Genomic DNA, 288358 nt, shown 5'->3' with positions numbered 1-288358 from the left:
CAGCCGATTTGTTTCCAAATGTCCATTACTGCCTTGGTCACCTTATTTTCGTTCTCCCGTGAGTGTACGTTTCGAATTCGACGTAATACTGACTGTTAATTGTGACGTTCCGACCCCGCTAACGGCGATGGTACACACAAATTTCTTCACGATTCAATACATCGTCCTCCTACCGACTTGTCACCAAACGTCTATTGCTTCCTCGGGCACCTTATGGTCGTCCTTCTGTGAGTCAAAATTTACGAATCCGACGCAAAACTGACATTTAAATCTAACGTTTCGACCCTACTGACGACGATGGAACACACAAATTTCCTCGCGATTCAATACATCGTCCTCCAGCCGACGTGTGTCCAAGAATCTATTGCTGCCTCGTTCACCTTATGGTCGATCTCCTGTGAGTCTACGTTTTGGATACCGACGCAGAACTGACAGTTAATGATAATGATCAGAGCCTCATAATGACGATGATACACAAAAATTGCGTCGAGATTCAATACATGGTCCTCCAGCCGATTTGTCACCAAGTGTCTATTGGTGCCTCGGTCACCTTATGATCGTTCTCCTGTGAGTCTACTTTTTTGAATCCGACGCAAAACTGACAGTTAATAGTAACGATCCGACCCTGCTAACGACGATGGTACACACAAAATTCGTCGCCATTCAATACATCGTCCTCCAGCGGTCTTATCTCCGAGTGTCTACTGCTGCCTCGGTCACCTAATGGTCGTTCTCCTGAGAGTCTACTTTTTCGAATCCGACTCGAACCTGATAGTTAATTGTAACGTTCAGTGCCTCCTAATGCCGATGGAACTCACAAATTGCGTCGAGATTCAATACATCATCCTCCAGCCGACTTGTCTCCTTGGGTCTATTTGTGCCTCGCTCACCTTGTGGTTGTTGTCCTGTGAGTCTAGGTTTTGAATTCAGACGCAAAACCGAAATTTAAGTCTTACTTTCCGACCCTGCTAACGACGATGGTACGCACAAGGTTGGTCGAGATTCTGTACAGCGTCCTGCAGCCGACTTGCCTCCAAGGGTCTACCTCTGTCACCGGCACCTAATGATCATTCTCCTGTGCGTCTACTTTTCCGAATCCAACGAAAAACTGACCGTTATTTGTAACGTTCACAGCCTCCTAATGATGATGGAACACACAGATTTAGTCGCGATACAATACATCGTCCTCCAGCCGACTTGTCTCCTAGGGTCTATTGCTGCCTCGGGCACCTTAGATCGTTCTCCTGTGAGTCTACTTTTCCGAATCCGACGAAAAACTGACAGTTAATTGAAAAATTCCGAGCCTACTAATGACGTTGGTACACACAGCTTGCGTCGAGATTCAAAAAATCGTATTCCAGTCCACTTGTTTCCAAAGGTCTATTGCAGGCTCGGTCACTTTATGGTCGTTCTCCCGTGAGTGAACCTTTTCGAATCCGACGCAAAACTGACTGTTAATTCTAACGTCCCGACCCCGCTAAGGACGATGGTACACACAAATTTCGACGCGATTCAATACATCGTCCTCCAACCAACTTGTCTCCGAGGGTCTACTGCTGCCTCGATCACCTTATGGTCGTTCTCCTGTGAGTCTGCTATTGCGAATCCATCGCGAAACTGATACTTAACTGTAACGTTCAGTGCCTCCTAATGACGATGGAAGACACAAATTGCGTCGAGATTCAATACATCGTCCTCCAACCGACTTGTCACCAAGGCTCTATTGCATCCTCGGGCACCTTATGATCGACCTTCTGTGAGTCTAAATTTTCGAATCCGACGCAAAACTGACGTTTAAATTTAACGTTCCGAGTCGGCTAACGACCATGGTATACACAAATTGCGTCGCGATTCAATACATCGTCCTCCAGCCGATTTGTCTCCAAGATTCTATTGCTGCCTCGGGCACCTTATGGTCGCTGCCCAGTAAGTCTAGATTTTCGAATCCGACGCAAAACTGAAATTTAATTCTAACTTTCCAGCCCTGCTAACGACGATGGTACACACAAGATTGGTCGAGATTCAATACATCGTCCTCCAGCCGACTTGTCTCCAAAGGTCTATTGCTGACTCGGAAAGTTCTCGGGCAGCTCTCCTGTATGTCTAGATAATCGAATCCGACGCAAAACTGACATTTAATTCAACGTTCCGACACTGCTAACGACGATGGAACACACAAATTGCTTCGCGATTCAATACATCGTCCTCCAGCCGACTTGTATCCAAAGGTCTATTGCTTCCTCGGGCACTTTATGGTCGTTCTCCTGTGAGTCTTCTTTTACGAATCCGACGCACAACTGACAGTTATTCGTAACGTTCAGAGCCTCTTAATGATGTTACCCACAAATTGCGTCGCCATTCAATACATCGTCCTGCAGCCGAAATGTCTCCAAGGGTCTATTGCTGCCTCGGGCACCTTATGATCGTTCTCCTGTGAGTCTACTTTTCCGAATCCGACGAAAAACTGACAGTTAATTGTAACGTTCAGAGCCTCCGAATGACGATGGAACACACAAATTTGGTCGCGATACAATACATCGTCCTCCAGCCGACTTGTCTCCAAGGGTTAATTGCAGCCTCGGTCACCTTATGGTCGATCTCCTGTGAGTCTACTGTTTGGAAACCGACGCAAAACTGTCAGTTAATCGTAACGGACAGAGCCTCTTATTAACGATGGTACACACAAATTGCGTCGCGATTCAATACATCGTCCTCCAGCCGACTTCTATCCAAGGGTCTATTGCTGCCTCGGTCACCTTATGGTCGTTCTCCTGAGAGTCTACTTTTTCGATTCCGACGCGAAACTTATAGTTAATTGTAACGTTCAGTGCCTCCAAATGACGATGGAACACACAATTAGCGTCGAGAGTCAATACATCGTCCTCCAGGCGACTTGGATCCAAGAGTTTTTTGCTGCCCCGGTCACCTTATTGTCTTTCTCCTGTGAGTCTACATTTTCGATTCCGACGCAAAACTGACAGTTAATCGTAACGATCAGAGCCTCTTAACGACGATAGTACACACAAATTGCGTCGAGATTCAATACCACGACCTACAGCCGACTTGTTTCCAAAGGCCTATTGCTGCCTCGGTTACCTTATGGTCGTCCTCCCGTGAGTGAACTTTTTCGAATCCGACGCAAAACTGACTGTTAATTGTAACGTTCCGACCCCGCTAACGACGATGGTGCACACAAATTTCGTCGCGATTCAATACATCGTCCTCCAGCCAACTTGTCTCCGAGGGTCTACTGCTGCCTCGATCACCTTATGGTCGTTCTTTTGTGAGTCTACTTCTTCGAATCCGACTCGTAACTGATACTTAATTGTAACGTTCAGTGCCTCCTAATGACGATGGAACACACAAATTGCGTCGAGATTCAATACATCGTCCTCCAACTGACTTGTCACAAAGGGTCTATTGCTTCCTCGGGCACCTTATGGTCGTATTTCTGTGAGTCAAAATTTTCGAATCCGACGCAATACTGACGTTTAATTCTAACGTTCCGAGCCGGCTAACGACGATGGTACACACAAATTGCGTCGCGACTAAATACATGGTCCTCCAGCCGACTTGTCTCCTTGGGTCTATTGCTGCCTCGGCCACCTTATGGTCGTTGTCCTGTGAGTCTAGATTTTCGAATCCGACGCAAAACTGAAATTTAATTCTATCTTTCCAACCCTGCTAACGACGATGGTTCACACAAGTATGGTCGAGATTCAATACATCGTCCTCCAGCCGACTTGTCTCCAAGGGTCTATTGCTGCCTCGGGCAGTTCTCGGGCAGTATTCCAGTGAGTCTAGATTACCGAATCCGACTCAAAACTGACGTTTAATTCTAACGTTCCGTTCCTGCTAACAACGATGGAACACACAAATTTCGTCGCGTTTCGATACATCGTCCTCCAGCCAACTAGTATCCAAGTGTCTATGCCTGCCCGGGCACCTTATTGTGGTTCTCCTGTGAGTCTAGTTTTTCGAATCCGACGCAAAACTGACAGAAATTCTAACGTTGCGACTCTGCTAACGATGATGGTACATACAGATTGCGTCGCGTTTCAATACATCGTCCTGCAGCCGACTTGTATCCAAGGGCCTATTGCTGTCTCGGGCACATTATGGTCGTTCTCCTGTGAGTCTACTTTTACGAATCCGAGGCACAACTGACAGTTAGTTGTAACGTTGCCTGCCTCTTAATGATATTACACACACAATGCGTCGGGATTCAATACATCGTCCTCCAGCCGACTTGTTTCCAAGAGTCTATTGCTGCCTCGGTCACCTTTTGGTAGTTCTCCTGTGAGTCTACTTTTTGGAAACGGACGCAAAACTGACAGTTAATTGTAACGATCAGAACCTCCTAATGACGATGGAACACACAAATTTGATCGCGATTCGAATCATCGTCTTACAGCCGACTTGTCTCCTAGGTTCTATTGCTGCCTCGGGCACCTTACGGTCGTTCTCCGGTGAGTCTAGATTTTCGAATCCGACGCTAAATTGACATTTAGTTCTAACGTTCCGACCCTGCTAAGGACGATGGAACACACAAAAATCGTCGCGATTCGATACATCCTCCTCCAGGCGACTTGTCCCCAAGGGTCTATTGCTGGCTCCGGCAGTTGTCGGGCAATTCTACTGTGAGTCTCGGGCACCTTGTGGTCGTTCTCCTGTGAGTCTACTTTTATGAATCCGACGCACAACTGACAGTTAATTGTAACGTTCACGGCCTCTTAATGATGTTACACACACAATGCGTCCCGATTCAATACATCGTCCTCCAGCCGACTTGTCTCCAAGAGTCTATTGCTGTCTCGATCACCTTATTGTCTTTCTCCTATGAGTCTACTTTTTTGAATCCGACGCAAAACTGACAGTTAATTGTAACGTTCAGAGCCTCCTAATGACGATGGAACACACAAATTTGGTCGCGAATCAATACATCGTCCTCAAGCCGACTTGTCTCCAAGGGTCTATTGCTGCCACGGTCACCTTTTGGTCGTACTCCTGTGAGTCTACTTTTTGGAAATCGACGCAAAACTGACAGTTAATTGTAACGTTCAGAGCATCTTAATGACGATGGTACACACAAATTGCGTCGCGATTCAATACATCGTCCTCCAGCCGACTTGTCTCCAAGGTTCTGTTGCTGCCTCGGGCTCCTTATGGTCGTTCTCCTTTGAGTCTGGATTTTCGAATCCGACGCAAAACTGACATTTAATTCTAACGTTTACGTCTACGTCTACATCCATACTCCGCAAGCCACCTGACGGTGTGTGGCGGAGGTTACCTTGAGTACCTCTATCGTTTCTCCCTTCTATTCCAGTCTCGTATTGTTCGTGGACAGAAGGATTGTCGGTATGCCTCTGTGAGGGCTCTAATCTCTCTGATTTTATCCTCATGGTCTCTTCGCGAGATATACGTAGGAGGGAGCAATATACTGCTTGACTCTTCGTTGAAGGTATGTTCTCGAAACTTTGACAAAAGCCCGTACCGAGCTACTGAGCGTCTCTCCTGCAGAGTCTTCCACTGGAGTTTATCTATCATCTCCGTAACGCTTTGGCGATTACTAAATGATCCTGTAACGAAGAGCGCTGCTCTCCGTTGGATCTTCTCTATATCTTCTATCAACCCTATCTGGTACGGATCCCACACTGCTGAGCAGTATTCAAGCAGTGGGCGAACAAGCGTGCTGTAACCTACTTCCTTTGTTTTCGGATTGCATTTCCTTAGTATTCTTCCAATGAATCTCAGTCTGGCATCTGCTTTACCGACGATCAACATTATATGATCATTCCATTTTAAATCACTCCTAATGCGTACTCCCAGATAATTTATGGTATTAACTGCTTCCAGTTGCTGACCTGCTATTTTGTAGCTAAGAGATAAAGGATCTATCTTTTTGTGTATTCGCAGCACATTACACTTGTCTACATTGAGATTCAATTGCCATTCCCTGCACCATGCGTCAATTCGCTGCAGATCCTCCTGCATTTCATTACAATTTTCCATTGTGACAACCTCTCGATACACCACAGCATCATCTGCAAAAAGCCTCAGTGAACTTCCGATGACATCCACAAGGTCATTTATGTATATTGTGAATAGCAACGGTCCTATGACACTCCCCTGCGGCACACCTGAAATCACTCTTACTTCGGAAGACTTCTCTCCATTGAGAATGACATGCTGCGTCCTGTTATCTAGGAACTCCTCAATCTAATCACACAATTGGTCTGATAGTCCATATGCTCTTACTTTGTTCATTAAACGACTGTGGGGAACTGTATCGAACGCCTTGCGGAAGTCAAGAAACACGGCATCTACCTGTGAACCCGTGTCTATGGCCCTCCGAGTCTCGTGGACGAATAGCGCGAGCTGGGTTTCACATGACCGTCTTTTTCGAAACCCATGCTGATTCCTACAGAGTAGATTTCTGGTCTCCAGAAAAGTCATTATACTCGAACACAATACGTGTTCCAAAATTCTACAACTGATCGACGTTAGAGATATAGGTCTATAGTTCTGCACATCTGCTCGAGGTCCCTTCTTGAAAACGGGGATGACCTGTGCCCTTCTCTAATCCTTTGGAACGCTACGCTCTTCTAGAGACCTACGGTACACCGCTGCAAGAAGGGGGGCTAGTTCCTTCGCGTACTCTGTGTAAAATTGAACTGGTATCCCATCAGGTCCAGAGGCCTTTCCTCTTTTGAGCGATTTTAATTGTTTCTCTATCCCTCTGTCGTCTATTTCGATATCTACCATTTTGTCATCTGTGCGACAATCTAGAGAAGGAACTACAGTGCAGTCTTCCTCTGTGAAACCACTTTTGAAAAATACATTTAATATTTCGGCCTTCAGTCTGTCATCCACTGTTTCAGTACCATTTTGGTCACAGAGTGTCTGGACATTTTGTTTTGATCCACCTACCGCTTTGACATAAGACCAAAATTTCTTAGGATTATCTGCCAAGTCAGTACATAGAACTTTACTTTCGAATTCATTGAACGCCTCTCGCATAGCCCTCCTCACACTACATTTCGCTTGGCGTAATTTTTGTTCGTCTGCAAGGCTTTGGCTATGTTTATGTTTGCTGTGAAGTTCCCTTTGCTTCCGCAGCAGTTTTCGAACTCGGTTGTTGTACCACGGTGGCTCTTTTCCACCTCTTACCATCTTGCTTGGCACATACTCATCTAACGCATTATGTACGACGGTTTTGAACTTTGTCCACTGATCCTCAACACTATCTGTACTTGAGACAAAACTTTTGTGTTGAGCCAAAAGGTACTCTGAAATCTGCTTTTTGTCACTTTTTCTAAACAGAAAAATCTTCCTACCCTTTTTAATATTCCTATTTACGGCTGAAATCATCGGTGCCGTAACCGCTTTATGAGCGCTGATTCCCTGTTCTGCGTTAACTTTTTTCAAATAGTTCGGGTCTGTTTGTCACCAGAAGGTCTAATATGTTATCGCCACGAGTCGGTTCTCTGTTTAACGGCTCAAGGTAGTTTTCAGATAAAGCATTTAAAAAAATTTCACTGGATTCTTTGTCCCTGTCACCCGTTATGAACGTCTGAGTCTCCCAGTCTATATCCGGCAAATTAAAATCTCCACCCAGAACTATAACATGGTGGGGAAATCTACTCGAAATATTTTCCAAATTATCCTTCAGGTGCTCAGCCACAACAGCTGCTGAGCCAGGGGGCCTAAGAGACATCCAATTACCATGTCTGAGCCTGCTTTAACCGTGACCTTCACCCAAATCATTTTACATTTCGGATCTCCGTCAATTTCCTTCGATACTATTGCACTTCTTATCGCTATAAACACGCCTCCCCTTTCACTGTCCAGCCTGTCTCTGCGGTATACATTCCAATCTGAGTTTAGGATTTCATTACTATTTACGTCTGGTTTCAGGCAACGTTCTGTCCCTAGTACTATATGAGCGTTGTGACCGTTTATTAATGAGAGCAGTTCTGGGACCTTTCTGTAGACGCTCCTGCAGTTTACTATTAGCACATTAATATTGTTATTCCCTGTTGCATTCTGCCTACTCCTACCTTGCTGCGTCTCAGGAGGCGTCTTGTCGGGCCTAGGGAGGGGATTCTCTAACCTAAAAAACCCCCATGTGCACTCCACACGTACTCCGCTACCCTTGTAGCCGCTTCCGGCGTGTAGTGCACGCCTGACCTATTCAGGGGGACCCTACATTTCCCACCCGATAGCGGAGGTCGAGAAATTTGCACCCCAGATCTCCGCAGAATCGTCTGAGCCTCTGGTTTAAGCCTTCCACTCAGCTCCACACCAGAGGACCGCGATCGGTTCTGGGAACGATACTACAAATAGTTAGCTCTGATTTCACCCCGCGAGCGAGGCTTTCCGCCTTCACCAATTCCGCCAACCGCCTGTACGAACTGAGGATGACCTCTCAACCCAGACGGCAGGAGTCATTGGTGCCGACATGAGCAACAATTTGCAGTCGGGTGCACCCAGTGCTCTCTATCGCCGCCGGTAGGGCCTCCTCCACATCTCGGATGAGACCCCCCGGCAAGCAGACAGAGTGAACACTGGCCTTCTTCCCCGACCTTCCCGCTATTTCCCCAAGGGGCTCCATCACCCCCCTAACGTTGGAGCTCCCAATAACTAATAAACCCCTCCCCCCGTGTGCCTGCTCGGACCTTGCTGAAGGAGCAGCCACATGTCCACTCACAGGCAGAGCGGGCGATGCCACACGGCCAGCCTCCACATTGACCCTCCGCCTCGTGCGCCGCGAACGCCGCTGAACCCGCCACTCCCCTTGGGGAGAGGGTGGCCCTACCGCGCCCAGTACACGCGAAGATGTCTCGACAGCAGGGACAGTGGGTGAAGCATGTAACACCTGGGGTGTACCTTGCGACGCACCAGACTCCCCACTGCCGCTACACTCCGAGGCAGCAGCCTGAAGACGGCTGGCCGCGGCCATCAACACGCTCAGCTGTTCGCGAACAGTGGCTAGCTCCACCTGCGTTCGTACACAGCAGTCACACATCCTATCCATCCTAAGGAATCAATTTACTGAAGAGAGTTAATCAACCGTTAACTAGACTGCTAATCCACTAAAGGCGGCTGTGTGTTCACTAAACTATGGTTGCTAGGCACTTCTTGTAGAAAACAATGAAAATAGCACTACCTATCTCTCGACTGTATTGCAAACAAACACTAGCACTACTGGCACTATGGTTGACTAAAGGGACTCTTTCTGACTCTATTCAAAACAAACACGAAATCTATCGAACTATTAACAGCACTCGACAATTAAAGCTTCCTAAAAGCAAATACACACGGAAGAAGAAGTGACAAGTAAGAAAAATAAAGTTAATACTTAAATTAAGGTAGCTCGCGGCACACCAGACGTGAAGCAGACGGCAGTTACGACGACACTGACTCTACTGGCACTATGGCTGACTAAAGGGAATCTCTCTCTGACTATTCAAAACAAACACGAAATCTACGGAACACTATTAATAGCACCCAACAATTAAAGCTTCCTAAAAGCAAATACACACGGAAGAAGTGACGTTCCGACCCTGCTAAGGACGATGGAACACACAAATATCGTCGCGATTCAATACATCGTCCTCCAGGCGACTTGTCCCCAAGAGTCTATTGCTACCACGGGCACCTTATGGTCGGTCTCCTGTGAGTCTAGATTTTCGAATCCGACGCTAAACTGACATTTAATTCTAACGTTCCGACCCTGCTAACGACGATGGTACACACAAATTTCGTCGCGGCTCAGTACAGCGGCCACCAGCCGACTTGTCTCCAAGGGTCTATTGCTGGCTAGGGCACCCTATGGTCGTTCTACTATGAGTCTAGATTTTCGAAATCGACTCAAAACTGACACTTAATATTAACGTTGCGACCCTGCTAACGACGATGGAACACACAAATTTCGTCACTATTCAATACATTGTCCTCCAGCCGACTTGTATCCAAGGGTCAATTGCTCCCTCGGCTCCTTATGGTCGTTCCCTTGTGTGTCTAGATTTTCGAATCCGACGCTAAACTGACATTTAATTCTAACTTTCCGACCCTGGTAACGATGATGTTACACACATGTTGCGTCGCGGCTCAATACATCGTCCTCCAGCCGACTTGTCTCCAAGGGACTATTGCTGCCTCGATCACTTTATTGTCTTTCTTCAGTGAATCTACATTTTCGAATCCGATCAAAACTGACAGTTAATTGTAACGTTCAAAGCCTCCGAATGACGATGGAACACACAAATTAGGTTGAGATTCAATACCTCGTCCTCCAGCCGACTTGTTTCCAAAGGTCAATTGCTGCCTCAGTCACCTTGTGGTCTTTCTTACGTGGGTGAACCTTTTCAAATCCGACGCAAAACTGACTGTTAATTGTAACGTTCCGACCCCGCTAACGACGATGGAACACACAAATTGCGTCGAGATACAATCCATCGTCCTCCAACCGACTTGTCACCAAGGGTATATTGCTTCCTCGGGCACATAATGGTCGTCCTTCTGTGAGTCTAAATTTTCGAATCCGACGCAAAACTGACGTTTAATTCTTACGTTCCGAGCCGGCTAACGACGATGGTACACACAAATTGCGTCACGATTCAATACATCGTCCTCCAACCGACTTGTCGCCTAGGGTCTATTGCTGCCTCGGTCACCTTATGGTCGTTGTCCTGTGAGTCTAGATTTTCGAATCCAACGCAAAACTGAAATCTAATTCTAACTTTCCAACCCTGCTAACGACGATGGTACTCACAAGTTTGGTCGAGATTCAATACATTGTCCTCCAGCCGACTTGTCTCCAAGGGTCTATTGTTGCCTCGGAAAGTTCTTGGGCACTTCTCCTTTGAGTCCAGATTATCGAACCCGATGCAAAACTGACATTTAATTCTAACGTTCCGAACCTGCTAACGACGATGGAACACACAAGTTTGGTAGAGATTCAATACTTCGTCCTCCAGCCGACTTGTCTACTAGGGTCTATTGTTGCCTCGGGTAATACTCGGGCAGTACTCCTGTGAGTCTAGATTATCGAATCCGACTCAAAACTGACGTTAAATTCTAACGTTCCGACCCTACTAACAGTGATGGAACACACAAATTTCGTCGCATTTCGATACATCGTCCTCCAGGCGACTAGTATCTAAGGGTCTATTGCTGCCTCGAGCACTTTAAGGTCGTTCTCCTGTGAGTCTAGATTTTCGAATTCGTTAATTGTAAAGTTCACGGCCTCTTAATGATGTTACACACACAATGCGTCACGTTTCAATACATCGTCCTCCAGCCGACTTGTCTCCAAGAGTCTATTGCTGCCTCGATCACCTTATTGTCATTCTCCTGTGAGTCTACTTTTTGGAAACCGACGCAAAACTGACAGTTAATTGTAAGGTTCAGAGCCACTTAATGACGATGTTACACACAAATTGCGACGCGATTCAATACATCGTCCTACAGCCGACTTGCCTCCAAAGTTCTATTGCTGCCTCGGTCACCATATTGTCGTTCTCCTGTCAGTCTAGAATCTCGAATCCGACGCAAAACTGACATTTAATTCTAACGTTCCGACCCTGGTAACGACGATGGAACACACAAATATCGTCGCGATTCAATACATTGTCTTCCAGGCGACATGTCCCCAAGGGTCTATCGCTGCCTCGAGCACCTTATGATCGTTCGCCTGTGAGTCTACTTCTACGATTCCGAAGCACAACTGACAGTAAATTGTAACGTTCAGAGCCTCTTAATGATGTAACACACAAATTGCGTCGCGATTCAATACATCGTGCTCCAGGCGACTTGTCTCCAAGAGTCTACTGCTGCCTCGGTCACCTAATTGTCTTGCTCCTGTAAGTCTACTATTTCGAATCTGACGAAAACTGACAGTTAATTGTATCGTCCAGAGCCTCCTAATGACGATGGAACACACAAATTTGGTCGAGATACAATACATCGTCCTCCAGCCGACTTGTCTCCAAGGGTCTATTGCTGCTTTGGAAAGTTCACGGGCAGTTCTCCTGTGAGTCAAGATTATCGAATCCGACGCAAAACTGACATTTAATTCTAATGTTCCGACCCTGCTAACGACGATGGAACACACAAATATCGTCACGATTTAATACATCGTCCTCCAGGCGACTTGACCCCCAAGGGTCTATTGCTGCCACGGGCACCTTATGGTCGTTCTCCTGTGAGTCTAGATTTTCGAATCCGACGCTAAACTGACATTTAATTCTAACGTTCCGACCCTGCTAACGACGATGGTACAAACAAATTTCATCGCCATTGAATACATCATCCTCCAGCCGAATTGTCTCCAAGGGTCTATTGCTGCCCCGGTCACCTTATGGACTTTCTCACGTCAGTGTACCTTTTCGAATCCGACGCAAAACTGACTGTTACTTGTAACGTTCCGACCCCGCCAACAACGATGGTACACACAGATAGCGTCGCGGTTCAATACATCGTCCTCTGGCCGACTTGTATCCAAGGTCTATTGATGTCTCGGGCACCTTATTGTCTTTCTCCTGTGAGTCTACTTCTTCGAATCCGACGCAAAACTGACAGTTAATCGTAACGATCAGAGCCTCTTAACGACGATAGTACACACAAATTGCGTCGAGATTCAATACCACGACCTACAGCCGACTTGTTTCCAAAGGCCTATTGCTGCCTCGGTTACCTTATGGTCGTCCTCCCGTGAGTGAACTTTTTCGAATCCGACGCAAAACTGACTGTTAATTGTAACGTTCCGACCCCGCTAACGACGATGGTGCACACAAATTTCGTCGCGATTCAATACATCGTCCTCCAGCCAACTTGTCTCCGAGGGTCTACTGCTGCCTCGATCACCTTATGGTCGTTCTTTTGTGAGTCTACTTCTTCGAATCCGACTCGTAACTGATACTTAATTGTAACGTTCAGTGCCTCCTAATGACGATGGAACACACAAATTGCGTCGAGATTCAATACATCGTCCTCCAACTGACTTGTCACAAAGGGTCTATTGCTTCCTCGGGCACCTTATGGTCGTATTTCTGTGAGTCAAAATTTTCGAATCCGACGCAATACTGACGTTTAATTCTAACGTTCCGAGCCGGCTAACGACGATGGTACACACAAATTGCGTCGCGACTAAATACATGGTCCTCCAGCCGACTTGTCTCCTTGGGTCTATTGCTGCCTCGGCCACCTTAGGGTGTTGTCCTGTGAGTCTAGATTTTCGAATCCGACGCAAAACTGAAATTTAATTCTATCTTTCCAACCCTGCTAACGACGATGGTTCACACAAGTATGGTCGAGATTCAATACATCGTCCTCCAGCCGACTTGTCTCCAAGGGTCTATTGCTGCCTCGGGCAGTTCTCGGGCAGTATTCCAGTGAGTCTAGATTACCGAATCCGACTCAAAACTGACGTTTAATTCTAACGTTCCGTTCCTGCTAACAACGATGGAACACACAAATTTCGTCGCGTTTCGATACATCGTCCTCCAGCCAACTAGTATCCAAGTGTCTATGCCTGCCCGGGCACCTTATTGTGGTTCTCCTGTGAGTCTAGTTTTTCGAATCCGACGCAAAACTGACAGAAATTCTAACGTTGCGACTCTGCTAACGATGATGGTACATACAGATTGCGTCGCGTTTCAATACATCGTCCTGCAGCCGACTTGTATCCAAGGGCCTATTGCTGTCTCGGGCACATTATGGTCGTTCTCCTGTGAGTCTACTTTTACGAATCCGAGGCACAACTGACAGTTAGTTGTAACGTTGCCTGCCTCTTAATGATATTACACACACAATGCGTCGGGATTCAATACATCGTCCTCCAGCCGACTTGTTTCCAAGAGTCTATTGCTGCCTCGGTCACCTTTTGGTAGTTCTCCTGTGAGTCTACTTTTTGGAAACGGACGCAAAACTGACAGTTAATTGTAACGATCAGAACCTCCTAATGACGATGGAACACACAAATTTGATCGCGATTCGAATCATCGTCTTACAGCCGACTTGTCTCCTAGGTTCTATTGCTGCCTCGGGCACCTTACGGTCGTTCTCCGGTGAGTCTAGATTTTCGAATCCGACGCTAAATTGACATTTAGTTCTAACGTTCCGACCCTGCTAAGGACGATGGAACACACAAAAATCGTCGCGATTCGATACATCCTCCTCCAGGCGACTTGTCCCCAAGGGTCTATTGCTGGCTCCGGCAGTTGTCGGGCAATTCTACTGTGAGTCTCGGGCACCTTGTGGTCGTTCTCCTGTGAGTCTACTTTTATGAATCCGACGCACAACTGACAGTTAATTGTAACGTTCACGGCCTCTTAATGATGTTACACACACAATGCGTCCCGATTCAATACATCGTCCTCCAGCCGACTTGTCTCCAAGAGTCTATTGCTGTCTCGATCACCTTATTGTCTTTCTCCTATGAGTCTACTTTTTTGAATCCGACGCAAAACTGACAGTTAATTGTAACGTTCAGAGCCTCCTAATGACGATGGAACACACAAATTTGGTCGCGAATCAATACATCGTCCTCAAGCCGACTTGTCTCCAAGGGTCTATTGCTGCCACGGTCACCTTTTGGTCGTACTCCTGTGAGTCTACTTTTTGGAAATCGACGCAAAACTGACAGTTAATTGTAACGTTCAGAGCATCTTAATGACGATGGTACACACAAATTGCGTCGCGATTCAATACATCGTCCTCCAGCCGACTTGTCTCCAAGGTTCTGTTGCTGCCTCGGGCTCCTTATGGTCGTTCTCCTTTGAGTCTGGATTTTCGAATCCGACGCAAAACTGACATTTAATTCTAACGTTTACGTCTACGTCTACATCCATACTCCGCAAGCCACCTGACGGTGTGTGGCGGAGGTTACCTTGAGTACCTCTATCGTTTCTCCCTTCTATTCCAGTCTCGTATTGTTCGTGGACAGAAGGATTGTCGGTATGCCTCTGTGAGGGCTCTAATCTCTCTGATTTTATCCTCATGGTCTCTTCGCGAGATATACGTAGGAGGGAGCAATATACTGCTTGACTCTTCGTTGAAGGTATGTTCTCGAAACTTTGACAAAAGCCCGTACCGAGCTACTGAGCGTCTCTCCTGCAGAGTCTTCCACTGGAGTTTATCTATCATCTCCGTAACGCTTTGGCGATTACTAAATGATCCTGTAACGAAGAGCGCTGCTCTCCGTTGGATCTTCTCTATATCTTCTATCAACCCTATCTGGTACGGATCCCACACTGCTGAGCAGTATTCAAGCAGTGGGCGAACAAGCGTGCTGTAACCTACTTCCTTTGTTTTCGGATTGCATTTCCTTAGTATTCTTCCAATGAATCTCAGTCTGGCATCTGCTTTACCGACGATCAACATTATATGATCATTCCATTTTAAATCACTCCTAATGCGTACTCCCAGATAATTTATGGTATTAACTGCTTCCAGTTGCTGACCTGCTATTTTGTAGCTAAGAGATAAAGGATCTATCTTTTTGTGTATTCGCAGCACATTACACTTGTCTACATTGAGATTCAATTGCCATTCCCTGCACCATGCGTCAATTCGCTGCAGATCCTCCTGCATTTCATTACAATTTTCCATTGTGACAACCTCTCGATACACCACAGCATCATCTGCAAAAAGCCTCAGTGAACTTCCGATGACATCCACAAGGTCATTTATGTATATTGTGAATAGCAACGGTCCTATGACACTCCCCTGCGGCACACCTGAAATCACTCTTACTTCGGAAGACTTCTCTCCATTGAGAATGACATGCTGCGTCCTGTTATCTAGGAACTCCTCAATCTAATCACACAATTGGTCTGATAGTCCATATGCTCTTACTTTGTTCATTAAACGACTGTGGGGAACTGTATCGAACGCCTTGCGGAAGTCAAGAAACACGGCATCTACCTGTGAACCCGTGTCTATGGCCCTCCGAGTCTCGTGGACGAATAGCGCGAGCTGGGTTTCACATGACCGTCTTTTTCGAAACCCATGCTGATTCCTACAGAGTAGATTTCTGGTCTCCAGAAAAGTCATTATACTCGAACACAATACGTGTTCCAAAATTCTACAACTGATCGACGTTAGAGATATAGGTCTATAGTTCTGCACATCTGCTCGAGGTCCCTTCTTGAAAACGGGGATGACCTGTGCCCTTCTCTAATCCTTTGGAACGCTACGCTCTTCTAGAGACCTACGGTACACCGCTGCAAGAAGGGGGGCTAGTTCCTTCGCGTACTCTGTGTAAAATTGAACTGGTATCCCATCAGGTCCAGAGGCCTTTCCTCTTTTGAGCGATTTTAATTGTTTCTCTATCCCTCTGTCGTCTATTTCGATATCTACCATTTTGTCATCTGTGCGACAATCTAGAGAAGGAACTACAGTGCAGTCTTCCTCTGTGAAACCACTTTTGAAAAATACATTTAATATTTCGGCCTTCAGTCTGTCATCCACTGTTTCAGTACCATTTTGGTCACAGAGTGTCTGGACATTTTGTTTTGATCCACCTACCGCTTTGACATAAGACCAAAATTTCTTAGGATTATCTGCCAAGTCAGTACATAGAACTTTACTTTCGAATTCATTGAACGCCTCTCGCATAGCCCTCCTCACACTACATTTCGCTTGGCGTAATTTTTGTTCGTCTGCAAGGCTTTGGCTATGTTTATGTTTGCTGTGAAGTTCCCTTTGCTTCCGCAGCAGTTTTCGAACTCGGTTGTTGTACCACGGTGGCTCTTTTCCACCTCTTACCATCTTGCTTGGCACATACTCATCTAACGCATTATGTACGACGGTTTTGAACTTTGTCCACTGATCCTCAACACTATCTGTACTTGAGACAAAACTTTTGTGTTGAGCCAAAAGGTACTCTGAAATCTGCTTTTTGTCACTTTTTCTAAACAGAAAAATCTTCCTACCCTTTTTAATATTCCTATTTACGGCTGAAATCATCGGTGCCGTAACCGCTTTATGATCGCTGATTCCCTGTTCTGCGTTAACTTTTTTCAAATAGTTCGGGTCTGTTTGTCACCAGAAGGTCTAATATGTTATCGCCACGAGTCGGTTCTCTGTTTAACGGCTCAAGGTAGTTTTCAGATAAAGCATTTAAAAAAATTTCACTGGATTCTTTGTCCCTGTCACCCGTTATGAACGTCTGAGTCTCCCAGTCTATATCCGGCAAATTAAAATCTCCACCCAGAACTATAACATGGTGGGGAAATCTACTCGAAATATTTTCCAAATTATCCTTCAGGTGCTCAGCCACAACAGCTGCTGAGCCAGGGGGCCTAAGAGACATCCAATTACCATGTCTGAGCCTGCTTTAACCGTGACCTTCACCCAAATCATTTTACATTTCGGATCTCCGTCAATTTCCTTCGATACTATTGCACTTCTTATCGCTATAAACACGCCTCCCCTTTCACTGTCCAGCCTGTCTCTGCGGTATACATTCCAATCTGAGTTTAGGATTTCATTACTATTTACGTCTGGTTTCAGGCAACGTTCTGTCCCTAGTACTATATGAGCGTTGTGACCGTTTATTAATGAGAGCAGTTCTGGGACCTTTCTGTAGACGCTCCTGCAGTTTACTATTAGCACATTAATATTGTTATTCCCTGTTGCATTCTGCCTACTCCTACCTTGCTGCGTCTCAGGAGGCGTCTTGTCGGGCCTAGGGAGGGGATTCTCTAACCTAAAAAACCCCCATGTGCACTCCACACGTACTCCGCTACCCTTGTAGCCGCTTCCGGCGTGTAGTGCACGCCTGACCTATTCAGGGGGACCCTACATTTCCCACCCGATAGCGGAGGTCGAGAAATTTGCACCCCAGATCTCCGCAGAATCGTCTGAGCCTCTGGTTTAAGCCTTCCACTCAGCTCCACACCAGAGGACCGCGATCGGTTCTGGGAACGATACTACAAATAGTTAGCTCTGATTTCACCCCGCGAGCGAGGCTTTCCGCCTTCACCAATTCCGCCAACCGCCTGTACGAACTGAGGATGACCTCTCAACCCAGACGGCAGGAGTCATTGGTGCCGACATGAGCAACAATTTGCAGTCGGGTGCACCCAGTGCTCTCTATCGCCGCCGGTAGGGCCTCCTCCACATCTCGGATGAGACCCCCCGGCAAGCAGACAGAGTGAACACTGGCCTTCTTCCCCGACCTTCCCGCTATTTCCCCAAGGGGCTCCATCACCCCCCTAACGTTGGAGCTCCCAATAACTAATAAACCCCTCCCCCCGTGTGCCTGCTCGGACCTTGCTGAAGGAGCAGCCACATGTCCACTCACAGGCAGAGCGGGCGATGCCACACGGCCAGCCTCCACATTGACCCTCCGCCTCGTGCGCCGCGAACGCCGCTGAACCCGCCACTCCCCTTGGGGAGAGGGTGGCCCTACCGCGCCCAGTACACGCGAAGATGTCTCGACAGCAGGGACAGTGGGTGAAGCATGTAACACCTGGGGTGTACCTTGCGACGCACCAGACTCCCCACTGCCGCTACACTCCGAGGCAGCAGCCTGAAGACGGCTGGCCGCGGCCATCAACACGCTCAGCTGTTCGCGAACAGTGGCTAGCTCCACCTGCGTTCGTACACAGCAGTCACACATCCTATCCATCCTAAGGAATCAATTTACTGAAGAGAGTTAATCAACCGTTAACTAGACTGCTAATCCACTAAAGGCGGCTGTGTGTTCACTAAACTATGGTTGCTAGGCACTTCTTGTAGAAAACAATGAAAATAGCACTACCTATCTCTCGACTGTATTGCAAACAAACACTAGCACTACTGGCACTATGGTTGACTAAAGGGACTCTTTCTGACTCTATTCAAAACAAACACGAAATCTATCGAACTATTAACAGCACTCGACAATTAAAGCTTCCTAAAAGCAAATACACACGGAAGAAGAAGTGACAAGTAAGAAAAATAAAGTTAATACTTAAATTAAGGTAGCTCGCGGCACACCAGACGTGAAGCAGACGGCAGTTACGACGACACTGACTCTACTGGCACTATGGCTGACTAAAGGGAATCTCTCTCTGACTATTCAAAACAAACACGAAATCTACGGAACACTATTAATAGCACCCAACAATTAAAGCTTCCTAAAAGCAAATACACACGGAAGAAGTGACGTTCCGACCCTGCTAAGGACGATGGAACACACAAATATCGTCGCGATTCAATACATCGTCCTCCAGGCGACTTGTCCCCAAGAGTCTATTGCTACCACGGGCACCTTATGGTCGGTCTCCTGTGAGTCTAGATTTTCGAATCCGACGCTAAACTGACATTTAATTCTAACGTTCCGACCCTGCTAACGACGATGGTACACACAAATTTCGTCGCGGCTCAGTACAGCGGCCACCAGCCGACTTGTCTCCAAGGGTCTATTGCTGGCTAGGGCACCCTATGGTCGTTCTACTATGAGTCTAGATTTTCGAAATCGACTCAAAACTGACACTTAATATTAACGTTGCGACCCTGCTAACGACGATGGAACACACAAATTTCGTCACTATTCAATACATTGTCCTCCAGCCGACTTGTATCCAAGGGTCAATTGCTCCCTCGGCTCCTTATGGTCGTTCCCTTGTGTGTCTAGATTTTCGAATCCGACGCTAAACTGACATTTAATTCTAACTTTCCGACCCTGGTAACGATGATGTTACACACATGTTGCGTCGCGGCTCAATACATCGTCCTCCAGCCGACTTGTCTCCAAGGGACTATTGCTGCCTCGATCACTTTATTGTCTTTCTTCAGTGAATCTACATTTTCGAATCCGATCAAAACTGACAGTTAATTGTAACGTTCAAAGCCTCCGAATGACGATGGAACACACAAATTAGGTTGAGATTCAATACCTCGTCCTCCAGCCGACTTGTTTCCAAAGGTCAATTGCTGCCTCAGTCACCTTGTGGTCTTTCTTACGTGGGTGAACCTTTTCAAATCCGACGCAAAACTGACTGTTAATTGTAACGTTCCGACCCCGCTAACGACGATGGAACACACAAATTGCGTCGAGATACAATCCATCGTCCTCCAACCGACTTGTCACCAAGGGTATATTGCTTCCTCGGGCACATAATGGTCGTCCTTCTGTGAGTCTAAATTTTCGAATCCGACGCAAAACTGACGTTTAATTCTTACGTTCCGAGCCGGCTAACGACGATGGTACACACAAATTGCGTCACGATTCAATACATCGTCCTCCAACCGACTTGTCGCCTAGGGTCTATTGCTGCCTCGGTCACCTTATGGTCGTTGTCCTGTGAGTCTAGATTTTCGAATCCAACGCAAAACTGAAATCTAATTCTAACTTTCCAACCCTGCTAACGACGATGGTACTCACAAGTTTGGTCGAGATTCAATACATTGTCCTCCAGCCGACTTGTCTCCAAGGGTCTATTGTTGCCTCGGAAAGTTCTTGGGCACTTCTCCTTTGAGTCCAGATTATCGAACCCGATGCAAAACTGACATTTAATTCTAACGTTCCGAACCTGCTAACGACGATGGAACACACAAGTTTGGTAGAGATTCAATACTTCGTCCTCCAGCCGACTTGTCTACTAGGGTCTATTGTTGCCTCGGGTAATACTCGGGCAGTACTCCTGTGAGTCTAGATTATCGAATCCGACTCAAAACTGACGTTAAATTCTAACGTTCCGACCCTACTAACAGTGATGGAACACACAAATTTCGTCGCATTTCGATACATCGTCCTCCAGGCGACTAGTATCTAAGGGTCTATTGCTGCCTCGAGCACTTTAAGGTCGTTCTCCTGTGAGTCTAGATTTTCGAATTCGTTAATTGTAAAGTTCACGGCCTCTTAATGATGTTACACACACAATGCGTCACGTTTCAATACATCGTCCTCCAGCCGACTTGTCTCCAAGAGTCTATTGCTGCCTCGATCACCTTATTGTCATTCTCCTGTGAGTCTACTTTTTGGAAACCGACGCAAAACTGACAGTTAATTGTAAGGTTCAGAGCCACTTAATGACGATGTTACACACAAATTGCGACGCGATTCAATACATCGTCCTACAGCCGACTTGCCTCCAAAGTTCTATTGCTGCCTCGGTCACCATATTGTCGTTCTCCTGTCAGTCTAGAATCTCGAATCCGACGCAAAACTGACATTTAATTCTAACGTTCCGACCCTGGTAACGACGATGGAACACACAAATATCGTCGCGATTCAATACATTGTCTTCCAGGCGACATGTCCCCAAGGGTCTATCGCTGCCTCGGGCACCTTATGATCGTTCGCCTGTGAGTCTACTTCTACGATTCCGAAGCACAACTGACAGTAAATTGTAACGTTCAGAGCCTCTTAATGATGTAACACACAAATTGCGTCGCGATTCAATACATCGTGCTCCAGGCGACTTGTCTCCAAGAGTCTACTGCTGCCTCGGTCACCTAATTGTCTTGCTCCTGTAAGTCTACTATTTCGAATCTGACGAAAACTGACAGTTAATTGTATCGTCCAGAGCCTCCTAATGACGATGGAACACACAAATTTGGTCGAGATACAATACATCGTCCTCCAGCCGACTTGTCTCCAAGGGTCTATTGCTGCTTTGGAAAGTTCACGGGCAGTTCTCCTGTGAGTCAAGATTATCGAATCCGACGCAAAACTGACATTTAATTCTAATGTTCCGACCCTGCTAACGACGATGGAACACACAAATATCGTCACGATTTAATACATCGTCCTCCAGGCGACTTGACCCCCAAGGGTCTATTGCTGCCACGGGCACCTTATGGTCGTTCTCCTGTGAGTCTAGATTTTCGAATCCGACGCTAAACTGACATTTAATTCTAACGTTCCGACCCTGCTAACGACGATGGTACAAACAAATTTCATCGCCATTGAATACATCATCCTCCAGCCGAATTGTCTCCAAGGGTCTATTGCTGCCCCGGTCACCTTATGGACTTTCTCACGTCAGTGTACCTTTTCGAATCCGACGCAAAACTGACTGTTACTTGTAACGTTCCGACCCCGCCAACAACGATGGTACACACAGATAGCGTCGCGGTTCAATACATCGTCCTCTGGCCGACTTGTATCCAAGGTCTATTGATGTCTCGGGCACCTTATTGTCTTTCTCCTGTGAGTCTACTTCTTCGAATCCGACGCAAAACTGACAGATAATTGTAACGTTCAGAGCCGCCTACTGACGATGGAACATACAAATTGCGTCGAGATTCAATACATCGTCCTCCAGCCGACATGTTTTCAAGGGTCTATTGCTCCTTGGGTCACCTTTTGGTCGTTCTCCCGAGAGTCTACCTTTTGGAAACCGACGCAAAACTGACAGTTAATTGTAACGTTCAGACCCTCTTAATGACGATGGTACACACAAATTGAGCCGCGATTCAATACATCGTCCTTCAGGCGACTTGTCTCCAAGGGTCTATTGCTGCCGCGATCACATTATTGTCTTTCTCCTGTGAGTCAACTTTTGGGAACTCGACGCAAAACTGACAGTTAATTGTAACGTTCAGAGTCTCTTAATGACGATGGTACACACAAATAGCGCTGCGATTCAATACATCGTCCTCCAGCCACTTGTCTCCAAGGTTCTATTGTTTCCTCGTACACCTTATGGTTGTTCTCCTGTGAGTCTAGATTTTCGAATCCCACGCAAAACTGACATTTAATTCTAACGTTCCGATCCTGCTGACGACGAAGGTACACACAAATATTGTCGCGATTAAATACATCGTCCTCCAGACGACTTGTCCCCAAGGGTCTATTGCTGCCACAGGCACCTTATGGTCGTTCTCCTGTGAGTCTAGGCTTTCGAATCCGACGCTAAACTGACATTTAATTCTAGCGTTCCGACCCTGCTAACGACGATGGTACACACAAATGTCGTCGCGATTCAATGCATCTTCCGCCACCCGAATTGTCTCCAAGGGTCTTTTGCTGCTTCGGACACCTTATTGTCGATCTCCAGTGAGTCTACTTTTTCGAAACCGATGCAAAACTGAATGTTAATGGTAACGATCAGAGCCACTTAATGACGATGGTACACACAAATTGCGTCGAGAAATAATACATCGTCCTACAGCCGACTTGTCACCAAAGGTCTACTGCTGCCTCGGTCACATTATCGTCGTTGTCCCGTGAGTGTACCTTTTTCGAATCCGACGCCAAACTGACATTTAATTCTAACTTTCCGACCCTGCTATCGACGATGGTACACACAAGTATGGTCGAGATTCAATACATCGTCCTTCAGCCGACTTGTCTCCAAGGGTCTATAGCAGCCTCCGGCAGTTCTCCTGTGAGTCTAGATTTTCGATTCCGACGCATAATTCACAGTTAATTGTAACGTTCCGACCCTGCTAACGACTTTGTACACACAAATTTCGCCGCGATTCAATTCGTCGTCCTCCAGTCGAGTTATCTCCAAGGGTCTATTACTGCCTCTGGCACCTTCTGGTCGTTCTCCTGTGAGTCTAGATATTCGAATCGGACGCAAAACTGACGTTTAGTACAAACGTTCAGAGTCTCCTAATGACGAAGGAACACACAAATTTGGTCGCGATTCAATACATCGTCCTACGGCCGACTTATCTCCAAGGGCCTATTGCTGCCTTGGTCACCTGATGGTCGATCTCCTGCGAGTCTACTTTTTCGAAACCGATGCAATACTGAATGTCAATGGTAACGATCAGTGCCACTTAATGACGATGGTACACACAAATTGCGTCGAGATTCAATGCATCGTCCGCCAACCGGCTTGTCACCAAGGGTCTATAGCTGGCTCCGGCAAGTCTCGGACAGTTCCCCTGTGAGTCTAGAATTTCGATTCCGACGCAAAACTGACATTTAATTCTAACATTCCGACCCGCCTAACGACGATGGAACACACATATTTCGTCCCAATTCAATACATTGTCCTCCAGCCGACTTGTCTCCAAGGGTCTATTGCTGCCTCGGAAATTTCTCGGGCAGTTCTCCTGTGAGTCTAGATTATCGAATCCGACGCAAAACTGACATTTAATTCTAACTTTTCGACCCTGCTAACGACGATGGTACACACAAATTTCGTCGCGATTCAATACTTCGTCCTCCAGCCGACTTGTCTCCAAGGGTCTACTGCTTCCTCCGGCAAGTCTCGGGCAGTTCCCCTGTGAGTCTAGAATTTCGATTCCGACGCAAAACTGACATTTAATTCTAACATTCCGACCCTGCTAACGACGATGGTACAAACAACTTTGGTCGAGATTCAATACTTCGTCCTCCAGCCGACTTGTCTACTAGGGTCTATTGCTGCCTCGGGCAATTCCGTGCAGTACTCCTGTGAGTCTAGATTATCGAATCGGTCTATAAACTGACGTTTAATTCGAACGTTCCGACCCTGCTAACGACGATGGAACACACAAATTTCGTCGCGTTTCGATACATCGTCCTTCAGCCAACTAGGATCCAAGGGTCTATTGCTGCCTCGGGCACCTTATGGTCGTTCTCCTGTGAGTCTAGATTTTCGAATCCGACGCAAAACTGACAGAAATTCTAGCGTTCCGACACTACTAACGATGATGCTTCACACAAATTGCGTCGCGGCTCAATACATCGTATTCCAGCCGACCTGTCTTCAAGGGTCTATTGCTGCCTCGGGCACCTTGTGGTCGTTCTCCTATGAGTCTAGATTTTCGAATTCGGCGCAAAACTGACATTTAATTCAACGTTGTGACCGTGCTAATGACGATGGAACACACAAATTTCGTCGCTATTCGATACATCGTCCTCCAGCCGACTTGTCTCCAAGGGTCTATTGCTTCCTCGGGCCCCTTATGGTCGTTCTCCTGTGAGTCTAGATTTTCGAATCCGACGCCAAACTGACATTTAATTCAAACCTTCCGACCCTGCTAACGACGATGGTACACACAAATGTCGTCGCGATTCAATGCATCTTCCGCCACCCGAATTGTCTCCAAGGGTCTTTTGCTGCTTCGGACACCTTATTGTCGATCTCCAGTGAGTCTACTTTTTCGAAACCGATGCAAAACTGAATGTTAATGGTAACGATCAGAGCCACTTAATGACGATGGTACACACAAATTGCGTCGAGAAATAATACATCGTCCTACAGCCGACTTGTCACCAAAGGTCTACTGCTGCCTCGGTCACATTATCGTCGTTGTCCCGTGAGTGTACCTTTTTCGAATCCGACGCCAAACTGACATTTAATTCTAACTTTCCGACCCTGCTATCGACGATGGTACACACAAGTATGGTCGAGATTCAATACATCGTCCTTCAGCCGACTTGTCTCCAAGGGTCTATAGCAGCCTCCGGCAGTTCTCCTGTGAGTCTAGATTTTCGATTCCGACGCATAATTCACAGTTAATTGTAACGTTCCGACCCTGCTAACGCCTTTGTACACACAAATTTCGCCGCGATTCAATTCGTCGTCCTCCAGTCGACTTATCTCCAAGGGTCTATTACTGCCTCTGGCACCTTCTGGTCGTTCTCCTGTGAGTCTAGATTTTCGAATCGGACGCAAAACTGACGTTTAGTACAAACGTTCAGAGTCTCCTAATGACGAAGGAACACACAAATTTGGTCGCGATTCAATACATCGTCCTACGGCCGACTTGTCTCCAAGGGTCTATTGCTGCCTCGGGCACCTTATGGTCGTTCTCCTGTGAGTCTCCTTTTCCGAATGCGACGCAAAAGTGACAGTTAATTGTAACTTTCAGAGCCTCTTAATGACGATGGAACACACAAATTTAGTCGCGATACAATACATCGTCCTCCAGCCGACTTATCTCCAAGGGCCTATTGCTGCCTCGGTCACCTGATGGTCGATCTCCTGCGAGTCTACTTTTTCGAAACCGATGCAATACTGAATGTCAATGGTAACGATCAGTGCCACTTAATGACGATGGTACACACAAATTGCGTCGAGATTCAATGCATCGTCCGCCAACCGGCTTGTCACCAAGGGTCTATAGCTGGCTCCTTCAAGTCTCGGGCAGTTCCCCTGTGAGTCTAGACTTTCGATTCCGACGCAAAACTGACATTTAATTCTAACATTCCGACCCGCCTAACGACGATGGAACACACATATTTCGTCCCAATTCAATACATTGTCCTCCAGCCGACTTGTCTCCAAGGGTCTATTGCTGCCTCGGAAATTTCTCGGGCAGTTCTCCTGTGAGTCTAGATTATCGAATCCGACGCAAAACTGACATTTAATTCTAACTTTTCGACCCTGCTAACGACGATGGTACACACAAATTTCGTCGCGATTCAATACATCGTCCTCCAGCCGACTTGTCTCCAAGGGTCTACTGCTTCCTCCGGCAAGTCTCGGGCAGTTCCCCTGTGAGTCTAGAATTTCGATTCCGACGCAAAACTGACATTTAATTCTAACATTCCGACCCTGCTAACGACGATGGTACAAACAACTTTGGTCGAGATTCAATACTTCGTCCTCCAGCCGACTTGTCTACTAGGGTCTATTGCTGCCTCGGGCAATTCCGTGCAGTACTCCTGTGAGTCTAGATTATCGAATCTGTCTATAAACTGACGTTTAATTCGAACGTTCCGACCCTGCTAACGACGATGGAACACACAAATTTCGTCGCGTTTCGATACATCGTCCTTCAGCCAACTAGGATCCAAGGGTCTATTGCTGCCTCGGGCACCTTATGGTCGTTCTTCTGTGAGTCTAGATTTTCGAATCCGACGCAAAACTGACAGAAATTCTAGCGTTCCGACACTACTAACGATGATGCTTCACACAAATTGCGTCGCGGCTCAATACATCGTATTCCAGCCGACCTGTCTTCAAGGGTCTATTGCTGCCTCGGGCACCTTGTGGTCGTTCTCCTATGAGTCTAGATTTTCGAATTCGGCGCAAAACTGACATTTAATTCAACGTTGTGACCGTGCTAATGACGATGGAACACACAAATTTCGTCGCTATTCGATACATCGTCCTCCAGCCGACTTGTCTCCAAGTGTCTATTGCTTCCTCGGGCCCCTTATGGTCGTTCTCCTGTGAGTCTAGATTTTCGAATCCGACGCCAAACTGACATTTAATTCAAACCTTCCGACCCTGCTAACGACGATGGTACACACAAGTTTGGTCGAGATACAATTCATCGTCCTTGAGCCGACTTGTCTCCAAGGGTCTGTTGCTGCCTCCGGCAGTATTCCTGTGAGTCTAGATTTTCGATTCCGACGCATAACTCACAGTTATTTTGTAACGTCCCGACCCTGCTAACGACATTGTACACACAAATTTCGCCGCGATTCTATACATCGTCCTCCAGTCGACTTTTCCCCAAGGGTCTATTGCTGGCTCTGGCACCTTTTGTTCGTACTCCTGTGAGTCTAGATTTTCGAATCCGACGCAAAACTGACATTAAATTCTAACGTTCCGACCCTGCTAACGACAATTGTACACACGAATTGCGTCGCGGTTCAATACATCGTCCTCCAGCCGACATGTCTCCCAGGGTATATTGCTGCCTCGTTCACCTTATGGTCGTTCTCCTGTGAGTCTATATTTTCGAATCCGACGAAAAACTGACGTTTAGTACGAACGTTCAGACAATCCTAATATCGAGGGAACACACAAATTTGGTCGCGATTCAATACATCGTCCTGCAGCCGACTTGTCTCCAAGGTTCTATTGCTGACTCGGTCACCTTTTGGTCTTTCTCCTGTGAGTCTACTTTTTGGAAACCGACTCAAAACTGACAGTTAACAGTCACGTTCAGAGCCCCTTAATGTCGATGGTACACACTACTTGCGTCGACATTCTATACATCGTGCTCCAGCCGACTTGTCTCCAAGGCCTGTTATTGCCTCGGGCAGTTCTGGGGCAGTTCTCCTGTGAGTCTAGATTTTCGAATCCGGGCAAAACTGACATTTAATATTAACGTTCCGACCGTGCTAACGACGATTTTACACACAAATTGCTTTGCGGTTCAATATATCGTCCTCCAGCAGACTTGTCTCCAAGGGTGTATTGCTGCCTCGGTCTTCTTATGGTCGTTCTCCTGTGATTCTACCTTGTCGAATCCGAAGAAAAACTGACAGTTAATGGTAACGTTCCGACATTGATAACGACGATGGTACACACAAATTTCGTCGAGAATCTATACATCGTCCATGAGCCGACTTGTCTCCGAGGGTCTATTGCTGCCTCGGACACATTATGGTCGTTCCCCTGTGAGTCTACTTTTACGAATCCGACGCAAAACTGACAGTTAATTGTAACGTTCCGACCCTGCTAAAGACGATGGTACACACTAATTTCATCGTCATTCAATACATCATCCTCCAGCTGAGTTGTCTCCAAGGGTGTATTGCTGCCTCGTTTGTTCACCTGTGAGACTACTTGTTCGAATCCGACGGAAACTGTCGTTTAATTCTTACGATCCGACCATGCTAAGGACGATGGTACACACAAGTTTGGTCGAGATTCAATACATCGTCCTCCAGCCGTCTTGTACCTAAGGGTCTATTGTTGCCGCCGGAAGTTCTGCTGTGAGTCTAGATTTTCGATTCCGACGCATAACTGACAGTTAAATGTAACGTTCCGAGCCTGCTAATGACGATGAACACACAAATTTCGCCGCGATTCAATACATCGTCCTCCAGCCGTCTTGTCTCCAAGGGTCTATGGCTGCCTCGAGCACCTTATGGTCGTTCTCCTGTGAGTCTACGTTTTCCATATCGACTCATAATTGACTGTTGATTGTACCGTTCAGAGCCTCCTAATGACGATGGAACACACAAATTGCGTCGAGATTCAATACATCGTCCTCCAGCCGACATGTTTCCAAGGGACTATTGTTGCTTCGGTCACCTTATGGTCGTTCTCCTGTGAGTCTAGATTTTCGAATCCGGCGCAAAACTGACATTTAATTCTAACGTTCCGACCGTGCTAACGACGATTGCACACACAAATTGATTTGCGTGTCAATACATCGTCCTTCAGCCGATTTGTCTCCAAGGGTCTATTGCTGCCTCGTGCACCTTATGGTCGTTGTCCTGTGAGTATACTTTTTCAAATACGACGCAAAACTGACAGTTAATTGTAACGTTCAGAGCCTCCTGATGACGATGGAACACACAAATTGCTTCGAAATGCAATGCATCGTGGTCCAGCCGACTTGTCTCCAAGGGTCTATTGCTGATTAGGTCACCTTTTGGTCGTTTTCCTGTGAGTCTACTTTTTGGAAACCGACGCAAAACTGACAGTTAATTGTAACGTTCAGAGCCTCTTAATGACAATGGTACACACAAATTGCGTCGAGATTCAAAACATCGTCCTCCAGCCGTCTTGTCTCCAGGAGTCTATTGCTGCCTGGGTCACCGTATGGTCGTTCTCCTGTGAGTGTAGCTTTTCGAATCCGACGCAATACTGACATTTAATTATAACGTTGCGATTTTGCTAACGACGATGGTACACACAAATTTCATCGCGACTCAATACATCGTCCTCCAGCAGACTTGTCTCCAAGGGTCTATTGCTGCTTCGTGCACCTCATGGTCGTTGTCCTGTGAGTCTACTTTTTGGAAACCGATTCAAAACTGACAGTTAATTGTAACGTTCAGAGCCCCTTAATGACGATGGTACACACAAATTGAGTCGAGATTCAATACATCGTCCTCCAGCCGACTTGTCTTCAACAGTCTATTGCAGCCTCTGTCACCTTATTGTCGTTCTCCTGTGAGTCTACCTTGTCAAATCCGAAGAAAAACTGACAGTTAATGGTAACGTGTCGACATTGCTAACGACGATGGTACACACAAATTGCGTCGAGATTCAATACATCGTCCATCAGCCGACTTGTCTCCGAGGGTATATTGCTGCCTCAGACACATTATGGGTGTTCCCCTGTGAGTCTACTTTTTCAAATCCGACGCAAAACTGACAGTTAATTATAACGTTCAGACCCTGCTAACGACGATGGTACACACAAATTTCATCGCCATTCAATACATCGTCCTCCAGCTGACTTGTCTCTAAGGGTCTATTGCTGCCTCGTTCTTTCACCCGTGAGACTACTTGTTTGAATCCGACGTGAAACCGTCGTTTAATTCTTACGTTCCGACCCTGCCAATGACGATGGTACACACAAATTGCGTCGCGTTTCAAATCATCGTAATCCAGCCGACTTGACTCCAAGGGTCTATTGCTACCTCGTGCACCTTATGGTCGTTCTCCTGTGAGTCTCCAGTTTGGAAACCGATTTAAAACTGACAGTTAATTGTAACGTTCAGAGCCTCTTAATGATGATGGAACACACAAATTGCGTCGAGATTCAATACAGCGTCCTCCAGCCGACTTGTCTCCAAGGGTCTATTGCTGCCTCGGGCACCTAATGGTCGTACTCCACTGAGGCTAGATTTTCGAATTCGACGCAAAACTGACATTTAATTGTAACGTTGCGACCCTGCTAACGACAATGGAACAAACAAATTTCGTCTCTATTCAATACATCGTCTTCCAGCCGACTTGTCTCCAAGGGACGATTGCTTCCTCGGGCACCTTATTGCCGTTCTCCTGTGAGTCTAGATTTTCGAATCCGTCACTAAACTGACATTTAATTGTAACCTTCCGACCCTGCTAAGGACGATGGTACACACAAGTTTGGTCGAGATTCAATACATCGTCCTCTAGCCGACTTGTATCCAAGATTCTATTGTTGCCGTCGGCAGTTCTCCTGTTAGTGTAGATTTTCGATTCCGACGCATTACTGACAGTTAATTGTAACGTTCCGAGGCTGCCAACGACGATGAACACACAAATTTCGCCGCGATTCAATATATCGTCCTCCAATCGACTTGTCTCCAAGGGTCTATTGCTGCCTCGGGCAACTTGCGGTCGTTCTCGTGTGAGTCTAGATTTTCGAATCCGACGCCAAACTGACATTTAATTCTAACGTTCCGGCCCTGCTAACGACGATTGTACACACAAATTGCTTCGCGATTCAATACACCGTCCTCCAGCCGACTTGTCTCCAAGGGTCTATGGCTGCCTCGAGCACCTTATGGTCGTTCTCCTGTGAGTCTACGTTTTCGAAATCGACGCAAAATTGACTGTTAATTGTACCGTTCAGAGCCTCCTAATGACGATGGAACACACAAATTGCGTCGAGATTCAATACATCGTCCTCCAGCCGACATGTTTCCAAGGGACTATTGCTGCTTCGATCACCTTATGGTCGTTCTCATGTGAGTCTAGATTTTAGAATACGACGCAGAACTGACAGTTAATTGTAACGTTCAGAGCCTCCAAATGACGATGAAACACACAAATTGCGTCGAAATTCAATACATCGTCCTTCAACCGACTTGTCTCAAAGGGTATATTGCTGCCTCGGTCACTATTTGGTCGATCACCCGTGAGTCTAGTTTTTTTAAACCGACGCTAAACTTACAGTTAATAGTAACGTTCAGAGCCTCTGAATGACGAAGGAACACTCAAATTGCGTCGAGATTCAATACATCGTCCTCCAGCCGACTTGTCTCCAAGGGTCTATTGCTACCTCGGCTACCTAATGGTCGCTCTCCTGTGAGTCTGGATTTTCGAATCCGACGCAAAACTGAGATTTAATTCTAACGTTCCGACCCCGCTAACGACGATGGAACACACAAATTGCGTCGCGATTCAATACTTCGTCTTCCAGCCGACTTGTCTCCAAGGGTGTATTGCTGCCTAGGTCACCATATGGTCGTTCTACTGTGAGTCTAGATTTTCGAAACCGATGCAAAACTGACAGTTAATTGTAACGTTCAGAGCCTCCAAATGACGATGAAACACACAAATTGCGTCGAAATTCAATACATCGTCCTCCAACCGACTTGTCTCCAAGGGTATATTGCTGCCTCGGTCACTATTTGGTCGATCACACGTGAGTCTAGTTTTTTGAAACCGACGCTAAACTTACAGTTAATAGTAACGTTCAGAGCCTCTGAATGACGAAGGAACACTCAATTTGCGTCGAGATTCAATACATCGTCCTCCAGCCGACTTGACTCCAAGGGTCTATTGCTACCTCGTGCACCTTATGGTCGTTCTCCTGTGAGTCTCCAGTTTTGAAACCGATTTAAAACTGACAGTTAATTGTAACGTTCAGAGCCTCTTAATGATGATGGAACACACAAATTGCGTCGAGATTCAATACATCGTCCTCCAGCCGACTTGTCTCCAAGGGTCTATTGCTGCCTCGGGCACCTAATGGTCGTACTCCACTGAGGCTAGATTTTCGAATTCGACGCAAAACTGACATTTAATTCTAACGTTGCGACCCTGCTAACGACAATGGAACAAACAAATTTCGTCTCTATTCAATACATCGTCTTCCAGCCGACTTGTCTCCAAGGGTCGATTGCTTCCTCGGGCACCTTATTGCCGTTCTCCTGTGAGTCTAGATTTTCGAATCCGTCGCTAAACTGACATTTAATTGTAACCTTCCGACCCTGCTAAGGACGATGGTACACACAAGTTTGGTCGAGATTCAATACATCGTCCTCTATCCGACTTGTATCCAAGATTCTATTGTTGCCGTCGGCAGTTCTCCTGTTAGTCTAGATTTTCGATTCCGACGCATTACTGACAGTTAATTGTAACGTTCCGTGGCTGCCAACGACGATGAACACACAAATTTCGCCGCGATTCAATATATCGTCCTCCAATCGACTTGTCTCCAAGGGTCTATTGCTGCCTCGGGCAACTTGCGGTCGTTCTCGTGTGAGTCTAGATTTTCGAATCCGACGCCAAACTGACATTTAATTCTAACGTTCCGACCCTGCTAACGACGATTGTACACACAAATTGCTTCGCGATTCAATACACCGTCCTCCAGCCGACTTGTCTCCAAGGGTCTATGGCTGCCTCGAGCACCTTATGGTCGTTCTCCTGTGAGTCTACGTTTTCGAAATCGACGCAAAATTGACTGTTAATTGTACCGTTCAGAGCCTCCTAATGACGATGGAACACACAAATTGCGTCGAGATTCAATACATCGTCCTCCAGCCGACATGTTTCCAAGGGACTATTGCTGCTTCGATCACCTTATGGTCGTTCTCATGTGAGTCTAGATTTTAGAATACGACGCAAAACTGACAGTTAATTGTAACGTTCAGAGCCTCCAAATGACGATGAAACACACAAATTGCGTCGAAATTCAATACATCGTCCTTCAACCGACTTGTCTCAAAGTCTATATTGCTGCTTCGGTCACTATTTGGTCGATCACCCGTGAGTCTAGTTTTTTTAAACCGACGCTAAACTTACAGTTAATAGTAACGTTCAGAGCCTCTGAATGACGAAGGAACACTCAAATTTCGTCGAGATTCAATACATCGTCCTCCAGCCGACTTGTCTCCAAGGGTCTATTGCTACCTCGGCTACCTAATGGTCGCTCTCCTGTGAGTCTGGATTTTCGAATCCGACGCAAAACTGAGATTTAATTCTAACGTTCCGACCCCGCTAACGACGATGGAACACACAAATTGCGTCGCGATTCAATACTTCGTCTTCCAGCCGACTTGTCTCCAAGGGTGTATTGCTGCCTCGGTCACCATATGGTAGTTCTACTGTAAGTCTAGATTTTCGAAACCGATGCAAAACTGACAGTTAATTGTAACGTTCAGAGCCTCCAAATGACGATGAAACACACAAATTGCGTCGAAATTCAATACATCGTCCTCCAACCGACTTGTCTCCAAGGGTATATTGCTGCCTCGGTCACTATTTGGTCGATCACACGTGAGTCTAGTTTTTTGAAACCGACGCTAAACTTACAGTTAATAGTAACGTTCAGAGCCTCTGAATGACGAAGGAACACTCAATTTGCGTCGAGATTCAATACATCGTCCTCCAGCCGACTTGACTCCAAGGGTCTATTGCTACCTCGTGCACCTTATGGTCGTTCTCCTGTGAGTCTCCAGGTTGGAAACCGATTTAAAACTGACAGTTAATTGTAACGTTCAGAGCCTCTTAATGATGATGGAACACACAAATTGCGTCGAGATTCAATACATCGTCCTCCAGCCGACTTGTCTCCAAGGGTCTATTGCTGCCTCGGGCACCTAATGGTCGTACTCCACTGAGGCTAGATTTTCGAATTCGACGCAAAACTGACATTTAATTCTAACGTTGCGACCCTGCTAACGACAATGGAACAAACAAATTTCGTCTCTATTCAATACATCGTCTTCCAGCCGACTTGTCTCCAAGGGTCGATTGCTTCCTCGGGCACCTTATTGCCGTTCTCCTGTGAGTCTAGATTTTCGAATCCGTCGCTAAACTGACATTTAATTGTAACCTTCCGACATTGCTAAGGACGATGGTACACACAAGTTTGGTCGAGAATCAATACATCGTCCTCTAGCCGACTTGTATCCAAGATTCTATTGTTGCCGTCGGCAGTTCTCCTGTTAGTCTAGATTTTCGATTCCGACGCATTACTGACAGTTAATTGTAACGTTCCGTGGCTGCCAACGACGATGAACACACAAATTTCGCCGCGATTCAATATATCGTCCTCCAATCGACTTGTCTCCAAGGGTCTATTGCTGCCTCGGGCAACTTGCGGTCGTTCTCGTGTGAGTCTAGATTTTCGAATCCGACGCCAAACTGACATTTAATTCTAACGTTCCGACCCTGCTAACGACGATTGTACACACAAATTGCTTCGCGATTCAATACACCGTCCTCCAGCCGACTTGTCTCCAAGGGTCTATGGCTGCCTCGAGCACCTTATGGTCGTTCTCCTGTGAGTCTACGTTTTCGAAATCGACGCAAAATTGACTGTTAATTGTACCGTTCAGAGCCTCCTAATGACGATGGAACACACAAATTGCGTCGAGATTCAATACATCGTCCTCCAGCCGACATGTTTCCAAGGGACTATTGCTGCTTCGATCACCTTATGGTCGTTCTCATGTGAGTCTAGATTTTAGAATACGACGCAAAACTGACAGTTAATTGTAACGTTCAGAGCCTCCAAATGACGATGAAACACACAAATTGCGTCGAAATTCAATACATCGTCCTTCAACCGACTTGTCTCAAAGGGTATATTGCTGCCTCGGTCACTATTTGGTCGATCACCCGTGAGTCTAGTTTTTTTAAACCGACGCTAAACTTACAGTTAATAGTAACGTTCAGAGCCTCTGAATGACGAAGGAACACTCAAATTGCGTCGAGATTCAATACATCGTCCTCCAGCCGACTTGTCTCCAAGGGTCTATTGCTACCTCGGCTACCTAATGGTCGCTCTCCTGTGAGTCTGGATTTTCGAATCCGACGCAAAACTGAGATTTAATTCTAACGTTCCGACCCCGCTAACGACGATGGAACACACAAATTGCGTCGCGATTCAATACTTCGTCTTCCAGCCGACTTGTCTCCAAGGGTGTATTGCTGCCTCGGTCACCATATGGTAGTTCTACTGTGAGTCTAGATTTTCGAAACCGATGCAAAACTGACAGTTAATTGTAACGTTCAGAGCCTCCAAATGACGATGAAACTCACAAATTGCGTCGAAATTCAATACATCGTCCTCCAACCGACTTGTCTCCAAGGGTATATTGCTGCCTCGGTCACTATTTGGTCGATCACACGTGAGTCTAGTTTTTTGAAACCGACGCTAAACTTACAGTTAATAGTAACGTTCAGAGCCTCTGAATGACGAAGGAACACTCAATTTGCGTCGAGATTCAATACATCGTCCTCCAGCCGACTTGACTCCAAGGGTCTATTGCTACCTCGTGCACCTTATGGTCGTTCTCCTGTGAGTCTCCAGTTTGGAAACCGATTTAAAACTGACAGTTAATTGTAACGTTCAGAGCCTCTTAATGATGATGGAACACACAAATTGCGTCGAGATTCAATACATCGTCCTCCAGCCGACTTGTCTCCAAGGGTCTATTGCGGCCTCGGGCACCTAATGGTCGTACTCCACTGAGGCTAGATTTTCGAATTCGACGCAAAACTGACATTTAATTCTAACGTTGCGACCCTGCTAACGACAATGGAACAAACAAATTTCGTCTCTATTCAATACATCGTCTTCCAGCCGACTTGTCTCCAAGGGTCGATTGCTTCCTCGGGCACCTTATTGCCGTTCTCCTGTGAGTCTAGATTTTCGAATCCGTCGCTAAACTGACATTTAATTGTAACCTTCCGACTCTGCTAAGGACGATGGTACACACAAGTTTGGTCGAGATTCAATGCATCGTCCTCCAGCCGACTTGTATCCAAGAATCTATTGTTGCCGTCGGCAGTTCTCCTGTTAGTGTAGATTTTCGATTCCGACGCATTACTGACAGTTAATTGTAACGTTCCGAGGCTGCCAACGACGATGAACACACAAATTTCGCCGCGATTCAATATATCGTCCTCCAATCGACTTGTCTCCAAGGGTCTATTGCTGCCTCGGGCAACTTGCGGTCGTTCTCCTGTGAGTCTAGATTTTCGAATCCGACGCCAAACTGACATTTAATTCTAACCTTCCGACCCTGCTAACGACGATTGTACACACAAATTGCTTCGCGATTCAATACACCGTCCTCCAGCCGACTTGTATCCAAGATTCTATTGTTGCCGTCGGCAGTTCTCCTGTTAGTCTAGATTTTCGATTCCGACGCATTACTGACAGTCAATTGTAACGTTCCGAGGCTGCCAACGACGATGAACACACAAATTTCGCCGCGATTCAATATATCGTCCTCCAATCGACTTGTCTCCAAGGGTCTGTTGCTGCCTCGGGCAACTTGCGGTCGTTCTCCTGTGAGTCTACGTTTTCGAAATCGACGGAAAATTGACTGTTAATTGTACCGTTCAGTGTCTCCTAATGACGATGGAACACACAAATTGCGTCGAGATTCAATACATCGTCCTCCAGCCGACATGTTTCCAAGGGACTATTGCTGCTTCGATCACCTTATGGTCGTTCTCCTGTGAGTCTCGATTTTCGAATACGACGCAAAACTGATAGTTAATTGTAACGTTCAGAGCCTCCAAATGACGATGAAACGCACAAATTGCGTCGAAATTCAATACATCGTCCTCCAACCGACTTGTCTCCAAGGTTATATTGCTGCCTCGGTCACTATTTGGTCGATCACCCGTGAGTCTAGTTTTTTGAAACCAACGCTAAACTTACAGTTAATAGTAACGTTCCGAGCCTCTGAATGACGAAGGAACACTCAAATTGCGTCGAGATTCAATACATCGTCCTCCAGCCGACTTGTCTCCAAGGGTCTATTGCTACCTCGGCTACCTAATGGTCGCTCTCCTGTGAGTCTGGATTTTCGAATCCGACGCAAAACTGAGATTTAATTCTAACGTTCCGACCCCGCTAACGACGATAGAACACACAAATTGCGTAGCGATTCAATACTTCGTCTTCCAGCCGACTTGTCTCCAAGGGAGTATTGCTGCCTCGGTCACCATATGGTCGTTCTACTGTGAGTCTAGATTTTCGAAACCGATGCAAAACTGACAGTTAATTGTAACGTTCAGAGCCACTTAATGACGATGGAACACACTAAATGCGTCGAGATACAATACATCGTCCTCCAGTCCACTTGTCTATAAGGGTCTATTGCTGCCTCGGGCAAATTACGGTCGTTTTCCAGTGATTCTAGATTTTTGAATCCGACGCAAAACTGACATTTATTTCTAACGCACCTACCCTGCTGACGACGATGGTACACTCAATTTGCGTAGAGATTCAATACAACGTACTCCAGCCGACTTGTCTCCAATCGTCTATTGGTGCTTGGGTCACCTAATGGTCGTTCTCCTGTGTGTCTACTATTTCGAATCCGACGCAAAATTGACAGTTAATTGAAACGTTCAGGGCCTCCTAAAGACGATGGAGCACACAAATTGCGACGAGATTCAATACATCGTCCTCAAGCCGACTTGTCTCCAAGGGTCTATCGCTGTCTCAGAAGGATATCGGGCATTTAGTTCTAGTGTGAGTCTAGATTATCGAATTCGACGCAAAACTTACGTTTAATTCTAACGTTAAGACCCTGCTAACGACGATGGAACACACAAATATCGTCACTATTCAATACATCGTTCTTCAGCCGACTTGTTTCCTAGGGTCTATTGCTTCCTCGGGCACCTAATGGTCGTTCTCCACTGAGTTTAGATTTTCGAATTCGACGCAATACTGACAATTAATTCTAACGTTGCGACTCTATTAACGACAATGGAACACACAAATTTCGTCGCTATTCAATACATCGTCCTCCTGCCGACTTGTCACCGAGGGTTTATTGCTTCCTCAGGCACCTTATGGTCGTTCTCCTGTGAGTCTAGATTACCGAATCCGACGCCAAACTGACATTTAATTGTAACTTTCCGACCCGGCTAAGGACGATGGTACACGCAGGTTTGGTCGAGATTCAATACATCGTCCTCCAGCCGACTTGTCTCCAAGGGTGTATTGTTGCCTCCGGCAGTTCTCCTGTGAGACTAGATTTTCAGATCCGACGAAAAACTAACAGTTAATTGTAACGTTCAGAGCCTCCTAATGACTATGGAACACACAAATTGCTTCAAGATTCAATACTTCGTCCTCCAGCCGACTTGTCTCCAAGGGTCTATTGCTGCCTCGGTCACCATATGGTCGTTCTCCTGTGAGTCTAGATTTTCGAAACCGATGCAAAACTGACAGTTAATTGTATCGTTCAGAGCCTCTTAATGACGATGGAACACACTAATTGCGTCGAGATACAATACATCGTCCTCCAGCCCACTTGTCTATAAGGGTCTATTGCTGCCTCGGGCAAATTACGGTCGTTTTCCTGTGACTCTAGATTTTTGAATCCGACGCAAAACTGACATTTATTTCTAACGCTCTGACCCTGCTGACGACGATGGTACACTCAACTTGTGTTGAGATTCAATCCATCGTCCTCCAGCCGACGTGTCTCCAGTCATCTATTGGTTCTTGGGTCACCTAATGCGTGTTCTCCTGTGAGTCTACTATTTCGAATCCGACGCAAAACTTATAGTTAATTGGAACGTTCAGGGCCTCCTAAAGACGATGGAGCACACAAATTGCGTCGAGATTCAATACATCGTCCTCCAGCCGACTTGTCTCCAAGGGTCTATCGCTGTCTCAGAAAGATCTCGGGCAGTTAGTTCTAATGTGATTCTAGATTATCGAATTCGACGCAATACTGACATTTATTTCTAACGTTAAGACCCTGCTAACGACGATGAAATACACAAATTTCGTCGCGATTCAATACATCGTCCTCCAGCCGCCTTGTCTCCAAGGGTCTATTGCTGCCTCGGGCATCTAATGGTCGTTCTCCAATGAGTCTAGAGTTTCGAATTCGACGCCAAACTGACATTTAATTCTAACTTTCCGACCCTGCTAAGGACGATGGTACACACAGGTATGGTCGAGATTCAATACATCATCCACCAGCCGACTTGTCACCAAGGGTCTATTGTTGCCTCCGGCAGTTCTCCTGTGAGTCCAGATTTTCGATTCCGAAGCATAACTGACATTTAATTGTAACGTTCCGACCCTGCTAACGACGATGAACACACAAATGTCGCCGCGATTCAATACTTCGTCCTTCAGTCGACTTGTCTCCAAGGGTCTATTGCTGCCTCGGACACCTTATGGTCGTTCTCCTGTGATTCTACTTTTTCGAATCCGACGCAAAACTGACTGTTAATTGTAACGTTCAGTGCCCCTTAATGACGAAGGTACACACAATTTCCGTCGTGATTTAATACATCGTCCTCCAGCCAACTTGTCTTCAAAAGTCTATTGCTGCCTCGGTCACCTTATGGTCGTTCTCCTGTGAGTCTATCTTTTCGAATCCGAAGAAAAACTGACAGTTAATGGTAACGTTCCGACATTGCTTAAGACGATGGTACATACAAATTGCGTCGAGATTCAATACATCGTCCACCAGCCGACTTGTCTCCAAGGGTCTATTGCTGCCTCGGACACCTTATGGTCGTTCTTCTGTGAGTCTACTTTTTCGAATCCGACGCAAAACTGACAGTTAATTGTAACGTTTCGACCCTGCTAACGACGATGGTACACACAAATTTCTTCGCCATTCAATACATCGTGCTCCAGCCGAACTGTCCCCAAGGGTCTATTGCTGTCTCAGAAAGATCTCGGGCAGTTAGTTCTAGTGTGAGTCTAGATTATCGAGTTCGACGCTTAACTCACATTTAATTCTAACGTTAAGACGCTGCTAAAGTCGATGAAATACACTAATTTCGCCGCGATTCAATACATCGTCCTCCAGCGGATTTGTCTCCAAGGGTCTATTGCTGCCTCGGGCACCTCATGTTCGATCTCCTATGAGTCTAGGTTTTCGAATTCGACGCAAAACTGACATCTAATTCTAACGTTGCGACCCTGCTAAGGACAATGGAACACACAAATTTCGTCGCTATTCAATACATCGTCCACCAGCCGACATGTATCCAAGGGTCTATTGCTTCCTCGGGCTCCTTATGGTCGTTCTGCTGTGAGTCTAGATTTTCGAAACCGACGCCAAACTGACATTTAATTCTAACTTTCCGACCCTGCTAAGGACGATGGTACACACAAGTTTGGTCGAGATTCAATACATCGTCCTCCAGTCGACTTGTCTCCAAGGGTCTATTTCTGCCTCGGGCACCTTGTGGTCGTTCTCGTGTGAGTCTAGATTTTTGAATCCGAAGCAAATGTGACTTTAAATTCAAACGTTCCGACGCTGCTAACAACGATGGTACACGCAAATTGCGTCGCGGTTCAATACATCGTCCTACGGCATACATGTCTCCAAGGGTGTATTGCTGTCTCGTTCACCTTATTGTCGTTCTCCTGTGAGTCTAGAATTTCGAATCCGACGCAAACCTGACATTTAGTACAAACGTTCAGAGTCTCCTAATGACGAGGGAACACACAAATTTGGTCGCGATTCAATAAAACGTCCTCCAGCCGACTTGTCTCCAAGGGTCTATGGCTGCCTCGGGAGCCTTATGAACGTTCTCCTGTGAGTCTACGTTTTCGAAATCGACGCAAAATTGACAGTTAATTGTAACGTTCAGAGCCTCGTAATGACGGTGAAACACACAAATTGCGTCGAAATTCAATACATCGTCCTCCAGCAGACTTGTCTCCAAGGGTTCATTGCTGCCTCGGTCGCTATTTGGTCGATCACCTGTGAGTCTACTCTTTCGATTCCGACGCAAAACTGACAGTAAATTGTAACGTTTAGAGCCTCCTAATGACGATGGAACACACAAATTGCGTCGAGATTCAATACATCGTCCTCCAGTCGACTTGTCTCCAAGGGTCTATTTCTGCCTCGGGCACCTTGTGGTCGTTCTCGTGTGAGTCTAGATTTTTGAATCCGAAGCAAATGTGACTTTAAATTCAAACGTTCCGACGCTGCTAACAACGATGGTACACGCAAATTGCGTCGCGGTTCAATACATCGTCCTACGGCATACATGTCTCCAAGGGTGTATTGCTGTCTCGTTCACCTTATTGTCGTTCTCCTGTGAGTCTAGAATTTCGAATCCGACGCAAACCTGACATTTAGTACAAACGTTCAGAGTCTCCTAATGACGAGGGAACACACAAATTTGGTCGCGATTCAATAAAACGTCCTCCAGCCGACTTGTCTCCAAGGGTCTATGGCTGCCTCGGGAGCCTTATGAACGTTCTCCTGTGAGTCTACGTTTTCGAAATCGACGCAAAATTGACAGTTAATTGTAACGTTCAGAGCCTCGTAATGACGGTGAAACACACAAATTGCGTCGAAATTCAATACATCGTCCTCCAGCAGACTTGTCTCCAAGGGTTCATTGCTGCCTCGGTCGCTATTTGGTCGATCACCTGTGAGTCTACTCTTTCGATTCCGACGCAAAACTGACAGTAAATTGTAACGTTTAGAGCCTCCTAATGACGATGGAACACACAAATTGCGTCGAGATACAATACATCGTCCTCCAGCCGTCTTGTCTCCAAGGGTTTATTGCTGCCTCGGTCACTATTTGGTCGTTCTCCTGTGAGTCTAGATTTTCGAATTCGACGCATTACTGACATTTAATTCTTAAGCTCCGTCCCTGCTAACGACGATGGTGCACCCAAATTGCGTCGAGATTCAATACACCGTCCTCCTGCCGACTTGTCTCCAAGGGTCTATTGCTGCCTCGGGCACCATATGGTCATTCTCCTGTGAGTCTAGATTTTCGAATCCGACGCAAATCTGACATTTAATTCTAATGTTCCAACCCTGCTAACGACGATGGAACACACAGATTTCCGCGCGACAGTGACAGTTAATTGTAACTTTCAGAGCCTCTTAATGACGATGGTACACACAGATTGCATCGAGAGTCAATCCATCGTCCTCCAGCCGACTTGCCTTCAATGGTCTATTGCTGCCTCGGGCACCTTATTGTCGTTGTCCTGTGAATCTAGATTTTCGAATCCGACAGATGATTGACATTTAATTCTAACGTTCCAACCCTGCTAACGGCGATGGAACACACAAATTTCGGTGCGGTTCAATACATCGTCCTCAAACCGACTTGTCTCCAAGGGTCTATAGCTGCCTCGGGGACCTCATAATCGTTATCCTGTGACTCTACTTTTTCGAATCCGACGCAAAACTGACAGTTAATTGTAACGTTCAGAGCCACCTAATGACGATGGAACACACAAATAGCGCAGAGATTCAGTACATCGTCCTTCCCCCGACTTGTCTCAAAGGGGCTATTGCTGCCTCGGTCACCTAATGATTGTTCTCCTGTGAGTCTACTTCTTCGAATTCGACGCAAAACTGACAGTTAATTGTAACTTTCAGAGCCCCTAAAGTCGATGGTGCACACAAATTGCGTCGCGATTTAATACATCGTCGTCCAGCCGACTTGTCACCAAGGGTCTATTGTGGCCTCGGGCATCTTATGGTCGTAATCCTGTGAGTCTAGATTTTCGAAACCGACGCCAACCTGACATTTAATTCTAACGCTCCGACACTGCTAACGATGATAGTACACACAAATTTCGTCGCGATTCAGTACATCGTCCTCCAACTGTCTTGCCTCCATTGGTCTATTCCTGCCTCGAACACCTCATGGTCGTTATCCTGTGAGTCTACTTTTTCGAATCCGACGCAAAACTGACAGTTAATAAAAACGTTCAGAGCCTCCTAATGGCGATGGAACACAAAAATTGTGTCGAGATTCAATACATCGTCCTCCTGCCGACTTGTCTCCAAGGGTCTATTGCTGCCTCGGTCACCTAATGTTCGTCTTCCTGTGAGTCCACTTTTTCGAATCTGAGGCAAAACTGACAGTTAATTGTTACGTTCAGGACCTCCTAATGATGATGGAGCACACAAATTGCATCGCGATTGAATACATCGTCCTCCAGCCGACTTGTCATCAAGGGTCTATTGCAGCCTCGGGCGCCTTATGGTCGTTCTCCTGTGAGTCTAGTTTTTCGCAACCGACGCTAAACTGACAGTTAATTGTATCGTTCAGAGCCTCTTAATGACGATAGAACACACAAATTGTGTCGAGATACAATACTTCGTCCTCCAGCCGACTTGTCTACAAGGGTCTATTGCTTCCTCGGGGAACTTATGGTCGTCCTCCTGTGAGTTTAGCTTTCCGATTCCGACGCAAAACTGACATTTAGTTCTGACGTTCCGACCCTGCTAACGACGATGGTTCACACAAATTGCGTCGAGATTCCACACCTCGACCTTCAGCCGACTTGTTTCCAAGAGTCTACTGCTGCCTCGTGCACCTTATAGTCGTTCTCCTGTGAGCCTAGTTTCTCGAATCCGACGCAAAACTAACATTTATTTCCCACGTTCCGAAACTGCTAATGACGATGGAACACACAAATTTGATCGCGACACAATACATCGTCCTACAGCCGACTTGTCTCCAAGGGGCTATTGCTGCCTCGGGCACCTTATGGTCGTTCTCCTGTGAGTCTGGACTTTCGAATCCGACGCAAAACTGACATTTAATTCTAATGTTCCAACCCTGCTAACGACGATGGAACACACAGATTTCCGCGCGATTCAATACATGATCCTCCAACCGACTTATCCCCATTGGTCTATGGCTGCCTCGGGCACCTCATTATCGTTATCGTGTGAGTCTACTTTTTTGAATCCGACACAAAAATGACTGTTAATTGTAACGTTCAGAGTCTCCTAATGACGATGGAACACACAAATTGCGCCGAGAATCAATACATCGTCCTCCAGCCGACTTGTCTCCAAGGGTCTATTGCTGCCTCGGTCACCATATGGTCGTTCTCCTGTGAGTCTAGATTTTCGAAACCGATGCAAAACTGACAGTTAATTGTAATGTTCAGAGCCTCCTAATGTCGATGGAGCACACAAATTGCGTAGCGATTCAATTCATCGTCGACCAGACGACTTGTCAACAAGGGTCGATTGCATCCTCGGGCACCTCATGGTCGTTCTCCTGAGAGACTAGATTCTCGAATCCGAAGCAAAACTGACATTCAATTCTAACGCTCCGACCCTGCTAACGACGATGGTACTCACATATTGCGTCGAGATTCAATACGTCGTCCTGCAAAGGACTTGTCTCCAAGGGTCTATTGCTGCCTCGGGCACCTCATGATCGTTATCGTGTGAGTCTACTTTTTTGAATCAGACGTGAAACTGACTGTTAATTGTATCGTTCAGAGCCTCCTAATGACGATGGAATACACAAATTGCGCCGAGATCCAATTCATCGTCCTCCAGCCGACTTGTCTCCAAGGGTCTCTTGCTGCCTCGGTCACCTAATGGTCGTTCTCCTGTGAGTCTACTTCTTCGAATCCGATGCAAAACTGACAGTTATTTGTAACGTTGAGAGCCTCCTAATGACGATGGGTCCACACAAATTGCGGCGAGATTCAAAACATCGTCCTCCAGCCGACTTGTCTCCAAGCGTCTATTGCTGCCTCGGTCACTTAAGGGTCGTTCTCCTGTGAGTCAACCTTTTTGAATCCGACGCAAAACTGACAATTAATTGTAACGTTCAGAGCCTCCTAATGACGAGGAACACACTAATTGCGCCGAGATTCAATTCATCGTCCTCCAGCCGACTTGTCTCCAAGGGGCTTTTGCTGCCTCGATCACCTAATGGTTGTTCTCCTGTGAGTCTACTTCTTCGAATCCGATGCAAAACTGACAGTTAATTGTAACGTTCAGAGCCTCTTAATGACGATGGAACACACAAAATGACGCGAGATTCAATACATCGTCCTCCAGCCGACTTGTCTCCAAGCGTCTATTGCTGCCGCGGTCACCTAAAAGTCGTTCTCCTGTGAGTCTACTTTTTCGAATCCGACGCAAAACTGACAGTCAATTGAAACGTTCAGAGCCCCCTAATGTCGATGGTGCACAGAAATTGTGTCGCGATTTAATACATCGTCGTCCAGTTCACTTGTCACCAAGGGTCTATAGTAGCCTCGGGCACCTTATGGTCGTCCTCCTGTGAGTCTAGATTTTCGAATCCGACGCAAAACTGACATTTAATTCTAACGCTCCGACGCTGCTAACGACGATGGTACACACTAATTTCGTCGCGATTCAGTACTTCGTCCTCCAACCGACTTGTCTCCAAGGGTCTATAACTGCCTCTGGCACCTCATGGTCGTTATCCTGTGAGTCAACTTTTTCGAATCTGACGCAAAACTGACAGTTAATTGTTTCGTTCAGGGCCTCCTAATCACGATGGAGCACACAAATTGCATCGCGATTGAATACATCGTCCTCCAGCCGACTTGTCCCCAAGCGTGTATTGCTGCCTTGGGTTTCTTATGGTCGTGCTCCTGTGAGTCTAGAATTTCGAATCTGACGCTAAACTGACATTTAATTCTATCGTTCCGACCATGCTAATGACGTTTGGTACACACAAATTTCGTCGCGATTCAATACATCGACCTCCAACCGACTTGTCTCCAAGGGTCTATTGCTGCCTCGGTCACTATTTGGTCGTTCTCCTGTGAGTCTAGATTTTCGAATCCGACGGTAAACTGACAGTTAATTGTAACGTTCAGAGCCTCTTAATAACAATGGAACATTCTAATTGCGCCGAGATTCAATACATCGTTCTTCAGCCGAATTGTCTCCAAGGGTCTACTGCTGCCCCGGGCACCTCAGGATCGTTATAGTGTGAGTCTACTTTTTTGAACCCGACTCAAAACTGACAGTTAATTGTAACGATCAGAGCCTCCTAATGACGATGGTTCCACATAAATTGCAGCGAGATTCCATACATCGTCCTGCAGCCGATTTGTCTCCAAGCTTCTATTGCTGCTTGGGTCACGTAATGGTCGTTCTCCTGTGAGTCTACTTTTTCGAATCCGACGAATATCTGACATTTACTAGTAACGCTCCGATCCTGCTAACGCCCGCATCTCGTGGTCGTGCCGTAGCGTTCTCGCTTCCCACACCCGGGTTCCCGGGTTGGATTCCCGGCGGGGTCAGGGATTTTCTCTGCCTCGTGATGGCTGGGTGTTGTGTGATGTCAGTAGGTTAGTTAGATTTAAGTACTTCTAAGTTTTAGGGGCCTGATGACCTAAGACGTTAAGTCCCACAGTGCTCAGAGCCATTTGAACCATTTTTTTTTTACCCTGCTAACGACGATGGTGCACACAAATTGCGTCGAGATTCAATACATCGTCCTTCAGCCGACTTGTCTCCAAGGGTCTATTGCTGCCCCGGGCACCCTATGGTCGCTCTCCTGTGAGTCTAGATTTTTGAATCCGACGCAAAACTGACACTTAATTCTAACGTTCCGACCATACTAACGACTATGGAACACACAAATTTCTGCACGATTAAATACATCGTCCTCCAGTCGACTTGTCTCCAAGGGTCTATTGTTGCCTCGGGCACCTTGTGGTCGTTCTCTTGTGAGTCTAGATTTTTGAATCCGAAGCATATGTGACTTTAAATTCTAACGTTCCGACCCTGCTAACGACGATGGTACACACAAATTGCGTCGCGGTTCAATACATCGTCCTACAGCATACATGTCTCCAAGGGTGTATTGCTGCCTCGTTCACCTTATGGTCGTTCTCCTGTGAGTCTAGATTTAGAATCCGACGCAAACCTGACATTTAGTACAAACGTTCAGAGTCTCCTAATAACGAGGGAACACTCAAATTTGGTCGCGATTCAATACAACGTCCTCCAGCCGACTTGTCTCCAAGGGTCTATTGCTGCCTTGGGCACTTATGGTCGTTCTCCTGTGAGTATAGAGTTCCGATTCCGACGCAAAACTTACATTTAATTCTAACGTTCCGTTCCTGCAAACGACGATGGTTCAAACAAAGTGCGTCGAGATTCAATACATCGCCCTCCAGCCGACTTGTCTCCAAGGGTCTATTGCTGCCTCGGGCACCTTATGGTCGTTCGCCTGTGAGTCTAGATTTTCGAATCCGACGCAAAACTGACATTTAATTAAATCGTTCCGACCCTCCTAACGACGTTAGAACACACAAATTTCGTCGCGATTCAATACATCGTCCTCCAACCGACTTGTCTCCAAGGGTCTATTGCTGCCTCGGTCTATATTTGGTCGATCTCCCGTGAGTCTAGATTTTCGAATCCGACAGTAAACTGACAGTTAACTGTAACGTTCAGTGCCTCTTAATGACGATGGAACACTCAAATTGCGCCGAGATTCAATACATCGTCCTCCACCCGACTTCTCTCAAAGGGTCTATTGCTGCCTCGGGCACCTTATGGTCGCTCTCCTGTGACTCTGGACTTTCGAATCCGACGCAAAACTGACATTTAATTCTAATGTTCCGACCCTGCTAACGACGATGGAACACACAGATTTCCGCGCGATTCAATACATGGTCCTCCAACCGACTTGTCCCAATGGGTCTATGGCTGCCTCGGGCACCTCATTATCGTTATCGAGTGAGTCTACTTTTTTGAATCCGACACAAAACTGACTGTTAATTGTAACGTTCAGAGTCTCCTAATGACGATGGAACACACAAATTGGGCCGAGAATCAATACATCGTCCTCCAGCCGACTTGTCTCCAAGGGTCTATTGCTGCCTCGGTCACCATATGGTCGTTCTCCTGTGAGTCTAGATTTTCGAAACCGATGCAAAACTGACAGTTAATTGTAACGTTCAGAGCCGCCTAATGTCGATGGAGCACACTAATTACGTAGCGGTTCAATTCATCGTCGTCCAGACGACTTGTCAGCAAGGGTCGATTGCAGCCTCGGGCACCTCATGGTCGTTCTCTTGAGAGTCTAGATTCTCGAATCCGAAGCAAAACTGACATTTAATTCTATCGCTCCGACCCTGCTAACGACGATGGTACTCACATATTGCGTCGAGATTCAATACGTCGTCCTCCAGCCGACTTGTCTCCGAGGGTCTATTACTGATTCGGTCATCCTATGGTCGTTCTCCTGTGAGTCTACTTTTTCGAATCCGACGCAAAACTGACAGTTAATTGGAACATTCAGGACCTCCTAAAGACGATGGAGCACACAAATTGCGTCGAGATTCAATTCATCGTCCTCCAGCCAACTTGTCTCAAAGGGCCTATTGCTGCCTCGGTCAAGTAATGGTCGTTGTCCTGTGAGTTTAGATTTTCGAATCCGACGCAAATCTGACATTTGCTTCCAACGCTCCGACCCAGCTAACGATGATGGTGCACACAAATCACGTCGAGATTCTATACCTCGTCCTCCAGCCGACATGTCTCCAAAGGTCTATTGCTGCCTCGGGCACCTTATGGTCGATCTCCTGTGAGTCTAGATTTTCGAATCCGACGCAAAACTGACATTTAATTCTAACGTTCCGACCCTGCTAACGACGATGGAACACACAAATTTCAGCGCGATTCAATACATCGTCCTCCAAAGGACTTGTCTCCAAGGGTCTATTGCTGCCTCGGGCACCTCATGATCGTTATCGTGTGAGTCTACTTTTTTGAATCAGACGTGAAACTGATTGTTAATTGTATCGTTCAGAGCCTCCTAATGACGATGGAACACACAAATTGCGTCGAGATCCAATTCATCGTCCTCCAGCCGACTTGTCTCCAAGGGTCTCTTGCTGCCTCGGTCACCTAATGGTCGTTCTCCTGTGAGTCTACTTCTTCGAATCCGATGCAAAACTGACAGTTATTTGTAACGTTGAGAGCCTCCTAATGACGATGGGTCCACACAAATTGCGGCGAGATTCAAAACATCGTCCTCCAGCCGACTTGTCTCCAAGCGTCTATTGCTGCCTCGGTCACTTAAGGGTCGTTCTCCTGTGAGACAACCTTTTTGAATCCGACGCAAAACTGACAATTAATTGTAACGTTCAGAGCCTCCTAATGACGAGGAACACACAAATTGCGCCGAGATTCAATACAACGTCCTCCAGACGACTTGTGTCCAAGGGACTTTTGCTGCCTCGATCACCTAATGGTTGTTCTCCTGTGAGTCTACTTCTTCGAATCCGATGCAAAACTGACAGTTAATTGTAACGTTCAGAGCCTCTTAATGACGATGGAACACACAAAATGACGCGAGATTCAATACATCGTCCTCCAGCCGACATGTCTCCAAGCGTCTATTGCTGCCTCGGTCACCTAAACGTCGTTCTCCTGTGAGTCTACTTTTTCGAATCCGACGCAAAACTGACAGTTAATTGAAACGTTCAGAGCCCCCTAATGTCGATGGTGCACAGTAATTGCGTCGCGCTTTAATACATCGTCGTCCAGTTGACTTGTCACCAAGGATCTATAGTAGCCTCGGGCACCTTATGGTCGTCCTCCCGTGAGTCTAGAATTTCGAATCCGACGCAAAACTGACATTTAATTCTAACGCTCCGACGCTGCTAACGACGATGGTACACACTAATTTCGTCGTGATTCAGTACTTCGTCCTCCAACCGACTTGTCTCCAAGGGTCTATAGCTGCCTCTGGCACCTCATGGTCGTTATCCTGTTTGTCAACTTTTTCGAATCTGACGCAAAGCTGACAGTTAATTGTTACGTTCAGGGCCTCCTAACGACGATGGAGCACACAAATTGCATCGCGATTGAATACACCGTCCTCCAGCCGACTTGTCTCCAAGCGTGTAATGCTGCCTCGGGTTTCTTATGGTCGTGCTCCATTGAGTCTAGAATTTCGAATCTGACGCTAAACTGACATTTATTTCTAACGTTCCGACCATGCTAATGACGTTTGGTACACACAAATTTCGTCGCGATTCAATACATCGACCTCCAACCGACTTGTCTCCAAGGGTCTATTGCTGCCTCGGTCACTATTTGGTCGTTCTCCTGTGAGTCTAGATTTTCGAATCCGACGGTAAACTGACAGTTAATTGTAACGTTCAGAGCCTCTTAATGGCAATGGAACATTCTAATTGCGTCGAGATTCAATACATCGTTCTCCAGCCGAATTGTCTCCACGGGTCTATTGCTGCCCCGGACACCTCAGGATCGTTATAGTGTGAGTCTACTTTTTTGAACCCGACTCAAAACTGACAGTTAATTGTAACGTTCAGAGCACCCTAATGACGATGGTTCCACATAAATTGCAGCGAGATTCCATACATCGACCTGCAGCCGATTTGTCTCCAAGCTTCTATTGCTGCTTGAGTCACGTAATGGTCGTTCTCCTGTGAGTCTACTTTTTCGATCCCGAAGAATATCTGACATTTACTACTAACGCTCCGATCCTCCTAACGCCCGCATCTCGTGGTCGTGCCGTAGCGTTCTCCCTTCCCACACCCGGGTTCCCGGGTTGGATTCCCGGCGGGGTCAGGGATTTTCTCTGCCTCGTGATGGCTGGGTGTTGTGTGATGTCAGTAGGTTAGTTAGATTTAAGTACTTCTAAGTTCTAGGGGCCTGATGACCTAAGACGTTAAGTCCCATAGTGCTCAGAGCCATTTGAACCATTTTTTTTTACCCTGCTAACGACGATGGTGCACACAAATTGCGTCGAGATTCAATACATCGTCCTTCAGCCGACTTGTCTCCAAGGGTCTATTGCTGCCCCGGGCACCCTATGGTCGCTCTCCTGTGAGTCTAGATTTTTGAATCCGACACAAAACTGAAACTTAATTCTAACGTTCCGACAATGCTAACGACGATGGAACACACAAATTTCGGCACGATTAAATACATCGTCCTCCAGTCGACTTGTCTCCAAGGGTCTATTGTGGCCTCGGGCACCTTGTGGTCGTTCTCTTGTGAGTCTAGATTTTTGAATCCGAAGCAAATGTGACTTTAAATTCTAACGTTCCGACCCTGCTAACGATGATGGTACACACAAATTGCGTCGCGGTTCAATACATCGTCCTACAGCATACATGTCTCCAATGGTGTATTGCTGCCTCGTTCACCTTATGGTCGTTCTCCTGTGAGTCTAGATTTAGAATACGACGCAAACCTGACATTTAGTACAAACGTTCAGAGTCTCCTAATATCGAGGGAACACACAAATTTGGTCGCGATTCAATACAACGTCCTCCAGCCGACTTGTCTCCAAGGGTCTATGGCTGCCTCGGGCACCTTATGGACGTTCTCCTGTGAGTCTACGTTTTCGAAATCGACGCAAATTTGACAGTTAATTGTAACGTTCAGAGCCTCCTAATGACGATGGAACACACAAATTGCGTCGAGATTCAATACATCGACCTCCAGCGGACTTGTCTCCAAGGGTCTGTTGCTGCTTCGGTCACCTTATGGTCGTTCTCCTGTGAGTCTAGATTTTCGAATACGACGCAAAACTGACAGTTAATTGTAACGTTCAGAGCCTCCTAATGACGGTGAAACACACAAATTCCGTCGAAATTCAATACATCGTACTCCAGCCGAATTGTCTCCAAGGGTTTATTGCTGCGTCGGTCACTATTTGGTCGATCATCTGTGAGTCTACTTTTTCGAAACCGACGTTAAACTGACAGTTAATTGTATCGTTCAGAGCCTCTTAATGACGATGGAACACTCAAATTGCGTCGAGATTCAATACATCGACCTCCAGCTGACTTGATTCCAAGCGTCAATTGCTGCTTGAGTCACCGAATGGTCGTTCTCCTGTGAGTCTACTTTTTCGATTCCGACGCAAAACTGACAGTAAATTGTAACGTTCAGAGCCTCCTAATGACGAGGGAACACACATATTGCGTCGAGATACAATACATCGTTCTCCAGCCGTCTTGTCTCCAAGGGTTTATTGCTGCCTCGGTCACTATTTGGTCGTTCTCCTGTGAGTCTAGAATTTCGAATTCGACGCAATACTGACATTTAATTCTTAAGCTCCGTCCCTGCTAACGACGATGGTGCACCCAAATTGCGTCGAGATTCAATACACCGTCCTCCTGCCGACTTGTCTCCAAGGGTCTATTGCTGCCTCGGGCACCATATGGTCGTTCTCCTGTGAGTCTAGATTTTCGAATCCGACGCAAATCTGACATTTAATTCTAATGTTCCAACCCTGCTAACGACGATGGAACACACAGATTTCCGCGCGACAGTGACAGTTAATTGTAACTTTCAGAGCCTCTTAATGACGATGGTACACACAGATTGCATCGAGGGTCAATCCATCGTCCTCCAGCCGACTTGCCTTCAATGGTCTATTGCTGCCTCGGGCACCTTATTGTCGTTGTCCTGTGAATCTAGATTTTCGAATCCGACAGATGATTGACATTTAGTTCTAACGTTCCTACCCTGCTAACGGCGATGGAACACACAAATTTCGGTGCGGTTCAATACATCGTCCTCAAACCGACTTGTCTCCAAGGGTCTATAGCTGCCTCGGGGACCTCATAATCGTTATCCTGTGACTCTACTTTTTCGAATCCGACGCAAAACTGACAGTTAATCGTAACGTTCAGAGCCACCTAATGACGATGGAACACACAAATAGCGCAGAGATTCAGTACATCGTCCTTCCCCCGACTTGTCTCAAAGGGGCTATTGCTGCCTCGGTCACCTAATGATTGTTCTCCTGTGAGTCTACTTCTTCGAATTCGACGCAAAACTGACAGTTAATTGTAACTTTCAGAGCCCCTAAAGTCGATGGTGCACACAAATTGCGTCGCGATTTAATACATCGTCGTCCAGCCGACTTGTCACCAAGGGTCTATTGTAGCCTCGGGCATCTTATGGTCGTACTCCTGTGAGTCTAGATTTTCGAAACCGACGCCAACCTGACATTTAATTCTAACGCTCCGACACTGCTAACGATGATAGTACACACAAATTTCGTCGCGATTCAGTACATCGTCCTCCAACTGTCTTGCCTCCATTGGTCTATTGCTGCCTCGAACACCTCATGGTCGTTATCCTGTGAGTCTACTTTTTCGAATCCGACGCAAAACTGACAGTTAATAAAAACGTTCAGAGCCTCCTAATGGCGATGGAACCCAAAAATTGTGTCGAGATTCAATACATCGTCCTCCTGCCGACTTGTCTCCAAGGGTCTATTGCTGCCTCGGTCACCTATTGTTCGTCTTCCTGTGAGTCCACTTTTTCGAATCTGAGGCAAAACTGACAGTTAATTGTTACGTTCAGGACCTCCTAATGATGATGGAGCACACAAATTGCATCGCGATTGAATACATCGTCCTCCAGCCGACTTGTCATCAAGGGTCTATTGCAGCCTCGGGCGCCTTATGGTCGTTCTCCTGTGAGTCTAGTTTTTCGCAACCGACGCTAAACTGACAGTTAATTGTATCGTTCAGAGCCTCTTAATGACGATGGAACACACAAATTGTGTCGAGATACAATACATCGTCCTCCAGCCGATTTGTCTACAAGGGTCTATTGCTGCCTCGGGGAACTTATGGTCGTCCTCCTGTGAGTTTAGCTTTCCGATTCCGACGCAAAACTGACATTTAATTCTGACGTTCCGACCCTGCTAACGACGATGGTTCACACAAATTGCGTCGAGATTCCACACCTCGACCTTCAGCCGACTTGTCTCCAAGAGTCTACTGCTGCCTCGTGCACCTTATAGTCGTTCTCCTGTGAGCCTAGTTTCTCGAATCCGACGCAAAACTAACATTTATTTCCCACGTTCCGAAACTGCTAATGACGATGGAACACACAAATTTGATCGCGACACAATACATCGTCCTACAGCCGACTTGTCTCCAAGGGGCTATTGCTGCCTTGGGCACTTATGGTCGTTCTCCTGTGAGTCTAGAGTTCCGATTCCGACGCAAAACTTACATTTAATTCTAACGTTCCGTCCCTGCAAACGACGATGGTTCAAACAAAATGCGTCGACATTCAATACATCGCCCTCCAGCCGACTAGTCTCCAAGGGTCTATTGCTGCCTCGGGCACCTTATGGTCGTTCCCCTGTGAGTCTGGACTTTCGAATCCGACGCAAAACTGACATTTAATTCTAATGTTCCAACCCTGCTAACGACGATGGAACACACAGATTTCCGCGCGATTCAATACATGATCCTCCAACCGACTTATCCCCATTGGTCTATGGCTGCCTCGGGCACCTCATTATCGTTATCGTGTGGGTCTACTTTTTTGAATCCGACACAAAAATGACTGTTAATTGTAACGTTCAGAGCCTCTTAATGACGATGGAACACACAAAATGACGCGAGATTCAATACATCGTCCTCCAGCCGACTTGTCTCCAAGCGTCTATTGCTGCCGCGGTCACCTAAAAGTCGTTCTCCTGTGAGTCTACTTTTTCGAATCCGACGCAAAACTGACAGTTAATTGAAACGTTCAGAGCCCCCTAATGTCGATGGTGCACAGAAATTGTGTCGCGATTTAATACATCGTCGTCCAGTTCACTTGTCACCAAGGGTCTATAGTAGCCTCGGGCACCTTATAGTCGTCCTCCTGTGAGTCTAGATTTTCGAATCCGACGCAAAACTGACATTTAATTCTAACGCTCCGACGCTGCTAACGACGATGGTACACACTAATTTCGTCGCGATTCAGTACTTCGTCCTCCAACCGACTTGTCTCCAAGGGTCTATAACTGCCTCTGGCACCTCATGGTCGTTATCCTGTGAGTCAACTTTTTCGAATCTGACGCAAAACTGACAGTTAATTGTTACGTTCAGGGCCTCCTAATGACGATGGAGCACACAAATTGCATCGCGATTGAATACATCGTCCTCCAGCCGACTTGTCCCCAAGCGTGTATTGCTGCCTTGGGTTTCTTATGGTCGTGCTCCTGTGAGTCTAGAATTTCGAATCTGACGCTAAACTGACATTTATTTCTATCGTTCCGACCATGCTAATGACGTTTGGTACACACAAATTTCGTCGCGATTCAATACATCGACCTCCAACCGACTTGTCTCCAAGGGTCTATTGCTGCCTCGGTCACTATTTGGTCGTTCTCCTGTGAGTCTAGATTTTCGAATCCGACGGTAAACTGACAGTTAATTGTAACGTTCAGAGCCTCTTAATGGCAATGGAACATTCTAATTGCGCCGAGATTCAATACATCGTTCTTCAGCCGAATTGTCTCCAAGGGTCTACTGCTGCCCCGGGCACCTCAGGATCGTTATAGTGTGAGTCTACTTTTTTGAACCCGACTCAAAACTGACAGTTAATTGTAACGATCAGAGCCTCCTAATGACGATGGTTCCACATAAATTGCAGCGAGATTCCATACATCGTCCTGCAGCCGATTTGTCTCCAAGCTTCTATTGCTGCTTGGGTCACGTAATGGTCGTTCTCCTGTGAGTCTACTTTTTCGAATCCGACGAATATCTGACATTTACTAGTAACGCTCCGATCCTGCTAACGCCCGCATCTCGTGGTCGTGCCGTAGCGTTCTCGCTTCCCACACCCGGGTTCCCGGGTTGGATTCCCGGCGGGGTCAGGGATTTTCTCTGCCTCGTGATGGCTGGGTGTTGTGTGATGTCAGTAGGTTAGTTAGATTTAAGTACTTCTAAGTTTTAGGGGCCTGATGACCTAAGACGTTAAGTCCCATAGTGCTCAGAGCCATTTGAACCATTTTTTTTTACCCTGCTAACGACGATGGTGCACACAAATTGCGTCGAGATTCAATACATCGTCCTTCAGCCGACTTGTCTCCAAGGGTCTATTGCTGCCCCGGGCACCCTATGGTCGTTCTCCTGTGAGTCAACCTTTTTGAATCCGACGCAAAACTGACAATTAATTGTAACGTTCAGAGCCTCCTAATGACGAGGAACACACTAATTGCGCCGAGATTCAATTCATCGTCCTCCAGCCGACTTGTCTCCAAGGGGCTTTTGCTGCCTCGTTCACCTAATGGTTGTTCTCCTGTGAGTCTACTTCTTCGAATCCGATGCAAAACTGACAGTTAATTGTAACGTTCAGAGCCTCTTAATGACGATGGAACACACAAAATGACGCGAGATTCAATACATCGTCCTCCAGCCGACTTGTCTCCAAGCGTCTATTGCTGCCGCGGTCACCTAAAAGTCGTTCTCCTGTGAGTCTACTTTTTCGAATCCGACGCAAAACTGACAGTTAATTGAAACGTTCAGAGCCCCCTAATGTCGATGGTGCACAGAAATTGTGTCGCGATTTAATACATCGTCGTCCAGTTCACTTGTCACCAAGGGTCTATAGTAGCCTCGGGCACCTTATGGTCGTCCTCCTGTGAGTCTAGATTTTCGAATCCGACGCAAAACTGACATTTAATTCTAACGCTCCGACGCTGCTAACGACGATGGTACACACTAATTTCGTCGCGATTCAGTACTTCGTCCTCCAACCGACTTGTCTCCAAGGGTCTATAACTGCCTCTGGCACCTCATGGTCGTTATCCTGTGAGTCAACTTTTTCGAATCTGACGCAAAACTGACAGTTAATTGTTACGTTCAGGGCCTCCTAATCACGATGGAGCACACAAATTGCATCGCGATTGAATACATCGTCCTCCAGCCGACTTGTCCCCAAGCGTGTATTGCTGCCTCGGGTTTCTTATGGTCGTGCTCCTGTGAGTCTAGAATTTCGAATCTGACGCTAAACTGACATTTATTTCTAACGTTCCGACCATGCTAATGACGTTTGGTACACACAAATTTCGTCGCGATTCAATACATCGACCTCCAACCGACTTGTCTCCAAGGGTCTATTGCTGCCTCGGTCACTATTTGGTCGTTCTCCTGTGAGTCTAGATTTTCGAATCCGACGGTAAACTGACAGTTAATTGTAACGTTCAGAGCCTCTTAATGGCAATGGAACATTCTAATTGCGCCGAGATTCAATACATCGTTCTTCAGCCGAATTGTCTCCAAGGGTCTACTGCTGCCCCGGGCACCTCAGGATCGTTATAGTGTGAGTCTACTTTTTTGAACCCGACTCAAAACTGACAGTTAATTGTAACGATCAGAGCCTCCTAATGACGATGGTTCCACATAAATTGCAGCGAGATTCCATACATCGTCCTGCAGCCGATTTGTCTCCAAGCTTCTATTGCTGCTTGGGTCACGTAATGGTCGTTCGCCTGTGAGTCTACTTTTTCGAATCCGACGAATATCTGACATTTTATAGTAACGCTCCGATCCTGCTAACGCCCGCATCTCGTGGTCGTGCCGTAGCGTTCTCGCTTCCCACACCCGGGTTCCCGGGTTGGATTCCCGGCGGGGTCAGGGATTTTCTCTGCCTCGTGATGGCTGGGTGTTGTGTGATGTCAGTAGGTTAGTTAGATTTAAGTACTTCTAAGTTTTAGGGGCCTGATGACCTAAGACGTTAAGTCCCATAGTGCTCAGAGCCATTAGATCCATTTTTTATTTACCCTGCTAACGACGATGGTGCACACAAATTGCGTCGAGATTCAATACATCGTCCTTCAGCCGACTTGTCTCCAAGGGTCTATTGCTGCCCCGGGCACCCTATGGTCGCTCTCCTGTGAGTCTAGATTTTTGAATCCGACGCAAAACTGACACTTAATTCTAACGTTCCGACCATACTAACGACTATGGAACACACAAATTTCTGCACGATTAAATACATCGTCCTCCAGTCGACTTGTCTCCAAGGGTCTATTGTTGCCTCGGGCACCTTGTGGTCGTTCTCTTGTGAGTCTAGATTTTTGAATCCGAAGCATATGTGACTTTAAATTCTAACGTTCCGACCCTGCTAACGACGATGGTACACACAAATTGCGTCGCGGTTCAATACATCGTCCTACAGCATACATGTCTCCAAGGGTGTATTGCTGCCTCGTTCACCTTATGGTCGTTCTCCTGTGAGTCTAGATTTAGAATCCGACGCCAACCTGACATTTAGTACAAACGTTCAGAGTCTCCTAATAACGAGGGAACACTCAAATTTGGTCGCGATTCAATACAACGTCCTCCAGCCGACTTGTCTCCAAGGGTCTATTGCTGCCTTGGGCACTTATGGTCGTTCTCCTGTGAGTATAGAGTTCCGATTCCGACGCAAAACTTACATTTAATTCTAACGTTCCGTTCCTGCAAACGACGATGGTTCAAACAAAGTGCGTCGAGATTCAATACATCGCCCTCCAGCCGACTTGTCTCCAAGGGTCTATTGCTGCCTCGGGCACCTTATGGTCGTTCGCCTGTGAGTCTAGATTTTCGAATCCGACGCAAAACTGACATTTAATTAAATCGTTCCGACCCTCCTAACGACGTTAGAACACACAAATTTCGTCGCGATTCAATACATCGTCCTCCAACCGACTTGTCTCCAAGGGTCTATTGCTGCCTCGGTCTATATTTGGTCGATCTCCCGTGAGTCTAGATTTTCGAATCCGACAGTAAACTGACAGTTAACTGTAACGTTCAGTGCCTCTTATTGACGATGGAACACTCAAATTGCGCCGAGATTCAATACATCGTCCTCCACCCGACTTCTCTCAAAGGGTCTATTGCTGCCTCGGGCACCTTATGGTCGCTCTCCTGTGACTCTGGACTTTCGAATCCGACGCAAAACTGACATTTAATTCTAATGTTCCGACCCTGCTAACGACGATGGAACACACAGATTTCCGCGCGATTCAATACATGGTCCTCCAACCGACTTGTCCCAATGGGTCTATGGCTGCCTCGGGCACCTCATTATCGTTATCGAGTGAGTCTACTTTTTTGAATCCGACACAAAACTGACTGTTAATTGTAACGTTCAGAGTCTCCTAATGACGATGGAACACACAAATTGGGCCGAGAATCAATACATCGTCCTCCAGCCGACTTGTCTCCAAGGGTCTATTGCTGCCTCGGTCACCATATGGTCGTTCTCCTGTGAGTCTAGATTTTCGAAACCGATGCAAAACTGACAGTTAATTGTAACGTTCAGAGCCGCCTAATGTCGATGGAGCACACAAATTACGTAGCGGTTCAATTCATCGTCGTCCAGACGACTTGTCAGCAAGGGTCGATTGCAGCCTCGGGCACCTCATGGTCGTTCTCCTGAGAGTCTAGATTCTCGAATCCGAAGCAAAACTGACATTTAATTCTATCGCTCCGACCCTGCTAACGACGATGGTACTCACATATTGCGTCGAGATTCAATACGTCGTCCTCCAGCCGACTTGTCTCCGAGGGTCTATTACTGATTCGGTCATCCTATGGTCGTTCTCCTGTGAGTCTACTTTTTCGAATCCGACGCAAAACTGACAGTTAATTGGAACATTCAGGACCTCCTAAAGACGATGGAGCACACAAATTGCGTCGAGATTCAATTCATCGTCCTCCAGCCAACTTGTCTCAAAGGGTCTATTGCTGCCTCGGTCAAGTAATGGTCGTTGTCCTGTGAGTTTAGATTTTCGAATCCGACGCAAATCTGACATTTGCTTCCAACGCTCCGACCCAGCTAACGATGATGGTGCACACAAATCACGTCGAGATTCTATACCTCGTCCTCCAGCCGACATGTCTCCAAAGGTCTATTGCTGCCTCGGGCACCTTATGGTCGATCTCCTGTGAGTCTAGTTTTTCGAATCCGACGCAAAACTGACATTTAATTCTAACGTTCCGACCCTGCTAACGACGATGGAACACACAAATTTCAGCGCGATTCAATACATCGTCCTCCAAAGGACTTGTCTCCAAGGGTCTATTGCTGCCTCGGGCACCTCATGATCGTTATCGTGTGAGTCTACTTTTTTGAATCAGACGTGAGACTGATTGTTAATTGTATCGTTCAGAGCCTCCTAATGACGATGGAACACACAAATTGCGTCGAGATCCAATTCATCGTCCTCCAGCCGACTTGTCTCCAAGGGTCTCTTGCTGCCTCGGTCACCTAATGGTCGTTCTCCTGTGAGTCTACTTCTTCGAATCCGATGCAAAACTGACAGTTATTTGTAACGTTGAGAGCCTCCTAATGACGATGGGTCCACACAAATTGCGGCGAGATTCAAAACATCGTCCTCCAGCCGACTTGTCTCCAAGCGTCTATTGCTGCCTCGGTCACTTAAGGGTCGTTCTCCTGTGAGACAACCTTTTTGAATCCGACGCAAAACTGACAATTAATTGTAACGTTCAGAGCCTCCTAATGACGAGGAACACACAAATTGCGCCGAGATTCAATACAACGTCCTCCAGACGACTTGTGTCCAAGGGACTTTTGCTGCCTCGATCACCTAATGGTTGTTCTCCTGTGAGTCTACTTCTTCGAATCCGATGCAAAACTGACAGTTAATTGTAACGTTCAGAGCCTCTTAATGACGATGGAACACACAAAATGACGCGAGATTCAATACATCGTCCTCCAGCCGACATGTCTCCAAGCGTCTATTGCTGCCTCGGTCACCTAAACGTCGTTCTCCTGTGAGTCTACTTTTTCGAATCCGACGCAAAACTGACAGTTAATTGAAACGTTCAGAGCCCCCTAATGTCGATGGTGCACAGTAATTGCGTCGCGCTTTAATACATCGTCGTCCAGTTGACTTGTCACCAAGGATCTATAGTAGCCTCGGGCACCTTATGGTCGTCCTCCCGTGAGTCTAGAATTTCGAATCCGACGCAAAACTGACATTTAATTCTAACGCTCCGACGCTGCTAACGACGATGGTACACACTAATTTCGTCGTGATTCAGTACTTCGTCCTCCAACCGACTTGTCTCCAAGGGTCTATAGCTGCCTCTGGCACCTCATGGTCGTTATCCTGTTTGTCAACTTTTTCGAATCTGACGCAAAGCTGACAGTTAATTGTTACGTTCAGGGCCTCCTAACGACGATGGAGCACACAAATTGCATCGCGATTGAATACACCGTCCTCCAGCCGACTTGTCTCCAAGCGTGTAATGTTGCCTCGGGTTTCTTATGGTCGTGCTCCATTGAGTCTAGAATTTCGAATCTGACGCTAAACTGACATTTATTTCTAACGTTCCGACCATGCTAATGACGTTTGGTACACACAAATTTCGTCGCGATTCAATACATCGACCTCCAACCGACTTGTCTCCAAGGGTCTATTGCTGCCTCGGTCACTATTTGGTCGTTCTCCTGTGAGTCTAGATTTTCGAATCCGACGGTAAACTGACAGTTAATTGTAACGTTCAGAGCCTCTTAATGGCAATGGAACATTCTATTTGCGTCGAGATTCAATACATCGTTCTCCAGCCGAATTGTCTCCACGGGTCTATTGCTGCCCCGGACACCTCAGGATCGTTATAGTGTGAGTCTACTTTTTTGAACCCGACTCAAAACTGACAGTTAATTGTAACGTTCAGAGCACCCTAATGACGATGGTTCCACATAAATTGCAGCGAGATTCCATACATCGACCTGCAGCCGATTTGTCTCCAAGCTTCTATTGCTGCTTGGGTCACGTAATGGTCGTTCTCCTGTGAGTCTACTTTTTCGAACCCGACGAATATCTGACATTTACTACTAACGCTCCGATCCTCCTAACGCCCGCATCTCGTGGTCGTGCCGTAGCGTTCTCCCTTCCCACACCCGGGTTCCCGGGTTGGATTCCCGGCGGGGTCAGGGATTTTCTCTGCCTCGTGATGGCTGGGTGTTGTGTGATGTCAGTAGGTTAGTTAGATTTAAGTACTTCTAAGTTCTAGGGGCCTGATGACCTAAGACGTTAAGTCCCATAGTGCTCAGAGCCATTTGAACCATTTTTTTTTACCCTGCTAACGACGATGGTGCACACAAATTGCGTCGAGATTCAATACATCGTCCTTCAGCCGACTTGTCTCCAAGGGTCTATTGCTGCCCCGGGCACCCTATGGTCGCTCTCCTGTGAGTCTAGATTTTTGAATCCGACACAAAACTGAAACTTAATTCTAACGTTCCGACAATGCTAACGACGATGGAACACACAAATTTCGGCACGATTAAATACATCGTCCTCCAGTCGACTTGTCTCCAAGGGTCTATTGTGGCCTCGGGCACCTTGTGGTCGTTCTCTTGTGAGTCTAGATTTTTGAATCCGAAGCAAATGTGACTTTAAATTCTAACGTTCCGACCCTGCTAACGATGATGGTACACACAAATTGCGTCGCGGTTCAATACATCGTCCTACAGCATACATGTCGCCAATGGTGTATTGCTGCCTCGTTCACCTTATGGTCGTTCTCCTGTGAGTCTAGATTTAGAATACGACGCAAACCTGACATTTAGTACAAACGTTCAGAGTCTCCTAATATCGAGGGAACACACAAATTTGGTCGCGATTCAATACAACGTCCTCCAGCCGACTTGTCTCCAAGGGTCTATGGCTGCCTCGGGCACCTTATGGACGTTCTCCTGTGAGTCTACGTTTTCGAAATCGACGCAAATTTGACAGTTAATTGTAACGTTCAGAGCCTCCTAATGACGACGGAACACACAAATTGCGTCGAGATTCAATACATCGACCTCCAGCGGACTTGTCTCCAAGGGTCTGTTGCTGCTTCGGTCACCTTATGGTCGTTCTCCTGTGAGTCTAGATTTTCGAATACGACGCAAAACTGACAGTTAATTGTAACGTTCAGAGCCTCCTAATGACGGTGAAACACACAAATTCCGTCGAAATTCAATACATCATACTCCAGCCGAATTGTCTCCAAGGGTTTATTGCTGCCTCGGTCACTATTTGGTCGATCATCTGTGAGTCTACTTTTTCGAAACCGACGTTAAACTGACAGTTAATTGTATCGTTCAGAGCCTCTTAATGACGATGGAACACTCAAATTGCGTCGAGATTCAATACATCGACCTCCAGCTGACTTGATTCCAAGCGTCAATTGCTGCTTGAGTCACCGAATGGTCGTTCTCCTGTGAGTCTACTTTTTCGATTCCGACGCAAAACTGACAGTAAATTGTAACGTTCAGAGCCTCCAAATGACGAGGGAACACACATATTGCGTCGAGATACAATACATCGTTCTCCAGCCGTCTTGTCTCCAAGGGTTTATTGCTGCCTCGGTCACTATTTGGTCGTTCTCCTGTGAGTCTAGAATTTCGAATTCGACGCAATACTGACATTTAATTCTTAAGCTCCGTCCCTGCTAACGACGATGGTGCACCCAAATTGCGTCGAGATTCAATACACCGTCCTCCTGCCGACTTGTCTCCAAGGGTCTATTGCTGCCTCGGGCACCATATGGTCGTTCTCCTGTGAGTCTAGATTTTCGAATCCGACGCAAATCTGACATTTAATTCTAATGTTCCAACCCTGCTAACGACGATGGAACACACAGATTTCCGCGCGACAGTGACAGTTAATTGTAACTTTCAGAGCCTCTTAATGACGATGGTACACACAGATTGCATCGAGAGTCAATCCATCGTCCTCCAGCCGACTTGCCTTCAACGGTCTATTGCTGCCTCGGGCACCTTATTGTCGTTGTCCTGTGAATCTAGATTTTCGAATCCGACAGACGATTGACATTTAATTCTAACGTTCCTACCCTGCTAACGGCGATGGAACGCACAAATTTCGGTGCGGTTCAATACATCGTCCTCAAACCGACTTGTCTCCAAGGGTCTATAGCTGCCTCGGGGACCTCATAATCGTTATCCTGTGACTCTACTTTTTCGAATCCGACGCAAAACTGACAGTTAATCGTAACGTTCAGAGCCACCTAATGACGATGGAACACACAAATAGCGCAGAGATTCAGTACATCGTCCTTCCACCGACTTGTCTCAAAGGGGCTATTGCTGCCTCGGTCACCTAATGATTGTTCTCCTGTGAGTCTACTTCTTCGAATTCGACGCAAAACTGACAGTTAATTGTAACTTTCAGAGCCCCTAAAGTCGATGGTGCACACAAATTGCGTCGCGATTTAATACATCGTCGTCCAGCCGACTTGTCACCAAGGGTCTATTGTAGCCTCGGGCATCTTATGGTCGTACTCCTGTGAGTCTAGATTTTCGAAACCGACGCCAACCTGACATTTAATTCTAACGCTCCGACACTGCTAACGATGATAGTACACACAAATTTCGTCGCGATTCAGTACATCGTCCTCCAACTGTCTTGCCTCCATTGGTCTATTGCTGCCTCGAACACCTCATGGTCGTTATCCTGTGAGTCTACTTTTTCGAATCCGACGCAAAACTGACAGTTAATAAAAACGTTCAGAGCCTCCTAATGGCGATGGAACCCAAAAATTGTGTCGAGATTCAATACATCGTCCTCCTGCCGACTTGTCTCCAAGGGTCTATTGCTGCCTCGGTCACCTATTGTTCGTCTTCCTGTGAGTCCACTTTTTCGAATCTGAGGCAAAACTGACAGTTAATTGTTACGTTCAGGACCTCCTAATGATGATGGAGCACACAAATTGCATCGCGATTGAATACATCGTCCTCCAGCCGACTTGTCATCAAGGGTCTATTGCAGCCTCGGGCGCCTTATGGTCGTTCTCCTGTGAGTCTAGTTTTTCGCAACCGACGCTAAACTGACAGTTAATTGTATCGTTCAGAGCCTCTTAATGACGATGGAACACACAAATTGTGTCGAGATACAATACATCGTCCTCCAGCCGATTTGTCTACAAGGGTCTATTGCTGCCTCAGGGAACTTATGGTCGTCCTCCTGTGAGTTTAGCTTTCCGATTCCGACGCAAAACTGACATTTAATTCTGACGTTCCGACCCTGCTAACGACGATGGTTCACACAAATTGCGTCGAGATTCCACACCTCGACCTTCAGCCGACTTGTCTCCAAGAGTCTACTGCTGCCTCGTGCACCTTATAGTCGTTCTCCTGTGAGCCTAGTTTCTCGAATCCGACGCAAAACTAACATTTATTTCCCACGTTCCGAAACTGCTAATGACGATGGAACACACAAATTTGATCGCGACACAATACATCGTCCTACAGCCGACTTGTCTCCAAGGGGCTATTGCTGCCTTGGGCACTTATGGTCGTTCTCCTGTGAGTCTAGAGTTCCGATTCCGACGCAAAACTTACATTTAATTCTAACGTTCCGTCCCTGCAAACGACGATGGTTCAAACAAAGTGCGTCGACATTCAATACATCGCCCTCCAGCCGACTTGTCTCCAAGGGTCTATTGCTGCCTCGGGCACCTTATGGTCGTTCCCCTGTGAGTCTGGACTTTCGAATCCGACGCAAAACTGACATTTAATTCTAATGTTCCAACCCTGCTAACGACGATGGAACACACAGATTTCCGCGCGATTCAATACATGATCCTCCAACCGACTTATCCCCATTGGTCTATGGCTGCCTCGGGCACCTCATTATCGTTATCGTGTGGGTCTACTTTTTTGAATCCGACACAAAAATGACTGTTAATTGTAACGTTCAGAGTCTCCTAATGACGATGGAACACACAAATTGCGCCGAGAATCAATACATCGTCCTCCAGCCGACTTGTCTCCAAGGGTCTATTGCTGCCTCGGTCACCATATGGTCGTTCTCCTGTGAGTCTAGATTTTCGAAACCGATGCAAAAGTGACAGTTAATTGTAACGTTCAGAGCCTCCTAATGTCGATGGAGCACACAAATTGCGTAGCGATTCAATTCATCGTCGACCAGACGACTTGTCAACAAGGGTCGATTGCATCCTCGGGCACCTCATGGTCGTTCTCCTGAGAGACTAGATTCTCGAATCCGAAGCAAAACTGACATTTAATTCTAACGCTCCGACCCTGCTAACGACGATGGTACTCACATATTGCGTCGAGAGTCAATACGTCGTCCTCCAAAGGACTTGTCTCCAAGGGTCTATTGCTGCCTCGGGCACCTCATGATCGTTATCGTGTGAGTCTACTTTTTTGAATCAGACGTGAAACTGACTGTTAATTGTATCGTTCAGAGCCTCCTAATGACGATGGAACACACAAATTGCGCCGAGATCCAATTCATCGTCCTCCAGCCGACTTGTCTCCAAGGGTCTCTTGCTGCCTCGGTCACCTAATGGTCGTTCTCCTGTGAGTCTACTTCTTCGAATCCGATGCAAAACTGACAGTTATTTGTAACGTTGAGAGCCTCCTAATGACGATGGTTCCACACAAATTGCGGCGAGATTCAAAACATCGTCCTCCAGCCGACTTGTCTCCAAGCGTCTATTGCTGCCTCGGTCACTTAAGGGTCGTTCTCCTGTGAGTCAACCTTTTTGAATCCGACGCAAAACTGACAATTAATTGTAACGTTCAGAGCCTCCTAATGACGAGGAACACACAAATTGCGCCGAGATTCAATACAACGTCCTCCAGACGACTTGTGTCCAAGGGGCTTTTGCTGCCTCGATCACCTAATGGTTGTTCTCCTGTGAGTCTACTTCTTCGAATCCGATGCAAAACTGACAGTTAATTGTAACGTTCAGAGCCTCTTAATGACGATGGAACACACAAAATGACGCGAGATTCAATACATCGTCCTCCAGCCGACTTGTCTCCAAGCGTCTATTGCTGCCGCGGTCACCTAAAAGTCGTTCTCCTGTGAGTCTACTTTTTCGAATCCGACGCAAAACTGACAGTTAATTGAAACGTTCAGAGCCCCCTAATGTCGATGGTGCACAGAAATTGTGTCGCGATTTAATACATCGTCGTCCAGTTCACTTGTCACCAAGGGTCTATAGTAGCCTTGGGCACCTTATGGTCGTCCTCCTGTGAGTCTAGATTTTCGAATCCGACGCAAAACTGACATTTAATTCTAACGCTCCGACGCTGCTAACGACGATGGTACACACTAATTTCGTCGCGATTCAGTACTTCGTCCTCCAACCGACTTGTCTCCAAGGGTCTATAACTGCCTCTGGCACCTCATGGTCGTTATCCTGTGAGTCAACTTTTTCGAATCTGACGCAAAACTGACAGTTAATTGTTACGTTCAGGGCCTCCTAATGACGATGGAGCACACAAATTGCATCGCGATTGAATACATCGTCCTCCAGCCGACTTGTCCCCAAGCGTGTATTGCTGCCTTGGGTTTCTTATGGTCGTGCTCCTGTGAGTCTAGAATTTCGAATCTGACGCTAAACTGACATTTATTTCTATCGTTCCGACCATGCTAATGACGTTTGGTACACACAAATTTCGTCGCGATTCAATACATCGACCTCCAACCGACTTGTCTCCAAGGGTCTATTGCTGCCTCGGTCACTATTTGGTCGTTCTCCTGTGAGTCTAGATTTTCGAATCCGACGGTAAACTGACAGTTAATTGTAACGTTCAGAGCCTCTTAATGGCAATGGAACATTCTAATTGCGCCGAGATTCAATACATCGTTCTTCAGCCGAATTGTCTCCAAGGGTCTACTGCTGCCCCGGGCACCTCAGGATCGTTATAGTGTGAGTCTACTTTTTTGAACCCGACTCAAAACTGACAGTTAATTGTAACGATCAGAGCCTCCTAATGACGATGGTTCCACATAAATTGCAGCGAGATTCCATACATCGTCCTGCAGCCGATTTGTCTCCAAGCTTCTATTGCTGCTTGGGTCACGTAATGGTCGTTCTCCTGTGAGTCTACTTTTTCGAATCCGACGAATATCTGACATTTACTAGTAACGCTCCGATCCTGCTAACGCCCGCATCTCGTGGTCGTGCCGTAGCGTTCTCGCTTCCCACACCCGGGTTCCCGGGTTGGATTCCCGGCGGGGTCAGGGATTTTCTCTGCCTCGTGATGGCTGGGTGTTGTGTGATGTCAGTAGGTTAGTTAGATTTAAGTACTTCTAAGTTTTAGGGGCCTGATGACCTAAGACGTTAAGTCCCATAGTGCTCAGAGCCATTTGAACCATTTTTTTTTACCCTGCTAACGACGATGGTGCACACAAATTGCGTCGAGATTCAATACATCGTCCTTCAGCCGACTTGTCTCCAAGGGTCTATTGCTGCCCCGGGCACCCTATGGTCGCTCTCCTGTGAGTCTAGATTTTTGAATCCGACGCAAAACTGACACTTAATTCTAACGTTCCGTCCATGCTAACGACTATGGAACACACAAATTTCGGCACGATTAAATACATCGTCCTCCAGTCGACTTGTCTCCAAGGGTCTATTGTTGCCTCGGGCACCTTGTGGTCGTTCTCTTGTGAGTCTAGATTTTTGAATCCGAAGCAAATGTGACTTTAAATTCTAACGTTCCGACCCTGCTAACGACGATGGTACACACAAATTGCGTCGCGGTTCAATACATCGTCCTACAGCATACATGTCTCCAAGGGTGTATTGCTGCCTCGTTCACCTTATGGTCGTTCTCCTGTGAGTCTAGATTTAGAATCCGACGCAAACCTGACATTTAGTACAAACGTTCAGAGTCTCCTAATAACGAGGGAACACTCAAATTTGGTCGCGATTCAATACAACGTCCTCCAGCCGACTTGTCTCCAAGGGTCTATTGCTGCCTTGGGCACTTATGGTCGTTCTCCTGTGAGTATAGAGTTCCGATTCCGACGCAAAACTTACATTTAATTCTAACGTTCCGTTCCTGCAAACGACGATGGTTCAAACAAAGTGCGTCGAGATTCAATACATCGCCCTCCAGCCGACTTGTCTCCAAGGGTCTATTGCTGCCTCGGGCACCTTATGGTCGTTCGCCTGTGAGTCTAGATTTTCGAATCCGACGCAAAACTGACATTTAATTCTAATGTTCCGACCCTGCTAACGACGATGGAACACACAGATTTCCGCGCGATTCAATACACGGTCCTCCAACCGACTTGTCCCCATGGGTCTATGGCTGCCTCGGGCACCTCATTATCGTTATCGAGTGAGTCTACTTTTTTGAATCCGACACAAAACTGACTGTTTATTGTAACGTTCCGAGTCTCCTAATGACGATGGAACACACAAATTGCGCCGAGAATCAATACATCGTCCTCCAGCCGACTTGTCTCCAAGGGTCTATTGCTGCCTCGGTCACCATATGGTCGTTCTCCTGTGAGTCTAGATTTTCGAAACCGATGCAAAACTGACAGTTAATTGTAACGTTCAGAGCCGCCTAATGTCGATGGAGCACACAAATTACGTAGCGGTTCAATTCATCGTCGTCCAGACGACTTGTCAGCAAGGGTCGATTGCAGCCTCGGGCACCTCATGGTCGTTCTCCTGAGAGTCTAGATTCTCGAATCCGAAGCAAAACTGACATTTAATTCTATCGCTCCGACCCTGCTAACGACGATGGTACTCACATATTGCGTCGAGATTCAATACCTCGTCCTCCAGCCGACATGTCTCCAAAGGTCTATTGCTGCCTCGGGCACCTTATGGTCGATCTCCTGTGAGTCTAGATTTTCGAATCCGACGCAAAACTGACATTTAATTCTAACGTTCCGACCCTGCTAACGACGATGGAACACACAAATTTCAGCGCGATTCAATACATCGTCCTCCAAAGGACTTGTCTCCAAGGGTCTATTGCTGCCTCGGGCACCTCATGATCGTTATCGTGTGAGTCTACTTTTTTGAATCAGACGTGAAACTGATTGTTAATTGTATCGTTCAGAGCCTCCTAATGACGATGGAACACACAAATTGCGGCGAGATTCAAAACATCGTCCTCCAGCCGACTTGTCTCCAAGCGTCTATTGCTGCCTCGGTCACTTAAGGGTCGTTCTCCTGTGAGACAACCTTTTTGAATCCGACGCAAAACTGACAATTAATTGTAACGTTCAGAGCCTCCTAATGACGAGGAACACACAAATTGCGCCGAGATTCAATACAACGTCCTCCAGACGACTTGTGTCCAAGGGGCTTTTGCTGCCTCGATCACCTAATGGTTGTTCTCCTGTGAGTCTACTTCTTCGAATCCGATGCAAAACTGACAGTTAATTGTAACGTTCAGAGCCTCTTAATGACGATGGAACACACAAAATGACGCGAGATTCAATACATCGTCCTCCAGCCGACATGTCTCCAAGCGTCTATTGCTGCCTCGGTCACCTAAACGTCGTTCTCCTGTGAGTCTACTTTTTCGAATCCGACGCAAAACTGACAGTTAATTGAAACGTTCAGAGCCCCCTAATGTCGATGGTGCACAGTAATTGCGTCGCGCTTTAATACATCGTCGTCCAGTTGACTTGTCACCAAGGATCTATAGTAGCCTCGGGCACCTTATGGTCGTCCTCCTGTGAGTCTAGAATTTCGAATCCGACGCAAAACTGACATTTAATTCTAACGCTCCGACGCTGCTAACGACGATGGTACACACTAATTTCGTCGTGATTCAGTACTTCGTCCTCCAACCGACTTGTCTCCAAGGGTCTATAGCTGCCTCTGGCACCTCATGGTCGTTATCCTGTTTGTCAACTTTTTCGAATCTGACGCAAAGCTGACAGTTAATTGTTACGTTCAGGGCCTCCTAATGACGATGGAGCACACAAATTGCATCGCGATTGAATACACCGTCCTCCAGCCGACTTGTCTCCAAGCGTGTAATGCTGCCTCGGGTTTCTTATGGTCGTGCTCCATTGAGTCTAGAATTTCGAATCTGACGCTAAACTGACATTTATTTCTAACGTTCCGACCATGCTATCGACGTTTGGTACACACAAATTTCGTCGCGATTCAATACATCGACCTCCAACCGACTTGTCTCCAAGGGTCTATTGCTGCCTCGGTCACTATTTGGTCGTTCTCCTGTGAGTCTAGATTTTCGAATCCGACGGTAAACTGACAGTTAATTGTAACGTTCAGAGCCTCTTAATGGCAATGGAACATTCTATTTGCGCCGAGATTCAATACATCGTTCTCCAGCCGAATTGTCTCCACGGGTCTATTGCTGCCCCGGACACCTCAGGATCGTTATAGTGTGAGTCTACTTTTTTGAACCCGACTCAAAACTGACAGTTAATTGTAACGTTCAGAGCACCCTAATGACGATGGTTCCACATAAATTGCAGCGAGATTCCATACATCGACCTGCAGCCGATTTGTCTCCAAGCTTCTATTGCTGCTTGGGTCACGTAATGGTCGTTCTCCTGTGAGTCTACTTTTTCGAACCCGACGAATATCTGACATTTACTACTAACGCTCCGATCCTCCTAACGCCCGCATCTCGTGGTCGTGCCGTAGCGTTCTCCCTTCCCACACCCGGGTTCCCGGGTTGGATTCCCGGCGGGGTCAGGGATTTTCTCTGCCTCGTGATGGCTGGGTGTTGTGTGATGTCAGTAGGTTAGTTAGATTTAAGTACTTCTAAGTTCTAGGGGCCTGATGACCTAAGACGTTAAGTCCCATAGTGCTCAGAGCCATTTGAACCATTTTTTTTTACCCTGCTAACGACGATGGTGCACACAAATTGCGTCGAGATTCAATACATCGTCCTTCAGCCGACTTGTCTCCAAGGGTCTATTGCTGTCCCGGGCACCCTATGGTCGCTCTCCTGTGAGTCTAGATTTTTGAATCCGACACAAAACTGAAACTTAATTCTAACGTTCCGACAATGCTAACGACGATGGAACACACAAATTTCGGCACGATTAAATACATCGTCCTCCAGTCGACTTGTCTCCAAGGGTCTATTGCTGCCTCGGTCACCTATTGTTCGTCTTCCTGTGAGTCCACTTTTTCGAATCTGAGGCAAAACTGACAGTTAATTGTTACGTTCAGGACCTCCTAATGATGATGGAGCACACAAATTGCATCGCGATTGAATACATCGTCCTCCAGCCGACTTGTCATCAAGGGTCTATTGCAGCCTCGGGCGCCTTATGGTCGTTCTCCTGTGAGTCTAGTTTTTCGCAACCGACGCTAAACTGACAGTTAATTGTATCGTTCAGAGCCTCTTAATGACGATGGAACACACAAATTGTGTCGAGATACAATACATCGTCCTCCAGCCGATTTGTCTACAAGGGTCTATTGCTGCCTCGGGGAACTTATGGTCGTCCTCCTGTGAGTTTAGCTTTCCGATTCCGACGCAAAACTGACATTTAATTCTGACGTTCCGACCCTGCTAACGACGATGGTTCACACAAATTGCGTCGAGATTCCACACCTCGACCTTCAGCCGACTTGTCTCCAAGAGTCTACTGCTGCCTCGTGCACCTTATAGTCGTTCTCCTGTGAGCCTAGTTTCTCGAATCCGACGCAAAACTAACATTTATTTCCCACGTTCCGAAACTGCTAATGACGATGGAACACACAAATTTGATCGCGACACAATACATCGTCCTACAGCCGACTTGTCTCCAAGGGGCTATTGCTGCCTTGGGCACTTATGGTCGTTCTCCTGTGAGTCTAGAGTTCCGATTCCGACGCAAAACTTACATTTAATTCTAACGTTCCGTCCCTGCAAACGACGATGGTTCAAACAAAGTGCGTCGACATTCAATACATCGCCCTCCAGCCGACTTGTCTCCAAGGGCACCTTATGGTCGTTCCCCTGTGAGTCTGGACTTTCGAATCCGACGCAAAACTGACATTTAATTCTAATGTTCCAACCCTGCTAACGACGATGGAACACACAGATTTCCGCGCGATTCAATACATGATCCTCCAACCGACTTATCCCCATTGGTCTATGGCTGCCTCGGGTACCTCATTATCGTTATCGTGTGAGTCTACTTTTTTGAATCCGACACAAAAATGACTGTTAATTGTAACGTTCAGAGTCTCCTAATGACGATGGAACACACAAATTGCGCCGAGAATCAATACATCGTCCTCCAGCCGACTTGTCTCCAAGGGTCTATTGCTGCCTCGGTCACCATATGGTCGTTCTCCTGTGAGTCTAGATTTTCGAAACCGATGCAAAAGTGACAGTTAATTGTAACGTTCAGAGCCTCCTAATGTCGATGGAGCACACAAATTGCGTAGCGATTCAATTCATCGTCGACCAGACGACTTGTCAACAAGGGTCGATTGCATCCTCGGGCACCTCATGGTCGTTCTCCTGAGAGACTAGATTCTCGAATCCGAAGCAAAACTGACATTTAATTCTAACGCTCCGACCCTGCTAACGACGATGGTACTCACATATTGCGTCGAGATTCAATACGTCGTCCTCCAAAGGACTTGTCTCCAAGGGTCTATTGCTGCCTCGGGCACCTCATGATCGTTATCGTGTGAGTCTACTTTTTTGAATCAGACGTGAAACTGACTGTTAATTGTATCGTTCAGAGCCTCCTAATGACGATGGAACACACAAATTGCGCCGAGATCCAATTCATCGTCCTCCAGCCGACTTGTCTCCAAGGGTCTCTTGCTGCCTCGGTCACCTAATGGTCGTTCTCCTGTGAGTCTACTTCTTCGAATCCGATGCAAAACTGACAGTTATTTGTAACGTTGAGAGCCTCCTAATGACGATGGTTCCACACAAATTGCGGCGAGATTCAAAACATCGTCCTCCAGCCGACTTGTCTCCAAGCGTCTATTGCTGCCTCGGTCACTTAAGGGTCGTTCTCCTGTGAGACAACCTTTTTGAATCCGACGCAAAACTGACAATTAATTGTAACGTTCAGAGCCTCCTAATGACGAGGAACACACAAATTGCGCCGAGATTCAATACAACGTCCTCCAGACGACTTGTGTCCAAGGGGCTTTTGCTGCCTCGATCACCTAATGGTTGTTCTCCTGTGAGTCTACTTCTTCGAATCCGATGCAAAACTGACAGTTAATTGTAACGTTCAGAGCCTCTTAATGACGATGGAACACACAAAATGACGCGAGATTCAATACATCGTCCTGCAGCCGACATGTCTCCAAGCGTCTATTGCTGCCTCGGTCACCTAAACGTCGTTCTCCTGTGAGTCTACTTTTTCGAATCCGACGCAAAACTGACAGTTAATTGAAACGTTCAGAGCCCCCTAATGTCGATGGTGCACAGTAATTGCGTCGCGCTTTAATACATCGTCGTCCAGTTGACTTGTCACCAAGGATCTATAGTAGCCTCGGGCACCTTATGGTCGTCCTCCTGTGAGTCTAGAATTTCGAATCCGACGCAAAACTGACATTTAATTCTAACGCTCCGACGCTGCTAACGTCGATGGTACACACTAATTTCGTCGTGATTCAGTACTTCGTCCTCCAACCGACTTGTCTCCAAGGGTCTATAGCTGCCTCTGGCACCTCATGGTCGTTATCCTGTTTGTCAACCTTTTCGAATCCGACGCAAAACTGACAATTAATTGTAACGTTCAGAGCCTCCTAATGACGAGGAACACACAAATTGCGCCGAGATTCAATACAACGTCCTCCAGACGACTTGTCTCCAAGGGGCTTTTGCTGCCTCGTTCACCTAATGGTTGTTCTCCTGTGAGTCTACTTCTTCGAATCCGATGCAAAACTGACAGTTAATTGTAACGTTCAGAGCCTCTTAATGACGATGGAACACACAAAATGACGCGAGATTCAATACATCGTCCTCCAGCCGACTTGTCTCCAAGCGTCTATTGCTGCCGCGGTCACCTAAAAGTCGTTCTCCTGTGAGTCTACTTTTTCGAATCCGACGCAAAACTGACAGTTAATTGAAACGTTCAGAGCCCCCTAATGTCGATGGTGCACAGAAATTGTGTCGCGATTTAATACATCGTCGTCCAGTTCACTTGTCACCAATGGTCTATAGTAGCCTCGGGCACCTTATGGTCGTCCTCCTGTGAGTCTAGATTTTCGAATCCGACGCAAAACTGACATTTAATTCTAACGCTCCGACGCTGCTAACGACGATGGTACACACTAATTTCGTCGCGATTCAGTACTTCGTCCTCCAACCGACTTGTCTCCAAGGGTCTATAACTGCCTCTGGCACCTCATGGTCGTTATCCTGTGAGTCAACTTTTTCGAATCTGACGCAAAACTGACAGTTAATTGTTACGTTCAGGGCCTCCTAATGACGATGGAGCACACAAATTGCATCGCGATTGAATACATCGTCCTCCAGCCGACTTGTCCCCAAGCGTGTATTGCTGCCTTGGGTTTCTTATGGTCGTGCTCCTGTGAGTCTAGAATTTCGAATCTGACGCTAAACTGACATTTATTTCTATCGTTCCGACCATGCTAATGACGTTTGGTACACACAAATTTCGTCGCGATTCAATACATCGACCTCCAACCGACTTGTCTCCAAGGGTCTATTGCTGCCTCGGTCACTATTTGGTCGTTCTCCTGTGAGTCTAGATTTTCGAATCCGACGGTAAACTGACAGTTAATTGTAACGTTCAGAGCCTCTTAATGGCAATGGAACATTCTAATTGCGCCGAGATTCAATACATCGTTCTTCAGCCGAATTGTCTCCAAGGGTCTACTGCTGCCCCGGGCACCTCAGGATCGTTATAGTGTGAGTCTACTTTTTTGAACCCGACTCAAAACTGACAGTTAATTGTAACGATCAGAGCCTCCTAATGACGATGGTTCCACATAAATTGCAGCGAGATTCCATACATCGTATTGCAGCCGATTTGTCACCAAGCTTCTATTGCTGCTTGGGTCACGTAATGGTCGTTCTCCTGTGAGTCTACTTTTTCGAATCCGACGAATATCTGACATTTACTAGTAACGCTCCGATCCTGCTAACGCCCGCATCTCGTGGTCGTGCCGTAGCGTTCTCGCTTCCCACACCCGGGTTCCCGGGTTGGATTCCCGGCGGGGTCAGGGATTTTCTCTGCCTCGTGATGGCTGGGTGTTGTGTGATGTCAGTAGGTTAGTTAGATTTAAGTACTTCTAAGTTTTAGGGGCCTGATGACCTAAGATGTTAAGTCCCATAGTGCTCAGAGCCATTTGAACCATTTTTTTTTACCCTGCTAACGACGATGGTGCACACAAATTGCGTCGAGATTCAATACATCGTCCTTCAGCCGACTTGTCTCCAAGGGTCTATTGCTGCCCCGGGCACCCTATGGTCGCTCTCCTGTGAGTCTAGATTTTTGAATCCGACGCAAAACTGACACTTAATTCTAACGTTCCGACCATGCTAACGACTATGGAACACACAAATTTCGGCACGATTAAATACATCGTCCTCCAGTCGACTTGTCTCCAAGGGTCTATTGTTGCCTCGGGCACCTTGTGGTCGTTCTCTTGTGAGTCTAGATTTTTGAATCCGAAGCAAATGTGACTTTAAATTCTAACGTTCCGACCCTGCTAACGACGATGGTACACACAAATTGCGTCGCGGTTCAATACATCGTCCTACAGCATACATGTCTCCAAGGGTGTATTGCTGCCTCGTTCACCTTATGGTCGTTCTCCTGTGAGTCTACATTTAGAATCCGACGCAAACCTGACATTTAGTACAAACGTTCAGAGTCTCCTAATAACGAGGGAACACTCAAATTTGGTCGCGATTCAATACAACGTCCTCCAGCCGACTTGTCTCCAAGGGTCTATTGCTGCCTTGGGCACTTATGGTCGTTCTCCTGTGAGTATAGAGTTCCGATTCCGACGCAAAACTTACATTTAATTCTAACGTTCCGTTCCTGCAAACGACGATGGTTCAAACAAAGTGCGTCGAGATTCAATACATCGCCCTCCAGCCGACTTGTCTCCAAGGGTCTATTGCTGCCTCGGGCACCTTATGGTCGTTCGCCTGTGAGTCTAGATTTTCGAATCCGACGCAAAACTGACATTTAATTCTAATGTTCCGACCCTGCTAACGACGATGGAACACACAGATTTCCGCGCGATTCAATACACGGTCCTCCAACCGACTTGTCCCCATGGGTCTATGGCTGCCTCGGGCACCTCATTATCGTTATCGAGTGAGTCTACTTTTTTGAATCCGACACAAAACTGACTGTTTATTGTAACGTTCAGAGTCTCCTAATGACGATGGAACACACAAATTGCGCCGAGAATCAATACATCGTCCTCCAGCCGACTTGTCTCCAAGGGTCTATTGCTGCCTCGGTCACCATATGGTCGTTCTCCTGTGAGTCTAGATTTTCGAAACCGATGCAAAACTGACAGTTAATTGTAACGTTCAGAGCCGCCTAATGTCGATGGAGCACACAAATTACGTAGCGGTTCAATTCATCGTCGTCCAGACGACTTGTCAGCAAGGGTCGATTGCAGCCTCGGGCACCTCATGGTCGTTCTCCTGAGAGTCTAGATTCTCGAATCCGAAGCAAAACTGACATTTAATTCTATCGCTCCGACCCTGCTAACGACGATGGTACTCACATATTGCGTCGAGATTCAATACGTCGTCCTCCAGCCGACTTGTCTCCGAGGGTCTATTACTGATTCGGTCATCCTATGGTCGTTCTCCTGTGAGTCTACTTTTTCGAATCCGACGCAAAACTGACAGTTAATTGGAACATTCAGGACCTCCTAAAGACGATGGAGCACACAAATTGCGTCGAGATTCAATTCATCGTCCTCCAGCCAACTTGTCTCAAAGGGTCTATTGCTGCCTCGGTCAAGTAATGGTCGTTGTCCTGTGAGTCTAGATTTTCGAATCCGACGCAAATCTGACATATGCTTCCAACGCTCCGACCCAGCTAACGATGATGGTGCACACAAATCACGTCGAGATTCTATACCTCGTCCTCCAGCCGACATGTCTCCAAAGGTCTATTGCTGCCTCGGGCACCTTATGGTCGATCTCCTGTGAGTCTAGATTTTCGAATCCGACGCAAAACTGACATTTAATTCTAACGTTCCGACCCTGCTGACGACGATGGAACACACAAATTTCAGCGCGATTCAATACATCGTCCTCCAAAGGACTTGTCTCCAAGGGTCTATTGCTGCCTCGGGCACCTCATGATCGTTATCGTGTGAGTCTACTTTTTTGAATCAGACGTGAAACTGATTGTTAATTGTATCGTTCAGAGCCTCCTAATGACGATGGAACACACAAATTGCGTCGAGATCCAATTCATCGTCCTCCAGCCGACTTGTCTCCAAGGGTCTCTTGCTGCCTCGGTCACCTAATGGTCGTTCTCCTGTGAGTCTACTTCTTCGAATCCGATGCAAAACTGACAGTTATTTGTAACGTTGAGAGCCTCCTAATGACGATGGGTCCACACAAATTGCGGCGAGATTCAAAACATCGTCCTCCAGCCGACTTGTCTCCAAGCGCTAATTGCTGCCTCGGTCACTTAAGGGTCGTTCTCCTGTGAGACAACCTTTTTGAATCCGACGCAAAACTGACAATTAATTGTAACGTTCAGAGCCTCCTAATGACGAGGAACACACAAATTGCGCCGAGATTCAATACAACGTCCTCCAGACGACTTGTGTCCAAGGGGCTTTTGCTGCCTCGATCACCTAATGGTTGTTCTCCTGTGAGTCTACTTCTTCGAATCCGATGCAAAACTGACAGTTAATTGTAACGTTCAGAGCCTCTTAATGACGATGGAACACACAAAATGACGCGAGATTCAATACATCGTCCTCCAGCCGACATGTCTCCAAGCGTCTATTGCTGCCTCGGTCACCTAAACGTCGTTCTCCTGTGAGTCTACTTTTTCGAATCCGACGCAAAACTGACAGTTAATTGAAACGTTCAGAGCCCCCTAATGTCGATGGTGCACAGTAATTGCGTCGCGCTTTAATACATCGTCGTCCAGTTGACTTGTCACCAAGGATCTATAGTAGCCTCGGGCACCTTATGGTCGTCCTCCTGTGAGTCTAGAATTTCGAATCCGACGCAAAACTGACATTTAATTCTAACGCTCCGACGCTGCTAACGACGATGGTACACACTAATTTCGTCGTGATTCAGTACTTCGTCCTCCAACCGACTTGTCTCCAAGGGTCTATAGCTGCCTCTGGCACCTCATGGTCGTTATCCTGTTTGTCAACTTTTTCGAATCTGACGCAAAGCTGACAGTTAATTGTTACGTTCAGGGCCTCCTAATGACGATGGAGCACACAAATTGCATCGCGATTGAATACACCGTCCTCCAGCCGACTTGTCTCCAAGCGTGTAATGCTGCCTCGGGTTTCTTATGGTCGTGCTCCATTGAGTCTAGAATTTCGAATCTGACGCTAAACTGACATTTATTTCTAACGTTCCGACCATGCTAATGACGTTTGGTACACACAAATTTCGTCGCGATTCAATACATCGACCTCCAACCGACTTGTCTCCAAGGGTCTATTGCTGCCTCGGTCACTATTTGGTCGTTCTCCTGTGAGTCTAGATTTTCGAATCCGACGGTAAACTGACAGTTAATTGTAACGTTCAGAGCCTCTTAATGGCAATGGAACATTCTATTTGCGCCGAGATTCAATACATCGTTCTTCAGCCGAATTGTCTCCACGGGTCTATTGCTGCCCCGGACACCTCAGGATCGTTATAGTGTGAGTCTACTTTTTTGAACCCGACTCAAAACTGACAGTTAATTGTAACGTTCAGAGCACCCTAATGACGATGGTTCCACATAAATTGCAGCGAGATTCCATACATCGACCTGCAGCCGATTTGTCTCCAAGCTTCTATTGCTGCTTGGGTCACGTAATGGTCGTTCTCCTGTGAGTCTACTTTTTCGAACCCGACGAATATCTGACATTTACTACTAACGCTCCGATCCTCCTAACGCCCGCATCTCGTGGTCGTGCCGTAGCGTTCTCCCTTCCCACACCCGGGTTCCCGGGTTGGATTCCCGGCGGGGTCAGGGATTTTCTCTGCCTCGTGATGGCTGGGTGTTGTGTGATGTCAGTAGGTTAGTTAGATTTAAGTACTTCTAAGTTCTAGGGGCCTGATGACCTAAGACGTTAAGTCCCATAGTGCTCAGAGCCATTTGAACCATTTTTTTTTACCCTGCTAACGACGATGGTGCACACAAATTGCGTCGAGATTCAATACATCGTCCTTCAGCCGACTTGTCTCCAAGGGTCTATTGCTGCCCCGGGCACCCTATGGTCGCTCTCCTGTGAGTCTAGATTTTTGAATCCGACACAAAACTGAAACTTAATTCTAACGTTCCGACAATGCTAACGACGATGGAACACACAAATTTCGGCACGATTAAATACATCGTCCTCCAGTCGACTTGTCTCCAAGGGTCTATTGTGGCCTCGGGCACCTTGTGGTCGTTCTCTTGTGAGTCTAGATTTTTGAATCCGAAGCAAATGTGACTTTAAATTCTAACGTTCCGACCCTGCTAACGATGATGGTACACACAAATTGCGTCGCGGTTCAATACATCGTCCTACAGCATACATGTCTCCAATGGTGTATTGCTGCCTCGTTCACCTTATGGTCGTTCTCCTGTGAGTCTAGATTTAGAATACGACGCAAACCTGACATTTAGTACAAACGTTCAGAGTCTCCTAATATCGAGGGAACACACAAATTTGGTCGCGATTCAATACAACGTCCTCCAGCCGACTTGTCTCCAAGGGTCTATGGCTGCCTCGGGCACCTTATGGACGTTCTCCTGTGAGTCTACGTTTTCGAAATCGACGCAAAATTGACAGTTAATTGTAACGTTCAGAGCCTCCTAATGGCGATGGAACACACAAATTGCGTCGAGATTCAATACATCGACCTCCAGCGGACTTGTCTCCAAGGGTCTGTTGCTGCTTCGGTCACCTTATGGTCGTTCTCCTGTGAGTCTAGATTTTCGAATACGACGCAAAACTGACAGTTAATTGTAACGTTCAGAGCCTCCTAATGACGGTGAAACACACAAATTCCGTCGAAATTCAATACATCGTCCTCCAGCCGAATTGTCTCCAAGGGTTTATTGCTGCCTCGGTCACTATTTGGTCGATCATCTGTGAGTCTACTTTTTCGAAACCGACGTTAAACTGACAGTTAATTGTATCGTTCAGAGCCTCTTAATGACGATGGAACACTCAAATTGCGTCGAGATTCAATACATCGACCTCCAGCTGACTTGATTCCAAGCGTCAATTGCTGCTTGAGTCACCGAATGGTCGTTCTCCTGTGAGTCTACTTTTTCGATTCCGACGCAAAACTGACAGTAAATTGTAACGTTCAGAGCCTCCTAATGACGAGGGAACACACATATTGCGTCGAGATACAATACATCGTCCTCCAGCCGTCTTGTCTCCAAGGGTTTATTGCTGCCTCGGTCACTATTTGGTCGTTCTCCTGTGAGTCTAGAATTTCGAATTCGACGCAATACTGACATTTAATTCTAAAGCTCCGTCCCTGCTAACGACGATGGTGCACACGAATTGCGTCGAGATTCAATACACCGTCCTCCAGCCGTCTTGTCTCCAAGGGTCTATCGCTGCCTCGGGCACCTTATGGTCGTATTCCTGTGAGTCTAGATTTTCGAATCCGACGCAAAACTGACATTTAAATCTAACGTTCCGACTCTGCTAACGACGATGGAACACACAAATTTCGTCGCCATTCGGTACATCGTCCTCCAGTCGACTTGTCTCCAAGCGTCTATTGCTGCCTCGGTCACCTAAACGTCGTTCTCCTGTGAGTCTACCTTTTCGAATCCGACGCAAATCTGACAGTTAATTGAAATAATCAGAGTCCCTAAAGTCGATGGTGCACACAAATTGCGTCGCGATTTAATACATCGTCGTCCAGCGGACTTGTCACCAAGGGTCTATTGTAGCCTCGGGCATCTTATGGGCGTCCTCCTGTGAGTCCAGATTTTCGAAACCGACGCAAAACTGACATTAAATTGTAACGCTCCGACACTGCTAACGATGATGGTACACACAAATTTCGTCGTGATTCAGTACATCGTCCTCCAACTGTCTTGCCTCCAAGGGTCTATTGCTGCCTCGGGAACCTCATGGTCGTTATCCTGTGAGTCTACTTTTTCGATTCAGACGCAAAACTGACAGTTAATAAAAACGTTCAGAGCCTCCTAATGGCGATGGATCACACAAATTGCGTCGAGATTACATACATCGTCCTTCTGCCGACTTGTCTCCAAAGGTCTATTGCTGCCTCGGTCACCTAATGGTCGTTTTCCTGTGAGTCCACTTTTTCGAATCTGACGCAAAACTGACAGTTAATTGTTACGTTCACGGCCTCCTAATGACGATGGAGCACACAAATTGCATCGCTATTGAATACATTGTCCTCCAGCCGACTTGACATCAAGGGTCTATTGCAGCCTCGGGCGCCTTATGGTCGTTCTCCTGTGAGTCTTGTTTTTCGCAACCGACACTAAACTGACGGTTAATTGTAACGTTCAGAGCCTCTTAATGACGATGGAACGCACAAATTGTGTAGAGATACAATTCATCGTCCTCCAGCCGACTTGTCTCCAAGGGTCTATTGCATGCCTCGGGGACCTTATGGTCGTTCTCCTCTGAGTCTAGATTTCCGATTCCGACGCAAAACCGACATTTAATTCTAACGTTCCGACCCTGCTAACGACGATGGTTCACACAAATTGCGTCGAGATTCCATACCTCGACCTCCAGCCGACTTGTCTCCAAGAGTCTACTGCTGCCTCGGGCACCTTATAGTCGTTATCCTGTGTGACTAGTTTCTCGAATCCGACGCAAAACTGTCATTTATTTCTCCAGTTCCGACCCTGCTAATGACGATGGAACACACAAATTTGATCGCGACACAATACATCGTCATACAGACGACTTGTCTCTAATGGTCTATTGCTGCCTTGGGCACTAATGGTCGTTCTCCTATGAGTCTAGATTTCCGATTCTGACGCAAAACTGACATTTAATTCTGACGTTCCGTCCCTGCTAACGACGATGGTTCAGACAAATTGCGTCGAGATTCAATACATCGTCCTCCAGCCGACTTGTCTCCAAGGGTCTATTGCTGCCTTGGGCACCTTATGGTCGTTCTCCTTTGAGTCTAGATTTTCGAATACGACGCAAAAATGACATTCAATTATAACGTTCCGACCCTGCTAACGACGTTAGAACACACAAATTTCTTCGCGATTCAATACTTCTTCCTCCAACCGACTTGTCTCCAAGGGTCTATTGCTGCCTCGGTCACTATTTGGTCGATCTCCCGTGAGTCTAGATTTTCGAATCCGACTGTAAACTGACAGTTAATTGTAACGTTCAGAGTCTCCCAATGACGATGGAACACACAAATTGCGCCGAGAATCAATACATCGTCCTCCAGCCGACTTGTCTCCAAAGGTCTATTGCTGCCTCGGTCACCATATGGTCGTTCTACTGTGAGTCTAGATTTTCGAAACCGATGCAAAACTGACAGTTAATTGTAACGTTCTGAGCCTCTTCATGACGATGGAACACACTAATTGCGTCGGATTACAATACATCGTCCTCCAGCCCAGTTGTCTACAAGGGTCGATTGCCGCCTCGGGCAACTTGCGGTTGTTTTCCTGTGAGTCTAGATTTACGAATCCGACGCAAAACTGACATTTAATTCTAACACTCCGACCTTACTAACGACGATGGTACACACAAATTGCGTCGACTTTCAATAGATCGTCCTCCAGCCGACTTGCCTCCAAGCGTCTATTGCTGCTTGGGTCACCTAATGGTCGATCTCCTGTGAGTCTACTTATTCGAATCCCACGCAACACTGACAGTTAATTGTAACGTTCAGAGCCTCCTAATGACGATGGAACAAACAAATTGCGCCGAGATTCAATACAACGTCCTCCAGACGACTTGTCTCCAAGGGGCTTTTGCTGCCTCGGTCACCTAATGGTTGTTCTCCTGTGAGTCTACTTCTTCGAATCCGATGCAAAACTGACAGTTAATTGTAACGTTCAGAGCCTCATAATGACGATGGAACACGCAAAATGCGGAGAGATTCAATACATCGTCCTCCAGCTGACTTGTCTCCAAGCGTCTATTGCTGCCTCGGTCACCTTAACGTCGTTCCTCCGTGAGTCTACCTTTTCGAATCCGACGCAAAACTGACAGTTAATTGAAACGTTCAGAGCCCCCTAATGTCGATGGTGCACACAAATCGCGTCGCGATTTAATACAACGTCGTCCAGCTGACTTGTCACCAAGGGTCTATTGTAGCCTCGGGCACCTTATGGTCGCCCTCCTGTGAGTCTAGGTTTTCGAATCCGACGCAATACTGACATTTAATTCTAACGCTCCGACACTGCTAACGACGATGGTACACACAAATTTCGTCGCGATTCAGTACTTCGTCCTCCAACCGACGTGTCTCCAAGGGTCTATTTCTGCCTCTGGCACCTCATGGTCGTTATCCTGTGAGTCTACTTTTTCGAATCCGACGCAAAACTGACAGTTAATTGTAACGTTCAGAGCCTCCTAGTGGCGATGGATCAAACAAATTGCGTCGTGATTCAATACATCGTCCTCCAGCCGACTTGTCTCCAAGGGTATATTGCTGCCTCGGTCACCTAATTGTCGTTCTCCTATGAGTCCACTTTTTCGAATCTGACGCAAAACTGACAGTTAATTGTTACGTTCCGGGCCTATTAATGACGATGGAGCACACAAATTGCATCGCGATTGAATACATCGTGCTCCAGCCGACTTGTCACCAAGGGTGTATTGAAGCATCGGGCGCCTTATGGTCGTTCTCCTGTGAGTCTTGTTTTTCGCAACCGACACTAAACTGACAGTTAATAGTAACGTTCAGAGCCTCCTAATGACGATGGAACACACAAATTGCGTCGAGATACCATACATCGTCCACCAGCCGACTTGTCAGCAAGGGTCTATTGCAGCCTCGGGCATCTCATGGTCGTTCTCCTGTGAGTCTAGATTTTCGTATCCGACGCAAAACTGACATTTAATTTAAACGCTCCTTGCCTGCTAACAACGATGGTACACACAAATTGCGTCGAGATTCAATACATCGTTCTCCAGCTGACTTGCCTCCATGGGTCTATTGCTGCCTCGTGCACCTTATAGTCATTCTCCTGTGAGTCTCACGTTCTCACGTTCCGACCCTGTTACCGACGATGGAACACAAAAATTGCGTCGCCATTCAATACATCGTCCTCCAGCCGACTTGTCTCCGACGGTCTATTGCGGATTCGGTCACCTTATGCTCGTTCTCCTGTGAGTCTACTATTTCGAATCCGACGCAAAACAGACTGTTAATTGGAACATTCAGGACCTCTTAAAGACGATGGAGCACACAAATTGCGTCGAGATTCAATACATCGTCCTCCAGCCGACTTGTCTCAAAGGGTCTATTGCTGCCTTGGTCACCTTATGGCCGTTCTCCTGTGAGTTTAGATTTTCGAATCTGACGCAAATCTGACATATACTTCTAACGCTCAGATCCTGCTAACGATGATGGTGCACACAAATTGCGTCGAGATTCAATGCATCGTCCTCCAGCCGACTTGTCTCCAAGGGTGTATTGCTGCCTCGGGTACCCTATGGTCGTTCTCCTGTGAGTCTAGATTTACGATTCCGACGCAAAACTGACAATTAATTCTAACCTTCCGACCCTGCTAACGACGATGGAACACACAAATTTCGGCGCGATTCAATACATCGTCGTCCAACTGACTTGTATCCAAGGCTCTATTGCTGCCTAGGGCACCTCATGATCGTTATCGTGTGATTCTACTTTTTTTAATCCCACGCGAAACTGACTGTTAATTGTAACCTTCAGAGCCTCCTATTGACGATGGAACACACAAATTGCGCCGAGATTCATTACATCGTCCTCCTGCCGAATTGTCTCCCAAGGTCTATTGCTGCCTCGGTCAGCTAATGGTCGTACTCCTGGGAGTCTAGATTTTCGAATCTGACGCTAAACTGACATTTATTTCTAACGTTCCGACCATGTTAACGAATTTTGGTACACACAAATTTCGTCGCGATTCAATACATCGACCTCCAACCGACTTGTCTCCATGGGTCTATTGCTGCCTCGGTCACTATTTGGTCGTTCTCCTGTGAGTCTAGATTTTCGAACCCGACGGTAAACTGACAGTTAATTGTAAAGTTCAGAGCCTCTTAATGACAATGGAACATTCTAATTGCGCGGAGATTCAATACATCGTTCTCCAGCCGACTTGTCTCCAAGGGTCTATTGCAGTCTCGGGCACCTTATGTTCGTCCTCCTGTGAGTCTAGATTTTCGCATCCGACCCAAAACTGATATTTAATTCTGGCGCTCCAACCCTGCTAACGACGATGGTACACACAAATTTCGTCGCGATTCGATACATCGTCCTCCAACCGACTTGTCTCCAAGGGTCTATTGATGCCTCGGGCACCTAATGATCGTTATTCTCTGAGTCTACGTTTTCGAATCCGACGCAAAACTGACAGTTAATTGTAACGTTCAGAGCCTCTTAATGTCTATGGAACACACAAATTGCGTCGAGATTCAATACATCGTCCTCCAGCCCACTTGTCTCCAAGGGTCGTTTGCTGCATCGTGCAACTTACGTTCGTTTTCCTGTCAGTCTAGAAATTCGAATCCGACGCAAACCTGACATTTAATTCTATCGCTTCGACCCTGCTAACGACGATGGTACACAGATATTGCGTCAAGATTCAATACATCGTCCTCCAGCCGACTTGTCTCCAAGCGTCTATTGCTGCTTGGGTCACCTGAAGTTCGGTCTGCTGTGAGTCTAGTTTTTCGTATCCGACGCAAAACTGATAGTTAGTCGTAACGTTCAGTGCCTCCTAATGTCGATGGAGCACACAAATTGCGCCGAGATTCAATACATCGTCCTCCAGCCGACCTGTCTCCAAGGGTCTATTGCTGCCTCGGTCACCCAATGGTCGTTCTCCTGTGAGTCTACTTTTTCGAATCCGACGCAAAACTGACATTTAATTGTAACATTCAGAGCCTCCTAATGTCGATAGAACACACAAATTGCGTCGAGATTCAATACATCGTCCTCCAGCCGACTTGTCTCCGAAGGTCTATTGCTGCCTATGGCACCTTATGGTCATTCTCCTGTGAGTCTAGATTTTCGAATCCGACGCAAAACTGACATTTAATTCTTACGTTCCGGCCCTGGTACCGACGATAGAACACACAAATTGCGTCGCGATTCAATACATCGTCCTCCAGCCGACTTGTCTCCGAGGGTCTATTGCTGCCTCGGTCACCTTACGGTCGTTCTCCTGTGAGTCTACTTTTACGAATCCGACGTAAAACTGACAGTTAGTTTTAACTTTCAGGGCCTGCTAAAGACGATGGAGCACACAAATTGCGTTCAGATTCAATACATCGTCCTCCAGCCGACTTGTCTCAAAGGGTCTATTGCTGCCTCGGTCACCTTATGGTCGTTCTTCTGTGAGTCTAGATTTTCGAATCCGATGCAAATCTTACATTTCCTTCTAACGCTCCGACCCTGCTAACGGCGGTGGTGCACACAAATTGAGTCGAGATTCAATACATCGTCTTTCAGCCGACTTGTCTCCGAGGGTCTATTGCTGCCTCGGTCACCTTAATGGTCGTTCTCCTGTGAGTCTAAATTTTCCAATCCGACGCAAAACTGACATTTAATTCTAACGTTCCGACCTTGCTAACGACGATGGTACACACAAATTTCATCGCTATTCGATACATCGTCCTTTAACCGACTTGTCTCCAAGGGTACATTGCTGCCTCGGGCACCTCATGGATGTTATCCTGTGAGTCTACGTTTTCGAATCCGACGCAAAACTGACAGTTAATTGTAACTTTCAGAGCTTCCTAATGTCGATGGAACGCACAAATTCCGTCGAGATTCAATACATCGTCCTCCAGCCGACTTGTCTCAAAGCGTCTATTGCTGCCTCGGTCAATTAAAAGTCGTTCTCCTGTGGGTCTACTTTTTCGAATCCGACGCAAAACTGACAGTTAATTGTAACGTTCAGAGCCTCCTAATGTCGATGGAGCACACAAATTGCGTCGCGATACAATACATCGTCGTCCAGCCGACTTGTCACTATGCATCGACTGCAGCCTCGGGCACCTTAAGGTCGTCCTCCTGTGAGTCTAAATTTTCGAATAAGACGGAAAACTGACATTTAATTCTAACGCTTCAACCCTGCTAACGACGATGGTACACAAAAATTTCGTAGCGACTCAATACATCGTCCTCCAACCGACTTGTCTCCAAGGGTCTATTGCTGCCTCGGGCAGCTCATGGTTGTTATCCTGAGAGACTTGGTTTTCGAATCCGATGCAAAAATGACAGTTAATTGTAACGTTCAGAGCCTCCTAATGGCGATGGAACACACAAATTGCGTCGATATTCATTACATCGTCCTTCAGCCGACTTGTCTTCAGAGGTCTTATGCCGCCTCGGTCACCTAATGGTCGTTCTCCTGTGAGTCCACTTTTACGAATCCGACGCAAAAATGACAGTTAATTTTAACGTTCAGGCCCTCCTAATGACGCTGGAGCACACAAATTGCATCGCGATTCAATACATCGTCCGCCAGCTGACTTGTCTCCAAGTGTCTACTGCTGCCTCGGGCACCCTGTAGTCTTTCTCCTGTGAATATAGTGTCTCGAATTCGACGCAAAACTACATTTAATTCTCACGTTCCGACCATGCAAATGACGATGGAACAGGCAAATTTGCTCGCGACTCAATACATTGTCCTACAGCCGACTTCTCTCCAAGGGTCTATTGCTGCCTTGGGAACCTTATGATCGCTCTCCTTTGAGTCTAGTGTTCCGATTCCGACGCAAGACTGACATTTAATTCTAACGTTCCGACCCTGCTAACGACGATGGTTCACACAAATTCCGTCGAGATTCAATACATCGTCGTCCACCCGACTTCTCTCTAGGATCTATTGCTGCCTCGGTCACCTTCTGGACATTCTCCTGTGAGTCTAGATTTTCGATACCGACGCAAAAGTGACCGATACTTGTAACGATCGGAGCCTCTTAATGACGATGTAACACACAAATTGCGTCGGGATTGAATACATCGTCCTGCGGCCGACTTGTCTCCAAGGATCTATTACTGCCTCGGGCACCTTATGGTCGTTCTCCTGAGAGTCTAGATTTTCGAATCTCACGCAAATCTGACATTTAATTCTAACGTTCCGACCCTGCAACCGACTATGGAACGCCCTAACTTCGTCGCGATTCAATACATCGCCCGCCAACCGACATGCCTCTAAGGGTCTATTGCTGCCTCGGGCATCTTATGGTCGTTCTCCTGTGAGTCTACACTTTCGAATCCAACGCAAAACTGACAGATAATTGTAACGCTAACAGCCTCTTAATGACGATGGAACACACAAATTGAGTCGAGGTTCAATACATCGTCCTCCAGCCGACTTCTCTCCAAGAGTCTATTGCTGCCTCGGGCTCCCTATGGTCGTTCTCCTGAGAGTCTAGATTTTATCCGACGCAAAACTGACATTTAATTCGACGCTCCGCCCTGCCAACGACGATGGTACAAACAAATTCCGTCGAGATTCAATACATCGTCCTCCACCCCGCTTGTCTCCAAGGGTCTATTGCTGCCTCGGGCACCTCATTTTCGTTCTCCTGTGCGTCTACACTTCCGAATCAGTCGCAAAACTGACAGATAATTGTAACGTTCACAGCCTCTTAATGACGATGGAACACACAAATTGCGCTGAGATTCAATTCATCGTCCTCCAGCCGACTTCTCTCCAAGAGTCTATTGCTGCCTCGGGCTCCCTATGGTCGTTCTCCTGAGAGTCTAGATTTTATCCGACGCAAAACTGACATTTAATTCGAAGCTCCGCCCTGCCAACGACGATGGTACAAAGAAATTCCGTCGAGATTCAATACATCGTCCTCTAGCCGGCTTGTCTCCAAGAGTCTATTACTGCTCGGGCACATTATGGTCGTTGTCCAGTGAGCCTAGAATATAGAATCTGACGCAAAACTGACATTTAATTCTAACATTCCGACCCTGCTAACGACGATGGAACACACAAATTTCGTCGCGACTCAATACATCCTCTTCCAGCCTACTTGTCACCAAGAAGCTATGCTGTTTCGGGCACCTTATGGACGTTCTCTTGTGAGTCTACTTTTTCGTATCCGACGCAAAACTGACAGTTAATTGTAACGTTCAGAGCCTGCTAATGACGATGTAACACAGAATTTGCGTCGAGATTCAATACATCGTCCTCCAGCCGACTTGTCTCCAAGGGTCTATTGCTACCTCGGTCACCTTATGGTCGTTCTCATGTGAGTCTTGATTTTCGAATACGACGCTAAACTGACATTTAATTCTAAAGCTCCGACCCTACTAACGACGTTGGGACACATAAGTATGGTCGTGATTCTATACATCGTCCTCCAGCCGACTGGTCTCCGAGGGTCTATTGCTACCTCGTGCACCTAATGGTCGTTCTCCTGTGAGTCAACGTTTTCGAATTCGACCCAAAACTGACATTTCATTATAACGTTCCGACAGTGCTATCGACGATGGTACACACAAGTTTGGTCGAAATTCAATACATCGCCCTCCAACCGACATATCTCCAAGGGTCTATTGCTGCCTCGTTCACCTTTGGTCGCTCTCCTGTGAGTCTACACTTTCGAATGCGCCGTAAAACTGACAGCTAAGTGTAACGTTCACAGCCTCCTAATGACGATGGAACACACAAATTGCGTCGAGATTCAATCCATCGTCCTCCAGGCGACCTGTCTTCAAGGGTTTATTGCTGCCTCGGTCACTATTTGGTCGATCAAACGTGAGACTACTTTTTCGAAACCGACGCTAAACAGACAGTTAATTGTAACGTTCAGAGCCTCGTAATGTCGATGGAACACACATATTGCGTCGAAATTCAATACATCGTCCTCCAGCTGATTTGTCTCCATGGGTTTATTTCCGCCTGGGACACCTTATTTTCGTTCTCCTCTGAGTCTACTTTTTCGAATCCGACGCAAAACTGACATTTAATTCTCACGTTCCGACCCTGCTAACGACGATGGAACACACAAATTTCGTCGCGATTTAATACATCGGCCTCCAGGAGACTTGTCTCCGAGGGTCTATTGCTGCCTCGGTCAAGTTATGGTCGTACTCGTGTGCGTCTACTTTTTCGAATCCGACGCAAAACTGACAGTTAATTGGAACGTTCAGGGCCTCCTAAAGACGATGGAGCACACAAATTGCGTCGAGATTCAATACATCGTCCTCCAGCTGTGCCTTCGCCACTTTATGGTCATTCTCCTGTGAGTCTAGATTTTATCCGACGCAAAACTGACATTTAATTCTAACGCTCCGACCCTGCTAACGACGATGGTACACACAAATTCCGTCGAGATTCAATACATCGTCCTCCAGCCGTCTTGTCTCCTAGGGTCCATAGCTGCCTCGGTCACCTTAAGGTCGTTCTCCTGTGAGTCTAGATTTCCGAATCCGACGCAAAATTGATATTTAATTGTAACGTTCGGACGCTGCTAACGACGATGGTACACACAAGTATGGTCGAGATTCAATACATCGTTCTCCAGCCGACTTGTGTCAAATGGTCTATTGCTGCCTCGGTCACTTTATGGTCGTTCTCCTGCGAGTCTAGTTTTTCGAAACCGACTCCAAACTGACTGATAATTGTAACGTTCAGGGCCTCCTAAATACGATGGAGCACACAAATTGGGTCGACAATCAATACATCGTCCTCCAGCCGACTTGTCTGCAAGGGTCTATTACTGGCTCGGGCACCTTATGGTCGTTCTCCTGTGATCCCACTTTTCCGAATCCGACGCAAAACTGAAGTTAATTGTAACGTTCAGAGCCTGCTAATGACGATGGAGCACACAAATTGCGTCGCAATTCAATATATCGTCCTCCAGCCGACTTGTCTCCAAGGGTCTATGGCTGCCTCGAGCACCTTATGGTCGTCCTCCTGAGATTCTAGTTTTTTTAAACCGACGCAAAACGTACAGGTAACTGTAACTTTCAGGGCCTCCTAAATGCGATGGAGCACACAAATTGCGTCGACATTCGATACATCGTCCTCCAGCCGACCTGTCTGCAAGGATCTATTGCTGCCTCGGTCACCTTGTAGTCGATCTCTTGTGAGTCTAGATTTCCGAATCCGACGCGAAAGTGATATTTAATTGTAACGTCGGACGCTGATAACGACGATGGTACACACAGGTTTGGTCGAGATTCAATACATCGTCGTCCAGCCGACTTGTGTCCAAGGGTCTATTGCTGCCTCGGTCACTTTATGGTCGTCCTCCTGCGAGTCTTGTTTTTCGAAACCGACGCAAAACTGACAGTTAATTGTAACGTTCAGGGCCTCCTAAAGACGATGGAGCACACAATTTGCGTCGACATTCTATACATCGTTTTCCAGCCGACTTGTCTGCAAGGGTCTATTGCTGCCTCGGTCACCTTATAGTCGTTCTCCTGTGAGTCTAGATATCCGAATCGGGCGCAAAACTGATATTTAATTTCAACGTCGGACACTGCTAACGACGATGGTACACACAAGTTTGGTCGAGATTCAATTCATCGTCGTCCAGCCGACTTGTCTCCAAGGGTCAATTGCAACCTCGGACACATTATGGTCGTTCTCCTGCGAGTCTAGTATTTCGAAACCGACGCAAAACTGACAGTTAATTGTAACGTGCAGGGCCTCCTAATGACGATGGAACACACAAATTGCGTCGCGATTCAATACATTGTCCTCCAGCCGACTTGTCACCAAGGGTCTATTGCTGCCTCGAGAACCTTATGGTCGTTCTCCTGTGAGTCTAGATTTTCGAATCCGACCCAAAACTAACACTTAATTGTATCGTTCCGACCCTGCTAACGACGATGGTACACACAAACTGCGTCGAGATTCAATACATCGTCCTCAGCCGACTTCTCTCCAAGGGTTTATTGCTCCCTCGGGCACCTTATGGTCATTCTCCTGTGAGTCTAGATTTTAGAATCCGATGCAAAACTGACATTTAATTCTAACATTCTGACCCTGATAACGACGATGGAACACACAAATTTCGTCGCGATTTAATACATCGGCCTCCAGGAGACTTGTCTCCGAGGGTCTATTGCTGCCTCGGTCAAGTTATGGTCGTACTCGTGTGCGTCTACTTTTTCGAATCCGACGCAAAACTGACAGTTAATTGGAACGTTCAGGGCCTCCTAAAGACGATGGAGCACACAAATTGCGTCGAGATTCAATACATCGTCCTCCAGCTGTGCCTTCGCCACTTTATGGTCATTCTCCTGTGAGTCTAGATTTTATCCGACGCAAAACTGACATTTAATTCTAACGCTCCGACCCTGCTAACGACGATGGTACACACAAATTCCGTCGAGATTCAATACACCGTCCTCCAGCCGTCTTGTCTCCTAGGGTCCATAGCTGCCTCGGTCACCTTAAGGTCGTTCTCCTGTGAGTCTAGATTTCCGAATCCGACGCAAAATTGATATTTAATTGTAACGTTCGGACGCTGCTAACGACGATGGTACACACAAGTATGGTCGAGATTCAATACATCGTTCTCCAGCCGACTTGTGTCAAATGGTCTATTGCTGCCTCGGTCACTTTATGGTCGTTCTCCTGCGAGTCTAGTTTTTCGAAACCAACGCAAAACTGACAGGTAATTGTAACGTTCAAGGCCTGCTAAAAACGATGGAGCACACAAATTGCGTCGACATTCAATACATCGTCCTCCAGCCGACTTGCTGCAAGGGTCTATTGCTGCCTCGGGGACCGTATGGTCGCTCTCCTGTGAGTCTAGATTTCCGAATTCGACGCAAAAATGATATTTAATTGTAACGTTCGGACGCTGATAACGACGATGGTACACACAAGTTTGGTCGAGATTCACTACAGCGTCCTCCAGCCGACTTGTGTCCAAGGGTCTATTGCTGCCTCGGTCACTTTATGGTCGTTCTCCTGCGAGTCTAGTTTTTCGAAACCGACTCCAAACTGACTGATAATTGTAACGTTCAGGGCCTCGTAAATACGATGGAGCACACAAATTGGGTCGACATTCAATACATCGTCCTCCAGCCGACTTGTCTGCAAGGGTCTATTACTGGCTCGGGCACCTTATGGTCGTTCTCCTGTGATCCCACTTTTCCGAATCCGACGCAAAACTGAAGTTAATTGTAACGTTCAGAGCCTCCTAATGACGATGGAGCACACAAATTGCGTCGCAATTCAATATATCGTCCTCCAGCCGACTTGTCTCCAAGGGTCTATGGCTGCCTCGAGCACCTTATGGTCGTCCTCCTGAGATTCTAGTTTTTTTAAACCGACGCAAAACGTACAGGTAACTGTAACTTTCAGGGCCTCCTAAAGGCGATGGAGCACACAAATTGCGTCGACATTCGATACATCGTCCTCCAGCCGACCTGTCTGCAAGGATCTATTGCTGCCTCGGTCACCTTGTAGTCGATCTCTTGTGAGTCTAGATTTCCGAATCCGACGCAAAACTGATATTTAATTGAAACGTCGGACGCTGCTAACGACGATGGTACACACAAGTTTGGTCGAGATTCAATATGTCGTCCTCCAGCCGACTTGTGTCTAAGGGTCTATTGCTGCTTCGGTCACTTTATGGTCGTTCTCCTGCGAGTCTAGTTTCTCGAAACCGACGCAAAACTGACTGGTAATTGTAACGTTCAGGGCCTTCTAAAGAAGATGGAGCACACAAATTGCGTCGACATTCAATACATCGTCCTCCAGCCGACTTGCTGCAAGGGTCTATTGCTGCTTCGGGGACCTTATGGTCGTTCTCCCGTGAGTCTAGATTTCCGAATCCGACGCGAAAGTGATATTTAATTGTAACGTCGGACGCTGATAACGACGATGGTACACACAGGTTTGGTCGAGATTCAATACATCGTCGTCCAGCCGACTTGTGTCCAAGGGTCTATTGCTGCCTCGGTCACTTTATGGTCGTCCTCCTGCGAGTCTTGTTTTTCGAAACCGACGCAAAACTGACTGGTAATTGTAACGTTCAGGGCCTCCTAAAGACGATGGAGCACACAATTTGCGTCGACATTCAATACATCGTCTTCCAGCCGACTTGTCTGCAAGGGTCTATTGCTGCCTCGGTCACCTTATAGTCGTTCTCCTGTGAGTCTAGATATCCGAATCGGGCGCAAAACTGATATTTAATTTCAACGTCGGACACTGCTAACGACGATGGTACACACAAGTTTGGTCGAGATTCAATTCATCGTCGTCCAGCCGACTTGTCTCCAAGGGTCTATTGCAACCTCGGACACATTATGGTCGTTCTCCTGCGAGTCTAGTATTTCGAAACCGACGCAAAACTGACAGTTAATTGTAACGTGCAGGGCCTCCTAATGACGATGGAACACACAAATTGCGTCGCGATTCAATACATTGTCCTCCAGCCGACTTGTCACCAAGGGTCTATTGCTGCCTCGAGAACCTTATGGTCGTTCTCCTGTGAGTCTAGATTTTCGAATCCGACGCAAAACTGACACTTAATTGTATCGTTCCGACCCTGCTAACGACGATGGTACACACAAACTGCGTCGAGATTCAATACATCGTCCTCAGCCGACTTCTCTCCAAGGGTTTATTGCTCCCTCTGGCACCTTATGGTCATTCTCCTGTGAGTCTAGATTTTAGAATCTGATGCAAAACTGACATTTAATTCTAACATTCTGACCCTGATAACGACGATGGAACACACAAATTTCGTCGCGATTTAATACATCGGCCTCCAGGAGACTTGTCTCCGAGGGTCTATTGCTGCCTCGGTCAAGTTATGGTCGTACTCGTGTGCGTCTACTTTTTCGAATCCGACGCAAAACTGACAGTTAATTGGAACGTTCAGGGCCTCCTAAAGCCGATGGAGCACACAAATTGCGTCGAGATTCAATACATCGTCCTCCAGCTGTGCCTTCTCCACTTTATGGTCATTCTCCTGTGAGTCTAGATTTTATCCGACGCAAAACTGACATTTAATTCTAACGCTCCGACCCTGCTAACGACGATGGTACACACAAATTCCGTCGAGATTCAATACATCGTCCTCCAGCCGTCTTGTCTCCTAGGGTCCATAGCTGCCTCGGTCACCTTAAGGTCGTTCTCCTGTGAGTCTAGATTTCCGAATCCGACGCAAAATTGATATTTAATTGTAACGTTCGGACGCTGCTAACGACGATGGTACACACAAGTATGGTCGAGATTCAATACATCGTTCTCCAGCCGACTTGTGTCAAATGGTCTATTGCTGCCTCGGTCACTTTATGGTCGTTCTCCTGCGAGTCTAGTTTTTCGAAACCGACGCAAAACTGACAGGTAATTGTAACGTTCAGGGCCTGCTAAAAACGATGGAGCACACAAATTGCGTCGACATTCAATACATCGTCCTCCAGCCGACTTGCTGCAAGGGTCTATTGCTGCCTCGGGGACCGTATGGTCGCTCTCCTGTGAGTCTAGATTTCCGAATTCGACGCAAAAATGATATTTAATTGTAACGTTCGGACGCTGCTAACGACGATGATACACACAAGTTTGGTCGAGATTCACTACAGCGTCCTCCAGCCGACTTGTGTCCAAGGGTCTATTGCTGCCTCGGTCACTTTATGGTCGTTCTCCTGCGAGTCTAGTTTTTCGAAACCGACTCCAAACTGACTGATAATTGTAACGTTCAGGGCCTCGTAAATAAGATGGAGCACACAAATTGGGTCGACATTCAATACATCGTCCTCCAGCCGACTTGTCTGCAAGGGTCTATTACTGGCTCGGGCACCTTATGGTCGTTCTCCTGTGATCCCACTTTTCCGAATCCGACGCAAAACTGAAGTTAATTGTAACGTTCAGAGCCTCCTAATGACGATGGAGCACACAAATTGCGTCGCAATTCAATATATCGTCCTCCAGCCGACTTGTCTCCAAGGGTCTATGGCTGCCTCGAGCACCTTATGGTCGTCCTCCTGAGATTCTGGTTTTTTTAAACCGACGCAAAACGTACAGGTAACTGTAACTTTCAGGGCCTCCTAAAGGCGATGGAGCACACAAATTGCGTCGACATTCGATACATCGTCCTCCAGCCGACCTGTCTGCAAGGATCTATTGCTGCCTCGGTCACCTTGTAGTCGATCTCTTGTGAGTCTAGATTTCCGAATCCGACGCAAAACTGATATTTAATTGAAACGTCGGACGCTGCTAACGACGATGGTACACACAAGTTTGGTCGAGATTCAATATGTCGTCCTCCAGCCGACTTGTGTCTAAGGGTCTATTGCTGCTTCGGTCACTTTATGGTCGTTCTCCTGCGAGTCTAGTTTCTCGAAACCGACGAAAAACTGACTGGTAATTGTAACGTTCAGGGCCTTCTAAAGAAGATGGAGCACACAAATTGCGTCGACATTCAATACATCGTCCTCCAGCCGACTTGCTGCAAGGGTCTATTGCTGCCTCGGGGACCTTATGGTCGTCCTCCCGTGAGTCTAGATATCCGAATCGTGCGCAAAACTGATATTTAATTTCAACGTCGGACACTGCTAACGACGATGGTACACACAAGTTTGGTCGAGATTCAATTCATCGTCGTCCAGCCGACTTGTCTCCAAGGGTCTATTGCAACCTCGGACACATTATGGTCGTTCTCCTGCGAGTCTAGTATTTCGAAACCGACGCAAAACTGACAGTTAATTGTAACGTGCAGGGCCTCCTAATGACGATGGAACACACAAATTGCGTCGCGATTCAATACATTGTCCTCCAGCCGACTTGTCACCCAGGGTCTATTGCTGCCTCGAGAACCTTATGGTCGTTCTCCTGTGAGTCTAGATTTTCGAATCCGACGCAAAACTGACACTTAATTGTATCGTTCCGACCCTCCTATCGACGATGGTACACACAAACTGCGTCGAGATTCAATACATCGTCCTCAGCCGACTTCTCTCCAAGGGTTTATTGCTCCCTCGGGCACCTTATGGTCATTCTCCTGTGAGTCTAGATTTTAGAATCCGATGCAAAACTGACATTTAATTCTAACATTCTGACCCTGATAACGACGATGGAACACACAAATTTCGTCGCGATTCAATACATCCTCCTCCAGCCTACTTGTCACCAAGAGGCTATGCTGTTTCGGGCACCTTATGGACGTTCTCTTGTGAGTCTACTTTTTCGTATCCGACGCAAAACTGACAGTTAATTGTAACGTTCAGAACATCCTAATGACGATGGAACACACAAATTGCGTCAAAATTCCATACATCGTCCTCCAGCCGACTTGTCTCGAAGGGTTTACTGCTGCCTCGGTAACTATTTGGTCGATTTCCCGGGAGTCTAGTTTTTCGAACCCGACTCTAAACTGAGAGTTAATTGTAACGTACAGGGCCTCTTAATGACGATGGAACACACAAATTGCGTCGAGATTTAATACATCGTCCTCCGGCCGATTTGTCTCAAAGGGTCTATTGCTGCCTCGGTCACCTTATGGTCCTTCTAGTGTGAGTCTAGCTTTTCGAATTCGACCCAAAACTGACATTTCATTATAACGTTCCGACCGTGCTATTGACGTTGGTACACACAAGTTTGGTCGAAATTCAATACATCGCCCCCCAACCGACATGTCTCCAAGGGTCTATTGCTGCCTCGGGCACCCTTGGTCGTTCTCCTGTGAGTTTACACAATCGAATCCGCCGCAATACTGACAGTTAATTATAACGTTCAGAACATCCTAATGACAATGGAACACACAAATTGCGTCGAAATTCCATACATCGTCCTCCAGCCGACTTGTCTCCAAGGGTTTACTGCTGCCTCGGTAACTATTTGGTCGATCTCCCGGGAGTCTAGTTTTTCGAACCCGACCCTAAACTGAGAGTTAATTGTAACGTTCACAGCCCCCTAATGACGATGAAACACACAAATTGCGTCGAGATTCAATCCATCGTCCTCCAGGCGACCTGTCTCCAAGGGTTTATTGCTGCCTCGGTCACTATTGGGTCGATCAAACGTGAGTCTACTTTTTCGAAACCGACGCTAAACTGACAGTTAATTGTAACGTTCAGAGCCTCTTAATGTCGATGGAACACACATATTGCGTCGAGATTCAATACATCGTCCTCCAGCTGACTTGTCTCCAGGGGTTTATTGCTGCCTGGGATACCTTATTTTCGTTCTCCTCTGAGTCTACTTTTTCGAATCCGACGCAAAACTGACATTTAATTCTCACGTTCCGACCCTGCTAACGACGATGGAACACACAAATTTCGTCGCGATTTAATACATCGGCCTCCAGGAGACTTGTCTCCGAGGGTGTATTGCAGCCTCGGTCACTTTATGGTCGTTCTCTTGCGAGTCTAGTTTTTCGAAACCGACGCAAAACTGACAGTTAATTGTAACGTTCAGGGCCTCCTAATAACGATGGAACACACAAATTGCGCCGCGATTCTATACATCGTCCTCCAGCCGACTTGTCTCCCAGGGTCTATTGCTGCCTCGAGAACCTTATGGTCGTTCTCCTGTGAGTCTAGATTTTCGAATCCGATGCAAAACTGACACTTAATTGTAACGTTCCGTTCCTGAGAACGACGGTGGAACACACAAATTTCGTCGCGATTCAATACATCCTCCTCCAGCCGACTTGTCACCAAGAGGCTATGCTGTTTCGGGCACCTTATGGACGTTCTCTTGTGAGTCTACTTTTACGTATCCGACGCAAAACTGACAGTTAATTGTAACGTTCAGAGCCTCCTAATGACGATGTAACACAGAATTTGCGTCGAAATTCCATACATCGTCCTCCAGCCGACTTGTCTCCAAGGGTTTACTGCTGCCTCGGTAACTATTTGGTCGATCTCCCGGGAGTCTAGATTTTCGAACCCGACCCTAAACTGAGAGTTAATTGTAACTTTCAGAGCCTCTTAATGACGATGGAACACATAAATTGCGTCGAGATTTAATACATCGTCCTCCAGCCGACTTGTCTCAAAGGGTCTATTGCTGCCTCGGTCACCTTATGGTCCTTCTAGTGTGAGTCTAGCTTTTCGAATTCGATCCAAAACTGACATTTCATTATAACGTTCCGACCGTGCTATCGACGATGGTACACACAAGTTTGGACGAAATTCAATACATCGCCCTCCAACCGACATGTCTCCAAGGTCTATTGCTGCCTCGGGCACCCTTGGTCGCTCTCCTGTGAGTCTACACTTTCGAATCCGCCGCAATACTGACAGTTAATTGTAGCGTTCAGAACATCCTAATGACGATGGAACACACAAATTGCGTCGAAATCCGATACATCGTCCTCCAGCCGACTTGTCTCTAAGGGTTTACTGCTGCCTCGGTAACTATTTGGTCGATCTCCCGGGAGTCTAGTTTTTTTTAACCCGACCCTAAACTGAGAGTTAATTGTAACGTCCACAGCCTCCTAATGACGATGGAACACAGAAATTGCGTCGAGATTCAATCCATCGTCCTCCAGGCGACCTGTCTCCAAGGGTTAATTGCTGAATCGGTCACTATTTGGTCGATCAAACGTGAGTCTACTTTTTCGAAACCGACGCTAAACTGACAGTTAATTGTAACGTTCAGAGCCTCTTCATATCGATGGAACACACATATTGCGTCGAGATTCAATACATCGTCCTCCAGCTGATTTGTCTCCAGGGGTTTATTGCTGCCTGAGACAACTTATTTTCGTTCTCCTCTGAGTCTACTTTTTGGACCCCGACGCAAAACTGACATTTAATTCTCACGTTCCGACCCTGCTAACGACGATGGAACACACAAATTTCGTCGCGATTTAATACATCGGCCTCCAGGAGACTTGTCTCCGAGGGTCTATTGCTGCCTCGGTCAAATTATGGTCGTACTCGTGTGGGTCTACTTTTTCGAATCCGACGCAAAACTGACAGTTAATTGGAACGTTCAGGGCCTCCTATTGACGATGGAGCACACAAATTGCGTCGCGATACAATACATCGTCGTCAAGCCGACTTGGCACCAAGGGTCTATTGTTGCTTCGGGACCTTATGGTCGTTCTCCTGTGGGTCTAGACTTTCGAATCCGACGCAAAACTGACATTTAATTGCAACGTTCGGACCCTGCTGAGGACGATGTTACACACTAATTGCGTCGATATTTAATACGTCGTCCTACATCCGACTTGTCTACAAGCGTCTATTGCTGCAACTGGCATTCTCCTATGAGTCTAGATTTTCGTATCCGACGCAAAACTGACATTTATTTCCAACTTTCCAACCCTGCTAATGACGATGGAACACACAAATTTCGTCGAGATTCAATACATCGTCCTCCAGCCGACTTGTCTTGTAGGGTCTATTGGAGCCTCGGTCACCTTAAGGTCGCCCTAACGTGAGTCTACTTTTCCGAATCCGACGCAAAACTGACTGATAATTCTAACGTTCACGGCCTCCTAATGACGATGGAGCACAGAGATTGCGTCGCGATTCAATACATCGACCTCCAGCCGACTTGTCTCCAAGGGTCTATTGCTGCCTCGGTCACCATATGGTCGTTCTCCTGTGAGTCTAGATTTTCGAAACAGACGCAAATCTGACAGTTAATTGTAACGTTCAAAGCCTCTTAATGACGATGGAACACACAAATTGCGTCAAGAATCAATACATCGTCTTCCACCCAAATTGTCTCCAAGGATCAATTGCTGCCTCGGGTACTTTAAGGTCGTTCTCCTGTGAGTCTAGATTTTTAGAATCCGACGCAAAACTGAAATTTAATTCAAACGTTCTGACGCTGCTAACGACTTGTCTCCAAGGGTCTATTGCAGCCTCGAGCACCTTGTGGTCGTTCTCCTGTGAGTCTAGATTTTCGAATCCGACGCAAAACTGCCATTTAATTCTAACGTTCCGACCCTGTTAACGACGATGGAACACACAAATATCGTCGGGATTCAACACATCGTCCTCCAGCCAACTTGTCTCCAAGAGACTATGCTGATCCGGGAATCTTATGAACATTCTCTTGTGAGTCTACTATTTCGAATCCGACGCAAAACTGACAGTTAATTGTAACGTTCAAAGCCTCCTAATTACGATGGAACACACAAATTGCGTCGTGATTCAATACGGTCGTTCTCCTGTGAGTCTACTTTTCCGAATCCGCCGCGAAGCTGACAGTCACTTGTACCGTTCAGGGCCTCGTAATGACGATGGAGCACACAAATAGCGTCGCGATATAATACATCGTCCTCCAGGCGAATTATCTCCAAGGGTCTATTGCCGCCTCGGTCACTTTATGGTCGTTCTCCTGTGAGTCTAGATTTTCGAAACCGACGCCAAACTGACAGTTGATTGTAACGATCAGAGCCTCTTAATGACGATGGAACACACAAATCGCGTCGAGATTCAATCCATCGTCCTCCAACCAACTTTTCTCCAAGGGTCTATTGCTGCCTCTGGCACCTTACGGTCGTTCTCCTGCGAGTCTACATTTTCAGATAGGATGCAAAACGGACATTTAATTGTAACGATCCGACCCTGCTATCGACGATGGAACACACAAAAGGCGTCGTGATTCAATACATCGTCCTCCAGCCGACATGTCTCCAAGGGTCTATTGCTGCCTCGGGCACCTTACGGTCGTTGTCCTGTGAGTCTAGATTTTACAAACCGACACAAAACTGACATTTAATTCTAACGTTCCGACCCGGCTAACGACGTTGGAACACACAAATCTCGTCGGGATTCAATACATCGTCCTCCAGCCAACTTGCCGCCAAGAGACTATGCTGATCCGGGCATCTTATCGACGTTCTCTTGTGAGTCTACTTTTTTCGAATCCGACACAAAAGTAACAGTTATTGTAACGTTCAAAGCTTCCTAATGACGATGGAACACACAAATTGCGTCGCGATTCAATACGGTCGTTCTCCGGTGAGTCTACTTTTTCGAATCCGCCGCAAAACTGACATTTAATTGTAACGTTCAGGGCCTTCTAATGACGATGGAGCACACAAATTGCGACGCGATGTAATACATCGTCGTCCAGACGACTTGTCACCAAGGGTCTATTGCTGCTTCGTGACCTTATGGTCGTACTCCTGTGAGTCTAGACTATCGAATCCGACGCAAAACTGACATTTAATTCTAACGTTCCGACCCTGCTAACGACGATGGTACACACAGATTGCTTCGAGATTCAATACATCGTCCTCCGGCCGACTTATCTCCAAGGGTCTATTGCAGCCTCGGGCACCTTACGGTCGTTCTCCTGTGAGTCTAGATTTTACAAACCGACGCAAAACTGACATTTAATTCTAACGTTCCAACCCTGCTAACGACGATGGGACACACAAATTTAGTCGGGATTCAATACATCGTCCTCCAGCCAACTTGTCTCCAAGAGACTATACTGATCTGGGCATCTTATGGACGTTCTCTTGTAAGTCTACTTCTTCGAATCCGACGCAGAATTAACAGTTCATTGTAACGTTCAAGCCTCCTAATGACGATGGAACACACAAGTTTGGTCGAGATTCAATACATCGTCCCACAGCCGACCTATCTCCTAGGGTCTATTGCTGCCTCGGTGACCTTATGGATGCTCTACCGTGAGTCTAGAGTTTCGAAACCGGCGCTAAACTGACAGTTAATTGTAACGATCAGAGCCTCTTAATGACGATGGAACACACAAATCGCGTCGAGATTCCATTTATCGTCGTCCAACCAACTTTTCTCCAAGGGTCTATTGCTGCCTCGGGCACCTTATGGTCGTTCTCCTGTGAGTCTGGATTTTCGAAACCGACGTAAAACTGTCATTTAATTCTAACGTGCCGACCCTGCTAACGACGATGGTACACTCAAGTTTGGTCGAGATTCAATTCATCGTCGTGCAGCCGACTTGTCTCCAAGGGTCTATTGCTGTACCGGGCATTCTACTTTGAGTCTAGATTTCCGAATCCGACGCAAAACTGACATTTAATTCTAACGCTCCAACCCTGCTAACGACGATGGTCAACAAAAGTTAGGCCGAGATTCAATACATCGTCCTCCAGCCGACTTATCTCCTAGGGTCTATTGCTGCGTCAGTCACCTTATGGTCGTTCTCCTATGAGTCTAGATTTCCGAAACCGACGCTAAACTGACATTTAATTGTAACGATCAGAGCCTGTTAATGACGATGGATCAACAAATCGCGTCAAGAGTCAATACCTCGTCCGCCGGCCGACTTGTCTTCAAGGGCCTATTGCTGCCTCGGGCACCTTACGGTCGTTCTCCTGTGAGTCTAGATTTTCGAATCCCACGCAAAACTGCCATTTAATTCTAACGTTCCGACCCTGCTAACGACGATGGAACACACAAATTTATTCGGGATTCAATACATCGTCCTCCAGCCAACTTGTCTCCAAGAGACTATGCTGATCCGGGCATCTTATGGACATTCTCTTGTAAGTCCACTTTTCCAAATCCGACGCAAACTATCAGTTAATTGTAACGTTCAAAGCCTCCTAATGACGATGGAACACACAAATTGCGTCGCGATTCAGTACGGTCCTTCTCCTGTGAGTCTACTTTTCCGAATCCGCCACAAAACTGACACTTAATTGTATCGTTCAGGGCCTCCTAATGACGATGGAGCTCACAAATTGCGTCGCGATTTAATGCTTCGTCGTCCAGCCGACTTGTCACCAAGGGTCTACAGCCGCTTCGGGACCTTATGGTCGTACTCCTGCTTTTTTTTTTTTTTTTTTTTTTAAAAAAAAAAAAAAATATATATCTCTTTATTCATCATTAATATTTATACAAAAGAACCCACTACCTTAGTGATTAGTGGGTCGTAGCTAATCTATATATATAATACATATTCAGCAGCTAATTCACAATGTTATTGTATATTACGCTATGTTAGTTATTGAAGCTACAGACAGAATAAGATAATGGGCAGACTACAGCTAAAATCTACTTACTTAATATTTCCTACTGGTTAATTTCTAACTGCCTGCAGCGTTACAGGTGTGTCAGCATAAATATAAACCTACTACTGTGGCCTTGCTCATCGAGCTAATCCCGATGAGCGTGCCCCTGACACTGGGCTGGCCAGGACTGTTTGTCGCTGCAGGTTCCTAACTTAGTATCTATATCTAAAGCTACAACTATTACTAACCTACGTCAATTCCGGTGCTTTGGTCTTCATTCGGGAACCCCCATCCCCCTAGTCCTGCACGTGGCGGATTGCAACTCATGAAGTCGACCAGTCCACGTACAGGCGGTATAGGATGAGGGTAATTGTCGCGTTCGGTAAAATGTCACTAATCGTGAACTACCCTCATGTATCCCCTAGTGGGACACATTTGGTAAATGTCCTAAACGTGTAAATCACTCAGATATGCCGTTAATACTTTCCGTGAAACCTCGTCTGCCAATTTGTTTAAAGTTTCGAAAGTTTCTTTTTGTCTTAATAGGTCGTATGTATTATTGTGCGGAAGTTGTTGTCTCAGCGTCATTGCTACATCATCGAAAAGGGGGCACTCATAAACCACATGGTCGGGAGTGCCCTCCGAAGCACCACAGTCACACTCGGGTGTAGCCTTTTTCCCAAACCGACACAAGTATGTCGGGTAGGGCCCATGACCAGTGAGAAAGTGTATTAAACCCCGCGTTGGCTCAAAGTACTTTATCCCCAACCTTTCTTTTACGTCTGGCAAGAACTCAAAGGTTCTTCTGCCTGTTTCATCTGTTTCCCAAGACCTTTGCCATAGGTCCTCGCCCTTTCTACGTATTTCTTTCTTATCTATTACCGGTATTCCCATGATGTTTTCTGTTTTCACGTTGTTCCCCTTTTTGACCCAGTACCAAGCCGCTTGTTCACGAATTTTGATATCTAAAGGACAGAGCCCCATTATTACTAAGAGTGCACTTCCTGGAGAAGTTCTATACGCCCCTATGGATCTTAGAAGCATGTTTCTCTGTACTCTTCTCACTGCCATGGCAGGCATCACCCTTGTGAGCCTATGTGCCCAGACTCCCGATCCGTAACCCACTACTGATGCTAATATACTGTTATGATACAACTTGATTAGGTGAGGTGGAAGATGAAATCGTTTATGACCGATTGATATGAGATTGTTTAATAATTGTAATGCTTTTTGGGATACGGACTCAATGTGCTTTCCAAAGTTCCACCTTTCATCGATGATGACGCCTAGGTAGCGAGTCTCTTGTCGTCTTATTACTGGTGAGCCTCCTATTCTGACTGTAGGGTTCCTCGCCAGCTGTCCTTTCAGTAATAAGTAAGTCGATTTGGTCGGTGAGATCGTCATCTTAGTATTTGTGCACCACAGTTGTAATTCGGTCATCGCTCTGTCTATTTTTGGTTCGATGTCTTCGCGGCTTCGGCCGCCGACCAGCAAGAGGAGGTCATCCGCGTAGGCTATCACCTCTAGCACATCTTCACTCTGTTCTAATTTGTCCAAAAGTGGTTCCATATGGATGTCCCAGAACAGGGGACCTAGTACGGAGCCCTGGGGACATCCTTTAGTTATGGATTTTCCTACTCTGCCGCTAGGGGATGATAGCCAGACCTCCCGCCCTTCACAATAGCTCCTCAGGCAACCATATAGCGACCCTGGACACTCTTTCTCCCGCAAGCAGGAGAAGAGCGAAGGCCACCACAGGTTGTCAAAGGCGCCACTGATGTCAACCATGATGCCAACAACGTACTTGTATGGGGTAGAGTCGCAGACCTCGGCCGCCAGAGCGATCGCATCAGTTGCCGATCTGCCCGGCCTGAAGCCGAACTGCCTGCCACTCATCCCACACAGCACTCGGTGTGCAGTCAATCTGTCAGCTAGCAGTTTCTCAAATAATTTCCCAAGGATGTTCAATAGGCAAATTGGCCTATACGACTTAACATCCGCTGGGTCCTTGTTGGGTCCCTTTTTTATTATAACAACATTTGCCTCTTTCCAGATTTTCGGAAATTTTTCTTGTCTTAGGCATTCATTGTATAACTGGGTTAATGGTGCCACCAGTTGAGGTGCCAGGAACTGCACCACCTCCGCCACAATGCCGTCTGGGCCGGGGGCTTTTCCAGTTTTCATTGCTTTAATATGGCCAGCCACCTCCTCCTCAGAGAAGGGGTAGACCGCTCTGTCGTTATCAACTCTGTCCATATCTTGGTTTCGTAGCTGGGACTGTCCCTCTGTGTCGCTGGCCTCATCGTCATCTGGCAGCAGGGACCGGAGAAGAACCTCGGCAGTCTCCTGCCAAGACTCTGTCATCCCATCCCCGCGTCTAACTGTTGATAACATCATTGGGGACCGGATCTTTTCCCTCACTAATTTATAGGGTATTCCCCATGGGTCCATGGCCAGCTGGTCCATCACAAACCTTTCCCAGCTACGTAGCCTGACTTCTTTTAGTTCTTTTTGAAATTCGTCTTTTGCCTCCCGGTATAGCTGTAACCATCGCTGTTTTTCCCACCAGACGACACTGCGCTGGTAGTGCCTCCTCAGCCTTCTGACAGACTGACGCATTTCCTGAAGTTCAGCTGACCATGGTGACGGGGAGGCCGCCATGGCTCTCCTCCTGGTTGGAACAGCTACCTTGACCGCTCTGGTTATTGCGTCTACCAGTTCTTCGGCCCGCTTGTCTATGTCCAGGTCCTGTCGTGCTTCACCTTCAGGCAATGGAGGTATGTCGCACTCTCTCGCTAGTCTCTCCCAGTCCGCTCTCTTGAAGTTCAGTTGCAACTCCCACCCTGTGGCCCAGTGACAGCCTCCGTTTCCTAAGCTGAACATTATTAGATTATGGTCGCTTGTTGTCGCATTCTCCTTTACTTCCCAATTCTGAATGATGTTAGCAGAATTTGGTGTAACTAACGTTACATCTATATTAGTGCCGCGCCCCCCTCCCGCTGCATAAGTGGGAGGGTTGCCAGGTCTATTTGCAACCACAAGTTGCAGAGCCATAATCATTTCCTCTACTTTTTCTCCATTTTCATCTCTTGTGCCACTGTACCACAGGGGGGATTTTGCATTTATATCTGCTGTTATTATCAGCTTGCGACCTCGCAACGCCGTGGCTACTCTGGTCAGGTGATCCAGATGTTGTTCGATATTATCCCCGTATTGGAAATACATGTTTATAAAAGTTATAATTCCCATGGGAGCCTGTACCTCCACGACGTTGCAATGAGTGGTGGAAAATTGTTCAAGTGTTGTTGCTCGTATGGACTGATTGGTAATGACAATTGCCGCTTTGGGGGCTTCCCCGTTACAAGCTATCTGCCATGTAGCGGCTGCAAATGAGAGTTTTCCAGCTTGAGAGTACGGCTCCTGCAAGCAGAGTACGTCAAGCCTCTTCTCCTCCACCTCTCTTCGGAGCTCCTGCATCACGAGTCTGCTGTTATGCGTATTCAACTGTCCAACAGTTAGTTTTGTCATTATGGGAAGTAAGTATGTAATCTGTCATCAGGCCATGTCTTGCTCCAATCAAAGGCGATTCGACCATGAGCTAGGACTGATTGAGTATAGATGTCATTCAAGTCAAATTTCTCCCCACGTCTGTCGAACACTTTCTTAAGTAAGTCCCGCAGGGCCCCGAAGTCGGTGGGAAGATTCACTGACTTTAATTGTATCCTGTCCACAGCCTCCATTACCGAGAAGGTGACCTTTCTTCCGTCTTCGTGTCCTACCCGGACCACATGTCGTAAGGCAGTGGTCAGGATAGCCGGCTGCTCCAATCTTGCCAATTGCATGGTGAATTCTAAATTGGGATACACCCTGATCGGATCTACAGGCGGTAGCCTGATTACTGGAGTTTCTGCCTCAGTTGGGTTGGTGCTGGTGACTGTACTTTCTTGAAGAGGTTTTTTTGTTTGTTCAACTTTTTGTGCAGGGGCCCGGGAGGCCGCTACCACTACAGGATGCTTCTGCCGTTGGATGTTGTTGTTCGGCCTTTCTCCCCGATTTAGGGGAGGGGGAGCTGTGTTTCTGTCCGGAGGATCGGTTTGTATGCCTCTGTCCACCATAAAGGGATCTGTTTGTATTTCCTTCTCAACTGTTGTGATGCATAAGGTGCCCGAAAGCGACCTTAGAAATTCTTTAAATTTATTAGCTCTCACAGCATCCCTCCTTCTCTTACTCGGGGACTTGTGTTTGAGCATCCTGTTAGCTGTGCTCTGCTCAGCCATAGTCGATTCTTGAGATCAGGCGTTGTTCAAGCATCCGGTAAGTGGGGCAGTTCCGTCCCGTGGCACCACAGGATTTCTTCCCCCGATTTTTACACGGAATGCAGACCCCTGTCGTTCTGCATTCCTTGCGGTTGTGACCACTTTCACCGCATCTGGAGCAAGCCGACCCCCTGGTACAGTGCCTCAGAATGTGGTCCAGGTCGCCGCAGTTGTGGCAGCGAGGTACCACGATATAATCCCTTGTGTTAATGGCATGAAAGCCTACATATAATCTGCCCATTGATCTTATTTTTTTCCATAATTGTGCCGAGACCTCGGCCACGTGATGTACCACATCGCGATCTCGAGGTCCTGTTTTGAACTTCAGCTTAAAAGAATTTTTAAATTCTTGCTCATTGATATCTTCAAAATTCTGTGATCTAACTGTTTCATGAAGCTCCTCATTGGTCATAATCGTGGGCACATCGTATAATATTATTAAAGGGTTTCTTTTTCTGGGGGGTTCGCACTTAACAACTGCATTTAGTTTTTGATTGTTTAAGAGTTTCTCCTTGTCCTCCTCACTAGCGACTTCCACAATAACTGAGTTTCTACTGGGTTTTACTCTTTTGATTTTGATCTTATCCTTCACTGGGTCTACAGTTTTAGTTAGCAGCTCCTGTATTTTCTTAACGCTCGTATCTTGGCCAGGCAGGGTCCTCAAGAAGACTGCCGTGTCTGACCGTTTAGCGACTTTTTCTATTGTGTCCCTTGTTGAGGTCTGTTTAGCTGGCGCCTGTGCAGCCACAGCCGCCCAAGTCTTACTAGGTTGTTTTCTTAGTCTTTCATTTTCTTTTGTTAATTCCAATACGCGGCCTTCCAGTCTTGCATGAGCTATGGCCCATGCCGATAGCTCATTTCTGATCGTATTAAGAGCCGCTTGACTAATTTTACCATTCTTAACATTTTGCTCTAAGAGCATGGTAATTCTTGCGTGTCTTTGTACTACGCTCTCATCATCTGCCTGTCCCATCCCGTCCTGTGGTGAGGGTACAGACATCATAGAAGCCCGTAAAGGCGCACTCGTATCACTCGCTTCGGTTTCAGCCATCTTGGTAACGAGTGATAAAAAGGTGGGAGCCCGTCTCTTGCCCCGGACCGGCTCCTCTGGCATGGGGGGGGACTATTGCAGCTCGCCCACCGACCTCGCCCCTAGGTCAAGGGCACTCCAGAGCTGCAGGGTTCAACGCGCCGTTGCCAGCGCACTGGTCCCCATCGAAGGCCTCGTCGTCGACGATTTCACCCGACGCTCCTCGGCAAGTGCACCCCGCACTCCGGAGAGGCGGATGCACCCCTCGCCCTTCGCCGCCTACTAGCCCGAGTTTCCACCCGAAGGCCGAGGACCCACTCCTACTCAGGTGGTGGGTCGGTCCCCCAGTCGTTCGGCGGTCTGGGCCCATCTAACCTGGCCCAGGCGATGTCACCACCACCTGGGTTTGGCAGAACACGCCCCGGTTACCCAGGGGCGCGGCGAAGCACCCTTGCCGACTCGCGCCGTGATCCCACGCCGACAAACGAGGTCGCCGGCATGCAGAGCACCTGCTGGTCTGTGCCCTGCGAACAGAAAGGGACTGGTGTTCGGTCCCTCGACACAGCTCCCCCTGTGCCACGCACCCTTCGCTTTCGCATCGGGTTGGGTCGCAGCTCTCCCTTTTGACGCAAGGCAAAATGCCAAGCTTGACGTCTGGCACCACGGGAAGGCGGAAAGAGCCACTTGGGAAGGAGAGGCTATGTGAGACGCATCACTTCCCCGAGTGAGGACCGTCGCGGCACGCTCGACGTGAAGCGATACGCTCCAGTGCGAGCTTCCGTGCCTTACGGCGCGCCGGCAACGGGCGGGCCCGCCCCGAAACGCGCCGTCAAGCGACTGACCTCACGCCAGACTCCTGTTTGTCTAGACTCCTGTTTGTCTAGACTTACGAATCTGACGCAAAACTGACATTTAATTCCAATCGTTCCGACCCTGCTAATGATGGAGCACACAAATAGCGTCGCGATTCAATGCATCGTCCTCCAGCCGAATTGTCTCAAAGGGTCTATTGCTGCCTCGGTCACTTTATGGTCGTTCTCCTGTGAGTCTAGATTTTCGAAACCGACGCAAAACTGACAGTTAATTGTTACGATGCGCGCCTCTTAATGACGATGGAGCTCACAAATCGCGTCGAGATTCAATACATCGTCCTCCAACCAACTTGTCTCCAAGGGTCTATTGCCGCCTCTGGCACCTTCCGGTCGTTCTCCTGTGAGTCTAAATTTTCGGATACGACGCCAAACTGACATTTAATTCTAACGCTCTGGCCCTGCTATCGACAATGGTACACAAAAGTTTGGTCGAGATTCAATGCATCGCCCTCCAGCCGACTTATTTCCTAGGATCTATTGCTGCCTCAGTCACCTTATGGTCATTCTCCTGTGAGTCTAGATTTCCGAAACCGACGCTAAACTGATAGTTAATTGTAACGATCAGAGCCCCTTAATGACGATGGAGCTCACAAATCGCGTCGAGATTCAATACAACGTCCTCCAACCAACTTGTCTCCAAGGGTCTATTGCCGCCTCTGGCACCTTACGGTCGTTCTCCTGTGAGTCTATATTTTCGGATACGACGCAAAACTGACATTTAATTCTAACGTTCCGACCATGCTAACGACGATGGAACACACAAATTGCGTCGCGATTCAATACATCGTCCTCCAGCCGACTTGTCTAAAAGGGTCTATTGCTGCCTCGAGCACCTTATGGTCGTTCTCCAGTGAGTCTAGATTTTCGAATCCGACTCAAAACAGACACTTAATTGTAACGTTCCGACCCTGCTAACGACTATGGTACCCTCAAATTGCTTCGAGATTCAATACATCGTCCTTCTGCCGACTTGTCTCCAAGGGTCTATTGCTGCCTCGGGCACCTTACGGTCGTTCTCCTGCGAGTCTAGATTTTACAAACCGACGCAAAATTGACATTTAATTCTAACGTTCGGACCCTGCTAACGACGATGGAACACACAAATTTAGTCGGGATTCAATACATCGTCCTCCAGCCAACTTGCCTCCAATTGACTGCTGAACCGGGCATCTTTTTCGAATCCGACGCAAAACTAACAGTTAATCGTAACGTTCAAAGCCTCCTAATGACGATGGAACACACAAATTGCGTCGCGATTAAATACATCGTCCCCAGCCGACTTGTCTCCGATTGACTATTTCTGCCTCGGTCACCTGATGGTCGTTCTCCTGGGAGCCTAGTTTTTCGAAACCGACGCAAAACTGACAGTTAATTGTAACGTTCAGGGCTTCCTAAAGGCGTTGGAGCACACAAATTGCGTCGCGATTCAGTCCAACGTCCTCCAGCCAACTTGTCTCCAAGAGACTATGCTGATCCGGGCATCTTATGGACGTTCTCTTGTGAGTCTACTGTTTTGAATCCGACGCAAAACTGACAGTTAAGTGTAAGGTTCAAAGCCTCCTAATGACGATGGAACACACGAATTGCGTCGCGATTCAATACAGTCGTTCTCCTGTGAGTCTACTTTTCCGAATCCGCCGCAAAACTGACAGTTAATTGCAACGTTCAGGGCCTCCTAATAACGATGGAGCACCCAAATCGCGCGGCGGTTCAATACCCCGTCGTCCAGCCGACTTTTCACCAAGGGTCTATTGCTGCTTCGGGACCTTATGGTCGTTCTCCTGTGAGTCAAGATTTTCGAATCCGACGCAAAACTGACATTTAATTCTAACGTTCCGACCCTGCTAAGGACGAAGATACACACAAATTGCGTCGAGATTCCATACTTCGTCCTCCAGCCGACTTGTCTCCAAGGTTCTATTGCTGCATCGGTTATTCTCCTGTGAGTCTAGATTTTCGAATCCGACGCAAAACTGACATTTAATTGTAATGTTCTGACCCAGATCAGGACGATGGTACACACAAATTTGGTCGAGATTCAATACATCGGCGGCCAGCCGACTTGTCTCCAAGGGTCTATTGCTGCCTCGAGCACCTGATGGTCGTTCTACTATGAGTCTAGATTTTTCGAATCCGACTCAAAACTGACACTTAATTGTAACGTTCCGACCCTGCTAACGACGATAGTACACACAAATTGCGTCGAGATTCAATACATCGTCCTCCATCCGACTTGTCTCCAAGGGTCTATTGCTGCCTCGGGCACCTTACGGTCGTTCTCCTGTGAGACTAGATTTTAGAATCCGACTCAAAACTGACATTTATTTTGCAACGTCCCCTTTGAACAATTATACATGACTGTGCTTAAACAAGCTCACAATATTTTGTTAGCGCAACGCAATCTGACTTTCAATAATCCCTACAAAAGAATGGACCCTGACTAACAGTAAACTATACCTTTCACAAATCACTTACCTCACAAAAATCTTCGCTGCTCAAGCTACTGCAATATAGCGAGCGCCACTACTGCCAGCTAAATAAAAGATTCAAACTATGGAAGGCACTAACTACTGATAGGGATGGTTAGCAAATGAAAGATATTAATAGAGAACAAACAATGTATTTACCTTGATATCATCATTTATAAATATAGCAGTTCATGACAAATTTCAAAACTCCGCCATCTCTCTCCCCACATCCACCACTGCTGGCGGCTCACCTCCAACTGCGCAACGCTACGCGCTGTTCACATCCAGCTGCCTAACACTACAATGGCGAGTATTACAACAATGCAAAGCAGCCACAGACTGCACACAGCACAGCCAATGATTTTCATACAGAGGTGGCGTTACCAATAAAAAAACCTGAACAGCCTACATACAATTTCTAACGTTCGGACCCTGCTAACGACGATGGAACACACAAATTTCGTCGCGATTCAATACATCGTCCTCCAGCCAACTTGTCTCCAAGAAACTATGCTGATCCGGGCACCTTATGGACGTTCTCTTGTGAGTCTATTGTTTCGAATCCGACGCAAAACTGACAGTTAATTGTAACGTTCAAAGCCTCCTAATGACGATGGAACACACAAATTGCGTCGCGATTCAATACGGTCGTTCTCCTGTGAGTCTACTTTTCCGAATCCGCCGCAAAACTGACAGTTGATTGCAACTTTCGAAGCCTCCGAATGACGATGGAACACAAAAATTGTGTCGCGATTCGATTCATCGTCCTCCAACCGCCTTGTCTCCGAGGGTCTATTGCTGCCTCGGTCAACATATGGCCGTTCTCGTGTGAGTCTACGATTTCGAATCCGACGCAAAACTGACAGTTAATTGTAACGTTCAAAGCCTCCAAATGACGATGGGACACACAATTTGCGTCGAGATTCAATACACCATCCTCCAGCCGACTTGCCTTCAAGGGTCTATTGTTGCCTCGGTAACCTTATGGTCGCTCTCCTGTGAGTCTATTTTTCCGAATCCGACACCAAACTGACAGTTAATTGTAACGTTCAGGGCCTCCTAATGACGATGGAGAACACATATTGCGTCGCGATTCAATACATCGTCCTCCAGCCGACTTGCCTTCAAGGGTCTATTGCTGCCTCGGTCACGTTATGGTCTCTCCCCTGTGAGTCTATTTTTCCGAGTCCGACACAAAACTGACAGTTAATTGTATTTTTCAGGACCTCCTAATGACGATGGAGCACACAAATTGCGTCGCGATTCAATACTTCGTCCTCCAGCCGACTTGTCTCCTAGGGTCTATAGCTGCCTCGGTTACCTTATAGTCGTTCTCCTGTGAGTCTAGATTTTCGAATCCGACGCAAAACTGTTATTTAATTGTAACGTTCGGGCGCTGCTAACGACGATGGTACACAAAAGTTTGGTCGAGGTTCAATACATCGTACTCCTACCGACTTATCTCCAAGGGTCTACTGCCGCCTCGGGTACCTTATGGTTGTTCTCCTGTGAGCCTAGTTCCTGAAATCCGACGCAAAACTGACATTTAATACTAACGTTCCGACCATGCTAATGACAATGAAACACAAACATTTGGTAGCGATTCAATACATCGTCCTCCAGCCTACTTGTCTCAAAGGGTATTACTGCCTCGGGCACCTTATGGTCGTTCTCCGGTGAGTCTAGTTTTTTAAATCGGACGTAAATCTGACAGTTGACTGTAGCGTTCAGGGCCTCCTAATGACGATGGAGCACACAATTGTCGTCGCGATTCAATATATCTTCCTCCAGCCGACTTGTCTCCAAGGGTCTATTGCTGCCTCAGGCACCTTATGGCCGTTCTCCTGTGAGTCTAGATTTTCAAATCCGACACAAAACTAACATTTAATTCTAACGCTCAGACCCTGCTAACAACGATGGTACACACAAATTGCGTCGGAATTCAATACATCGTCCTCCAGCCAACTTGTCTCCAAGAGATAATGCTGATCCGGGCATCTTATGGACGTTCTCTTGTGAGTCTACTTTTTCGAATCCAACGCAAATTAACAGTTAATTGTAACGTTCAAAGCGTGCTAATGACGATGGGACTCACAAATTGCGTCGCGATTCAATACGGTCTTTCTCCTGTGAGTCTACATTTCCGAATCCGCCACCAAACTGACCGTTAATTGTAACGTTCAGGGCCTCCTAATGACGATGGAGCACACAAATTGCGTCGCGATTCATTACATCGTCGTCGAGCCGACTTGTCACCAACGGTCTATTGCTGTTTCGGGACCTTATGGTCGTTCTCCTGTGAGTCTAGACTTTCGAATCCGACGCAAAACTGACATTTAATTTTAACGTTCCGACCCAGCTAAGGACGATGTTACTCACAAATTGCGTAGAGATTCAATAGATCGTCCCCCTCCGACTTGTCTCCAAGGGTCAATTGCTGCATCGGGCATTCTCCTGTGAGTCTAGATTATCGAATCTGACGCAAAACTGACATTTAATTCTAACGCTCTGACCCTGCTAACGACGATGGTACACACAACTTGCGTCGAGATTCAATAGATCGTCCACACGCCGACTTGTCTCCAAGGGTCTATTGCTGCCTCGGGCACCTTATGGTCTTCCTCCTGTAAGCCTAGTTTTTCGAAACCGACGCAATACTGACAGTTAATAGTAACGTTCAGGGTTTCCTAATGGCGATGGAGCACACAAATTGCGTCGCGATTCAATACATCGTCCTCCAACCGAAATGTCTCCAAGGGTCTATTGCTGCCTCGGTCACCATATGCTCGTTCTCCTGTGAGTCTAGATTTTCGATACCGACAAAAAACTGACAGTTAATTGTAACGATCAAAACCTCTTAATGACCATGGAACACACAAATCGCGTCAAGATTCAATACATCGTCCTCCAGCCGACTTGTGTCCAAGGGTCTATTGCTGCCTCGGGCACCTTATGGTCTTTCTCCTGTGAGTCTGGATTTTCGAATCCGACGGAAATCTGACATTTAATTGTAACGTTCCGACCCGGGTAACGACGATGGAACACACAAATTGCGTCGGGATTCAAAACATCGTCCTCCAGCCAACTTGTCTCCAAGAGACTATGGTGAGACGGGCATCTTACCGACGTTCTCTTGTGAGTCTACTATTTAGAATACGACGCAAAACTAACAGTTAATTGTAACGTTCAGGGCCTCGAAATGACGATGGAACAAACAAATTGCGTCGCGATTCAATACGGTCGTTCTCCTGTGAGTCTACTTTTCCGAATCCGCCGCAAAACTAACAGTTAATTGTAACGTTCATAGCCTCCTAATGACGATGGAGCACACAAATTGCGTCGCGATTCAATACATTTTCGTCCAGCTGACTTGTCACCAAGGGATTATTGCTGCTTCGGGACCTTATGGTCGTTCTCCTGTGAGTCTAGACTTTCGAATCCGACGCAAATCTGACATTTAATTCTAACGTTCCGACCCTGCTAAGGACGATGGTACACACAAATTGCATGGAGATTCAATACATCGTCCCCCAGCCTACATGTCTCCAAGGATCTATTGCTGCATCGGGCATTATCCAGTGAGTGTAGATTTTCGAATCCGACGCAAAACTGACATTTATTTCTAACGCTCGGACTCTGCTAACGACGACGGTATATACAACTTGCGTCGAGATTCAATACATCGTCCTCCAGCCGACTTGTCTCCTAGGGTCTATTGCTGCCTCGGGCACCTTATGGTCATTCTCCTGCAAGTCTAGATTATCGAAACCGACGCAAATCTGACATGTAATTCCAACGTTCCGACCCTGCTAATGATGATGGAACACACAAATTGCGTCGCGATTCTAACATCGTCCTCGAGCAGATTTGTCTCCGAGTGTCTATTTCTGCCCTGGTCACCTTATGGTCGTTCTCCCGTAAGCCTAGTTTTTCGAAACCGACGCAATACTGACAGTTAATTGTAACGTTCAGTGACTCCCAATGACGATGGAGTACACAAATTGCGTCGCGATTCAATACATCGTCGTCCAGCCGACTTGTTACAAAGGGTCTATTGCAGCCTCGGGCACCTTGTGGTCGTTCTCCTGTGAGTCTAGATTTTCGAATCCGACGCAATTCTGACATTTAATTCTAACGTTCTGACCCTGCTAACGACGATAGAACACACAAATTGCTTCGCGATTCAGTACATCGTCATTCAGCCGACTTGTCTCCATGGGTCTAATGCTGCCTCGGAACATTACGGTCGTTCTCCTGTGAGTCTAGATTTTAGAATCCGACGCATAACAGACATTTAATTCTAACGTTGCGACCGTGCTAACGACGATAGAACACACAAATTTCGTCGCGATTCAATACATCTCCTCCAGCCAACTTGTCTCCAAGAGATTTTGCTGATCCGGGCACCTTGTCGACGTTCTCTTGTGAGTCTACTTTTTCGATTCCGACGCATTACTGGCAGTTAATTGTAACGTTCAAAGCCTCCTAATGTCGATGGAACACACAAATTGCGTCGCGATTCTTACGGTCGTTCTTCTCTGAGTCTACCTTTCAGAATCCGCCGCAAAACTGACTGTTAATTGTAACGTTCAGGGCCTCCTAATGACGATGGAGCACACAAATTGCGTCGCGATTCAATACATCGTCCTCCAACAGAATTGTCTCCAAGGGTCAATTGCTGCCTCGGTCACCATGTGCCCGTTCTCCTGTGAGTCTAGATTTCGAAACCGACGCAAAACTGACAGGTATTTGTAACGTTCAGAGCCTCTTAATGACGATGGAACACACAAATTGCGTCGACATTCAATACATCGTCCTCCAGCCGAATTATCTCCCAGGATCTATTGATGCCTCGGGCACCTGACGTTCGATCTCCTGTGAGTCAACTTTTAGGAATCCGACCCAAAACTGACAATTAATTCTAACGTTCCGACAATGCTAACGACGATGGAATACACAAATTTCGTCGAGATACAATACATCGTCCTCCAGCCGACTTGCCTCCAAGGGTGCTTCGGTCACCTTATGGACGTTCTCCTGTGAGTCTAGATTTTCGAATCCGACGCAAAACCGACATTTAATTCTAACATTCCGACGCTGCTAATGACGTCTCCAAGGGTCTATTGCTGCCTCGGTCACCCTAGTTTTTCGAAACCGACGTTGGAGGACAATATGTTGAATCGTGACGCAATTCGTGTGCTCCATCGTCATTAGGAGACCCTGAACGTTAGAATTAACTGTCAGTTTTGCGTTGGATTCCAAAACGGAGACTCACAAAGGAACGACCATAAGGTGCCCGAGGCACCAATAGACCCTTAGACACAAGTCGGCTGGAGGACGATGTATTGAATCTCGACGCAATTTGTGTGTTTCATAGTCATTAAGAGGCTCTGAACGTTCCATTTAACTGGCAGTTTAGCGTCGGTTTCCAAAAACTAGACTCACAGAAGGACGACCATATGGTGCCCTAGGCACCTATAGAACGTTGGAGACAAGTCGGCTGGAGGACGATTTATTGAATCTCGACGCAATTTGTGAGTTCCATAGTCATTAAGAGGCTCTGAAGGATACAATTAATTGTCAGTTTTGAATCGGTTTCGAAAATCTAGACTCACATAATAACGACCATAAGGTGCCCGAGGCAGCAACAGACCCTTGGAGACAAGCCGGCTGGAGGATGATGTATTGAATCGCGACGCAATTTGTGTGCTCCATCGTCATTAGGAGGCCCTGAACATTACAATTAACTGTCAGTTTTGCGTCGGATTCCAAAAAGTAGGCTCACAGGAGAACGACCATAAGGTGCCCCAGACAGCAAAAGACCCATGGAGACAAGTCGGCTGGAGGACGATGTATTGAATTTCGACTCAATTTGTGTGTACCATCGTCATTAAGACGCTCTGAACGTTACTATTACCTGTCACTTTTACGTCGGTTTCGAAAAACTAGACTGACAGGAGAACGGCAATAGGGTGAACAAGGCAGCAATAGACCCTTGCACCCAAGTCGGCTGGTGGACAATGTATTTAATCGCGAACAATTTTGTGTGATACATCGTTATTAGCAGGGTCGGAACGTTAGAATTAACTGTGAGTTTTGCGTCGGATTGGAGAAACTTAGCTCACAGGAGAACGGCCAAAAGGTGCACGACCAACAATAGACCCTTAGAGACAAGTCGGCTGGATGACGATGTATTGAATGTCGACGCAAATTATGTGTTCCATCGTCATTAAGAGGCTCTGAACGTTACAATTAACTGTCAGTTTAGCGTCGGTTTCGAAAAACTAGACTCACAGGAGAACGACCAAATAGTGACCGTGGCAGCAATAGAACCCTTTAGACAAGTCGGCTGGAGGACGATGTATTGAATGTCGACGCAATTTGTGTGCACCATCGTCGTTAGCTGCGTCGTAGCGTTAGAATTAAGTGTCACTTTTGCGTCGGATTCGAATATCTAGACTCTCAGGAGAATAACCATAAGATGACCGAAGCAGCAATAGACCCTCGGAGACAAATCGGCTGGCGGACGATGTATTGAATCTCGACGCAATTTGTGTGTAGCATCGTCGTTATCAGGGTCGGAAGGTTAGGCTAAAATGTCAGCTTTGCATTCGTAAATCTAGACTCACAGGAGAACGACCATAAGGTGCCCGAGGCAGCAAAAGACCCTTGGAGACACGTCGGCTGGAGGACGATGTATTGAATCGCGACGCAATATGTGTGTACCGTCGTCGTTAGCAGGGTCGGAGCGTTGGAATTAGATGTCCGTTTTGCGACGGATTGGAAAATCTAGACTCACAGGAGAACGACCGTTAGGTGCCCGAGGCAGCAATAGACCCTTGGAGACACGTCGGCAGGAGGGCGATGTATTGAGTCGCGACGCAATTTGTGTGTACCATCGTCGTTAGCAGGGCCGGAGCGTTAGACTTAAATGTCAGTTTAGCATGGGATTCGAAAATGTAGTCTTAGAGGAGAACGACCGTAAGGTGACCGAGGCAGCAATAGACCCTTGGAGACAAGTCGGCTGGGAGACGATGTATTGAACCTCGACGAAATTTGCGTGATCCATCGTCTTTAGCAGTGTCGGAACGTTTGACTTAAATGTTAGTTTGGCGTCGGATTCGAAAATCTAGACTCACCGGAGATCGACCAATAGGTGCCAGAGGCAGCAGTAGCCCCTTGGAGACAAGTCGGTTGGAGGACGATTTATTGAATATCGACGCAATTTGTGTGCACCATCGTCGTTAGCAGAGTCGCAGCGTTAGAATTAAATGTCTGCATTGCGTCGGATTCATAAAAGTAAACTCACAGGAGAACGAGGAAAAGGTGCCCGAGGCACCAATTGACACTTAGAGACAAGTCGCCTGGAGGACGATGTATTGAATGTCGACGCAATTTGTGTGTTCCATCGTCATTAAGAGGCTCTGAATGATAGAATTACCTGTCAGTTTTGCGTCGGCTTCGAAAAACTAGACTCACAGTAGAACGACTAAATAGTGACCGAGGCAGCAATTGAACGTTGGGGACAAGTCGGCTGCAGGTCGATGTATTGAATTTAGACGCAATTTGTGTGCACCATCGTCGTTAGCTGCGTCGGAGCGTTAGAATTAAGTGCCACTTTTGCGTCGGATTCGAATATCTAGACTCTCAGGAGAATGACTATAAGGGGACCGAGGCAGCAATAGACCCTTACTGACATGTCAGCTGGAGGACGATGTATTGAATCGCGACGCAATATGTGTGTACCATCGTCGTTAGCAGGGTCGGAGAGATGGAATGAAATGACAGTTTTGCGTCGGATTCGAAAATCTAGAATCACAGGACAACGACGGTAAGGTGACCGAGGCAGCAATAGACCCTTGGAGACAAGTCGGCTGGAGGACGATGTATTGAAGCTCGACGCAATTTGAGTGTTCCATCGATATTAGGAGACCCTGAAAGTTATAATGAACTGTCAGTTTTGCGTCTGATTCCAAAAAGTTGACTCACAGTAGAACGACCATTAGGAGCCCGAGGAACCAATAGACCGTTGGAGACACGTCGGCAGGAGGGCGATGTATTGAGTCGCGACGCAATTTGTGTGTACCATCGTCGTTAGCAGGGCCGGAGCGTTAGTCTTAAATGTCAGTTTAGCGTGGGATTCGAAAATGTAGTCTCAGAGGAGAACGACCGTAAGGTGACCGAGGCAGTAATAGACCCTTGGAGACAAGTCGGCTGGGGGACGATGTATTGAACCTCGACGAAATTTGCGTGATCCATCGTCTTTAGCAGTGTCGGAACGTTTGAATTAAATGTTAGTTTGGCGTAGGATTCGAAAATCTAGACTCACAGGAGATCGACCATTAGGTGCCAGAGGCAGCAGTAGCCCCTTGGAGACAAGTCGGTTGGAGGACGATTTATTGAATATCGACGCAATTTGTGTGCACCATCGTCGTTAGCAGAGTCGCAGCGTTAGAATTAAATGTCTGCATTGCGTCGGATTCATAAAAGTAGACTCACAGGAGAACGACCAAAAGGTGCCCGAGGCACCAATTGACACTTAGAGACAAGTCGCCTGGATTACGACGTATTGAATGTCGACGCAATTTATGTGTTCCATCGTCATTAAGAGGCTCTGAATGTTACAATTACCTGTCAGTTTTGCGTCGGTTTCGAAATACTAGACTCACAGTAGAACGACCAAATAGTGACCGAGGCAGCAATTGAACATTGGGGACAAGTCGGCTGGAGGTCGATGTATTGAATTTCGACGCAATTTGTGTGCACCATCGTCGTTAGCTGCGTCGGAGCGTTAGAATTAAGTATCACTTTTGCTCGGATTCGAAAACTAGACTCTCAGGAGAGTGACTATAAGGGGACCGAGGCAGCAATAGACCCTTACTGACAAGTCAGCTGGAGGACGATGTAATGAATCGCGACGCAATATGTGTGTACCATCGTCGTTAGCAGGGTCGGAGAGTTGGAATGAAATGACAGTTTAGCGTCGGATTCGAAAATCTAGACTCACAGGACAACGACCGTAAGGTGACCGAGGCAGCATTAGACCCTTGGAGGCAAGTCGGCTGGAGGACGATGTATTGAAACTCGACGCAATTTGCGTGATCCATCGACGTTAGCAGTGTCGGAACGTTAGAATAAAATGCCAATTTTACGTCGTTTTCGAAAAACTAAACTCACAGGAGAACGACAATAGGGTGACCGAGGCAGCAATAGACCTTTGGAGACAAGTCGGTTGGAGAGCGATGTATTGAATATCGACGCAATTTGTGTGTACCATCGACATTAGGAGGCTCTGAACGTTACAATTAACTGTCAGTTTTGCGTCGGATTGGAAAAAATAGAATCACATGAGAACGACCACTACGTGACCGAGGCAGCAGTAGACTCTTGGGGACCATTCGGCTGGAGAACGATGTATTGAAACTCGACGCAATTAGTGTGTACCATCGTCGTTAGCAGGGTCGGAACGTTAGAATCAAATGTAAGTTTGGCATCGGGTTCGAAAATTTAGACTCACTGGAGAACGACCATATGGTTCCCGAGGCAGCAATAGATCCTTGGAGACAAGTCGGCTGGAGGACGAAGCATTGAATCTCGACGCAATTTTTGTGTTCCTAAGTAATTAAGAGGCCCTGAGAGTTACAATTAAATGTCAGTTTTGCGTCGGATTCGAAAAAGTAGACTCACAGGAGAACGACCATAAGGTCACCGAGGGAGCAATAGACTCTTGGAGACAATTCGGCTGGGGACGATGTCTTGAATCGCGAAGAAATTTGTGTGTACCATCGTCTGTATGAGGCTCTGAACGTTACAATTGACTGTTAGTTTTGCGTCGGATTCGAAAAAGTAGTCTCACAGGAGAACGACGATTAGGTGACCGAGGCATCATTACACCCTTGGAGGCAAGTCGGCTTGAGGACAATGTATTGAATCTCGATGCAATTTGTGTGCTACATCGTCATTAGGAGGCCCTGAAAGTTACAATTAACTGTCAGTTTTGGGTCGGATTCAAAGATTAGACTCACTGGAGAACGATATTAATGTGACCGAGGGAGCAATAGAAGCTTGGAGACAAGTCGGCTGGAGACGATGTATTGAATCTCGACTGAATTTGTGAGGCCCATCAACATTAGGAGGCCCTGAACGTTGCACTTAATTGTCAGTTTTGCGTCGGATTCGAAAAAGTAGTCTCGCAGGAGAACGACCATAAGGTGACCGAGGCAGCAATAGACATTAGGAGACAAGTCGGCTGGAGGATGATGTATTGAATCGCGACGAAATTTGTGTGTGCCATCGTCATTAAGAGGCTCTGAATGTTACAATTAACTGTCAGTTTTGCGTGGGATCCAAAAAGTAGACTCACAGAAGAACGACCATAAGGTGCCCGAGGCAGCAATAGAAACTTGGAGGCAAGTCGGCTGGAGGTCGATGAATTGAATGGCAACGCAATTTGTGTGCTCCATCGCCATTACGAGGCCCTAAACGTTACAATTAAATGTTAGTTTTGCGTCGGATTTCAAAAAGTAGACTCACAGGAGTACGACCATAAGGTGACCGAGGCAGCAATAAACCCTTGGAGACAAGTCGGCTTGAGGACGATGTATTGAATCTCCAAGCATTTTGTGTGGTACATCGTCATTTGGAAGCCCTCAAAGTTACAATTAACTGTCAGTTTTGGGGCGGATTCATAGAGTAGACTGACTGGAGAACGATAATAAGGTGACCGAGGGAGCAATAGTCGCTTGGAGACAAGTCGGCTGGAGACGATGAATTGAATCCCGACGCTATTTGTAAATTCCATCGTGATCGGGCGGCACTGAACGTTACAATTAACAGTCAGTTTTGCGTCGGATTCGAAAAAGTTGACTCACAGGAGAACGACCATAAGGTGAAGGAGGCAGCAATAGACCCTTGGAGACAAGTCGGCTGGAGGACGATGTATTGAATCTTGACGCAATTGGTGCTTATCTCCAAGGGTCTATTGCTGCCTCGGGCCTCTTGTGGTCGTTCTCCTGTGAGTCTAGATTTTCGAATCCGACGCAAAACTGACATTTAATTCTAACGCTCCGTCCCTGCTAACGACGATGGTGAACACAAATTGCTTGGGATTTCTCTACATCGTACTCCAGCCGCCTTGTCTCCAAGGTTCAATTGCCGCCCCGATCACTATTTGGTCGTTCTCATGTGAGTCTAGTTTTTCGAATCCGACGACTAACTGACAGTTAATTGTAACGTTCTGAGCCTCTTAATGACGATGGAACACACAAATTGCGTCCAGTTTCAATACATCGTCCTCCTTCCGAATTGTCTCCAAGAATCTACTGCTGCCTCGGTCACTTTACGGTCGTTCTCCTGTGAGTCTAGAATTTCGAATCCAACGCAAAACTGACATTTAATTCTAACGTTCCGACCCTGCTAACGACGATGGTACACACAAATTGCGTCGCTATTTAATACATCGTCCTCCAGCCGACGTTTCTCCAAGGGTCTATTGCTGCCTCGGGCACCTTATGGTCGCTCTCCTGTGAGTCTAGATTTTCGAATCCGACGCAAAACTGACATTTCATTCTAACGCTCCGTCCCTACTAACGATGATGGTACCGACAAATTGCGTCGCGATTCAATACATCGTCTTCCAGCCAACGTGTCTCCATGAGTCTATTGCTGCCTCGGCCACCTTATGGTCGTTCTCCTGTGAGACTAGATTTACGAATCCGATGCAAAACTGACTTTTAATTCTAACGTGCCGACCCTGCTAACGACGATGCTAAACACAAATAACGTCGAGACTCAATGCATCGTCATCCAGCCGACTTGTCTCCAAGGGTATATTGCTGTCTCGGTCACCTTATGATCATCCTCCTGTGAGGCTAGATTTTCGAATACGACGCAAAACTGACATTTAATTCTAACGCTCCAACCCTGCTAACGACGATGGTGCACACAAATTGCTTGGGATTTCTATACATCGTCCTCCAGCCGCCTTGTCTCCAAGGTTCTATTGCTGCCCCGGTCACTATTTGGTCGTTCTCCTGTGAGTCTAGTTTTTCGAAACCGACGCTAAACTGACAGTTAATTGTAACGTTCAGAGCCTCTTAATGACGGTGGAACACACAAATTGCGTCCACATTCAATACATCGTCCTCCAGCCGACCCTTCTCCATGGGTCTATTGCTGCCTCGGGCACCTTACGGTCGTTTTCCTGTGAGTCAATATTTTCGAATACGATGCAAAACTGACAGTTAATTCTAACGTTCTGACCCTGCTAACGAATGGAACGAACAAATATCGAAGCAAATCAATACATCGTCCTCCAGCCTTCTTTTCTCCAAGGATCTATTGCTGTCTCGGACTCCTTATGGTCGATCTTCTGTGTGTCTAGTTTTCCGAAACCGACGAAAAACTGACTGGTAACTTTAACGTTCAGAGCCTCTTAATGACGATGGCACATACAAATGGCGGCGACATTCAATACATCGTCCTCCAGCCGACTTGTCTCCAAGGATCTATTGGTGCCTCGGGCACCTTATGATCGTTCGCCAGTGAGTATACTTTTTGGAATCCGACGCAAAACAGACATTTAATTCCAACGCTGCGACCCTGCTAACGACGATGGTGCACACAATCTGCGTCGATATTCAATACATCGTCCTCCAACCGAATTGTCTCCAAGCGTCTTTTGCTGCCTCGGGCACCTAATGGTCGTTCTCCTGTGAGCTTAGTTTCTTGAATACGACGCAAAACTGAATTTTAATTATAACGTTCCGACCCTGCTAATGCCGATGAAAAACACAAATTTGGTCGCGATTCAATACATCGTCCTCCAGACGAATTGTCTCCAACGGTTTATTGGTTTCTCCGGCACATAATGGTCGTCCTCCTGTGCGTCTACTTTTAGGAATCCGACGCAAAACTAACAGTTAATTGAGTCGTTCAGGGCCTCCAAATGACGATGGAACACACTGATTGCGTCGCGATTCAATACATCGTCCTCCAACCGACTTGTCTCCAAGGGTCTATTGGAGCCTTGGGCACCTTACGGTCGTTCTCCTGTGAGTCTAGATTTTCGAATACGACGCAAAACCGACAATTAATTCTGACGTTCTGACCCTACTAACGACGATGGAACAAACAAATTTCGTAGCGGTTCAATACATCGTCCTCCAGCCAACTTGTCTCCAAGGGTCTAATGCTGCCTGGGTCACCCTGTGATCGTTCTCCTGTGAGGCTAGTTTTTCGAATCCGAGGCCAAACTGACTAAAATTTTAACGTTCAGAGCCTCTTAATGACTATGGAACACACAAATTGCGTCGAGATTAAATACAGTGCCCTCCAGCCGACTTGTCTCCGAGTGTCTATTGGTGCCTCGGGAACCTTATGGTCGTTCGCCTGTGAGTCTACCTTTTGGAATCCGACGCAAAACTGACCGTTAATTGTAACGTTTTGGGCCTCCTAATGACGATGGAGCACACAAATAGCTTCGCGATTCAATATATCCTACTCCAGCCGACTTGTCTCCAAGGGTCTATTGCTTCCTCGGGCACCTTATGTTCGGTCTAATGTGAGTCTGCTTTTTCGAATCCGACGCAAAACTGATATTTAATTCTAGCGTTCCGACCCAGCTAATGACGATGGTACACACAAATTGCGTCGAGATTCAATACATCGTCTCTCAGCCGACTTGTCTCCAAGGGTCTATTGCTGCCTCGGTCACCTTATTGTCGCTCTTCTGTGGGTCTAGATTTTCGAATCCGACGCAAAAGTGACTTTTAATTCTAACGCTCCGAACCTGCTGCCGACGACGGTGCACACAAATTGCCTCGGGCACCTTTTGGTCGTTCTCCTGTGAGCCTAGATTTTCGAATCCGACTAAAAACTGACATTTAATTCTAACGCTTTGACCGTGCTAACGATGATGGTGCACACAAATTGCCTCGAGATTCAATACATCGTCCTCCAGCCGACTTATGTCCAAGGGTCTATTGCTGCCTCCGTCACCTTATGGTCGTTCTTCTGTGAGTCTAGTTTTTCGAAACCGACGCATAACTGACAGTTAATTGCAACGTTCAGAGCCACTTACTAACAACAGAAACACCCAAATTGCTTCGAGATGCATTACATCGTCCTCCAGCCGACTTGTCTGCAAGGTTCTATTGCTCATTCGGTCACTATTTGGTCGTTCTCCTGTGAGTCTAGATTATCAAAACCGACGCAAACTGACATTTAATACTTATGCTCCGACAATGCTAACGACGATGGAGCCACAAATTGCGTCGAGAATCAATACATCGTCCTTTTGCCGACTTGTCTCCAAGGGTCTATTGCTGCCTCTGGCACCTAATGGTTGTTGTTAGCCTGTGAGTCTAGTTTTTCGAATCCGACGCAAAACTGACAGTAAATTGTAACGTTCAGAGCCTCCTAATGTCGATGGAACACACAAATTGCGTCGAGATTCAATACATCGACCTGCAGCCAATTTGTCTCCAAGGGTCTATTGCTGACTCCGTCACCTCCTGTGAGTCTACTTTTTCGCATCCGACGCAAAACTGACAGTTAATTGTACCGATCAGAGCCTCCTAATGACGATGGAACACACAGATTTCGTTGAATTTCAATACATCGTATTCCAACCGACTTGTCTCCTAGGTTCTATTGGTGCCTCGGGGACCTTACGATCGTTCTCCCTTAAGTCTAGATTTTCGAATCCGACGCAAAACTGACATTTAATTCTATTTTTCCGACCTTGCAAACGACGATTTTACACAAATTGCTTGGAGAGTCAATACATCGTCCTCCAACCGACTTGTCTCCAAGGAACTATTGCTGCCTCAGGCACCTTTTGGTCGTTCTCCTGCGAGTTTAGATTTTCGAATCCGATGCAAAACTGACATTTAATTCTAACGCTCCGACCCTGCTAACGGCGATGGTACACACAAATTGCGTCGAGATTCAATACATCGTCGTCGAGCCGACTTGTCTACAAGGGTCTATTGCTGCCTCGGTCAAATTATGGTCGTTCTCCTGTGCGTCTAGATTTTAGAATCCGACGTAAAACCGACATTTAATTCCAAAGCTCCGACCCTGCTACCGACGATGGTACACACAAATTGCCTCGGGCACCTTTTGGTCGTTCTCCTGTGAGTGTAGAATTTTCGAATCCGACGCAAAACTGACATTAAATTCTAACGTTCCGACCCTGCTAACGACGATGGCACACACAAATTACATCGAGACTCAATACATCGTCCTCCAGCCGACTTCTCTCCAAGGGACTATTGCTGAATCGGTCACCTTATGGTCGTACTCCTGAGTCTACTTTTTCCAATCCGATGCAAAACTGACAGTTAATGGCAACGTTCAGAGCATCTTCTATTGCTGCCTCGGTCACCTTATGGTCGATCTTCTGGGAGTCTACTCTTTCGAATCCGACGCAAAACTGACATTTAAGTCTAACCCTCCGACCCTGCTACCGACGATGGTAAACACAAATTGCCTCGTGCACCTTAAGGCCATTTTCCTCTGAGTCTACATTTTCGAAACCGACGCAAAACTGACAGTTAATTGTAAAGTTCAGAGCCAACTAATGACGATTGAACACACAAATTGCGTCGAGATTCAATACATCGTCCTCCAAGCCGACTTGTCTCCAAGGGTCTATTGTTGCCAGAGTCACCTTATGGTCGTCCTCCTGTGAGTCTAGATTTTCGATATCGACGCAAAACTGACAGTTAATTGTAAAGATTAGAGCCTCCTAATGACGATGGAACACACAAATTGCGTCGAGATTCAATACATCGTCCTCCAGCCGACTTGTCTCTAAGGGTCTATTGCTGCCTCGATCACCTGATGGCCGTTCTCCTGTGTGTCTAGATTTTCGAATCCGACGCAAAACTGATATTTAATTCTAACGTTCCGAACCTGCTAACGACGATGGTACACACAAATTGCGTCGAGATACAATACATCGTCCTCCAGCCGACTTGTCTCCAAGGGTCTATTGCTGCCTCGGGCACCTTATGGTCGTTCTGCTGTGAGTCTGGATTTTCGAATCCGACGCTAAATTGACATTTAATTCTAACGTTCCGACCCTGCTAACGACGATTGTACATAAATTGCGTGGAAATTCAATACATCATCCTCCAGCTGACTTGTGTCCAAGGAACTATTGCTGCCTAGGGCACCTTATGGTCGTTCTCCTGTGAGACTAGATTTCAAAATCCGACGGCAAACTGATATTTAATTCTAACATTACGACCCTGCTAACGTCGATGGTACACACAAATTGCATCAAGATTCAATACATCGTCCTTCAGCCGATTTGTCTCAAAGGGTCTGTTGCTGCCTAGGTCACCTTATGGTCGTTCTCCTGTGAGTCTACGTTTTTAAATCCGACGCAAAACTGACAGTTATTTTAACGTTCAGGGCCTCCTAATGATGATGGAACACACTAATTGCGTCGCGATTCAATTCATCGTCCTCCACCCGACTCTTCTCCAAGGGTCTATTGCTGCCTCGGGAACCTTATGGTCGTTCTCCAGTGAGTCTGGATTTTCGAATCCGAGGCAAAACTGGCACTTAATTCTAACGTTCCGTCCCTGCTAACGACGATGGAACACACAAATTGCGCCGTGATTCAATAAATCGTCCTCTAGCCGACTTGTATCCAAATGTCTAATTCTGAATGAGGCACCTTATGGTCGTTCTCCTGTGAGTCTAGATTTTCGAATCCAACGCAAAACTGACATTTAATTCTAACGTTCCGACCATGCTATGGAGGATTTTACACACAAATTGCGTCTAGATTCAATACACCATCCTCAAGTCGACTAGTCTCCAAGGATCTATTGCTGCCTCGGGTACTTTATGGTCGTTCTCCTGAGTCTACTTTTTCCAATCCGACGCAAAACTGACTCTTAATTCTAACGTTCCGACCCTGCTAACAACGATGGTACACACAAATTGCGTCGAGATTCAATACATCGTCCTCCAGCCGAATTGTCTCCAAGGGTCTGTTGCTGCCTCGGTCACCTTATGGTCGTTTTCCTGTGATTTTAGATTTTCGAAACCGACGCCAAACTGACAGTTAATTGCAACGATCAAAGCATCCTAATGGCGATGGAACACACAAATTGCTTCGAGATGCAATACATCGTCCTCCAGCCGACTTGTCACCAAGGGTCTATTGCTGCCCTGAGCAACTTATGGTCGTTCTCCTGTGGGTCTACATTTTCGAATCCGACTCAAAACTGACAATTAATTCTAACGCTCCGATCCTGCTACCGACGATGGTGCACACAAATTGCCTCGGGCACCTTATGGTCGTTCTCCTGTGAGTCTAGATTATCAAATCCGACGCATAACTGACAATTAATTCTAACGTTCCGACCTTGCAAACGACGATGGTATACACAAATTGCGTCGAAATGCAATACATCGTCCTCCAGAAAACTTCTCTCCAAGGGTCTATTGATGATTCGGTCACCTTATGGTCGTTCTCCTGAGTACTTTTTCCAATCCGACGCAAAACCGACAGTTAATTGTAATTTTCAGAGCCTCTTAATGACGATGGTACACACAAATTTCGTCGCGAAACAATACATCGTCCTCCAGCCGACTTTACTCCAAGAGTCTATTGCTGCCTCGGTCACCTTATGGTCGTTCGCCTGTGAGTCTAGATTTTCGAAACCGACGCAAAACTGATATTTAATTCTAACGCTCCGATCCTGCTACGGACGATGGTACACTCAAATTGCTTCTGGAACCTTGTGTTCGTTCTCCTGTGAGTCTAGATTTTCGAATCCGACGAAAAACTGACAATTAATTCTAACGTTACGACACTGCTAACGACGATGGTACACACAAATAGCGTCGAGATTCAATACATCGTCCTCCACCAGTCTTGCCTCCAAAGGTCTATTGCGGCCTACGGTACTTTATGGTTGTTCTCCTGTGAGTCTACTTTTTCGTATCCGACACAAAACTAACTGTTAATTGTAACGTTCAGAGCCTCCTAATGACGATGGAACACACAAATTACGTCGAGATTCAATACAACGTCCTCCAGCCGTCTTGTCTCCAAGGGTCTATTCCTGCCTCGGGCACCTTAGGGCCGTTCTCCTGTGAGTCTACTTTTTCGAATCCGACGCAAAGCTGACAATTAATTGTAACGTTCAGGGCCTCCTAATGACGATGAAGCACACAAATTGCGTCGAGATTCAATACAACGTCGTCCAGCCGACTTGTCTCTAGAGAGTCTATTGCAGCCTCGGGAACATTATGGTCGATCTCCTGTGAGTCTGGATTTTCGAATCCGACGCAAAACTGTAATTTAATTCTAACGCTCCGACCCTGCTACGGACGATGGTACACACAAATTGCCTCGGGCATCTTATATTCGTTCTCCTGTGAGTCTAGATTTTCGAATCCGACGCAAAACTGACATCTAATTCTAACGTTCCGACCCTGATAATGATGATGTTACACAGAATTTGCGTCGAGATTCAATATTTCGTCCTCAAGCCGACTTGTCTCCAAGGGTCTATTGCTGCCTCGGGCACTCAATGGTCGTTCTCCTGTGAGTCTAGATTTTCTAATCGGACGAAAAAGTGACATTTAATTCTAACGCTCCGACCCTGCTAACGACTATGGTACACACAAATTGCTTCGAAATTCAATATATAGTCCATCAGCCGACCTGTCTCTAAGGGTCTATTGCTGCCTCGGTCACCTTATGGTCGTTCTCCTGTGAGCCTAGATTTTCGAATCCGACGCTAAACTGACATTTAATACTAACGCTCCGACCCTGCTACCGACGATGGTACACAAATAGCGTCGAGATTCAATACATCGACCTCCACTAGTCTTGCCTCCAAATGTCTATTGCGTCCTACGGTACTTTATGGTTGTTCTCCTGTGAGTCTAATTTTTCGAATCCGACGCAAAACTAAATGTTAATTGTAACGTTCAGAGCATCGTAATGACGATGGAACACACAAATTACGTCGAGATTCAATAGAACGTCCTCCAGCCGACTTGTCTCCAAGGGTCTATTCCTGCCTCGGGCACCTTATGGTCGTTCTCCTGTGGGTCTACCTTTTCGAATCCGACGCAAAACTGACTATTAGTTGTAACATTCAGGGCCCCCAAAAGACGATGGAGCACACAAATTGCGTCGAGATTCAATACATCGTCCTCCTGCCGACTTGTTTCCAAGGGTCTATTTCTGCCTAAGGCACCTTATGGTCGTTCATCTGTGATTCTTGATTTTCAAATCCGACGCAAAACTGACATTTAATTCCAACGTTCCGACCCTGCTAACGTCGATGGTACACACAAATTGCGTCGAGATTCAATACATCGTCCTCCAGCCGACTTGTCTCCTAGTGTCTATTGCTGCCTCGGTCTCCTTATGGTCGTTCTCCTGTGAGACTACTTTTTCGAATCCGACGCAAAAATTACAGTTAATTATAACGTTCAGGGCCTCTTAATGACGAAGGAAGACACAAATTGCGTCGCGATTCAATACATCCTCGTCCGGCCGACTTGTCTCCTAGGGTGTATTGCTGCCTCGGGCACCTTATGGTCGTACTCCTGAGAGTCTAGATTTTCGAAATCGACGCAAAACTGACAGTTAATAGTAAAGATCAGAGCCTCCTAATGACGATGGAACACACAAATTGCGTCGAGATTCAATACATCGTCCTCCACCAGTCTTGCCTCAAAAGATCTATTGCGGCCCACAGTACTTTATGCTTGTTCTAATGTGAGTCTACTTTTTCGAATCCGACGCAAAACTAACTGATAATTGTAACGTTGAGAGCCTCCTAATGACGATGAAACACACAAATTGCGTCGAGATTCAATACAACGTCCTCCAGCCGACTTGTCTCCAAGGGTCTATTCCTGCCTCGGGCACCTTATGGTCGTACTCCTGTGAGTCTACTTCTTCGAATCCGACGCAAAACTGACAATTAATTGCAACGTTCAAGGCCCTCTAATGACGATGGAGCGCACAAATTGCGTCGAGATTCAAGACAACGTCGTCCAGCCGACTTGTCTCTAAGGGTCTATTGCAGCCTCAGGAAGCTTATTGACGATGTCCTTTGAGTCTGGATTTTCAAATCCCACGCAAAATCGTCAGTAAGAAGGTCCAAGGGACACAGTAAACCTGATGTGAAGCATGGGAATCTAAAACTGGTCATACAGGAAAGGTTCAAAGCTGAGACAGTAAGAAGAGTCAGTCTTCTTGTACTTAAGTCGGCATTGTGCCTTTTGTATTTAACTCCGATGCAATTTCTGTGTTTCATCGTCAATAAGAAGGTCCCAGTGATACAGTAAACCTGAAGTGAAGCATCGGAATCTAAAACATTGTCTCACAGGAGAGGTTCAAAACATAGACAGTAAGAAGAGACATTCGTCTTGTACTTAGGACCGCATTGTGCGTTTTGTATTTCATTCCGATGCAAAGTCTGTGTTTCATCGTCAATAAGACTGTCCAAGGGACACAATTAACCAGAAGTGAAAGATCAGAATTTAAAACTGGTCTCACGGGAAAGGTTCAATACATAGACAGTAAGAAGAGTCAGTCTTCTTGTACTTAAGTCGGCATTGTGCCTTTTGTATTTAATTCCGATGCAGTTTCTGTGTTTCATCGTCAATAAAGAGGTCCAAGGGATACAGTAAATCTGAAGTGAAGCATCGGAATCTAAAACTGATCTCAGAGGATTGGCTCAATGCATAGACAGTAAGAAGAGTCTGCCTTCTTGTACCTCAGTCGGCATTGTGCCTTTTGTATTTAATTCCGATGCAATTTATTTGTTTCATCGTCAATAAGAAGGTCCGAGGGATACAGTAAACCTGATGTGAAGCATCGGAATCTAAAACTGGTCTCACAGGAAAGTTTCAAATCATAGACAGTAAGAAGAGTCAGTCTTCTTGTATTTAAGTTGGCATTGTGCCTTTTGAATTTAATTTCGATGCAAAAGCTGTGTTTCATCGTCAATAAGTAGGTCCAAGGGATACAGCTAACCGGGAGTGAAGCATTGGAATCTAAAACTGGTCTCACGTGAAGTGTTCAAAACATAGGCAGTAAGAAGAGTCAGTATTCATATACTTCAGTCGGCATTGTGACTTTTGTATTTAATTCCGATGCAATTTCTGTGTTTCATCGTCAATAAGAAGGTCCATTGGATACAGTAATTATGAAGTGAACCATCGGATTCTAAAACTGGTCTCACAGGAAAGGTTCAAAACATAGACAGTAAGAAGAGTCAGTCTTCTTGTTCTTGAGTTGGTATTGTGCCTTTTGTATTTAATTCCGATGCAATTTCTGTTTTTCATCGTCAATAAGAAGGTCCAAAGGATACAGTAAACCTGAAGTGAAGCATCGGGTCTAAAACTTATCTCACAGGAAGGATTCAAAACATGGACAGTAAGAAGAGTCAGTCTTCTTGTACTTAAGACGGCATTGTGCCTTTCGTATATATTTCCGATGCAATTTCTGTGTTTCATCGTCAATAAGAAGGTCCAAGGGATGGAGTAAGCCGGAAGGGAACTATCGGAATCTAAAAGTGGTCCCACAGGAAGGGTTCAAATCATAGACTGTAAGAATAGTTAGTCTTCTTGTACTTAAGTCGTCATTGTGCCTTTTATATTTAATTCCGATGCAATTTCTTTGTTTCATCGTCAATAAGAAGGTCCAAGGGATACAGTAAAACTGAAGTGAAGCATCGGAATCTTAAACTGGTCTCACAGGAAAGGTTCAAAACATAGACAATAAGATGAGTCAGTCTTCTTGTACTTAAGTCGGCATTGTGCCATTTGTATTTACTTCCGATGCAATTTCTGTGTTACATCGTCAATAAGAAGGTCCAAGGGATACAGTAAACATGACGTGAAGCATCGGAATCTAAAACTGATCTCACAGGAAACATTCAAAACATAGTCAGTAACAGGAGCCAATCTTCTAGTTCTTAAGTCGGCATTTCCTTTTGTATTTAAGTCCGATGCAATTTCTGTGTTTCATTGTGAATGAGAAAGTCCAAGGGATACAGTAAACCTGAAGTGAAACATCGGAATCTAAAACTGGTCTCACTGGGAATGTTCAAATCATAGACAGTAAGAAGAGTCAGTCTTCTTGTACTTAAGTCGGCATTGTGCCTTTTGTATTTAATTCCGATGCAATTTCTGTGTTTCATCGTCAATAAGAAGGTCCAAGGGATACAGTAAACCTGAAGTGAGGCATCGGAATCTAAAACTGGTCTCACAGAAAAGGTTCAAAACGTAGACAGTAAGAAGATTCAGTCTTCTTATACTTAAGTCGGCATTGCGCCTTTTGTATTTATTTGCGATGCAATTTCTGTGTTTCATCGTCAATAAGAAGGTCCAAGGGATACAGTAAACCTGAAGTGAAACATCGGAATCTAAAACTGGTCTGACAGGAAAGATTCAAAACATAGGCAGTAAGAAGAGTCAGTCATCTTGTTCTTAAGTCGGCATTTTGCCTTTTGTATTTAAGTCCGATGCGATTTCTGTGTTTCATCGTCAATGAGAAAGTCCATGGGATACACTAAAACTGAAGTAAAGCATCGGAATCTAAAACTGTTCTCATTGGAAAGGTTCAAAACGTAGACAGTAAGAAGAGTCAGTCTTCTTGTACTTAAGTCGGCATTGTGACTTTTGTATTTACTTCCGATGCTATTTCTGTGTTTCATCGTCAATAATAAGGTCAAAGGGATACAGTAAACATGAAATGAAGCATCGGAATCTAAAACTGGTCTCACAGGAAAGGTTCAAATCATAGAATTTAAGAAGGGTCAGTCGGCTTGTATTTAAGTAGGCATTGCGCCTTTTGTATTTAACTCCGATTCAATTTCTGTGTCTCATCGTCAGTAAGAAGGTCCAAGGGATACAGTAAACCTGGGTCAAGCATCGGAATCTAAAACTGGTCTCATAGGACAGGATCAAATCAAAGAATGTAAGAAGAGACAGTCCTCTAGTACTTAAGTCATCATTGTGCCTTTTGTATTTAATTCCGATGCAATTTCTGTGTTTCATCGTCAATAAGAAGGTCCAAGGGATACAGTAAACCTGAAGTGAAGCATCGAAATCTATAACTGGTCTCACAGGAAAGGTTAAAAACATAGACAGTAGGGAGGGTCAGTCTTCTTGTACTTAAGTCGGCATTGTGCCTTTTGTATTTAATTCCAATGCAATTTCTGTGTTTCATCGTCAATTAGAAGGTCCAAGGGATCCAGCAAACCTGAAGTGTAGCATCGGAATCTAAAACTGGTCTCACAGGAAAGGTTCGAAACACAGACAGTAAGAAGAATCAGTCTTCTTGTACTTAAGTCGGCATTGTGCCTATTGTATAAATTTCCGATGCAAATTCTGTGTTTCATCGTCAATAACCAGTTCCAAGGGATACAGCAAAACTGAAGTGAAGCATCGGAATCTAAAACTGCTCTCACAGGAAAGGCTCTAATCATTGACTGTAGGAAGAGTTAGTCTTCGTGTACTTAAGTCGGCATTGTGCCTTTTGTATTTAATTCCGAAGGAATTTACGTGTTTCATCGTCAATAAGATGGTCCAAGGGATACTGTAAACCTGTCGTGAAGCAACGGAATCTAAACCTCGTACCACAGGAAAGGTTCAAATCAAAGATAGTCAGAAGAGACATTCCTCTTGTACTTAAGTAGGCATTGCGCCTTTTGTATTTAATTCCGATGCTATTTCCGTGTTTCATCGTCAATACGAAGGCCCAAGGGATACAGTAAACCTGAAGTGAAGCATCGGAATCTAAAACCGGTCCCACAGGAAAGGATCAAAACATAGACAGTAAGATGAGTCAGTCTCCTTGTACTTAAGTCGGCATTGTGCCTTTTGTATTTAATTCCGATGCAATTTCTGTGTATCATCGTCAATACGAAGGTCCAAGGGATACAGTAAACCTGAAGTGAAGCTTCGGAATCGAAAACTCGTCTCACAGGAAAGGTTCAAAACATAAACAGTAAGAAGAGTCAGTCTTGTTGTACTTCAGTCGGCATTGTGCCTTTTGTACAAAAATTCCGATGCAATTTCTGAGTTTTATCGTCAATAACAAGTTCCAAGGGATACAGCAAAACTGAAGTGAAGCATCGGAATCTAAAATTGGTCTCACAGGAAAGGCTCAAATCATTGACTGTAGGAAGAGGCAGTCTTCGTGTACTTAAGTCGGCATTTTGCCTTTTGTATTTAAGTCCGTTGCAATTTCTGTGTATCATTGTCAATGAGAAAGTCCAAGGGATACAGTAAACCTGAAGTGAAGCATCGGAATCTAAAACTGGTCTCACAGGAAAGGTTCAAAACATAGACAGTAAGAAGAGTCAGTCCGATTGTACTTAAGTCGGCATTGTGCCTTTTGTATTTAATTCCGACGCAATTACTGTGTTTAATCGTCAATTAGAGGGTCCAAGGGATACAGTAAACCTGAGTTGAAACATCTGATTCTAAAACTGGTCTCACCGGAAAGGTTCTAAACATAGACAGTAAGAAGAGTCAGTCTTCTTGTACTTAAGTCGGCATTGTGGCTCTTGTATTTAATTTCGATGCAATTTCAGTGCTTCTTCGTCAATAAGAAGATCCAGGGGATACAGTAATCATGAAGTGAAGCATCGAAATCTAAAACCGGTCTCACAGGAAAGGTTAAAATCATAGAATTTAGGAAGAGTCAGTCCTCTTGTACTTAAGCAGGCATTGTGCCTTTTGTATTTAACTCCGATGCAATTTCTTTGTTTCATCGTCAATAAGAACGTCCAAGGGATGCAGTAAACCTGAAGTGAAGCATTGGAATCTAAAACGGATCTCAGAGGATTGGCTCCAAACATAGACAGTAAGAAGAGTCTGCCTTCTTGTACTTAAGTCGTCATTGTGCCTTTATATTTAATTCCGATGCAATTTCTTTGTTTCATCGAGAGTAAGAAGGTCCAAGGGATACAGTAAGACTGAAGTGAAGCATCGGAATCTAAAACTGGTCTCAAAGGAAAGGTTCAAAACATAGATAGTAAGAAGAGTCAGTCTTCTTGTACTTAAGTCGGCATTGTGCCTTTTGTATTTATTTCCGATGCAATTTCTGTGTTTCATCGTCAATAAGAAGTTCCAAGGGATACAGTAAACATGAAGTGAAGCATCGGAATCTAAAACTGATCTCACAGGAAACATTCAAAACATAGTCAGTAAGAAGAGCCAGTCTTGTTGTTCTTAAGTCGGCATTACATTTTGTATTTAAGTCCGATGCAATATCTGTGTTTCATTGTCAATGAGAAAGTCCAAGGGATACAGTAAACCTGTAGTGAAGCATCGGAATCTAAAACTGGTCTCACTGGGAATGTTCAAAACATAGACAGTAAGAAGAGTCAGTCTTCTTGTACTTAAGTCGGCATTGTGCTTTTTTTATTTAAGTTCGATGCAATATCTGAGTTTCATCGTCAATAAGAAGGTCTAATGGATACAGTAAACCTGAAGTGAAGCATCGGAATCTAAGACTGGTCTCACAAAGAAAGGTTCGAAACATAGACAGTAAGAAGAGTCAGTCTTTTTGTACTTCAGTCGGCATTGCGCCTTTTGTATTTATTTGCGATGCAATTTCTGTGTTTCATCGTCAATAAGAAGGTCCAAGGGATACAGGAAACCTGAAGTGAAGCATCGGAATCTAAAACTGGTCTCACAGGATTGGTTCAATGCATAGACAGTAAGAAGAGTTAGTCTTCTTGTACTTAAGTCGGCATTGTGCGTTTTGTATATAATTCCGATGCAATTTCTGTGTTTCATCGTCATTAAGAATGTCCAAGGGATACAGTTAACCTGAAGTGAGGCATCGGAATCTAAAACAGGTCTCACAGAAAAGGTTCAAAACGTAGACAGTAAGAAGAGTCAGTCTTCTTATACTTAAGTCGGCATTGTGGCTTTTGTATTTACTTCCGATGGAATATCTGTATTTCATCGTCAATAAGAAGGTCCAAGGGATACAGTAAACCTGAAGTGAAGCATCGGAATCTAAAACTGGTCTCACAGGAGAGATTCAAAGCATAGGCAGTAAGAAGAGTCAGTCATCTTGTTCTTAAGTCGGCATTTTGCCTTTTGTATTTAAGTCCGATGCGATTCCTGTGTTTCATCGTCAATGAGAAAGTCCATGGGATACACTAAACCTGAAGTAAAGCATTGGAATCTAAAACTGTTCTCATTGGAAAGGTTCAAAACGTAGACAGTAAGAAAAGTCAGTCTTCTTGTACTTAAGTCGGCATTGTGACTTTTGTATTTACTTCCGATGCTATTTCTGTGTTTCATGGTCAATAATAAGGTCAAAGGGATACAGTAAACATGAAGTGAGGCATCGGAATCTAAAACTGGTCTCACAGGAAAGGTTCAAATCATAGAATTTAAGAAGGGTCAGTCCGCTTGTATTTAAGTAGGCATAGCGCGTTTTGTATTTAACTCCGATTCATTTTCTGTGTCTCTTCGTCAGTAAGAAGGTCCTAGGGATACAGTAAACCTGAGTCAAGCATCGGAATCTAAAACTGGTCTCATAGGACAGGATCAAATCAAAGAATGTAAGAAGAGACAGTCCTCTAGTACTTAACTCGGCATTGTGCCTTTTGTATTTAATTCCGATGCAATTTCTGTGTATCATCGTCAATAAGAAGGTCCAAGGGATACAGTAAACCTGAAGTGAAGCATCGAAATCTATAACTGGTCGCACAGGAAAGGTTAAAAACATAGACAGTAAGGAGAGTCAGTCTTCTTGTACTTAAGTCGGCATTGTGCCTTTTGTATTTAATTCCAATGCAATTTCTGTGTTTCATCGTCAATAAGAAGGTCCAAGGGATACAGCAAACCTGAAGTGTAGCATCGGAATCTAAAACTTGTCTCACAGGAAAGGTTCAAAACACAGACAGTAAGAAGAATCAGTCTTCTTGTACTTAAGTCGGCATTGTGCCTATTGTATAAATTTCCGATGCAATTTCTGTGTTTCATCGTCAATAACAAGTTCCAAGGGATACAGCAAAACTGAAGTGAAACATCGGAATCTAAAACTGGTCTCACAGGAAAGGCTCTAATCATTGACTGTAGGAAGAGTCAGTCTTCGTGTACTTAAGTCGGCATTGTGCCTTTTGTATTTAATTCCGATGCAATTTCTTTGTTTCATCGTCAATGGGAACGTCCAAGAGATACAGTAAACCTGAAGTGAAGCATTGGAATCTAAAACGGATCTCAGAGTATTGGCTCCAAACATAGACAGTAAGAAGAGTCTGCCTTCTTGTACTTAAGTCGTCATTGTGCCTTTATATTTAATTCCGATGCAATTTCTTTGTTTAAACCTGAAGTGAAGCATTGGAATCTAAAACGGATCTCAGAGGATTGGCTCCAAACATAGACAGTAAGAAGAGTCTGCCTTCTTGTACTTAAGTCGTCATTGTGCCTTTATATTTAATTCCGATGCAATTTCTGTGTTTCATCGTCAATAAGAAGGTCCAAGGGATACAGTATGACTGAAGTGAAGCATCGGAATCTAAAACTGGTCTCAAAGGAAAGGTTCAAAACATAGATAGTAAGAGAAGTCAGTCTTCTTTTACTTAAGTCGGCATTGTGCCTTTTGTATTTATTTCCGATGCAATTTCTGTGTTTCATCGTCAATAAGAAGTTCCAAGGGATACAGTAAACATGAAGTGAAGCATCGCAATCTAAAACGTATCTCACGGGAAACATTGAAAACATAGTCAGTAAGAAGTGCCAGTCTTGTTGTTCTTAATTCGGCATTTCCTTTTGTATTTAAGTCCGATGCAATATCTGTGTTTCATTGTCAATGAGATAGTCCAAGGCATACAGTAAACCTGTAGTGAAGCATCGGAATCTAAAACTGGTCTCACTGGGAATGTTCAAAACATAGACAGTAAGAAGAGTCAGTCTTCTTGTACTTAAGTCGGCATTGTGCTTTTTTTATTTAAGTTCGATGCAATATCTGAGTTTCATCGTCTATAAGAAGGTCTAAGGGATACAGTAAATCTGAAGTGAAGCATCGGAATCTAAGACTGGTTTCACAAAGAAAGGTTCAAAACATAGACAGTAAGAAGAGTCAGTCTTTTTGTACTTCAGTCGGCATTGTGCCTTTTGTATTTAATTCCAATGCAATTTCTGTGTTTCATCGTCAATAATAAGGTCCAAGGGATACAGTAAACCTGAAGTGAAGCATCGGAATCTAAAACTGGTCACACCGGAAAGGTTCAAAAACATAGACAGGAAGAAGAGACAGTCTTCTTGTACTTAAGTCGGCATTGTGCCTATTGTATTTAATTCCGGTGCAATTTCAAGTGTTTCATCGCCATTAAGATGGTCCAAGGGATACAGTAAACCTGTAGTGATGCATCGGAATCAAAAACTGGTCTCTCAGGAAAGGTTCAAGACAAAGACAGTAAGAAGAGAAATTCCTCTTGTACTTAAGTCGGCATTGCGCCTTTTGTATATAATTCCGATGCTATTTCTGTGTTTCATCGTCAATAAGAAGGTCCAAGGGATACAGGAAATATGAAGTGAAGCATCGGAATCTAAAACTGGTCTTACAGGAAACGTTCAATGCATAGACATTAAGAAGAGTTAGTCTTCTTTTCCTTAAGTCGGCATTGTGCGTTTTGTATATAATTCCGATGCAATTTCTGTGTTTCTTCGTCAATAAGAATGTCCAAGGGATACAGTTAACCTGAAGTGAGGCATCGGAATCTAAAACTGGTCTCACAGAAAAGGTTAAAACGTAGACAGTAAGAAGAGTCAGTCTTCTTGTACTTATGTCGGCATTGTGGCTTTTGTATTTACTTGCTATCAAACATCTGTGTTTCATCGTCAAAAAGAAGGTCCAAGTGATACAGTAAACCTGAAGTGAAACATCGGATTCTAAAACTGGTCTCATAGGAAAGGTTCAAAACATAGACAGTAAGAAGAGTCAGTCTTCTTGTATTTAAGTAGGCATTGTGCCTTTTGAATGTAATTCCGATGCAATTGCTGTGTTTCATCGTCAATAAGTAGGTCAAAGGGATACAGCTAACCAGGAGTGAAGCATCTGAATCTAAAACTGGTCTCACGCGAAGGTTTCAAAACATAGGCAGTAAGAAGAGTCAGTCTTCATGTACTTAAGTCGGCATTGTGACTTTTGTATTGAATTTCGATGCAATTTCTGTGTTTCATCGTCAATAAGAAGGTCCAAGAGATACAGTAAACCTGAAGTCAAGCATCGGAATCTAAAACTGGTCTCACAGGAAATGCTCAAATCATAGACAGTAAGAAGAGTCAGTCTTCTTGTATTTAAGTCGGCATTGTGCCTTTTGAATTGAATTCCGATGCAGTTTCTGTGTTACATCGTCAATGAGAAGGTCCAAGGGATACAGTATACCTGAAGTGAAGCTTCGGAATCGAAAACTCGTCTCACAGGAAAGGTTCAATGCATAGACAGTAAGAAGAGTTAGTCTTCTTTTACTTAAGTCGGCATTGTGCGTTATGTATTTAATTCCGATGCAATTTCTGTGTTTGATCGTCAATAAGTAGGTCCAAGGGATTCAGTAAACCTGAAATGAAGCATCGGAATCTAAAACTGGTCTCACAGGAAAGGTTCAAAGCATAAACTGTAAGAAGAGTCAGTCTTCTTGTACTTAAATCGATATTGTGCCTTTTGTATTTACTTCCGATGCAATTTCTGTGTTTCATCGTCAATAAGAAGGTCCAAGGGATACTGTAAACCTGTCGTGAAGCAACGGAATCTAAACCTGGTACCACAGGAAAGGTTCAAACCAAAGATAGTCAGAAGAGACATTCCTCTTGTACTTAAGTAGGCATTGCGCCTTTTGTATTTAATTCCGATGCTATTTCTGTGTTTCATCGTCAATAAGAAGGTCCAAGGGATACAGTAAACCTGAGTCAAGCATCGGAATCTAAAACTGGTCCCACAGGAAAGGTTCAAATCATAGAATTTAAGAAGGGTCAGTCCGCTTGTACTTAAGTAGGCATTGTGCCTTTTGTATTTAACTCCGATGAAATTTCTGTGTCTCATCGTCAATAAGAAGGTCCAAGGGATACAGTAAACCTGAGTCAAGCATCGGAATCTAAAACTGGTCTCACAGGACAGGATCAAATCAAAGAATGTAAGAAGAGACAGTCCTCTAGTACTTAAGTCGGCATTGTGCCTTTTGCATTTAATTGCGATGCAATTTCTGTGTTTCATCGTCATTAAGAAGGTCCAAGGGATACAGTAAACCTGAAGTGAAGCATCGAAATCTATAACTGGTTTCACAGGAAAGGTTAAAAACATAGACAGTAAGGAGAGTCAGTCTTCTTGTACTTAAGTCGGCATTGTGCCTTATGTATTTAATTGCGATGCAATTTCTGTGTTTCATCGTCAATAAGAAGGTCCAAGGGATACTGTAAACCTGTCGTGAAGCACCGGAATCTAAACCTGGTACCACAGGAAAGGTTCAAACCAAAGATAGTCAGAAGAGACATTCCTCTTGTACTTAAGTAGGCATTGCGACTTTTGTATTTAATTCCGATGCTATTTCTGTGTTTCATCGTCAATACGAAGGTCCAAGGGATACAGTAAACCTGAAGTGAAGCATCGGAATCTAAAACAGGTTTCACAGGAAAGGTTCAAAACATAGACAGTAAGAAGAGTTAGTCTTCTTGTACTTATGGCGGCATTGTGCCTTTCGTATTTAATTCCGATGCAATTTCTGTGTTTCATCGTCAATAAGAAGGTCCGAGGGATACAGTAAACCTGAAGTGAAGCTTCGGAATCGAAAACTCGTCTCACAGGAAAGGTTCAAAACATAGACAGTAAGAAGAGTCAGTCTTGTTGTACTTCAGTCGGCATTGTGCCTTTTGTACAAAAATTCCGATGCAATTTCTGAGTTTTATCGTCAATAACAAGTTCCAAGGGATACAGCAAAACTGAAGTGAAGGATCGGAATCTAAAACTGGTCTCACAGAAAAGGCTCAAATCATTGACTGTAGGAAGAGTCAGTCTTCGTGTACTTAAGTCGGCATTGTGCCTTTTGTATTTAATTCCGAAGGAATTTCCGTGTTTCATCGTCAATAAGATGGTCCAAGGGATACTGTAAACCTCTCGTGAAGCAACGGAATCTAAAACTGGTACCACTGGAAAGGTTCAAATCAAAGATAGTCAGAAGAGACATTTCTCTTGTACTTAAGTAGGCATTGCGCCCTTTGCATTTAATTCCGATGCTATTTCTGTGTTTCATCGTCAATACGAAGGTCCAAGGGATACAGTAAACCGGAAGTGAAGCATCGGAATCTAAAACTGGTCTCACAGGAAAGGTTCAAAACATAGACAGTAAGAAGAGTCAGTCTTGTTGTACTTAAGTCGGCATTGTGCCTGTTGTATTTCATTACGATGCAATTTCTGTGCCTCATCGTCAATAAGAAGGTCCAAGTAATACAGTAAACCTTAAGTGAAGCATCGGAATCTAAAACTGGTCTCACAGGAAAGGTTCAAAACATAGACAGTAAGAAGAGTCAGTCCGATTGTACTTATGTCGGTATTGTGCCTTTTGTATTTAATTCCGACGCAATTACTGTGTTTAATCGTCAATTAGAGGGTCCAAGGGATACAGTAAACCTGAATTGAAACATCGGATTCTAAAACTGGACTCACCGAAAGGTTCAAAACATAGACAGTAAGAAGAGTCAGTCTTCTTGTACTTAAGTCGGCATTGTGACTTTTGTATTTAATTTCGATGCAATTTCAGTGCTTCTTCGTCAATAAGAAGATCCAAGAGATACAGTAATCATGAAGTGAAGCATCGGAATCTAAAACCGGGCTCACAGGAAAGGTTAAAATCATAGAATATAAGATGAGTCAGTCCTCTTGTACTTAAGCAGGCATTGTGCCTTTTGTATTTAACTCCAATGCAATTTCTTTGTTTCATCGTCAATAAGAAGGTCCAAGGGATACAGTAAACCTGAAGTGAAGCATTGGAATCTAAAACGGATCTCCGAGGACTGGCTAAAAACATAGACAGTAAGAAGAGTCTGCCTTCTTGTACTTAAGTCGTCATTGTGCCTTTGTATTTAATTCCGATGCAATTTCTTTGTTTCATCGTCAATAAGAAGGTCCAAAGGATACAGTAAGAAAGAAGTGAAGCATCGGAATCTAAAACTGGTCTCACAGGAAAGGTTCAAAACATAGATAGTAAGAAGAGTCAGTCTTCTTGTACTTAAGTCGGCATTGTGCATATTGTATTTATTTCCGATGCAATTTCTTTGTTTCATCGTCAATAACAAGTTCCAAGGGATACAGTAAACATGAAGTGAAGCATCGGAATCTAAAACTGATCTCACAGGAAACATTCAAAACATAGTCAGTAAGAAGAGCCAGTCTTCTTGTTCTTAAATCGGCATTTCGCTTTGTATTTATGTCCGATGCAATATCTGTGTTTCATTGCCAATGAGAAAGTCCAAGGGATACAGTAAACCTGTAGTGAAGCATCGGAATCTAAAACTGGTCTCACTTTGAATGTTCAAAACATAGACAGTAAGAAGAGTCAGTCTTCGTGTACTTCAGTCGGCATTGTGCCTTTTGTATTTAATTCCAATACAATTTCTGTGTTTCATCGTCAATAAGAAGGTCCAAGGGATACAGCTAACCAGGAGTGAAGCATCTGAATCTATAACTGGTCTCACAGGAACGGTTCAAATCATAGACGGTAAGAGGAGTCAGTTACCTTGTATTTAAATCGGCATTGTTCCTTTTAGATTTAATTCCGATGCAATTGCTGTGTTTCATCGTCAATAAGAAGGGCCAAGGGTTACAGTAAACCTGAAGTCAAGCATCAGAATCTAAAACCGGTCTCACAGGAAAGGTTAAAATAATAGAATTTTAGAAGAGTCAGTCCTCTTGTACTTAAGCAGGCATTGTGCCTTTTGTATTTAACTCCGATGCAATTTCTGTGTTTCATCATCAACAAGAAGGTCCAAGGGATACATTAAACCTGAAGTGAAGCATTGGAATCTAAAACTGATCTCAGAGGATTGGCTCCAACTATAGACAGTAAGAAGAGTCCCTCCCTCTTGTACTTAAGTCGTCATTGTGCCTTTTGTATTTAATTAAAAAGCAATTTCTTTGTTTCATCGTCAATAAGAAGGTCCAAGGGATACAGTAAAACTGAAGTGAAGCATCGGAATCTAAAACTGGTCTCACAGGAAAGGTTCAAAACATAGACAGTAAGAAGAGTCAGGCTTCTTGTATTTAAGGCGGCATTGTGCCTTTTGAATTGAATTCCGATGCAGTTTCTGTGTTACATCGTCAATGAGAAGGTCCAAGGGATACAGTAAACCTGAAGTGAAGCATCGGATTCTAAAACTGGTCTCATAGGAAAGGTTCAAAACATAGACAGTAAGAAGAGGCAGTCTTCTTGTATTTAAGTCGGCATTGTGCCTTTTGAATTTAATTCCGATGCAATTGCTGTGTTTCATCGTCAATAAGTAGGGCAAAGGGATACAGCTAACCAGGAGTGAAGCATCTGAATCTAAAACTGGTCTCACGTGAATGGTTCAAAACATAGGCAGTAAGAAGAGTCAGTCTTCATGTACTTAAGTCGGCATTGTGACTTTTCTATTTAATTTCGATGCAACTTCTGTGTTTCATCGTCAATAAGAAGGTCCAAGAGATACAGTAAACCTGAAGTGAAGCATCGGAATCTAAAACTGGCCTCACAGGAAAGGTTCAAAACATAGACAGTAAGAAGAGTCAGTCTTGTTGTACTTCAGTCGGCATTGTGCTTTTTGTACAAAAATTCCGATGCAATTTCTGAGTTTTATCGTCAATAACAAGTTCCAAGGGATACAGCAAATCTGAAGTAAAGCATCGGAGTCTAAAACTGGTCTCACAGGAAAGGCTCAATTTCATTGACTGTAGGAGGAGTCAGTCTTCTTGTACTTAAGTCGGCATTGTGGCTTTTGTATTTAAAGCCGAAGGAATATCTGTCTTTCATCGTCAATAAGATGGTCCAAGGGATACTATTAACATGAAGTGAAAAATCGGAATCTAGAACTTATCTCACAGGAAAGATTCAAAACATAGTCAGTAAGAAGAGTCAGTCTTCATGTCCTTAAGTCGGCATTTTGCCTCTTGTATTTAAGTCCGTTGCAATATCTGTGTATCATTGTCAATAAGAAAGTCCAAGGGATACAGTAAACCTGAAGTGAAGCATCGGTATCTAAAACTGGTCTCACCGGAAAGGTTCAAAACATAGACAGTAAGAAGAGTCAGTCTTCTTGTACTTATGTCGGCATTGTGCCTGTTGTATTTAATTACGATGCAATCTCTGTGTCTCATCGTCAATAAGAAGGTCCAAGGGATACAGTAAACCTTAAGTGAAGCATCGGAATCTAAAACTGGTCTCACAGGAAAGGTTCAAAACATAGACAGTAAGAAGAGTCAGTCCGCTTGTACTTAAGTCGGCATTGTGCATCTTGTATTTAATTCCGACGCAATTACTGTATTTAATCGTCAATTAAAGGGTCCAAGGGATACAGCAAACCTGAATTGAAACATCGGAATCTAAAACTGGTCTCACCGGAAAGGTTCAAAACATAGACAGTATGAAGAGTCAGTCATCTTGTACTTAAGTCGGCATTGTGCCTTTTGTATTTTTACTAAGATGCTATTTCTTTGTTTCATCGTCAATTAGAAGTTCCAACGGATACAGTGAACCTGAAGTGAAGCATTGGAATCTAAAACGGATCTCAGAGGATTGGCTCCAAACATAGACAGTAAGAAGAGTCTGCCTTCTTGTACTTAAGTCGTCATTGTGCCTTTTATATTTAATTCCGATGCAATTTCTTTGTTACATCGTCAATAAGAAGGTCCAAGGGATACAGTAAACATGAAGTGAAGCATCGGAATCTAAAACTAATCTCACAGGAAACATTCAAAACATAGTCAGTAAGAAGAGCCAGTCTTCTTGTTCTTAAGTCGGCTTTTCCTTTTTTATTTAAGTCCGATGCAATATCTGTGTGTCATTGTCAATGAGAAAGTCCAAGGGATACAGTAAACCTGAAGTAAAGCATCGGAATATAAAACTGGTCTCACTGGGAATGTTGAAATCATAGACAGTAAGAAGAGTCAGTCTTCTTGTACTTAAGTCGGCATTGTGCTTTTTGTATTTAATTTCGATGCAATTTCTGTGTTTCATCGTCAATAAGAAGGTCCAAGGGATACTGTAAACCTGAAGTGAAGCATCGGAAACTAAAACTGGTCTCACAGGAGAGGTTCAAAACATAGACAGTAAGAAGAGTCAGTCTTCTAGTACTTAAGTCGTCATTGTGGCTTTTATATTTAATTCCGATGCAATTTCTTTGTTTCATCGTCAATAAGAAGGTCCAAGTGATACAGTAAAACTGAAGTGAAGCATCGGAATCTAAAACTGCTCTCACAGGAAAGGTTCAAAACTTAGACAGTAAGAAGACTCAGTCTTCTTGTACTTAAGTCGGCATTGTGGCTTTTGTATTTACTTCCGATGCAATTCCTGTGTTTCATCGTCATTAAGATGGTCCAAGGGATACAGTAAACCTGTAGTGATGCAACGGAATCAAAAACTGGTCTTCCAGGAAAGGTTCAAAACAAAGACAGTAAGAAGAGACATTCCTCTTGTGCTTAAGTCGGCGTTGCGCCTTTTGTATTTAATTCCGATGCAATTTCTGTGTTTCATCGTCAATGACAAGGTCCAAGGGATACAGGAAACCTGAAGTTAAGCATCGGAATCTAAAACTGGTCTCACAGGAAAGGTTCAATGCATAGACAGTAAGAAGAGTTAGTCTTATTGTACTTAAGTCGGCATTGTGCGTTTTGTATATAATTCCGATGCAATTTCTGTGTTTCATCGTCAATAAGAATGTCCAAGGGATACAGTTAACCTGATGTGAGGTATTGGAATCTAAAACTGGTCTCACAGAAAAGGTTCAAAACGTATACAGTCAGATTAGTCTGTCGTCTTGTAATTAAGTCGGCGTTGTGGCTTTTGTATTTACTTCCGATGGAATATCTGTGTTTCATCGTCAATAAGAAGGTCCAAGGGATACAGTAAACCTGAAGTGAAGCATCGAAATCTATAACTCGTCTCACAGGAAAGGTTCAAAACATCGACAGTAAGAAGAGCCAGTCTTCTTGTACTTAAGTCGGCATTGTACCTTTTGAATTTAATTCCGATGCAATTGGTGTGTTTCATCGTCAATAAGTAGGTCCAAGGGATACAGCTAACCAGGAGTGCAGCATCTGAATCTAAAACTGGTCTCACGTGAAGAGTTCAAACATAGGCAGTAAGAAGAGTCAGTCTTCATGTACTTAAGTCGGCATTGTGATTTTTGTATTTAATTTCGATGCAATTTCTGAGTTTCATCGTCAATAAGAAGGTCCAAGGGTTACAGTAAACCTGAAATGAACCATCGGAATCTAAAACTGGTCTCACAGGAAATGTTCAAAACATAGACAGTGAGAAGAGTCAGTCTTCTAGTACCTATGTCGGCATTGTGCCTGTTGTATTTATTTACGATGCAATTTCTGTGTCTCATCGTCAATTAGAAGGTACAAGCGATACAGTAAACCTTAAGTGAAATATCGGAATCTAAAACTGGTCTCACAGGAAAGGTTCAGAACATAGACAGTAAGAAGAGTCAGTCCGCAAGTACTTAAGTCGGCATTGTGCCTTTTGTATTTAATTCCGACGCAATTACTGTGTTTAATCGTCAATAAGAGGGTCCAAGGGTTACAGAAAACCTGAATTGAAGCATCGGAACTAAAACTGGTCTCACCGGAAAGGTTCAAAACATAGACAGTAAGAAGAGTCAGTCATCTTGTACTTAAGTCGGCATTGTGCCTTTTGTATTTAATTTCGATTTAATTTCTGTGCTTCTTCGTCAATAAGAAGATCCAAGGGATACAGTAAACACGAAGTGAAGCATCGGAATCTAAAACCGGTCCCACAGGAAAGGTTAAAATAATAGAATTGAAGAAGAGTCAGTCCTCTTGTACTTAAGCAGGCATTGAGCCTTTTGTATTTCACTCCGATGCAATTTCTGTGTTTTATCATCAATAAGAAGGTCCAAGCGATACAGTAAACCTTAAGTGAAATATCGGAATCTAAAACTGGTCTCACAGGAAAGGTTCAGAACATAGACAGTAAGAAGAGTCAGTCCGCAAGTACTTAAGTCGGCATTGTGCCTTTTGTGTTTAATTCCGACGCAATTACTGTGTTTTATCATCAATAAGAAGGTCCAAGGGATACAGTATACCTGAAGTGAAGCATTGGAATCTAAAACTGATCTCAGAGGATCGGCTCCAACTATAGACAGTAAGAAGAGTCTGCCCTCTTGTACTTAAGTCGTCATTGTGCCTTTTATATTTAATTCTGTAGCAGTTTCTGTGTTACATCGTCAATGAGAAGGTCCAAGGGATGCAGTAAACCTAAAGTGAAGCATCGGATTCTAAAAATTGTCTCGCAGGAAAGGATCAAAACATAGACAGAAGAGTCAGTCTCCTTGTCCTTAATTCCGATGCAATTTCTGAGTTTCATCGTCAATAAGAAGGTCCAAGGGATACAGTAAACCCGAAGTGATGCATCGGAATCTAAGACTGGTCGCACAGGATAGGTTCAAAACATAGACAGTAAGAAGAGTCAGTCTTCTTGTAATTCAGTCGGCATTGTGCCTTTTGAATTTAAGTCCGATGCCATTTCTGAGTTCCATCGTCAAAAGAAGATCCAAGGGATGCAGTAAACCCGAAGTGAAGCATCGGAATCTAAGACTCGTCTCACAGGAAAGGTTCAAAACATAGACAGTAAGAAGAGTCAGTCTTCTTGTACTTCAGTCGGCATTGTGCCTTTTGTATTTAATTCCAATGCAATTTCTGTGTTTCATCGTCAATAAGAAGGTCCAAGGGATACAGTAAACATGAAGTGATGTATCGGAATCAAAAACTGGTCTCCCAGGAAAGGTTCAAAACAAAGACAGTAGGAAGAGACATTCCTCCTGTACTTAACTCGGCGTTGCGCCTTTTGTATGTCATTCCGATGCAATTTCTGTGTTTCATCGTCAATAACGAGGTCCAAGGGATACAGGAAACCTGAAGTGAAGCATCGGAAACTAAAACTGGTCTCACAGGGAAGGTTAAAAACGTAGACAGTAAGAAGAGTCAGTCTTCTAGTACTTAAGTCGGCATTGTGCCTTTTGTATTTACTTCCGATGCAATTTCTGTGTTTCATCGTCAATAAGAAGGTCAAAGGGATACAGTAAACATGAAGTGAAGGATCGGAATCTAAAACTGGACTCACAGGAAAGGTTAAAATCATAGAATTTAAGAAGGGTCAGTCCGCTTGTACTTAAGTCGGCATTGTGCCTTTTGAATTTAATTCCGATGCAATTTCTGTGTTTCGTCTTCAATAAGAAGGTCCAAGGGATACAGCAAACCTGAAATGTAGCTTCGCAATCTAAAACTGGTCTCACAGGAAAGGTTCAAAACATACACAGTAAGAAGAGTCAGTCTTCTTGTACTTCAGTCGGCATTGTGCCTTTTGTATTTAATTCCAATGCAATTTCTGTGTTTCATCGTCAATAAGAAGGTCCAAGGGATACAGTAAACCTGAAGTGAAGCATCGGAATCTAAAACTCTTCTCACAGGAAAGGTTAAAATCATGGACAGTAAGAAGAGTCCGTCTTCTTGTACTGAAATGGGCATTGTGCCTCTTGTATTTATTTGCGATGCAATTTCTGTGTTTCATCGTGAATAAGAAGGTTCAAGGGATACAGTAAACAGGAAGTGAAGCATCGGAATCTAAAACTGGTCTCACAGGAAAGGTTCAAAACATAGACAGTAAGAAGAGTCAGTCCGCTTGTACTTAAGTGGCATTGTGCATTTTGTATTTAATTCCGACGCAATTTCTGTGTTTAATCGTCAAAAAGAAGGTCCAAGGGATACAGCAAACCTGAAGTGAAGCATCGGAATCTAAAACTGGTCTCACTGGAAAGGTTCAAAACATAGACAGTAAGAAGAGTCAGTCTTCTTGTACTTAAGTCGGCATTGTGCCTTTTGTATATAATTTCGATACAATTTCTGTGTTTCTTCGTCAATAAGAAGGTCAAAGGGATACAGTAAATTTGAAGTGAGGCATCGGAATCAAAAAATGGTCTCACAGGAAAGGTTCAAATCATAGAATTTAAGAAGAATCAGTCCTCTTGTACTTAAGTAGGCATTGTGCCTTTTGTATTTAACTCCGATGCAATTTCTGTGTTTCATCGACGGTAAGAAGGTCCAAGGGATACAGTAAACCTGAAGTCAAGCGTCGGAATGTAAAACTGGTCTCACAGGACAGGTTGAAATCAAAGAATGTAAGAAGAGTCAGTCCTCTTGTACTTAAGTCGGCATTGAGCCTTATGTATTTAATTCCGATGCAATTTCTGTGTTTCATCGTCAATAAGAAGGTCCAAGGGTTACAGCAAACCTAAAGTGACGCATCGGAACCTAAAACTGGTCTCACAGGAAAGGTTGTAACCATAGACAGTAATAAGAGTCAGTATTATTGTACTTAAGTCAGCATTGTGACTATTGTATATAATTCCGATGCAATTTCTGTGTTTCATCGCTAATAACAAGTTCCAAGGCATACAGCAAAACTGAAGAGAAGCATCGGAATCTAAAACTGGTCTCACAGGAGCAGCTCAAATTTTGAGTGTAGGAAGAGTCAGTCATCTTGTACTTAAGTCGGCATTCTGCCTTTTGTATTTAATTCCGAAGGAATTTCTGTGTTTCATCGTCAATAAGATGGTCCAAGGGAAACTGTAAACCTGTAGTGAAGCATCGGAATCTAAAACTGGTCCCACAGGAAAAATTCAAAACAAAGATAGTAAGAAGAGACATTCCTCTTGTACTTAAGTCGGCAATGCGCCTTTAGTATTTAATTCCGATGCTATTTCTGTGTTTCATCGTCGATACGAAGGTCCAAGGGATACAGTAATCCCTGAAGTGAAGCATCGGAATCTAAAACTGGTCTCAAGGGAAAGGTTTAAAGCATAGACAGTAAGAAGAGTCCGTCTTCTTGTACTCAAGTGGGCATTGTGCCTTTTGTATTTATTTGCGATGGAATTTCTGTGTTTCATCGTCAATAAGAAGGATCAAGGGATACAGTAAACTTGACGTGAAGCATCGGAATCTAAAACTGTACTCACAGGACATTGTCAAAACATAGACAGTAAGAAGAGTCAGTCCGCTTGTACTTAAGGGGCATTGTGCTTTTTGTATTTAATTTCGACGCAATTTCTGTGTCTAAACGTCAATAAGAAGGTCCAAGGGATACAGTAAACCTGAAGTGAAGCATCGGAATCTAAAACTGGTATCAAAGGAAACATTCAAAATATAGTCAGTAAGAAGCGCCAGTTTTCTTGTTCTTAAGTCGGCATTTCCTTTTGTATTTATGTCCGATGCAATATCTGTGTTACATTGTCAATGAGAAGGTCCAAGGGATACAGTAAACCTGAATTGAAGCATCGGAATCTAAAACTGGTCTCACAGGAAAGGTTCAAAACATAGACAGTAAGAAGAGTCAGTTCGCTTGTACTTCAGTGGCATTGTGCTTTTTGTATTTAATTCCGACGCAATTTCTGTGTTTAATTGTCAATAAGAAGGTCCAAGGGATACAGTAAACCTGAAGTGAAGCATCGGAATCTAAAACTGGTCACACCGGAATGGTTCAAAACATAGACACTAAGAAGAGTCAGTCTTCTTAAACTTAAGACGGCATTGTGCCTTTTGTATTTAATTTCGATACAATTTCTGTGTTTCTTCGTCAATAAGAAGGTCAAAGGGATACAGTAAACATGAAGTGAAGCATCGGTATTTAAAATTTGTCCCACAGGAAAGGTTCAAATCATAGAATTTAAGAAGGGTCAGTCCTCTTGTACTTAAGTAGGCATTGTGCCTTTTGTATTTAACTCCGATGCAATTTCTCTGTTTCTTCGTCAGTAAGGAGGTCCAAGGGATACAGTAAACCTGAAGTCAAGCATCGGAATGTAAAACTGGTCTCACAGGACAGGTTGAAATCAAAGAATGTAAGAAGAGTCAGTCCTCTTGTACTTAAGTCGGCATTCTGCCTTTTGTATTTATTTCCTAAGGAATTTCTGTGGTTCATCGTAAATAAGATGGTCCAAGGGATACTGTAAACCTGTAGTGATGCATCGGAATTTAAATCTGGTCTCACAGGAAAGGTTTAAAGCATAGACAGTAAGAAGAGTCCGTCTTCTTGTACTCAAGTGGGCATTGTTCTTTTTGTATGTATTTGCGAGTCAATTTATGTGTTTCATCGTCAATAAGAAGGTTCAAGGGATACAGTCAAGTTGAAGTGAAGCATCGGAATCTAAAACTGGACTCACAGGAAATTTTCAAAACATAGACAGTAAGAAGAGTCAAACCGCTTGTACTTAAGTGGCATTGTGCTTTTTGTATTTAATTCCGACACAATTTCTGTGTTTCATCGTCAATAAGAAGGTCCAAGGGATACACTAAACATGAAGTGAAGCATCGGAATCTTAAACTGATCTCACAGGAAACATTCAAAGCATAGTCAGTAAGAAGAGCCAGTCTTCTTGTTCTTAAGTCGGCATTTCCCATTGTATTTAAGTCCGATGCAATATCTGTGTTTCATTGTCAATGAGAAAGTCCAAGGGAAACAGTAAACCTGAAGTGAAGCATCGGAAACTAAAACTGGTCTCACTGGGAATGTTCAAAACATAGACAGTAAGAAGACTCAGTCTTCTTGTACTTACGTCGGCATTGTGCCTTTTGTATTTAATTCCGATGCAATTTCTGTGTTTCATCGTCAATAAGAAGGTCATAGGGATACAGTAAACCTGAAGTGAAGCATCGGAATGTAAAACTGGTCTCACAGGAAAGGTTCAAAACATAGACAGTAAGAAGAGTCAGACTTCTTGTATTTAAGTCGGCATTGTGGCTTTTGAATGTAATTCCGATGCAATTGCTGTGTTTCATCGTCAATAAGTAGGTCCAGGGGATACAGCCAACCTGGAGTGAAGCATCTGAATCTGAAACTGGTCTCACGTGAAGGGTTCAAAACATAGGCAGTAAGAAGAATCAGTCTTTATGTACATAAGCCGGCATTGTGACTTTTGTATTTAATTTCGATGCAATTTCTGTGTTTCATCGTCAATAAGAAGGTCCAAGGGATACACTAAACCTGAAGTGAACCATCGGAATCTAAAACTGGTCTCACAGGAAAGGTTCTAATCATAGACAGTAAGAAGAGTTAGTCTTCTTGTACTTAAGTCGGCATTGTGCCATTTGTATTTAATTCTGATGCAATTTCTGTGTTTCATCGTCAATAAGAAGGTCCAAGGGATACAGTAATCCTGAAGTGAAGCATCGATATCTAAAACTGGTCTCACAGGAAAGGTTCAAAACTTAGACAGTAAGAAGACTCAGTCTTCTTGTACTTAAGTCGGCATTGTGGCTTTTGTATTTACTTCCGATGCAATTCCTGTGTTTCATCGTCATTAAGATGGTCCAAGGGATACAGTAAACCTGTAGTGATGCAACGGAATCAAAAACTGGTCTTCCAGGAAAGGTTCAAAACAAAGACAGTAAGAAGAGACATTCCTCTTGTGCTTAAGTCGGCGTTGCGCCTTTTGTATTTAATTCCGATGCAATTTCTGTGTTTCATCGTCAATGACAAGGTCCAAGGGATACAGGAAACCTGAAGTTAAGCATCGGAATCTAAAACTGGTCTCACAGGAAAGGTTCAATGCATAGACAGTAAGAAGAGTTAGTCTTATTGTACTTAAGTCGGCATTGTGCGTTTTGTATATAATTCCGATGCAATTTCTGTGTTTCATCGTCAATAAGAATGTCCAAGGGATACAGTTAACCTGATGTGAGGTATTGGAATCTAAAACTGGTCTCACAGAAAAGGTTCAAAACGTATACAGTCAGATTAGTCTGTCGTCTTGTAATTAAGTCGGCGTTGTGGCTTTTGTATTTACTTCCGATGGAATATCTGTGTTTCATCGTCAATAAGAAGGTCCAAGGGATACAGTAAACCTGAAGTGAAGCATCGAAATCTATAACTCGTCTCACAGGAAAGGTTCAAAACATCGACAGTAAGAAGAGCCAGTCTTCTTGTACTTAAGTCGGCATTGTACCTTTTGAATTTAATTCCGATGCAATTGGTGTGTTTCATCGTCAATAAGTAGGTCCAAGGGATACAGCTAACCAGGAGTGCAGCATCTGAATCTAAAACTGGTCTCACGTGAAGAGTTCAAACATAGGCAGTAAGAAGAGTCAGTCTTCATGTACTTAAGTCGGCATTGTGATTTTTGTATTTAATTTCGATGCAATTTCTGAGTTTCATCGTCAATAAGAAGGTCCAAGGGTTACAGTAAACCTGAAATGAACCATCGGAATCTAAAACTGGTCTCACAGGAAATGTTCAAAACATAGACAGTGAGAAGAGTCAGTCTTCTAGTACCTATGTCGGCATTGTGCCTGTTGTATTTATTTACGATGCAATTTCTGTGTCTCATCGTCAATTAGAAGGTACAAGCGATACAGTAAACCTTAAGTGAAATATCGGAATCTAAAACTGGTCTCACAGGAAAGGTTCAGAACATAGACAGTAAGAAGAGTCAGTCCGCAAGTACTTAAGTCGGCATTGTGCCTTTTGTATTTAATTCCGACGCAATTACTGTGTTTAATCGTCAATAAGAGGGTCCAAGGGTTACAGAAAACCTGAATTGAAGCATCGGAACTAAAACTGGTCTCACCGGAAAGGTTCAAAACATAGACAGTAAGAAGAGTCAGTCATCTTGTACTTAAGTCGGCATTGTGCCTTTTGTATTTAATTTCGATTTAATTTCTGTGCTTCTTCGTCAATAAGAAGATCCAAGGGATACAGTAAACACGAAGTGAAGCATCGGAATCTAAAACCGGTCCCACAGGAAAGGTTAAAATAATAGAATTGAAGAAGAGTCAGTCCTCTTGTACTTAAGCAGGCATTGAGCCTTTTGTATTTCACTCCGATGCAATTTCTGTGTTTTATCATCAATAAGAAGGTCCAAGCGATACAGTAAACCTTAAGTGAAATATCGGAATCTAAAACTGGTCTCACAGGAAAGGTTCAGAACATAGACAGTAAGAAGAGTCAGTCCGCAAGTACTTAAGTCGGCATTGTGCCTTTTGTGTTTAATTCCGACGCAATTACTGTGTTTTATCATCAATAAGAAGGTCCAAGGGATACAGTATACCTGAAGTGAAGCATTGGAATCTAAAACTGATCTCAGAGGATCGGCTCCAACTATAGACAGTAAGAAGAGTCTGCCCTCTTGTACTTAAGTCGTCATTGTGCCTTTTATATTTAATTCTGTAGCAGTTTCTGTGTTACATCGTCAATGAGAAGGTCCAAGGGATGCAGTAAACCTAAAGTGAAGCATCGGATTCTAAAAATTGTCTCGCAGGAAAGGATCAAAACATAGACAGAAGAGTCAGTCTCCTTGTCCTTAATTCCGATGCAATTTCTGAGTTTCATCGTCAATAAGAAGGTCCAAGGGATACAGTAAACCCGAAGTGATGCATCGGAATCTAAGACTGGTCGCACAGGATAGGTTCAAAACATAGACAGTAAGAAGAGTCAGTCTTCTTGTAATTCAGTCGGCATTGTGCCTTTTGAATTTAAGTCCGATGCCATTTCTGAGTTCCATCGTCAAAAGAAGATCCAAGGGATGCAGTAAACCCGAAGTGAAGCATCGGAATCTAAGACTCGTCTCACAGGAAAGGTTCAAAACATAGACAGTAAGAAGAGTCAGTCTTCTTGTACTTCAGTCGGCATTGTGCCTTTTGTATTTAATTCCAATGCAATTTCTGTGTTTCATCGTCAATAAGAAGGTCCAAGGGATACAGTAAACATGAAGTGATGTATCGGAATCAAAAACTGGTCTCCCAGGAAAGGTTCAAAACAAAGACAGTAGGAAGAGACATTCCTCCTGTACTTAACTCGGCGTTGCGCCTTTTGTATGTCATTCCGATGCAATTTCTGTGTTTCATCGTCAATAACGAGGTCCAAGGGATACAGGAAACCTGAAGTGAAGCATCGGAAACTAAAACTGGTCTCACAGGGAAGGTTAAAAACGTAGATAGTAAGAAGAGTCAGTCTTCTAGTACTTAAGTCGGCATTGTGCCTTTTGTATTTACTTCCGATGCAATTTCTGTGTTTCATCGTCAATAAGAAGGTCAAAGGGATACAGTAAACATGAAGTGAAGGATCGGAATCTAAAACTGGACTCACAGGAAAGGTTAAAATCATAGAATTTAAGAAGGGTCAGTCCGCTTGTACTTAAGTCGGCATTGTGCCTTTTGAATTTAATTCCGATGCAATTTCTGTGTTTCGTCTTCAATAAGAAGGTCCAAGGGATACAGCAAACCTGAAATGTAGCTTCGCAATCTAAAACTGGTCTCACAGGAAAGGTTCAAAACATACACAGTAAGAAGAGTCAGTCTTCTTGTACTTCAGTCGGCATTGTGCCTTTTGTATTTAATTCCAATGCAATTTCTGTGTTTCATCGTCAATAAGAAGGTCCAAGGGATACAGTAAACCTGAAGTGAAGCATCGGAATCTAAAACTCTTCTCACAGGAAAGGTTAAAATCATGGACAGTAAGAAGAGTCCGTCTTCTTGTACTGAAATGGGCATTGTGCCTCTTGTATTTATTTGCGATGCAATTTCTGTGTTTCATCGTGAATAAGAAGGTTCAAGGGATAGAGTAAACAGGAAGTGAAGCATCGGAATCTAAAACTGGTCTCACAGGAAAGGTTCAAAACATAGACAGTAAGAAGAGTCAGTCCGCTTGTACTTAAGTGGCATTGTGCATTTTGTATTTAATTCCGACGCAATTTCTGTGTTTAATCGTCAAAAAGAAGGTCCAAGGGATACAGCAAACCTGAAGTGAAGCATCGGAATCTAAAACTGGTCTCACTGGAAAGGTTCAAAACATAGACAGTAAGAAGAGTCAGTCTTCTTGTACTTAAGTCGGCATTGTGCCTTTTGTATATAATTTCGATACAATTTCTGTGTTTCTTCGTCAATAAGAAGGTCAAAGGGATACAGTAAATTTGAAGTGAGGCATCGGAATCAAAAAATGGTCTCACAGGAAAGGTTCAAATCATAGAATTTAAGAAGAATCAGTCCTCTTGTACTTAAGTAGGCATTGTGCCTTTTGTATTTAACTCCGATGCAATTTCTGTGTTTCATCGACGGTAAGAAGGTCCAAGGGATACAGTAAACCTGAAGTCAAGCGTCGGAATGTAAAACTGGTCTCACAGGACAGGTTGAAATCAAAGAATGTAAGAAGAGTCAGTCCTCTTGTACTTAAGTCGGCATTGAGCCTTATGTATTTAATTCCGATGCAATTTCTGTGTTTCATCGTCAATAAGAAGGTCCAAGGGTTACAGCAAACCTAAAGTGACGCATCGGAACCTAAAACTGGTCTCACAGGAAAGGTTGTAACCATAGACAGTAATAAGAGTCAGTATTATTGTACTTAAGTCAGCATTGTGACTATTGTATATAATTCCGATGCAATTTCTGTGTTTCATCGCTAATAACAAGTTCCAAGGCATACAGCAAAACTGAAGAGAAGCATCGGAATCTAAAACTGGTCTCACAGGAGCAGCTCAAATTTTGAGTGTAGGAAGAGTCAGTCATCTTGTACTTAAGTCGGCATTCTGCCTTTTGTATTTAATTCCGAAGGAATTTCTGTGTTTCATCGTCAATAAGATGGTCCAAGGGAAACTGTAAACCTGTAGTGAAGCATCGGAATCTAAAACTGGTCCCACAGGAAAAATTCAAAACAAAGATAGTAAGAAGAGACATTCCTCTTGTACTTAAGTCGGCAATGCGCCTTTAGTATTTAATTCCGATGCTATTTCTGTGTTTCATCGTCGATACGAAGGTCCAAGGGATACAGTAATCCCTGAAGTGAAGCATCGGAATCTAAAACTGGTCTCAAGGGAAAGGTTTAAAGCATAGACAGTAAGAAGAGTCCGTCTTCTTGTACTCAAGTGGGCATTGTGCCTTTTGTATTTATTTGCGATGGAATTTCTGTGTTTCATCGTCAATAAGAAGGATCAAGGGATACAGTAAACTTGACGTGAAGCATCGGAATCTAAAACTGTACTCACAGGACATTGTCAAAACATAGACAGTAAGAAGAGTCAGTCCGCTTGTACTTAAGGGGCATTGTGCTTTTTGTATTTAATTTCGACGCAATTTCTGTGTCTAAACGTCAATAAGAAGGTCCAAGGGATACAGTAAACCTGAAGTGAAGCATCGGAATCTAAAACTGGTATCAAAGGAAACATTCAAAATATAGTCAGTAAGAAGCGCCAGTTTTCTTGTTCTTAAGTCGGCATTTCCTTTTGTATTTATGTCCGATGCAATATCTGTGTTACATTGTCAATGAGAAGGTCCAAGGGATACAGTAAACCTGAATTGAAGCATCGGAATCTAAAACTGGTCTCACAGGAAAGGTTCAAAACATAGACAGTAAGAAGAGTCAGTTCGCTTGTACTTCAGTGGCATTGTGCTTTTTGTATTTAATTCCGACGCAATTTCTGTGTTTAATTGTCAATAAGAAGGTCCAAGGGATACAGTAAACCTGAAGTGAAGCATCGGAATCTAAAACTGGTCACACCGGAATGGTTCAAAACATAGACACTAAGAAGAGTCAGTCTTCTTAAACTTAAGACGGCATTGTGCCTTTTGTATTTAATTTCGATACAATTTCTGTGTTTCTTCGTCAATAAGAAGGTCAAAGGGATACAGTAAACATGAAGTGAAGCATCGGTATTTAAAATTTGTCCCACAGGAAAGGTTCAAATCATAGAATTTAAGAAGGGTCAGTCCTCTTGTACTTAAGTAGGCATTGTGCCTTTTGTATTTAACTCCGATGCAATTTCTCTGTTTCTTCGTCAGTAAGGAGGTCCAAGGGATACAGTAAACCTGAAGTCAAGCATCGGAATGTAAAACTGGTCTCACAGGACAGGTTGAAATCAAAGAATGTAAGAAGAGTCAGTCCTCTTGTACTTAAGTCGGCATTCTGCCTTTTGTATTTATTTCCTAAGGAATTTCTGTGGTTCATCGTAAATAAGATGGTCCAAGGGATACTGTAAACCTGTAGTGATGCATCGGAATTTAAATCTGGTCTCACAGGAAAGGTTTAAAGCATAGACAGTAAGAAGAGTCCGTCTTCTTGTACTCAAGTGGGCATTGTTCTTTTTGTATGTATTTGCGAGTCAATTTATGTGTTTCATCGTCAATAAGAAGGTTCAAGGGATACAGTCAAGTTGAAGTGAAGCATCGGAATCGAAAACTGGACTCACAGGAAATTTTCAAAACATAGACAGTAAGAAGAGTCAAACCGCTTGTACTTAAGTGGCATTGTGCTTTTTGTATTTAATTCCGACACAATTTCTGTGTTTCATCGTCAATAAGAAGGTCCAAGGGATACACTAAACATGAAGTGAAGCATCGGAATCTTAAACTGATCTCACAGGAAACATTCAAAGCATAGTCAGTAAGAAGAGCCAGTCTTCTTGTTCTTAAGTCGGCATTTCCCATTGTATTTAAGTCCGATGCAATATCTGTGTTTCATTGTCAATGAGAAAGTCCAAGGGAAACAGTAAACCTGAAGTGAAGCATCGGAAACTAAAACTGGTCTCACTGGGAATGTTCAAAACATAGACAGTAAGAAGACTCAGTCTTCTTGTACTTACGTCGGCATTGTGCCTTTTGTATTTAATTCCGATGCAATTTCTGTGTTTCATCGTCAATAAGAAGGTCATAGGGATACAGTAAACCTGAAGTGAAGCATCGGAATGTAAAACTGGTCTCACAGGAAAGGTTCAAAACATAGACAGTAAGAAGAGTCAGACTTCTTGTATTTAAGTCGGCATTGTGGCTTTTGAATGTAATTCCGATGCAATTGCTGTGTTTCATCGTCAATAAGTAGGTCCAGGGGATACAGCCAACCTGGAGTGAAGCATCTGAATCTGAAACTGGTCTCACGTGAAGGGTTCAAAACATAGGCAGTAAGAAGAATCAGTCTTTATGTACATAAGTCGGCATTGTGACTTTTGTATTTAATTTCGATGCAATTTCTGTGTTTCATCGTCAATAAGAAGGTCCAAGGGATACACTAAACCTGAAGTGAACCATCGGAATCTAAAACTGGTCTCACAGGAAAGGTTCTAATCATAGACAGTAAGAAGAGTTAGTCTTCTTGTACTTAAGTCGGCATTGTGCCATTTGTATTTAATTCTGATGCAATTTCTGTGTTTCATCGTCAATAAGAAGGTCCAAGGGATACAGTAATCCTGAAGTGAAGCATCGATATCTAAAACTGGTATCACAGGAAAGGTTCAAATCATAGACAGTAAGAAGAGTTGGTCTTCTTGTACTTAAGTCGGCATTGTGCCTTTTGTATTTAATTCCGATACAATTTCAGTGTTTCGTCGTCATTAAGATGGTCCACGGGATACAGTAAACCTGTAGTGATACATCGGAATCAAAAACTGGTCTCCGAGGAAAGCTTCAAAACAAAGACAGTAAGAAGAGACATTCCTCTTGTACTTAAGTCGGCATTGTGCCATTTGTATTTAATTCCGCTGCAATTTCTGTGTTTCATCGTCAATAACAAGGTCCAAGGGATACAGTAAACCTGAAGTGAAGCATCGGAATCTTAAACCGGTCCTACAGGAAAGATTCAAAACATAGGCAGTAAGAAGAGTCGGTCTTCTTGTTCCTAAGACGGCATTTTGCCTTTTGTATTTAAGTCCGATGCAATTTCTGTGTTTCATCGTCAATGAGAAAGTCCATGGGATACACTAAACCTGAAGTAAAGCATGGAAATCTAAAACTGTTCTCACTGGAAAGGCTCAAAACGTAGACAGTAAGAAGAGTCAGTCTTCTTCTACTTAAGTCAGCATTGTGCCTTTTGAATTTACTTCCGATGCAATTTCTGTGTTTCATCGTCAATAAGAAGGTCAAAGGGATACAGTAAACATGAAGTGAAGGATTGGAATCTAAACTGGTCTCACAGGAAAGGTTAAAATCATAGAATTTAAGAAGGGTCAGTCCGCTTGTACTTAAGTCGGCATTGTGCCTTTTGTATTTAATTCCGATGCAATTTCTGTGTTTCGTCGTCAATAAGAAGGTCCAAGGGATACAGCAAACCTGAAATGTAGCTTCGGAATCTAAAACTGGTCTCACAGGAAAGGTTCATAACATAGACAGTAAGAAGAGTCAGTCTTCTCGTACTTAAGTCGGCATTGTGCGTATTGTATAAAATTCCAATGGAATTTCTGTGTTACATCATCAATAACAACTTCCAAGGGATACAGCAAATCTTAATTAAAGCATTGAAATCTAAAACTGGACTCACAGGAAAGGCTCTATTTCATTGACTGTAGGAGGAGTCAGTCTTCTTGTACTTAAGTCGGCATTCTGCCTTTTGTATTTAATTCCGAAGGAATTTCTGTGTTTCATCGTCAATAAGATGGTCCAAGGGATACAGTAAACCTGAAGTGAAGCAACGCAATCAAAAACTGGTCTCACAGGAAAGGTTCAAAGCAAAGACAGAACGAAGAGATATTCCTCTTGTACTTTAGTCGGCATTGTGAACTTTGTATTTAATTCCGATGCAATTTCTGTGATTCATCGTCATTAGGAAGGTCCAAGGGATACAGTAAACATGAAGTGACGCATCGGAATCTAAAACTCTTCTTACAGGAAAGGTTAAAATCATAGACAGTAAGAAGAATCCGTCTTCTTGTACTGAAGTGGGCATTATGCCATTTGTATTTATTTGCGAAGCAATTTCTGTGGTTCTTCGTGAATAAGAAGGTTCAACGGATACAGTAAACTGGAAGTGAAGCATCGGAATCTAAAACTGGTCTCACAGGAAAGGTTCAAAGCATAGACAGTAAGAAGAGTCAGTCCGCTTGTACTTAAGTGGCATTGTGCTTTATGTATTTAATTCCGTCGCAATTTCTGTGTTTAATCGTCAATAAGAAGGTCCAAGGGATACAGCAAACCTGAAGTGAAGCATCGGAATCTAAAACTGGTCTCACCAGAAAGGTTCAAAACATAGACAGTAAGAAGAGTCAGTCTTCTTGTACTTAAGTCGGCATTGTGCCGTTTGTATTTAATTTCGATACAATTTCTGTGTTTCATCGTCAATAAGAAGGTCCAAGGGATACAGCAAACCTAAAGTGAAGCATCGGAACCTAAAACTGGTCTCACAGGAAAGGTTCTAACCATAGACAGTAAGAAGAGTCAGTATTCTTATACTTAAGTCGGCATTGTGCCTATTGTATACAATTCCGATGCAATTTCTGTGTTTCATCGTCAATAACAAGATCCAAGGTATACAGCAAAACTGAAGAGAAGCATCGGAATCTAAAACTGGTCTCACAGGAGCGGCTCAAATCATTGACTGTAGGAAGAGTCAGTCATCTTGTACTTAAGTCGGCATTTAACCTTTTGTATTTAATTCGGAAGGAATTTCTGTCTTTCATCGTCAATAAGATGGTCCAAGGGATACTGTAAACATGTAGAGAAGCATCGGAATCTAAAACTGGTCTCACAGGAAAGGTTTAAAGCATAGACAGTAAGAAGAGTCCGTCTTCTTGTACTCAAGTGGGCATTGTGCCTTTTGTATTTAATTGCGATACAATTTCTGTGTTTCATCGTCAATATAAAGGATCAAGGGATACAGTAAACTTGACGTGAAGCATCGGAATCTAAAACTGTACTCACAGGACATTTTCAAAACATAGACAGTAAGAAGAGTCAGTCCGCTTGTACTTAAGGGGCATTGTGCTTTTTGTATTTAATTTCGACGCAATTTCTGTGTTTAATCGTCAATAAGAAGGTCCAAGGAATACAGTAAACCTGAAGTGAAGCATCGGAATCTAAAACTGGTCTCACAGGAAACACTCAAAACATAGTCAGTAAGAAGAGCCAGTTTTCTTGTTCTTAAGTCGGCATTTCCTTTCGTATTTAAGTCCGATGCAATATCTGTGTTACATTGTCAATGAGAAGGTCCGAGGGGTCCAGTAAACCTGAAGTGAAGCATCGGAATCTAAAACTGGTCTAACAGGAAAGGTTCAAAACATAGACAGTAAGAAGAGTCAGTTCGCTTGTACTTAGGTGGCATTGTGCTTTTTGTATTTAATTCCGACGCAATCTCTGTGTTTAATTGTCAATAAGAAGGTCCAAGGGATACAGTAAACCTGAAGTGAAGCATCGGAATCTAAAACTAATCACACCGGAATGGTTCAAAACATAGACAGAAAGAAGAGTCAGTCTTCTTAAACTTAAGACGGCATTGTGCGTTTTGTATTTAATTTCGATACAATTTCTGTGCTTCTTCGTCAATAAGAAGGTCAAAGGGATACAGTAAACATGAAGTGAAGCATCGGAATGTAAAACTGGTCTCACAGGAAAGGTTCAAATCAAAGAATTTAAGAAGAGTCAGTCCTCTTGTACTTAAGTAGGCATTGTAACTTTTGTATTTAACTCCGATGCAATTTCTGTGTTTCATCGTCAGTAAGGAGGTCCAAGGGATACAGTAAACTTGAAGTCAAGCATCGCAATGTAAAACTGATCTCACAGGACAGGTTGAAATCAAAGAATGTAAGAAGAGTCAGGCCTCTTGTACTTATGTCGGCATTGTGCCTTTTGTATTTAATTCCGATGCAATTTCTGTGTTTCATCGTCAATAAGAGGGTCCAAGGGATACAATAAACCTGAAGTGAAGCATCGAAATCCAAAACTGGTCTCACAGGAAAGGTTCAAACCATAGACAGTAAGAAGAGTTAGTCTTCTTGTACTTAAGTCGGCATTGTGCCTTTTGTATTTAATTCCGATGCAATTTCTGTGTCTCATCGTCAGTAAGAAGGTCCAAGGGATACAGCAAACCTAAAGTGTAGCATCGGAATCTAAAACTGGTCTCACAGGAAAGGTTCTAACCATAGACAGTAAGAAGAGGCTGTTTTCTTGTACTTAAGTCTGCATTGTGCCTTTTGTATTTAATTCCAATGCAATTTCTGTGTTTCATCGTCAATACGAAGGTCCAAGGGATACAGCAAACCTAAAGTGAAGCATCGGAATGTAAAACTGGTCTCACAGGAAAGTTTCAAACCATAGACAGTAAGAAGAGTCAGTCTTCTTGTACTTAAGTCGGCATTGTGCCTATTGTATATAATTCCGATGCAATTTCGGTATTTCATCGTCAATAACACGTTCCAAGGGATACAGCAAAACTGAAGAGACGCATCGGAATCTAAAACTGGTCTCACAGGAGCGGCTCAAATCATTGACTGTAGGAAGAGTCAGTCATCTTGTACTTAAGTCCGCATTCTGCCTTTTGTATTCAATTCCGAAGGAATTTCTGTGTTTCATCGTCAATAAGATGATCCAAGGGATACAGTAAACCTGAAGTGAAGCAACGCAATGAAAAAGTGGTCTCACAGGAAAGGTTCAAAGCAAAGACAGTACGAAGAGACATTCCTCTTGTACTTTAGTCGGCATTGTGCCCTTTGTATTTAATTCGGATGCAATTTCTGTGATTCATCGTCATTAGGAAGGTCCAAGGGATACAGTAAACCTGAAGTGACGCATCGGAATCTAAAACTCTTCTCACAGGAAAGGTTAAAATAATAGACATTAAGAAGAGTCCGTCTTCTTGTACTGAAGTGGGCATTGTGCCTTTTGTATTTATTTGCGAAGCAATTTCTGTGTTTCATCGTGAATAAGAAGGTTCAAGGGATACAGTAAACTGGAAGTGAAGCATCGGAATCTAAAACTGGTCTCACAGGAAAGGTTCAAAACATAGACAGTAAGAAGAGTCAGTCCGCTTGTACTTAAGTGGCATTGTGCTTTATGTATTTAATTCCGACGCAATTTCTGTGTATAATCGTCAATAAGAAGGTCCAAGGGATTCAGCAAACCTGAAGTGAAGCATCGGAATCTAAAACTGGTCTCACCGGAAAGGTTCAAAACATAGACAGTAAGAAGATTCAGTCTTCTTGTACTTAAGTCGGCATTGTGCATTTTGTATTTAATTTCGATACAATTTCTGTGTTTCTTCGTCAATAAGAAGGTCAAAGGGATACAGTAAACATGAAGTGAAGCATCGGAATCAAAAAATGGTCTCACAGGAAAGGTTCAAATCATAGAATTTAAGAAGAATCAGTCCTCATGTACTTAAGTAGGCATTGTGCCTATTGTATTTAAGTCCGATGCAATTTCTGTGTTTCATCGACAGTAAGAAGGTCCAAGGGATACAGTAAACCTGAAGTCAAGCGTCGGAATGCAAAACTGGTCTCACAGGACAGGTTGAAATCAAAGAATGTAAGAAGAGTCAGTCCTCTTATACTTAAGTCGGCATTGAGCCTTATGTATTTAATTCCGATGCAATTTATGTGTTTCATCGTCAATAAGAAGGTCCAAGGGATACAGCAAACCTAAAGTGAAGCATCGGAACCTAAAACTGGTCTCACAGGAAAGGTTCTAACCATAGAAGGTAAGAAGAGTCAGTATTCTTGTACTTAAGTCGGCATTGTGCCTATTGTATATAATTCCGATGCAATTTCAGTGTTTCATCGTCAATAACAAGATCCAAGATATACAGCAAAACTGAAGAGAAGCATCGGAATCTAAAACTGGTCTCACAGGAGCGGCTCAAATCTTTGACTGTAGGAAGAGTCAGTCATCTTGTACTTAAGTCGGCATTTAACCTTTTTGTATTTAATTCGGAAGGAATTTCTGTGTTTCATCGTCAATAAGATGGTCCAAGTGATACTGTAAACCTGTAGTGAAGCATCGGAATCTAAAACTGGTCTCACAGGAAAGGTTTAAAGCATAGACAGTAAGAAGAGTCCGTCTTCTTGTACTCAAGTGGGCATTGTGCCTTTTGTATTTAATTGCGATGCAATTTCTGTGTTTCATCGTCAATAAGAAGGATCAAGGGATACAGTAAACTTGACGTGAAGCATCGGAATCTAAAACTGTACTCTCAGGATATTTTCAAAACATAGACAGTAAGAAGAGTTAGTCCGCTTGTACTTAAGGGGCATTGTGCTTTTTGTATTTAATTTCGACGCAATTTCTGTGTTTAATCGTCAATAAGAAGGTCCAAGGAATACAGTAAACCTGAAGTGAAGCATCGGAATCTAAAACTGGTCTCACAGGATACATTCAAAACATAGTCAGTAAGAAGAGCCAGTTTTCTTGTTCTTAAGTCGGCATTTCCTTTTGTATTTAAGTCCGATGCAATATCTGTGTTACATTATCAATGAGAAGGTCCCAGGGGTACAGTAAACCTGAAGTGAAGCATCGGAATCTAAAACTGGTCTCACAGGAAAGGTTCAAAACATAGACAGTTAGAAGAGTCAGTTCGCTTGTACTTAAGTGGCATTGTGCTTTTTGTATTTAATTCCGACGCAATTTCTGTGTTTAATTGTCAATAAGAAGGTCTAAGGGATACAGTAAACCTGAAGTGAAACATCGGAATCTAAAACTGGTCACACCGGAATGGTTCAAAACATAGACAGTAAGAAAAGTCAGTCTTCTTAAACTTGAGACGGCATTGTGCCTATTGTATTCAATTTCGATACAATTTCTGTGCTTCTTCGTCAATAAGAAGGTCAAAGGGATACAGTAAACATGAAGTGAAGCATCGGAATGTAAAACTGATCTCACAGGAAAGGTTCAAATCATAGAATTTAAGAAGAGTCACTCCTCTTGTACTTAAGTAGGCATTGTGCCTTTTGTAATTAACTCCGATGCAATTTCTGTGTTTCATCGTCAGTAAGGAGGTCCAAGGGATACAGTAAACCTGAAATCAAGCATCGGAATGTAAAACTGGTCTCACAGGACTGGTTGAAATCAAAGAATGTAAGAAGAGTCAGTCCTCTTGTACTTATGTCGGCATTGTGCCTTTTGTATTCAATTCCGATGCAATTTCTGTGTTTCATCGTCAATAAGAGGGTCCAAGGGATACAATAAACCTGAAGTGAAGCATCGAACTCCAAAACTGGTCTCACAGGAAAGGTTGAAAGCATAGACAGTAAGAAGAGTTAGTCTTCTTGTACTTATGTCGGCATTGTGCCTTTTGCATTTAATTCCGATGCAATTTCTGTGTTTCATCGTCAGTAAGAAGGTCCAAGGGATACAGCAAACCTAAAGTGAAGCATCGGAATCTAAAACTGGTCTGACAGGAAAGGTTCAAACCATAGACAGTAAGAAGAGGCTGTTTTCTTGTACTTAAGTCGGCATTGTGCCCTTTGTATTTCATTCCAATGCAATTTCTGTGTTTCATCGTCAATAAGAAGGTCCAAGGGATACAGCAAACCTAAAGTGAAGCATCGGAATGTAAAACTGGTCTCACAGGAAAGGTTCAAACCATAGACAGTAAGAAGAGTCAGTCTTCTTGTACTTAAGTCGGCATTGTGCCTATTGTATATAATTCCGATGCAATTTCGGTGTTTCATCGTCAATAACACGTTCCAAGGGATACAGCAAAACTGAAGAGACGCATCGGAATCTAAAACTGGTCTCACAGGAACGGCTCAAATCATTGACTGTAGGAAGAGTCAGTCATCTTGTACTTAAGTCGGCATTCTGGTTTTTGTATTTAATTCCGAAGGAATTTCTGTCCTTCATCGTCAATAAGATGGTCCAAGGGATACTGTAAACCTGTAGTGAAGCATCGGAATTTAAAACTGGTCTCACAGGAAAGGTTCAAAGCATAGACAGTAAGAAGAGTCCGTCTTCTTGTACTCAAGTGGGCATTGCGCCTTTTGTATGTATTTGCGTTGCAATTTCTGTGTTTCATCGTCAATGAGAAAGTCCAAGGGATACAGTAAACCTGAGGTGAAGTATCGGAATCTAAAACTGGTCTCACTGATAATGTTCAAATCATAGACAGTAAGAAGAGTCAGTCCGCTTGTACTTAAGTCGGCATTATGCCTTTTGTATTTAATTCCGACGCAATTACTGTGTTTAATCGTCAATAAGAGGGTCCAAATGATACAGTAAACCTGAATTGAAGCATCGGAATCTAAAACCGGTCTCACCGGAAAGTTTCAAAACATAGACAGTAAGAAGAGTGAGTCTTCTTGTACTTAAGTCGGCATTGTGCCTTTTGTATTTAACTCCGATGCTATTTCTGTGTATCATCGTCAATAAGAAGGTCCAAGGGATACGGTAAACCTGAAGTGAAGCATTGGAATCTAAAACTAAACCCAGAGGATTGGCTCCAAACATAGACAGTAAGAAGAGTCAGCCTTCTTGTACTTAAGTCGTCATTGTGCCTTTTATATTCAATTCCGATGCAATTTCTTTGTTTCATCGTCAATAAGAAGGTCCAAGGGACACAGTAAAACTGAAGTGAAGCATCGGAATCCAAAACTGGTCTCACAGGAAAGGTTCAAAACATAGACGGTAAGAAGAGTCAGTCTTCTTGTACTAAAGTCGGCATGGTGCCGTTTGTATTTACTTCCGATGCAATTCCTGTGTATCATTGTCAATAAGAAGGTCCAAGGGATACATTAAACATGCAGTTAAGCATCGGAATCTTAAACTGATCTCACACCAAACATTCAAAGCATAGTCAGTAAGAAGAGCCAGTCTTCTTGTTCTTAAGTCGGCATTTCCCATTGTATTTAAGTCCGATGCAATATCTGTGTTTCATTGTCAATGAGAAATCCAAGGGTAACAGTAAACCTTAAGTGAAGCATTGGAATCTAAAACTGGTCTCACTGGGAACGTTCAAAACATAGACAGTAAGAAGAGTCAGTCTTCTTGTACTTACGTCGGCATTGTGCCTTTTGTATTTAATTCCGATGCAATTTCTGTGTTTCATCGTCAATAAGAAGGTCCAAGGGATACAGTAAACCTGAAGTGAAGCATCGAAATCTAAAACTGGTCTCACAGGAAGGGTTCAAAACATAGACAGTAAGATGAGTCAGTCTTCTTTATTTAAGTCGGCATTGTGCCTTTTGAATTTAATTCCGATGCAATTGCTGTGTTTCATCGTCAATAAGTAGGTCCAGGGGATACAGCCAACCTGGAGTGAAGCATCTGAATCTAAAACTGGTCTCACGTGAAGGGTTCAAAACATAGGCAGTAAGAAGAATCAGTCTTCATGTACTTAAGTCGGCATTGTGACTTTTGTATTTAACTTCGATGCAATTTCTGTATTTCATCGTCAATAAGAAGGTCCAAGGGATACAGTAAACCTGAAGTGAACCATCGGAATCTAAAACTGGTCTCACAGGAAAGGTTCAAATCATAGACAGTAAGAAGAGCTAGTCTTCTTGTACTTAAGTCGGCATTGTGCCATTTGTATTTAATTCTGATGCAATTTCTGTGTTTCATCGTCAATAAGAAGGTCCATGGGATACGGTAAACATGAAGTGAAGCATCGATATCTAATACTGGTATCACAGGAAAGGTTCAAATCATAGACAGTAAGAAGAGATAGTCTTCTTGTACTTAAGTCGGCATTGTGCCTTTTGTATTGAATTCCGATACAATTTCTGTGATTCATCGTCAATAAGAATATCCAAGGGATATAGTTAACCTGAAGTGAGGCATCGGAATCTAAAACTGATCTCACAGGAACGGTTCAAAACGTAGACAGTAAGAAGAGACATTCCTGATGTACTTAAGTCGGCATTGTGCGTTTTGTATTTAATTCCGACGCAATTTCTGTGTTTGATCGTCAATAAGTAGGTCCAAGGGATTCAGTAAACCTGAAGTGAAGCATCGGAATCTAAAACTGGTCTCACAGGAGAGGTTCAAGACTTAAACAGTAAGAAGAATCTGTCTTCTTGTACTTAAATCGGCATTGTGCCTTTTGCATTTACTTCCGATGCAATTTCTGTGTTTCATCGTCAATAAGAAGGTCCAAGGGATACAGTAATTCTGAAGTGAAGCATCGGAATCTAAAACTGGTCTCAAAGGAAAGGTTCATAACATAGGTTGTAAGAAGAGACAGTCTTCTTGTACTTAGGTCGGCATTGTGCCTTTTGTATTTAAGTCCGATGCAATTTCTGTATTTCATCGTCAATAAGAAAGACAAGGGATACAGTAAACCTAAAGTGAAGCATCGGAATCTAAGACTGGTGTCACAGGCAGGTTCAAAACATAGACAGTAAGAAGAGTCAGTCTTCTTGTACTTCAGTCGGCATTGTGCCTTTTGTATTTAATTCCAATGCAATTTCTGTGTTACATCGTCAATAAGAAGGTCCAAGGGATACAGTAAACCTGAAGTGAAGCATCGGAATCTAAAACTGGTCACACCGGAAAGGTTCAAAACATAGACTGGAAGAAGATTCAGTCTTCTTGTACTTAAGTCGGCATTGTGCCTTTTGTATTTACTTCCGATACAATATCAGTGTTTCGTCGTCTTTAAGATGGTCCATGGGATACAGTAAACCTGTAGTGATGCATCGGAATCATAAACTGGTCTCCCAGGAAAGTTTCGAAACAAAGACAGTAAGAAGAGACATTCCTCTTGTACTTAAGTCGGCATTGCGCCATTTGTATTTAATTTCGATGCAATTTCTGTGTTTCATCGTCAGTAAGAAGGTCCAAGGGATACAGGAAAGCTGAAATTAAGCATCGGATTTTAAAATAGGTCTCACAGGAAGGGTTCAATTCATGGACAGTAAGAAGAGTTAGGCTTCTTGTACTTAATTCGGCATTGTGCGTTTTGTATGTAATTCCGATGCAATTTCTGTGTTTCATTGTCAATAAGAATGTCCAAGGGATACAGTTAACCTGAAGTTAGGCATCGGAATCTAAAACTGATCTCACAGGAAAGGTTCAAAACGTAGACAGTAAGAAGAGTCGGTCTTCTTGTACATAAGTCGGCAGTGTGCCTTTTGTATTTACTTCCGATGCAATTTCTGAGTTTCATCGTCAATAAGAAGGTCCAAGGGATACAGTAAACATGAAGTGAAGCATCGGAATCTAAAACTGGTCCTATAGGAAAGATTCAAAACATAGGCAGTAAGAAGAGTCACTCTTCGTGTACTTAAGTTGGCATTGTGCCTTTTGTATTTAAATCCGATGCAATTTCTGTGTTTCATCGTCAATAAGATGGTCCAAGGGATACTGTAAACCTGTAGTGAAGCAACGGAATCTTAAACTGGTCTCCCAGGAAAGCTTCAAAACAAAGACAGTAAGAAGAGACATTCCTATTTTACTTAAGTCGGCATTGCGCCATTTGTATTTAATTCCGATGGAATTTCTGTGTTTCATCGTCAATAAGAAGGTCCAAGGGATACAGAAAACCTGCAGTCAAGCATCGGAATCTAAAACGGGTCTCACAGGACGGGTTCAAATCAAAGAATGTAAGAAGAGACAGTCCTCTTGTACTTAAGTCGGCATTGTTCCTTTTGTATTTAATTTCGATGCAATTTCTGTGTCTCATCGTCAACAAGAAGGTCAAAGGGATACAGTAAACCTGAAGTGAAGCATCGATATCGATAACTGGTCTCACAGTAGAGGTTCAAAACATAGACATAAAGAAGAGTCAGTCTTCTTGTACTTAAGTCGGCATTGTGCCTTTTGTATTTAATTCCGATGCAATTTCTGTGGTTCTTCGTCAATAAGAAGGTCCAAGGGATACAGCAAAACTGAATGAAGCATCGGAATCTAAAACTGGTCTCAGAGGAAAGGCTCAAATCATTGACTGTAGGATGAGTCAGTCTTCTTGTACTTACGTCGGCATTGTGCCCTTTGTATTTAATTCCGATGGAATTTCTGTGTTTCATCGTCAGTAAGAAGGTCCAAGGGATACAGCAAACCTAAAGTGAAGCATCGGAATCTAAAACTGGTCTGACAGGAAAGGTTCAAACCATAGACAGTAAGAAGAGGCTGTTTTCTTGTACTTAAGTCGGCATTGTGCCTTTTGTATTTCATTCCAATGCAATTTCTGTGTTTCATCGTCAATAAGAAGGTCCAAGGGATACAGTAAACCTGAAATCAAGCATCGGAATGTAAAACTGGTCTCACAGGACAGGTTGAAATCAAAGAATGTAAGAAGAGTCAGTCCTCTTGTACTTATGTCGGCATTGTGCCTTTTGTATTCAATTCCGATGCAATTTCTGTGTTTCAACGTCAATAAGACGGTCCAAGGGATACAATAAACCTGAAGTGAAGCATCGAAATCCAAAACTGGTCTCACAGGAAAGGATCAAAGCATAGACAGTAAGAAGAGTTAGTCTTCTTGTACTTATGTCGGCATTGTGCCTTTTGCATTTAATTCCGATGCAATTTCTGTGTTTCATCGTCAGTAAGAAGATCCAAGGGATACAGCAAACCTAAAGTGAAGCATCGGAATCCAAAACTGGTCTGACAGGAAATGTTCAAACCATAGACAGTAAGAATAGGCTGTTTTCTTGTACTTAAGTCGGCATTGTGCCTTTTGTATTTCATTCCAATGCAATTTCTGTGTTTCATCGTCAATAAGAAGGTCCAAGGGATACAGCAAACCTAAAGTGAAGCATCGGAATGTAAAACTGGTCTCACAGGAAAGGTTCAAACCATAGACAGTAAGAAGAGTCAGTCTTCTTGTACTTAAGTCGGCATTGTGCCTATTGTATATAATTCCGATGCAATTTCGGTGTTTCATCGTCAATAACACGTTCCAAGGGATACAGCAAAACTGAAGAGACGCATCGGAATCTAAAACTGGTCTCACAGGAACGGCTCAAATCATTGACTGTAGGAAGAGTCAGTCATCTTGTACTTAAGTCGGCATTCTGGTTTTTGTATTTAATTCCGAAGGAATTTCTGTCCTTCATCGTCAATAAGATGGTCCAAGGGATACTGTAAACCTGTAGTGAAGCATCGGAATTTAAAACTGGTCTCACAGGAAAGGTTCAAAGCATAGACAGTAAGAAGAGTCCGTCTTCTTGTACTCAATTGGGCATTGCGCCTTTTGTATGTATTTGCGTTGCAATTTCTGTGTTTCATCGTCAATGAGAAAGTCCAAGGGATACAGTAAACCTGAAGTGAAGCATCGGAATCTAAAACTGGTCTCACTGGGAATGTTCAAATCATAGACAGTGAGAAGAGTCAGTCCGCTTGTACTTAAGTCGGCATTGTGCCTTTTGTATTTAATTCCGATACAATATCAGTGTTTCGTCGTCTTTAAGATGGTCCATGGGATACAGTAAACCTGTAGTGATGCATCGGAATCATAAACTGGTCTCCCAGGAAAGTTTCGAAACAAAGACAGTAAGAAGAGACATTCCTCTTGTACTTAAGTCGGCATTGCGCCATTTGTATTTAATTTCGATGCAATTTCTGTGTTTCATCGTCAGTAAGAAGGTCCAAGGGATACAGGAAAGCTGAAATGAAGCATCGGAATTTAAAACTGGTCTCACAGGAAAGGTTCAATGCATAGACAGTAAGAAGAGTTAGGCTTCTTGTACTTAAGTCGGCATTGTGCGTTTTGTATGTAATTCCGATGCAATTTCTGTGTTTCATTGTCAATAAGAATGTCAAAGGGATACAGTTAACCTGAAGTTAGGCATCGGAATCTAAAACTGATCTCACAGTAAAGGTTCAAAACGTAGACAGTAAGAAGAGTCGGTCTTCTTGTACATAAGTCGGCATTGTGCCTTTTGTATTTACTTCCGATGCAATTTCTGTGTTTCATCGTCAATAAGAAGGTCCAAGGGATACAGTAAACATGAAGTGAAGCATCGGAATCTAAAACTGGTCCTATAGGAAAGATTCAAAACATAGGCAGTAAGAAGAGTCAGTCTTCGTGTACTTAAGTTGGCATTGTGCATTTTGTATTTAAATCCGATGCAATTTCTGTGTTTCATCGTCAATAAGATGGTCCAAGGGATACAGTAAACCTGAAGTGAAGCATCGATATCGATAACTGGTCTCACAGTAAAGGTTCAAAACATAGACATAAAGAAGAGTCAGTCTTCTTGTACTTAAGTCGGCATTGTGCCTTTTGTATTTAATTCCGATGCAATTTCTGTGGTTCTTCGTCAATAAGAAGGTCCAAGGGATACAGCAAAACTGAATGAAGCATCGGAATCTAAAACTGGTCTCAGAGGAAAGGCTCAAATCATTGACTGTAGGATGAGTCAGTCTTCTTGTACTTACGTCGGCATTGTGCCCTTTGTATTTAATTCCGATGGAATTTCTGTGTTTCATCGTCAATAAGATGGTCCAAGGGATACTGTAAACCTGTAGTGAAGCATCGGAATCTAAAACTGGTCCAACAGGAAAGGTTCAAAACAAAGATTGTAAGGAGAGACATTCCTCTTGTACTTAAGTCGGCAATGCGCCCTTAGTAGTTAATTCTGATGCTATTTCTGTGTTTCATAGTCAGTAACAAGGTTCAAGGGATACAGAAAAACTGAAGTCAAGCATCGGAATGTAAAACTGGTCTCACAGGAAAGGTTCAAATCATAGACATAAAGAAGAGTCAGTCTTCTTGTACTTAAGTCGGCATTGTGCCTTTTGTATTTAATTTCGAAGCAATTTCTGTGTTTCTTCGTCAATAAGAAGTTCCAAGGGATACAGTAAACCTGAAGTAAAGCATCGGAAACTAAACTGGTCTCACGGGAAAGGTTTAAAGCATAGACAGTAAGAAGAGTCCATCTTCGAGTACTCAAGTGGGCATTGTGCGTTTTGTATTTATTTGCGATGCAATTTCTGTGTTTCATCGTCTATAAGAAGGTTCAAAGGATACAGTAAACTTGAAGTGAGACATCGGAATCTAAAACTGGTCTCACATGAAAGGTTCAAATCATAGAATTTAAGGAGTGTTGTACTTAAGTAGGCATTGTGCCTTTTGTATTTAACTCCGATGCAATTCCTGTGTTTCATCGTCAATAAGAAGGTCCAAGGGATACAGTACACCTGAAGTCAAGCATCGGAATCTAAAACTGGTCTCACAGGACAGGTTCAAATCGAAGAATGTAAGAAGAGTCAGTCGTCTTGTACTTAAGTCGGCATTGTGCCTTTTGTATTTAATTTCGATGCAATTTCTGTGTTTCATCATCAATAAGAAGGTCCAAGGGATACAGTAAGTATGAAGTGAAGCATCGGAATCTAAAACCGGTCTCACAGGAAAGGTTAAAATCATAGAATTTAAGAAGAGTCAGTCCTCTTGTACTTAAGCAGGCATTGGGCCTTTTGTATTTAACTCCGATGCAATTCCTGTGTTTCATCGTCAATAGGACGGTCCAAGGGATACAGTAAACCTGAAGTGAAGCATTGGAATCTAAAACTGATCTCAGAGGATTGGCTCCAATTATAGACAGTAAGAAGAGGCTGCCTTCTTGTAATTAAGTCGTCATTATGCCTTTTATATTTAATTCCGATGCAATTTCTTTGTTTCATCGTCAATAAGAAGGTCCAAGGGATACAGTAAAACTGAAGTGAAGCATCGGAATCTAAAACTGGTCGCACAGGAAACGTTCAAAACATAGACAGTAAGAAGAGTAGGTCTTCTTGTACTTAAGTCGGCATTGTGTCTTTTGTATTTACTTCCGATGCAATTTCTGTGTTTCATCGTCAATAAGAAGGTCCAAGGGATACAGTAAACATGAAGTGAAGCATCGGAATCTTAAACTGATCTCACAGGAAACATTCAAAGCATAGTCAGTAAGAAGAGCCAGTCTTCTTGTTCTTAAGTCGGCATTCCCTTTTGTATTTAAGTCCGATGCTATATATGTGTTTCATTGTCAATGAGAAAGTCCAAGGGATACAGTAAACCTGAAGTGAAGCATCGGAATCTAAAACTGGTCTCACTGGGAATGTTCAAAACATAGACAGTAAGAAGAGTCAGTCTTCTTGTACTAAAGTCGGTTCAAAAAAATGGCTCTGAGCACTATGGGACTTAACATGTATGGTCATCAGTCCCCTAGAACTTAGAACTACTTAAACCTAACTAACCTAAGGACAGCACACATCACCCAGCCATCACGAGCCAGAGAAAATCCCTGACCCCGCCGGGAATCGAACCCGGGAATCCGGGCGTGGGAGGCGAGAACGCTAACGCACGACCACGAGATGCGGGCACTTAAGTCGGCATTGTGCCTTTTGAATTTAATTCCGATGCAATTGCTGTGTTTCATCGTCAATAAGTAGGTCCATGGGATTCAGCTAACCTGGAGTGAAGCATTTGAGTCTTAAACTGGTCTCACGTGAAGGGTTCAAATCATCGGTAGTAAGAAGAATCAGTCTTCATGTACTTAAGTCGGCACTGTGACTTTTGTATATAATTTCGATGCAATTTCTGTATTTCATCGTCAATAAGAAGGTCCAAGAGATACAGTAAACCTGAAGTGAAGCATCGGAATCTAAAACTGGTCTCACAGGAAAGGTTCAAAACAGAGACAGTAAGAAGAGTTAGTCTTCTTGTACTTAAGTTGGCATTGTGCCATTTGTATTTAATTCTGATGCAATTTCTGTGTTTCATCACAATAAGAAGGTCCAAGGGATACAGTAAACCTGAAGTGAAGCATCGATATCTAAAACTGGTATCACAGGAAAGGTTCAAATCATACACAGTAAGAAGAGTTGGTCTTCTTGTACTTAAGTCGGTATTGTGCCTATTGTAATTCAGTCCGATGCAATTTCTGTGTTTCAGCGTCAATAAGAAGGTCCAAGCGATACAGTAAACCTGAAGTGAAGCATCGGAATCTAAAACTGGTCTCGCAGGAAAGGTTCAAAACATAGACAGTAAGACGAGACATTCCTGTTGTACTTAAATCGGCATTGTGCCTTTTGTATTTAATTCCGATTCAATTTCTGTGTTTCATCGTCAATAAAAAGGTCCAAGGGATACAGTAAACCTGAAGTGAAGCATCGGAATCTAAAACTGGTCTCACAGGAAAGGTTCAAAGCATAGACAGTAAGAAGGGTCAGTCCTCTTGTACTTAAGTCGGCATTGACCGTTTTGTATTTAATTCCGATGCAATTTCTGTGTTTGATCGTCAATAAGTAGGTCCAAGGGATTCAGTAAACCTGAAGTGAAGCATCGGAATCTAAAACTGGTCTCACAGGAGAGGTTCAAAACATAAACAGTAAGAAGAATCAGTCTTCTTGTACTTAAATCGGCATTGTGCCTTTTGTATTTACTTCCGATGCAATTTCTGTGTTTCATCGTCAATAAGAAGGTCCGAGGGATACAGTAAATCTGAAGTGAAGCATCGGAATCTAAAAATGGTCTCAAAGGAATGGTTCATGACATAGGTTGTAAGAAGAGTCAGTCTTCTTGTACTTAAGTCGGCATTGTGCCTTTTGTATTTATGTCCGATGCAATTTCTGAGTTTCATCGTCAATAAGAAAGTCCAAGGGATACAGTAAACTTGAAGTGAAGCATCGGAATCTAAGGCTGGTGTCACAGGGAAGATTCAAAACATAGACAGTAAGTAGAGTCAGTCTCCTTGTACTTCAGTCGGCATTGTGCCTTTTGTATTTAATTCCAATGCAATTTCTGTGTTTCATCGTCAATAAGAAGGTCCAAGGGATACAGTAAACCTGAAGTGAAGCATCGGAATCTAAAACTGGTCACACCGGAAAGGTTCAAAACATAGACAGGAAGAAGATTCAGTCTTCTTGTACTTAAGTCGGCATTGTGCCTTTTGTATTTAATTCCGATACAATATCAGTGTTTCGTCGTCAGTAAGAAGGTCCAAGGGATACAGGAAAACTGAAGTGAAGCATCGGAATTTAAAACTGGTCTCACAGGAAAGGTTCAATGCATAGACAGTAAGAAGAGTTAGGCTTCTTGTACTTAAGTCGGCATTGTGCGTTTTGTACGTAATTCCGATGCAATTTCTGTGTTTCTTCGTCAATAAGAATGTCCAAGGAATACTGTAAACCTGTTGTGAAGCAACGGAATCTTAAACTGGTCTCCCAGGAAAGCTTCAGAACAAAGACAGTAAGAAGAGACATTCCTCTTTTACTTAAGTCGGCATTGCGCAATTTGTATTTAATCCCCGATGGAATTTCTGTGTTTCATCGACAATAAGAAGGTCCAAGGGATACAGTAAACATGCAGTCAAGCATCGGAATCTAAAACATGTCTCACAGGACAGGTTCAAATCATAGAATGTAAGAAGAGACAGTCCTCTTGTACTTAAGTAGGCTTTGTGCCTTTTGTATTTAATTCCGGTGCAATTTCTGTGTCTCATCGACAACAAGAAGGTCAAAGGGATACAGTAAACCTGAAGTGAAGCATCGATATCGATAACTGGCCTCACAGGAAAGGTTCAAAACATAGATATAAAGAAGAGTCGGTCTTCTTGTACTTAAGTCGGCATTGTGCCTATTGTATTTAATTCCGATGGAATTTCTGTGTTTCATCGTCAATAAGATGGTCCAAGGGATACTGTAAACCTGTAGTGAAGCAACGGAATCTTAAACTGCTCCCACAGGAAAGGTTCAAAACAAAGATAGTCAGAAGAGACATTCCTCTTGTACATAAGTCAGCATTGCGTTTTTTGTATTTAATTCCGATGCTATTTCAGTGTTTCATCGTCAATACGAAGGTCCAAGGGAAACAGTAAACCTGAGGTGAAGCATCGGAATCTAAAACAGGACTCACAGGAAAGGTTCAAAACATAGACAGTAAGAAGAGTCAGTCTACTTGTACTTAGGTCGGCATTGTGCCTTTTGTATTTAATTTCGATGCAATTTCTGTGTTTCTTCGTCAATAAGAAGGTCAAATGGATACAGTAATCATGAAGTGAAGCATCGGAATCTAAAACTGGTCCCACAGGAAAGGTTCAAATCATAGAATTTGAGAAGAGTCAGTCCTCTTGAACTCAAGTAGGCATTGTGCCATTTGTATTTAACTCCGATGCAATTTCTGTGTTTCATCGTCAGTAAGATGGTCCAAGGGATACAGAAAACCTGAAGTCAAGCATCGGAATGTAAAACTGGTCTCAGAGGACTGGTTCAACTCAAAGAATGTAAGAAGAGTCAGTCCTCTTGTACTTAAGTCGGCATTGTGCCTTTTGAATTTAATTCTGATGCAATTTCTGTGTTTCATCGTCAATAAGAAGGTCCAAGGAATACAATAAACCTGAAGTGAGGCATCGAAATCTAAAACTGGTCTCACAGGAATGGTTCAAAACATAGACAGGAAGAAGAGTCAGTCTTCTTGTACTTAAGTCGGCATTGTGCCTTTTGTATTTAATTCCGATGCAATTTCTGTGTTTCATCGTCAATAACAAGTTCCGAGGTGACAGCAAAACTGAAGAGAAGCATCGGAATCTAGAACTGGTCTCACAGGAACGGCTCAAATCATTGACTGTAGGAAAAGTCAGTCTTCTTGTACTTAAGTCGGTATTGTGCCATTTTGTATTTAATTCCGAAGGAATTTCTGTGTTTCATCGACAATAAGATGGTTCAAGGGACACTGTAAACCTGAAGTGAAGCATCGGAATCTAAAACTGGTCACACAGGAAAGGTTTAAAGCATAGACAGTAAGAAGAGTCCGTCTTCTTGTACTCAAGTGGGCATTGTGCCTTTTGTATTTATTTGCGATGCAATTTCTGTGTTTCATCGACAATAAGAAGGTTCAAGGGATACAGTAAACTGGAAGTGAAGCAACGGAATCTAAAACTGGTCTTGCAGGAAATTTTCAAAACATAGACAGTAAGAAGAGTCAATCCGCTCCTACTTATGTGGCATTGTGCTTTTTGTATTTAACTCCGACGCAATTTCTGTGTTTAATCGTCAATAAGATGGTCCAAGGGATACAGTAAACCTGAAGTTTAGCATCGGAATCTAAAACTGGACTCACAGGAAAGGTTCAAAGCATAGACAGTATGAAGAGTCAGTCTTCTTGTACTTAAGTCGGCATTGTGCCTTTTGTATTTAATTTCGATGCAATTTCTGTGTTTCTTCGTCAATACGAAGGTCCAAGGGATACAGTAAACCTGAAGTGAAGCATTGGAATCTAAAACTGGTCTCACAGGAAAGGTTTAAAGCATAGACAGTAAGAAGAGTAGGTCTTCTTGTACTTAAGTCGGCATTGTGTCTTTTGTATTTACTTGAGATGCAATTTCTGTGTTTCATCGTCAATAAGAAGTTCCAAGGGATACAGTAAAACTGAAGTGAAGCATCGGAATCTAAAACTGGTCGCTCAGGAAACGTTCAAAACATAGACAGTAAGAAGAGTAGGTCTTCTTGTACTTAAGTCGGCATTGTGTCTTTTGTATTTACTTCCGATGCAATGTCTGTGTTTCATCGTCAATAAGAAGTTCCAAGGGATACAGTAAACATGAAGTGAAGCATCGGAATCTTAAACTGATCTCACAGGAAACATTCAAAGCATAGTCAGTAAGAAGAGCCAGTCTTCTTGTTCTTAAGTCGGCATTCCCTTTTGTATTTAAGTCCGATGCTATATATGTGTTTCATTGTCAATGAGAAAGTCCAAGGGATACAGTAAACCTGAAGTGAAGCATCGGAATCTAAAACTGGTCTCACTGGGAATGTTCAAAACATAGACAGTAAGAAGAGTCAGTCTTCTTGTACTTAAGTCGGTTCAAAAAAATGGCTCTGAGCACTATGGGAGTTAACATGTATGGTCATCAGTCCCCTAGTACTTAGAACTACTTAAACCTAACTAACCTAAGGACAGCACACATCACCCAGCCATCACGAGCCAGAGAAAATCCCTGACCCCGCCGGGAATCGAACCCGGGAATCCGGGCGTGGGAAGCGAGAACGCTATCGCACGACCACGAGATGCGGGCACTTAAGTCGGCATTGTGCCTTTTGAATTTAATTCCGATGCAATTGCTGTGTTTCATCGTCAATAAGTAGGTCCATGGGATTCAGCTAACCTGGAGTGAACATTTGAGTCTTAAACTGGTCTCACGTGAAGGGTTCAAATCATCGGTAGTAAGAAGAATCAGTCTTCATGTACTTAAGTCGGCACTGTGACTTTTGTATATAATTTCGATGCAATTTCTGTATTTCATCGTCAATAAGAAGGTCCAAGAGATACAGTAAACCTGAAGTGAAGCATCGGAATCTAAAACTGGTCTCACAGGAAAGGTTCAAAACAGAGACAGTAAGAAGAGTTAGTCTTCTTGTACTTAAGTCGGCATTGTGCCATTTGTATTTAATTCTGATGCAATTTCTGTGTTTCATCACAATAAGAAGGTCCAAGGGATACAGTAAACCTGAAGTGAAGCATCGATATCTAAAACTGGTATCACAGGAAAGGTTCAAATCATACACAGTAAGAAGAGTTGGTCTTCTTGTACTTAAGTCGGTATTGTGCCTATTGTAATTCAGTCCGATGCAATTTCTGTGTTTCAGCGTCAATAAGAAGGTCCAAGCGATACAGTAAACCTGAAGTGAAGCATCGGAATCTAAAACTGGTCTCGCAGGAAAGGTTCAAAACATAGACAGTAAGACGAGACATTCCTGTTGTACTTAAATCGGCATTGTGCCTTTTGTATTTAATTCCGATTCAATTTCTGTGTTTCATCGTCAATAAAAAGGTCCAAGGGATACAGTAAACCTGAAGTGAAGCATCGGAATCTAAAACTGGTCTCGCAGGAAAGGTTCAAAACATAGACAGTAGAAGAGTCAGTCTTATTGTACTTAAGTCGACATTGTGCCTTTTGTATTTAATTCCGATGCAATTGCTGTGCTTCATCGTCAATAAGAAAGTCCAAGGGATACAGTAAACCTGAAGTGAAGCATCGGAATCTAAAACTGGTCTCACAGGAAAGGTTCAAAGCATAGACAGTAAGAAGGGTCAGTCCTCTTGTACTTAAGTCGGCATTGACCGTTTTGTATTTAATTCCGATGCAATTTCTGTGTTTGATCGTCAATAAGTAGGTCCAAGGGATTCAGTAAACCTGAAGTGAAGCATCGGAATCTAAAACTGGTCTCACAGGAGAGGTTCAAAACATAAACAGTAAGAAGAATCAGTCTTCTTGTACTTAAATCGGCATTGTGCCTTTTGTTTTTACTTCCGATGTAATTTCTGTGTTTCATCGTCAATAAGAAGGGCCGAGGGATACAGTAAATCTGAAGTGAAGCATCGGAATCTAAAACTGGTCTCAAAGGAAAGGTTCATGACATAGGTTGTAAGAAGAGTCAGTCTTCTTGTACTTAAGTCGGCATTGTGCCTTTTGTATTTAAGTCCGATGCAATTTCTGAGTTTCATCGTCAATAAGAAAGTCCAAGGGATACAGTAAACCTGAAGTGAAGCATCGGAATCTAAGACTGGTGTCACAGGGAAGGTTCAAAACATAGACAGTACGTAGAGTCAGTCTCCTTGTACTTCAGTCGGCATTGTGCCTTTTGTATTTAATTCCAATGCAATTTCTGTGTTTCATCGTCAATAAGAAGGTCCAAGGGATACAGTAAACCTGAAGTGAAGCATCGGAATCTAAAACTGGTCACACCGGAAAGGTTCAAAACATAGACAGGAAGAAGATTCAGTCTTCTTGTACTTAAGTCGGCATTGTGCCTTTTGTATTTAATTCCGATACAATATCAGTATTTCGTCGTCATTAAGATGGTCCAAGGGATACAGTAAATTTGTAGTGATGCATCGGAATCATAAACTGGTCTCCCAGGAAAGATTCAAAACAAAGACAGTAAGAAGAGTAAGTCTTCATGTACATAAGTCGGCATTGTGCCTTTTGAATTTACTTCCGATGCAATTTCTGTGTTTCGTCGTCAGTAAGAAGGTCCAAGGGATACAGGAAAACTGAAGTGAAGCATAGGAATTTAAAACTGGTCTCACAGGAAAGTTTCAATGCATAGACAGTAAGAAGAGTTAGGCTTCTTGTACTTAAGTCGGCATTGTGCGTTTTGTACGTAATTCCGATGCAATTTCTGTGTTTCTTCGTCAATAAGAATGTCCACGGAATACTGTAAACCTGTAGTGAAGCAACGGAATCTTAAACTGGTCTCCCAGGAAAGCTTCAAAACAAAGACAGTAAGAAGAGACATTCCTCTTTTACTTAAGTCGGCATTGCGCAATTTGTATTTAATCCCCGATGGAATTTCTGTGTTTCATCGACAATAAGAAGGTCCAAGGGATACAGTAAACATGCAGTCAAGTATCGGAATCTAAAACAGGTCTCACAGGACAGGTTCAAATCAAAGAATGTAAGAAGAGACAGTCCTCTTGTACTTAAGTAGGCTTTGTGCCTTTTGTATTTAATTCCGGTGCAATTTCTGTGTCTCATCGACAACAAGAAGGTCAAAGGGATACAGTAAACCTGAAGTGAAGCATCGATATCGATAACTGGTCTCACAGGAAAGGTTCAAATCATAGACATAAAGAAGAGTCATTCTTCTTGTACTTAAGTCGGCATTGTGCCTATTGTATTTAATTCCGATGCAATTTCTGTGGTTCTTCGTCAATAAGAAAGTCCAAGGGATACAGCAAACCTGAAGTGTATCATCGGAATCTAAAATTGGTCTCACAGGAAAGGATCAAAACACAGACAGTAAGAAGAGTCAGTCTTCTTGTACTTAAGTCGGCATTGTGCCTATTGTATAAAATTCCGATGCAATTTCTGTGTTTCATCGTCAATAACAAGTTCCAAGGGATACAGCAAAACTGAAGTGAAGCATCGGAATCTAAAATTGGTCTCAGAGGAAAGGCTCAAATCATTGACTGCAGGAAGAGTCAGTCTTCTTGTACTTAAGTCGGCATTGTGCCTATTGTATTTAATTCCGATGGAATTTCTGTGTTTCATCGTCAATAAGATGGTCCAAGGGATACTGTAAACCTGTAGTGAAGCAACGGAATCTTAAACTGCTCCCACAGGAAAGGTTCAAAACAAAGATAGTCAGAAGAGACATTCCTCTTGTACATAAGTCAGCATTGCGTTTTTTGTATTTAATTCCGATGCTATTTCAGTGTTTCATCGTCAATACGAAGGTCCAAGGGAAACAGTAAACCTGAGGTGAAGCATCGGAATCTAAAACTGGACTCACAGGAAAGGTTCAAAGCATAGACAGTAAGAAGAGTCAGTCTACTTGTACTTAAGTCGGCATTGTGCCTTTTGTATTTAATTCCGATGCAATTTCTGTGTTTCTTCGTCAATAAGAAGGTCAAAGGGATACAGTAAACATGAAGTGAAGCATCGGAATCTAAAACTGGTCTCACAGGAAAGGTTCAAATCATAGAATTTGAGAAGAGTCAGTCCTCTTGAACTTAAGTAGGCATTGTGCCATTTGTATTTAACTCCGATGCAATTTCTGTGTTTCATCGTCAGTAAGATGGTCCAAGGGATCCAGAAAACCTGAAGTCAAGCATCGGAATGTAAAACTGGTCTCAGAGGACTGGTTCAACTCAAAGAATGTAAGAAGAGTCAGTCCTCTTGTACTTAAGTCGGCATTGTGCCTTTTGAATTTAATTCTGATGCAATTTCTGTGTTTCATCGTCAATAAGAAGGTCAAGGGATACAATAAACCGGAAGTGAAGCATCGAAATCTAAAACTAGTCTCACAGGAATGGTTCAAAACATAGACAGGAAGAAGAGACAGTCTTCTTGTACTTAAGTCGGCATTGTGCCTTTTGTATTTAATTCCGATGCAATTTCTGTGTTTCATCGTCAAAAACAAGTTCCGAGGTGACAGCAAAACTGAAGAGAAGCATCGGAATCTAAAACTGGTCTCACAGGAACGGCTCAAATCATTGACTGTAGGAAAAGTCAGTCTTCTTGTACTTAAGTCGGTATTGTGCCATTTTGTATTTAATTCCGAAGGAATTTCTGTGTTTCATCGTCAATAAGATGGTTCAGGGGATACAGTAAACTGGAAGTGAAGCAACGGAATCTAAAACTGGTCTTGCAGGAAATTTTCAAAACATAGACAGTAAGAAGAGTCCGTCTTCTTGTACTCAAGTGGGCATTGTGCCTTTTGTATTTATTTGCGATGCAATTTCTGCGTTTCATCGACAATAAGAAGGTTCAGGGGATACAGTAAACTGGAAGTGAAGCAACGGAATCTAAAACTGGTCTTGCAGGAAATTTTCAAAACATAGACAGTAAGAAGAGTCAATCCGCTCGTACTTATGTGGCATTGTGCTTTTTGTATTTAATTCCGACGCAATTTCTGTGTTTAATCGTCAATAAGATGGTCCAAGGGATACAGTAAACCTGAAGTTTAGCATCGGAATCTAAAACTGGACTCACAGGAAAGGTTCAAAACATAGACAGTATGAAGAGTCAGTCTTCTTGTACTTAAGTCGGCATTGTGCCTTTTGTATTTAATTTCGATGCAATTTCTGTGTTTATTCGACAATACGAAGGTCCAAGGGATACAGTAAACCTGAAGTGAAGCATCGGAATCTAAAACTGGTCTCACAGGAAAGGTTTAAAGCATAGACAGTAAGAAGATTCCGTCTTCTTGTACTCAAGTGGGCATTGTGCCTTTTGTATTTATTTGCTATGCAATTTCTGTGTTTCATCGTCAATAAGAATGTTCAAGGGATACAGTAAACTTGAAGTGAAGCATCGGAATCGAAAACTGGTCTCACAGGTAATTTTCAATACATAGAAAGTAGAAGAGTCAGTCCGCTTATACTTAAGTGGCATTGTGCTTTTTGTATTTAATTCCGACGCAATTTCTGTGTTTAATCGTCAATAAGAACGTCCAAGGGATACAGTAAACCTGAAGTGAAGCATCGGAATCTAAAACTGGTCTCACAGGAAAGGTTCAAAACATAGACAGTAAGAAGAGTCAGTCTTCTTGTACTTAAGTCGGCATTGTGCTTTTTGTATTTAATTTCGATGCAATTTCTGTGTTTCTTCCTCAATAAGAAAGTCAAAGGGATACAGTAAGCATGAAGTGAAGCATCGGAATCTAAAACGGGTCTCACATGAAAGGTTCAAATCATATAATTTTAGAAGAGTTGTACTTAAGTAGTCATTGTGCCTTTTGTATTTAACTCCGATGCAATTCCTGTGTTTCATCGTCAATAAGAAGGGCCAAGGGATACAGTACACCTGAAGTCAAGCATCGGAATCTAAAACTGGTCTCACAGGACCGGTTCAAATCGAAGATTGTAAGAAGAGTCAGTCGTCTTGTACTTAAGTCGGCATTGTGCATTTTGTATTTAATTTCGATGCAATTTCTGTGTTTCATCGTCAATAAGAAGGTCCAAGGGATACAGTAAACCTGAAGTGAAGCATGGAAATCTAAAAGTGGTCTCACAGGAAAGGTTCAATACATAGACAGTAAGAAGAGTCAGTCTTCTTGTACTTTAGTCGGCTTTGTGCCTTTTGTGTTTACTTCCGATGCAATTTCTGTGTGTCATCGTCAATAAGAAGGTCCAAGGGATCCAGCAAACCTGTAGTGAAGCCTCAGACTCTAGAACTGGTCTCACAGGAAAGGTTCAAAACATAGACAGTATAAGGAGTCAGTCTTCTTGTACTTAAGACGGCATTGTGCCTATTGTATAAAATTCCGATGCAATTTCTGTGTTTCATCGTCAATATAAAGTTCCAAGGGATACGGCAAAACTGAAGTGAAGCATCGGTATCAAAAACTGGTCTCACAGGAAAGGCTCAAATCTTTGACTGTAGGAAGAGTCAGACTTCTTGTACTTAAGTCGGCTTTGTACCTTTTGTATTTAATTCCGAAGAAATTTCTGTGTTTCATTGTCAATAAGATGGTCCAAGGGATACTGTAAACCTGTAGTGAAGAATCGGAATCTAAAACTGGTCCCACAGGAAAGGTTCAAAACAAAGACAGTAAGAAGAGACGTTCCTCTTTTACTTAAGTCGGCATTGCGTTTTGTATTTAATTCCGATGCTATTTCTGTGTTTCATCGTCAATAGGAAGGTCCAAGGGATACAGTAAACCTGAAGTGAAGCATCGGAATCTAAAACTCTTCTCACAGGAAAGGTTTAAAGCATAGACAGTAAGAAGAGTCCGTCTTCTTGTTCTGAAGTGGGCATTGTGCCTTTTGCATTTATTTGCGATGCAATTTCTGTGTTTCATCGTCAATAAGAAGGTTCAGGGGATACAGTAAACTGGAAGTGAAGCAACGGAATCTAAAACTGGTCTTGCAGGAAATTTTCAAAACATAGACAGTAAGAAGAGTCAATCCGCTCGTACTTATGTGGCATTGTGCTTTTTGTATTTAATTCCGACGCAATTTCTGTGTTTAATCGTCAATAAGATGGTCCAAGGGATACAGTAAACCTTAAGTTTAGCATCGGAATCTAAAACTGGACTCACAGGAAAGGTTCAAAACATAGACAGTATGAAGAGTCAGTCTTCTTGTACTTAAGTCGGCATTGTGCCTTTTGTATTTAATTTCGATGCAATTTCTGTGTTTATTCGACAATACGAAGGTCCAAGGGATACAGTAAACCTGAAGTGAAGCATCGGAATCTAAAACTGGTCTCACAGGAAAGGTTTAAAGCATAGACAGTAAGAAGATTCCGTCTTCTTGTACTCAAGTGGGCATTGTGCCTTTTGTATTTATTTGCTATGCAATTTCTGTGTTTCATCGTCAATAAGAATGTTCAAGGGATACAGTAAACTAGAAGTGAAGCATCGGAATCGAAAACTGGTCTCACAGGTAATTTTCAATACATAGAAAGTAGAAGAGTCAGTCCGCTTATACTTAAGTGGCATTGTGCTTTTTGTATTTAATTCCGACGCAATTTCTGTGTTTAATCGTCAATAAGAACGTCCAAGGGATACAGTAAACCTGAAGTGAAGCATCGGAATCTAAAACTGGTCTCACAGGAAAGGTTCAAAACATAGACAGTAAGAAGAGTCAGTCTTCTTGTACCTAAGTCGGCATTGTGCTTTTTGTATTTAATTTCGATGCAATTTCTGTGTTTCTTCCTCAATAAGAAAGTCAAAGGGATACAGTAAGCATGAAGTGAAGCATCGGAATCTAAAACGGGTCTCACATGAAAGGTTCAAATCATATAATTTTAGAAGAGTTGTACTTAAGTAGTCATTGTGCCTTTTGTATTTAACTCCGATGCAATTCCTGTGTTTCATCGTCAATAAGAAGGGCCAAGGGATACAGTACACCTGAAGTCAAGCATCGGAATCTAAAACTGGTCTCACAGGACCGGTTCAAATCGAAGATTGTAAGAAGAGTCAGTCGTCTTGTACTTAAGTCGGCATTGTGCTTTTTGTATTTAATTTCGATGCAATTTCTGTGTTTCATCGTCAATAAGAAGGTCCAAGGGATACAGTAAACCTGAAGTGAAGCATGGAAATCTAAAAGTGGTCTCACAGGAAAGGTTCAATACATAGACAGTAAGAAGAGTCAGTCTTCTTGTACTTTAGTCGGCTTTGTGCCTTTTGTGTTTACTTCCGATGCAATTTCTGTGTGTCATCGTCAATAAGAAGGTCCAAGGGATCCAGCAAACCTGTAGTGAAGCCTCAGACTCTAGAACTGGTCTCACAGGAAAGGTTCAAAACATAGACAGTATAAGGAGTCAGTCTTCTTGTACTTAAGACGGCATTGTGCCTATTGTATAAAATTCCGATGCAATTTCTGTGTTTCATCGTCAATATAAAGTTCCAAGGGATACGGCAAAACTGAAGTGAAGCATCGGTATCAAAAACTGGTCTCACAGGAAAGGCTCAAATCTTTGACTGTAGGAAGAGTCAGACTTCTTGTACTTAAGTCGGCTTTGTACCTTTTGTATTTAATTCCGAAGAAATTTCTGTGTTTCATTGTCAATAAGATGGTCCAAGGGATACTGTAAACCTGTAGTGAAGAATCGGAATCTAAAACTGGTCCCACAGGAAAGGTTCAAAACAAAGACAGTAAGAAGAGACGTTCCTCTTTTACTTAAGTCGGCATTGCGTTTTGTATTTAATTCCGATGCTATTTCTGTGTTTCATCGTCAATAGGAAGGTCCAAGGGATACAGTAAACCTGAAGTGAAGCATCGGAATCTAAAACTCTTCTCACAGGAAAGGTTTAAAGCATAGACAGTAAGAAGAGTCCGTCTTCTTGTTCTGAAGTGGGCATTGTGCCTTTTGCATTTATTTGCGATGCAATTTCTGTGTTTCATCGTCAATAAGAAGGTTCAAGGGATACAGTAAACTTGAAGTGAAGCATCGGAATCTAAAACTGGTCTCACAGGAAAGGTTGAAAACGTAGTCAGTAAGAAGAGTCAGTCTTCTTGTACTTAAGTCGGCATTGTGCCTATTGTATAAAATTCCGATGCCATTTCTGAGTTTTTCGTCAATAACAAGTTCCAAGGGATACAGTAAATCTGAAGTAAAGCAACGGAATCTAAAACTGGTCTCACAGGAAAGGCTCAATTTCATTGACTGTAGGAGGAGTCAGTCTTCTTGTACCTACGTCGGCATTGTGCCTATTGTAGTTAAATCCGAAGGAATATCTGTGTTTCATCGTCAATAGGATGGTCCAAGGGATACAGTAAACCTGAAGTGAAGCAACGGAATCAAAAACTGGTCTCACACGAAAGGTTAAAAGCAAAGACAGTAAGAAGAGACATACCTCTTGTACTTAAGTCGGCATTGTGCCTATTGTATTTAATTCCGATGCAATTTCTGTGTTTCATCGTCAATAGGAATGTCCAAGGGATACAGTAAGCCTGAAATGAAGCATCGGAATCTAAAACTCTTCTCACAGGAAAGGTTTAAAGCATAGACTGTAAGAAGGGTCCGTCTTCTTGTACTGAAGGGGGCATTGTGCATTTTGTATTTATTTGCGATGCAATATCTGTGTTTCATCGTCAATAAGAAGGTTCAAGGGATACAGTAAACTTGAAGTGAAGCATCGGAATCTAAAACTGGTCTCACAGGAAAGTTTCAAAACATAGACAGTAAGAAGAGTCGGTCCGCTTGTACTTAAGTATCATTGTGCTTTTTGTATTTAATTCCGACGAATTTCTGTGGTTAATCGTCAATAAGAAGGTCCAAGGGATACAGTTAACCTGAAGTGAAGCATCTAAATGTAAAACTGGTCACACAGGACAGGTTCAATCAAAGAATGTAAGAAGAGTCAGTCCTCTTGTACTTAAGTCGGCATTGTGCCTTTTTGTATTTAATTCCGAAGGAATTTCTGTGTTACATCGTCAATAAGATGGTCCAAGGGATACTGTAAACCAGTAGTGGAGCATCAGAATCTAAAACTGGTCCCACAGGAAAGGTTCAAAACAAAGATAGTAAGAAGAGACATTCCTCTTGTACTTAAGTCGCCAATGCGCCTTCAGTATTTAATTCCGTTGCTATTTCTGTGTTTCATCGTCAATACGAAGGTCCGAGGGATACAGTAAACCTGAAGTGAAGCATCGCAATCTAAAACTGGTCTCACAGGAAAGGTTTAAAGCATAGACAGTAAGAAGAGTCCGTCTTCTTGTGCTCAAGTGGGAATGGGCCTTTTGTATTTATTTGCGATGCAATTTCTGTGTTTCATCGTCAATAAGGAGGTTCAAGGGATACAGTAAACTTGAATCGAAGCATCGGAATCTAAAACTGGTCTCGCAGGAAATTTTCAAAACATAGACAGTAAGAAGAGTCAGTCTTCTTGTACTTAAGTCGGCATTGTGCCTTTTGTATTTATTTCCGATGCAATTTCTGTGTGTCATCGTCAATAACAAGTTCCAAGGGATACAGCAAAACTGAAGAGAAGCATCGGAATCTAAAACTGGTCTCACAGGAACGGCTCAAATCATTGAATGTAGGAAGAGTCAGTCTTCTTGTACTTAAGGCGGCATTGTGCCTTCTGTATTTAATTTCGATGCAATTTCTATGTTTTTTCGTCAATAAGAAAGTCTAAGGGATATAGTAAACATGAAGTGAAGCATCAGAATCTACAACGGGTCTCACATGAAAGGTTCAAATCATAGAATTTAAGAAGAGTTGTACTTAAGTATTCATTGTGCCTTTTGTATTTAACTCCGATGCAATTCCAGTGTTTCATCGTCAATAAGAAGGTCCAAGGGAGACAGTACACCTGAAGTGAAGCATCGGAATCTAAAACTGGTCTCACAGGACAGGTTCAAATCGAAGAATGTAAGAAGAGTCAGTCCTCTTGTACTTAAGTCGGCATTGTGCCTTTTGTGTTTAATTGCGATGCTATTTCTGTGTTTCATCGTCAATAAGATGGTCCAAGGGATACAGTAAACCTGAAGTGCAGCAACGGAATCTAAAACTGGTCTCACAGGAAAGGTTCAAAGCAAAGACAGTAAGAAGATTCATTCCTCTTGTACTTAAGTCGGCATTGTGCCTATTGTATTTAATTCCGATGCAATTTCTGTGTTTCATCGTCAATAGGAAGGTCCAAGGGATACAGTAAACCTGAAGTGAAGCATCGGAATCTAAAACTCTTCTCACAGGAAAGGTTTAAAGCATAGCCAGTAAGAAGAGTCCGTCATCTTGTACTAAAGTGGGCATTGTGCCTTTTGTATTTATTTGCGATGCAATTTCTGTGTTTCATCGTCAATAAGAAGGTTCAAGGGATACAGTAAACTTGCAGTGAAGCATCGGAAGCTAAAACTGGTCTCACAGGAAAGGTTCAAAACATAGACAGTAAGAAGAGTCAGTCCGCTTGTACTTAAGTGGCATTGTGCCTTTTGTATTTAATTCCGACGCAATTTCTGTGTTTAACCGTCAATACGAAGGTCCAAGGGATACAGTAAACTTGAAGTGAACCAACGGAATCAAAAACTGGTGTCACAGGAAAGGTTCAAAGCAAAGACAGTAATAAGATTCATTCCTCTTGTACTTAAGTCGGCATTGTGCCTTTTGTATTTAATTCCGATGCAATGTCTGTGTTTCATCGTCAATAGGAAGGTCCAAGGGATACAGTAAACCTGAAGTGAAGCATCGGAATCTAAAACTCTTCTCACAGGAAAGGTTTAGAGCATAGACAGTAAGAGGAGTCCGTCATCTTGTACTCAAGTGGGCATTGTGCCTTTGTATTTATTTGCGATGCAATTTCTATGTTTCATCGTCAATAAGATGGTCCAAGGGATACTGTAGACCTGAAGTGAAGCATCGGAATCTAGAACTGGTCTCACCGGAAAGGTTCAAAACATAGACAGTATGAAGAGTCAGTCTTCTTGTACTTAAGTCGGCATTGTGCCTTTTGTATTTAATTTCGATGCAATTTCTGTGTTTCTTCGTCAATAACTCGGTCAAAGAAATATAGTAAACATGAAGTGAAGCATCGGAATCTAAAACTGGTCTCACAGGAACGGCTCAAATCATTGACTGTAGGAAGAGTCAGTCTTCTTGTACTTAAGTCGGCATTGTGCCTTTTGTATTTAATTCCGAAGAAATTTCTGTGTTTCATCGTCAATAAGATGGTCCAAGGGATACTGTAAACCTGTAGTGAAGCATTAGAATCTAAAACTGGTCCCACAGGAAAGGTTCAAAACAAAGATAGTAAGAAGAGACATTCCTCTTGTACTTAAGTCAGCAATGCGCATTTAGTATATAATTCCGATGATATTTTTGTGTGTCATCGTCAATACGAAGGTCCAAGGGATACAGTAAACCTGAAGTGAAGCATCGGAATCTAAAACTGGTCTCACAGGAAAGGTTCAAAACATAGACAGTAATAAGAGTCAGTCATCTTGTACTTAAGTCGGCATTGTGCCTTCTGTATTTATTTGCGATGCAATTTCTGTGTTTCATCGTCATTAAGAAGGTACAAGGGATACAGTAAACTACAAGTGAAGCATCGGAATCTAGAACTGGTCTCACAGGAAAGGTTCAAAACATTGACAGTAAGAAGAGTCAGTCTTCTTGTACTTGAGTCGGAATTGTGCCTATTGTATAAAATTCCGATGCAATTTCTGAGTGTTATCGTCAATAACAAGTTCCAAGGGATACAGCAAATCTGAAGTAAAGCATCGGAATCTAAAACTGGTCTCACAGGAAAGCTCAATTTCATTGACTGTAGGAGGAGTCAGTCTTCTTGTACCTAAGTCGGCATTGTGCCTTTTGTATTTAAATCCGACGGAATTTCTGTGTTTCATCGACAATAAGATGGTCCAAGGGATACAGTAAACATGAAGTGAAGCATCGGAATCTAAAACTGGTCTCACAGGAAATTTTCAAAACATAGTCAGTAAGAAGAGTCAGTCCGCTTACCCTTAAGTGGCATTGTGCTTTTTGTATTTAATTCCGACGCAATATCTGTGTTTAATCGTCAATAAGGATGTCCAAGGGATACAGTAAGTCTGAAGTGAAGCATCGGAATCTAAAACTGGTCTCACAGGAAAGGTTTAAAACATAGGCAGAAAGAAGAGTCAGTCTTCTTGTACTTAAGTCGGCATTGTGCCTTTTGTATTTAATTTCGATGCAATTTCTGTGTTTCTTCGTCAATAAGAAGGTCAAAGGGATGCAGTAAACATGAAGTGAAGCATCGGAATCAAAAACTGGTCTCACAGGAAAGGTCCAAATCATAGAATTTAAGAAGAGTCAGTCCTCTTGTACTTAAGTAGGCCTTGTGCCTTTTGTATTTAACTTCGATGCAATTTCTGTGTTTCATCGTCAGTAAGAAGGTCCATGGGATACAGTAAACCTGAAGTCAAGCATCGGAATGTAAAACTGGTCTCACAGGAAAGGTTCAAAGCAAAGACAGTAAGAAGATTCATTCCTCTTGTACTTAAGTCGGCAATACGCATTTAGTATTTAATTCCGATGCTATTTCTGTGTTTCATCGTCAATAACAAGTTCCAAGGGATACAGCAAAACTGAAGAGAAGCATCGGAATCTAAAACTGGTCTCACAGGAACGGCTCAAATCATTGAATGTAGGAAGAGTCAGTCTTCTTGTACTTAAGGCGGCATTGTGCCTTTTGTATTTAATTTCGATGCAATTTCCATGTTTTTTCGTCAATAAGAAAGTCTAAGGGATATTGTAAACATGAAGTGAAGCTTTAGACTCTACAACGGGTCTCACATGAAAGGTTCAAATCATAGAATTTAAGAAGAGTTGTACTTAAGTATTCATTGTGCCTTTTGTATTTAACTCCGATGCAATTCCAGTGTTTCATCGTCAATAAGAAGATCCAAGGGATACAGTACAACTGAAGTCAAGCATCGGAATCTAAAACTGGTCTCACAGGACAGGTTCAAATCGAAGAATGTAAGAAGAGTCAGTCCTCTTGTACTTATGTCGGCATTGTGTCTTTTGTGTTTAATTCCGATGCTATTTCTGTGTTTCATCGTCAATAAGATGGTCCAAGGGATACAGTAAACCTGAAGTGAAGCAACGGAATCTAAAACTGGTCTCACAGGAAAGGTTCAAAGCAAAGACAGTAAGAAGATTCATTCCTCTTGTACTTAAGTCGGCATTGTGCCTTTTAATTTAATTCCGATGCAATTTCTGTGTTTCATCGTCAATAGGAAGGTCCAAGGGATACAGTAAACCTGAAGTGAAGCATCGGAATCTAAAACTCTTCTCACAGGAAAGGTTTAGAGCATAGGCAGTAAGAAGAGTCCGTCTTCTTGTACTGAAGTGGGCATTGTGCTTTTTGTATTTATTTGCGATGCAATTTCTGTGTTTCATCGTCAATAAGAAGGTTCAAGGGATACAGTAAACTTGCAGTGAAGCATCGGAAGCTCAAACTGGTCTCACAGGAAAGGTTCAAAACATAGACAGTAAGAAGAGTCAGTCCGCTTGTACTTAAGTGGCATTGTGCCTTTTGTATTTAATTCCGAAGCAATTTCTGTGTTTAATCGTCAATACGAAGGTCCAAGGGATACAGTAAACCTGAAGTGAACCAACGGAATCAAAAACTGGTCTCACAGGAAAGGTTCAAAGCAAAGACAGTAATAAGACTCATTCCTCTTGTACTTAAGTCGGCATTGTGCCTTTTGTATTTAATTCCGATGCAATTTCAGTGTTTCATCGTCAATAGGAAGGTCCAAGGGATACAGTAAACCTGAAGTGAAGCGTCGGAATCTAAAACTCTTCTCACAGGAAAGGTTTAGAGCATAGACAGTAAGAGGAGTCCGTCATCTTGTACTGAAGTGGGCATTGTGCCTTTTGTATTTATTTGCGATGCAATTTCTGTGTTTCATCGTCAATAAGAAGGTTCAAGGGATACAGTAAACTTGATGTGAAGCATCGGAATCTTAAACTGGTCTCACAGGAAAGGTTCAAAACACAGACAGTAAGAAGAGTCAGTCCGCTTGTACTTAAGTGGCATTGTGCCTTTTGTATTTAATTCCGACGCAATTTCTGTGTTTAATCGTCAATAAGAAGGTCCAAGGGATACAGTAAACCTGAAGTGAAGCATCGGAATCTAGAACTGGTCTCACCGGAAAGGTTCAAAACATAGACAGTATGAAGAGTCAGTCTTCTTGTACTTAAGTCGGCATTGTGCCTTTTGTATTTAATTTCGATGCAATTTCTGTGTTTCTTCATCAATAACTAGGTCAAAGGGATATAGTAAACATGAAGTGAAGCACAGGAATCTAAAACTGGTCTCACAGGCAAGGTTCAAATCATAGAATTTAAGAAGAGTCAGTCCTCTTGTACTTAAGTAGGCATTGTGCCTTTTGTATTTAACTCCGATTCAATTTCTGTGTTTCATCGTCAGTAAGAAGGTCCATGGGATACAGTAAACCTGAAGTCAAGCATCGGAATGTAAAACTGGTCTCACAGGAAAGGTTCAAAGCAAAGACAGTAAGAAGATTCATTCCTCTTGTACTTAAGTCGGCAATACGCATTTAGTATTTAATTCCGATGCTATTTCTGTGTTTCATCGTCAATAACAAGTTCCAAGGGATACAGCAAAACTGAAGAGAAGCATCGGAATCTAAAACTGGTCTCACAGGAACGGCTCAAATCATTGAATGTAGGAAGAGTCAGTCTTCTTGTACTTAAGGCGGCATTGTGCCTTTTGTATTTAATTTCGATGCAATTTCCATGTTTTTTCGTCAATAAGAAAGTCTAAGGGATATTGTAAACATGAAGTGAAGCTTTAGACTCTACAACGGGTCTCACATGAAAGGTTCAAATCATAGAATTTAAGAAGAGTTGTACTTAAGTATTCATTGTGCCTTTTGTATTTAACTCCGATGCAATTCCAGTGTTTCATCGTCAATAAGAAGATCCAAGGGATACAGTACAACTGAAGTCAAGCATCGGAATCTAAAACTGGTCTCACAGGACAGGTTCAAATCGAAGAATGTAAGAAGAGTCAGTCCTCTTGTACTTATGTCGGCATTGTGTCTTTTGTGTTTAATTCCGATGCTATTTCTGTGTTTCATCGTCAATAAGATGGTCCAAGGGATACAGTAAACCTGAAGTGAAGCAACGGAATCTAAAACTGGTCTCACAGGAAAGGTTCAAAGCAAAGACAGTAAGAAGATTCATTCCTCTTGTACTTAAGTCGGCATTGTGCCTTTTAATTTAATTCCGATGCAATTTCTGTGTTTCATCGTCAATAGGAAGGTCCAAGGGATTCAGTAAACCTGAAGTGAAGCATCGGAATCTAAAACTCTTCTCACAGGAAAGGTTTAGAGCATAGGCAGTAAGAAGAATCCGTCTTCTTGTACTGAAGTGGGCATTGTGCTTTTTGTATTTATTTGCGATGCAATTTCTGTGTTTCATCGTCAATAAGAAGGTTCAAGGGATACAGTAAACTTGCAGTGAAGCATCGGAAGCTCAAACTGGTCTCACAGGAAAGGTTCAAAACATAGACAGTAAGAAGAGTCAGTCCGCTTGTACTTAAGTGGCATTGTGCCTTTTGTATTTAATTCCGAAGCAATTTCTGTGTTTAATCGTCAATACGAAGGTCCAAGGGATACAGTAAACCTGAAGTGAACCAACGGAATCAAAAACTGGTCTCACAGGAAAGGTTCAAAGCAAAGACAGTAATAAGACTCATTCCTCTTGTACTTAAGTCGGCATTGTGCCTTTTGTATTTAATTCCGATGCAATTTCAGTGTTTCATCGTCAATAGGAAGGTCCAAGGGATACAGTAAACCTGAAGTGAAGCGTCGGAATCTAAAACTCTTCTCACAGGAAAGGTTTAGAGCATAGACAGTAAGAGGAGTCCGTCATCTTGTACTGAAGTGGGCATTGTGCCTTTTGTATTTATTTGCGATGCAATTTCTGTGTTTCATCGTCAATAAGAAGGTTCAAGGGATACAGTAAACTTGATGTGAAGCATCGGAATCTTAAACTGGTCTCACAGGAAAGGTTCAAAACACAGACAGTAAGAAGAGTCAGTCCGCTTGTACTTAAGTGGCATTGTGCCTTTTGTATTTAATTCCGACGCAATTTCTGTGTTTAATCGTCAATAAGAAGGTCCAAGGGATACAGTAAACCTGAAGTGAAGCATCGGAATCTAGAACTGGTCTCACCGGAAAGGTTCAAAACATAGACAGTATGAAGAGTCAGTCTTCTTGTACTTAAGTCGGCATTGTGCCTTTTGTATTTAATTTCGATGCAATTTCTGTGTTTCTTCGTCAATAACTAGGTCAAAGGGATATAGTAAACATGAAGTGAAGCACAGGAATCTAAAACTGGTCTCACAGGCAAGGTTCAAATCATAGAATTTAAGAAGAGTCAGTCCTCTTGTACTTAAGTAGGCATTGTGCCTTTTGTATTTAACTCCGATTCAATTTCTGTGTTTCATCGTCAGTAAGAAGGTTTAAGGGATACAGTAAACTTGAAGTCAAGCATCAGAATGTAAAATTGGTCTCACAGGAAAGGCTCAAATCATTGACTGTAGGAAGAGGCAGTCTTCTTGTACTTAAGTCGGCATTGGGCCTTTTGTATTTAATTCCGAAGGAATTTCTGTGTTTCATCGTCAATAAGATGGTCCAAGGGATACTGTAAACCTGTAGTGAAGCATCGGAACCTAAAACTGGTCCCACAGGTACGGTTCAAAACAAAGATAGTAAGAAGGGGCATTCCTCTTGTACTTAAGTCGGCAATGCGCATTTAGTATTTAATTCCGATGCTATTTCTGTGTTTCATCGTCAATACGAATGTCCAAGGGATACAGTAAACCTGAAGTGAAGCATCGGAATCTAAAACTGGTCTCACAGGAAATGTTCAAAACATAGACAGTAATAAGAGTCAGTCATCTTGTACTTAAGTCGGCATTGTGCCTTCTGTATTTATTTGCGATGCAATTTCTGTGTTTCATCGTCAATAAGAAGGTACAAGGGATACAGTAAACATGAAGTGAAGCATCGGAATCTAAAACTGGTCTCACAGGAAAGGTTCAAAACATTGACAGTAAGAAGAGTCAGTCTTCTTGTACTTGAGTCGGCATTGTTCCTATTGTATAAAATTCCGATGCAATTTCTGAGTGTTATCGTCAATAACAATTTCCAAGGGATACAGCAAATCTGAAGTAAAGCATCGGAATCTAAAACTGGTCTCACAGGAAAGCTCAATTTCATTGACTGTGGGAGGAGTCAGTCTTCTTGTACCTAAGTCGGCATTGTGCCTTTTGTATTTAAATCCAACGGAATTTCTGTGTTTCATCGTCAATAAGATGGTCCAAGGGATACTGTAAACCTGTAGTGAAGCATCGGAACCTAAAACTGGTCCCACAGGTACGGTTCAAAACAATGATAGTAAGAAGTGGCATTCCCCTTGTACTTAAGTCGCCAATGCGCATTTAGTATTTAATTCCGATGCTATTTCTGTGTTTCATCGTCAATACGAAGGTCCAAGGGATACAGTAAACCTGAAGTGAAGCATCGGAATCTAAAACTGGTCTCACATGAAATGCTCAAAACATAGACAGTAATAAGAGTCAGTCATCTTGTACTTAAGTCGGCATTGTGCCTTCTGTACTTATTTGCGATGCAATTTCTGTGTTTCATCGTCAATAAGATGGTCCAAGGGATTCAGTAAACATGAAGTGAAGCATCGGAATCTAAAACTGGTCTCACAGGAAATTTTCAAAACATAGTCAGTAAGAAGAGTTAGTCCGCTTGTCCTTAAGTGGCATTGTGCTTTTTGTATTTAATTCCGTCGCAATATCTGTGTTTAATCGTCAAGAAGGATGTCCAAGGGATACAGTAAGTCTGAAGTGAAGCATCGGAATCTAAAACTGGTCTCACAGGAAAGGTTCAAAATATAGACAGAAAGAAGAGTCAGTCTTCTTGTACTTAAGTCGGCATTGTGCCTTTTGTATTTAATTTCGATGCAATCTCTGTGTTTATTCGTCAACAAGAAGGTCAAAGGGATGCAGTCAACATGAAGCGAAGCATCGGAATCTAAAACTGGTCTCACAGGAAAGGTCCAAATCATAGAATTTAAGAAGAGTCAGTCCTCTTGTACTTAAGTAGGCATTGTGCCTTTTGTATTTAACTTCGATGCAATTTCTGTGTTTCATCGTCAATAAGAAAGTCAAAGGGATATAGTAAACATGAAGTGAAGCATCAGAATCTACAACGGGTCTCACATGAAAGGTTCAAATCATAGAATTTAAGAAGAGTTGTACTTAAGTATTCATTGTGCCTTTTGTATTTAACTCCGATGAAATTCCAGTGTTTCATCGTCAAAAAGAAGGTCCAAGGGATACAGTACACCTGAAGTCAAGCATCGGAATCTAAAACTGGTCTCACAGGACAGGTTCAAATCGAAGAATGTAAGAAGAGTCAGTCCTCTTGTACTTATGTCGGCATTGTGCCTTTTGTGTTTAATTCCGATGTTATTTCTGTGTTTCATCGTCAATAAGATGGTCCAAGGGATACAGTAAACCTGAAGTGAAGCAACGGAATCTAAAACTGGTCTCACAGGAAAGGTTCAAAGCAAAGACAGTAAGAAGATTCATTCCTCTTGTACTTAAGTCGGCATTGTGCCTTTTGTAATTAATTCCGATGCAATTTCTGTGTTTCATCGTCAATAGGAAGGTCCAAGGGATACAGTAAACCTGAAGTGAAGCATCGGAATCTAAAACTCTTCTCACAGGAAAGGTTTAGAGCATAGACAGTAAGAAGAGTCCGTCATCTTGTACTGAAGTGGGCATTGTGCCTTTTGTATTTATTTGCGATGCAATTTCAGTGTTTCATCGTCAATAAGAAAGTTCAAGGGATACAGTAAACTTGCAGTGAAGCATCGGAAGCTAAAACTGGTCTCACAGGAAAGGTTCAAAACATAGACAGTAAGAAGAGTCAGTCCGCTTGTACTTAAGTGGCATTGTGCCTTTTGTATTTAATTCCGACGCAATTTCTGTGTTTAATCGTCAACAAGAAGGTCCAAGGGATACAGTAAACCTGAAGTGAAGCATCGGAATCTAGAACTGGTCTCACCGGAAAGGTTCAAAACATAGACAGTATGAAGAGTCAGTCTTCTTGTACTTAAGTCGGCATTGTGCCTTTTGTATTTAATTTCGATGCAATTTCTGTGTTTCTTCGTCAATAACTAGGTCAAAGGGATATAGTAAACATGAAGTGAAGCATAGGAATCTAAAACTGGTCTCACAGGAAAGGTTCAAATCCTAGAATTTAAGAAGAGTCAGTCCTCTTGTACTTAAGTAGGCATTGTGCCTTTTGTATTTAACTCCGATGCAATTTCTGTGTTTCATCGTCAGTAAGAAGGTTTAAGGGATACAGTAAACCTGAAGTCAAGCATCAGAATGTAAAAATGGTCTCAGAGAACAGGTTCAAAGCAAAGAATGTAAGAAGAGTCAGTCCTCTTGTACTTCAGTCGGCATTGGGCCTTTTGTATTTAATTCCGATGCAATTTCTGTGTTTCATCGTCAATAAGAAGGTCCAAGGGATACAATAAACCTGAAGTGAAGCATCGAAATCCAAAACTGGTCTCACCGGAAAGGTTCAAAACATAGACAGTAAGAAGAGTCAGTCATCTTGTACGTAAGTCGGCATTGAGCTATTTGTATTTAATTCCGATGCAATTTCTGTGTTTCATCGTCAATAACAAGATCCGAGGTATACTGCAATATTGAAAAGAAGCATCGGAATCTAAAACTGGTCTCACAGGAACGGCTAAAATCATTGACTGTAGCAAGAGTCAGTCTTCTTGTACTTAAGTCGGCATTGTGCCTTTTGTATTTAATTCCGATGCAATTTCTGTGTTTCATCGTCAATAAGATGGTCCAAGGGATACTGTAAACCTGTAGTGAAGTATCAGAATCTAAAACTGGTCCCACAGGAAAGGTTCAAAACAAAGATAGTAAGAAGAGACATTCCTCTTGTACTTAAGTCGGCAATGCGCATTTAGTATTTAATTCCGATGATATTTTTGTGTTTCATCGTCAATAGGAAAGTCCAAGGGATACAGTAAACCTGAAGTGAAGCATCGGAATCTAAAACTGGTCTCACAGGAAAGGTTCATATCATAGAATTTAAGAAGAGTCAGTCCTCTTGTATTTAAGTAGGCATTGTGCCGTTTGCATTTAACTCCGATGCAATCTCTGTGGATCATCGTCAGTATGAAGGTGCAAGGGATACAGTAAACCTGAAGTCAAGCATCCGAATATAAAACTGGTCTCACAGGAAATTTTCAAAACATAGACAGTAACAGGAGTCAGTCCGCTTGTACTTAAGTGGCATTGTGCTTTTTGTATTTAATTCCGATGCTATTTCTGTGTTTAAACGTCAATAAGAAGGTCCAACGGATACAGTAAACCTGAAGTCAAGCAACGGAATGTAAAACTGGTCTCCCAGCACAGGTTCAAATCAAAGAATGTAAGAAGAGTCAGTCTTCTTGTACTTAAGTCGGCATTGTGCCTTTTGTATTTAATTCCGATGCAATTTCAGTGTTTCATCGTCAATAACAAGTTCCAAGGGATACAGCAAAACTGAAGAGAAGCATCGGAATCTAAAACTGGTCTCACAGGAAAGGCTCAAATCATTGACTGTAGGAAGAGGCAGTCTTCTTGTACTTAAGTCGGCATTAGGCCTTTTGTATTTAATTCCGAAGGAATTTCTGTGTTTCATCGTCAATAAGTGGTCCAAGGGATACTGTAAACCTGTAGTGAAGCATCGGAACCTAAAACTGGTCCCACAGGTACGGTTCAAAACAAAGATAGTAAGAAGGGGCATTCCTCTTGTACATAAGTCGGCAATGCGCATTTAGTATTTAATTCCGATGCTATTTCTGTGTTTCATCGTCAATACGAAGGTCCAAGGGATACAGTAAACCTGAAGTGAAGCATCGGAATCTTAAACTGGTCTCACAGGAAAGGTTCAAAACATAGACAGTAATAAGAGTCAGTCATCTTGTACTTAAGTGGGCATTGTGCCTTCTGTATTTATTTGCGATGCAATTTCTGTGTTTCATCGTCAATAAGAAGGTACAAGGGATACAGTAAACTTGAAGTGAAGCATCGGAATCTAAAACTGGTCTCACAGGAAAGGTTCAAAACATTGACAGTAAGAAGAGTCAGTCTTCCTGTACTTGAGTCGGCATTGTGCCTATTGTATAAAATTCCGATGCAATTTCTGAGTGTTATCGTCAGTAACAAGTTCCAAGGCATACAGCAAATCTGAAGTAAAGCATCGGAATCTAAAACTGGTCTCACAGGAAAGCTCAATTTCATTGACTGTAGGAGGAGTCAGTCTTCTTGTACCTAAGTCGGCATTGTGCCTTTTGTATTTAAATCCGACGGAATTTCTGTGTTTCATCGTCAATAAGTTGATCCAAGGGATACAGTAAACATGAAGTGAAGCATCGGAATCTAAAACTGGTCTCACAGGAAATTTTCAAAACATAGTCAGTAAGAAGAGTCAGTCCGCTTGTCCTTAAGTGGCATTGTGCTTTTTGTATTTAATTCCGATGCAATTTCAGTGTATCATCGTCAATAACAAGTTCCAAGGGGTACAGCAAAACTGAACAGAAGCATCGGAATCTAAAACTCGTCTCACAGGAAAGGCTCAAATCATTGACTGTAGGAAGAGTCAGTCTTCTTGTACTTAAGTCGGCATTGGGCATTTTGTATTTAATTCCGAAGGAATTTCTGTGTTTCATCGTCAAGAAGATGGTCCAAGGGATACTGTAAACCTGTAGTGAAGCATTGGAACCTAAAACTTGTCCAACAGGTGCGGTTCAAAACAAAGATAGTAAGAAGGGGCATTCCACTTGTACTTAAGTTGGCAATACGCATTTAGTATTTAATTCCGATGCTATTTCTGTGTTTCACCGTCTATACGAAGGTCCAAGGGATACAGTAATCCTGAAGTGAAGCATCGGAATCTAAAACTGGTCTCACAGGATAGGTTTAAATCATAGACTGTAAGAAGAGTCCGTCTTCTTGTACGCAATTGGGCATAGTGCCTTTTGTATTTATTTGCGATGCTATTTCTGTGTTTCACCGGCAATAAGAAGGTTCAAGGGATACAGTAAACTTGAAGTGAAGCATCTGAATGTAAAACTGGTCTCACAGCTAATTTTCAAAACATAGATAATAAGAAGAGTCAGTCCGCTTGTACTTAAGTGGCATTGTGCTTTTTGTATTTAATTCCGAAGCAATTTCTGAGTTTAATCGTCAATAAGAAGGTCCAAGGGATATAGTAAACCTGAGGTGAAGCATTGGAATCTAGAACTGGTCTCACAGGAAAGATTTAAAACATAGACAGTAAGAAGAGTCAGTCTTCCTGTACTTAAGTCGGCATTGTGCCTTTTGTATTTAATTTCGATGCAATTTCTGTGTTTCATCGTCAATAAGAAGTTCCAAGAGATACAATAAAATAGAAGTGAAGCATCGGAATCGAAAACTGGTCTAACAGGAAAGGTTCAAAACATTGACAGTAAGATGAGTCAGTCTTCTTCTACTTATATCGGCATTGTGCCGATTGTATAAAGTTCCGATGCAATTTCTGAGTTTTATCGTCAATAACAAGTTCCAAGGGATACAGCAAATCAGAAGTAAAGCATCGGAATCTAAAACTGGTCTCACAGGAAAGGCTCAATTTCATTGACTGTAGGAGGAGTCAGTCTTGTTGTACCTAAGTCGGCATTGTGCCTTTTGTATTTCAATCCGAAGGAATTTCTGTGTTTCATCGTCAATAAGATGGTCCAAGGGATACAGTAAACCTGAAGTGAAGTAACGGAATCAAAAACTGGTCTCACAGGAAAGGTTCAAAGCAAAGACAGTAAGAAGAGACATTCTTCTTGTACTTAAGTCGGCATTGTGCCTTTTGTATTTAATACCGAAGGAATTTCTGTGTTTCATCGTCAATAAGATGGTCCAAGGGATACTGTAAACCTGTAGTGAAGAATCGGAATCTAAAACTGGTCCCACAGGAAAGGTTCAAAACAAAGATAGTAAGAAGAGACATTCCTCTTTTACTTAAGTCGGCAATGCGCCTTTAGTATTTAATTCCGATGCTATTTCTGTGTTTCATCGTCAATACGAAGGTCCAAGGGATACAGTAAACCTGAAGTGAAGCATCAGAGTCAAAAACTGGTCTCACAGGAAAGATTTAAAACATAGACAGTAAGAAGAGTCAGTCTTCCTGTACTTAAGTCGGCATTGTGCCTTTTGTATTTAATTTCGATGCAATTTCTGTGTTTCATCGTCAATAAGAAGTTCCAAGGGATAGAATAAAATAGAAGTGAAGCATCGGAATCTAAAACTGGTTTCACAGGAAAGATTCAAATCATAGAATTTAAGATGAGTCAGTCCTCTTGTACTTAAGTAGGCATTGTGCCTTTTGTATTTAATTCCGAAGCAATTTCTGTGTTTCATCGTCAATACGAAGGTCCAAGGTATACAGTAAACCTGAAGTGAAGCATCGGGATGTAAAACTGGTCTGACAGGAAAGGCTCAAATCATTGACTGTAGGAAGTGTCAGTCTTCATGTACTTAAGTCGGCATTGTGCCTTTTGTATTTAAATCCGAAGGAATTTCTGTGTTTCATCGTTAATAAGATGGTCCAAGGGATACAGTAAACTTGAAGTGAAGCATTGGAATCTAAAACTGGTCTCACAGGAATGGTTCAACAGATAGACAGTATGAAGAGTCAGTCCGCTTGTACTTAAGTGGCATTGTGCCTTTTGAATTTAATTCCAACGCAATTTCTGTGTATAATCGTCAATAAGAAGGTCCAATTGATACAGTAAACCTGAAGTGAAGCATCGGAATGTAAAACTGGTCTCACCGGAAAGGTCACAACATAGACAGTAAGAAGAGTCCGTCTTCCTGTACTTAAGTCGGCATTGTGACTTTTGTATTTAATTTCGATGCTATTTCCGTGTTTCTTCGTTATTAAGAAGGTCAAAGGGATACAGTAAACATGAAGTGAATCATCGGAATCTAAAACGGGTCTCACATGAAAGGTTCAAATCATAGAATATAAGAAGAGTTGTACTTAAGTAGGCATTTTGCCTTTTGTATTTAACTCCGATGCAATTCCTGTGTTTCATCGTCAATAAGAAGTTCCAAGGGATACAATATACCTGCAGTGAAGCATCGAAATCTAAAAGTGGTCTCAGAGGAAAGGTTCAAAACATAGACAGTAAGAAGAGTCAGTCTTCTTGTACTTACGTAGGCATTGTGCCTTTTGTATTTAATTCCGATGCAATTTCTGTGTTTCATCGTCAATAGGAAGTTCCAAGGGATACAGTAAACCTGAAGTGAATCATCGGAATCTAAAACTCTTCTCACAGGAAAGGTTTAAAGCATAGACAATAAGAAGAGTCCGTCTTCTTGTACTGAAGTGGGCATTGTGCCTTTTGTATTTATTTGCGATGCAATATCTGTGTTTCATCGTCAATAGGAAGGTCCAAGGGATACAGTAAATCTGAAGTGAAGCATCGGAATCTAAAACTGGTCTCACCGGAAAGGTTCAAAACATAGACAGTAAGAAAAGTCGGTCTTCCTGTACGTAAGTCGGCATTGTGCCTTTTGTATTTAATTTCGATGCTATTTCTGTGTTTCTTCGTCAATAAGAAGGTCAAAGGGATACAGTAAACATGAAGTGAAGCATCGGAATCTAAAACGGGTCTCACATGAAAGGTTCAAATCATAGAATTTAAGAAGAGTTGTACCTAAGTAGGCATTGTGCCTTTTGTATTTAACTCCGATGCAATTCCTGTGTTTCATCGTCAATAAGAAGGTCCAACGGATACAGTACACCTGAAGTCAAGCATCGGAATATAAAACTGGTCTCACAGGACAGGTTCATATCGAAGAATGCAACAAGAGTCAGTGCTCTTGTACTTATGTCGGCATTGTGCCTTTTGTATTTAATTTCGATGCAATTTCTGTGTTTCATCGTCAATAAGATGTTCCAAGGGATACAATATACCTGCAGTGAAGCATCGAAATCTAAAAGTGGTCTCAGAGGAAAGGTTCAAAACATAGACAGTAAGAAGAGTCAGTCTTCTTGTACTGAAGTGGGCATTGTGCCTTTTGTATTTATTTGCGATGCAATATCTGTGTTTCATCGTCAATAGGAAGGTCCAAGGGATACAGTAAATCTGAAGTGAAGCATCGGGATCTAAAACTGGTCTCACCGGAAAGGTTCAAAACATAGACAGTAAGAAAAGTCGGTCTTCCTGTACGTAAGTCGGCATTGTGCCTTTTGTATTTAATTTCGATGCTATTTCTGTGTTTCTTCGTCAATAAGATGTTCCAAGGGATACAATATACCTGCAGTGAAGCATCGAAATCTAAAAGTGGTCTCAGAGGAAAGGTTCAAAACATAGACAGTAAGAAGAGTCAGTCTTCTTGTACTTACGTCGGCATTGTGCCTTTTGTATTTAATTCCGAAGCAATTTCTGTGTTTCATCGTCAATAAGAAGGACCAAGGGATACAGTAAACCTGAAGTGAATCATCGGATTCTAAAACTCTTCTCACAGGATAGGTTTAAAGCATAGACAATAAGAAGAGTCCGTCTTCTTGAACTGAAGTGGGCATTGTGCCTTTTGTATTTATTTTCGATGTAATATCTGTGTTTCATCGTCAATAAGAAGGTTCAAGGAATACAGTAAACTTGAAGTGAAGCATCGGAATCTAAAACTGGTCTCGCAGGAAATTTTCAAAACATAGTCAGTAAGAAGAGTCAGTCGGCTTGTCCTTAAGTGGCATTGTGCTTTTTGTATTTAATTCCGACGCAATATCTGTGTTTCATCGTCAATAAGGAGGTGCAAGGGATACAGTAAGCCTGAAGTGAAGCATCGGAATCTAAAACTGGTCTGACTGGAATGGATCAAAAGATAGACAGTAAGAAGAGTCAGTCCGTTTGTATGTAAGTGGCGTTGTGCCTTTTGTATTTAATTCCGACGCAATTTCTGTGTATAATCGTCAATAAGAAGGTCCAAGGGATACAGTAAACCTTAAGTGAAGCATCGGAATCTAAAACTGGTCTCACCGGAAAGGTTCAAAACATAGACAGTAAGAACAGTCGGTCTTCCTGTACGTAAGTCGGCATTGTGCCTTTTGTATTTAATTTCGATGCAATTTCTGTGTTTCATCGTAAATAAGAAGGTCCAAGGGATAAAGTACACCTGAAGTCAAGCATCGGAATCTAAAACTGGTCTCACAGGACAGGTTGAAATCGAAGAATGTGAGAAGAGTCAGTGCTCTTGTACTTTTGTCGGCATTGTGCCTTTTGTATTTAATTCCGATGCAATTTCTGTGTTTCATCGTCAATAGGAAGGTCCAAGGGATACAGTAAACCTGAAGTGAAGCATCGGAATCTAAAACTCTTCTCACAGGAAATGTTTAAAGCGTAGACAATAAGAAGAGTCCGTCTTCTTGTACTGAAGTGGGCATTGTGCCTTTTGTATTTATTTGCGATGCAATTTCTGTGTTTCATCGTCAATAAGAAGGTTCAAGGGATACAGTAAACTTGAAGTGAAGCATCGGAATCTAAAACTGGTCTCACAGGAAATTTTCAAAACATAGTCAGTAAGAAGAGTCAGTCCGCATGCCCTTAAGTGGCATTGTGATTTTTGTATTTAATTCCGACGCAATATCTGTGTTTATTCGTCAATAAGGAAATCCAAGGGATACAGTAACCCTGAAGTGAAGCATCAGAATCAAAAACTGGTCTCACTGGAAAGGTTCAAAACATCGACAGAAAGAAGAGTCAGTCTTCTTGTACTTAAGTCTGCATTGTGCCTTTTGTATTTGATTTCGATGCAATTTCTGTGTTTCTTCGTCAATAGGAAGGTCAAAGGGATGCAGTAAACATGAAGTGAAGCATCGGAATCTAAAACTGGTCTCACAGGAAATTTTCAAAACATAGATAGTAAGAAGAGTCAGTCCGCTTGTACTTAAGTGGCATTGCGCTTTTTGTATTTAATTCCGACGCAATTTCTGAGTTTAATCTTCAATAAGAAGGTCCAAGGGATACAGTAAACCTGAAGTGAAGCATCGGAATCTAAAACTGGTCTCACAGGAAAGGTTCAAAACATAGACAGTAAGAAGAGGCAGTCTTCTTGTACTTAAGTCGGCATTGTGCCTTTTGTATTTAATTCCGACGCAATATCTGTCTTTCATCGTCAATAAGGAGGTCCAAGGGATACAGTAAGCCTGACGTGAAGCATCGGTATCTAAAACTGGTCTGACAGGAATGGTTCAAAAGATAGACAGTAAGAATAGTCAGTCCGCTTGTACGTAAGTGGTATTGTGCCTTTTGTATTTAATTCCGACGCAATTTCTGTGTATAATCGTCAATAAGAAGGTTCAAGGGATACAGTAAACTTGAAGTGAAGCATCGGAATCTAAAACTGGACTCACCGGAAAGGTTCAAAACATAGACAGTAAGAAGAGTCGGTCTTCCTGTACGTAAGTCGGCATTGTGCTTTTTGTATTTAATTTCGATGCTATTTCTGTGTTTCATCGTAAATAAGAAGGTCCAAGGGATAAAGTACACCTGAAGTCAAGCATCGGAATCTAAAACTGGTCTCACAGGACAGGTTGAAATCGAAGAATGTAAGAAGAGTCAGTGCTCTTGTACTTTTGTCGGCATTGTGCCTTTTGTATTTAATTCCGATGCAATTTCTGTGTTTCATCGTCAATAGGAAGGTCCAAGGGATACAGTAAACCTAAAGTGAAGCATCGGAATCTAAAACTCTTCTCACAGGAATTGTTTAAAGCATAGACAATAAGAAGAGTCCGTCTTCTTGTACTGAAGTGGGCATTGTGCCTTTTGTATTTATTTGCGATGCAATTTCTGAGTTTCTTCGTCAATAAGAAGGTTCAAGGGATACAGTAAACTTGAAGTGAAGCATCGGAATCTAAAACTGGTCTCACAGAAAATTTTCAAAACATAGTCAGTAAGAAGAGTCAGTCCGTGTGCCCTTAAGTGGCATTGTGATTTTTGTATTTAATTCCGACGCAATATCTGTGTTTATTCGTCAATAAGGAAATCCAAGGGGTACAGTAAGCCTGAAGTGAAGCATCGGAATCAAAAACTGGTCTCACTGGAAACGTTCAAAACATAGACAGAAAGAAGAGTCAGTCTTCTTGTACTTAAGTCGGCATTGTGCCTTTTGTATTTGATTTCGATGCAATTTCTGTGTTTCTTCGTCAATAGGAAGGTCAAAGGGATGCAGTAAACATGAAGTGAAGCATCGGAATCTAAAACTGGTCTCACAGGAAAGGTTCAAATCATAGAATTTAAGAAGAGTCAGTCCTCTTGTACTTAAGTAGGCATTGAGCCTTTTGTATTTAACTTCGATGCAATTGCTGTGTTTCATCGTCAGTAAGAAGGTCCAGGGGATACAGTAAACCTGAAGTCAGGCATCGGAATGTAAAACAGGTCTCCCAGGACAGGTTGAAATCAAATAATGTAAGAAGAGTCAGTCCTCTTGTACTTAAGTCGGCATTGTGCATTTTGTATTTAATTCCGATGCAATTTCTGTGTTTCATCGTCAACAAGAAGGTCCAAGGGATACAGTAAACCTGAAGTGAAGCATCAGAATCTAAAACTGGTCTCACAGGAAAGGTTCAAAACATAGACAGTAAGAAGAGTCAGTCTTCTTGTACTTCAGTCGGCATTGTGCCTTTTGTATTTAATTCCGATGCAATTTCAGTGTTTCATCGTCAATAACAAGTTCCAAGGGATACAGCAAAACTGAAGAGAAGCATCGGAATCTAAAACTGGTCTAACAGGAAAGGCTCAAATCATTGACTGTAGGAAGAGGCAGTCATCTTTTACTTAAGTCGGCATTGTGACTTTTGTATTTAATTCCGAAGGAAATTCTGTGTATCATCGTCAATAAGATGGTACAAGGGATACTGTAAACCTGTAGTGAAGCATCGGAACCTAAAACTGGCCCCACAGGTAAGGTTCAAAACAAAGATAGTAAGAAGAGACATTCCTCTTGTACTTGAATCTGCAATGCGCCTTTAATATTTAATTCCGATGCTATTTCTGTGTTTCATCGTCAATACGAAGGCCCAAGGGATAGAGTAAACCTGCAGTGAAGCATCGGAATCTAAAACTGATCTCACAGGATAGGTTTAAAGCATAGACAGTAAGAAGAGTCCGTCTTCTTGTACTCAAGTGAGCTTAGTGTCTTTTGTATATATTTGCGATGCTATTTCTGTGTTTCATCGTCAATAAGAAGTCCCAAGGGATACAATAAAATAGAAGAGAAGCATCAGAATCTAAAACTGGTCTAACAGGAAAGGTTCAAAACATTGACAGTAACATGAGTCAGTCTTCTTGTACTTAAGTCGGCATTGTGCCGATTGTATAAAGTTCCGATGCAATTTTTGAGTTTTATCGTCAATAACAAGTTCCAAGGGATACAGCAAATCTGAAGTAAAGCATCGGAATCTAAAACTGGTCTCACAGGAAAGGCTCAATTTCATTGACTGTAGGAGGAGTCAGTCTTCTTGTACCTAAGTCGGTATTGTACCTTTTGTATTTAAATCCGAAGGAATTTCTGTGTTTCATCTTCAATAAGATGGTCCAAAGGATACAGTAAACCTGAAGTGAAGCAACGGAATCAAAAACTGGTCTCACAGGAAAGGTTCAAAGCAGAGACAGTAAGAAGAGACATTCCTCTTGTACTTAAGTCGGCATTGCGCCTTTTGTATTTAATTCCGATGCTATTTCTTTGTTTCATCGTCAATACGAAGGTCCAAGGGATACAGTAAACCTGAAGTGAAGCATCGGAATCCAAAACTGGTCTCACAGGAAAGGCTCAAATCATTGACTGTTGGTAGAGTCAGTCTTCATGTACTTATGTCGGCATTGTGCCTTTTGTATTTCATTCCGATGCAATTTCTGTGTTTCATCGTCAATAAGAAGGACCAAGGGATACAGGAAACCTAAAGTGAAGCATCGGAATCGAAAACAGGTCTCACAGGAAAGGCTCAGATCATTGACTGTAGGAAGAGTCAGACTTCTTGTATTTATGTCGGCATTGTGGCTTTTGTATTTAATTCCGAAAGAATCTCTGTGTTTCATCGTTAATAAGATGGTCCAAGGTATACAGTAAACCTGAAGTGAAGCATCGGAATGTAAAACTGGTCTCACAGGAAAGGCTCAAATCATTGACTGTACTAAGAGTCAGTCTTCTTGTTCTTAAGTAGGCATTGTGCCTTTTGTATTTAACACCGATGCAATTCCTGTTTTTCATCGTCAATAAGAAGGTCCAAGGGATACAGTACACCTGAAATCAAGCATCGGAATCTAAAACTGGTCTCACAGGACAGGTTCAAATCGAAGAATGTAAGAAGAGTCAGTCCTCTTGTACTTAAGTAGACATTGTGCCTTTTGTATTTAATTCCGATGCAATTTCTGTGTTTCATCGTCAATAAGAAGTTCCAAGGGATACAGTAAACCTGAAGTGAAGCATCGAAATCTAAAAGTGGTATCACAGGAAAGGTTCAAAACGTAGACAGTATGAAGAGTCAGTCTTTTTGTACTTACGTCGGCATTTTGCCTTTTGTAGTTAATTCCGATGTTATTTCTGTGTTTCATCGTCAATAAGGAGGTCCAAGGGTACTGTAAACCTGAAGTAAAGCATCGGAATCCAAAACTGGTATCACAGGAAAGGTTCAAAACATAGACAGTAAGAAGAGTAAGTCCGCTTGCACTTAAGTGGCATGGTTCATTTTGTATTTAGGTCCGACGCAATTTCTGTGTTTAATCGTCAATAAGAAGGTCCAAGGGATACAGTAAACCTGAAATGAAGCATCGGAACCTAAAACTGGTCTCACCGGAAAGGTTCAAAACATAGTCAGTAAGGAGAGTCAGTCTTCTTGCACTTAAGTCGGCATTGTGCCTTTTGTATTTAATTCCGATGCATTTTCTGTGTTTCATCGTCAATAAGAAGGTCAAAGAGATACAGTAAACATGAAGTGAAGCATCGGAATCTAAAACGGGTCTCACAGGAAAGGTTCAAATCGTAGAATTTAAGAAGAGTCAGTCCTCTTGTACTTAAGTAGGCATTGTGCCTTTTGTATTTAACTCCGATGCAATTTCTGTCTTTCATCGTCAATAAGATGGTCCAAGGGATACAGTTAACCTGAAGTCAAGCATCGGAATCTAAAACTGGTCTCACAGGACAGGTTCAAATAAAAGAATGTAAGAAGAGTCAGTCCTCTTGTACTTATGTCGGCATTGTGCCTTTTGTATTTAAATTCGATGCAATTTCTGTGTTTCGTCGTCAATAAAAAGATCCAAGAGATACAGTAAACCTGAAGTGAAGCATCGAAATCTAAAAGTGGTCTCACAGGAAAGGTTCCAAACATAGACAGTAAGAAGAGTCAGTCTTCTTGTACTTAGGTTGGCATTGTGCCTTTTGTATTTAACTCCGATGGAATTTCTGTGTTTTATCGTCAATAAGAAGGTCCAAGGGATACAGCAAACCTGAAGTGAAGCATCGGAATCGAAAACTGGTCTCACAGGAGAGGCTCAAAACATAGACAGTAAGAAGAGTCAGTCTTCTTGTACTTTAGTCGGCATTGTGCCTATTGTATAAAATTCCGTTGCAATTTCTGTGTTTCATCGTCAATAAGAGGTTCCAAGGGATACAGCAAAACTGAAGTGAAGCATCGGAATCTAAAACTGGTCTCACAGGAAAGGCTCAAATGATTGACTGTAGGAAGAGTCAGACTTCTTGTACTTAAGTCGGCATTGTGCCTTTTGTATTTAATTCCGAAGGAATTTTTGTGTTTCATCGTCAATAAGATGGTCCAAGGGATAATGTAAACCTGTAGTCAAGCATCGGAATCTAAAACTGGTCCCACTGGAAAGGTTCAAAGCAAAGACAGTAAGAAGAGACATTCCTCTTGTACTTAAGTCGGCATTGCGCCTTTTGTATTTAATTCCGATGCTATTTCTTTGTTTCATCGTCAATACGAAGGTCCAAGGGATACAGTAAACCTGAAGTGAAGCATCGGAATCCAAAACTGGTCTCACAGGAAAGGTTCAAAACATAGAAAGTAAGAAGAGTCAGTCTTCATGTACTTAAGTCAGCATTGTGCCTTTTGTATTTATTTCCGATGCAATTTCTGTGTTTCATCGTCAATAAGAAGGTCCAAGGGGTACTGTAAACCTGAAGTGAAGCTTCGGAATCTAAAACTGGTCTCACAGGAAAGGTTCAAAACATAGACAGTAAGAAGAGTCAGTCTCCCTGTACTTCAGTCGGCATTGTGCATTTTGTACAAAAATTCCGATCCAATTTCTGTGTTTCATCGTCAATAACAAGCTCCAAGGGATACAGCAAATCTGAAGTGAAGCATCGGAATCTAAAACTGGTTTTACAGGAAAGTCTCAAATCATTGACTATAGGAAGAGTCAGTCTTCTTGTACTTAAGTCGGCATTGTGCCTTTTGTATTTAATTCCGAAGGAATTCCTGTCTTTCATCGTCAATAAGATGGTCCAAGGGATTCAGTAAACCTGAAGTGAAGCAACGGAATCAATAACTGGTCTCACAGGAACGGTTCAAAGCAAAAACAGTAAGAAGAGACATTCCGGTGGTACTGAAATCGGCATTGTTAATTTTGTATTTAATTCCGATGCAATTTCTTTTTTTCGTCGTCAATAGGAAGATCCAAGGAATACAGTAAACCTGAAGTGAGGCATCGGAATCTAAAACTGGTCTCATAGGAAAGGTTTAGAGCATATACAGTAAGAAGAGTCAGTCTTCTTGTACTTAAGTCGGCATTGTGCCTTTTGTATTTACATCCGATGCTATTTCTGTGTTTCGTCGTCAATAATAAGGTCCAAGGGATACAGTAAACTTGAAGTGAAACATCGATATCTAAAACTGGTCTCACAGGAAAGGTTCAAAGCATAGACAGTAAGAAGAGTATGTCGTCTTGTAATTACGTCTTCATTGTGCCTTATGTATTTAATTCCCATGCAGTTTATGTGTTTCATCGTCAATAAGAAGTTCCAAGGGATACAGTAAACCTGAAGTGATGCATCGGAATCTAAAACTGGTCTGACAGGAAAGGTTCAAAGCATAGACAGTAAGAAGAGTAAGTCTTCTTGTACTTACGTCGGCATTGTGCCTGTTGTATTTAATTCCCATGCAGTTTATGTGTTTCATAGTCAATAAGAACGTCCAAGGGATACAGTTAACCTGATGTGAAGCTTCGGAATCTAAAACTAATCTCACAGGAAAGGTTCAAAACATAGACAGTAAGAAGCGTTAGTCTTCTTGTACTTAAGTCGGCATTGTGGCTTTTGTACAAAAATTCCGATGCAATTTCCGTGTTTCATAGTCAATAACAAGTTCCAAGAGATACAGCAAATCAGAAGTGAGGCATCGGAATCTAAAACCGGTCTCACAGGATAGGCTCAAATCATAGACCGTCGGAAGAGTCAGTCTTCTTGTACTTAAGTCGGCATTGTGCCTTTTGAACTTAATTCCGAAGGAATATCTGTGCTTCATCGTCAATAAGATGGTCCAAGGGATACAGTAAACCTGTTGTGAAACATCGGAATCTTAAACTGGTCTCACAGGAAAGGTTCAAAGCATAGACAGTAAGAAGGTAAGTCTTCTTGTACTTAAGTCGGCATTGTGCCTCTTGTATTAAATACCCATTCAGTTTATGTGTTTCATCGTCAATGAGAAGGTACAAGGGATACAGTAAACCGGAAGTAAGCATCGGAATCTAAAACTGGTCTCACAGAAAAGGTTCAAAACATAAACAGTAAGAAGAGTCAGTCTTCTTGTACTTAAGTCGGCATTGTGCCTTTTGTATTTACATCCGATGCAATTTCTGTGTTTCATCGTCAATAAGAAGGTCCAAGGGATACAGTCAACCTGAAGTGATGCATCGGATTCTAAAACTGGTCTCACAGGCAAGGTTCAAAACATAGGCAGTAAGAAGAGTCAGTCTTCTTGTACTTAAGTCGGCATTGTGCCTTTTGTATTTAAGTCCGATGCAATTTCTGTGTTTCATCGTCAAAAAGAAGGTCCAAGGGATAAAATAAAATAGAACTGAAGCATCGGAATCTAAAACTGGTCTCACTGGAAAGGTTCAAACATAGACAGTAAGAAGAGTCAGTCTTCTTGTACTTAAGTCGGCATTGTGCCTTTTGTATTTAATTCCGATGCAATATCTGTGTTTCATCGTCAATAAGAAGGTCCAAGGGATACAGTTAACCTGAAGTGAAGCAACGGAATCCAAAACTGGTCTCACATTAAGGGTTCAAAACAAAGACAGTAAGAAGAGATATTCCTCTTGTACTTAAGTCGGCATTGTGCCTTTTGTATTTAATTCCGATGCATTTTCTGTGTTTCATCGTCAATAAGAAGGTCCAAGGGAAACAGTAAACCTGAAGTGAAGCTGCGGAATCTAAAACTTGTCTCACAAGAAAGGTTCAAAACATAGACAGTTAGAAGAGTTAGTCTTCTTGTACTTAAGTCGGCATTGTGGCTTTTGTACAAAAATTCCGATGCAATTTCCGTGTTTCATTGTCATTAACAAGCTCCAAGGGATACAGCAAATCTGAAGTGTAGCATCGGAATCTGAAACCGGTCTCACAGGAAAGGCTCAAATCATTGACTGTAGGAAGAATCAGTCTTCTTGTACATAAGTCGGCATTGTGCCTTTTGTACTTAATTCCGAAGGAATAACCGTTCTTCATCGTCAATAAGATGGTCCAAGGGATACAGTAAACCTGATTGTGAAACATCGTAATCTTAAACTGGTCTCACAGGAAAGGTCCAAAGCATAGACAGTAAGAAGGGTAAGTCTTCTTGTACTTAAGTCGGGATTGTGCCTTTTGTATTTAATACCCATGCAGTTTATGTGTTTCATCGTCAATGAGAAGGTCCAAGGGATACAATAAACCAGAAGTGAAGCATCGGAATCTAAAACTGGTCTCACTAGAAAGGTTCAAATCATAGACAGTAAGAAGAGTCAGTCTTCTTGTACTTAAGTCGGCATTTTGCCTTTTGTATTTAATTCCGATGCTATTTCTGTGTTTCATCGTCAATAAGAATGTCCTAGGGATACAGTAACCCTGAAGTGAAACATCGGAATCTTAAACTGGTCTCACAGGAAAGGTTCAAAACATAGACAGTAAGAAGGGTAAGTCTTCTTGTACTTAAGTCGGCATTGTGCCTTTTGTATTTAATTCGGATGCAATTTCTGTGTTTCATCGTCAATATGAAGTTCCAAGGGATTCAGTAAACCTGAAGTGAAGCATCCTAATCTAAAACTGGCTTCACAGGAAAGGTTCAAATTATCGAATGAAAGAAGAGACTGTCCTCTTGTACTTAAGTCGGCCTTGTGCCTTTTGTATTTAATTTCAATGCAATTTCTGTGTTTCATCGTCATTAAGCAGGTCCAAGGGATACAGTAAACCAGAAGTCAAGCATCTGAACCTAAATCTGGTCTCACAGGACAGCTTAAAATCATAGAATGTAAGAAGAGACAGTCCTCTTGTACTTAAGTCGGCATTGTGCAATTTGTATTTACATCCGATGCAATTTCTGTGTTTCATCGTCAATAAGAAGGTCCAAGGGATACAGTAAACCTGAAGTGATGCATCGGAATCTAAAACTGGTCTCACAGGCAAGGTTCAAAACATAGGCAGCAAGAAGAGTCAGTCTTCTTGTACTTAAGCCGGCATTGTGCCTTTTGTATTCAAGTCCGATTCAATTTCTGTGTTTCATCGTCAATAAGAAGGTCCAAGGGATACAATAAAATAGAAGTAAAGCATCGGAATCTAAAACTGGTCTCACTGGAAAGGTTCAAACATAGACAGTAAGAAGAGTCAGTCTTCTTGTACTTAAGTCGGCATTGTGCCTTTTGTATTTAATTCCGACGCATTTTCTGTGTTTCATCGTCTATAAGATGGTCCAAGGGATACATTAAACCTGAAGTGAGGCATCGGTATGTAAAACTGGTCTCACAGGAAAGGTACAAACAAAGACAGTAGCAAGAGTCAGTCTTCTTGTACATAAGTCGGCATTGTGCCTTTTTAATTTAATTCCGATGCAATATCTGTGTTTCATTATCAATAAGAAGGTCCAAAGGATACAGTAAACATGAAGTGAAGCATCGGAATCCAAAACTGGTCTCACTGGAATTTCTCAAATCATTGACAGTAGGAAGAGTCAGTATTCCTGTACTTAAGTCGGCATTGTGCCTTTTTAATTTAATTCCGATGCAATATCTGTGTTTCTTCGTCAATAAGAAGGTCCAAGGGATACACTAAACCTGAAGTGAAGCATCGGAATCCAAAACTGGTCTCACATTAAGGGTTCAAAACAAAGACAGTAAGAAGAGATATTCCCCTTGTACTTAAGTCGGCATTGTGGCTTTTGTATTTAATTCCGATGCTATTTCTGTGTTTCATCGTCAATACGAAGGTCCAAGGGATACAGTAAACCTGAAGTGAAGCATCGGAACCTAAAACTGGTCTCACAGGAAAGGTTCAAAACATAAACAGTAAGAAGAGTCAGTCTTCTTGTACTTAAGTCTGCATTGTGCCTTTTGTATTTAATTCCGATGCATTTTCTGTGTTTAATCGTCAATAAGAAGATCCAAGGGATACAGTAAACCTGAAGTGAAGCTGCGGAATCTAAAACTTGTCTCACAAGAAAGGTTCAAAACATAGACAGTAAGAATAGTTAGTCTTCTTGAACTTAAGTCGGCATTGTGGCTTTTGAACAAAAATTCCGATGCCATTTCCGTGTTTCATTGTCAATAACAAGTTCCAAGGGATACAGCAAATCTGAAGTGTAGCATCGGAATCTAAAACCGGTATCACAGGAAAGGCTCAAATCATTGACTGTAGGAAGAGTCAGTCTTCTTGTACTTAAGTCGGCATTGTGCCTTTTGTACTGAATTCGGAAGGATTAACCGTGCTTCATCGTCAATAAGATGGTCCAAGGGATACAGTAAACCTGAAGTGAAACATCGGAATCTTAAACTGGTCTCACAGGAAAGGTTCAAAGCATAGACAATAGGAAGGGTAAGTCTTCTTGTACTTAAGTCGGCATTGTGCCTTTTGTATTTAATTCGGATGCAATTTCTGTGTTTCATCGTCAATATGAAGTTCCAAGGGATTCAGTAAACCTGAAGTGAAGCATCGGAATCTAAAACTGGCTTCACAGGAAAAGTTCAAATTATCGAATGAAAGAAGAGACTGTCCTCTTGTACTTAAGTCGGGCTTGTGCCTTTTGTATTTAATTTCGATGCAATTTCTTTGTTTCATCGTCAATAAGCAGGTCCAAGGGATACAGTAAACAAGAAGTCAAGCATCCGAACCTAAAACTGGTCTCACAGGACAGGATAAAATCATAGAATGTAAGAAGAGGCAGTCGTCTTGTACTTAAGTCGGCATTGTGCCATTTGTATTTACATCCGATGCAATTTTTTTGTTTCATCGTCGATAAGAAGGTCCAACGGATACAGTAAACATGAAGTGAAGCATTGGAATCCAAAACTGGTCTCACTGGAAATTCTCAAATCATTGACAGTAGGAAGAGTCAGTATTCCTGTACTTAAGTCGGCATTGTGCCTTTTTAATTTAATTCCGATGCAATATCTGTGTTTCATCGTCAATAAGAAGGTCCAAGGGATACAGTAAACCTGAAGTGAAGCATCGGAATCCAAAACTGGTCTCACATTAAGGGTTCAAAACAAAGACAGTAAGAAGAGATATTCCTCTTGTACTTAAGTCGGCATTGTGGCTTTTGTATTTAATTCCGATGCTATTTCTGTGTTTCATCGTCAATACGAAGGTCCAAGGGATACAGTAAACCTGAAGTGAAGCATCGGAACCTAAAACTGGTCTCACAGGAAAGGTTCAAAACATAGACAGTAAGAAGAGTCAGTCTTCTTGTACTTAAGTCTGCATTGTGCCTTTTGTATTTAATTCCGATGCATTTTCTGTGTTTAATCGTCAATAAGAAGATCCAAGGGATACAGTAAACCTGAAGTGAAGCTGCGGAATCTAAAACTTGTCTCACAAGAAAGGTTCAAAACATAGACAGTAAGAATAGTTAGTCTTCTTGAACTTAAGTCGGCATTGTGGCTTTTGAACAAAAATTCCGATGCCATTTCCGTGTTTCATTGTCAATAACAAGTTCCAAGGGATACAGCAAATCTGAAGTGTAGCATCGGAATCTAAAACCGGTCTCACAGGAAAGGCTCAAATCATTGACTGTAGGAAGAGTCAGTCTTCTTGTACTTAAGTCGGCATTGTGCCTTTTTTACTGAATTCGGAAGGATTAACCGTGCTTCATCGTCAATAAGATGGTCCAAGGGATACAGTAAACCTGAAGTGAAACATCGGAATCTTAAACTGGTCTCACAGGAAAGGTTCAAAGCATAGACAATAGGAAGGGTAAGTCTTCTTGTACTTAAGTCGGCATTGTGCCTTTTGTATTTAATTCGGATGCAATTTCTGTGTTTCATCGTCAATATGAAGTTCCAAGGGATTCAGTAAACCTGAAATGAAGCATCGGAATCTAAAACTGGCTTCACAGGAAAAGTTCAAATTATCGAATGAAAGAAGAGACTGTCCTCTTGTACTTAAGTCGGGCTTGTGCCTTTTGTATTTAATTTCGATGCAATTTCTTTGTTTCATCGTCAATAAGCAGGTCCAAGGGATACAGTAAACAAGAAGTCAAGCATCCGAACCTAAAACTGGTCTCACAGGACAGGATAAAATCATAGAATGTAAGAAGAGGCAGTCCTCTTGTACTTAAGTCGGCATTGTGCCATTTGTATTTACATCCGATGCAATTTTTTTGTTTCATCGTCAATAAGAAGGTCCAAGGGATACAATAAAATAGAAGTGAAGCATCGGAATCTAAAACTGGTCTCACTGGAAGGGTTCAAACATAGACAGTAAGAAGAGTCAGTCTTCTTGTACTTAAGTCGGCATTGTGCCTTTTTAATTTAATTCCGATGCAATATCTGTGTTTCATCGTCAATAAGAAGGTCCAATGGATACAGTAAACATGAAGTGAAGCATCGGAATCCAAAACTGGTCTCACTGGAAATTCTCAAATCATTGACAGTAGGAAGAGTCAGTATTCTTGTACTTAAGTCGGCATTGTGCCTTTTTAATTTAATTCCGATGCAATATCTGTGTTTCATCGTCAATAAGAAGGTCCAAGGGATACAGTAAACATGAAGTGAAGCATCGGAATCCAAAACTGGTCTCACATTAAGGGTTCAAAACAAAGACAGTAAGAAGAGATATTCCTCTTGTACTTAAGTCTGCATTGTGGCCTTTGTACAAAAATTCCGATGCAATTTCCGTGTTTCATTGTCAATAACAAGTTCCAAGGGATACAGCAAATCTGAAGTGTAGCATTGGAATCTAAAACCGGTCTCACAGGAAAGGCTCAAATCATTGACTGTAGGAAGGGTCAGTCTTCTTGTACTTAAGTCGGCATTGTGCCTTTTGTACTGAATTCCGAAGGAATAACCGTGCTTCATCGTCAATAAGATGGTCCAAGGGATACTGTAAACCTGAAGTGACACATCGGAATCTTAAACTGGTCTAACAGGAAAGGTTCAAAGCATAGACAGTAGGAAGGGTAAGTCTTCTTGTACTTAAGTCGGCATTGTGCCTTTTGTATTTAATACCCATGCAGTTTAAGTGTTTCATCGTCAATGAGAATGTCCAAGGGATACAGTAAACATGAAGTGAAGCACCGGAATCTAAAACTGGTCTCACAGGAAAGGTTCAAATCATAGAATTTAAGAATTTAAGCAGAGTCAGTCCTCTTGTACTTAAGTCGGCATTGGGGCTTTTGTACAAAATTTCGGATGCAATTTACGTGTTTCATTGTCAATAACAAGTTCCAAGGGATACAGCAAATCTGAAGTGAAGCATCGGAATCTAAAACCGGTCTCACAGGATAGGCTCAAATCATAGACTGTAGGAAGAGTCAGTCTTCTTGTACTTAAGCCGGCATTGTGCCTTTTGTACTTAATTCCGAAGGAATATCCGTGCTTCATCGCCAATAAGATGGTCCAACGGATACAGTAAACCTGAAGTGAATCATCGGAATCTGAAACTGGTCTCACAGGAAAGGTTCAAAGCATAGACAGTAAGAAGGGTAAGTCTTCTTGTACTTAAGTCGGCATTTTGCCTTTTGTATTTAATTCCGATGTCATTTCTGTGTTTCATCGTCAATAAGAAGGTCCCAGGGATACAGTAAACCTGAAGTGAAACATCGGAATCTTAAACTGGTCTCACAGGAAAGGTTCAAAGCATAGACAGTAAGAAGGGTAAGTCTTCTTGTACTTAAGTCGGCATTGTGCCTCTTGTATTAAATACCCATTCTGTTTATGTGTTTCATCGTCAATGAGAAGGTCCAAGGGATACAGTAAACCTGATGTGAAGCATCGGAATCTAAAACTGGTCTCACAGAAAAGGTTCAAAACATAAACAGTAAGAAGAGTCAGTCTTCTTGTACTTAAGTCGGCATTGTGGCTTTTGTATTTAATTCGGATGCAATTTCTGTGTTTCATCGTCAATAAGCAGGTCCAAGGGATACAGTAAACCAGAAGTCAAGCATCCGAACCTAAAACTGGTCTCACAGGACAGGTTCAAATCATAGAATTTAAGAAGAGTCAGTCCTCTTGTACTTAAGTCGGCATTGTGGCTTTTGTACAAAAATTCCGATGCAATTTCCGTGTTTCATTGTCAATAACAAGTTCCAAGGGATACAGCAAATCTGAAATGAAGCATCGGAATCTAAAACCGGTCTCACAGGATAGGCTCAAATCATAGACTGTAGGAAGAGTCAGTCTTCTTGTACCTAAGCCGGCATTGTGCCTTTTGTACTTAATTCCAAAGGAATATCCGTGCTTCATCGCCAATAAGATGGTCCAAGGGATACAGTAAACCTGAAGTGAAACATCGGAATCTGAAACTGGTCTCACAGGAAAGGTTCAGAGCATAGACAGTAAGAAGGGTAAGTCTTCTTGTACTTAAGTCGGCATTTTGCCTTTTGTATTTAATTCCGATGTCATTTCTGTGTTTCATCGTCAATAAGAAGGTCCCAGGGATACAGTAAACCTGAAGTGAAACATCGGAATCTAAAACTGGTCTCACAGGCAAGTTTCAAAACATAGGCAGTAAGAAGAGTCAGTCTTCTTATACTTAAGTCGGCATTGTGCCTTTTGTATTTAAGTCCGATGCAATTTCTGTGTTTCATCGTCAATAAGAAGGTCCAACGGATACAATAAAATAGAAGTGAAGCATCGGAATCTAAAACTGGTCTCACTGGAAAGGTTCAAACATAGACAGTAAGAAGAGTCAGTCTTCTTGTACTTAAGTCGGCATTGTGCCTTTTGTATTTAATTCCGATGCATTTTCTGTGTTTCAGCGTCAATAAGAATGTCCAAGGGATACAGTAAACCTGAAGTGAAGCATCTGAATCTAAAACTGGTCTCACAGGAATGGTTCAAATCATCGAATGTTAGAAGACACTGTCCTCTTGTACTTCAGTCGGCATTGTGCCTTTTGTATTTAATTGCGATGCAATTTCTGTGTTTCACCGTCAATAAGCAGGTCCAAGGGATACAGTAAACCTAAAGTGAAGCATCTGAATCTAAAACTGGTCTCACAGGAATGGTTCAAATCATCGAATGTTAGAAGAGACTGTCCTCTTGTACTCCAGTCGGCATTCTGACTTTTGTATTTAATTCCGATGCAATTTCTGTGTTTCTTCGTCAATAAGTAGGTCCAAGGGTTACATTAAACCTGAAGTGAGGCATCGGAATGTAAAACTGGTCTCACATGAAAGGTACAAACAAAGACAGTAGCAAAAGTCAGTCTTCTTGTACATAAGTGGGCATTCTGACTTTTGTATAAAATTCCGATGCAATTTCTGTGTTTCGTAGTCAATAAAAAGTTCCAAAGGTTACGGTAAAACTGAAGTGAAGCATCGGAATCTAAAACAGGTCTCACTGGAAATTCTCAAATCATTGACAGTAGGAAGAGTCAGTATTCTTGTACTTAAGTCGGCATTGTGCCTTTTGTATTTAATTCCGATGCAATATCTGTGTTTCATCGTCAATAAGAAGGTCCAAGGGATACAGTTAACCTGAAGTGAAGCATCGGAATCCAAAACTGGTCTCACATTAAGGGTTCAAAACAAAGACAGTAAGAAGAGATATTCCTCTTGTACTTAAGTCGGCATTGTGACTTTTGTATTTAATTCCGATGCTATTTTTGTGTTTCATCGTCAATACGAAGGTCCAAGGGATACAGTAAACCTGAAATGAAGCATCGGAACCTAAAACTGGTCTCACAGGAAAGGTTCAAATCATAGACAGTTAGAAGAGTCAGTCTTCTTGTACTTAAGTCGGCATTGTGCCTTTTGTATTTAATTCCGATGCATTTTCTGTGTTTAATCGTCAATACGAAGGTCCAAGGGATACAGTAAACCTGAAGTGAAGCTGCGGAATCTAAAACTTGTCTCACAAGAAAGGTTCAAAACATAGACAGTAAGAAGAGTTAGTCTTCTTGTACTTAAGTCGGCATTGTGGCTTTTGTACAAAAATTCCGATGCAATTTCCGTGTTTCATTGTCAATAACAAGTTCCAAGGGATACAGCAAATCTGAAGTGTAGCATCGGAATCTAAAACCGGTCTCACAGGAAAGGCTCAAATCATTGACCGTAGGAAGAGTCAGTCTTCTTGTACTTAAGTCGGTATTGTGCCTTTTGTACTGAATTCCGAAGGAATAACCGTGCTTCATCGTCAATAAGATGGTCCAAGGGATACAGTAAACCTGAAGTGAAACATCGGAATCTTAAACTGGTCTCACAGGAAAGGTTCAAAGCATAGACAGTAGGAAGGGTAAGTCTTCTGGTACTTAAGTCGGCATTGTGCCTTTTGTACTGAATTCCGAAGGAATAACCGTGCTTCATCGTCAATAAGATGGTCCAAGGGATACAGTAAACCTGAAGTGAAACATCGGAATCTTAAACTGGTCTCACAGGAAAGGTTCAAAACATAGACAGTTAGAAGAGTCAGTCCTCTTGTACTTAAGTCGGCATTGTGCATTTTGTATTTAATTCCGATGCAATTTCTGTGTTTCATCGTCAACAAGAAGGTCCAAGGGATACAGTAAACCTGAAGTGAAGCATCGGAATCTAAAACTGGTCTCACAGGAAAGGTTCAAATCACAGACAGTAAGAAGAGTCAGTCTTCTTGTACTTCAGTCGGCATTGTGCCTTTTGTATTTAATTCCGATGCAATTTCAGTGTTTCATCGTCAATAACAAGTTCCAAGGGATACAGCAAAACTGAAGAGAAGCATCGGAATCCAAAACTGGTCTAACAGGAAAGGCTCAAATCATTGACTGTAGGAAGAGGCAGTCATCTTGTACTTAAGTCGGCATTGTGACTTTTGTATTTAATTCCGAAGGAAATTCTGTGTATCATCGTCAATAAGATGGTCCAAGGGATACTGTAAACCTGTAGTGAAGCATCGGAACCTAAAACTGGTCCCACAGGTAAGGTTCAAAACAAAGATAGTAAGAAGAGACATTCCTCTTGTACTTAAATCGGCAATGCGCCTTTAATATTTAATTCCGATGCTATTTCTGTGTTTCATCGTCAATACGAAGGCCCAAGGGATACAGTAAACCTGCAGTGAAGCATCGGAATCTAAAACTGATCTCACAGGATAGGTTTAAAGCATAGACAGTAAGAAGAGTCCGTCTTCTTGTACTCAAGTGAGCTTAGTGTCTTTTGTATATATTTGCGATGCTATTTCTGTGTTTCATCGTCAATAAGAAGTCCCAAGGGATACAATAAAATAGAAGAGAAGCATCAGAATCTAAAACTGGTCTAACAGGAAAGGTTCAAAACATTGACAGTAAGATGAGTCAGTCTTGTTGTACTTAAGTCGGCATTGTGCCGATTGTATAAAGTTCCGATGCAATTTTTGAGTTTTATCGTCAATAACAAGTTCCAAGGGATACAGCAAATCTGAAGTAAAGCATCGGAATCTAAAACTGGTCTCACAGGAAAGGCTCAATTTCATTGACTGTAGGAGGAGTCAGTCTTCTTGTACCTAAGTCGGTATTGTACCTTTTGTATTTAAATCCGAAGGAATTTCTGTGTTTCATCTTCAATAAGATGGTCCAAGGGATACAGTAAACCTGAAGTGAAGCAACGGAATCAAAAACTGGTCTCACAGGAAAGGTTCAAAGCAAAGACAGTAAGAAGAGACATTCCTCTTGTACTTAAGTCGGCATTGTGCCTTTTGTATTTAATACCGAAGGAATTTCTGTGTTTCATCGTCAATAAGATGGCCCAAGGGATACTGTAAACCTGTAGTGAAGCATCGGAATCTAAAACTGTTCCCACAGGAAAGGTTCAAAACAAAGATAATAAGAAGAGACATTCCTCTTTTACTTAAGTCGGCAATGCGCCTTGAGTATTTAATTCCGATGCTATTTCTGTGTTTCATCGTCAATACGAAGGTCCAAGGGATACAGTAAACCTGAAGTGAAGCATCAGAGTCAAAAACTGGTCTCACAGGAAAGGTTTAAATCATAGACAGTAAGAAGAGTCCGTCTTCTTGTACTCAAGTGGGCATTGTGCCTTTTGTATATATTTGCGATGCATTTTCTGTGTTTCATCGTCAATAAGAAGGTTCAAGGGATGCAGTAAACTTGAAGTGAAGCATCGGAATCTAAAACTGGTCTCACAGGAAAGGCTCAAATCATTGACTGTAGGAAGAGTCAGTCTTCATGTACTTAAGTCGGCATTGTGCCTTTTGTATTTAATTCCGATGCAAATTTCTGTGTTTCATCGTTAATACGAAGGTCCAAGGTATACAGTAAACCTCAAGTGAAGCATTGGAGTGTAAAACTGGTCTCACAGGAAAGGCTCAAATCATTGACTGTTGGTAGAGTCAGTCTTCATGTACTTAAGTCGGCATTGTGCCTTTTGTATTTCATTCCGATGCAATTTCTGTGTTTCATCGTCAATAAGAAGGACCAAGGGATACAGGAAACCTAAAGTGAAGCATCGGAATCGAAAACAGGTCTCACAGGAAAGCCTCAAATCATTGACTGTAGGAAGAGTCAGACTTCTTGTATTTATGTCGGCATTGTGGCTTTTGTATTTAATTCCGAAGGAATCTCTGTGTTTCATCGTTAATAAGATGGTCCAAGGTATACAGTAAACCTGAAGTGAAGCATCGGAATGTAAAACTGGTCTCACAGGAAAGGCTCAAATCATTGACTGTACTAAGAGTCAGTCTTCTTGTTCTTAAGTAGGCATTGTGCCTTTTGTATTTAACACCGATGCAATTCCTGTTTTTCATCGTCAATAAGAGGGTCCAAGGGATACAGTACACCTGAAATCAAGCATCGGAATCTAAAACTGGTCTCACAGGACAGGTTCAAATCGAAGAATGTAAGAAGAGTCAGTCCTCTTGTACTTAAGTAGACATTGTGCCTTTTGTATTTAATTCCGATGCAATCTCTGTGTTTCATCGTCAATAAGAAGTTCCAAGGGATACAGTATACCTGAAGTAAAGCATCGAAATCTAAAAGTGGTATCACAGGAAAGGTTCAAAACGTAGACAGTATGAAGAGTCAGTCTTTTTGTACTTACGTCGGCATTTTGCCTTTTGTAGTTAATTCCGATGTTATTTCTGTGTTTCATCGTCAATAAGGAGGTCCAAGGGTACTGTAAACCTGAAGTGAAGCATCGGAATCCAAAACTGGTATCACAGGAAAGGTTCAAAACATAGACAGTAAGAAGAGTAAGTCCGCTTGCACTTAAGTGGCATGGTTCATTTTGTATTTAGGTCCGACGCAATTTCTGTGTTAAATCGTCAAGAATAAGGTCCAAGGGATACAGTAAACCTGAAATGAAGCATCGTAACCTAAAACTGGTCTCACCGGAAAGGTTCAAAACATAGACAGTAAGGAGAGTCAGTCTTCCTGCACTTAAGTCGGCATTGTGCCTTTTGTATTTAATTCCGATGCATTTTCTGTGTTTCATCGTCAATAAGAAGGTCAAAGAGATACAGTAAACATGAAGTGAAGCATCGGAATCTAAAACGGGTCTCACAGGAAAGGTTCAAATCGTAGAATTTAAGAAGAGTCAGTCCTCTTGTACTTAAGTAGGCATTGTGCCTTTTGTATTTATCTCCGATGCAATTTCTGTCTTTCATCGTCAATAAGATGGTCCAAGGGATACAGTTAACCTGAAGTCAAGCATCGGAATCTAAAACTGGTCTCACAGGACAGGATCAAATAAAAGAATGTAAGAAGAGTCAGTCCTCTTGTACTTATGTCGGCATTGTGCCTTTTGTATTTAACTTCGATGCAATTTCTGTGTTTCATCGTCAATAAGAAGATCCAAGAGATACAGTAAACCTGAAGTGAAGCATCGAAATCTAAAAGTGGTCTCACAGGAAAGCTTCCAAACATAGACAGTAAGAAGAGTCAGTCTTCTTGTACTTAGGTTGGCATTGTGCCTTTTGTATTTAACTCCGAAGCAATTTCTGTGTTTTATCGTCAATAAGAAGGTCCAAGGGATACAGCAAACCTGAAGTGAAGCATCGGAATCTAAAACTGGTCTCACAGGAGAGGCTCAAAACATAGACAGTAAGAAGAGTCAGTCTTCTTGTACTTTAGTCGGCATTGTGCCCATTGTATAAAATTCCGATGCAATTTCTGTGTTTCATCGTCAATAAGAAGTTCCAAGGGATACAGCAAAACTGAAGTGAAGCATCGGAATCTAAAACTGGTCTCAGAGGAAAGGCTCAAATCATTGACTGTAGGAAGAGTCAGACTTCTTGTACTTAAGTCGGCATTGTGCCTTTTGTATTTAATTCCGAAGGAATTTTTGTGTTTCATCGTCAATAAGATGGTCCAAGGGATAATGTAAACCTGTAGTCAAGCATCGGAATCTAAAACTGGTCCCACTGGAAAGGTTCAAAGCAAAGACAGTAAGAAGAGACATTCCTCTTGTACTTAAGTCGGCATTGCGCCTTTTGTATTTAATTCCGATGCTATTTCTTTGTTTCATCGTCAATACGAAGGTCCAAGGGATACAGTAAACCTGAAGTGAAGCATCGGAATCCAAAACTGTTCTCACAGGAAAGGTTCAAAACATAGAAAGTAAGAAGAGTCAGTCTTCTTGTACTTAAGTCAGCATTGTGCCTTTTGTATTTATTTCCGATGCAATTTCTGTGTTTCATCGTCAATAAGAAGGTCCAAGCGGTACTGTAAACCTGAAGTGAAGCTTCGGAATCTAAAACTGGTCTCACAGGAAAGGTTCAAAACATAGACAGTAAGAAGAGTCAGTCTCCCTGTACTTCAGTCGGCATTGTGCATTTTGTACAAAAATTCCTGTTGTGTCGGTATCTGGGCCGACACCGTGAAGTTGAGATGGCTGAAAATGCACGCAAGACTAAAGCAGACGGGCGTGAAGTACTGGAACGGGCTACGTAAATAATGTTAAGAATTAAAGTACGTAGCTTGATTAATACTTATCTTTAATATCATTGAGGTACATCGATCTTGACGATACACAGGAGACTTTAAGTACAATCACTGTATGGCTAATGGCGCCTTGCTAGTTCGTAGCCATTAACTTAGCTGAATGCTATTCTGTCTCTCGGCTAATGAGAGAGAAAGGCTTCGTACATCTGATCGGTAGCTAGGTTCTCGTACAACTGGGGCGAGTCCTCTCTCTTATCACGAGACCTGCCTTGGTGGTGGCGCTAGGTCTGCGATTACACAGTGGCGACACGCGGGTCCGACATGTACTAAATGGACCGCGGCCGATTTAAGCTACCACCTAGCAAGTGTGGTGTCTGGCAGTGACACCACATTCCTCCCCCGCAAATCGGCGAACGGTCGTGTGATAAGGCTTCCGCCCGCTGTGGGGAGGACCGCATGTTGACGCATGCGATGAGGTGGGGAGCCTAACAACAGGCGAGGCTGTGCCACCCGCACCCGGCCATTCGGTCCGAGGGGAGCTAGGAAACGCCTGAAAAACTAGTCCAGGGTGCACGTCAACATGCGGTGTATGCGCCCGTAAAGAGACAGGAGGGACCGAAGGATCAACCTCCATTGCGTCGGGGTAGCCGACGCGCGATGACGTCATGTGGTCCGGAGCGGGCGGGAGTTCCATGGCGGAGGACAGCTGGTCACGGGAAGCGATCGGCGGCGCGTGACCCTGGGAGGCGCTTGGCGGCTGCAACGAAGCGTCGAATGCGGGCGGCGCCGGCGGGAGAACAAGCGGCGGCGGCGGCGGCTGCTGCTGCTGCGGCGGCGGCGGCGCGTCGCCATGGGGCAAAATGGAAGGCATCGTCGGTAACACCTGGGGATGAGGCGAGCCAGTAGATGGGTCCCCAGGGCGCTGACCGGACGGCACCGTCGCTGAAAGCAGACGGGGAGCGGCAGAACCCGAGCGACGACAGAGGCGCAGCTGATTGAGATGCCGACGCACCTCACCAGAGGCCCCCAAAACCAAATACATCGCGCGGCCGAGGCAGCGAAGAATGCGCCCTGCGAGCCAACGCCGTGAACCTCGATAGTTGCGATAAAATACAACGTCGCCTGGAGCAAAAGCAGGAGTCTGCCGCTGCACAGGAACCTGATGCGGCGGATGCAGCAAAGACATCAAGGTGCGATGAGGACGACCGTGGAGCAACTCAGCCGGCGAGCGACCATCTCGGGGTTGAGAGCGATACGAAGACAAAAAGAGCAACAATGCGTCCTCCCGAGAATGCGACTCTTTCAATTTCAACATCTGTGACTTGAAAGTCCGGACCAATCGTTCAGCGGCACCGTTGGACTGAGGCGAAAACGGCGCGGATGTCAGATGTTGAATACCATTGGCCTGGCAGAATGACTGAAATTCTGCGGACATGAATTGTGGGCCATTGTCGGAAACAATAGTCTGCGGAAGACCTTCAATGCAAAAGATAGCAGACAACGCTTGGATGGTGGCGGAGGACGTCGTGGAAGACATCCGGACAACAAAAGGAAAATTACTGAAGGCGTCGACCAGAACCAACCATCGAGCATTCCAGAATGGACCAGCAAAATCAATGTGCAAGCATTGCCAAGGGGAAGTGGCTTTTGGCCACGCAAAGACTTTCCGCGGCGGTGCGGATTGTTGTTCGGCACACGCCGGGCACGAAGAACACATATTCGTAATCGCAGCATCGAGTCCGAACCAAGTACAGTGCTGACGAGCAAGTTGTTTCGTTCGCACTATACCCCAATGTCCTTGGTGAAGAAGCCGTAAAACAGAGGACTGTAACGAACGTGGGACCACGACTCTGGACTGATCATTATCAGAACGCAACCACAAAACACCACGTCGAACAAAAAGTCTCTCCTTGTGAGCAAAAAATCGGCGAACCAACGGATCCTCGATCCGAGACTTTGACAAAGGCCATTGCGTAGCAACAAAACGTAAAACAGTAGCAAGGACAGGGTCAGCAGCTGTGGCTGTAGCGACACGACGAAAATCAATCGGAAACGATTCGACCACTTCATCGGTTTCCGAATCAATGAACATGCAAGCAAGTTCGGAAGAATCGAATGCTTTATCCTCAGCAACAGGCAAACGGGACAACGCATCGGCGTTTCCGTGCTTAGCAGTGGACCGATACAAGATATCGTAGCGGTACTGCGAGAGGAAAATAGACCAGCGAGTGAATTTCTGCGCTGTACGTGGAGGTACAGGCTTGGTCGGATGAAAAAGCGATGTCAAAGGTTTGTGGTCTGTGACGATGGTAAAGTGACGACCATACAAGAAATCATGGAACTTAGTAACACCAAACACGAGAGCCAAAGCTTCTTTCTCCATCTGTGAATAATTTCTTTGCGCAGACGAGAGCAATTTGGACGCAAAGGCAATAGGGCGATCATGGGAGCCAACTTTGTGCGCAAGCACAGCACCGATCCCGAAATCCGATGCATCTACCATCAACAAAAGGGGTTTCTGGGGATCGAATGGCGTAAGGCAAGTATTAGAAAGCAACGCCGATTTCAACTGGCGAAAGGCGCGTTCACATTCCGTCGTCCAGACGAACGGAACACCTTTACGGCGTAAGCGATGAAGTGGAGCTGAAATGGAAGAGGCATTGCGCAGAAAGCGATGATAATAGTTGATTTTACCCAACACACTCTGTAGCTGTTTCACATTTTGAGGGGAAGGCAATTCTTGTATGGCACGGAGGTGCTCTGGACTCGGATGTATGCCTTGGGCATTAATGACATGTCCCAGGTATGGTAAGTCACGAGCAAAAAACACACATTTGTCCTTCCTCAAGCGAAGACCATTTTGCCGCAAGACCTGAAATAATGTTCGTAAGTTCGCAAGATGATCTTCTTCTGTCTGTCCGGAGATCACTATATCGTCCAGATAGTTTGCTGCAGTAGGGACCGACGCACAAATAGTTTGTAAATATTGCTGAAACAAGGCAGGGGCGGATGCACACCCGAATGGCAGTCTTTTGAAGCGGTACAATCCAAGATGCGTGTTAACCACCAATACGCGCTGGGATTCGTCGTCTACCGGTATTTGCAAGTACGCATCGGCTAGGTCCAACTTTGAAAAATATTTTCCCGGGCACAGTTTAGCAAAAAGATCTTCCGGGCGGGGCAAAGGAAAAGTAGCAGTCACTAGCTGTGGATTCACTGTGGCCTTGAAGTCCACGCAAAGTCTCAATTTTCCGGAAGGTTTTGGCAAAATTACTAAGGGTGAGGCCCAGAGAGAAGCTTGCACACGTTCAATTACACCCTGTGATTCGAGATCGTGTAACGTTCTTGCGACCTCATCACGCAATGCGTGGGGAACATTGCGCGCCCTGAAAAATTTCGGTTGCGCGTTTACCTTCAGTTCTAAATGTGCTTCATAGTTTTTAGCGCAACCTAAGCCCGGTGCAAAAATGTCTGCAAATTCGTCACACAGCCGAGAAACACTGCCTGTAGGCACAGTCTGATTCACTGATAGGACCTGATTTACAATAGACATGTTAAACAACTGAAACAAGTCTAGACCAAACAAGTTCACTGCAGAAGAAGAACGAAGAACGTAAAATGACACAAGTTTTGTTTGTCCCTTGTATGTTGCAAGAAGGCTGCACTGTCCTAACACAGGAATTGTCTGTCCGGAATATGTAGTTAGCTTAACATTTGCGGAACGCAACGGAGGTTTGCCCAGTTGTTTGTACGTGTCGTGATTGAGCAATGAAACTGCAGCTCCGGTATCGAGCTGGAATGGTATCACTTTGCCTTCAAAGTCTAAGTCCACAAAAAGTTAATTGTCCCGCTGACGACAAGAGCGACTGTTTTGGGCAATTTGAATAGACACTGGTACAGAATCACTTGCTAATTGACGTGATTTCCGGCGACGTCGACGCACAGTTTTTGTGGGACGTACACAGTTACTGTTAGAGAAAGTGTCACTGGACGAAGTGGAATTAACGACATGAATGTCCATAGGCGAAGGTCCACGAGCCTGAGTGTCCTTGGTTCGATTCTGGCGCGAAGCAAAGGGCCTGGAATGATTGTGAGTGTCTGATCTGAGCTTTTTCTGGCAAACACTTTGGACATGTCCTTTCTTATTGCAGAAAAAGCAAATAGCTTGGCGTGACGGGCAATGTTCACGCGAATGTCTAGTAGCACACCGCGGGCATGATTTCACTGCATTTGTGTGCTGGCGCGGCACACCTGGCTTAGCACGCGGCGGCCGCTGTGTCGACGTGCGCAAGGCCCGGTTACCGGGCCGCGCAGCGCGTCCAGCGGGCCGGTTAATGTTACACACGGCTGGCGAAGTTTCAAAAGATTCCTGAGCACAGTCAAGTGTGTCCTGTCTATCCAATATGTCTATCACTTGTTGAAGGGAGGGATTAACTAGTTTCAAAATTTGCTCCCGTATGCGAACATCAGAAACGTTCTGTGCAATTGCATCACGCACCATTGTATCTGAATAAGAAAGACCACAGTCACATTCAAAGGCACAGTCCCTAGTAAGTCCTTGCAATGTGGCTACCCACTCCCTATTAGTTTCACCGGCCGTACGTTTTGTACGAAAGAACGTATACCGTTTTGCAACCACATTAACTGTTTCTTTGAAATAGGCATCTAATGCAGACAAAATTTCCTCGTAGGACAGAGTTGCTACGTCGCGTCGGGGAAACAATTTCACTATCACACGGTATGTGGACACACCGACACAAGAAAGCAAAGACGGCTGCCGCTCATTACCTTGAATTCTGTAGGCTGCTAGATGAAAGTTGAACTGGCGAGACCACTCGTGCCAGGTCTCATCGGCTGCCACGTATGGTCGAAAGGGAGGTGCAACAGCGTTTAGTGGCAGCGGTAGCGAAGAAGCGGCGGCGGCCGCATCGGTGTGCAGCGCACGTTGACCCTGGACGAGCTGTCCAAGGGCATCCAATAACGCCTGCGTCTGCTGATTCTGCAAGCGATAAAATTCGGACAGTACATCTGGAGAATGTGGCGAAGCCATGACAATTAAATGTAAGCAATCAGAAAGAATCCCATCCTCGTCGCCAATGTTGTGTCGGTATCTGGGCCGACACCGTGAAGTTGAGATGGCTGAAAATGCACGCAAGACTAAAGCAGACGGGCGTGAAGTACTGGAACAGGCTACGTAATTAATGTTAAGAATAAAAGTACGTAGCTTGATTAATACTTATCTTTAATATCATTGAGGTACATCGATCTTGACGATACACAGGAGACTTTAAGTACAATCACTGTATGGCTAATGGCGCCTTGCTAGTTCGTAGCCATTAACTTAGCTGAATGCTATTCTGTCTCTCGGCTAATGAGAGAGAAAGGCTTCGTACATCTGGTCGGTAGCTAGGTTCTCGTACAACTGGGGCGAGTCCTCTCTCTTATCACGAGACCTGCCTTGGTGGTGGCGCTAGGTCTGCGATTACACAGTGGCGACACGCGGGTCCGACATGTACTAAATGGACCGCGGCCGATTTAAGCTACCACCTAGCAAGTGTGGTGTCTGGCGGTGACACCACAATTCCGATCCAATTTCTGTGTTTCATCGTCAATAACAAGCTCCAAGGGATACAGCAAATCTGAAGTGAAGCATCGGAATCAAAAACTGGTCTTACAGGAAAGTCTCAAATCATTGACTATAGGAAAAGTCAGTCTTCTTGTACTTAAGTCGGCATTGTGCCTTTTGTATTTAATTCCGAAGGAATTCCTGTCTTTCATCGTCAATAAGATGGTCCAAGGGATTCAGTAAACCAGAAGTGAAGCAACGGAATCAATAACTGGTCTCACAGGAACGGTTCAAAGCAAAGACAGTAAGAAGAGACATTCCGGTGGTAATTAAATCGGCATTGTTAATTTTGTATTTAATTCCGATGCAATTTCTTTGTTTCATCGTCAATAGGAAGATCCAAGCAATACAGTAAACCTGAAGTGAGGCATCGGAATCTAAAACTGGTCTCATAGGAAAGGTTTAAAGCATAGACAGTAAGAAGAGTAAGTCTTCTTGTACTTAAGTCGGCATTGTGCCTTTTGTATTTACATCCGATGCTATTTCTGTGTTTCGTCGTCAATAATAAGGTCCAAGGGATACAGTAAACTTGAAGTCAAACATCGATATCTAAAACTGGTCTCACAGGAAAGGTTCAAAGCATAGACAGTAAGAAGAGTATGTCGTCTTGTGATTACGTCTTCATTGTGCCTTATGTATTTAATTCCCATGCAGTTTATGTGTTTCATCGTCAATAAGAAGGTCCAAGGGATACAGTAAACCTGAAGTGATGCATCAGAATCTAAAACTGGTCTGACAGGAAAGGTTCAAAGCATAGACAGTAAGAAGAGTAAGCCTTCTTGTACTTACGTCGGCATTGTGCCTGTTGTATTTAATTCCCATGCAGTTTATGTGTTTCATAGTCAATAAGAACGTCCAAGGGATACAGTTAACCTGATGTGAAGCTTCGGAATCTAAAACTAATCTCACAGGAAAGGTTCAAAACATAGACAGTAAGAAGCGTTAGTCTTCTTGTACTTAAGTCGGCATTGTGGCTTTTGTACAAAAATTCCGATGCAATTTCCGTGTTTCATAGTCAATAACAAGTTCCAAGAGATACAGCAAATCAGAAGTGAGGCATCGGAATCTAAAACCGGTCTCACAGTAAAAGGCTCAAATCATAGACTGTAGGAAGAGTCAGTCTTCTTGTACTTAAGTCGGCATTGTGCCTTTTGTACTTAATTCCGAAGGAATATCTGTGCTTCATCGTCAATAAGATGGTCCAAGGGATACAGTCAACCTGAAGTGATGCATCGGATTCTAAAACTGGTCTCACAGGCAAGGTTCAAAACATAGGCAGTAAGAAGAGTCAGTCTTCTTGTACTTAAGTCGGCATTGTGCCTTTTGTATTTAAGACCGATGCAATTTCTGTGTTTCATCGTCAATAAGAAGGTCCAAGGGATAAAATAAAATAGAAGTGAAGCATCGGAATCTAAAACTGGTCTCACTGGAAAGGTTCAAACATAGACAGTAAGAAGAGTCAGTCTTCTTGTACTTAAGTCGGCATTGTGCCTTTTGTATTTAATTCCGATGCAATATCTGTGTTTCATCGCCAATATGAAGGTCCAAGGGATACAGTTAACCTGAAGTGATGCATCGGAATCCAAAACTGGTCTCACATTAAGGGTTCAAAACAAAGACAGTAAGAAGAGATATTCCTCTTGTACTTAAGTCGGCATTGTGCCTTTTGTATTTAATTCCGATGCATTTTCTGTGTTTCATCGTCAATAAGAAGGTCCAAGGGATACAGTAAACCTGAAGTGAAGCTGCGGAATCTAAAACTTGTCTCACAGGAAAGGTTCAAAACATAGACAGTAAGAAGAGTTAGTCTTCTTGTACTTAAGTCGGCATTGTGGCTTTTGTACAAAAATTCCGATGCAATATCCGTGTTTCATTGTCATTAACAAGCTCCAAGGGATACTGCAAATCTGAAGTGTAGCATCGGAATCTGAAACCGATCTCACAGGAAAGGCTCAAATCATTGACTGTAGGAAGAATCAGTCTTCTTGTACTTAAGTCGGCATTGTGCCTTTTGTACTTAATTCCGAAGGAATAACCGTTCTTCATCGTCAATAAGATGGTCCAAGGGATACAGTAAACCTGACTGTGAAACATCGTAATCTTAAACTGGTCTCACAGGAAAGGTTCAAAGCATAGACAGTAGGAAGGGTAAGTCTTCTTGTACTTAAGTCGGCATTGTGCCTTTTGTATTTAATACCCATGCAGTTTATGTGTTTCATCGTCAATGAGAAGGTCCAAGGGATACAGTAAACCTGAAGTGAAACATCGGAATCTTAAACTGGTCTCACAGGAAAGGTTCAAAACATAGACAGTAAGAAGGGTAAGTCTTCTTGTACTTAAGTCGGCATTGTGCCTTTTGTATTTAATTCGGATGCAATTTCTGTGTTTCATCGTCAATAAGTAGGTCCTAGGGATACAGTAACCCTGAAGTGAAACATCGGAATCTTAAACTGGTCTCACAGGAAAGGTTCAAAACATAGACAGTAAGAAGGGTAAGTCTTCTTGTACTTAAGTCGGCATTGTGCCTTTTGTATTTAATTCGGATGCAATTTCTGTGTTTCATCGTCAATATGAAGTTCCAAGGGATTCAGTAGACCTGAAGTGAAGCATCCTAATCTAAAACTGGCTTCACAGGAAAGGTTCAAATTATCGAATGAAAGAAGAGACTGTCCTCTTGTACTTAAGTCGGCCTTGTGCCTTTTGTATTTAATTTCGACGCAATTTCTGTGTTTCATCGTCATTAGGCAGGTCCAAGGGATACAGTAAACCAGAAGTCAAGCATCCGAACCTAAATCTGGTCTCACAGGACAGGTTAAAATCATAGAATGTAAGAAGAGACAGTCCTCTTGTACTTAAGTCGGCATTGTGCAATTTGTATTTACATCCGATGCAATTTCTGTGTTTCATCGTCAATAAGAAGGTCCAAGGGATACAGTAAACCTGAAGTGATGCATCGGAATCTAAAACTGGTCTCACAGGCAAGGTTCAAAACATAGGCAGCAAGAAGAGTCAGTATTCTTGTACTTAAGCCGGAATTGTGCCTTTTGTATTCAAGTCCGATTCAATTTCTGTGTTTCATCGTCAATAAGAAGGTCCAAGGGATACAATAAAATAGAAGTAAAGCATCGGAATCTAAAACTGGTCTCACTGGAAAGGTTCAAACATAGACAGTAAGAAGAGTCAGTCTTCTTGTACTTAAGTCGGCATTGTGCCTTTTGTATTTAATTCCGACGCATTTTCTGTGTTTCATCGTCTATAAGAAGGTCCAAGGGATACATTAAACCTGAAGTGAGGCATCGGTATGTAAAACTGGTCTCACAGGAAAGGTACAAACAAAGAAAGTAGCAAGAGTCAGTCTTCTTGTACATAAGTCGGCATTGTGCCTTTTTAATTTAATTCCGATGCAATATCTGTGTTTCATTATCAATAAGAAGGTCCACCGGATACAGTAAACATGAAGTGAAGCATCGGAATCCAAAACTGGTCTCACTGGAAATTCTCAAATCATTGACAGTAGGAAGAGTCAGTATTCTTGTACTTAAGTCGGCATTGTGCCTTTTTAATTTAATTCCGATGCAATATCTGTGTTTCATCGTCAATAAGAAGGTCCAAGGGATACAGTAAACCTGAAGTGAAGCATCGGAATCCAAAACTGGTCTCACATTAAGGGTTCAAAACAAAGACAGTAAGAAGAGATATTCCTCTTGTACTTAAGTCGGCATTGTGGCTTTTGTATTTAATTCCGATGCTATTTCTGTGTTTCATCGTCAATACGAAGGTCCAAGGGATACAGTAAACCTGAAGTGAAGCATCGGAACCTAAAACTGGTCTCACAGGAAAGGTTCAAAACATAGACAGTAAGAAGAGTCAGTCTTCTTGTACTTAAGTCTGCATTGTGCCTTTTGTATTTAATTCCGATGCATTTTCTGTGTTTAATCGTCAATAAGAAGATCCAAGGGATACAGTAAACCTGAAGTGAAGCTGCGGAATCTAAAACTTGTCTCACAAGAAAGGTTCAAAACATAGACAGTAAGAATAGTTAGTCTTCTTGTACTTAAGTCGGCATTGTGGCTTTTGAACAAAAATTCCGATGCCATTTCCGTGTTTCATTGTCAATAACAAGTTCCAAGGGATACAGCAAATCTGAAGTGTAGCATCGGAATCTAAAACCGGTCTCACAGGAAAGGCTCAAATCATTGACTGTAGGAAGAGTCAGTCTTCTTGTACTTAAGTCGGCATTGTGCCTTTTGTACTGAATTCGGAAGGAATAACCGTGCTTCATCGTCAATAAGATGGTCCAAGGGATACAGTAAACCTGAAGTGAAACATCGGAATCTTAAACTGGTCTCACAGGAAAGGTTCAAAGCATAGACAATAGGAAGGGTAAGTCTTCTTGTACTTAAGTCGGCATTGTGCCTTTTGTATTTAATTCGGATGCAATTTCTGTGTTTCATCGTCAATATGAAGTTCCAAGGGATTCAGTAAACCTGAAGTGAAGCATCGGAATCTAAAACTGGCTTCACAGGAAAGGTTCAAATTATCGAATGAAAGAAGAGAGTATCCTCTTGTACTTAAGTCGGGCTTGTGCCTTTTGTATTTAATTTCGATGCAATTTCTGTGTTTCATCGTCAATAAGCAGGTCCAAGGGATACAGTAAACAAGAAGTCAAGCATCCGAACCTAAAACTGGTCTCACAGGACAGGATAAAATCATAGAATGTAAGGAGAGACAGTCCTCTTGTACTTAAGTCGGCATTGTGCCATTTGTATTTACATCCGATGCAATTTCTTTGTTTCATCGTCAATAAGAAGGTCCAAGGGATACAATAAAATAGAAGTAAAGCATCGGAATCTAAAACTGGTCTCACTGGAAGGGTTCAAACATAGACAGTAAGAAGAGTCAGTCTTCTTGTACTTAAGTCGGCATTGTGCCTTTTGTATTTAATTCCGACGCATTTTCTGTGTTTCATCGTCAATAAAGAGGTCCAAGGGATACAGTAAATCTGAAGTGAAGCATCGGAATCTAAAACTGATCTCAGAGGATTGGCTCAATGCATAGACAGTAAGAAGAGTCTGCCTTCTTGTACCTCAGTCGGCATTGTGCCTTTTGTATTTAATTCCGATGCAATTTATTTGTTTCATCGTCAATAAGAAGGTCCGAGGGATACAGTAAACCTGATGTGAAGCATCGGAATCTAAAACTGGTCTCACAGGATAGTTTCAAATCATAGACAGTAAGAAGAGTCAGTCTTCTTGTATTTAAGTTGGCATTGTGCCTTTTGAATTTAATTTCGATGCAAAAGCTGTGTTTCATCGTCAATAAGTAGGTCCAAGGGATACAGCTAACCGGGAGTGAAGCATTGGAATCTAAAACTGGTCTCACGTGAAGTGTTCAAAACATAGGCAGTAAGAAGAGTCAGTATTCATATACTTCAGTCGGCATTGTGACTTTTGTATTTAATTCCGATGCAATTTCTGTGTTTCATCGTCAATAAGAAGGTCCATTGGATACAGTAATTATGAAGTGAACCATCGGATTCTAAAACTGGTCTCACTGGAAATTCTCAAATCATTGACAGTAGGAAGAGTCAGTATTCTTGTACTTAAGTCGGCATTGTGCCTTTTTAATTTAATTCCAGTGCAATATCTGTGTTTCATCGTCAATAGGAAGGTCCAAGGGATACAGTAAATATGAAGTGAAGCATCGGAATCCAAAACTGGTGTCACGTTAAGGGTTCAAAACAAAGACAGTAAGAAGAGATATTCCTCTTGTACTTAAATCGGCATTGTGGCTTTTGTATTGAATTCCGATGCTATTTCTGTGTTTCATCGTCAATACGAAGGTCCAAGGGATACAGTAAACCTGAAGTGAAGCATCGGAATCCAAAACTGGTCTCACATTAAGGGTTCAAAACAAAGACAGTAAGAAGAGATATTCCTCTTGTACTTAAGTCTGCATTGTGGCTTTTGTACAAAAATTTCGATGCAATTTCCGTGTTTCATTGTCAATAACAAGTTCCAAGGGATACAGCAAATCTGAAGTGTAGCATTGGAATCTAAAACCGGTCTCACAGGAAAGGCTCAAATCGTTGACTGTAGGAAGGGTCAGTCTTCTTGTACTTAAGTCGGCATTGTGCCTTTTGTACTGAATTCCGAAGGAATAACCGTGCTTCATCGTCAATAAGATGGTACAAGGGATACAGTAAACCTGAAGTGACACATCGGAATCTTAAACTGGTCTCACAGGAAAGGTTCAAAGCATAGTCAGTAGGAAGGGTAAGTCTTCTTGTACTTAAGTCGGCATTGTGCCTTTTGTATTTAATACCCATGCAGTTTAAGTGTTTCATCGTCAATGAGAATGTCCAAGGGATACAGTAAACATGAAGTGAAGCACCGGAATCTAAAACTGGTCTCACAGGAAAGGTTCAAATCATAGAATTTAAGAATTTAAGCAGAGTCAGTCCTCTTGTACTTAAGTCGGCATTGGGGCTTTTGTTCAAAAATTCCGATGCAATTTACGTGTTTCATTGTCAATAACAAGTTCCAAGGGATACAGCAAATCTGAAGTGAAGCATCGGAATCTAAAACCGGTCTCACAGGATAGGCTCAAATCATAGACTGTAGGAAGAGTCAGTCTTCTTGTACTTAAGCCGGCATTGTGCCTTTTGTACTTAATTCCGAAGGAATATCCGTGCTTCATCGCCAATAAGATGGTCCAAGGGGTACAGTAAACCTGAAGTGAATCATCGGAATCTGAAACTGGTCTCACAGGAAAGGTTCAAAGCATAGACTGTAAGAAGGGTAAGTCTTCTTGTACTTAAGTCGGCATTTTGCCTTTTGTATTTAATTCCGATGTCATTTCTGTGTTTCATCGTCAATAAGAAGGTCCCAGGGATACAGTAAACCTGAAGTGAAACATCGGAATCTTAAACTGGTCTCACAGGAAAGGTTCAATGCATAGACAGTAAGAAGAGTAAGTCTTCTTGTACTTAAGTCGGCATTGTGCCTCTTGTATTAAATACCCATTCTGTTTATGTGTTTCATCGTCAATAAGAAGGTCCAAGGGATACAGTAAACCTGAAGTGATGCATCGGAATCTAAAACTGGTCTCACAGGCAAGTTTCAAAACATAGGCAGTAAGAAGAGTCAGTCTTCTTGTACTTAAGTCGGCATTGTGCCTTTTGTATTTAAGTCCGATGCAATTTCTGTGTTTCATCGTCAATAAGAAGGTCCAACGGATACAATAAAATAGAAGTGAAGCATCGGAATCTAAATCTGGTCTCACTGGAAAGGTTCAAACATAGACAGTAAGAAGAGTCAGTCTTCTTGTACTTAAGTCGGCATTGTGCCTTTTGTATTTAATTCCGATGCATTTTCTGTGTTTCAGCGTCAATAAGAAGGTCCAAGGGATACAGTAAACTTGAAGTGAAGCATCTGAATCTAAAACTGGTCTCACAGGAATGGTTCAAATCATCGAATGTTAGAAGACACTGTCCTCTTGTACTTCAGTCGGCATTGTGCCATTTGTATTTAATCTCGATGCAATTTCTGTGTTTCACCGTCAATAAGCAGGTCCAAGGGATACAGTAAACCTAAAGTGAAGCATCTGAATCTAAAACTGGTCTCACAGGAATGGTTCAAATCATCGAATGTTAGAAGAGACTGTCCTCTTGTACTCCAGTCGGCATTCTGACTTTTGTATTTAATTCCGATGCAATTTCTGTGTTTCTTCGTCAATAAGTAGGTCCAAGGGTTACATTAAACCTCAAGTGAGGCATCGGAAAGTAAAACTGGTCTCACATGAAAGGTACAAACAAAGACAGTAGCAAAAGTCAGTCTTCTTGTACATAAGTCGGCATTGTGACTTTTGTATTTAATTCCGATGCTATTTCTGTGTTTCATCGTCAATACGAAGGTCCAAGGGATACAGTAAACCTGAAATGAAGCATCGGAACCTAAAACTGGTCTCACAGGAAAGGTTCAAAACATAGACAGTAAGAATAGTCAGTCTTCTTGTACTTAAGCGGGCATTGTGCCTTTTGTATTTAATTCCGATACATTTTCTGTGTTTCATCGTCAATAAGAAGGTCCAAGGGATACAGTAAACCTGAAGTGAAGCTGCGGAATCTAAAACCTTTCTCACAGGAAAGGTTCAAAACATAGACAGTAAGAAGAGTTAGTCTTCTTGTACTTAAGTCGGCATTGTGGCTTTTGTACAAAAATTCCGATGCAATTTCCGTGTTTCATAGTCATTAACAAGTTCCAAGGGATACAGCAAATCTGAAGTGTAGCATCGAAATCTAAAACCGGTCTCACAGGAAAGGCTCAAATCATTGACTGTAGGAAGAATCAGTCTTCTTGTACTTAAGTCCGCATTGTGCCTTTTGTACTTAATTCCGAAGGAATAACAGTGCTTCATCGTCAATAAGATGGTCTAAGGGATACAGTAAACCTGATTGTGAAACATCGGAATCTTAAACTGGTCTCACAGGAAAGGTTCTAAGCATAGACAGTAGGAAGGGTAAGTCTTCTTGCACTTAAGCCGGCATTGTGCCTTTTGTATTTAATACCCATGCAGTTTATGTGTTTCATCGTCAATGAGAAGGTCCAAGGGATACAGTAAACATGAAGTGAAGCATCGGAATCTAAAACTGGTCTCACAGGAAAGGTTCAAATCATAGAATTTAAGAAGAGTCAGTCCTCTTGTACTTAAGTCGGCATTGTGGCTTTTGTACAAAAATTCCGATGCAATTTCCGTGTTTCATTGTCAATAACAAGTTCCAAGGGATACAGCAAATCTGAAGTGAAGCATCGGAATCTAAAACCGGTTTCACAGGATAGGCTCAAATCTTAGACTGTAGGAAGAGTCAGTCTTCTTGTACTTAAGTCGGCATTGTGCCGTTTGTACTTAATTCCGAAGGAATATCCGTGCTTCATCGTCAATAAGATGGTCTAAGGGATACAGTAAACCTGAAGTGAAACATCGGAATCTGAAACTGGTCTCACAGGAAAGGTTCAAAGCATAGACAGTAAGAAGGGTAAGTCTTCTTGTACTTAAGTCGGGATTGTGCCTTTTGTGTTTAATACCCATGATGTTTATGTGTTTCATCGTCAATGAGATGGTCCAAGGGACACAATAAACCAGAAGTGAAGCATCGGAATCTAAAACTGGTCTCAGTAGAAAGGTTCAAATCATAGACAGTAAGAAGAGTCAGTCTTCTTGTACTTAAGTCGGCATTTTGCGTTTTGTATTTAATTCCGATGCTATTTCTGTGTTTCATCGTCAATAAGACGGTCCCAGGGATACAGTAAACCTGAAGTGAAGCATCGGAATCTTAAACTGGTCTCACAGGAAAGGTTCAAAGCATAGACAGTAAGAAGGGTAATTCTACTTGTACTTAAGTCGGCATTGTGCCTTTTGTATTTAATTCGGATGCAATTTCTGTGTTTCATCGTCAATATGAAGTTCCAAGGGATTCAGTAAAAGTGAAGTGAAGCATCGGAATCTAAAACTTTCTTCACAGGAAAGGTTCAAATTATCGAATGAAAAAAAGAGACTGTCCTCTTGTACTTAAGTCGGCCTTGTGCCTTTTGTATTTAATTTCGATGCAATTTCTGTGTTTCATCGTCAATAAGCAGGTACAAGGGATACAGTAAACCAGAAGTCAAGCATCCGAACCTAAAACTGGTCTCACAGGACAGGTTAAAATCATAGAATGTAAGAAGAGACAGTCCTCTTGTACATAAGTCGGCATTGTGCCATTTGTATGTACATCCGATGTAATTTCTGTGTTTCATCGTCTATAAGAAGATCCAAGGGATACATTAAACCTGAAGTGAAGCATCGGAATGTAAAACTGGTCTCACAGGAAAGGTATAAACAAAGGCAGTAGCAAGAGTCAGTGTTCTTGTACATAAGTCGGCATTGTGCCTTTTTAATTTAATTCCGATGCAATATCTGTGTTTCATCGTCAATAAGAAGGTCCAAGGGATACAGTAAACATGAAGTGAAGCATCGGAATCCAAAACTGGTCTCACTGGAAATTCTCAAATCATTGACAGTAGGAAGAGTCAGTATTCTTGTACTTAAGTCGGCATTGTGCCTTTTTAATTTAATTCCAGTGCAATATCTGTGTTTCATCGTCAATAGGAAGGTCCAAGGGATACAGTAAATATGAAGTGAAGCATCGGAATCCAAAACTGGTGTCACGTTAAGGGTTCAAAACAAAGACAGTAAGAAGAGATATTCCTCTTGTACTTAAATCGGCATTGTGGCTTTTGTATTGAATTCCGATGCTATTTCTGTGTTTCATCGTCAATACGAAGGTCCAAGGGATACAGTAAACCTGAAGTGAAGCATCGGAACCTAAAACTGGTCTCACAGGAAAGGTTCAAAACATAGACAGTTAGAAGAGTCAGTCTTCTTGTACTTAAGTCGGCATTGTGCCTTTTGTATTTAATTCCGATGCATTTTCTGTGTTTAATCGTCAATAAGAAGGTCCAAGGGATACAGTAAATCTGAAGTGACGCTGCGGAATCTAAAATTTGTCTCACAAGAAAGGTTCAAAACATAGATAGTAAGAAGAGTTAGTCTTCTTGTACTTAAGTCGGCATTGTGGCTTTTGTACAAAAATTCCGATGCAATTTCCGTGTTTCATTGTCAATAACAAGTTCCAAGGGATACAGCAAATCTGAAGTGTAGCAGCGGAATCTAAAACCGGTCTCACAGGAAAGGCTCAAATCATTGACTGTAGGAAGAGTCAGTCTTCTTGTACTTAAGTCGGCATTATGCCTTTTGTACTGAATTCCGAAGGAATAACCGTGCTTCATCGTCAATAAGAAGGTCCAAGGGATACAGTAAACATGAAGTGAAGCATCGGAATCTAAAACTGGTCTCTCAGGAAAGGTTCAAATCATAGAACTTAAGAAGAGTCAATCTTCTTGTACTTAAGTCGGCGTTGTGCCTTTTGTATTTAAGTCCGATGCAATTTCTGTGTTTCATCGTCAATAAGAAGGTCAAAGGGATACAATAAACCAGAAGTGAAGCATCGGAATCTAAAACTGGTCTCACTAGTAAGGTTCAAATCATAGACAGTAAGAAGAGTAAGTCTTCTTGTACTTAAGTCGGCATTGTGCCTTTTGTATTTAATACCCATGCAGTTTATGTGTTTCATCGTCTATGAGAAGGTCCAAGGGATACAGTAAACCTGAAGTGAAGCATCGGAATCTAAAACTGGTCTCACAGAAAAGGTTCAAAACATAAACAGTAAGAAGAGTCAGTCTTCTTGTTCTTAAGTCGGCATTGTGCCTTTTGTATTTAATTCGGATGCAATTTCTGTGTTTCATCGTCAGTAAGAAGTTCCGAGGGATTCAGTAAACCTGAAGTGAAGCATTTGAACTTAAAATTGTTCTCACAGGATAGGTTCAAATCATCGAATGTTAGAAGAGACTGTCCGCATGTACTTCAGACGGCATTGTGCCTTTTGTATTTAATTTCGATGCAATCTCTGTGTTTCACCATCAATAAGCAGGTACAAGGGATACAGTAAACCTGACGTCAAGCTTCGGAATCTAAAACTCGACTCACAGGACAGGTTCAAATCATAGAATGTAAGAAGAGTCAGTCTTTTTGTACATAAGTCGGCATTCTGACTTTTGTATAAAATTCCGATGCAATTTCTGTGTTTCATCGTCAATAAGAAGGTCCAAGGGATACAGTAAACCTGAAGTGAAGCATCGGAATCTAAAACTGGTCTCACATTAAGGGTTCAAAACAAAGACAGTAAGAAGAGATATTCCTCTAGTACTTAAGTCGGCATTGTGACTTCTGTATTTAATTCCGATGCTATTTCTGTGTTTCATCGTCAATACGAAGGTCCAAGGGATACAGTAATCCTGAAGTGAAGCATCGGAACCTAAAACTGGTCTCACAGGAATGGTTCAAAACATAGTCAGTAAGAAGAGTCAGCCTTCTTGTACTTAAGTCGGCATTGAGCAACATGTATTTAATTCCGATGCAATTTCTGTGTTTCATCGTCAATAAGAAGGTTTAAGGGATACAGTTATCCTGAAGTGAAACATCGGAATCGAAAACTGGTCACACAGGAAAGGCTCAAAACATAGACAGTAAGAAGAGTCAGTCTTCTTGTACTTAAGTCGGCATTGTGCGATTTGTATTTAATTCCGATGCAATTTCTATGTTTCATCGTCAATATGAAAGTCCACGGGATACAGTAAAAGTGAAGTCAACCATCCTAATCTAAAACTAGACTCACAGGACAGGTTCAGATCATAGAATGTAAGAAGAGTCAGTCCTCTTGACTTAAGTCGGCATTGTGACTTTTGTATTTAATTCCGATGCAATTTCTGTGTTTCATCGTCAATAAGAAGGTCCAAGGGATGCAGTTAACCTGAAGGGAAGCATCGGAACCTAATACTGGTCTCACAGGTAAGGTTCGAGACATACACAGCAAGAAAGGTCAGTCTTCTTGTTCTTAAGTCGGCATTGTGCCTTATGTACATCATTCCGATGCAATTTCTGTGATTCATCGTCAATAAGAAGGTCCAAGGGATACAGTAAACCTGAAGTGAAGCTTCGGAATCTAAAACTGGTCTCACAGGAAAAGTTCAAAGCATAGACAGTAAAAAGAGACATTCTTCTTGTACTTAAGTCGGCATTGTGCCTTTTGAATTTAAATCCGATGCAATTTCTGTGTTTCATCGTCAATAAGAAAGACCAAGGGAAATTGTAAACCTTACGTGAAGCATCGGAATCTAAAACTGGTCTCACAGGAAAGGTTTAAAACATAGACCGATAGAAGATTCATTCAACTTGTACTTAAGTCAGCATTCTGCCTTTTGCGTTTATTTGCGATGCAATTTCTGAGTTTCATCGTCAATAAGAAGGTCCATGGGATACAGTAAACCAGAAGTGAAGCATCGGAAACTAAAACCGGTCTCACAAGAAAGGTTCATCCATAGACAGTAAGGAGAGTCAGTCTTCTTTTACTTAAGTCGGCATTGTGCCTTTTGTATTTACTTCCGATACATTTTCTGTGTTTCATCGTCAATAAGAAGGTCCAAGGGATACAGTAAACCTGAAGTGAAGCATCGGAATCTAAAACTGGTCTCAAATAAGAGGTTCAAAGCATAGACAGTAAGAAGAGTCAGTCTTCTTTTACTTAAGCCGGCATTGTGCCTTTTGTATTTATTCTGATACAAGTTCTGTGTTTCATCGTCAATAAGAGGGTCCAAGTGATACAGTAAACCTGAAGTGAAGCATCGGAATCTAAAACTGGTCTCACAGGAAAGGTTCAAAACATAGACAGTAAGAAGAGTCAGTCTTCTTGTACTTAAGTCGGCATTGTGCCTTTTGTGTTTAGGTCCGATGCAATTTCTGTGTTCCATCGTCAATAAGAAGGTCCAAGGGATACAGTTAACCTGATGTGAAGCATCGGAATCTAAAACTGGTCTCACTGGAAAGGTTCAAAACATAGACAGTAAGAAGAGTCAGTCTTATTGTACTTAATTCGGCATTGTGCCTTTTGTAATTACTTCCGATGCAATTTATGTGTTTCATCGTCAATAAGAAGGTCCAAGGGATACAGTAAACCAGAAGAGAAGCATCGGAATCTAAAACTGGTCTCACAGGAAAGGTGGAAAACATCGACAGTAAGAAGAGTCAGTCTTCTAGTACTTAAGTCGGCATTGCGCCTCTTCTATATAATTCCGATGCAATTTCTGTGTTTTATCGTCAATAAGAAGGTCCAACGGATACGGTAAACCTGAAGTGGAGCATCGGAATCTATGACTGGTCTCACAGGAAAGGTTCAAAACATAGACAGTAAGATGAGTCAGTCCTCTTGTACTTATGTCTGCATTGTGCCTTTTGTATTAAACTCCGATGCTATTTCAGTGTGTCATCGTCGATAAGAAGGTCCAAGGGATACAGTAAACCTAAAGTGAAGCATCGGAATCTAAAACTGGTCTCACAGGAAAGGTTCAAATCATAGAATGTAAGAAGAGTCAGACCTCTTGTACTTTAGTCACCACTGTGCCTTTTGTATTTACTTCCGATGCAATTTCTGTGTTTCATCGTCAATAAGAAGGTCCAAGGGATACAGTAAACCTGAAGTGAAGCATCGGAATCTAAAACTGGTCTCACAGGAAAAGTTTAAAACATAGACAGTAAGGGGAGTCCGTCCTCTTGTACTTAAGTCGGCGTTTTGCCTTTTGTATTTAGGTCCGATGCAATGTCTGTGTTTCATCGTCAATAAGAAGGTCCAAGGGATACAGTAAACCTGAGTGAAGCATCATAATGTAAAATTGGTCTCACAGAAAAGGTTCAAAACAAAGACAGTAAGAAGAGTTAGTCTTCTTGTACTTATGTCGGCATTCTGACCTTTGTATAAAATTCCGATGCAATTTCTGTGTTTCATCGTCAATAACATGTTCCATGGGTTACAGTAAAACTGAAGTGAAGCATCGGATTCTAAAACCGGTCTCACAGGAAAGGTTCAAAACATAGACAGTAAGAAGAGTCAGACTACTTGTACTTGAGTCAGCATTGTGCCTTTTGTGTTTATTTGCGATGCAATTTCTCTGTTTCATCGTCAATAAGAAGGTCCAAGGGATGCAGTAAACCTGAAGTGAAGCATCGGAATCTCAACTGGTCTCACAGGAAAGGCTCAAAACATAGACAGTAAGAAGAGTCAGTCCTCTTGTACTTAAGTCGGCATTGTGCCTTTTGTTTTTAATTCCGATGCAATTTCTGTGTTTCGTCGTAGATAATAAGGTCCAATGGATACTGTAAACCTGAAGTGAAGGATCAGAATCTAACACTAGTATCACAGGAATGATTCAAAACATAGACAGTAAGAAGAGTCAGTCTTCTTGTACTTAAGTCGGCATTGTGCCTTTGTATTTAGTTCGGATGCAATTTCTGTGTTTTATCGTCATTAAGAAGGTCCAAGGGATACTGTAAACCTGAAGTGAAGCATCGGAACCCAAAACTGGGCTCACAGGAAAGGTTCAGGTCATAGAATGTAAGAAGAGTCAGTCCTCCTTTTGTATTTAATTCGGATGCAATTTTTGTGTTTCATCGTCAATATGAAGGTCCAAGGGATACAGTAAAAGTGAAGTCAAGCATCGGAATATAAAACTGGTCTCACAGGACAGGTTCAGATCATAGAATGTAAGAAGAGTCAGTCCTATTGACTTAAGTCAGCATTGTGCCTTTTGTATTTAATTCCGATGCAATTTCTGTGTTACATCGTCAATAAGAAGGTACAAGGGATACAGTAAACCTGAAGTGAAGCATCGGAACCTAAAACTGGTCTCACAGGAAAGTTTCAAAACAAAGACAGAAAGATGGGTCAGTCTTATTGTACCTAAATCGGCATCGTGCCTTTTGTATTTATTTCCGATGCAATTACTGTATTTCATCGTCAATGAGAAGGTCCATGGGATACAGTAAAAGTGAAGTCAAGCATCGGAATCTAAAACTGGTCTCACAGGACAGGTTCAGATTATAGAACGTAAGAAGAGTCAGTCCTCTTGACTGAAGTCGGCATTGTGCCTTTTGTATTTACTTCCGGTGCAATATCTGTGATTCATCGTCAACAAGAGGGTCCAAGGGATACAGTAAACCTGAAGTGAAGCATCGGAATCTAAAACTGGTTTCACAGGCAATGTTCATAACATAGACAGTAAGAAGAGTCAGTCTTCTTGTGCCTAATTCGGCATTTTGCATTTTTGTATTGAATTCCAATGCAATTTCTGTGTTTCACCGTCAATAAGAAGGTCCTTGGGATACAGTAAACCGGATGTGAAGCATCGGAATCTAAATGTGGTCTCACAGAAATGGTTCAAACAGAAACAGTAAAAAGAGTCAGTCTTCTTGTACTTAAATCGGCATCGTGCTTTTTGGATTTAATTCCGATGTAATTTCTGTGTTTCATCGTCAATAAGAGGGTCCAAGAGATACAGTAAACCGGAAGTGAAGCTTCGGAATCTAAAACTGGACTCACAGGAAAGGTTCAAAACAAAGACAGAAAGATGGGTCAGTCTTCTTGTACTTATGTCGGCATTGTTCCTTTTGTATAAAATTCCGATGCTATTTCTGTGTTTCATCGTCAATAAGAAGGTCCAAGGGATACAGTAAACCTGAAGTGAGCACCGGAATCTAAAACTGGTCTCAGAGGAAATGTTCAATACATAGACAGTAAGAAGAGTCAGTCCTCTTGTATTTATGTCTGCATTGTGCCTTTTGTATTAAACTCCGATGCTATTTATGTGTTTCATCGTCGATAAGAAGGTCCAAGGGATACAGTAAACCTGAAGTCAAGCATCGGAATCTAACAATGGTCTCACAGGAAAGGTTCAAAATATAGACAGTAAGAAGAGTCAGTCTTCTTGTAATTAAGTCGTCATTGTGACTTTTGAATTTAAGTCTGCTGCAATATCTGTGTTTCATCGTCAATAAGAAGGTCCAAGGTAAACAGTAAACCTGAGTGAAGCATCGGAATGTAAAATTGGTCTCACAGGAAAGGTTCAAAACAAAGACAGTAAGAAGAGTCAGTCTTCTTGTACTTATGTCGGCAATCTGACATTTGTATAAAATTCCGATGCAATTTCTGTGTTTCATCGTCAATAAAAGGTTCCAAGGGTTACAGTAAAACTGGAGTGAAGCATCGGATTCTAAAACAGGTCTCACAGGAAAGGCTCAAATTATTGACAGTAGGAAGAGTCAGTCTTCTAGTACTTAAGTCGGCTTTGTGCCTTTTGTATTTAATTCCGATACAATTTCTGTGTTTCGACGTCAATAAGATGGTCCAAGGAATACATTAAACCCGAAGGGAAGCATCGGATTCTAAAACTGGTCACACAGGAAAGGTTCAAAACATAGACAGTAAGAAGAGTCAATCTTCTTGTACTTAAGTCGGCATAGTGCCTTTTGTATTTTATTCCGATGCAATTTCTGCGTTTCTTCGTCAATAAGAATGTCCAGGGGATACAGTAAACCTGAAGTGAAGCATCGGAATCTAAAACTGGTGTCACAGGAAAGGTTTAAAACATAGACAGTAAGAAGAGTCAGATTACGTGTACATATGTCGGCATAGCGCCTTTTGTGTTTATTTACGATGCAATTTCTGTGTTTCATCGTCAGTAAGAAGGTCCGAGGGATACAGTAAACCTGAAGTGATGCATCGGAATCTAAATCTGGTCTCACAGGAAAGATTCAACATATAGACAGTAAGAAGAATCAGTCTGCTTTTTCTTAAGTCGGCATTATGCAGTTTGTATTTACTTCCGATACAGTTTCTGTGTTTCATCGTCAACAAGAAGGTCCAAGGGATACAGTAAACCTGAAGTGAAGCATCGGAATCTAACAATGGTCTCACAGGAAAGGTTCAAATCATACACAGTAAGAAGAGTCAGTCTTCTTGTACTTAAGTCGTCATTGTGCCTTTTGTATTTAAGGCCGATGCCATTTCTGTGTTTCATCGTCAATAAGAAGGTCCAAGGTATACAGTAAACCTGAGTGAAGCATCGGAATGTATAATTGGTCTCACAGGAAAGGTTCAAAACAAAGACAGTAAGAAGAGTCAGTCTTCTTGTACTTATGTCGGCATTCTGACTTTTGTATAAAATTCCGATGCAATTTCTGTGTTTCATCGTCAATAAGAAGGTCCAAGGGATACAGTAAACCTGAAGTGAAGCTTCGGATTCTAAAACTAGTCTCACAGGAAAAGTTCTAATCATAGACAGTAACAAGAGTCATCTTCTTGTACTTATGTCGGCATTGTGCCTTTTGTATTTAATTACGATGCAATTTCTGTGATTCATCGTCAATAAGAGAGTCCAAGGGATACAGTAAACCTAAAGTGAAGCATCGGAATCTAAAACTGGTCTCTCAGGAAAGGTTCAAATCATAGAATGTAAGAAGAGTCAGACCTCTTGTACTTTAGTCATCATTGTGCCTTTTGTATTTACTTCCGATGCAATTTCTGTGTTTCATCGTCAATAAGAAGGTCCAAGGGATACAGAAAACCTGAAGTGAAGCATCGGAATCTAAAACTGGTCTCACAGGAAAAGTTTAAAACATAGACAGTAAGGGGAGTCAGTCCTCTTGTACTTAAGTCGGCGTTTTGCCTTTTGTATTTAGGTCCGATGCAATGTCTGTGTTTCATCGTCAATAAGAAGGTCCAAGGGATACAGTAAACCTGAGTGAAGCATCATAATGTAAAATTGGTCTCACAGAAAAGGTTCAAAACAAAGACAGTAAGAAGAGTCAGTCTTCTTGTACTTATGTCGGCATTCTGACCTTTGTATAAAATTCCGATGCAATTTCTGTGTTTCATCGTCAATAACATGTTCCATGGGTTACAGTAAAACTGAAGTGAAGCATCGGATTCTAAAACCGGTCTCACAGGAAAGGTTCAAAACATAGACAGTAAGAAGAGTCAGACTACTTGTACTTGCGTCAGCATTGTGCCTTTTGTGTTTATTTGCGATGCAATTTCTCTGTTTCATCGTCAATAAGAAGGTCCAAGGGATGCAGTAAACCTGAAGTGAAGCATCGGAATCTCAACTGGTCTCACAGGAAAGGCTCAAAACATAGACAGTAAGAAGAGTCAGTCTTCTTGTACTTAAGTCGGCATTGTGCCTTTTGTTTTTAATTCCGATGCAATTTCTGTGTTTCGTCGTAGATAATAAGGTCCAAGGGATACTGTAAACCTGAAGTGAAGGATCAGAATCTAACACTGGTATCACAGGAATGATTCAAAACATAGACAGTAAGAAGAGTCAGTCTTCTTGTACTTAAGTCGGCATTGTGCCTTTGTATTTAGTTCGGATGCAATTTCTGTGTTTTATCGTCATTAAGAAGGTCCAAGGGATACTGTAAACCTGAAGTGAAGCATCGGAACCCAAAACTGGGCTCACAGGAAAGGTTCAGGTCATAGAATGTAAGAAGAGTCAGTCCTCCTTTTGTATTTAATTCGGATGCAATTTTTGTGTTTCATCGTCAATATGAAGGTCCAAGGGATACAGTAAAAGTGAAGTCAAGCATCGGAATATAAAACTGGTCTCACAGGACAGGTTCAGATCATAGAATGTAAGAAGAGTCAGTCCTATTGACTTAAGTCAGCATTGTGCCTTTTGTATTTAATTCCGATGCAATTTCTGTGTTACATCGTCAATAAGAAGGTACAAGGGATACAGTAAACCTGAAGTGAAGCATCGGAACCTAAAACTGGTCTCACAGGAAAGTTTCAAAACAAAGACAGAAAGATGGGTCAGTCTTATTGTACCTAAATCGGCATCGTGCCTTTTGTATTTATTTCCGATGCAATTACTGTATTTCATCGTCAATGAGAAGGTCCATGGGATACAGTAAAAGTGAAGTCAAGCATCGGAATCTAAAACTGGTCTCACAGGACAGGTTCAGATTATAGAACGTAAGAAGAGTCAGTCCTCTTGACTGAAGTCGGCATTGTGCCTTTTGTATTTACTTCCGGTGCAATATCTGTGATTCATCGTCAACAAGAGGGTCCAAGGGATACAGTAAACCTGAAGTGAAGCATCGGAATCTAAAACTGGTTTCACAGGCAATGTTCATAACATAGACAGTAAGAAGAGTCAGTCTTCTTGTGCCTAATTCGGCATTTTGCATTTTTGTATTGAATTCCAATGCAATTTCTGTGTTTCACCGTCAATAAGAAGGTCCTTGGGATACAGTAAACCGGATGTGAAGCATCGGAATCTAAATGTGGTCTCACAGAAATGGTTCAAACAGAAACAGTAAAAAGAGTCAGTCTTCTTGTACTTAAATCGGCATCGTGCTTTTTGAATTTAATTCCGATGTAATTTCTGTGTTTCATCGTCAATAAGAGGGTCCAAGAGATACAGTAAACCGGAAGTGAAGCTTCGGAATCTAAAACTGGACTCACAGGAAAGGTTCAAAACAAAGACAGAAAGATGGGTCAGTCTTCTTGTACTTATGTCGGCATTGTTCCTTTTGTATAAAATTCCAATGCTATTTCTGTGTTTCATCGTCAATAAGAAGGTCCAAGGGATACAGTAAACCTGAGTGAAGCATCATAATGTAAAATTGGTCTCACAGAAAAGGTTCAAAACAAAGACAGTAAGAAGAGTCAGTCTTCTTGTACTTATGTCGGCATTCTGACTTTTGTATAAAATTCCGATGCAATTTCTGTGTTTCATCGTCAATAAGAAGGTCCAAGGGATACAGTAAACCTGAAGTGAAGCTTCGGATTCTAAAACTAGTCTCACAGGAAAAGTTCTAATCATAGACAGTAACAAGAGTCATCTTCTTGAACTTATGTCGGCATTGTGCCTTTTGTATTTAATTACGATGCAATTTCTGTGTTTCATCTTCAATATGAAGGTCGAAGTGAGACAGTAACCCTGAAGTGAAGCATCGGAATCTAAAACTGGTCTCACAGGAAAAGTTCAAAACATAGACATTAAGAAGAGTCAGTCCTCTTGTACTTATGCCTGCATTGTGATTTTTGTATTTAATTCCGATGCAATTTCAGTGTTTCATCGTCAATAAGAAGGTCCAAGGGAGACAGTAAACCTGGAGTGAAGCATCGAAATCTAAAACTGGTATCACAGGAAAGGTTTAAAACATAGACAGTAAGAGGAGTCAGTCTTCTTGTACTTAAGTCGGCATTGTGCCTTTTGTGTTTATTTGCGATGCAATTTATGTGCTTCATCGTCAATAAGAAAGTCCAAGGAATACAGTAAACCTGAAGTGAAGCATCGGAATCTAAAACTGGTCTCACAGGAAAGGTTCAAAACATAGACAGTAAGAAGAGTCACTCTTATTGTACTTAATTCGGCATTGTGCATTTTGTATTTAATTCCGATGCAATTTCTGTGTTTCATCGTCAATAAGAAGGTCCATGGGATACAGTAAACCTGAAGTGAAGCATCGGAATCGAATACTGGTCGCACAGGAACGGTTCAAAACATAGACATTAAGAAGAATCAGTCTTCTTGTACTTAAGTCGCCATTGTGCCTTTTGAATTTAATTCCGATGCAATTTCTGTGTATCATCGTCAATAAGAAGGTCCAAGGGATACGGTAATCCAGAAGAGAAGCATCGGAATCTAAAACTGGTCTCACAGGAAAGTCTGAAAACATAGACAGTAAGAAGAGTCAGTCTTCTTGTACTTAAGTCGGCATTGGGCCTTTTGTATTTAATTCCGATGCAATTTCTGTGTTTCATCGTCAATAAGATGGTCCAAGGGATACAGTAAACCTGAAGTGAAGCTTCGGATTCTAAAACTGGTCTCACAGGAAAAGTTCAAAGCATAGACAGTAGGAAGAGTCAGTCTTCTAGTACCTAACTCGGCATTGTGCCTTTTGTATTTAATTCCGATGCAATTTCTGTGTTTCATCGTCAATAAGAAGGTCCTAGGGATACAGTAAACCTGAAGTGAAGCATTGGAATCTAAAACTGGTCTCACAGTAAGGGTTCAAAAAATGGTCAGTAAGAAGAGACATTCCTCTAGTACTTAAGTCGGCATTGTGCGATTTGTTTTTAATTCCGATGCAATTGCTATGTTTCATCGTCAATAAGAAGGTCCAAGGGATACAGTAAAAGTGAAGTCAAGCATCAGAATCTAAAACTGGTCTCACAGGACAGGTTCAGATCATAGAGTGTAAGAAGAGTCAGTCCTCTTGACTTAAGTCTGCGTTGTGCCTTTTGTATTTAATTCCGATGCAATTTCTGTGTTTCATCGTCAATAAGGAGGTCCAAGGGATACAGTAAACCTGAAGTTAAGCATCGGAACACGAAACTGGTCTCACAGGAAAGGTTCAAATCATAGACCGTAAGAAGAGTCAGTCTTCTTGTACTTAAGTCGGCATTGATCATTTTGTATTTAATTCCGAAGCAATTTCTGTGATTCATCGTCAATAAGATGGTACATGGGATACAGTAAACCTGAAGTGAAGGATCGGAATCTAAAACTGGTCTCACAGGAAAGGTTCAAAACATAGACAGTAAGAAGAGTCAGTCTTCTTGTACCTAAGCCGGCATTGTGCCTTTTGTATTTAATTCCGATGCAATTTCTGTGTTGCGTCGTAGATAATAAGGTCCAAGGGATACTGTAAACCTGAAGTGAAGGATCAGAATCTAACACTGGTATCACAGGAATGGTTCAAAACATAGACAGTAAGAAGAGTCAGTCTTCTTGTACTTAAGTCGGCATTGTGCCGTTGTATTTAGTTCGGATGCAATTTCTGTGTTTTATCGTCATTAAGAAGGTCCAAGAGATACTGTAAACCTGAAGTGAAGCATCGGAACCCAAAACTGGCCTCACAGGAAAGGTTCAGGTCATAGAATGTAAAAAGAGTCAGTCCTCCTTTTGTATTTAACTCGGATGCAATTTTTGTGTTTCATCATCAATAAGAAGGTCCAAGGGATACAGAAAAAAGTAAAGTGAAGCACCGCAATCTAAAACTGGTCTCACAGGACAGGTTCAGATCAAAAAACGTAAGAGGAGTCAGTCCTCTTTACTTAAGTCCGCATTGTGCCCTTTGTATTCAATTCCGATGCAATTTCTGTGTTTCATCGTCAATAAGAAGGTCCAAGCAATACAATAAACCTGAAGTGAAGCATCGGAATCTAAAACTGGTCCCACAGGAAAGGCTCAAAACATAGATAGTAATAAGAGTCAGTCTTCTTGTACCTAAGTCGGCATTGTGCTTTATGTATTTAATTCCGATGCAATTCCTGTGTTTGTTCGTCAATGAGGGTCCAAAGGATACAGTTAACCTGAAGTGAAGCATCGGTATCTAAAACTGGTCTCACAGGAAATGTTCAAAACTAGGACAGTAAGAAGAGTCATTCCTCTAGTACTTAAATCGGCATTGTGCGCTTTGTAATTAATTCCGATTCATTTTCTGTATTTCATCGTCAATAAGAAGGTGCAAGAGATACAGTAAACGTGAAGTGAGGCATCGGAATCCCAAACTGGTCTCACAAGAAAGGTTCAAAACATAGATAGCAAGAAGAGTCAGTCTTCTTGTAGTTAAGTCGGCATTGTGCCTTATGTATTTAATTCCGTTGCAATTTCTGTGTTTCATCGTCAATAAGAAGGTCCAAGGGATACAGTAAACATGAAGTGAAGCATCGGAATCTAAAAAATGGTCTCAAAGGAAAGGCTCAAAACATAGACAGTAAGAAGAGTCAGTCTTCTTGTACTTAAGTCGGCATTGTGCGATTTGTATTTAATTCCTATGCAATTTCTGTGTTTCATCGTCAATATGAAGGTCCAAGGGTTACAGTAAAAGTGAAGTCAAGCATCGGAATCTAAAAGTGGTCTCACGGGACAGGTTCAGATCATAGAATGTAAGAAGAGTCAGTCCTCTAGACTTAAGTCAGGATTGTGCCTTTTGTATTTAATTCCGATGCAATTTCTGTGTTACATCGTCAATAAGAAGTTACATGGGATACAGTAAACCTGAAGTGAAGCATCGGAACCTAAAACTGGTCTCACAGGAAAGTTTCAAAACATAGACAGCAAGAAGAGTCAGTTTTCTTGTTCATAAGGCGGCATTGAGATTTATGAATTTAATTCCGATGCAATTTCTGTGATTCATCGTCAATAAGAGGGTCCAAGGGATACAGTAAACCTGAAGTGAAGCATCGGAATCTAAAACTGGTTTCACATGAAAGGTTCAAAACATAGACAGTAAGAAGAGTCAGTCTTCTTGTACTTAAGTCGCCATTGTGCCTTATGTATTGAAATCCGATGCAATTTCTGTGATTCATCGTCAATAAGAGGGTCCAAGGGATACAGTAAACCTGAAGTGAAGCATCGGAATCTAAAAATGGTTTCACAGGAAAGGTTCAAAACATAGGCAGTAAGAAGAGTCAGTCTTCCTGTCCTTAAGTCGGCATTGTGCCTTATGTATTTAGTTCCACTGCAATTTCTGTGATTCATCGTCAATAATAGGGACCAAGGGATACAGTAAACCTGAAGTGAAGCAACGGAATCTAAAACTGGTTTCACAGGAAAGGTTCAAAACATAGACAGTAAGAAGAGTCAGTCTTCTTGTACATAAGTCGGCATTGTGCCTTATGTATTTAATTCCGATGCTATTTCTGTGATTCATCGTCAATAAGAGGGTTCAAGGGATACAGTAAACCTGAAGTGAAGCATCGGAATCTAAAACTGCTCTGACAGGAAAGGTTCAAATCTAGAATGTAAGAAGAATCAGTCCTCTTGTACCTTAGTCGGCATTGTGAATTTTGTATTTACTTCCGATGCAATATCTGTGTTTCATCGTCAATAAGAAGGTCCAAGGGATACAGTAAACCGGTAGTGAAGCTTCGGAACCTAAAACTGGTCTCACAGGAAAGTTTCAAAACAAAGACAGAAAGATGGTTCAGTCTTCTTGTACCTAAATCGGCATCGTGCCTTTTGTATTTATTTTCGATGCAATTACTGTATTTCATCGTCAATGAGAAGGTCCAAGGGATACAGTAAAAGTGAAGTCAAGCATCGGAATCTAAAACTGGTCTCACAGGAGAGGTTCAGATTATAGAACGTAAGAAGAGTCAGTCCTCTTGACTGAAGTCGGCATTGTGCCTTTTGTATTTACTTCCGGTGCAATATGTGTGATTCATCGTCAACAAGATGGTCCAAGGGATAGAGTAAACTTGAAGTGAAGCATCGGAATCTAAAACTGGTTTCACAGGCAATGTTCATAACATAGACAGTAAGAAGAGTCAGTCTTCTTGTACTTAATTCGGCATTTTGCATTTTTGTATTGAATACCGATGCAATTTCTGTGTTTCACCGTCAATAAGAAGGTCCTTGGGATACAGTAAACCGGAAGTGAAGCATCGGAATCTAAATGTGGTCTCACAGAAATGGTTCAAAAATAAACAGTAAGAAGAGTCAGTCTTCTTGTACTTAAATCGGCATCGTGCTTTTTGTATTTAATTCCGATGTAATTTCTGTGTTTCATCGTCAATAAGAGGGTATAAGAGATACAGCAAACCGGAAGTGAAGCTTCGGAATCTAAAACTGGACTCACAGGAAAGGTTCAAAACAAAGACAGAAAGATGGGTCAGTCTTCTTGTACTTATTTCGGCATTGTTCCTTTTGTATTAAATTCCGGTGCAATTTCTGTGTTTCATCGTCAATAAGAAGGTCCAAGGGATACAGTAAACCTGAAGTGAGCATCGGAATCTAAAACTGGTCTCACAGGAAATGTTCAAAACATAGACAGTAAGAAGAGTCAGTCCTCTTGTATTTATGTCTGCATTGTGACTTTTGTATTAAACTCCGATACTATTTCTGTGTTTCATCGTCGATAAGAAGGTCCAAGGGATACAGTAAAACTGAAGTCAAGCATCGGAATCTAACAATGGTCTCACAGGAAGGGTTGAAAACGTAGACTGTAAGAAGAGACATTCCTCTGCTACTTAAGGCGGAGTTGTGCGTTTTGTATTTAATTACGATGCAATTTCTATGTTTCTTCGTCAATAAGAAGGTCCAATGGATACAGTAAACCTGAAGTGAAGCATCGGAATCTAAAACTGGTCTCACAGGATAGGTTCAAATAATGGACAGTAAGATGAGACATTCCGCTAGTACTGAAGTCGTCATTGTGCGATTTGTATTTAATTCCGATGCAATTTCTGTGTTTCACGTTAATAAGAAGGTCCAAGGGATACAGTAAAAGTGAAGTCATGCATCGGAATCTAAAACTGGTCTCACAGGCCAGGTACAGATCATAGAGTGTAAGAAGAGTCAGTCCTAATGACTTAAGTCGGCGTTGTGCCTTTTGTATATAATTCCAATGCAATATCTGTGTTTCATCGTCAATAAGGAGGTCCAAGGGATACAGTAAACCTGAAGTTAAGCATCGGAACCCAAAACTGGTCTCACAGGAAGTGTTGAAAACGTAGACTGTAAGAAGAGACATTCCTCTGCTACTTAAGGCGGCGTTGTGCGTTTTGTATTTAATTACGATGCAATTTCTATGTTTCATCGTCAATAAGAAGGTCCAAGGGATACAGTAATCCTGAAGTGAAGCATTGGAATCTAAAACTGGTCTCACAGGAATGGTTCAAAACACAGACAGTAAGAAGAGTCAGTCTTCTTGTACTTAAGTCGCCATTGTGCCTTTTGTATTTAATTCCGATGCAATTTCTGCGTATCATCGTCAATAAGAAGGTCCAAGGGATACAGTAATCCAGAAGAGAAGCGTCAGAATCTAAAACTGGTATCACAGGAATGGTTCAAAGCACTGACAGTAAGAAGAGTCAGTCTTCTTGTACTTAAGTCGGCATTGTGCCTTTTGTATTTAATTCCGATGCAACGTCTTTGTTTCATCGTCAATAAGAAGGTCCAAGGGATACAGTAAACCTAAAGTGATGCATCGGAATTTAAAACTGGTCTCACAGAAAAGGCTCAAATCAAAAACAGTAAGAAGAGTCAGTCTTCTTGTACCTAAGTCGGCATTGTGCCTACTGTATTTAATTCCGATGCAATTTCTGTGTATCTTCAATAATAAGAAGGTATTAGAGATACTAGAAAACTGAAGTGAAGCATCGGAAACTAAAACTAGTCTCACAGGAAAGGCTGAAAACATAGACAGTAAGAAGAGTCAGTCTTCTTGTACTTATGTCGTATTCTGACTTTTGTATAAAATTCCGATGCAATTTCTGTGTTTTATCGTCAATAACTAGTTCCAAGGGTTACAGTAAAACTGAAGTGATGCATCGGATTCTAAAACAGGTCTCACAGGAAAGGCTCAAGTCATTGACAGTAGGAAGAGACAGTCTTCTAGTACTTATGTCGGCATTGTGCTTATTGTATTTAATTCGGATGCAATTTCTGTATTTCATCGTCAATGAGATGGTCCTAGGAATTTAGTAAACCCGAAGTGAAGCATCGGAATCTAAAACTGGTCTCACAGGAAAAGTTCAATACAAAGCCAGTAAGAAGAGGCATTCCTCTTGTACTTAAGTGGGCATTGTGCCTTTAGTACTTAATTCCGATGCAATTTCTGTGTTTCATCGTCAATAAGATGGTCCAAGGGATACTGTAAACCTGAAGTGACGCATCGGATTCTATATCTGGTCTCACAGGAAACGTTCAAAACATAGACAGTAAGAAGGGTCAGTCTTCTTTTACTTATGTCGGCATTGTGCCATTTGTATTTACTTCCGATACAATTTCTGTGTTTCATCGTCAAAAAGAAGGTCCATGGGATACAGGAAACCTGAAGTGAAGCATCGGAATCTAAAACTGGTCTCACACGAAAGGATCAAAACATAGACAAGAAGAAGAGTCGGTCCTCTTGTACTTAAGTCGGCATTGTGCCTTTTGTATTTAGGTCCGAAGCAATGTCTGTGTTTCATCGTCAATAAGAAGGTCCAAGGGATACAGTAAACCAGAAGTGAAGCATCGGAATGTAAAACTGGTCTCACAGGAAAGGTTCAAAGCATAGACGGTAAGAAGAGTCAGTCCTCTTGTACTTAAGTCGGCATTGCTCCTTTCGTATTTTTGTCCAATGCAATTTCTGTCTTTCATCGTTATCAAGAAGGGCCAAGGGATACAGTAAACCCGAAGTGAAGCATCGGAATCTAAATCTGTTTCCCCAGGAAAGGTTCAAAGCATAGACAGTAAGAAGTGTCAGTCTTCTTGTACTTAAATCGGCATTGTGCTTTTGTATTTAATTCCGACGCTACTTCTGTGTTTCATCGTCAATATGAAGGTCCAAGGGATACAGTACACCTGAAGTGAAGCATCGGAATCTAAACTGGTGTCACACGAAAGCTTCAAAACGTAGACAGTAAGAAGAGACATTCCTCTTGTACTGTAACTGTGGTGTCACCGCCAGACACCACACTTGCTAGGTGGTAGCTTAAATCGGCCGCGGTCCATTTAGTACATGTCGGACCCGCGTGTCGCCACTGTGTAATCGCAGACCTAGCGCCACCACCAAGGCAGGTCTCGTGATACGAGAGAGCACTCGCCCCAGTTGTACGAGAACCTAGCTACCGACCAGATGTACGAAGCCTTTCTCTCTCATTAGCCGAGAGACAGAATAGCCATCAGCTAAGTTAATGGCTACGAACTAGCAAGGCGCCATTAGCCATACAGTGATTGTACTTAAAGTCTCCTGTGTATCGTCACGATCGATGTACCACAATGATTGAGTAAAGTTAAGTATTAAACCTGCTCCGCACTTTTCTTCCTAACATTAATTACGTATCCTGTTCCAGTACTTCACGCCCGTCTGCGTTAGTCTAGCTTGCCTTTTCAGCCATCTCAACTTCACGGTGTCGGCCCAGCTACCGACACAACATTGGCGACGAGGGAAAAGAGTTCTTTCTGATTGCTTACATTTAATTGTGTCATGGCTTCGCCACATTCTCTAGATGTACTGTCCGAATTTTATCGCTTGCAGAATCAGCAGACGCAGGCGTTATTGGATGCCCTTGGACAGCTCGTCCAGGGTCAACGTGCGCTGCACACCGATGAGGCCGCCGCCGCTTCACTGCTACCGCAGCCACAACCTGCCGTTACACCGCCTTTTAGGCACTACGACCCGAACCAAGAAACCTGGCACGAGTGGTCCCGCCAGTTTGTGCTCCACCTCGCTGCCTACAGATTTCAAGGTAATGAGCGGCAGCCGTTTTTGCTTTCTTGTGTCGGTGTGTCCACATACCGTGTGATAGTGAAATTGTTTCCCCGACGCGACGTAGCAACTCTGTCCTACGAGGAAATTTTGTCTGCATTAGATGCCTATTTCAAAGAAACAGTTAATGTGGTGGCAAAACGGTATATGTTCTTTCGTACAAAACGTACGGACGGTCAAACTAATAGGGAGTGGGTAGCAACATTGCAAGGCCTTACTAGGGACTGTGCCTTTGAATGTGACTGTGGTCTTTCTTATTCAGATACAATGGTGCGTGATGCAATTGCACAGAACGTTTCTGATGTTCGCATACGGGTGCAAATTTTGAAACTAGTTAATCCCTCCCTTCAACAAGTGATAGACATATTGGATAGACAGGACACACTTGACTGTGCTCAGGAATCTTTTGAAACTTCGCCAGCCGTGTGTAACATTAACCGGCCCGCTGGACGCGCTGCGCGGCCCGGTAACCGGGCCTCGCGCACGTCCGCACAGCTGCCGCCGCGCGCTAAGCCACGTGTGCCGCGCCAGCCCACAAATGTAGTGAAATCGTGCCCGCGGTGTGCTACTAGACATTCGCGTGAACATTGCCCGTCACGCCAAGCTATTTGCTTTTTCTGCAATAGGAAAGGACATTTTCAAAGTGTTTGCCAGAAAAAGCTCAGATCAGACAATCACAATCATTCCAGGCCCTTTGCTTCGCGCCGGAATCGAACCAAGGACACTCAGGCTCATGGACCTTCGCCTATGGACATTCATGTCGTTAATTCCGCTTCGTCCAGTGACACTTTCTCTAACAGTGACTGTGATCGTCCCACAAAAACTGTGCGTCGACGTCGCCGGAAATCACGTCAATTAGCAAGTGATTCTGTACCAGTGTCTATTCAAATTGCACAAAACAGCCGCTTTTGTCGTCAGCAGAACAATAAACTTTTTGTGGACTTAGACTTTGAAGGCAAAGTGATACCATTCCAGCTCGATACCGGAGCTGCAGTTTCATTGCTCAATCACGACACGTACAAACAACTGGGCAAACCTCCGTTGCGTTCCGCAAATGTTAAGCTAACTACATATTCCGGACAGAAAATTCCTGTGTTAGGACAGTGCAGCCTTCTTGCAACATACAAGGGACAAACAAAACTTGTGTCATTTTACGTTCTTCGTTCTTCTTCTGCAGTGAACTTGTTTGGTCTAGATTTATTTCAGTTGTTTCACATGTCTATTGTAAATCAGGTCCTATCAGTGAATCAAACTGTGCCTTCAGACAGTGTTTCTAGTGTATGTGAAGAATTTGCAGAAATTTTTGCACCGGGCTTAGGTTGCGCTAAAAACTATGAAGCACATTTAGAACTGAAGGTAAACGCGCAACCGAAATTTTTCAGGGCGCGCAATGTTCCCCACGCATTGCGTGATGAGGTCGCAAGAACGTTACACGATCTCGAATCACAGGGTGTAATTGAACGTGTGCAAGCTTCTCTCTGGGCCTCACCCTTAGTAATTTTGCCAAAACCTTCCGGAAAATTGAGACTTTGCGTGGACTTCAAGGCCGCAGTGAATCCACAGCTAGTGACTGCTACTTTTCCTTTGCCCCGCCCGGAAGATCTTTTTGCTCAACTGTGCCAGGGAAAATATTTTTCAAAGTTGGACCTAGCCGATGCGTACTTGCAAATACCGGTGGACGACGAATCCCAGCGCGTATTGGTGGTTAACACGCATCTTGGATTGTACCGCTTCAAAAGACTGCCATTCGGGTGTGCATCCGTCCCTGCCTTGTTTCAGCAATATTTACAAACTATTTGTGCGTCGGTCCCTACTGCAGCAAACTATCTGGACGATATAGTGATCTCCGGACAGACAGAAGAAGATCATCTTGCGAACTTACGAACATTATTTCAGATCTTGCGGCAAAATGGTCTTCGCTTGAGGAAGGACAAATGTGTGTTTTTTGCTCGTGACTTACCATACCTGGGACATGTCATTAATGCCCAAGGCATACATCCGAGTCCAGAGCACCTCCGTGCCATACAAGCATTGCCTTCCCCTCAAAATGTGAAACAGCTACAGAGTGTGTTGGGTAAAATTAATTATTACAATAAATATGTGCGCAATGCCTCTTCCATTTCAGCTCCGCTTCATCGCTTACGCCGTAAAGGTGTTCCGTTCGTCTGGACGACGGAATGTGAACGCGCCTTTCGCCAGTTGAAATCGGCGTTGCTTTCTAATACTTGCCTTACGCCATTCGATCCCCAGAAACCCCTTTTGTTGATGGTAGATGCATCGGATTTCGGGATCGGTGCTGTGCTTGCGCACAAAGTTGGCTCCCATGATCGCCCTATTGCCTTTGCGTCCAAATTGCTCTCGTCTGCGCAAAGAAATTATTCACAGATGGAGAAAGAAGCTTTGGCTCTCGTGTTTGGTGTTACTAAGTTCCATGATTTCTTGTATGGTCGTCACTTTACCATCGTCACAGACCACAAACCTTTGACATCGCTTTTTCATCCGACCAAGCCTGTACCTCCACGTACAGCGCAGAAATTCATTCGCTGGTCTATTTTCCTCTCGCAGTACCGCTACGATATCTTGTATCGGTCCACTGCTAAGCACGGAAACGCCGATGCGTTGTCCCGTTTGCCTGTTGCTGAGGATAAAGCATTCGATTCTTCCGAACTTGCTTGCATGTTCATTGATTCGGAAACCGATGAAGTGGTCGAATCGTTTCCGATTGATTTTCGTCGTGTCGCTACAGCCACAGCTGCTGACCCTGTCCTTGCTACTGTTTTACGTTTTGTTGCTACGCAATGGCCTTTGTCAAAGTCTCGGATCGAGGATCCGTTGGTTCGCCGATTTTTTGCTCACAAGGAGAGACTTTTTGTTCGACGTGGTATTTTGTTGTTGCGTTCTGATAATGATCAGTCCAGAGTCGTGGTCCCACGTTCGTTACAGTCCTCTGTTTTACGGCTTCTTCACCAAGGACATTGGGGTATAGTGCGAACGAAACAACTTGCTCGTCAGCACTGTACTTGGTTCGGAATCGATGCTGCGATTACGAATATGTGTTCTTCGTGCCCGGCGTGTGCCGAACAACAGTCCGCACCGCCGCGGAAAGTCTTTGCGTGGCCAAAAGCCACTTCCCCTTGGCAACGCTTGCACATTGATTTTGCTGGTCCATTCTGGAATGCTCGATGGTTGGTTCTGGTCGACGCCTTCAGTAATTTTCCTTCTGTTGTCCGGATGTCTTCCACGACGTCCTCCGCCACCATCCAAGCGTTGTCTGCTATCTTTTGCATTGAAGGTCTTCCGCAGACTATTGTTTCCGACAATGGCCCACAATTCATGTCCGCAGAATTTCAGTCATTCTGCCAGGCCAATGGTATTCAACATCTGACATCCGCGCCGTTTTCGCCTCAGTCAAACGGTGCCGCTGAACGATTGGTCCGGACTTTCAAGTCACAGATGTTGAAATTGAAAGAGTCGCATTCTCGGGAGGACGCATTGTTGCTCTTTTTGTCTTCGTATCGCTCTCAGCCCCGAGATGGTCGCTCGCCGGCTGAGTTGCTCCACGGTCGTCCTCATCGCACCTTGATGTCTTTGCTGCATCCGCCGCATCAGGTTCCTGTGCAGAGGCAGACTCCTGCTTTTGCTCCAGGCGACGTTGTATTTTATCGCAACTATCGAGGTTCACGGCGTTGGCTCGCAGGGCGCATTCTTCGCTGCCTCGGCCGCGCGATGTATTTGGTTTTGGGAGCCTCTGGTGAGGTGCGTTGGCATCTCAATCAGCTGCGCCTCTGTCGTCGCTCGGGTTCTGCCGCTCCCCGTCTGCTTTCAGCGACGGTGCCGTCCGGTCAGCGCCCTGGGGACCCATCTACTGGCTCGCCTCATCCCCAGGTGTTACCGACGATGCCTTCCATTTTGCCCCATGGCGACGCGCCGCCGCCGCCGCAGCAGCAGCAGCCGCCGCCGCCGCCGCTTGTTCTCCCGCCGGCGCCGCCCGCATTCGACGCTTCGTTGCAGCCGCCAAGCGCCTCCCAGGGTCACGCGCCGCCGATCGCTTCCCGTGACCAGCTGTCCTCCGCCATGGAACTCCCGCCCGCTCCGGACCACATGACGTCATCGCGCGTCAGCTACCCCGACGCAATGGAGGTTGATCCTTCGGTCCCTCCTGTCTCTTTACGGGCGCATACACCGCATGTTGACGTGCACCCTGGACTAGTTTTTCAGGCGTTTCCTAGCTCCCCTCGGACCGAATGGCCGGGTGCGGGTGGCACAGCCTCGCCTGTTGTTAGGCTCCCCACCTCATCGCATACGTCAACATGTGGTCCTCCCCACGGCGGGCGGAAGCCTTATCACACGACCGTTCGCCGATTTGCGGGGGAGGAATGTGGTGTCACCGCCAGACACCACACTTGCTAGGTGGTAGCTTAAATCGGCCGCGGTCCATTTAGTACATGTCGGACCCGCGTGTCGCCACTGTGTAATCGCAGGCCTAGCGCCACCACCAAGGCAGGTCTCGTGATACGAGAGAGCACTCGCCCCAGTTGTACGAGAACCTAGCTACCGACCAGATGTACGAAGCCTTTCTCTCTCATTAGCCGAGAGACAGAATAGCCATCAGCTAAGTTAATGGCTACGAACTAGCAAGGCGCCATTAGCCATACAGTGATTGTACTTAAAGTCTCCTGTGTATCGTCAAGATCGATGTACCACTATGATTGAGTAAAGTTAAGTATTAAACCTGCTCCGTACTTTTCTTCCTAACATTAATTACGTATCCTGTTCCAGTACTTCACGCCCGTCTGCGTTAGTCTAGCTTGCCTTTTCAGCCATCTCAACTTCACGGTGTCGGCCCAGCTACCGACACAACAGTAACGAGAATTAGACGTATAAGAATTTTCTTCTTTATGAATTTAGATAAATTAATAATAGCAATGTGTTGAATTTCTTTTTTGATTCTTTTCGTGTCATGTTAAAGAAACTGTGATTAACTTTTGAAACGAATATTATTTATGTTAGATTTCAAATAATGTGGTAATCAAAGGAAAGTGTATTTAATGTTAAAACTATTGTAAGATGTGAAATCTGTAATTTATACACTTGGTCCATACGTAGGTAATGCATTAGGATATGCGTAGTAGAAAACCTGTGGTGAATTCCCTACCTGTAGGGGAGCGGGAAAGGGTGGAGGCAGGCGAGGCGGGAAAACGCACACTGGCGCGGTTCGACACAACGGGCACAGTATTACAGTCGGAGGCGAGCAACAGTCGGAAGTACACGTACTGTACCGAGGAGGCTACCTAGGAAAAGTGGATTCCATTGAGCCTCGGATGAACCGATTCCGACGACTACTTGGCATGGCTATATTCTGAGGCACAAAATTGGAAAGATTACGACGCTAAGAAGATGGAAAGTGCCGATGTTGTGCGAGCCTTAGCCGTGCTTGTATGTGTGCTGTGCTGCCCGCTATCTCGCTGCCCACCAACCGCCGCACCGACTGCACAGGTCAAACATTTATTTCATCTTTAGAAGTGTATCTGTGTGGACCAGTGTCGAAAATGTTTCTAACTGTTCAATAATAACGTGACTTTTACCAGAATTGCCTTAGCCATTACTTATCCTGATCACTGACCTAGACAGGATCCTTACATCGTATTGTGCAATCCGAGTATCCTAAACTGAAAGTTTAATGTTTGTGTTAATGAAAATTATCAGCAGATTAATCTATGCCATGAAGGAATCTATAGTTCTGTGTGCTGTTGCAAATATTGGTAAAGAACAAAAGAGTTTTTGTTGGATTGAGTTAGCGATGTTATTTAATTAATTTGAGACAGAAATAATGACAGTTAAATTATTCAGAAGTAAGACAAAAGAGTAGTTGTCCAGAGATTGATAAATTTTGTGTGTTAATTTGCCTTCAGTACTAGATAGTTTCAGTATAACGACTATAACAGTTTCAGGCCCCCCCCCCCCCCTTTGCTCTTGTTCATTCGTTCAAACCTTGATGTGTACTGGTCAAATTTGACCAGTAAAGCTAAATTCTATATTAATCCTAAATGTATTAGAGTTTTTCCATTATTCATAGTGATATTGTGTGTCTACTTTTAAAGATTGTCGACGCTAGGGCAATCTATGCCCGATTTCAGTCTGCTCAACATACAAAATGCAGTTCGTAGTAATCATTACTGTGTGGTATTGTGCAAATGTAGCTCGTCCAAATTAGTATCAAAAAGAGAAAACTTTAGTTCAGTGGATTTTTCGGGTTCCAAACTTTGCCATATAACGCATCATTACTACGTGTTACTATGCTTGTACATGCACCCACTTGTACAAGGAAAGACTCACTGATTGCCTAAGTAGGCTGGCGACCGAATTGTTAGTTATAGGTAGAATCTTCTGTGTGTACTTTTTGTCCATGCGAAAGAATAATTATACTGTACATTTGCTTGATGCATCACTGTAGTTATTGGCTGAGTATAAGTCCGATCTTGCTTCTATTAGGTACACGCGGTCAACTAATGTACTAAAATCCTTGTTTATAAGGTGAAGCCCGTGAACTTATTGCAGTACAGGCTTTATAGAGCTAACCTACGTCCGAGTAGGGCGGTAGTGTTACAAGTGGCTTCCCGGTGACAGGACATCCAGTTGTTGTCAGTTACAAAGTAACGTAAAGATTGAACAGTGGATGTTCAGTGGCACGAATTGCAATAAAGTTCAGCAAAATAAACTGCAGTGTGAGTCAAGTATAATAGTGTGGTATAGTTGGCATTTAGTATGGACAGAAACGTAGATGGGGTAGGTGCGCCAAGCGAAATGGAGAATGCGGCTGGCAGTAGCCGGAGTTTACGCGGCCAGATAACAGATGGCGTTAGCGAAAGACAGTTGGCGTACATACAATACCACGAACACGTCAATGAACAGATTGAAAGGTTGAGATCACCTCGGACACAGCAAGGGACAAAACAGGAAGCAGAGGGTGACTTTGTAGGTGATAGTGGGTATGTGAATGAATCCACTGACATGTTTGATTCTCCACAGATAAAGAAAGAACCGAAAGAAACTTTTGAAGTAGGATCGGAACACACCGATTCCGTAGAACAAAACAGTGTGAAAATTTTAAGCATAAACGATCTATTTGAACAATTAACCAAACAAATTTCAGGACAGAGTGAGCAGATCAAAACACAGAATGATCAGCTTCAAAAACAAGTCGGTAGTCAGGTTAATCAGCTCAAAACACACGTTGACGAGCAACTCAAAACACAGGTGGATCAAATTAAAGCACAGGTCGAAGGACAGGGAATTAAAATTAGTAAACAAATAGAACAGGTAGAACAAAAAGTGGGTAATTTAAGTTCTGTGGTAAATACTCTGAAATTTGAAATTGATACCATTAACAAAAATATGGATACTATGCAGGAGGAAATTGGAAACATTAATAGTAGATTTGATGTAGAAATTCTCAACATCCAAGAGAAAGTAGACCCTCTGGTTGAAACTAAGGTAGACGAAAAAGTTTTCGGTCTTAAAACTGAGGTCGTAAACAAATGTCAACACGGGATATCGCAATTGAAAAAGGTAGTTTTGGACACTGAAAGTAATTTAAGTAAAAAAGTATTCGAATGTGTTCAAAATTGTGAACAAAATACTACGAAAATTCAGGGCAAAATTTTCGATCTGGAAAGCAAAATTAAAGATAGGTCTGGTGTTGTCTGTAATGGCACACCAATTACGAAGCTATTAGAAGGCGAGGAACGCTTCGATCCAGCCAAGAAACATAACGGGTGGCATCCGTTAGATTTTATAAAAAATTGCGAGAGAGTATTTCCTGAGCACTTGTCTGATCAGGAAAAGATAAACGTTGTAATTAGCGCCTTAGCAGGTGACGCTAAGCGCTGGGGGATAAATTTAAATACCGAACGAATGACGTTCGAGGAATTTAGGCAGAGATTTACGGAAGAATATTGGTCTGAACAAAAGCAGGACCATTTATGGCGGGAGTTCATCATGGCCAAACAGCATGATAACAGGGGCAGGAATTCTTTGAAAGATTTCTGCGAGCATTGGTACCGGAAACTGACACATTTAAGAAGTAGAAGATCAGATTCAGAAATTATCTGGGAGCTATATAAAAAGCTTCCGGAGGATTCCAAGAGGTATGTAGGAAGCAATCATCGTAGCTTCCAAGCATTTCTAGAAAGGGTGGAAGATGAAGACCATTGGCGCGAAAGTAGTGCCAATTACCAAAATTTTTGTAACCGTAATAACCGAAACAATGACGAACGAAATGACGGCGATGGATTTCGCGTCAATGTAATACAGAGAGGAAGAGGCAGAGGAAATAATCCAGGTCGCGGTAGAGGGTATACCGCGCAAAATAATAACGTCGCGGGAAACTAATTTCCGCGAACGTTGTGGGCCAAACGCAAGCGGACAATACATACCGGCCCAGATTTAAGAAAAGATATCGGACCGACCGTAATGTAACGAGACAGGATAGGGACAGTCATGGAACGCCGCGACGTGTTGTGGCGAATCAAGCGTCAGGTGCGAGTCAGAATGAGTCATCTCTACCGCACAGAGCGCTACATGTTAACAGGCGAGTGGAGCATCAGAGGGCAACGGCCCAGCCTAGCAGAACATCTGTTCGGAAAGAAGCCGCTAGCAATACGGCAGCAGTAGGTACGAACGTAGCCGTAAGAGCTGAGGAAAATGTTACGAGTGGTAATTCCGTGGCAAAGGAAACAATAAATGAAACTGTGAATACACAGAGAGGTGCGGTTAGCAGTGTTTGCAATGAGATAAAAGGCGAGGATGAATTAGCAGAAGTAACTGATTGGCGTGTGCAGATCGATGATCTGTACAAGGGCCTAAAGCAATGTGAGTGGGAGGATTTTAAAAGGGAGTATGAGGCGAAGAAATTAGTTGGTGGAAAGAAAGATAGTAGGGACGTCCATAAAGTGACGTGGCCCAAAATTGAAGAGGGGAGAATAAATAGCGCCGCGCAAAGTACGCGTGCTGCCGATAGGAGGAAGGTTAATGATAGGAAGGATTTGGAGGATGAAATCCTCAGCATTGACGAAGAAATAACTCCTGCTAACAGTCCGCCAATAGTACAAGCCGCTACCGAGAGGCACCGTGTAGAAGGGGTAGATGATTACCTGAAAGTAATTAAAGTCCACGAGGATTACACCGAATATGAAGTCACAGTGGATGTGAATATAGCAGAGGATGGGGCCGTTTTGCCAAAAGAGGAGATTGAATTGAAATCCAAGCCTGACGACAATACAGAGGAAGGACTTAGTGCCTGTCTCAGAAAAGCTTTTATGTTAGAACCTGAAAGCGATCCGGAATGGTCGGATTCCGACGATAGTTCGGATGATGAAAGATACATAAATATAGACGAAAATGAATGTACTAACGCTCCCTGTTGTGCAAAAGTAGCGTGCTTAAGTGAATCTGATGTTGAGGAAGAGTGTAGTGATGACTCTAGTGAAGATGAATTTTCAGGTGTAAAGGAAAATGAATATACTTTTACTGAAAGAGGGTATGAGAAAATCAGTGGAAATAAAGGGGATGCAGTTAAGTACGGTATTGTACCTAACGATGACGACGTATCAAAACAAAATCCAGACGTTGAAACTGAACAAAGAAAGAAAGAGCCACCTGACGACTCTGTGTTTATTTTGCGAAGAGTTCAAGTAAGCAAAGACTTTGAACTCCAGAAGCCTAAGAAGCCACCAGACTTAAGTGACTGTTTTATGAACCAGAAAAGACTGCCTTGTTAATAAAGAGATTAGGGGGCAGGATGTTGTATTTTTATATATTATTAATATTATGCATGACTCTATTATTACTGTAACTCAGTTTTATCTGAAAGTGAATTATTGTTTGTTGAATTAGAGCCTGGGGCAGATTTATATTGGATTTAGAGAATGTCATGAACACATTACATCATGAAACTACAGGATTTCCACCGGAAGAAATTTTGTTAGGCAGAAGTAGTAAAAGTTTAATTGAAGAAAAACTAGAGTTTCCACCTTGTACAAGTTTGGGATTGGATCAAAAGAAAGAATTGGTGATAAAAAGGGCAAAGCAAAAAGCTGAATCTAGATCTAAAAGACACAATAAAAATTTAAAAGTTTCAAAATTTAAAATTGGAGATTATGTTCTTTTAAAAACCCACGAAAAGTCTAGTGAACTAAACCATGAAATTTCAAAATTTAAATATATTTATAATGGACCATATCTAATACGGAATATTCCACACGACAATGCTTACTACCTGATCTACCCAAAATCCAAAAGACCTTTAAGTGTAAGAAATATTGTGGACCTGAAACTGTATGTACCTAGGAACGAGTAAATGTGCTGTATCTTATGCTGAACCCAAGTTATTCTAAATGTATCTAATCTTGGTAAATGTCTGTATACCCTTGAAAGTGTGCTAATGTGAGTTTCAGATTACCAATTGTACTGTAACTGTAAAAATGTATGGAGAAAAGGACTGAAAAGAAAGGATAAATGCTATCAGCCGGATAAAAGATGGGACTGTCAAAATGAAAATGGGCAGTGTAAGAACCATAATATGAAGGACTAACAAATACCAATGAGGGCAGATAAATAATCGATGGAAAATTGTAAATATGATCCAGGAGATGTGACAATATGAAGTAAAAAGGACTGCCCAAATCCACATAATAGGCAGCAAATATATGTAGTTAATTTTCTGAATATATGTGTGTGTGTTTTGTTTAGTAAGTAAGAAAATGGACTGCTATTCAAAGCATGCAGCGATAAATTTTCTTATAGTGTACACAAAATATGAAATTGTTTTTTTGTAGTTAAATGTTTGTATTCCAGAATTTTAAATTATTTCTTTGAGAAATTTAGAGAAAATAAGTAAATTGCTATTTTAGTGAGATTGTGATGGGAAGTTGGACTGTGCGAAAGGCACTTGAGTAAATGACAAGTCAGTATTCTTGAAGTATTAAAAAAGTGTAAACCTATATACAGTGAGCAAAAGGAAATATGTAGTGTAAATCTTTTTGGACAGTTAAGTAAAAATTCAGAACCACTGTATAATTGTAAGATTTAGTGTTCCCATAAAATTTGGACTTAAGAAAATTTTCTGGAAACAGGGGCATGTGTAACGAGAATTATACGTATAAGAATTTTTTTCTTTATGAATTTAGATAAATTAATAATAGCAATGTGTTGAATTTCTTTTTTGATTCTTTTCGTGTCATGTTAAAGAAACTGTGAGTAACTTTTGAAACGAGTATTATTTATGTTAGATTTCAAATAATGTGGTAATCAAAGGAAAGTGTATTTAATATTAAAACTATTGTAAGATGTGAAAATTGTAATTTATACACTTGGTCCATACGTAGGTAATGCATTAGGATATGTGTAGTAGAAAACCTGTGGTGAATACCCTACCTGTAGGGGAGCGGGAAAGGGTGGAGGCATGCGAGGCGGGAAAACGCACACTGGCGCGGTTCGACACAACGGGCACAGTATTACAGTCGGAGGCGAGCAACAGTCGGAAGTACACGTACTGTACCGAGGAGGCTACCTAGGAAAAGTGGATTCCATTGAGCCTCGGATGAACCGATTCCAACGACTACTTGGCATGGCTATATTCTGAGGCACAAAATTGGAAAGATTACGACGCTAAGAAGATGGAAAGTGCCGATGTTGTGCGAGCCTTAGCCGTGCTTGTATGTGTGCTGTGCTGCCCGCTATCTCGCTGCCCGCCAACCGCCGCACCGACTGCACAGGTCAAACATTTATTTCATCTTTAGAAGTGTATCTGTGTGGACCAGTGTCGAAAATGTTTCTAACTGTTCAATAATAACGTGACTTTTACCAGAATTGCCTTAGCCATTACTTATCCTGATCACTGACCTAGACAGGATCCCTACCTCGTATTGTGCAATCCGAGTATCCTAAACTGAAAGTTTAATGTTTGTGTTAATGAAAATTATCAGCAGATTAATCTATTTCATGAAGGAATCTATAGTTCTGTGTGCTGTTGCAAATATTGGTAAAGAACAAAAGAGTTTTTGTTGGATTGAGTTAGCGATGTTATTTAATTAATTTGAGACAGAAATAATGACAGTTAAATTATTCAGAAGTAAGACAAAAGAGTAGTTGTCCAGAGATTGATAAATTTTGTGTGTTAATTTGCCTTCAGTACTAGATAGTTTCAGTATAACGACTATAACAGTTTCAGGCCCCCCCCCCCCTTTGCTCTTGTTCATTCGTTCAAACCTTGATGTGTACTGATCAAATTTGACCAGTAAAGCTAAATTCTATATTAATCCTAAATGTATTAGAGTTTTTCCATTATTCATAGTGATATTGTGTGTCTACTTTTAAAGATTGTCGACGCTAGGGCAATCTATGCCCGTTTTCAGTCTGCTCAACATACAAAATGCAGTTCGTAGTAATCATTACTGTGTGGTATTGTGCAAATGTAGCTCGTCCAAATTAGTATCAAAAAGAGAAAACTTTAGTTCAGTGGATTTTTCGGGTTCCAAACTTTGCCATATAACGCATCATTACTACGTGTTACTATGCTTGTACATGCACCCACTTGTACAAGGAAAGACTCACTGATTGCCTAAGTAGGCTGGCGACCGAATTGTTAGTTATAGGTAGAATCTTCTGTGTGTACTTTTTGTCCATGCGAAAGAATAATTATACTGTACATTTGCTTGATGCATCACTGTAGTTATTGGCTGAGTATAAGTCCGATCTTGCTTCTATTAGGTACACGCGGTCAACTAATGTACTAAAATCCTTGTTTATAAGGTGAAGCCCGTGAACTTATTGCAGTACAGGCTTTATAGAGCTAACCTACGTCCGAGTAGGGCGGTAGAGGTACAGTACTTAAGTCGGCGTTGAGCGTTTTGTATTTAATTACGATGCAATTTCTGTGTTTCATCGTCAATAAGAAGGTAAAAGGGATACAGTTATCCTGAAGTAAAGCATCGGAATCTATACCTGGTCTCACAGGAATGGTTCAAAACACAGACAGTAAGAAGAGAAAGTCTTCTTGTACTTAAGTCGCCATTGTGCCTTTTGTATTTAATTCTGATGCAATTTCTGTGTATCATCGTCAATACGAAGCTCCAAGGGATACAGTAAACCTTAAGTGAAGCATCGGAATCTAAAACCGGTCTCACAGGAAAGGTTCATATCATAGAATGTAAGAAGAGTCAGTCCTCTTGTACTTAAGTCAGAATTGTGCCTTTTGTATTTAATTCCGATGCAGCTTCATCCTTTCATCGTCAATAAGAAGGTCCAAGGGATACAGCAAACGTAAGGTGATGCATCGGAATTTAAAACTGGTCTCACAGAAAATGCTCAAATTAAAGACAGTAAGAAGAGTCAGCCTTCTTGTACTTAAGTCTGCATTGTGCCAAATGTATTTAATTCCGATGCGATTTCTGTGTTTCATCGTCTATACGAAGGTCCAAGGGATACAGTAAACCTGAAGTGAAGCACAGGAATCTAAAACTGGTCTCACAGAAAGGTTCAAAGCATAGACAGTAAGAAGAGTCAGTCTTCTTGTACTTAAGTCGGCATTGCGCTTTTTGTATTTAGGTCCGATACAATTTCTGTGTTTCATCGGCAATAAGGAGGTCCCAGGGACAGAGTAAACCGCAAGTGAAGCATCGGAATCTAAAACTGGTCTCACAGGAAAGGTTCAAAACATAAACAGTAAGAAGAGTCAGTCCTCTTGCACTTAAGTCGGCATTGTGCCTTTTGTATTTAGGTCCGATGCAATGTCTGTGTTTCATCGTCCATAAGAAGGTACAACGGATACAGTTAACCTGAAGTGAAGCATTGGAATCTAAAACTGGTCTCACACGAAAGGTTCAAATCACAGACACTAAGAAGAGTCAGTCTTCTTTTACTTAAGTAGGCATTGTGCATTTTGTATTTACTTCCGATACAATTTCTGTGTTTCATCGTCAATAAGAAGGTCCAAGGGATACAGTAAACCTGAAGTGAAGCATCGGAATCTAAAACTGGTCTCACAGGAAAGGTTCAAAACATAGACAGTAAGAAGAGTCGCTCTTATTGTACTTAATTCGCATTGGGCCTTTTGTATTTAATTCCAATGCAATTTCTGTGTTTCATCGTCAATAAGAAGGTCCAAGGGATACAGTAATCCAGAAGAGAAGCATTGGAATCTAAAACTCGTCTCATAGGAATGGTTCAAAGCACAGACAGTAAGAAGAGTCAATCTTCTTGTACTTAAGTCGGCATTGTGCCTTTTGTATTTAATTCCGATGCAACGTCTAGTTTCATCGTCAATAAGAAGGTCCAAGGGATACAGTAAACCTAAAGTGATGCATCGGAATTTAAAACTGGTCTCACAGAAATGGCCCAAATCAAAAACAGTAAGAAGAGTCAGTCTCCTTGTACCTAAGACGGCATTGTGCCTTTTGTATTTAATTCCGATGCAATTTCTGTGTTTCATCGTCAATAACATGGCCAAGGGATACAGTAAATCTGAAGTGAAGCATCGGAATCTAAAACTGGTCTCACAGGATAGGTTCAAAATATGGACAGTAAGAAGAGTTATTCCTCTAGTACTTATGTCGGCATTGTGCGATTTGTTTTTAATTCCGATGCAATTTCTGTGGTTCATCGTCAATAAGAAGGTCCCAGGGATACAGTAAAGGTGAAGTCAAGCATCGGGACCCAAAACTGGTCTCACAGGAAAGGTTCAAATCATAGACCGTAAGAAGGGTCACTCTTCTTGTACTTAAGTCAGCATTGTGCCTTTTGTATTTAATTCCGATGCAATTTCTGTGATTCATCGTCAATAAGATGGTCCAAGGGATACAGAAAACCTGAAGTGAAGAATCGGAACCTAAAACTGGTCTCACAGGAAAGGTTCAAAACATAGACAGTAAGAAGAGTCAGTCTTCTTGTACTTAAGTCGGCATTGTGCCTTTTGTATTTAATTCCGATGCAATTTCTGTGTTTCATCGCCAATAAGAAGGTCCATGTGATACAGTAAACCTGAAGTGAAGAATCGGAATCTAATACCGGTCTCACAGGAACGGTTCAAACATAGACAATAAGAAGAATCAGTCTTCTTGTACTTAAGTCCGCATTGCGCCTTTTGTATTTAATTCCAATGATACTTCTGTGTTTCATCGTCTATATGAAGGTCCAAGGGATACAGTTAACCTGAAGTGAAGCATCGGAATCTAAACTGGTCTCACAGGAAGGGTTGAAAACGTAGACAGTAAGAAGAGACATTCCTCTTGTACTTAAGTCGGCGTTGTGCGTTTTGTATTTAATTACGATGCAATTTCTATGTTTCATCGTCAGTAAGAAGGTCCAAGGGATACAGTAATCCAGAAGTGAAGCATCGGAATCTAAAACTGGTCTCACACTAATTGTTCACGGCACAGACAGTAAGCAGAGTCAGTCTTCTTGTACCTAAGTTGGCATTGTGCCTTTTGTATTTAATTCCGGTGCAATTTCTGTGTTTCTTCGTCAATAAGAAGGTCCTAGGGATACAGTAAACCTGAAGTGAAGCATCGGAATCTAAAACTGGTCTCACAGGAAAGGCTCATAACATAGACAGTAAGAAGAGTCAGTCTTCTTGTACTTAAGTCGGCATTGTGCCTTTTGTATTTAATTCCGATGCAATTTCTGTGTTTCTTCGTCAATAAGAAGGTCCAAGGGATACAGAAAAAACCTGAAGTGAAGCATCGGAATCTAAAACTGGTCTCACAGGAGAGGTTCAAAACATAGACAGTAAGAAGAGTCAGTCTTCTTTTACATAAGTCGGCATTGTGCCTTTTGTATTTACTTCCGATGCAATTTCTGTGTTTCATCGTCAATAAGAAGGTCCAAGGGATATAGTAAACCCGAAGTGAATTATCGGAATCTAAAACAGGTCTCACTGGTAAGGTTCAAAACATAGACGGTAAGAAGAGTCAGTCCTCTTGTACTTAAGTCGGCATTGGTTCTTTCGTATTTTTTTCCGATGCAATTTCTGCGTTGCATCGTAAACAAGAAGGACCAAGGGATACAGTAAACCTGACGTGAAGCATCGGAATCTAAATCTGATTCCCCGGGAAAGGTTCAAAGCATAGACAGTAAGAAGTGTCAGTCTTCTTGTACTTAAGTCGTCATTGTGCCTTTTCTATTTAATTCCGACGCTACTTCTGTGTTTCATCGTCAATATGAAGGTCCAAAGGATACAGTAAACCTGAAGTGAAGCATCGGAATCTAACCTGGTGTCACAGGAAAGCTTCAAAACGTAGACAGTAAGAAGAGACATTCCTCTTGTACTTAAGTCGGCGTTGTGCGTTTTGTATTTAATTACGATGCAATTTCTGTGTTTCATCGTCAATAAGAAGGTCCAAGGGATACAGTTATCCAGAAAGTGAAGCATGGGTATCTATAACTGGTCTCACAGGAATGGTTCAAAACAAAGACAGTAAGAAGAGTTAGGCTTCTTGTACTTAAGTCGCCATTGTGCCTTTTGTATTTAATTCTGATGCAATTTCCATGTATCATCGTCAATAAGAAGTGCCAAGGGATACAGTAAACCTGGAGTGAAGCATCGGAAACTAAAAGTGGTCTCACAGGAAAGGTTCAAATCAAAGAATGTAAGAAGAGTCAGTCCTCTTGTACTTAAGTCGGCATTGTGCCTTTTGTATTTAATTCCGATGCAGCTTCTTTGTTTCATCGTCAATAAGAAGGTGCAAGGGATACAGTAAACGGAAAATGATGCATCGGAATTTAAAACTGGTCTCACAGAAAATGTTCAAATCATAGACAGTAAGTAGAGTCAGCCTTCTTGTACTTAATTCGGCATTGTACCTTTTGTATTTAATTCGATGCAATTTCTGTGTTTCATCGTCAATAAGAAGGTCCAAGGGATACAGTAAACCAGAAGTGAAGCACTGGAATCTAAAACTGGTCTCACAGGAAAAGTTCAAAACATAGACTGTAAGAAGAGTCATTCTTATTGTACTTAATTCGGCATTGTGACTTTTGTATTTAATTCGATGCAATTACTGTGTTTCATCGTCAATAAGAAGATCCATGGGATACAGTAAACCTGAAGTGAAGCATCGGAATCTAATACTGGTCTCACAGGAACTGTTCAAAGCATAGACATTAAGAAGAGTCAGTCGTCTTGTACTTAAGTCCAAATTGCGCATTTTGTATTCAATTCCAATGCTACTTCTGTGTTTCATCGTCAATTTGAAGGTCCAAGGGATACAGTAACCCTGAAGTGAAGCATCGGAATCTAAACTGGTCTCACAGGAAGGGTTGAAAACGTAGAGAGTAAGAAGAGACATTCCTCTTGTACTTATGTAGGGGTTGTGCGTTTTGTTTTTAATTACGATGCAATTTCTATGTTTCATCGTCAATAAGAAGGTCCAAGGGATACAGTAATCCTGAAGTGAAGAATCGGAATCTAAATCTGGTGTCACAGAAATGGTTCAAAACACAGACAGTAAGAAGAGTCAGTCTTTTTCTACCTCAGTCGGCATTGTGCCTTTTGTATTTAATTCCGATGCAACGTCTTTGTTTCATCGTCAATAAGAAGGTCCAAGGGATACAGTAAACCTAAAGTGATGCATCGGAATTTAAAACTGGTCTCACAGAAAATGCTCAAATCAAAAACAGTAAGAAGAGTCAGTCTTCATGTACCTAAGTCGGCATTGTGCCTTTAGTATTTAATTCCAATGCAATTTCTGTGTTTCTCCGTCAATATGAAGGTCCAAGGGATACAGTAAACCTGAAGTGAAGCATCGGAATCTAAAACTGGTCTCACAGGAAAGGCTCAAACATAGACAGTAAGAAGAGTCAGTCTTCTTGTACTTAAGTCGGCATTGTGCCTTTTGTATCTGATTCCAATGCAATTTCAGTGTATATTCGTCAATAAGAAGGGCCAAGGGATACAGAAAAAACCTGAAGTGAAGCATTGGAATCTAAAACTGGTCTCACAGCAGAGGTTCAAAACATAGACAGTAAGAAGAGTCAGTCTGCTTTTGCTTAAGTCGGCATTGTGCCTTTTGTATTTACTTCCGATGCAATTTTTGTGTTGGATCGCCAATAAGAAGTTCCAAGGGATACAGTAAACCAGAAGTGAAGCATCGGAATCTAAAACTGGTCTCACAGGAAAGGTTCAAAGCATAGACAGTAAGAAGAGTCAGTCTTCTTGTACTTAAGTCGGCATTGTGCCTTTTGTATTTAGGTCCGATACAATTTCTGTCTTTCATCGTCAATAAGAAGGTCCAAGGGATACAGTTAACGTGAAGTGAAGCATCGGAATTTAAAACTGGTCTCACTGGAAAGGTTCAAATCATAGACAGTAAGAAGAGTCACTGTTATTGTAATTAATTCGGCATTGTGCCATTTGTATTTACTTTCGATACAATTTCTGTATTTCATCGTCAATAAGAAGGTCCAAGGGATACAGTAAACCTGAAGTGAAGCATCGGAATCTAAGACTGGTCTCACAGGAAAGGTTCAAAACATAGACAGTAAGAAGAGTCAGTCCTCTTGCACTTAAGACTGCATTGTGCCTTTTGTATTTAGGTCCGATGCAATGTCTGTGTTTCATCGTATATAAGAAGGTCCAACGGATACAGTAAACCTGAAGTGAAGCATCGGAATCTAAACTGGTCTCACAGGAAAGGTTCATATCATAGAATGTACGAAGAGTCAGTCCTCGTGTACTTAAGTCGGCATTGTGCCTTTTGTTTTTAATTCCGATGCAGCTTCTTTGTTGCATCGTCAATAAGAAGGTCCAAGGGATACAGTAAACGTAAAGTGATGCATCGGAATTTAAAACTGGTCTCACAGAAAATGCTCAAATCAAAGACAGTAAGATGAGTCAGCCTTCTTGTACTTAAGTCGGCATTGTGCCATATGTATTTAATTCCGATGCGATTTCTGTGATTCATCGTCAATAAGAAGGTCCAAGGGATACAGTAAACCTGAAGTGAAGCACCGGAATCTAAAACTGGTCGCACAGGAAATGTTCCAAACATAGACAGTAAGAAGAGTCAGTCTTCTTGTACTTAAGTCGGCATTGTGCCTTTTGTATTTAGGTCCGATGCAATATCTGTCTTTCATCGTCAATAGGAAGGTCCAAGGGATACAGTTAACCTGAAGTGAAGCATCGGAATTTAAAACTGGTCTCACTGGAAAGGTACGAAACATAGACAGTAAGAAGAGTCACTCTTATTGTACTTAATTCGGCATTGTGCCTTTTGTATTTAATTCCGATGCAATTTCTGTGTTTCATCGTCAATAAGAAGTTCCAAGGGATACAGTAAACCTGAAGTGAAGCATCGGAATCTAAAACTGGTCTCACAGGAAAGGTTCATATCATAGAATGTACGAAGAGTCAGTCCTCGTGTACTTAAGTCGGCATTGTGCCTTTTGTTTTTAATTCCGATGCAGCTTCTGTGTTTCATCGTCAATATGATGGTCCAAGGGATACAGTAAACCTGAAGTGAAGCATCGGAATCTAAACTGGTGTCACAGGAAAGCTTCAAAACGTAGACAGTTAAAAGAGACATTCCTCTTGTACTTAAGTCGGCGTTGTGCGGTTTGTATTTAATTACGATGCAATATCTGTGTTTCATCGTCAATAAGAAGGTCCAAAGGATACAGTTATCCTGAAGTGAAGCATCTGAATCCATAACTGGTCTCACAGGAATGGTTCAAAACACAGTAAGTAAGAAGAGTCAGTTTTCTTGTACTTAAGTCGACATTGTGCCTTTTGTATTTAATTCCGATGCATTTTCTGTGTATCATCGTCAATAAGAAGTTCCAAGGGATACAGTAAACCTGAAGTGATGCATCGGAATCTAAAACTGGTCTCACAGGAGAGGTTCAAATCATAGAATGTAAGAAGATTCAGTCCTCTTGTACTTAAGTCGTCATTGTGCCTTTTGTATTAAATTCCGATGCAGCTTCTTTGTTTCATCGTCAGTAACAAGGTCCAAGGGATACAGTAAACGTAAAGTGATGCATTGGAAAATAAAACTGGTCTCACAGAAAATGCTCAAATCAAAGACAGTAAGAAGAGTCAGTCTTCTTGTACTTAAGTCGGTATTGTGTCATATGTATTTAATTGCGAAGCGATTTCTGTGTTTCATCGTCAATGCGAAGGTCCAAGGGATACATAAAACCAGAAGTGAAGCATCGGAATCTAAAACTGGTCTCACAGGAAAGGCTGAAAACATCGACAGTAAGAACAGTCTGTCTTCTTGTACTTAAGTCGGCATTGCGCTTTATGTATTTAATTCCGATGCAATTACTGTGTTTCATCGTCAATAAGAAGGTCCAACGGATACAGTAAACCTGAAGTGAAGCATCGGATTCTAAAACTGGACTCGCAGGAAAGGTTCAAAACATAGACGATAAGAAGAGTCATTCCTCTTGTACTTAAGTCGGCATTGGTTCTTTTGTATTTTTATCCGATGCATCTTCTTTGTTTCATCGCCAATAAGAAGGTCCAAGGTATACAGTAAAGTGATGCATCGGAATTTAAAACTCGTCTCACAGAAAATGCTCAAATCAAAGACAGTAAGAAGAGTCAGCCTTCTTGTACTTAAGTCGGCATTGTACCATATGAATTTAATTCCGGTGCGATTTCTGTGTTTCATCGTCAATAAGAAGGTCCAAGGGATACAGTAAACCTGAAGTGAAGCACCGGAATCTAAAACTGGTCTCACAGGAAAGGTTCAAATCGTAGACATTAAGAAGAATCAGTCTTCTTGTACTTAAGTCGGCATTGTGCCTTTTGTATTTAATTCCGAAGCAATTTCTGTGTTTCATCGTCAATGCGCAGGTCCAAGAGATACAGTGAACCAGAAGTGAAGCATCGGAATCTAAAACTGGTCTCACAGGAAAGGTTGAAAACATCGACAGTAAGAAGAGTCTGTCTTCTTGTATTTAAGTCGGCATTGCGCTTTTTGTAGTTAATTCCGATGCAATTACTGTGTTTCATCGTCAATAAGAAGCTCCAACGGATAGAGTAAACCCGACGTGAAGCATCGGAATCTAAAACTGGTCTCGCAGGAAAGGTTCAAAACATAGACGGTAAGAAGAGTCAGTCCTCTTGTACGTAAGTCGGCATTGGTTCATTTGTATTTTTTTCCGATTCAATTTCTGTGTTTCATCGTAAACAAGAAGGACCAAGGGATACAGTAATCTAGAAGTAAAGCATCGGAATCTAAATCTGTTTCCCCGGGAAAGGTTCAAATCGTAGACATTAGGAAGAATCAGTCTTCTTGTACTTAAGTCCGCATTGCGCATTTTGTATTTAACTCAAATGCTACTTCTGTGTTTCATCGTCAATATGAAGGTCCAACGGATACAGTAAACCTGAAGTGATGCATCGGAATTTAACACTGGTCTCACAGAAAAGGCTCAAATCAAAAACAGTAAGAAGAGTAAGTCTTCTTGTACCTAAGTCGGCGTTGTGCCTTTAGTATTTAATTCCGATCCAATTTCTGTGTTTCTACGTCAATAAGAAGGTCCAAGGGATACAGTATACCGGAAGTGAAGCATCGGAATCTAAAACTGGTTTCGCAGGAAAGGTTCAAAACATAGACAGTAGGAAGTGTCAGTCTTCTTGTACTTAAGTCGGCATTGTGCCTTACGTATTTAATTCCGATGCAATTTCTGTGTTTCACCGTCAATAAGAAGGTCCAAGGGAAACAGTAAACCTGAAGTGAAGCATCGGAACCTAAAACTGGTCTCACTGGAAAGGTTCAAAACATAGACAGTAAGAAGAGTCACTCTTATTGTACTTAATTCGGCATTGTCCCTTTTGTATTTAATTCCGATGCAATTTCTTTGTTTCACCGTCAATAAGAAGGTCCTAGGGATACAGTAAACCTGAAGTGAAGCATCGGAATCTAAAAGTGGTCTCACAGGAATGGTTCAAAACATAAACAGTAAGTAGTGTCAGTCTTCTTGTACTTAAGTCGGCATTGTGCCTTTTGTGTTTAATTCCGATGCAATTTCTGTGTTTCATCGTCAATATGAAGGTCGAAGTGATACAGTAAACCTGAAGTGAAGCATCGGAATCTAAAACTGGTCTCACAGGGAAGGATCAAAACATAGACAGTAAAAGAGTCCGTCTTCTTGTATTTAAATCGCCATTGTGCCTATTGTATTTCATTCCGATGCAATTTCAGTGTTTCATCCTCAATGAGAAGTTCCAAGGGATACAGTAAACCTGACGTGTGGCATCAGAATCTAAAACTGGTCTCACAGGAAAGGGTCAAAACATAGAAAGTAAGAAGAGTCAGTCTTCTTGTACTTAAGTCGGCATTGTGCCTTTGGTATTTAATTCCGATGCAATTTCTGTGTTTCATCGTCAATAAGAAGGTCCAAGGGATACAGTAAACCTGAAGTG

Source organism: Schistocerca serialis, chromosome 3, assembly GCF_023864345.2.
Source record: "Schistocerca serialis cubense isolate TAMUIC-IGC-003099 chromosome 3, iqSchSeri2.2, whole genome shotgun sequence".
NCBI classification, from domain to species: Eukaryota; Metazoa; Arthropoda; class Insecta; order Orthoptera; family Acrididae; genus Schistocerca; species Schistocerca serialis.
This window is presented reverse-complemented; position numbering follows the sequence as displayed.